Source organism: Hemiscyllium ocellatum, chromosome 1 (genome assembly GCF_020745735.1).
Source record: "Hemiscyllium ocellatum isolate sHemOce1 chromosome 1, sHemOce1.pat.X.cur, whole genome shotgun sequence".
NCBI classification, from domain to species: Eukaryota; Metazoa; Chordata; class Chondrichthyes; order Orectolobiformes; family Hemiscylliidae; genus Hemiscyllium; species Hemiscyllium ocellatum.
The window spans coordinates 157,573,873-157,862,230 of NC_083401.1; the positions used below are offsets into that span (position 1 = coordinate 157,573,873).

General features: G+C 42.8%; 1 protein-coding gene across 1 annotated transcript; it reads right to left on the reverse strand.

Moving 5' to 3' along the window:
• Window positions 1-27,564: 27,564 nt before the first annotated feature.
• LOC132820656 (uncharacterized) lies at window positions 27,565-159,345 on the reverse strand. Its single transcript, XM_060832873.1, has 6 exons — window positions 159,226-159,345; window positions 153,041-153,520; window positions 107,750-107,835; window positions 101,418-101,511; window positions 97,863-98,000; window positions 27,565-28,137 (listed from the first exon to the last, which is right to left on the reverse strand). The coding sequence occupies exons 1-6, from the start codon at window positions 159,266-159,268 to the stop codon at window positions 28,046-28,048; spliced, it is 933 nt and encodes a 310-aa protein (XP_060688856.1). The 5' UTR covers window positions 159,269-159,345; the 3' UTR covers window positions 27,565-28,045.
• Between the last annotated feature and the right edge of the window lie 129,013 nt (window positions 159,346-288,358).

A 288,358-nucleotide genomic window follows, 5' to 3' on the forward strand; every position in this document is an offset into this window, starting at 1 on the left:
GAGAGTTCAAAAGGACACTAAGGAGAGAGAGAGAGAGACCATTTTAGTGCTAGAACTGCTGAAGCCAGTAGAAAATTAACTCTTTGTGCTTATTTGCTATGGATTGAACTTAATTGCAATTTTGAGACTTTACGATGATTTTGAGTAGCCATTACTGGTTATGAAATGCAAACACTTTAAAAAGTAATATTGATGAAGCCTTAACTTACTTGTTGTTCTACAGACCTTACAGACTGCCCCACTGTCAATTCTAACTAATCAGATCCTATGTCTTATTTGAATTTGAATCACAACCCTGAAAAGGAAGCATGTTTAATTTGATACTAATGAAGTTTAAATGCAACCTTACGGTAACATTTTAGCCTCAGGTACAGAATGATTCTGTGCTTAAGATGAGAAGCAGGAGTCTGCTCCCAGCTTTAAATTATTCTAAACCTAACATTGAAGAGATTCTGACACAATCTGTCAGGAGGCTATTTTATGATCAAAAGTTTGCCCTCCTTGCTAAGAAGCCATTTTGTAAAGCAATGACATCAGACAAGCAAGCCATGCAAAGTTACCTTATGACATCTCCCACTTGATTAAGGCTGGTACTTCTTGATAGGAACTTAGCTCACCAGCAGATGCCTAACTTGGCTGGATTTGTTTTTCCCACCTGATGGATAGTCCAAGGCCTGTAGGAGTGATCAGTCACACACACACAGACCTATCAATAAACTTTCCTTCCTTACAAATTATTGTTTTTTTTACTGTTATGCAGTGTTTTTTGTAAAGTTTTTGTATAAAGGAAGCCTGTTTGTGACAGTGAGACAGAGTAGCCTGCGAGGGCTCTTGAAGGAAGAGCAGTAGCCACACACGCAGACAACAAGCAACATGAATTCGACTGGGAAAACACTACTATCATAGGGCAAGCCAGACAGAGAACAGCCAGGGAATTCCTAGAGGCATGGCATTCATCCACAAACTCCATCAACAAACACCTGGACCCAATATACCAACCACTACAGCGGACAGCTGAAACTGACACCCGGAAGCGGCAAGGACAGACCACTATAAATACCGGAAGAAACATCAAAGAAGCGCTTTGCAGGAGGCTCCAGAGCACTGATGATGTCGCCTAGCCAGGGGCGAAACGTTTGCAACAAAAACTTCCAGCTCGGTGAACAGAACCACAACAACGAGCACCCGAGCTACAAATCTTCGCACAAACCTTGAGTACCCTACTCTCCTAGGTTATTATAACCTAGTTAGTTTAGCTCATAGGTACCAGTGTTATGTTGTAACAGTGATGCTATTGGTAAATAAAGGTGATGACTAAAATTAAACTAAACTGTCTGTCAGAGGTTTTTTTATTCCAGGCTCCCAAAGAGTATGATCCCCGGGACGAACCAAGAGAGGCTTACAGGTTTGAGTCCACAAGGCATAACCCTGGACTGTCTCAAATCTGTACTTTAACAATAATTTGAGTATTGGCAGGGCACTTTGGTTTCCAGGAAATACAACACAGACCACCACTTACTCTGAGAAGTGGAACACCAGAATCGAGTAATACTCAGATACAGTCAAAGCAGTTTGAGCATGCTGGAAAAGGAAGAAACTAGAGATGACAGAAAAAAGATGAGAGAAAAGCAGAAAAAGAAAGTACAAAGGAAAGTGAGATGGAATTATGAAGACAAGAAATGGAACTGAGTAAGCTAGAATGAGAAGTGTAAGAGAGAGGAAAAGACAAGAGTGCATGAGAGTGTTGCAGTTGAAACAGATGTCAAATGTTAATGCTGTTCTTGGGAAGAATCTGAGGCATAATTTGAATTCCAGTCAGGAAAAGTTTAAGTTTGCACGGGCCTTACCAAAGTTTGAGGAAAAGAATGTGGAGGCATTCCTCACATATGGCTTGGGCCGCTTCTGCATTGTCCCTGCAGAGGAAGTTGACAGGGTAAGCACAGGAAATTTATACTTCAGTATTGGAAGAGGTTTCTTGAGATTTTGATGATGGAAAGAAAACTGTATTGGCTCAATATGAGTTAGTGCCTGAGGAATATCAACAAAGGTTCCAGGATTTCAGGAAACAGCTGGGGTAAGCCTGTATTGTTTTCAAAAGGTTTAAGCAAAATAATATTGACAGGTTGATAGAAGCATTAAAAGCTGAAACCAGCTATATGGTTCTTAGTGAGATTATCCTCTTAAAGGAATTTAAAAACTTACTTCCTTCCATGATAAGAACTTGCGTGCAATTCTGGCCTCCATCCTATCAGACGGGTGTTGTGAAACTTGAAAGGGTTTAGAAAAGATTTACAAGGATGGTGCCAAGGTTGGAGGATGTGAGCTATAGGGAGAGGCTGAACAGGCTGGGGCTGTTTTCCCCGGAATGTCAGAGGCTGAGGGGTTGAAGGTCTGGACCCTGGATGGGGTGGGGTGGGGAGGGGGCGATGCTGGACGGGGAGCCGTGGGAGGGGGTGGTCTCTCTATTCCACTATCAGTCAATAAACATGAGCAATTGGTCTGGTTCTTTAAGGCTTCACACTTTATTACTCATGGCCAGGCACAGATCACCTTGTAACACAGAGGTTAAACACTTCCATGTTCGTCAGAGGAACTGGGCACAGGGCTTAAAACAAAGACATATTTATACTTTTCTTAAAGTGAGGTACAGGTCACAATCGTACAGTACATTCAAACAATTACCAATCAATTTAACAAAATGGTTTTATTGACAGCAATTTAGCGCAATGATATCTCCTGGGAACCAACCTTGTTTTCCAAACCTTAAGCCATTCTTATCCCATGAACTGAGTTTTTGCAACATTTGAAGGTCAGTTAGGATGGCCAGTAGTGTCTTATCTAGTCTAGTTGTTTTTATGCTGTAAAGGAAGCATTGTCTGCTAATCTTTGTTGAGACAGACTGTGGTCAAGTCAGTTATGCAGCTTTAGCAGGGTTAAAAACCATTTTATGCAGCTTAGAGCAGAATTGTCAATTTGCAGCCGAGAAGCCATTTTGTTATGTTATTTGCATTAAGAAGCCACTTTATTGCCACCTAAGTTAGTAAGAGCATGCATTAAGTGGTAGATCCTGACAACAACTAGTTCCCTCAGCATGTATTCAGATTTCAGATTCTCAATTGGATAAACATTGTGGATGAAAATGGAATAGTGTAGGTTAGATGGGTTTCAGATTCATTACGAAGGTTGACGCAACATCGAGGGCTGAAGGCCCTGTGCTGTGTTGTAATGTTCTATGTTCTGTAGCTGTTCCTGTTGAGCCTAATCTATTTTATATGTGTGTGGATCCAGATTTTGCTTGAAACCATCAATTCTTTAATTGGTTTGATAATGCAGAGCTTGCATTTCTTTCTCTCTTCACTCTTTGTTCGTTTTTGAGAGCTGAGCAAAAGTGTTCCCTGAAGTCTTCACCATCTCGGAGATGACATTCTCAAGTCTGGGTCTATCACGAGCGGGTAGTTCAGCTTTTTCTTCCTGAACTTTCCGTTTTCCCCTCACAGCAAAGAGCTGAGATTTTAGCTTCATGAATTCAGGAGGAAGTAAAGGATCTCATTCTTCCTTCATATTCTTGTTTCTTAAAAAATCTGCAGCAGCGTCTGTTCTGTCATTGATTGTGACTAGTGGAAGATCACGGCATGCTGGTATACTTGGCATTACATGTTCAGTAGTGGTCACGTATGATGCTCATGTGGATTGATTGTATTTGCTCTCTGATATTATAGATCTTGTCCATGGGAATGGTGAATTGTTGCATGCTGCAAGTTTACATTGGGGAGAAAGTGAGGACTGCAGATGCTGGAGATCAGAGCTGAAAATGTGTTGCTGGAAAAGCGCAGCATCCAAGGAGCAGAAGAATCGACGTTTCGGGCATAAAGCTTATGCCCGAAACGTCGATTCTCCTGCTCTTTAGATGCTGCCTGACCTGCTGCGCTTTTCCAGCAACACATTTTCAGCAAGTTTACATTTGCAAGTTTTCGTTCATAGGTTTTGCCATGTCTGTGAGCAATAATTTTGGAATTCACCACTATATTATATTAGCACATCATGACCCATGTCAACTTGTGCCAATAGATTAGATTACTTACAGTGTGGAAACTGGTCCTTCGGCCCAACAAGTCCACACCGACCCGCTGAAGCGCAACCCACCCAGACCCATAGCATAACATGCGGAAGGTGTGACCCAATAATGAATAATCACCAATTTTACAACGACAGATAAATTTATATTTTGTAAACATATTAGATGGTGTGACAACATCAATATTTTCCATGGGATTAACAGCACAAAACGTGTGATCACCATTTATTGTCTCATCACTACATCATCAGGTTCTGGTTGCTGATCATTATGTATATATATTTAAATATATCTCTGGTGGGATACCAAAGATCTTTATTGAAGTTTGAAGATATTCTTGTGGTCTGTTTGGATACACGCACTGCCTTTTGTCGCTGCATCAGAATTGGGTTTAGTTCCCCACCTTTGCCAATGAATTTCTGTGCTGATGCAAACAAACTGCAGATGTTGGATTCCAAAGGAGCCAGGCAGGAGGCTGGAAGAATACAGCAGGCCAGGCAGCGTCAGAGGGTGGAGAAGTCAACATTTCAGGTATAACCTTTCTTTAGGATTGAAGAAGGTTTCTACCCGAAACATTGACTTCTCCGTCTGTTGATGCTGCCTGGTTTGCTGTGCTCTTCCAGCCTCCTGCTTGATGAACTTCTGTGTAACGTGCCTTAAGAAATTAAATGAAAGCTTGGTCTCTTCTTAGTGTGTGCAGAGGGTCACACCTTCTGCATGTTATGCTATGTTTATATGTTCTACTGATTATGTCAACTGGTAGGTTTGTATTTGGAACCTGTGTGCTTTATCACCTTGTGAGGGGCTCCACACACTTATGCACATCCTTCAGTGACTCTTTGATGCTGTAAGTCTTTGATTTGTTGAATAAATCCTTTTGGAAAGCTTCTATTGGGAAGACCATAATTGTCAATTCAGCAATTCTATCACTTGTTCCCCAGCTGAAAAATAATGGAGTGAGCCCTGTTCTCTGCCTCTGCTCACACTGTAGTCTGTAGATTTTATTGATTTCTGTCCAGATGATATAAATTCTGATTGATGAAAATGGAAGTTTAGCTTGACTCTGAAATGATCTTCCAGTGTGGTTCACATCTTTTCCCTCATAATCCTGATTTGTTAGAATAGATTACCTACAGCATGGAAACAGGCCCTTCGGCCCAACAAGTCCACACCGACCCTTCGAAGAGTAACCCACCCAGACCCATTTCCCTCTGACTAATGCATCTAACACTATGGGCAATCTAGCACGGCCAATCCACCTGACCTACACACCTTTGGATTGAGGGAGGAAACTGGAGCAAACCCACGCAGACACGGGGCGAATGTGCAAACTCCACACAGACAGTTGCCTGAGGCGGGAATCGAACCTGGGACCCTGGTGCTGTGAGGCAGCAGCGCTAACTGCTGAGCCACCGTTAGATCTCCGCATCCTTTGTTCCCAATTTCAAAGCAATCTTAATGGATTGTTTTTCTGCATCAGACTGCTGACTATGTAAAGCACAGCTCTGAATGCTATTTAAACATTTTGGAAGAAAATGAAGGAAACATATATCCGGTATAGACAGCAGAGATCGAGTGAATCTTTAGAAGAATATAAAGGCAGTGGGTGTATACTTAACAGGGAAATAAGGAACGCAGAAAGAGGACATGAGATACTTTTGGCATAAAGGGTTACGGCAAATTCAAAGGGATTTTATAAATATAATAATACGAGGTGGTAACTAGGGATGGAATAGGGCCCCTCAAAGATCAGCAAGGCAGCCTTTGTGTGCAACTGCAGGAGAAGGGGGAGATACTAAATGAGTATTTTGTATGAGTGTTAACTGTGGAGAAGGACATGGAAGATATAAAATATGGGAAACTGGATATCTTGGAATGCATAAATCCCTAGGATCTGATCAGGTGTACCCTAGAACTCTGCGGGAAACCAGGGAAGTGATTGCTGGGCCCCTTGCTGAGATATTTTTTTTTAGACTTACAGTGTGGAAACAGGCCCTTCGGCCCAACAAGTCCACACCGACCCGCCGAAGCGCAACCCACCCATACCCCTACATTTACCCCTTACCTAACACTATGGGCAATTTAGCTTGGCCAATTCACCTGACCCGCACATCTTTGTGACTGTGGGAGGAAACCGGAGCACCCGGAGGAAACCCACGCAGACACGGGGAGAACGTGCAAACTCCACACAGTCAGTCGCCTGAGTCGGGAATTGAACCCGGGTCTACTGGCGCTGTGAGGCAGCAGTGCTAACCACTGTGCCACCGTGCCGCCCGTAATTTGTATCATTGATAATCACAGGTGAGGTGCCAGAAGACTGGAGGTTGGCAAATGTGGTGCCACGGTTTAAGAAGGGTGGTAAAGACAAGCCAGGGAACTATAGACCGGTGAGCCTGACGTCAGTGGTGGGCAAGTTATTGGAAGGAATCCTGAGGTACAGGATGTACATGTATTTGGAAAGGCAAGGACTGATTACGGATAGTCATCATGGCTTTGTGAGTGGGAGATCATGTCTCACAAACTTGATTGAGTTTTTGGAAGAAATAACAAAGAGGATTAAAGAGGGCAGAGCCGTGGGCACGATCTATATGGAATTCAGTAAGGCGTTCAACAAGGTTCCTCATAGTAGATTGGTTCGCAAGGTTAGATCATCTGGAATGCAGGGAGAACTAGCCATTTGGATACAGAACTATCTGAAAGGTAGAAGACAGGGTGGTGGTGGAGGGTTGCTTTTAACACTGGAGGCCTGTGACCAGTGGAGTGCCACAAGGATTGCTGCTGGGTCCACTGCTTTTTGTCATTTATATAAATGATTTGGATGTGAGCATAAGAGGTACAATTAGTAAGATTGCAGATGACACCAAAATTGGAGATGTAGTGGACAGCGAAGAAGCTTACCTCAGAGTACAATAGGATCTTGATCAGATGGGCCAATGGGCTGAGGAGTTTAATTCAGATAAATACGAGGTGCTGCATTTTGGAAAAGCAATTCAGAGCAGGACTTTCCACTTAATGGTAAGTTCCTAGGGAGTGTTGCTGAAGAAAAGGACCTTGGAATGCAGGTTCATAGCTCCTTGAAAGCGGAGTCGCAGGTAGATAGAATAGTGAAGAAGATGTTTGGTATGCTTTCTTTTATTGTTCAGAGTATTGCGTACAGGAGTTGGGAGGTCATGTTGCGGCTGTACAGGACATTGGTTAGGCCAGAATAGGAAAATTGTGCATCATTCTGGTCTCCTTCCTATCAGAAGGATGTTGTGAAAATTGAAAGTGTTCACAAAAGATTTACAAGGATGTTTCCAGGGTCGGAGGATTTGAGCTATAGGGAGAGGATAAATAGGCTGTTTTCCTAGGAGCATCGGTGACTGAGGGGTGACCTTATAGAGGTTTATAAGATCATGAGGGGCATGGATAGGATAAGTAGACAAAGTCTCTTCCCTGGGATGGGGGAGTCCAGAACTAGAGATCATAGATCTAGGGTGAGAGGGGAAAAATACAGAAGGGGCAAATCTTTCACACAGAGGGTGCTGTGTGTATGGAAGGAGCTGCCAAAGGAAGTGGTGGAGGCTGGTACAATTACAGCATTTAAAAGGCATCTGGATGGGTATATGAATAGGAAGGGTTTGGAGGGATATGGGCTGGATGCTGGCAGGTGGGACTAGATTGGGTTGGGATATCTGGTCAGCATGGACGGGTTGGAGCAAAGGGTCTGTTTCTGTGCTGTATCTCTCTATGACTCTGTGGCTCTACTTCAGGTGGAAGATCTGCTGAGCTTCATTTTAAACAAAGGTATCTTGTGAATATTCCCACAATATACCTTTTGACTTTCTTTTCCGCACAATCGATCCAGCAAGCACTCTGATTATTTGCCTTTCTCAGGTGGGTTAATCTCTCAATGGGGATTTGATGGCTTTCCAGCAAGCTGTAGTTTTAATTCTCTTTAATGCTGCAGATTGAACATTGCAGCTTTTGCTCATAATTTTAACATTCTCAACCATTTGTTTCACCGGTAATGATAGGTCTTACCATCACGATGTTTTCAACCGCTGTTCATCGTGTCATGTTAATGACAATGATCTAATAATCAGCTGATTATCAAGGATCGATTAATTTGAGGAGTTAGTTTATTTAACATCAAAAAACACATTGTACCTTATGAAGGAGCCATTGCATTGAACCGTCAGTGAAAGCTGTGCACAAACCCATAGCAAACTGGCAGGCTGAAGTGCATGCACAAAGTCCTTAAATGTGATTTTCTTTTTACCGACAAGGTATAATATATACTTTTTGTGAGGTTCCTAAAATTTAAAATCTGTTTCTGATGCTGTGTTCCTCATTCAATTTTTTTTGACACTCTATTACTAATCCCTGTTGCTCATCCTCCATTTCTGACACTCAGTTTCTGAACACTCTGTTTCTGTTTGGCTGCATCAGGTTTGGAACCGATGACCGAGAAATCAAAGAGATGAAATATCCTTGACAAATAAGGCCCAGCACACAAATAAGCCCCAATATTCCCTCACCCCTTCCCCCCCCCCAAAACAAAATCTGATATCCAAGTTATCAGGTCAGGTATGAGCACTGCATCTACTTTAGACAGCAGGATAGAAGTGGGATCTGTAAGTGATGAGTCACTGGACACAAATAAGCTGCAGAGAGACCAGGAGGACAGAATCCAGTGATGCCAAATCCCTGGAGTCCGAGAAATGCAGACTCCATTCTGTTACTTACAGTGCTAGAACCACAGAGTGAAACTTTCAGCATTGAACCTTTCCTCAATGTTTATGAAAGTTGTCATTTACATTTTGCTGAAATGGCTAGCTGTAATCTACTGAAGGAAAATCGCAAATGAGTACTCTGCCTCCAACACAAAGATCATTACAAACTTGAAGGAAGAGTTCTGACTATTTTTCAGGCAGTGTGAATTCAAAATGATATGCTGTGAAATAAAACAGCGTCCCTGATTTCAACCTTTGGGATCCTGCCCCCTTCTGGTCCATACAGTGTGAATCTCTGTCTCTTCTCCAGCAGCTAGTTCTTTCTGTAAGATATCAGCTTCATGCACATTACCTGGCCACGTGGCAAATCTTGGGTACCTGAAAACACAAAGACACGAGAGCTGGAATGGGGGCGAGGGGAAAGCAAAAGTGCACAAAATCTTGGGTGTTGTTTGAGTGACCGGTAAGCCATTTGTCAAGATTCTTTCTGCTTTTTACGTCATCTGTCACTGTTTCCAGTATCACTCCTGATGGAAGCAGAATGTACCCAGTCCTCAAGTAGCTCCACGACTGTAATTTGTTTATTCATAACTCTGAAAGACCTGGGTTTCCCCAGATTTGAGATTCAATTTACAGGCATAGATCAGAGATGGAGAATCTGGAGAATTATCAAGAGCTTTGTAGAGGATTCATTTTGAAAAAAGTGCTCAATCCTTTCCCTCCGGTTGGTGCTCCTGACCAACAACCCGACTTCAAGCTGTGCCTCTTAAAAACTTCCCAGGACTTCCAACAATGCAGGAAAAATTGGAGTTCATAAATCAACTGACCTCATCGCCCCCAATTATCAATCAGTGAAGTTGCTGCTCTCGAGGTAAAGGTGTTACATTGAAATTATTCATCAATCTTGCACTTTCTTTGTTCTAAGGTAGGAGTCATAGTCACAGAGTCATAGAGATGTATAGCATGGAAACAGACCCTTCAGTCCAACTCATCCATGCCGACCAGATATCCAATCTAATCTAATTCCAATTGCCAGCACTTAACACATATCCCTCCAAACCCTTCCTATTCATATACCCATCCAGATGCCTTTTAAATGTTGTTATTGTACCAGCCTCCACCACATCCTCTGGCAGCTCATTCCATACATGTACCACCCTCTGTGTGAAAATGTTGCCCCTCAGGTCCCTTTTATATCTTTCCCCTCTCCCCCTGAACCTATGCCCTCTGGTTCTGGACTCCCCAACCCCAGGGAAAAGATTTTGCCTATTTATCCTATCCATGCCACTCATGATTCTATAAACCTCTATGAGGTCACCCCTCAGTCTCTGACGCTTCAGGAAAAACAGCCCCAGCCTGTTCAACCTCTCCCTTTTGCTCAAATCCTCCAACCCTGGCAACATCCTTCTAAATCTTTTCTGAACCTTTCAAGTTTCACAACATCTTTCTAATAGGAAGGAGACCAGAATTGTACACAATATTCCAACAGTGGCCTAACCAATGTCCTGTATAGCCACAACATGACCTCCCAACTCCTGTACTCAATACTCTGACCAATAAAGGAAAGCATACCAAATGCCTTCTTCACTATCCTATCCACCTGCGACTCCACTTTCAAGGAGCTATGAACCTGCACTCCAAGGTCTCTTTGTTCAGTAACACTCACTAGAACCTTACCATTAAGTGTGTAAGTCCTGCTAAGACTTGCTTTCCCAGAATGCAGCACCTTGCATTTATCTAAATTAAAGTACATCTGAATTGGATGTGTTTTTTTAAAATGCATTCATCAGGTGGTATGGTGGCTCAGTGGTTAGCACTGCTGCCTCACAGTGCTAGGGACTCATGTTCAATCCCAGCCTTGGGTGACTGGGTTTCCTCCGGGTGCTCTGGATTCCTCCCACACTCCAAAGATGTGCAGGTTAGGTGAATTGGCCAAGTTAAGTTGCCCATAGTTCTAGGTGCATTAGTCAGGGGTAAATATAGGCTGCGGGACTGGGTCTGGGTGGGTTCCTCGTTGGTGTGGACTTGTTGGGCTGAAGGGCCTGTTTCCATACTGTAGGGAATCTAATCTGAGCCATTGCTGACCAGACTAGCTTTTATTGGCCATCCATAAATTACCTTTGGGCAAGTGCTGATGAGCTGCTTCTTAAACTACTGTAAACCATACAGTGTCTGCAAACTCAGAGGCTCTTAAGGAGGGAGTTCCAGGCTTTTGACTCCTTGACAGTCAAAGAATGATTCCTGAAGAAGGGCTTATGCCCGAAATGTCGATTCTCCTGCTCCTTGTATGCTGCCTGACCTGCTGCGCTTTTCCAACAACACATTTTCAGCTCTGATCTCCAGCATCTGCAGTCCTCACTTTCTCCTCGAAGATTTTAACCTACTGCGAATCCTCTTGCAAGGATGCCTTCCTTGAAGAAGCTCTCTTCCTCCCTCTACAAGGATTTCAGTGAGTCCCTCTCTCACTGCACACCCCAGGTCATCTCCTCTGCACAGAAGCTCTTGATCTTCTTCCACCTATCGCATCTCCAATGCCCCTCCCCCAAGTCCCTCCTCCCTATCTTTTATCTTAGCCTGCTGGACACACTTTGCTCATTCCTGAAGAAGGGCTTATGCCCGAAACGTCGATTCTCCTGTTCCTTGGATGCTGCCTGACCTGCTGCGCTTTTCCAACAACACATTTTCAGATATGATTCTAAGCCAGGATGCTGTGTGGTTTGGATGGAAACTTTCAGATCAGGAGGTTGCCACTCTGTTGCTCGAGTCGTCCTGGAGATCAGAGAATGTAAGATGCTATCAAAGGGACGTCTTTGAGTTGCTGCAGTAAATCTTGTGGGTGCTGCATACTTCTGTCACTATAGTGGAGTCTGCTAATGTTTGAGATGGTGGTTGACATGCTGATCAAACAAGATACTTGGGCCTGGAAAGTATTGAGATACTTGAGTATTGTTGGAGTTGTATTCATCCTGTCAAGTGGGGAATTTCCATCACAGCGCTGTCTCTGATGTTGGAAATACTTTGGAGAGTCAGGACCTATTCATTGGTCATAGTATTTAAATGGCTGGTTCAGTTTAGTTTATGGAAAACAAAATCCCCAGGATGTTGATGATGGGTATTCAGTGATGGTAGGAGAAAGTGAGGACTGCAGATGCTGGAGGTCAGAGCACCTTCTCCAGCACCACTCTCTCAACTCTCCTCAGATCTGCCTGACCTGCTGTGCTTTTCCAGAACCACACTCTCATTTCAGTAATGGTAACGTTGTTGAATGTCAAGGCAGGTTGGTAAGATTCTCACATTAGAGAGGGCATTGTGTGGTGTGAATGTTACTTACCACTTATCAGTCCAGAGCTGTAAGCTGTCTCCCCTGAACAAGAAGAAAAAGAAGATGGAGAACAAGGTAGAAGTCCACTTCCCAAAGGGGAACAGGAGAACTTTCAGTCAAGCACTGAGAAGGGAATGCAAGCAAATTGCAATGAAGGCAGCATCCAAGGAGCAGGAGATTCAACGTTTCGGGCATAAGCCCTCCTTGGATGCTGCCTGACCTGCTGCGCTTTTCCAGCAACGCATCTTCAGCTCTGATCTCCAGCATTTGCAGTCCTCACTTTCTCCTCCTGCTACTGAAGAATCAAATGAGGACTTTGATGAGGTGAGGCAATGAAAGAGCATGTGCACAGCAGAATGCTTGGTGCAATGGCTGGTTTGCTGTGAAGCCAGTTGTTCCTGTCACAGATTATGCAGGGATCTGGAAGAAATTTGGCCCCGGGCATCCCACAGAGTTTGAATTCCTTGTCTTTGAGATGGAAATGAGAACACGGGGGATGACCATGATGCCAGGCTTTTGGCCAATGTCTCAGTTTCTTTTGCAGCACAAGGAGATGCCACCCAGTATCTGATTGGTTCAGTGGAAGCTCATTAAGGTGACGCACTCTCAGCATTCTGCGGGCTATGACTGTTGTCATCACCGTTGTGGGTGTCAGTATTCAAAGGGAATTGCAGGGTCTCACAGCAGTCCAGCAAGCTGCACTCCAGCAGACTGCCAGGATTGCAGTGGTGCTGCCCATGAAGAGGTTTGGGCATGGTCACGTTGAACACCAACCTGCTTTCATCTCGGTGTCACATTACCAATGCATTTGCCTTTGCTTATCAGCTATGCAGCCCAAACCTCCGATGCCCATGCAGAAGTGGTGCAGTCCAAGTTCATGTTGCAATCTGTACTCCCAGTGTAAGTCAACGTGCTCTAACCACTTCAGCGACATAGTATGGGAGCACCATGTCAGATAAAACCACCTGCCAGATAGGCACCAAGGGAATGCGAACTGTTGGATTTTGTTTGAAATCTTGAGTGTTTTGTTAGTACAATTTTTTTTAATAATTCATTCATGGGATGTGGCTGGACCAGCACTTATTGCCCAACTCTAGTTGCCCTTGTATAGGCAATGGTGAGCTTCCTCCTTAAACCATTGCAGTTCACGGGCCGTAAGTAGATAAGGATTTTGAGCCAGTGACACTGAAGGAACAGTGATATATATCAGAGTCTGGACGGTGCGTGACTTGTAAGAGAAGTTGCAAATGAAGTGTTTGAATTCGGTACTGTGGCCAGGAGGGTGGGATGATGCCCTGTCACACCGAGATGGTTAGGGGACTTTTGTTGAAGGTAAATTTGGGTTTGTGTTCATGGGGACTGGTGTCAAGTGAAGTGTTCAAGGATAGCCTAGCTGCCTTTTCTGTTCGCCCTCTTGAGGAGCTCAGTATTACCCTGGTGGTAAGGGAAATGCCTTTCCAATAGTAAGGGCAAGATGTAGCAGTCAGGTGACCCATTCTGGCAGCTACTGGAGGATTCTTCCAGAGCACACAAGGCAGTGAAACCATTGCTTCAGCACCGAACGTTCCACTTGAACATTTCTTAATCTTTCTAACAGCAAGATAGTTTCCATTATTATGCATAATGGCCATACGTTGTTGCATTGCAGAATGGAGTCAGATTTAAACTCTTAAACCCAGGTTTAAAGGGAAAGGCAATTAGGTACTCTCTGGTTTGACATGGTGGCTGAAGGATTGAGGGAAGGGAAGAGGAATGCAGAATGAAAGCACTGTGACTGCTGTCAGCAGGGTGGGCATTAACAAATATGATATACTGGGTGTGGTCACATATTACCTCCCCATTGAATGAAAGCAAGATCTTGTATTTGTGGCAGATCTCAACATTAATGCAAATCTCAGCAATAAGACATGGTGCCCATAAAACCATGTCCGAACAGTTGTTGCACCATAGAGAGAAAGGTTATTCAGGCTTTAACTTGCTGTTTACTTCCCTTCCTTCAGAGACAACATAATGATTGAATCCTCACATAAAGAACATCCATCACCTTAGGGAAGTACAAATGGACAGGGAGATGGGAGATTATACATCTGTTGCCTGTTCCAGCCTGGAAGGGTCTTGATATGAAGAAATTCAGGCTGACAGCCACCATCATGACTGTCTGTGTGATGTTTGTGTGTTTTCCCTGTGTCTGCATGGGTTTCCAATGGATGCTCCAGTTTCCTCCCACACTCCAAAGGCATGTAGGTTAGGTGAAATGGCCGTGCCAAATTATCCATACTGTGCAGGGATGTGTAGGCCAGGTGTATTAGTCACGCGAAATATGGGATTATGGGGACAGGATGGGATGCTCTTTGGAGTGTCAGCGATGGGCCAAATGGCCTCCTTCTCCACTGTAGGGGGTCCAGGTCAATAAGTGACAGAGTTCCCCCAGCACCTTCTGCATGATTATCTGGTTCAGTGGAGATGAAGATGTTGGCTGGATAAGGCCTCCTGCTAAGATCCCTTCTCCCCATCTTCCTCCTTTCTCTAGAGCAGCTTCTCCTCCTCCTCTGCACCCTCTCTGCCTCCTGCTGCAGCCCAAATGAAATTCAAACTGGACCACCCATGATTGGGAGTAGGTAGTGTTCCCAAAAGCTTGCAGTCAACACCAAAACTTTCTGTATGTGCAGCACCATGCCCTGAAGATTTCCCTTTCACTAGCAGTTCAGCTTGGAGTGCACCTCTCCCTTTGAAGTTCTTTTCTTTAAAATTTATTTGACACCCATCAAGCATGATCTTCAATGATCTCCCACTAGGCTGGTGATAATCCGTACAGGCCTTTTCAGTCTTCCAGAGCCATACAGTCACAAATTGCATTGCTCAGAATTGGCAGCATGTGTTTTATTATGTGACTGTACATTCTCTTTTAAAAAAAATTAAGTAAAACATTGTATCTTTTGATCGTTCAGTATGCTGCTAACTAATCCATGGTTATGATCAATCATCACAAAAAAGAGAAAGGCAACAGCCATGTTTTGCTCATGTTGTGACTGGAAAGGACATTCGTGAGACTTCTTCACAACCTCCTACAGTCCAATGAGAAAGATCCCAGCCTATCCAGACTACTTTTCGAATTCCAACCCTCCATTCCTGACAACATCTTGGTAAATCTTGACCGAACCTTCTGCAGTTTAATAATATCCTTCCGATAGTAGGGTGACCTTTACAGAGGTTTGTAAAATCATGCGGGGCATAGATAAGGTGAATAGCAAAGGTTTTTTTTCACGAGGGTGGGGAATTCCAAAACTAGGGGGCCTTTTTTTAGGTGAGAGGAGAAAATTTTAAAAAGGACACAATGGGCAACATTTTTTACATAGACATTAGTTCGTGTGTGGAATGAATTGCCAGAGGAAGTGGTGGGTGCAGATACAGTTATAACATTTTAAAAACATTTGAGTAAGTACATGAACAGGAAAGATTTGGAGGAATATGGGCCAAATGCCGACAAGTGGGACTCGTTCAGTTTGGGAACATGGTTGGCAAGGACTAGTGTATGTTTTACTAATCACCCCAAAGTCATTACCAGATCAATAATACTTTTGTTCATTTTTGTCACGCTTTAGTTGCAGTTGGCAGAGAAGTAACTTCTTGAAATATCAATTATTGTCATATTAGGCAGCTCTGTGTTTGTAAAAGGAGTGAGCATGGTTTAGAATTATTACAGACTGTTTAAATTACGTAACACTTGCCTTGATTTTAACAATGCCTCATTGCGTTCTCCTTTATGTTATAGCATGTAAATTTGCTTTTAATTCATAAATGATTGCATGTAGATATTTTTAGTTTAGTGAATAGCTCCTTTATAAGTTTTTTTTAAAATCTCATCAAACTAAGAAACTCCGTTACCCCTTAAAACTCCGACATAATTAATGATCTGAATGCCCTGTTCGGAAAAGGTGCCAGGCTTTCTGAGTACTCAGAGTCTAGATTAGAGTAGTGCTGGAAAAGCACAGCAGGTCAGGCAGCATCCGAGGAGCAGGAATATCGACGTTTCAGTTCTTGCTCCTCGGATGCTGCCTGCCCTGCTGTGCTTTTCCAGCACCACTCTAATCTAGACTCTGGTTTCCAGCATCTGCAGTCCTTGGTTTTCCTTTCTGAACACTCAGTCTTTGACAGCACAGTCACATTCATCAGATATCATCTAGATCCAAACAATTTTATTATTCAAGGGAATCATAATGGATTATTCCTTATAATGACAAGTTTACTGCATTAAGAACACCGATGTAAGTAGAAACAAAATCTAGGTATAATTTATTGTCTAATCTGCACTTACAAATCTTTTGTCTCTATATCCAAGTAAGAGGAAAGCATCTTTGTATGTTTCCTATCCAGAACATCCTCATTATACATCCACAAGACCAGCTTTCTAGCATTTGCACTTAGCTGAATGAATAATTCTAATTGTATTTACGCTAAATATATTTACATAAATACTTTATCATTTTGATGCTTGTGTTCATGGGGAAATCGGCACTTCCCCATCAAATGAATTGCCAGAAGAAAAAGAAAATGATGTACTTTGTCTAAGAATACAGAGCACAACATCATAAATTAAATCTAAATCACTGTAATTATCATGCTGCTGCTTTAACACAATCAAAGCTCCTGCCTAATAGATTGATGTGCTTGAAAGCATCTTAATCGTTTTCATTCATGTAAGGCAAGGGCCTAATATGAAAATCTTGCAAATGATAAACAAAATGCACTTTTTAAAAACTGAAAACTAATATTTTCATAATTGTTTTTTTTTCGTTATTGTCTCAATACTTTTACTGATTTGTACATTTGCAAGTCTGGACAGATTGCATAAAAATGTGTGGCCTGGAAGCTGAAACCTGTAACTTAATTAGGCAATTCACCTGGAATGACAGACGGTCCCCAGAGCTGGCCTTCAGTTCTCTTTACATTCTCCTCTATAGCTTCCAGTTTTGCAGCAAAAAAAAACTTGCTTTCTGTCAGAGAGAAAAAAAACTAGGACATGAATTATTGTAACTCTACACTTACGTCTGACTATGGTAATGCTAGACATTGAATTTTACCGGACAGAGATTTTGGTGAGCTAGAACTCATTCGTAGCAAGGTTAGAAAAGATAGGGTGGGTGAAGAGGCATCCATTTTAGGAGAGGTCAAATGAGAAGCTCCACAAACCATTTCTGTCAGACATATACTTGAGCTGTCACCAAATACCAACACGACGGCTGGAGGAGGAGCGCCTCATCTTCCGCCTGGGAAACCTCCAACCACAAGGAATGAACTCAGATTTCTCCAGTTTCCTCATTTCCCCTCCCCCCACCTTGTCTCAGTCGGTTCCCTCAACTCAGCACCGCCCTCCTAACCTGCAATCTTCTTCCTGACCTCTCCCCCCCCACCCCACTCCGGCCTATCACCCTCACCTTGACATCCTTCCACCTATCACATCTCCATCGCCCCTCCCCCAAGTCCCTCCTCCCTACCTTTTATCTTAGCCTGCTTGGCACACTCCCCTCATTCCTGATGAAGGGCTTATGCCCGAAACATCGAATTTCCTGTTCCTTGGATGCTGCCTAACCTGCTGTGCTTGAACCAGCAACACATTTTCAGCTGTCACCAAATATCCAAGCAAACATTTGTCTTGTCAGTTAAAACCACAACCATTGACTCTGGTTTTTACCATGTCTTGTATTCAGGTTATATTTGTTCTCTGAAATGAGAATCTAGACAACGCACTGATCTTAGATGATTCAAGATAGCTTTCTCCTCTATTTCAGGGCCTTGGCAGTCTTGAGGCATGCAATTGTGTGAAATACCAACCAGAGATGTAGATTCAATTTTGCACAAAATTTTGCAACTTTACATCAAGCAGATGAAGCCTGAAAAGCTTATTTTGCAATAATAATAATACGTTAGGTTGCTAACTTCTTTATTGTTCGGTTGTTCTTATTTGTCACCTTATTTGTAAAACGTCATCTCCGAGGAGGAAATTGCACAGCGCTGACCACCAGTGTAACCTGAGCACAGGGAATAGTTCTCAAGGAGGAACAAAGCTTGAAGCCTTATGAAAATTAGGCCTCAGGCCTCACTTAACGTAGTCAAGAGTGTGGTGCTGGAAAAGCACAGCAGGTCAGGCAGCATCCGAGACCAGTGAGCTGAGGACGTCTGATGTCCATTTTTGACTAATTCCACCTTTGTGAAGCATTTTGAGATGTTTTTCCATTTTTAAGACGTGATTATCCTACAAAAAAACACACTATAGAGGCTATGACCTCTAACTTTAAAATGAACTTCTGTTGAAACATCTTTTCCTCCCTGCTCTGTTAATACGACTGTACCAAATATTTTTATGAATGTTTGGTTAGACATCCAACAACCTCACTACTGAAATCACTAAAAGTCATTTTGACTTTGGGTAATGGTGTAAAATACATGTTATTGACATGACCATGCATTAAACATCCTTCCAAATTTTACTTCTGCTGACTGCAACTGAAACAAAAATTAAGAACTGGGTTTATCATTTAAAGTCAAAATGATCCCATAGTATCCCGACCGTATTCAGTTGTTTGCAGGAACCCAATCGTTTGTCCACTTCACGAACCACAGGCTTATAAAAGTCAAGGATATGATTGCTTTATTGTTGCTTCCTGATTAACTATGTTATTCTTTCCCACTTATTCCTGTGACTTCGAAATAAAGAAGGCAACTGACAATTGAAGTAGCTTGGAAAGGTAAAAGACAGACTTGCATTTATTAGATTCCCTACAGTGTGGAAACAGGCCCTTCGGCCCAACCAGTCCATACTGACCCTCCGAAGATCAACCCATCCCAGACTCCTTTCCCTCTGACTACTTCACTAACACCATGGACAATTTAGCATGGCCAATTCACCTTACCTGCACATTTTTGGACTGTGGGAGAAACCGGAGCAAACCCACGCGGATACAGGGGGGAATGTGCAAACACCACACAGTCACCTGAGGCTGGAATCGAATATGGAATCCTAGTTCAGTGAGGCAGTAGTGCTAACCACTGAGCCACCTGTAGCACTGTTTATGACAATTAGATGCCCAAAGCACATTTTGAAATGTGCTAAACATAATAGCTGCGCTGTGCTCTGTAAACTCTCACAAACAATATAGTAATAGTGATCACATAATCTGCTTTTGACTGAGGAACAACTATTGTCCAGGACAACAAGATTAACTCCTCCTGTGTTTTTTTTATTGCCATGGAATCTTTTACATCTATTCAAATAAGAGAATGCTTTAGATTGAAGTCCTTTCATCCTCCAGCACTCGGATAATGCAATGCTCCCTACATCAGAGAATCTCGGCTTTGACTTTTGTGCTCAAGACTCAGAGTAAGGCTTTTTAGATTAGATTACTTACAGTGTGGAAACAGGTCCTTCGGCCCAACAAGTCCACACCGACCCGCCGAAGCGCAACCCACCCACACCCCTACATTTACCCCTTACCTAACACTACGGGCAATTTAGCATGGCCAATTCACCTGACCCACACATTTTTTGGACTGTGGGAGGAAACCGGAGCACCCGGAGGAAACCCACGCAGACGCGGGGAGAATGTGCAAACTCCACACAGTCAGTCGCCTGAGTCGGGAATTGAACCCGGGTCTCAGGCGCTGTGAGGCAGCAGTGCTAACCACTGTGCCACCGTGCCGTGCTTGAAGCTGGACAGTGAGAGTGCTACCCTGGAAAATCAAATACCATATTTTTGAATGCGCAAAAATTTTTAAATGTATAATCTGTGAATTTATCAATGATTATGTGTCCATGTTTAATATAGTCAATTCTCCTATGACGCAATGGTTGCAACCCCACATTATAGAAAAATCACGCTTAAGAAACAGCGCTTAAAGTGTTGGTGATGTAATCGCGTTACAGCCAACACACGTTTTAAAAGTTCACACTTTAGAAACCGCATCACCAATTAGTGTTACAACGAACTTGCATTGACAAAACATGCATTATTGCAGAATGACCTGTAGTAAACAAATGAATCAATCAGTGAAAATTCCCTACAAAACAATCTATTTGGGTTTTTATCGACAAACAGTGTGAATCGCAAATCAAACAAATCATGGCCTTACATCTATTTAAGCTCCCGATACTGGAAACCTATATGTCCCCTAAAATATTCTGAATACAGAGGAATCTCGATTATCTGAGTGAGATGGGCGGGCACGATTTTGTTCGGGTAATTGATTATTTGGTTAATTGATTCAATGCCTTTCCTCAGAGTTTTCTGTTAAGTCCACTCCCCGTTCAGGAGACCAGGCAGCAGCCCACCACCACCCCCCAGCCCCCTCCACCCTTTCCACCCCTCCCCCTCCCCAACCCCACCCCTCCCCACCCCTCAGTGCGGTGTTTTTAATCATTATAAACAAAAGACGCAATCAGTGTTGGAAACACCTCTTTGATGTAATGTTTCTATCAGGACCTTGAGATCTCCTTCGGATAATCCGATATTCAGATAATTGACGTTCGGATAATCAAGGTTCCCCTGTATTTTTAAAGTACTGAAATGCAGCTTGATAATGGCAATGCATCATTTATTTCAAAATCTCTTCGACCACTTAATTGTTTGCTTATTCCTGGAGAATGTCTTTCCGAGATCAGCTTATTATTGTGATTGCAATTCATTTTCAGGATGATTGGGCAAAGATCGTAATGTCTTACAGCTGAAGTATCTCGTCATTCTGAGCGAATTGGCCATTTATGCTCTGCCTTCTTTCAAATGACATTGCACGTAGATTTGTAGTGAATTCCTAAAGGCACAAACAGATTTTTGTACGAATAACGTGCAGTGCTGAAAGAGATTTTGATTTGTACCAACATCAAAGGAAAAACATTGCCGTAAATTCATTACCCAAAATATATTGTCTTTGATTCAGTTATAAACAACAGACAATAGATGCAGGAGTAGGCCATTCGGCCCTTCAAGCCAGCACCACCATTCCTTATGATCATGGCTGATCGTCCACAATCAGTATCCTGTTCCTGCCAATAGTTGATGGTAAAAGTTCATCTTTGTTGAGAAATATATTGCTCGGAACTTTTCCTGTTTTCCATATGGAATCAGGTGAGATTCTTGGCTCCACTCCCCATGGAGGAAAGCTTCTTTTTCCACACAATCCTTTTCTTTTCACTGAATTATTTCCACAGCCTGCCTCCCTTACACAGTAGGGGATGGATTGCTGGGACCTTTAGGCTGTTTGTACTGTTGGGAACATATTTAGATCCAGCTGAAGATCATTTCAGATGCTGCAAGCCGGCCTCCCACAATGCTCAACCTGTATCGCAAAGACAAAGCCTCAGAAAGGGAAGCCGGTCCCTCGCTTCACTGATACGTACCTGGAGATGCTTGAGGATGGGAAGACGACGATGGTGCAGAATGTCAAAAGGGACAGAATCAGCCAGCCTGCACTGGATTGGTGGTCTGAGTCAGTGCTGTGGCCTAGAACAAACACAGCACTCAACAGTGCAGGAAGTTGGTGAATAATAGTCTGTATACTCTCTGCTACCTTGCACTCATGCTAGCTCTGCACTGCGCTCACCTCTCACCAACGCTCATTAACTACAACTCACGCTGGTGCATGTGCCAATGGGAAGACTGCAGTAGGCCATTGTGATATGCTCATCTCTTATTTCCACCAAGGCTGGTTCATTTTAACTAGTCCAAACTTTTATCTCAGTAATGCAGGTACTAAGTGACTCTAGCAAAGGTCAGGTAAAACTTGGTCAGTGCCACAGACCCTCTGTTCCACCCCCACCTCTGAGGAGGATGCCATTAAACTCTCAAAGGATGCTCCAGCACTCTCCCAACCAAGATTTCCACCTCAGTTGGTACTCTATCGAGGTTAGATAGCAACACACACTCGAGTCATCATTTCACTGATACATCTCTACAGCTGGTTAACTAGAAAGCATCCCAGATCTCTGGCACTTCGAGGAAAGGCAGAGACAGGTATCTGGTCAGCCCCAAGCAAGAGTTGGGCCTGGGTCTTTAATGGTTTGGCCAAAGTACAGCCATGTACAGGAGCAGCGGCTGAATTTGTCCGGAGCTGCAGCTAAACTGGATAAAAGGGTGAGGGACTTGTCCAATGCTGTTAGTAGATTGCTAACTCTAGCATTTGTGCCTCCGGCTGTCTCCATGGAGAGATTGCCGACTGCCCAATCAGAGGACATGTGCACACATCTGCCTGCTGGCTGTAAGTGTGAATGGCAAAGTGATAATCTCACTTCAGATGCTCTTCCTTTTCAGAGAGGCAGGAGTGGTGCCAGCAGACACCGTAACCTGGAGGAACTACACAAAAGACTCCGAGAAGCTTCCCTATTGGATGTTCCAGCAGCCCAGACCTTCCCATTGCCATTTCCTTTAGCTGAGGTCCTACATTTGGTCTCACTTACTTGCTGCTGAAGTGATCCCTCCACCTCTTGGTAGATGGTTCACACAAAGGAGACAGTTAACATCTTCAGGTTCACTCTCAAAAAGGGTCACTCTCACTGAATCTTCAGAGCCTGGAAATTTTATGATCATTACACAAAATGCATCATCCATTAATCTGACTTCTTTTCTAAGTGCAATCGGTTCTGCTATAACAGGATAGTTCAGTTTTCATGCGAACTTGCATTAAAAGGAAGTCGCACAACTCTTGCACCATTTAAACTAATGGGGCTGGAATCATATTATAGTCAGGACAGAAAGTTCATGTTCTACAAATAACGGTGTAAATTCTTCAATTGTGTTAAAGCCAATTCACATTGACGAAACACGCGTTCTAGTAGAACCAACTGTAATTTTGCCAAGTGTATCTTAGATGACATCCATTACAGGACCATTTAATACCAAGTGAAAAAAAATTACAACCACAGGCATATCTAGAAATGTTAGCTGTAACATAAAACATGATTCAGCACCGTAAAGTGATCAGGTTCTTTGCAATTAAAGAGTGCCCAGTGATAGCCATCAGTGAAAATTACCTTGACATGTCTTTTTCTCCTCATTGGGCATTAAACTAGATAAGCCAGCCCACTCTAATTACCAAGTGATTTTCTCTTGATCAATGTTACTGCACATACACATATCCATTTACTCTACCTTCCCGCTGCTATCTGGTTGATGCATGTCAGTGAGATGAAACCAGTCATCAATCACATCTTAGCACATTGACTTGTACATAAAACAAAGGAGGTATTGTGTGGGATGCAGGCAGTAGCTTTCCTTTCAGAGTGCTCAAGACTAAAAGCCTGAAATCAATTAACGTTTAAAAAGGAAATTGTGATTGATTGCTGCACATTTATTTTCAGAAAATACTTATTTCCACCCCTCATTCCAACACTCTTTTGGTATGAACTCAGCTTTGATTTTAATATGTGGTTCAGGTCCTTTTTAGGGACTGTTCATTTATCCATAACCACAGGGATTCACATTTTTCAGTGATTATACACAAGATTCATGACAGGTATTCAATTGAAGTTTATCAAATATCAAGCTAAGTGTCGATTTTGGGTAGTTCCTTAGAGAGCTTTCTCATTGAGCTCCAGTGTGTTGTTTAGCACAATTCTCCATTGTTCACTCCATTAAGTATGCACCACACCTCGACAGCCTCTGTAGCACGAACCTACACTCACTCACTAGAAGTACTCATCATCATTGAAACCTACTGGGATTTGTGTCATGACTACCATATTTAAAGCCTAGCTGTATACCTGGTCAAACATTACCAGCCGCAAACATAATCTGTGGTGATGGGAGTCTGGGCTGGACTGCAGACTTCCCCCGAAGTCCAGTCTGTTCCAGCCATCGAAGTCTCATCTTGAGGATTTGATTTGATTTATTATTGTCAGATGTACTAAGATACGGTAAAAAAGTATTGCATCAGATAAATCACCCCTACGAGGCATGAAGTCTGCTGTCACATGATCATGGGAGAAGAATGAACAGCTTTGTATCTACCCTTGGCCTCAATCAGGGGGATTGTATAATGGATGAAAATGTGTTGCTGGTTAAAGCACAGCAGGTCAGGCAGCATCCAAGGAATAGGAAATTCGACGTTTCGGGCATAAACCCTTCATCAGGAATGGCTTATGCCCGAAACGTCGAATTTCCTATTCCTTGGATGCTGCCTGACCTGCTGTGCTTTAACCAGCAACACATTTTCAACTGTGATCTCCAGCATCTGCAGACCTCATTTTTTACCCGAAGATTGTATAATGGAGTCATTAATGGTGTTAGGCAGAATTCTACTGCAGATGCTGGAGATTAGAGTCAAGATTGGAGTGGTGCTGGAAAAGCACAGCCGGTCAGGCAGCATCCGAGGAGCAGGAACAATTGCCGTTTCTGGCAAAAGCCTGATTCCTGATGAAGGGCTTTTGCCTGAAACATCGATTTTCCTGCTTCTCGGATGCTGTCTGACCTGCTGTGCTTCTCCAGCACCGCACTAATCTTAACTCATTAGTGGTGTTGCAGAGAGGGTGACCTTTGTTTCCCAGAAACCACCTTTGGAAAGCTTCTGGTCCTTGAGATGTCCAGGATGTCGGCTTCCAAGGTATTTGGTGCAGACTTCTAAGATGTGGTACTCATGATCACAGATGTCATATACATTTGCTGAATGAAAGTTTTTTTCCATTGGTGAAATCTACTTCATTATGATATGATGCTCTCAGTGCACCGTGTGTAAAATTTACAGCGTTGTGCATCTAGGGGAAGCTACATCGATAAAGCCAACTGCCCGAGCTGCAGCACTGACCTCATCACAGGGCAGGTATGATGCTGGAAAAGCACAGCAGACCAGGCTGTAGTGAAGAGCAGGAGAGTCAATGTTTTGAGCTCCTCGGATGCTGCCTGACCTGCTGCGCTTTTCCAGCGTCACACTTTTTGACTCTGATCTCCAGTATCTGCAGTCCTCACTTCCTTGCATCACAGGGAAATGTGACAAAGTGATGTGATCTGGCACAAATTGCATTTGATAATGATCTGGATTCATTTGTGAGTTGAAGACTGAGAGATCCCACACAGATCTTTGGAAGGAGTCAGTTGCATAAAAATTTAGCACAGCTATCAGCTTGAGAGACACCAAGAGTAGGACAGATGAAAGTGAGGACTGCAGATGCTGGAGATCAGAGTCGAGAGCGTGTTGCTGGAAAAGCGCAGCAGATCAGCCAGCAACCGAGGAGCAGGAGAATTGACGTTTTGGGCAAAAGCCCTTCATCAGGAATGAGGCTGGGAGTCTCGGAGGTGCAGAGATAAATGGGAAGGGGTGTGTGGCTGGGGGCAGTTTGCTGTGAGTGATATAGATGGATGGAGGTGGGGATTAAAAGTGATTGGTCGGAGGGCAGGGTGGTGCAGATATATGGGAAGGAAGATTGACAGGTGGGACAGGTCATGGGTATGGTGCTGAGCTGGAAGGTTGGAACTGGGATAAGGCGGGGGGGAGGGGAAATGAGGTAACAGTTGAAATCAGTTTCACCAGTCAGCATTCACATATGAATGACAACTTAGCACAGTCCTTGACAGAGGGAAGCATGGAGGATTCCAAGAAGTAACTTGTGTCCTCTAATGTACTATCATCTCCCACCTTTACATGAGCTACCTTTGTCACAATTCTTACCTTTCTGCAACCCAGCATCTCAGCATATTGGCTCATCAGAGTCCCTGATAAACCACTCACTGAACAGACCCCTGAGACTGACTGTGGCTTACCCCTGACTTGGGGTCAGGAGTGATTGCCTTCAATGATGAGTGATCAGAATCCTGAATTATCTCTGTGCAACTCCCCAGCTGACGTACTGCCGACCCCTGGACTGGTCGTACCGGGGTTGCAGAAACGACCATGCCCCACCTTCTCGTCCGCAGCCCTGACCTTGACCACCCCAAGTAGTCGAATGATTGTTCCTGTGCAAACATGTTGTGAGCATCCGAGTAAGCACCGGTGTGTGAACATGTTAAGAGCCTGACGATGCACCCTGTTTCGATACATAAAATACAAAGAGTCATTAGCAGGACTGCAATGAAAGCAGTTGGTGCACTCTGACATGTGGTATTGACATTGTGACTTCAATTGTAAATAAACCAGAGCTATGCCATGCTGAAAGTGGCGCTGGTACATGTCCAATGCCAACATTTGTGGATGAAGGTTGTAGGCATTTGTTGCCCACGGAATGTGCCTGGAAATATTGAGGAATGCTGGCCAGGATGAGGAACGGGATATAGGCTGAAGCCACCAAATACCCAGTCTGGCTATCACTTGGGAGGGTCGTCACCATCTAGTTTCTCATGAGAGAATAATAAATTGCAGATAAATGAGGGGAGAATTGGTAACAAAGAGAAGCTATTTCATGCAAAGTGCCCTTTCACCACTCGATAACCAGATTCTCATCTCGTTAAAACCTTTGGTAGAAAATCAGACATTTTTCTCAACACTGACAGTCCTTTTAAAAATCTCACTTTTCTTTTCCATTGGAATCATAGTTGCCTACATGTGTACATCTCAGTCTAAGAATAAGGGGCAAGCCATTCAGGACTGAGATGAGGAAGAATTTCTTCACTCAGAGAGTTGTGAACCTGTGGAATTCTTTCCCTATAGTGGAAAATTAACAAATTTAACATTAACTGTGAAATCTGAAATGCTTTTCTAAATTTAATACTGTGCCAAACTTGGCAAACACTTTGCAGTCGGGGAGACAGCTTATCTTTATCTGAACTTTGTAAACATTCAAGCTAAAGGAAAACATAAGAACAGTATGTCCACAACAAGGGAATGAAAAAAATAACAACTCAAGTCTTCCCAGTCTTTGTCCTTGATAGTGTGATAAGAATGATATAAGAAGAGTATCTGAATTATGCTCAAGTACAAGGTATTTTTGCCAAGTGTATTGGTCCGTCTGCATGCAGACGTTAAAAAATAATGAAGTTCTTTTTCTTTGCTCTTGCTAACAGTGAGTCGAGTTAGTTTAATTTCCATGACACTCCCACAGGAAGTTGTTGGGGCCAGTTCATTAGATACATTCAAGAGGGAGCTAGACATGGCACTTGTGGCCAAAGGGATCAAGGGGTTTGGAGAGAACGCAGGAATGGGATACTGAGGTTTCATGATTAACCATGATCACATTGAATGGTGGTGCAGGCTTGAAGGGCTGAATGGCCTACTCTTGCACCTATTTTCTATCTTTCTATGTTTACATTGTTCAGGGCTAGGACCATTCCGGCCAAAGATGATTTATAAACAAGTAAAACACAGCTTACGATTCAGCCAAATTTCTCAACAACTCTCTCGCCAAAGCAAACCAAAGCAAATCAGACTTGCTGACTCTGGATTCCTAGCACAGTGAGATTAAAACATTCAATGACTCTCAAAATTGCATAATTTGTTCCTCACCAGACTTTACAAATAACAGACTTTGAACACCAAGGCAGTAACAAAAATTGGCAATTTATTATAAATTGAGCAGAACACAGATGAACTAAAAAGCAATCTAATGAAATCTAAGGTCGAATCCCAATCTTCTTTGATCACCAATCCACTCACATTCTGACAGAGAGACAGACAAAATTAAGGGATAATTTAAAAAATAAAATTGTAATTTGCCAGTCGATAACCATTTTACCAATGAATACCAAGTCTTCATGAAATCTGATGGATTGTATTATGGCATATACGACTGTTTATCTTACTTGAATTCCAAAGTCACTGGTCAATGCTAATAGCTTCCGCAGACATCATTTTACTCGTGCCAGATTCTAACACATGCTTGCAGCATTAGACTAAAAGCAAATCCTCAAGGGATCAGTGGACTTAACATAATCAGTTTGTGTTATTTGCATCAGAGGAACATGAATTCATTGATTTTCGAGAGGTATACTGATGGGAACATGTAAATTACTCAGAAATGACTCAGTTCATCAAGTCAATATCAGTGAATTCTGAGCCTGGGGTTTTGAAGGGCCAGTCATCGAGGCTGCCTGTGTTCTCCTGGTCATGGCTGGCTGGAAAACAAAACAGATGAAAATAAAGTAGATGAAAATTAATGTCCAGATTGAAATGAGTTAGCATTGCTTTAATTACCCAGTTAACAATGTGAGATGGTATTGCATTACAAGCTCGGATTAGAAAAGTGAGGATGTTATTTACAAATTTATTTAAAAGGATGATAATTAGACAAGCTCCGATTTGAGTAAACATAGTACACTGCCCGGTCTTCTCCAGTTTCAGCTGATTATTTGACATCCAAAGAAATCAGAGAGACCTTTTTTGTCCTGCACAATCATGTTAAAGATATTTACATTGTGTTCATGGTAAATTGTCTCACTCACTAGGATTGCACTCAATCACCTAAGCCAAGCAATGTGTGGGAAGACTTCCCAATGTGAACATAAGACCAGAAATCTATGTTTTAACAATTATGTTCAGGAGTTATACCAGCTTGGTCTTCCCTGCATATGAAGCTTGATTGATGAGAAACTTCATTGACAGAACTATATAGCAAGGTGACCAAAACTGAACACAATACTCCGAGTGCGGCCTCACCAATGTCCTGTATAACTGCAACATAACTTCCCACTTTTGATCCCCTCCCCGTTATACAGATGACTTTCCTGAACCAAGTAGTTCCTCAGTACATCTGGTCTCCTCCCCGTCACTGTCCATTTTCCTCCACTAGATGTAACATTCATATTGTCTTTCCCAAAATGTTACACCTTAGGATTGGTGTAGTACCATGCAGTACCACAGCAATGTGGTTGACTGGATTCATTTGTTCCTTACTGATGAGCTGCACTTGCCAGTCCTTACCACCAGAGGCAGCTGATGATCAAAAGGCATCAGCAAGATACCTTTTGATCATTTTTCATAAAATCTGTCGTCTTGGTTTGCATGCTCCTCAGTCCCGACATAGATATCCCGACATGAACTCTGGTGCAGTGAATAATGTTGACCTCTTTACGTTTTCAATTTCCTCTTCCTTTCAACTTTTGCTGGGGTTTTAAAATATACAGTCAATTTCCATGTCTTGGCACAACAACAGAAGCAACTTCTAATAAATTCAAAGGTACTTTACAGATGAGTTATAAAACCACATTATGTAATATCACATCAGGCCACTAAAAGCTTGGTTAGAGAGGTCGATTTTAAGAAGTGTCTTAATGGAGAAATGTGAGGCAGAGGGATGCAGGGAGTATAATTTTTTTAATAGAATCCCTACAGTATGAAAACAGACCCTTCGGCCCAGCAAGTCCACATCAACCCTCCGAGGAGTAATCCATCCTATGTAACCCATTCTCCTACCCTATGTTTACCCCTGGTTAATGCACCTGGATGCTACGGGCAATTTAAAATGGCCAAGTCACCTGACCTGCACATCTTTGGATTGTGGGAGGAAACCGGAGCACCCGGAGGAAACCCACGCAGACGCAGGGAGAATGTGCAAACTCCATACAGGCAGTCGCTCAAAGTTGGAAGCGAACCCAGGTCCCAGGTGCTGTGAGGCAGCAGTGTTAGCCACCCTGCCGCCCCATTTGCCTGACCATTTCTGTACTGGTTCCCAAAAGAACTACCCCGTTAGTGCTATTCTCCAGCTAGTACTGTAATCTAGAACTTGGGGCCTAAACAGTTGAAAGCACAACTGGCAACGGTAAAAGAATTTAAATTAGGGATGCTCAAGAGACCAACAGATATAGAGTCATAGAGTCATTGAGATGTACAGCACGGAAACAGACACTTAAATCCAAATCGTCCATGCCGACCAGATATCCCAACCCAATTCAGTCCCACCAGCCACTATCCGGCCCATATCCCTCCAAACCCTTCCTACTCATATACCCATCCAAATGCCTTTTAAATGTTGCAAATATATCAGCTTCCACCACTTCCTCTGGCAGCTCATTCCATACATGGATCACCCTCTGCGTGAAAAAGTTGCCCCGTAGATCTCTTGTATATCTTTCCCCACTCAACCTAAACCTATGCCCTCAAGTTCTGGACTCCCACCCCAGGGAAAAGACTTTGTCTATTTATCCTATGCATGCCCCTCATAATTTTGTAAGCCTCTAGAAGGTCACCCCTCAGTCTCCGATGCTGCAGGAACACTCCCAGAGAATTGTACAGCTGAAAGAAATTACAGATGTTGTGACACGATGCATGTGCACCTTTAAGGGCATAAACCTTAAACTGCTGTTAATCATTTTTGAAAGTGATAATAGGGCTGGAGAATAGCACTAATTGGGTAGTTCATTGGGAACTGGTACAGATACAATGGGTCGAGTGGCCTCCTTCTGTGTTGTAAAATTCTATCATTCTATTACTTAATTTAAAATAGGAGATGATGCACTAGTCCCATGACTGTGCCAAGAATGCAGCAACAGACAGAGAAGTCAGAGACATAAATGTACTCTTCCAGTTAACTCTATTTAGATAGTTTAATAAAGAAACCATCTTGTGGCTTTACTAACAATACATTTACATGTGGCAGAAGAGATAGAGTAGGGTGAGGCTATTGAAAGGAAGGATGCGAATTTTAAAACCAAGGCATGAGTTCAATAAAGGCCAATCAACAATAGGTTAGGGGCAGGAATCCATTTAAGTGTAGAGTTAACAAACACATAGCTGCAGGTTCCAGTCTCAGATAAATTGTGACAGGGACAAATTTGCACAATTATGGAAGTAGGAATATATTAGCGATGATAAGAGTTTGATGTCAAGATCTCATTTTAGGGTCAAATGTAACCCTAAGGTTGTGCAAAGATTATCTTAAACTCAGTTAGCAGGAACATGGATGGAGTCAATAACTAGGGAAGAGCTTGGAGTGGGATCCAAAAAAGATGACTTCAGTCTTCCCAATAGTTAATTGAAGGACATTTCAGCACAGTTCTTCCTTATTGAATCCTGATCAAATTGCAAGTTGCTAAAGTTGTTCCAATGAGGACCGAACATGTTGAATTGGTTCTCAACACCTCAAAAGAAGGAAAATAGCTGAGAGGCACCTGAAATTACAGCAATGGTAAATAACAACTAACCTGTGTGAGTTTAAGATCGTTTTCAAATCATTTGACAATTTCATCACTGTTTTCAAATGTTTTCACTGTTTTCAAGCACTGAGTAAAACAGAATCATTTTGTGATATGTCTAATTATTTACCACCCTGAACAATGAGAGCATCTTTTATGTGCCAGAGTGTTACTGAGGTGAGTATGTCTCTGTGAACCTAATAAGTATGCATCATGGAGTCTTGGGGCCATATGTAATGTTATTAATCAATTAATTAATTAAGGTTAATAGTATTGAAATAACTTTATGCTATTAAGATTTACCACGAATGCTTGTGCATGTCTTCAGGCACAGGAAATGTCAACGGGAAGTATCAAGAAGTGAACATAAAAGTGAATGGGCTTGAGTTGTTGTGAAGATTGAATGATGAGATTTTTTGGCCCTGATATAATCCACAGGTCACAGTTGTATATCTTGGAAATGGAATTCAGCTTGAGCATGGTCCAGACTGATGGCGATGGCCTTTAAAAATCATAAAGCATATATAAGCGCAGTTGATCCATTATGCAGCATTGTACTCCACTTGCACTCCCCACTAAAGTTGAACTTCACCCATCTCGACTTACGAAGACCTCAGATAGCAAAGAACTACAAATTTAAGTTACTTCCCGGTTATGATTTTTTTAAAAAATGTGGGCCTTTATTCAGCCAATGTACCTTAAAATTTCTAAAGACTACCTGGAGGAGTGAATCCTTGCAAAAGTGCATGAAGTAGAAACCACACAGCACCAGGTTATAGTCCAACAGGTTTAATTGGAAGCACTAGCTTTCAGAGCGCTGCTCCTTCATACGGACTATCAGATCATAAGACACAGAATTTATTGCAAAAGTTTACAGTGTAATGCAACTCAAATGATATATTGAAAAGGACCTGGATTGTTAAGTCTCTCATCATTTAGAATGACCATGTTGGTTTCAGTTCTGATGAGAATTCTTATGAGAGAACTAAAACCAACATGGTCATTCTAAAAGATGAGAGACTTAACAACCAATCCAGGTCTTCTTCAATTTATGATTTCAGTTGCATCACATTGTAAACTTTTGCTATAAGTTCTATGTATTATGATCTTATTCTCCACAACCACCTGATAAAGGTGCGGCATTCAGAAAGTTAGCACTTCCAATTAAACCTGTCAGACTATAACCTGGTGTTGTGTGATTTTTAACTTTGTACACCCCAGTCCAACACCGGCATCTCCAATCAGTAGAAACCACTTGTAAAGCACATTGTGTTAGTCAGCAGCTAAACAGCATATACCTGTAATTCAAAATGCTACCTTTGAATTCTCAGACCAGGAGTGCTACATGCCTGAAATATCTATGCAAGTCTCAGACAAAACAAATTATAGATCTTTCAGTAAGACAAGAGAAGACAAAACAATGCCACCTGGAATGCGCAAACATCCTATCTGTAGTGAAGTCTCTCGTATCATATTCTTCACTCAGATATGCAATGCTTGTCACTAAAACTAAAATGCCAGTTTACTATGGGGCTTCTGTATGGAGTAACTATCAACAGATCCAAGCAAACAACATCAACATTGGCTCAGGAGGTCAATATTCTGCCAGTAGGACATCAGTTTGCCCTTACATTTAATGACCAGAGGCCGATATTTATAGAGTTACAATCCCCTCTCTAGCTCCTGAGAGTCATAGAGTCATAGAGATGTACAGCACGGAAACACACCCTTTGGTCCAACCCGTCCAAGCCGACCAGATATCCCAGCCCAATCTAGTCCCACCTGCCAGCACACGGCCCATATCCCTCCAAACCCTTTCTATTCATATACCCATCCAAATGCCTTTTAAATCTTACAATTGTACCAGCCTCCACCACTTCCTCTGGCAGCTCATTCCATACACGTACCACCTTCTGCGTGAAAAAGCTGCCCCTTAGGTCTCTTTTATATCGTTCCCCTCTCACCCTAAACCTATGCCCTCTAGTTCTGGACTCCCCAACCCCAGGGAAAAGACTTTGTCTATTTATCCTATCCATGCCCCTCATGATTTTATAAACCTCTATAAGGTCACCCCTCAACCTCTGACACTCCAGGGAAAACAGCCCCAGCCTGTTCAGCCTCTACCTAATGCTCAAATTCTCCAACCCTGGCAACATCCTCGTAAATCTTTTCTGAACCCTTTCAAGTTTCACAACATCTTTCCGATAGGAAGGAGCCCAGAATTGCAAGCAATATTCCAACCGATGTCCTGGTACAGCCACAACATGACCTCCCAACTCCTGTACTCAATACTCTGACCAACAAAGGAAAGCATACCAAACACCTTCTTCACTATCCTATCTACCTGCGGCTCCACTTTCAAGGAATTATGAACCTGCACTCCAAGGTCTCTTTGTTCAGCAAAACTCCCTAGGACCTTACCATTAAGTGTATAAGTCCTGCTAAGATTTGCTTTCCCAAAATGCAGCACCTCGCATTTATCTGAATTAAACTCCTTCTGCCACTTCTCAGTCCATTGGCCCATCTGGTCCAGATCTTGTTGTAATCTGAGGTAACCCTCTTCGCTGTCCACTACACCTCCAATTTTGGTGTCATCTGCAAACTTACTAACTGTACCTCTTATGCTCGCATCCAAATCATTTATGTAAATGACAAAAAGTAGAGGACCCAGCACCGATCCTTGTGGCACTCCACTGGTCACAGGCCTCCAGTCTGAAAAACAACCCTTCATCACCACCCTCTGTCTTCTTTGAAAAGAAAACAGCCTAAGCAGAGTTTTGCAGACATCACCTTTTCATCTATCTGTATTTTAAACAGAACTAACATAATTTTACAGATTGCAATAGGAGCGACTTGTTGCAATTTGATGATTTGTTGGGGAGTATGTGCATAAATTTGTTCCTGTTTTAAATTTGTTCAGAGTAGAGGCAAAATTCATCTATAAAAGATGACGGTAATTTTTTTTCGCAGTTTATGAAAATAGTGCAAAGAATAGAAGATATATGTTGCAGACCTGTAATCTGATTGAAGCATTCAATCCATTGCCATCTCCCATAGGCCTAAATTACTCCATAAATATCAATTACTCTGATGTACGTATATTCAGTACAACATTACAGAACCAAACAATACAATTGAATTGATTCGTGCTCAGGATATGAGTGTCGTTGGCTCAGCCAACATTAATTATCTGTCCCCAGTCATCTTTGAGAAGGTAGTGGTAAACCACTGCAGTCTGTCTGATGAAAATATAACCTCAGTACTGCTGGCAAATCTAATTCCAATTCTATTTTATAATTTAAATTACTCTTCTACGTGATTATTCTGTTAGGTAGATTTGACTCTCTGAAGAGTAACCCACCCATTCCTCTAACCTTTATTTACTCCTGACTAATGCACCTAACACTATGGACCCTTCAGCATGGCCAACACCACTTTGCACTGTGGGAGGAAATCCAGGCTGACGCAGGAAGAACATACGAATTCCACACTGATGGAGGCAGGGATCAAACCTGAGTCCCTAGTGTTGTGAGGCAGCAGTGCTAACCATTGCGCCACCCTGGGTTTTTTTGGTGCTAAGTGTGTTTTGATCAAATCGCCTTTATTTGCGTGCAGGTCTGTCCAATGAGTGTCAGTGGTCTATTTAACAATGAGGGCATCACAGTCTAAATCACTCATGGCCCTACCCATTGTCCTTCATATTTGAACTGAATTTGTAAACAGTTCTGGGATAAGGCTGGACGAACGCATGCCTTGAAAAGAATTCGCTTGGATGGTGTGTTCATCCTTTGACACCTCCAGAATGCCACACAATTTTCAGAATGAGTCAGGAGTGTGGAAACCTGCTCACCTCCATTCTTTTTGCTGCTAAGCTTATTGAAGAGTTTTTAAGTTGCCTAGGAGAGTGGAATAATCAAATTTTCAAATTGGTGAATGGGAAATGCAAATTGTCTGGAGTATGTTAGCACTCACCTGTCAGAAGTACCACCGTGAGTAAGGTTAAAGGGTCATAAATAGGAACAGGAGCAAGCCATTTGTCCCCTCCAGTGCACTCCACCATTCAATAAGATCTTGTCTAATTCCAAACATAAGCAGAAATTGCTTGCAAAACTCAACAGGTCTCAGCTTTTGAAGAATCACTGCATTCGGAGTGTTAACTTTGCTTTCTTCCCACAAATGCTGCCTGACCTGCTGAGTTTCATCAGCAATTGCTGTTTTGCTTTGGATATCCGTCATCTGCTGTTTTATTCATACCTGACGTAATCATAGCCTTAACTCCACCCATGCCTACTACCCTTGACATTTTATTGATCGAATATCATAGTGTGATGTTGCAGCTGAATTAAAGTTTTGGAGAAGAAAGGTTATTGACACGTAGGTGCTTGGCAATGCCACTCATTGTCATTGAGCAGAGGGGGGGGGTCAAGTGTCTGGTGCTTAACTGTCTGACCACTTGTGTGGATTGTGCAGCTGCCAATTCATTGCTCTGCTGCCTTCTCTAATTTGCTATCTCGTTCCTCGCTTCCCGTAGTAACCTTAGATATATCTGGTCTACCCCTGGGGGCTTATCTGTCTTGATGCTTCCCAATATTTCCAGCACGTCCACTTTCTTAATATCAGTCTGTTCAAGTCTATTAATCTGGTCAACAAGGTCCCTCTCTCGAGTGAATACTGAAGCAAAAAGCTCATTTAGGGCCTCCCCTACCTCTTCAGACTCCAGGCACAAGTTCCCTCCACTATCCCTGATCAGCCTTACCCCCTCTCTTATTCCTCACCGAAGTGTAGAATGCCTTTGGGTTTTCCCTAATCCTTCCTGCCAAGGCTTTTTCATGCCCCCTCCTCAGTCCATTTTTGAGTTCTTTCCTAGCTACCCTGTAGTCCTCTAAAGCTGTACCAGATCCTTGCTTCCACAACCTTAAGTAAGCTTCCTTCTTCCCCTTGATGAAAAGCTTCTCTTCTCTTGTCATCCAAGGCTCCTTCATCTTACCATTCCTTATCTGGCTCAGTGGGACAAAGTTATCCAACACTTGCAACAAATGCTCCTTAAACAGTCTCCACATTTCTCTTGTGCATTTCCTGTAGAACAATAATTCTAATTTATACTCCACAGCTCCTGTCTAATAGCTGTATGATTTCCCCTCCCCCAATTAAATACCTTCCCATATTGTCTGTTCCTATCCCTCCATGGTCATGGTAAAGGTGAGGCAGTTGTGATCACTGTCACTGAAATGCTCTCCCCCCAAGAGATCTGACATTTGGCCTAGCTCGTTGCCTAGCACCAAATCCAACATGGCCTCCACCCTAGTTGGCCTATCTACATATTGAGTCAGGAATCCTTCCTGGACACCCCTGACAAAATCATCTCTGTTCAGTTCATCTGCACTAAGGAGGTTCCAATCAGTATTGGGGATGTTGACATCACCCATAACAACAACTCTATTGTATCTGCATCTTTCCAAGATCTGTTATCTAATTCTCTCTGCTATTTGGGGGGGGGTTATAGAAAACACCCAATAAAGTGACTGCTGCTTTCCTGTTACTGACTTCCACCCATACTGACTCAGTAGACAAACCTCCTTTTCTGCAGCTTTGATGCACTCTCTATTTAACAATGCTACTTCCCCTCCTCTCCCAAAACCCCCCTCCCACCCTTCCCCACCCTCACCCCCCCTATTTAAAAGATTTAAACCCTGGAACATCCAGCAACTATTCCTGCCCCTGTGAAATCCATGTTTCCGTTATGGCCACAACATTGGAGTTCCAAGTATTGATCCATGCTCTAAGTTCATCACTCTTATGTGTGACCCTCCTCACATTGAAACAGACACACTTTAACTCATCCCTTTGCCCTACCAACTGTGTGTCCTTCCTGACAGACTCCTCTGATCTTTAGTTCTGGTTCCCTTCCCTCTGCCAAACTAGTTTAAACCCTCCTGAAGTGCTCTAGCGAATCTTCCACCCGGGATATTGGTGCCCCCATCATTTACCCGCACCTAGAGGGGTCATAGTCTGAGTATAAGGGGTAAGCCATTCAGGACTGAGATGAGGAAGAGTTTCTTCACTCAGGGAGTTGTGAACCTATGGAATTCCCTCCCACAGGAAGCTATTGGGGCCAATTCATTGGATATATTCAAGAAAGAGGTGGACCTGGCCTTTGTGGCTAAAGAGATCCAGGGATGTGGAGAGAAAGTGGGAATGGGATTTTGAGATTGCATAATCAGCCATGATTATATTGGTCAGAAAACCAAATAACTAACTTCTGCACTATTTTTATACGTTTTGATGTAAACTATGATCAAATATAGACTATACATTGCCCGTTAATTAGCACACATAATCAAAAATATTCATAGCAGCCTACCCAGACATTAGTGATCACTGCAAGTCACAAGGGGATTTTACATTTTAGTTGCTCAATCTTTTTCCCCCAAATCTGGGGGCCTTACATTTGCAAGGTTTTATATGATCGTGGAACCATCCCAGCTCTTGAGTTGCATTGAGAAGACAGTTTCTGCTCACCTCCCAGCCTCATGGAGCAGATTGCCTCTTCAGGCTTAATGAACTAACAACTGATTTCAAGGCACCGTTGCCAGTACTCTGGCTTCTAGTTGCACTGAATAGGCACATTTTCAGCTTCAATAACACTGCACTAGATTAGATTATTTACAGTGTAGAAACAGGCCCTTCAGCCCAACAAGTCCACACTGACCCGCCGAAGAGCTGCCCACCCAGACCCATTCTCCTACACTTCAGCTAACACTACAGGCAATTTAGCGTGGCCAATTCACCTAAACTGCACATTTTTGGACCGTGGAAGGAAACTGGAGCACCCAGAGGAAACCCACGCAGACACGGGGAGAATGTGCAAACTCCACACAGACAGTTGCCTGAGGTGGGAATTGAACCCGGATCTCTGGTGCTGTGAGGTAGCAGTGCTACCCATCGTGTCACCGTTCCTGAACTCTTCCTATGCCCCAGCTGCACTGAACAATCATCACTTCTGACTGTTTCCCTGACCCCAGATCTGACGCTGTACTGAGCAATTATGGTTCTTCAGTGAATTCTTCAAAGAATTCCTTCAGTGTACAAACAGGTTCTTCGGCCCAACAAGTCCATACCAACCCTCAAAAAGTAACCCACCCAGACCCAATTGTCCCCCTAACTAATGCACCTAACCCACACACCCCTGAACACTATGAGTAATTTAGCATGGCCAATTCACCTAACCTCTGTACTGTGGATGGAAACCCACACAAACATGGGGAGAGTGTGCAAGCTCTACACAAACAGTCACCTGAGGCTGGAATCGAACCTGGGTCCCTGGAGCATCAGCGCTAACCACTGAGCCACCATGTTCCTAGGCTTTTCCTAAGCTCCTTGCTTTTAAAAATCAGAGGCCCACGCTTCTCTAAACACCAGATCTCCAGCTACACCAAGCATTCACTGACTCAGGCTTTGGGAAGTCCCATCTTCCCAGCTGCTGGAAGTTTATAACTGGCATTGCTCACCCAAGTCTTTATCTTTGCGTTATTTTCTGCAGAGACTCTTCCTCCCCACTCCTGCCTCAGATCCCATGGTTGAATTCATCCAATCACTTGGTCCCTCTTTTCACATTGCAGACATCATGCAGATACACTGTCACCTCTTGCTGAGCTCTCTTCCTTAGTAAAGAGCTATCCAAAGAAACCTGAAAACTGAGAATACCCAACCTATCTTCCTGACACACTCTGCCTTCGAAACAGAGCTACGAAAACAAACAGAAACCATTTAAAAAGATAGCTTCCTTCACATAATTATATGTCCATTCACTAGTTTGTCAATGTCCTCTTGGAAGTTGGAGTCATTACATAGAATTGTTACAGGAGAAAGTGAGGACTGCAGATGCTGGAGACCAGAGTTGAAAAGTGTGGTGTTGGAAAAGCGCAGCAGGTCAGGCAGCATCCGAGGAGCAGGAGAATCAACGTTTCGGGCATAAGCCCTTCTTCAGGAATGAGGCTGGTGTGCCAAGCGGGCTGAGATAAAAGGTTGGGGGGGGGGGATTGGGGGAGGGGCGCTGGGAATACGATAGGTGGAAGGTGGTGAGGGTGAGGGTGATAGGCTGGAGAGGGGGTGGGGGCGGAGAGGTCAGGAAGAAGATTGCAGGTCAAGAGGGCGGTGCTGAATCCGGGCGTTGGGAACTGAGATAAGGTGGGGGGAGGGGAAATGAGGAAGCTGGAGAAATCTGAGTTCATCCCTTGTGGTTGGAGGGTTCCTAGGCGGAAAATGAGGCGCTCTTCCTCCAGGCGTCGTGTTGTTACGGTCTGGCGATGGAGGAGGCCAAGGACCTGCATGTCCTTGGCGGAGTAGGAGGGGGAGTTAACGTGTTCAGCCACGGGGCGTTTGGGTTACCTTTTATCCCAGCCCATAGAATTGTTACAGAACAGAAGTGGGCCATTTGATCCAAGTGTCCCTGCTAGCCCTTTTAAGGTGATCTTCACATACATACTCTCTCCTGCCTTCTCCCCACACCCTTGTACATTCTTTTTTTTTCAGATAGTTAGAATATTTAGAAATATTTATGATACACAAGGAAGCCACTTTTCCTATCATGTTATTGCCTAACAAAGAATGAAGGATCCATCGTAATTCCATTCTCAGAGCTTGGTCCATTGCACTCGAGGTTTCAAGACTTCAAGTGTAAATCCAGATACTTTTAAAGTGTTTCTGCCTCCTCTATGTTTTTGGCCAGTTCCAGCTCCCAAATTACCTACGGCAGAAAGATAATCTTCCTCACAGCCCCTGTAATCCTCCTACCCATCATTTTAAGTCTATTCCTCCAAGTCACTAGCTGTTCTGTTGAGGAAAATAGGCCCTTCCTGTCCATTCTATCTAGACGGAGGAGAAAGTGAGGACTGCAGATGCTGGAGATCAGAGCTGAAAAATGTATTGCTGGAAAAGCGCAGCAGGTCAGGCAGCATCCAAGGAGCAGGAGATTCGACGTTTCGGGCATGAGCCCTTCTTTTCCAGCAACACATTTTCAGCATTCTATCTCGACCACTCACAACCATGTAAACCTCAAGCAAATCTGTTTCAGTTCAGTCTTTCCTCCCAGCTGCAATTTTCCAACCCTGGTAACATCCTTATAAGTCTCTTCTGTACTCCCTCCACTGCAATTTATTCCCCTCCAGTTTAGTGTCAATTTGTAGAGTTTTGGAGTCCTACAACATGGATACAGGCTCTTTGGCCTAAACTGGTCTATGTCAAACAAAATGTCCATTCCCTATTTCCCTGCACTTGGCATTTATATACTTCTAAACCTTTCCTATTCATATATTTATCAAAATACCTTTGAAAATATTGTTAATGTACCCGCCTCAACCACTTCCACTGGCAGCTCATTCTATATGACATAAAAAAGTTGCCCCTCAGGTTCCTTTTTATATTTTTCCCCTCTAACCTTAAACTGATGCCCTCTAGTCCTTGATTCCCCAACCCAGGGAAAAAGACTGAGTGCATTTACCCTATCCATGCCTCTCATGATCTTATACACCTCTATAAGATCCCCCTCAGTCTCCGACGCTCTCAAGAAAAAAGTCCTAGCTTGTCCAATTTCTCCCAATAATTCAGACCATTTAGTCCAGGCAACATCCTTGTAAATTTCTTCTACACTCTTTCCAGTTTAATAACATCCTTCCTGTAGCAAGGTGACCAAGCTGAACCCAATATTCCAAGTGCAGCCTCATCAACATCCTGTACAACTGCAACATAACTTCCCAACTTCTATACTCAATGCCCTGACTGATGAAGGCCAGTGTGCCAAAACCCTCCTTCACTGCCCTGTCTACCTGTGACTCCACGTTCAGAGAAATGTACACCTGGACTCCAAGGACCCTCTGTTCCACTACACTCCTTCAGGTCCTACCATTCACCATGATACTCCTATCTTGATTTGACTTTCCAAAATACAACCACTCACACTTATCCAAATTACCTCAATTTCTCGGCCCACTTCCCCAGCTGATCAAGGTCCTTCTGCAATTTCTGATAATCTTACTCACTGTCCACGATACCTCCTATTTTAGTGTTATCTGCAAACTTACTAATCATGCCTTGTACATTCTCATCCAAATCATTGATATAGATAACAAACAGTTATGGGCCCAGCACTGAGCCCTGAGGCACTCCATAGTCACAGGCCTCCAGTTCAACAAGCATCCATCCACTATGACTCTCTGCTTCCTACCATCAAGCCAACTGTGAATCTAATTTGCCAGCTCTCCCTGGATTCCAACCTTATCAAAGGCTTTACTGAAATTCATATAGACTACATCTACTGCCCTCCCTCATCAGTCTTCCTAGTCACTTCATCAAAGAACTCTAACAAATTTGTGAAGCATGATCTCCCACTCACAAAGCCATGCTGACTACTCCTAATCAAACCCTATCTTTCCAAATGTATGTATATCTTATCTCTCAGAATCTTCTCAAGTAACTTACCCACCACAGATGTTAGGCTGACTGGTCTGTAGTTCCCAGGCTTTTCTTTGTAGCTCTTCTTGAATAAGGACAAAACATTTACTACCCTCCAGTCTTTTGGGACCTCACCCGTGGCTAACAATGATGCAAAAATATCAGCCAAAGCCCCAAAATTTCTTCTCTAGCCTCTTGCAGTGTTCTTGGACATATCTGGTCAGGACCAGGAGATTTATCCACCTGCATACATTCTATTACATACAACACCTCTCCTATTGTGATATGAACTGCCTCCAAGATATCACCACTAACTTCCCCAAGTTCCCAAGTCTTCATGTCTTTCTCCACGGTAAACACAGAGGTGAAATATTTCATTGAGGACCTTGCCCATCTCCTGCAGTTCTGCACATATATGTCCACTTTGGTCCTTGAGTGGTCCTATTCTTTCTCTGGTTATACTTTTTCCCTTAATATACTTAAAGAATCTCTTTGGATTCACCCTAATCTTCTCAGCCAAGGCTATCTCGTGCCCTCTTTTTGCCCTCCTGATTTCCATCTTCAGTAAACTCCTGTAATCTCCTATACACCTCCAGGGATTCCCTTGATCCCAGCTGCCTGTATCTGAGGCATACCTCCTTATTTTCTAGTCAAAGCCTCATTATCTCTTGTCATCCTATTCGTGACAACCTTGCCTTTCACCCTCACAGAAGCGTATCGACCTTGAACTCTAGCTATCTCACTTTTAAAGGCCTCCCACTTGCCGGAGGTCCCTTTGCCTGCAAACAAACCACTCCAATCAACCCCTGCAAGCTCCTGACTAATTCCATCAAAGTTTGCCTTGCCCCATATTCAGAACTTGAAACTGAGGACCAGTTTTGTCCCTCTCCATAACTATTTTAAAATTAACAAAACTTTGGTCACTGGTCTCAAAGTGCTCCCCCATTGTTACCTCAGCCACCTGTACCTATTTCCCAAGAATAGGTCGCATTTTGCCCTTTTCCATGTGGGACCCTCTATATACTGCTTCAGTTATCTTTCCTGAATACACTAAACAAACTCCCCTCATCTAAGCCCTTAACGCTTTGGCAGTCCCAGTCTATGTTACAGGCAAATTTAGATAGATTGAGTGAGTGGGCAAGAGTCTGGCAGATCGAGTACAATGCTGGTAAATGTGAGGTTATCCACTTTGGAAGTAAAAACAATAGGTCACTGTATTATTTAACTAGTGAAAGATTGCAGCTTGTTGTTGTGCTGAGGGATTTAGGAGTGCTCGTACATGAATTGCTAAAAGTTGATTTGCAGATGCAACAAGTAATCAGGAAAGCAAATGGAATATTGGCTTTCATTGCTGGCGGGATTGAATTTAAGAGCAGGGACACTCTGCTGCAATTGTACAAGGTGTTGGTGAGGCCGCACCTGGAGTATTGTGCGCAGTTCTGGTCTCCTTACTTGAGGAAGGACATAATGGCAGAGGACATTCAGGTTGATTACTGAGGTGAGGGGGTTACCCTATGAGCCAGAATTTGCTAGAATTTAGAAGAATAAGAGGGGATCTCATAGGAAGATATAAAATTATGAAAGGGATAGATAAGATAGAGGCAGGCAAGTTGTTTCCGCTAGTAGGTGAGACTAGGACTAGGGGACATGGCCTCAAGATTAGAGCCAGTAGATTTAGAACAGAGTTGAGGAGGAACTGCTTTTCCCAGAGAGGAGTGAATCTCTGGAATTCTGTGCCCAAGGAAGCAGTAGAGGCAGCTTCTTTAAATATATTCAAGAGAATGTTAGATGGGAATTTGCATGGTAGGGGAATACGGGTTATGGGGATAACGTAGGTAAGAGGAGCTGAGAAGATGGATAGATCAGCCATGATCTTAATGAATGGTGGAGTAGGATTGATGGGCCAAATGGCCTACACCTACTTCTATTACAATGAAACTATGAAACTATGCCAATCCTCTGCATATTTGTGCCTCTAATTCCCATTGACTATTTGCTTGTCTATAATACAATTCCAATAACGTCACCTTCTTATTTCTTAGTTCCACCCACAAAGCTTCAGTTATTTAATCTCTGAACACTGCTGTGATACTCACCTTAATCAAAAATGCAACCCCGCCCCCCCCCCCCCCCCCAATTGCATATTCACAAACTGTCTTTTAACTTGCGCCCACACCTCCACACTCACTTCCCTCCAAGGCCCCAAGGGATCCTTCCATATCCGCCACAAGTTCACCTGTACCTCCACACACATCATCTATTGCATCCGCTGCACCCGATGTGGCCTCCTCTATATTGGTGAGACAGGCCGCTTACTTGCGGAACGCTTCAGAGAACACCTCCGGGCCGCCCGAACCAACCAACCCAATCACCCCATGGCTCAACACTTTAACTCCCCCTCTCACTCCACCGAGGACATGCAGGTCCTTGGACTCCTCCACCGGCAGAACACAACTACACGACGGCTGGAGGAGGAGCGCCTCATCTTCCGCCTGGGAACCCTCCAACCACAAGGTATGAATTCAGATTTCTCCAGTTTCCTCATTTCCCCTCCCCCCACCTTGTCTCAGTCGGTTCCCTCAACTCAGCACCGCCCTCCTAACCTGCAATCCTCTTCCTGACCTCTCCGCCCCCACCCCACTCCGGCCTACCACCCTCACCTTGACCTCCTTCCACCTATCCCACCTCCATCACCCCTCCCCCTAGTCCCTCCTCCCTACCTTTTATCTTAGCCTGCTTGGCTCTCTCTCTCTTATTCCTGATGAAGGGCTTATGCTCGAAACGTCGAATTCTCTATTCCTGAGATGCTGCCTGGCCTGCTGTGCTTTGACCAGCAACACATTTGCAGTTTTAAATTCTTAAGTCTAAATTATGAATATAAATTCTGAGCAATCATTGTTCCAGCACTAATCCCTATGAAACACCATTTATATTGAAGGTTTATCTAGTTGTGCTGTTCCTCTTATAGGGAAACAGTCTTACTGTATCTACTCGATGAAAAACTCAAGTAGTTCCTTTAGTATGGAGACCATTAGTTTTTCACCATGATAAGTTGATTGGTCTATGTGGTCCTGTCTCTTCCCAAATTCTGTTAAAACATATGGATGCAATCTATCTTGCCCAGGTGTTTATGGTTTTGTACCTTATTTTCAGAGAACAGAGCAATGGGAATTAAATCTCTAGAGATTACATCCTAGGGCATTGTGTCAAAGTAGTTTCACTTCTACCTGCACTCGCTCACACTTTTTTTCCGTTCAAGCCAATGGATGGAACAGTGCTGATTGGTCAAGAGTGAGTACAGAATGTCTTCCCTGAGGGTTTCCTTTCCTGGTCAACATCGTATGAGGAAAGGCCGAGGCACTTGGGGCTGTTTTCATTGGAGAAAAGAAGGTTTGGGGTAACTTGATAGAGGTGTACAAGATGATTAGGGGTTTTGATAGGGTTGACCATGAGAACCTATTTCCACGTATGGAGTCAGATATTACGAGGGGGCATAGCTTTAAATTAAGGGGTGGTAGGTATAGGACTGATGTTAGGGGTAGATTCTTTACTCAGCGAGTCGTGAGTTCATGGAATGCCCTGCCAGTAACAGTGGTGGACTCTCCCACTTTATGGGCATTTAAACGGGCATTGGATAGGCATACGGAGGATAGTGGGCTAGTGTAGGTTAGGTGGGCTTGGATCGGCGCAACATCGAGGGCCGAAGGGCCTGTACTGTGCTGTATTTTTCTATGTAACATGCAATTGTTTGCAGCAGATGGGAAATCCGCCTAAAATAGGCGGTTGTCTTTATTAGTTGGTGCGAATTTGGATCCCGCTGAATCAAAGATGCCTTGATTACATTTTCTGCAGCGCTTGAACAGGGAGGTGACAATCACTTTTTAGTCAGCAGTTCTGCAGATACAACAGCTCTCTGAAGGTAAGGACACTATAAGAGACCCTTTCATAGAGCCAGGAAGAACAGGAGCTGCCGTCCATGCTGAAACCCACTCGCTATACCCTGACTTCCGGCCTTTAGTGCAGATTGGCACTGTCCTGTCCATGAACCCCACTGACAATTTGGGATGGGTGGCTAGGTGGGATTATGAAGATGAGGCCCAGGAATTGTGACTGTTTGTGTTTCAGACTTGTCCCATAAGTGTGTGATGAAGCTTACATGCTTACATGCTTTGGTGATATATTCAAACCAAACACATGCTTAAGTAAGTGTGTGGAGCCAATAGTTCCATTAACTTACAATTTCCAGTAATTGAATTACATTGACCATATACATTAAGGACAAGAGGGTAACTAGAGAGAGAATAGGGCTCCTCAAAGATCAGCAAGGAGGCCTTTGTGTGGAGCCACAGGAGATGGGAGAGATACTAAATGAATATTTTGCGTCTGTGTTTACTGTGGAAAAGGACATGGAAGATATAGACTGTAGGGGAACAGATGGTAACATTTTAAAAAATGTCCGTATTACACAGGAGGAAGTGCTGGATGTCTTGAAACACAAAAAAGTGGATAAAGCCCCAGGACCTGATCAGGTCTACACTATAACTCTGTAGGAAGCTAGGGAAGTGATTGCTGGGCCTCTTGCTGAGATATTTGTATCATCGATAGTCACAGCTGAAGTGCCAGGAGACTGGAGGTTGGCAAATGTGGTACCCAGTGCTTAAGAAGGGTGGTAAGGACAAACCAGGGATCTATAGACCAATGAGCCTGACATCACTGGTGGGCAAGTTGTTGGAAGGAATCCTGAGGGACAGGATTACATGTATTTGAAAAGGCAACGACTGATTAGGGATAGTCAACATGGCTTTGTGCGTGGAAAATCATGTCTCACAAACTTGATTGAGTTTTTTGAAGAACTAACAAAGAGGATTGATGAGGGAAGAGTAGTGGATGTGATCTATATGGACTTCAGTAAGAAGTTTGACAAAGTTCCTCATGGGAGACTGGTTTAGCAAGGTTAGATCTCACGGAATACAGGGACAACTAGCCATTTGGATACAGACGGGCTCAAAGGTAAAAGACAGAGGATGGTGGTGGAGCCTTGTTTTTCAGACTGAAGGCCTGTGACCAGTGGATTACCACAAGGATTGATGCTGGGTTTACTACTATTCATCACTTAATTAAATGATTTGGAACTGAGCTTAAGAGGTATAGTTAGTTAGATTACTTACAGTGTGGAAACAGGCCCTTCGGCCCAACAAGTCCACACCGACCTGCCAAAGCGCAACCCATCCATACCCCTACATTTACCCCTTACCTAACACTACGGGCAATTTAGCATGGCCAATTCACCTGGCCCACACATCTTTGGACTGTAGGAGGAAACCGGAGCACACCCACGCAGACACGGGGAGAATGTGCAAACTCCACACACTCAGTCGCCTGAGTCGGGAATTGAACCCGGGTCTCTGGCGCTGTGAGGCAGCAGTGCTAACCACTGTGCCACTGTGCCGCCCTTGTTTGCAGATGACACCAAAATTGGAGGTGTAGTGGACAGTGAAGAAGGTTACGTCAGATTACAACAGGATCTGGGCCAGATGGGCCAATGGGCTGAGAAGTAGCATATGGAGTTTAATTCAGATAAATGCGAGGTGCTACATTTTGGAGAAGCAAATCTTAGCAGGACTTCTACACTTAATGGGAAGGTCCAAGGGAGTGTTCCTGAACAAAGAGACCTTGGAGTGCAGGTTCATAGCTCCTTGAAAGTGGAGTCGCAGGTAGATGGGATAGTGAAGAAGGCATTTGGTATGCTTTCCTTTATTGGTCAGAGTATTGAGTACAGGAGTTGGGAGGTCATGTTGCGGTTGTACAGGACATTGGTTAAGTCACTGTTGGAATATTGCATGCAATTCTGGTCTCCTTCCTATTAGAAAGATGTTGTGAAACTTGAAAGGGTTCAGAAAAGATTTTCAAGGATGTTGCCAGGGTTGGAGGATTCGAGTTATAGGGAGAGGTTGATGAGGCTGGGGCTGTTTTCTCTGGAGCAGCGGAGACTGAGGGGTGACCTTATAGAGGTTTATAAAATCCTGAGGGGCATGGATAGGATAAATAGACAAACTCTCTTTCTTGCGGGGGAGTCCAGAACTAGAGGGCATAGTGTTAGGGTGAGAGAGGAAAGATATAAAAGAGACCTAAGGGACAACTTTTTCACTTAGAGGGGGGAATGAGTTGCCAGAGGAGGTGGCGAAGGCTGGTACAATTGCAACATTTAAAAGGCATCTGGATGGGTATATGAATAGGAAGGTTTGGAGGGATATGGGCCGGGTGCTGGCAGGTGGGACTAGATTGGGTTGGGATATCTGGTCGGCATGGACAGGTTGGATTGAAAAGTTAGTTTCCGTGTTGTACATCTCTATGACTCTATCGGAAAGGAAAGAGAATGGAGCAGGAGAAAGGATGGAACTGAATTAGAAGGACAATTGCATCATTAACAAGAAGCAGGAAACATAACAGTGACTTCACACATGTATAAATGTTGTTCATTACAAATATCATCTCCACTAAACTGAAAAACAAATACATTTGAGGAAAAATCACTGCTTTCTCTGAGTGCTATAGTTAAAACTGCAGTCTTTTGAATAAAGATTTGATTTGGTTTTACATATCCATCAGAAATATCGTCCTCCAAAAAGAGCCATACGTGCATCAGAGATCAACAAGAAAGATGGAATTACATTCACAATGATCTCTAATCAAAGATGAAAACTTTTCCACACTTATATCATAGTCATTTCTGAAATAAATTGAGTAAGGTTACGTCCAATTAAAATTTGCACTCCAAGACAAAATCTCAACTTTTAGTGATGTCACACAAATTTGTGGAGTTTTGTTCCACAATTGCTTCACAGTGGGTCGATATGTTAGTCCTTGATCACACTGCTGAGTCTGTAACTGTACAGTACAGAGAAGTAGAAACTCCAATATATCTAATTATTAAAAGCTTCTATAATGTGGAAGCTTTCTTGTGTGAGTAATGGAAACTCTGTTGTGTGTTATTTTTAAAACAAGGATGAAGGGCTTTTGCCCGAAACGTCGAATTTCCTGTTCCTTGGATGCTGCCTGACCTGCTGCGCTTTAACCAGCAACACATTTTCAGCTCTGATCTCCAGTATCTGCAGACCTCACTTTTTACTGGGAGAGGAAACCCATACAGACACGGGGAGAATGTGCAAACTCCACACAGACAGTCACCAAGGCTAGAATTGAACCTGGGACCGTGAGGCAGCACTACTAACCACTGAGCCACCATGCTGCACCTGCAGTGCCTCTATTTAGCTGTTCCAAATGGCAACTTCCCTCATCCAAAGCATATCTGACCTCCTTAAAAAAAGTGTTTCAGTAAAGCATTCAAAACAGTTCCTGCAGTAATTGTAACAAGGTGCCAGCTGGAGTTCACAGAACACACATTCCCTGATTGGAGCTGTTCACTTGGTCCAGTCAGGGAGCCCTGGGTGGCAGCTATAAACAGGAGCATTGCTTGTCACAGGCCACTCAGGTGTTTTCCTTTCTTCCTGGTGGTGGAAATTAAATAAAGATTTGTGCACTTTGTGTCTCTCACTGCGTCTCACACCTGCACACACACACAATGGGTGCTGGGGGAAAAATAAGCACTACCGCAGTTAGGCGGTAGTGCGGGGGTTAATAAAGAAAGAAAAAAAAGAAGAAAAAAATATAAAAAAAGAAAGAAAAAAATAAGCAGGAGCATTTAAGAAAACAAAAATAAACAGGACTGTCAGAGGTTGTTCTCATTTTGAGAGCTGGCTCTGAGGGAGCCGAACCAATGTCAAGCACGATGCACGTCTCAATAAAGGGTCACTTGGTGACGGGATACTGGCCTCTGTGAATTTACTTCAGTGGCAATGAGAGAGAAAAAAATACTCCTTAAGAAATTCACTCACTACAGTTGTCTTTGAATTGGGTGAGCATTTCTGGCATCATGCCACTATTTGGGGAGCTCGACTCGTTTGATCCTGCCATCGAAGACTGGGCTGAGTATGTGGAAAGGGCGAGGTTTTTTTTCGGCAATGACATTGTGGCAGACGAATTGCAATGAGTAATTCTCCCACAGCTTTTCCAGTTATTAGGAACCTAATGTTTCCTGATGGACCAGATACTAAAACCGTTCGAGAGGTGTTGGACTTAGTGAAGGAATATTACGACCCCAATATTACTTCCTCTAATTCTGAGACACTTAGCAATTTTACTCGGCAGTTCGGGATCCTGGGAATCCATGTCATGATTTTTGACGAGGTTAAGGCAACTGGCAAAGCATGTGGCTTTGGTTTAACTCTTAATAAAATGCTGAGAGACGATTTTGTGTGTGGAATTAATGAATTACCATGTAAAAACGCCTTCCAGTTGAAGCCTGCATAGACTTCAAACAATTGGTTTTGACGTGAGAAATTGCAGCAAGTGGAATGCAATTGAAGTTGTCACCTTTGCCAGGCCAACTGAGCTGGGAGGGACACCACTTTTGTAAAGGCAATTGCATCACCTCCCTCAGGAGATACCCTGAACAGAGGAACCCTGGGTCAGCACACAGCAACACCTCAAAACAAACCAAGCCTTGGCCAGATGGTTAAAATTTTCTTCAGGATTTGGGCCGGCAAGCAATTGTAGTTTCTGCTGATATGCGGATTCAGTTAGAGACAAACAAACTGCAAATGCTGGAATCCAAACAGGAGGCTGGAAGAACTCAGCAATCCAGGCAGCATCAGAAGGTGGAGAGGTCAATGTGAGGAAGGGTTCCACTTTAAATGTTGACTTCTCCACCTCCTGATGCTGCCTGGCTTGGTATGTGGACTCAAGGAAGCAAAAGGGTCCCACCCAGCCTGAATTGAATAAGATAACTCATAGGCTGATGTCTGGGAGAGTGCACACCCTGGAAGGTCCACCTACTTCTGGTTTGGGAAAGTTAAATTAATTTGCAATGCCCAAATCAGAACTAATCAAAATAAACATCTGGTTAAATTATTCTAATGAACGTCGATACCAGGATGGCCATTTCAGTGATCGCAGAACTAGTCGCTAACAAAATTCACTCTGAACTGCAACCCTTAAGTTTGTGTAAGACTGAGGACCTACACTAGGGGGACCTCTATAGATTAAATATTCAACTTTGGTTCCAGTTTTGTATGAGAAGCGACTGCTTCAGTTATCAGTGATTGTAGTAAAAGGCTTCGACCCAAGCCTGATGGGGTGAAATTGGTTGAGAATGATTCACCTTGATTGGCTCAACCTTTTTAAATTGGAAAATGGCTGCCTGAGTAAGGTACTAACTAAATACACAGAGATTTTTCAGGAAGGCCTAGGGACTGTCAAAGGAGCTAAGGCCATCTTGCATGTTGACTAGGAAGCAATTTGACAATTTTGGAGGGCCCGTCCAGTGCTGCTTGCCTTGTGGGCAAAAGTGGAGGCAGAAAACTGAAGGCTGGAAAGTGAAGGCATCATCAAAGCAGTCCAGTTTGTGGGATGGACAACATTGGTTGTAGCAATGTGAAGTCTGATGGGTCGTTTCGTCCTTGTGGGGATTTTAAACAAATGGTAAACCACGTTTTGCAGCTGGATAAGTCTCCAATCTCATGGATAGAGGACATACATGCAAACCTGGCATCTTTATCAAAGCTGGACATGAGGCAAGCTTAACTGCAATTGCGTTTAGATGAGGCTCCCTAGAAGGATGTTACAATTAACACTGTTAAGAATTGTACCAATATATTAGACCCTGGTGGAGTTTAGCCAGTAGCTGGTGGTGACCTTTGCTGTGGACATTCACTCTTGCTCCTCACAGTAATAGACACGGGGGATCTCACAGCCTCAATGCCTTTATCGCCTGAAGAAGAGGATGAATTTCTTCGGAGACACTCTGTGCGCAAGAGGCGACTACGGTGTGGTACACACCACTCATATCTGAGGCTGAGTCAGAGGAACCAGACCAGAGGCGAAAACGGCTCAGGAGAGGCTACAACATTAAAAAATGGGCCTACAACTCTGGATATGGAGGGTGAGGGATGTAGTGATTGTAATGAGGTCAGCCAGGTGGACCTGACTGAATAGGTTAAGAGCCCCAATTGGGGAGTCCGGGCTGACAGATATAAAGAGGAATGTCAGAAGCTTTGCTTAGACCAAGGCCTGGCTCTGAGGAAGCCAAGGGAGAAAGTAAGGACTGCAGATGCTGCAGATCAGAGTTGAGAGCGTGGTGCTGGAAAAGCACAGCAGGTCAGGGCAGCATCCGAGGAGCAGGAGAGTCGATGTTTCAGGCATAAGCCCTTCATCAGGAATTGTGTATGGCTTTTCCAGCACCACACTCTCAACTCTGAGGAAGCCAAACCAGTGTCAGGTAGCGTGCACATGTAAATGAAGAGCGATTTGGTGATGGTATACCGACCTCTGTGGTTCCCTACCTCCTGGCAATCCAAAGGAACACACAAAGTTCAGGTTTGCCCGTTACAGGTTTACTCTGCGTATTTTAGGTTGCATGCTCCTGGGTTTACAAAATCCTACTTCAGTGGAGCTACCGAAATGGCAAGCGTCTATTTAGGGACAGCACAGGAGACTCCTGGGATTGTCCACCATTTTAGTTCTACTCTGGCCATTCATAGGAAAGTAAACCCAAAGCCCATGCTGACCTCATGCACTTTCCATTTATAAAAAAAATCTGCTACATTTCAATGGTGTTTTAATTAACAATATTTACCGCCCTCTCATGACTTAAGGTCAGCAATGTCCCTTTGAATCATACTCAGCAAATTAGAGTCAATGAAGAGCTCATGTCACACAAGCCTGCATCTGTTACTAAATGCCATAATGCAGTGGCTCTGCAATTGCCAATAAGCTTTTCCTGTACAAAAAAAAATGGTTTCAGAAGCTAAATAATCTCGAGCAACTTGCAGAGGTCATGCAACAATTTATAATACTATTACTACTGTAACTAATACAATACTATTGTATATAATATGTAATACTATTAATCTAATAAGATGCCCCAAGGATTTCCAGGAAGTATTGTAAACAAATTGCAATAACAAGCCAAATGAGGAGATATTAGGGTATTTGAGCAGTGGCTTGCAGGCAAAACGTGAGAGGTGGAGAGCTTGATGGATGGGATGCCAAGATTAGGGCCAAAGCAATTGAGTTACAGCAACTATTACACAGATTTCTACACATTGTGGGGATCAGGCAGAGTTCATGTTAATAGACAGCAACCAAGTGCTTCCAACCTTTGCAGGAACCTGCATCTTTCATTTCCTTAACGTAGATGTATAAAAGTCTCTAACTTATTTGAGTTAGAGACTTTGATATGCAGTATCTATGTTATGGAAATGAAAGAAAACCAAGCGATATGTCACTTCAGGTCTCTAGGTTAGACATTTTAATAACTCGATCAAATATCACCTATCTGCCCTTTACTTTGTGGCACTGAGAGAAGAGAAGAAGAAAGCAAAATACTATGTCTTTTAGCAGTTATAAAGAAATATGTTAATTTTGCCTATTATTAGAAGCCTCTTATCAGAATGTCATAGGGAGTAATTAGTGAAATAGCTTTCTTATGTTATAAATGACAGTGGTTCAGTGATCCATAAAACTTTTTGTGGGTAGAATGTAGCACCTAAATTATGTATATCTCTGGTCCCTGCAATGTATTATTGCTTTCTGTGTCATTACACAACAATGTTATCAGTGGTGCTGTAAATGGGGCTTCATCCATAAAGCACGTAGTAAGCATTGATTAGTATATAAATACTCATAAATTATCTCTGAGGAAAACACTAACCAAAGACATATCTGCTGCCAGGTTGTGCAGAGGTGAACACATGCTGTGTCAGCCAAATCCATGGATTAACAATTCACTAATTCTCCCTTTAGATAGAAGTGGCTTATACAATAATCAGACTGTCAGCATCACAAGAGCTCAGAAATTTCGGCACAAAAGGCTGTAATTTGGCCTACGATTCTGGAGAGATATCTGTTCAAAATTCACTTTCCACCTATTGTCCAGAAAGTTCCAGGTTTGTAAATGTCAGCCAGGATGCAACTTCCGGAAACCTCCATTGTAGTCCTCGGATTTTCCGAGGAAAGGCTAGGTTCAGATTTGCTACTGTACCATTAGCCTGGGTCCAAGAAAAACTTTACTCCTTTACATAAGCCTAATCAACAGTCTAGTGGAGTGCATGGTTCATATTTTAAAGTCCTTGATTGTTACCCACCTTGAAATAAAGCTAGATTCTAAATGCTACATTTAATGCAAACACCACTGAGTATCTTCATCAGCCAAACTTTAGTTTGACAGGTAATTTTAAAAGGCACTTCCATGCTGTTACACATCCAAGTTTCCATTTATACAAGTCAACATATTGGAAACCCAGAAGAAGATGAAAGATACGTTCTTTCAGCTGTGCCCTGTCTGATGCGAATGGCCATTCATAGGCTGGATGACAGAAGGCGACACAGTAGAAAGTGATGGTGATAAAGCCTTTCAAAGCAAATGGGGGTGACCATTTCTAAAGATTAGACTTGTATAAACAGAATTTCTTCTAACAATCCTCGACAAAAATTGGGGCTAGAGTGTAAACTCAATTCTAATGACTCACAATGATGGCTAGACCAAGCTGGGTGTGTTGTTAATAAATACACTGGATCTGTCATGGTGACATCCACCATCCATTTGTACCTCATGTTATGTCAGATGTTAGAGCATAAGATCGATAATTGTGGTCTGTTTTATCTTTCTGAATTCATGTAGCATAGTTTTTATTTTATTTAAAGAGTCATTAAATGAATCAATAAAGAATGCAGGCATTCCATTACATTTTGAAATCAATTCACAGAATTTGAAGATACACTGATGACTTTTGAAATGTCAGCAATTCCAAAATGAGACACCCAAGGACCTCATTGCATAACGGATAACCATAATCACAGGTTGGCCTGATACTATTCAAGAGGCCGAGTAAACTGTAAGACCATTTTGACCCTAACAAGATTAATAAGATTATTCCAGCATATAATATTGAAGGGTTGACAAGTTCTAATACCTGAACCATTCTGACCAGATATTCTATCGCAACTATACCAGACTCGTATGGACACTGAGCACACTAGACATCTAACGTGGAAAACTGTATACAATTCAGGGATTAGCTACTGGATTAGAACTGCCACAAAAACTATTTAATGTTTAAGTTGATTTTCTACTAGTAGTGGACTGATTTTATAGGTTTCTGATGGTAATTTGAGAGCAACACAATGCAACGCATGTAGCTATTGTCAGGGCATTGTTTGGAACTCCAAAACAAATTAGATTAATAATGATCTTCAGGATACATGCAAGCCACTTCAAGACATGTGTCTAAAGTAGGGTATTAATTACATGATGTCAGTGCCCCATGCTCCTAATTAACTGGTCTTGTGGAGTGCATGGTTTGTAGTGTGAAATCCATTAATGCCAGGAAACAAAGTTGGATTCTCAATGCAATATCAAAAGGCAACAACACTGACTACCTTCACCAGTCAAACTTATGTTTGGCAGAAAGAACCTTCAAAGCCATCACTCGTTCAAATTTCTATCTATGTGACATGACACATGGAAAAACAGGGGAGCATGAAAGACACGCATGACTAGCATATTAGATATAGAAATGGCTTGTCTGGCAGTGGGACAATAAACTTGAGTTCAATAGAGTGAATCCAGTTTCTAGCTATGGCATGTCAAGAGCTGAAATCATGTGAAGACGTGACATCAAGTAGAGCGATGTTATACAGAAATCAGTGTCAATCAGGGCAATATCCAATGATGCCATACTCAGCAATCCTATTTGCAAATCGAAGATGTGCAAAAGTGAGATCTGGACATAGGGCTGTGGAAGATTATGGTGAAGACAGCCAGTGCAACATTGTTGAGCGACAAAGCAACATACTCATGAATCAGGATCATTGTGATACCAGAAATCAGTCATTGTGGTAAACCAGCTTGAGTTTCAGAGACACGTAAACTTGTAAAGTTGCAAATTTACTCATGCAAGGAAGTTTTCTGCAACATTGTGCTCATCATGCTTACTTGTTATCAGTATACTTTAAGAAAAAAGTGATGTTGTAATATGTCTTTAAATGTGTGTGTCCATAATCTATATGCATCAGACCGGATATGAGGTTGTATATCGTGTGACATTAAATTCAGTAAGGCATGAAAATGACAGCTCTGTAGAAACTTGGAATATAAGCTTCAAACAAAAAAAACTTACACCAGAGTCAATCAATGTGACCTGCGGTGATTGATAAGTTTGCTCATCATCAATCACTTGGGAAGGACTGTTAATCTATGCTCTGAGTTCTTTTATTAGAAGATTACAGTGGCACATATAAGATAGAAAACAATACAACAAATGTCATAGTTAAAGAAGAAATTATGAGGATAAGTTGGAGATTTTGTATGAAGACGATTGATGAGGATAGAGCGGTGGACGTGATCTATATGAACTGATATAGTCAAGTGTTCAACAAGGTTCCTCATGGTAGACTGGTTAGCAAGGTTAGATAACACAGAATACAGGGAGAACTAGCTATTTAGGTACAGAACTGGCTCGAAGGTAAATATCAGATGGTGGTGGTGGAGGGCTGCTTTTTAGAATGGTGGTCTGTGACCAATGCTGTGCCACAAGGATCGGTGCTGGGTCCATTGCATCTATATAAATGATTTGGATGTGAACAAAGTTAGCAAGTTTGCAGATGACAACAAAATTGGAGGTGTAGTGGACAGTGAAGAAGGTTACCTCAGAGATCCTCAGGGATCTTGATCAGATGGGCCAATGGGCTAAGGAGTGGCAGTTGGAGTTTAAAATTTTGATAAATGTGAGGTGCTACATTTTGGATAGGCCAATCAGAGGAGGATTTATATACTTAATGGTAAGGTCCTCGGGAGTGTTGCTAAACAAAGAGACCTTGGAGTGCAGGTTCATAGTTCATTGAAAGCAGAATCACAGGTAGATAGGATAGTGAAGAAGGCATTTGGTATGTTTCCCTTTATTGGTCAGATATTGAGTACAGGAGTTGGGAGGTCATGTTTCAACTCTACAGGACATTGGTTAGGCCATTATTGGAATATTGCAATACTGGTCTCTCTCCTAAAGGAAGGATGTTGTGAAGATGGAAAGGATTCAGAAAAGATTTTCAAGGATGTTGCCAGGGTTGGAGGGCTTGATCTATTGTGAGAGGCTGAATAGGCTGGGGTTATTTTTCCTGGAGCATTGGAGGTTGAGGAGTGACCTTATAGAGGTTTATTGTGAGGGGAGTGCATAGGGTAAATAGACAAGGTCTTTTCCCTGGGGTGCGGGAGTCCAAAACTAGATGGCATAGGGGAGAGAGAAAAGATTTCAAAGGGGCAACATTTTCACTCAGCAGGTGGTGCATGCATGGAATGAGCTGCCTGAGGAAGTGGTGGAGGCTGATACAATTACAGCATTTCAAAGGCATCTAGATGCACATATGAAGAGGAAGAGTTTAGAGGGATATAGGCCAAATGCTGGCAAATGGATCTAGATTAAGTTGGTATATCTGGTCGGCATGGATGAGTTGGACCGCAGGGTCTGTTTCTGTGCTGGACACCTCGATGACTCTAAGGAATGATACAATTGAGGTATATGTAGATGATTCAAGCGTTTTTGAAGATGTAGGTAAAGGAAGGCATAACAAGCTCGAACTGAATGTTCAGGGGTGATGTCAGAATTCTCATCTTCACACAAAGGGTAGTGGAAGTCTGCAAGGACTCCTTCCCAGAAAGCTTGCTTAGGACACAATTGGAAATTTCAAAACTGAGTTTCACGAGATTTTTGTTCGGTAAAGAGTATTGTGTGTTAAAACCCAGAGAGGGCAGTCGAGTTGAGATGCAGATCAAATTAAAAGCTGAAACATGTTTGAGAGACAGGATGGTTTATTTCCATTCCTATTTTCTTACATTAGAGGTGGTTAGGCAGATATATGAGGGTGAAAAAAAGGATAACTTGTCAACAGCTGATGATTTAAGGTGTGAAGTGGTTCGTGGAAAATAAACATCAGCACTAGTAGTTGGCAAAGTAGTTTAATCTAAATGCAGTACTTATTCCTGTAAAATAGCTCCTCACATAACCTAGTATCGATAAATGCAATGCAAATGACTGATTAATTTTGATCTCTTGCCATCACTTTCAATCAAAAACACTAAGAATCCTTTCATTGTCAGTGAATCTGTCGAGTGGACTCTTCTCATTGCTCACTCACTACCTTTCTAAATATTACTACAAAATTCCAACCACTCTTACAGAAAGACAAACCTCAGAATGACACAGGCTGAATTTTATCAAGTTTAGAGTCGAGAATGTGGTGCTGGAAAAGCACAGCCGGTCAGGCAGCATCTGAGGAGTCGGAGATTCGACGTTTCGGGCAACAGCCCTTCATCAGGAAGGAGGGAATCAAATTTAACCAACTGAACATGGTGGCTCAGTGGTTAGCACATCCTTACAGCACCAGGGCTCCAGGGTTGGTTCCACAATCAGACGACTGTCTGTGGAGTTTACACATTCTCCCCGTGTCTATGTGGGTTTCCTTTGGGTGCCCTGGTTTCCTCCTTACGGTTCAAAGTTGTGCAAGTAACCTGCTTATAGTAACATGGCCCATGCTTGCTCAAGGGTTCGGAACCCATGAGGATGGCCTCAACTGGGACCTTGGGTTCAAATCACACTATAGGTGACCCACTATACTATACACTCTCTCATACACATATGCACACACTCTCATGTTGCTCACTGTCAATGTTTGGATAACCATCTGGTTCACTAAATACCTTTACGAAAGGAAATCTGCTATCCTTAACTGGTCTGGCCTACATATGAATCCAGGCCCACAGAAATCTAGTTGACACTGAGCCTGCTGGTAATTAGGGATGGGCACTAAATTCAGGTAACCCAAATCATGTAGATGAATAAACTGAAAAAATACCAGGCAGGTATACGCAAATAGGTTCTGGACCCTTCTATTCCCTGTGTTGAACTTGTGAAAATGACTGACTGCTCCTTCCCATATTCCCTAACCTGTTTTACAATAAATTCAATAAGCAACTAACTGCAGGAATGGGTTTGTTAGCTCCCCGCACATCCCCTGCCTTTGAAAGACTTATCACGTCACCGCATTTCAGGAACCAGTGATGTAGTGGGTAATTTTCACGAACTAACAGTGCTCAAAGTTACCTCCATAGGTGATTGAAAATTCAGCCCAAGGTGTTCCCCTCAGGAGGTTTATGACTAAGGCTGGGGCTTTATGAAAGAGCTCGAGAATTGACTTTTTGGGCAAGAGCCCTTCACCAGGAATGAGGCTTGTGAGCCGAGGGGGTGGAGAGGTCAATGGAGGGGATGGTAGCTGAGAGTAGGATAAGCAGACGGAGGAAGGGGTAAAGGTGATAGATCAGAGTGGAGGGTGGAGCAGATAGTGGGAAGGAAGATGGGCAGGTAGGACAGGTCATGAGGGCGGTGCCGAGTTGGAAGGTTGGGACTGGGATAAGGTGGGAGGAGGGGAAATGTGGTTTTATATTTATTCCTGAAACACGGTATCATTGGTTAAGCCAGGATTTATTACTCTTCACCAATTCCTCTGGGAAAGGTGACAGGTAAGATCAAATTCATACAAATTTTAGTGATTGACATGGAACTTTGAACGATAGGAAATCAGGTTACATAGATTGATACTGTTTTCTGTCCATTAGTTTCAACTATACCCATCTGTTGAGTAATTATTTGAAGTCAGGTATGCTAATTGTCAAAAAAAAGGATTGAGACCAATCCATATTGCTACTGTTACTAAAGCAAAGTCAGAAGATGTTTCTACTGTCATGTGTCATAGAGTAGCTTACTCCCATGACTGTTATACCTCCAGACATAAGAAAGCAAAGTCAGAAGGTTCATTGAAGGTTGTAAATGAACTGCCAGTGACATTTTATAGTCGATTGTGAGAGATGATCTGATGTAAAACATGACTTTATAAAGCTCTGGTTAGGCCCCATTTGGAGTAGTGTGTCCAGTTTTGATCCCCACCCCCCAGGAAGGACATACTGGCATTGGAGCGTGTCCAGCGGAGATTCAGACGGATGATCCCTGGAATGGTAGGTCTAACATACGAGGAACAGCTGAGGATCCTGGGATCGTATTCATTGGAGTTTAGAAGATTAAGGGGAGATTTAATAGAAATGTACAAGATAATGCATGGCTTGGAAAGGGTGGACACTAGGAAATTGTTTCCGTTAGGCGAGGAGACTAGGACCTGTGGACACAGCCTTAGAATTAGAGGGGGTCAATTCAGAACAGAAATGTGGAGACATTTCTTCAGCCAGAGAGTGGTGGGCCTGTGGAATTCATTGCCACAGAGTACAGTGGAGGCCGGGACGCTAAACGTCTTCAAGGCAGAAATTGATAAATTCTTGATGTCACAAGGAATTAAGGGTTACGGGGAGAATGCTGGTAAGTGGAGTTGAAATGCCCATCAGCCACGATTGAATGGCGGAGTGCTCTCGATGGGCTGAATGGCCTTATGGTCTTATGGTCTTATAGAACTGATTGTTACAATCTGCGTGCCAAAATGACAGGGAGACAACCAGACTGCATCCTGTCACCTCAGGTAAGATTCAGGTCATGAGTATTTTCAATAAAGGTTATGTCTAAATGCAGTTGAGATGGACCAAATATTTGCATTTGGTGAGAGACATGAATCGGCAAAGGTGATGTGGGAATGGAGTCTCCCAAATTACTGCAGATGCTGGAATTTGAACTGAAAACAAAAAGAGTGCTGGAGATCACAACGAGTCAGGCAGCATCTCAAGGAGAGAAAGCAAGCTACTGTTTAGAGTCTAGATAACTCTTCATCAAAGCTGAAGCGAAGTGTAGAGGGGCAGCATTTATGCAATAATGTGCTGGGGTGGGGGTGGGGTGAGTGGGCCAGAGTTCAGTCCCCAGCAATCCAACCTTCTCCCCCTTCCCACTATAGCACAAGTGCTGACCATTCCACTCTGCATTCCAGCTCTGATGAACAGTCATCAAGAACTCGAAGCATTAACGTGCTCTTTCTCCATGGATGTTGCCTGACCCACTGTGATCTCCAGCATTTCTTAATCTCCATGCCAGCTGATGAAGTTGAAGTCAAAGTAGAGGTATTTTGCAATGCTTCCTGTAGATAGTACCTGGCACATTCTCAAAGGCAGCGACCCTGGGGCAGGGTTTCAGAGGAAATTATGATCAGGAAGCTCTGTGCATTTACTCAGACACCACCGACTTAAAACCACAAGGCATGTCATTGGCACTCTGCCCAGAGTCCAGCCTGATCTTAGCTTGACCAGCAAGCTTGACTGACAGGTTTATTTGCCTGGTGGGTTAAACCTGATCCAGAGAAGGTGACATTGTGGGGCATGCTAATTTTATAGTTGTTCGGGGGGATCCCTGGGCTGTTGGAAGAGTGTGATTGAGGTAGGAGTTCAATAGGGATGGTCAGAGAAAAGAGAGTTGTGCCCATGATTATTGGGGAAGTGCTGTTTAGGCAAGATCACAGGGTTAAAGTTTATAGAATCATAGAATCCCTACAGTGTGGAAATAGGCCTTTCAGCCCAACAAGTCCACACTGAACCTCTGAAGAGTAACCCACCCACACTCAGTCCCCTACCCTATTACTCTACATTTACCCCAAACACCACTGGCAATTTAACTTGGCCAATTCACCTAACCTGCACATCTTTGGAGTGTGGGAGGAAACCCACGCAGACACGGAGAGAATGTGCAAACTCTAAACAGACTGTCGCTCAAGGGTGGAATCAAACCCGGATCCTGGCACTGTGAGGCAATAGTGCTAACAACTGAACTACTGAGCTTATTTGTCAATAGGGAGGTCAAGAAGGCATATGGCATGTTTTTCTTCATCGGACGGGGTATTGAGTACAAGAGTTGGCAGGTCATGTTACAGTTGTGTAGGACTTTGGTTTGGCCACATTTGGAATACTGCATACAGTTCTGGTCCCCACATTACCAAAAGGATGTGGATACTTTGGAGAGGGTGCCGAGGAGGTACACCAGGATGTTGTCTAGAATGGAGGGTGCTGACAGAGGTTGAGGGGGCACCTGATTGAGGTCTACAAAATCATGAGAGGTATAGACAGGGTGAATAGCAAGAAGCTTTTTCCCAGGGTGGGGGACTCAGTTACTGGGGGTCACAGGTTCAAGGTGAGAGGGGAAAAGTTTAAGGGAAATATGCATGGAAAGTTCTTTACGCAGAAGGTGGTGGGTGCCTGGAACGCGTTGCCAGCAGAGGTGGTAGAAGCGGGCACAATAGCGGCATTTAAGATGTATCCAGACAGATACATGAATGGGCAGGGAGCAAAGGGATACAGACCCTTAGAAAATAGGCGACAGGTTTGGATAGAGGATCTGGATCGGCACAGTCTTGGAGGGCTGTTCTTGTGCTGTAATTTTCTTTGTTCTTTGTTCTTTGGTTAAAGGTAAATAGAAGCTTCCAGAAAAACCCGAGAAGCCAAATCTATGAACATGCACATAAAACCTGGGCACAGGGAGGGAATCCCAGGAAGTTATCCTCATGGCAGTGAAGGAACAGCGTTATATTTCCAAATCAGGATGGTGTGTGGCTTGGAGGGAAAATTGCGGCAGGGCTGTTTCCATTTTTCTCTGGGTCTTGTCTTTTCAGATTCAGGGTTCTGAATTCAGGGTTTGAAAGGTGCTGTTAAATGATTTTGGTGAGTTGTGGCAATGCTTCTTGGAGATGGTAAAATTGATACCAGTGTGCACCAGCAGCAAAGGGGCTGAATCAAGCAGACTGCTTTATCCTGGGTGGTGGTTGACCCTCCTGAATGTTGTTGGAGCTGCATCTACCCAGGTACATAGAAAAAAATCCATCACACTCCTGACTTGTGCCTTGTAGAAAGTGGACAGGCTTTGAAAAGATAAGAGATGAGCTGTGCACCACCTGATGCCCAACCTTTGACTTGCTGTTGTAGCCACAGTGTTTATATGGTAAATCCAGTTGACAGTCTGGGATTCAGCGACGATGACGCCATCGAAGGTCAAGCGGCAATGATTACATTGTGACTTGTTAAAGATTGTCAACGTCTGGCACTTGTGCAGTGTAACTGTTACTCACCACTTATCAGTCCAAGTTCAGATATTGTTCAAGTCTTGTCGAATATTGTCCAGATCTTGGTCATATATTGTCAAGATCTTGGTCAGATATTGTCAGATACCTTGTCAGATATCTTGACAGATATTGCCCAGATCTTGAGAGATATTGTCAGATATTGTCCAGATCTTACTGCATTTGGATACAGACTGTTTCAGTTTCCCATAAGTGCTGAATATCGCTGAATATTGTGCAAATATCAGTGAACAGCTCCACTTTTGACTTCATGATGTCAGGAAGATCATTGATGAAGCAGTTAAGAATAGTAGGATCTAGAACAATATCTCAAGAGGCTTCTGGGACAATATCTTTGAGAGTGAGATGATTGACCTCCAACAAGCATAGCCATCTTCCTTTCATGCCAGTGGTGAGTTTTCCCATGGTTTCAGTCTTATTAGAGCCCCTTGAAGCCACATTTAGTCAAAGCAGCTTGATATCAAGGACAGTAACCCTCACTTGCTCTCTGGAGTTCACCTCTTATCCACATTTGGACCAATGCTGTAATCACATAAGGTGCTGAGTGGTTCTGGCAGAACTCAAATTGAGTATAATTGAGCAGGTTTTTCCTTTACATGTGCTGCCATTGTTGATGACCCTTTTCATCATTTTGCTGATGATTGGGTGTAGATTCCTAGGATGATAATTGGCTGGGTTGGATTTGTCCTGCCTTTTGTGTATAGAACATACTTGGGGGCAATTCTCCACATTACAGGGTAGATGCCAGTGTTGTACCTGTTCTGGAGAATTTGCTTTCGGTCTTATTGCTAGAAGTCAATATCCACTGCTTATGCAGTACCCAATGCTTCCAGCCATTTCTTAATATTAGGTGGATTGAATTCAATGGTAGAAGACTGGGACATATGATTCTGGGACATAGAGTCATAGAGATGTACAGCATGGAAACAGACCTTTTGGTGCAACCCATCCATGCCGACCAGCTATCCCATACCAATCTAATCCCACCTACCAGCACCCGGCCCATATCCTCCAAACTCTTCCTATTCATATACCCATCCAGATGCCTTTCAAATGTTGCAATTGTACCAGCCTCCACCACTTCCTTGGGCAGCTCATTCCATACATACACCACACTCTGAGTGAACAAATTGCCCCTCAGGTCTCTTTTATATATTTCTCCTCTCACCCTTAACCTATGCCCTCTCGTTCTGGACTCACCACCCCAGGAAAGAGACTTTGTCTATTTACCTTATTCATGCCCCCCATGATTTTATAAACCTCTATAAGGTCACCCCTCAACCGCCGACGCTCCAGGGAAAACAGCCCCAACATATTCAACCTCTCCCTTAGCTCAAATCCTCCAACCCTGCCAACATCCTTGAAAAAAAACGTCTTATTTCTCTACAAAGCACTGCTCCAGGCTAACTTAATACCTATAGCTTATATTTTTAAGTTTAACCAAGAGATGTATATCAATAAAACATGTAATCAAGGAAGAACTGACTCAACTCACTGTGGGCCACATTGAAAAATATTCACTTATCTTTTTCTGTGCTGTGAACTCTCCAAAGGGGTTCCTCCAAGATTAGCTGTGAATTTCACTGTTTGCTAGTTTTCCCAGGTCAGTGGAGGACAAGAGAGATCATCCAATTGGCACTTCTGACTGAAGGCTAATGCCAATGCTGCAGCCTTGTCTTTTCCACTGCAGTGCTAAGTTCCCCATTTTTGAGGTTGGGAATAATTGTGAAGTATCATCCTCCTGGTAGTTTAATTATTCACCACCAATCACGACTGGATGTGATGCGAGTGCAGAGTTTAGTTCTGACCATTTGGTTTTGGAACTGCTCAGCCCTTTCCATTCCATGTCACTTCCACTGTTTGATGTGAAAGTATTCCTGGGCTGTAGCTGCACCTCATTTTCAGATATTCCAGTTGCTACTCCTGGCATGTCCTTCTGTAGTCTTCATTGAACCAGGGTTAATCCCTGGCTTAGTGGCAGTGGCAAAGTGAAGATATACCAGGCTATGAGGTTACAAAGTTGGTTGAACACAGTTCTGCAGACAAAGATTGCCTACAATGCTTTGCCTGTGTTCTGGTTTTGAGTTACTGGATATGTTCAAAGTTTATTCCATTTAGCACAACCATAGTTCCACAGAACATGATGGAAGGTGTCATCAGTGTGTAGACAAGCCTACCATTGCACATTGACTGTGCAGTGGTCAACCCCACCAATATTCTCATGGACAATCATGGTTGTGGCATGGTCACATATGTTTTATTTTCCTTTTCTTAGTTCCCACACCATGGATCCTTCTACATGGTTTAGTATCTATGTTTTTTAGAACTTGGCCAGCACATTTAGTAATGGTATTCCCTAGCCATTCTTCGTGATGGACATTGAAATCTGTTACCCTAAGTATACTTTAATACCTCAATACTTCCTTCAAGACACATAGAGGGATACTAATTTAGCAACTAAGGGGAGCATTGGATGGCAATTAGCAGCGACTTTACTTGCCTTTCTTTGTTCTGATACCATGAGACTTCCTGAGGTCTGGAGCCAATGATTTGGGCAACTGGCTGACTGTATATCACAGTGCATTCCTGGGTTTGTCCTGTCATTGGTGACAGCACAAAACCCAAGGGTTGTGATCATGTTGGCTTACACATTGTCTGTAAGGTATGATTCCCAAATATAATTACGTCAGGCTGTTTCTTAATAGTCTTCAGCCCTCGCAGGTTTGGCACTAGCTCTCAGTTGTTAGTAAGGAAGACTTTGCAGAATTGACAGGCAGTTTTTGCCGTTGTTACCCCCAGGGTTAATGCAGAATGATCTCTCCAGTTCCATTCCTTCCTTTATAGTGACTTGATACAACTGAGTGTTTTGCAAGACCATTTCAGAGGGCAGTTAAGAGTCAAACATACAGCTGTGAGTCTGGAATCACTTGTCAACCAGACCAGGAAAAGATAGCAGGAAAAGGGGCATTGGTGGACCAGATGGGTCTTTACAACCACTGACAATAGTTACATGGCCATGAATTTATTGAATTCAAAGCTCACCATCTGCAATGGTGGGATTTGAAGCAATTGTCAATAGTATTAGCCTAAGGCTGTACCTTACTAATTCACTAACATTATCACCTCCCTCATGTATTGTATGTGTAACAGAACTGGCAACAGCTTGTGCAAAGGTGAAGAAAGGCACTTAGCTGGGCAGCTGAAGTGGTCAAATGGACCCCCCGAAAGAGCATAGAACATCGAACAACACAGTGCGAAACAGGCCCTTTGTGAACTACTCTAAGTCCATCCCCCTACACTATCCCACCATCATCATCATCCATGTGCTTATCAAGAATTGTATAAATCTCCTTAATGTGGCCACGTTAACTATATTGTCAGGCAGGGCATTCCAAGGAGACTGTCAGGGTTACCTCAGCCAGCGCAGGATTTGAACTCACACCATTGGCATCACTGCATTGCAAACCAGCCTTCCAGCCAACTGTATCACAAAAGAACTCTTTAAAGGAATCATAGCCAGTGTGGGAACTGAACCTACATCCTTGGCATCACTCTACACTACAAGCTAGCTACCCAGCCACCTGAGCTAATCAGCACCCCAGGGGTATTTGGGGGGAAGGATACTACATGGTGAGAAGGATCGGTCAAATAAATGAGTTGCTCAATCAGATGTAAAGCACAGGCTTAACTTCATGTAAGTACGGTGTTGTTCATGAATAATCTTTAATTTCCTTTCATTGTTGCAATCACCTGATGCTAGTGGACAACAGGGTCTGGAATCCTAGAGATCCGAGGAAAAGCTAGACAGGCTAGGCCTGTATCCTCTGGAGTTTAGAACAGTCAGATTGACTTAATTTAAATATGCAAGATCATGAGAGGACTTCACCAGGTGGATATGAAAAGATCTTTCCTCTAGAACTACTGGTCATAGTTTAAATATAAGGGGGCATCCATTTAAAACAGAAATGAGGGGTAAAAAACTCTCAGAGATTTGTGAGCTTTTGGAATTCCCATCTTCGTGGTTGTAAAATATTTAGTTTTTTTTAAGGCAGAGGTTGAGTGATTCTTGATTATCACGGAGATGAAAGATGATCAGGGATGTGCAGGAATGTAGAGTTGAGATTGAAATTAGCTCAGCAATGGTGGAGCAGGGTTCCAAGGGCTGAGTTGTCTGCTCTTGTTCTTTGGTCATATGTTTGTATTCAGTTAGAATTCCAACACTGTGGAAACAGGCCCTTTAGCCTAACAAGCCCACACTGCCCCTCTGAAGGGTATCTCAACCCAGACCCATTGCCCTACATTTCCCCTGACTAATGCACCTAGCCTGCACATCCCTGAACTCTGTGGCCAATTTACCTAACCTTCACATCTTTGGACTGTGGCAGGAAACCAGAGGGGACCCACACAGACACGGGGAGAATGTGCAAACTCCACACAGACAGTCACCCGAGGGCTGGAATCCGAAGCTGAGTCCCTGGTGCTGTGAGGCAGCAGTGCTAACCACTGAGCCACCGTGCCACCCCAATCAGAAAGGGATCGAAAGTCTGAGGTGCATATAGAGATATCAGTGGCTTGGGATATTAAATGGTGGTCATTTGTAGAGATTTAGAGTTGGATGAGAAGGATTACAGAAGAGGTCAGAATCTAGAAATTGGAGATCAGGGATCGTAAGACGAGAACAATGGTGATTGGGACAATGATTTGGTGAAGAATCTTTTTTTATTTACATGTTGTAGTAGGGTCCTGAAGTGATTGTTAGGCCCAATATCGCATATGCAAGTGAAAAATTAATGCCTGCTACAGGCCTGGGTACTGGAAGACCTGAATATGGCAAGTGTCACTTTTTAAGTTAGCATATTTATTCATATAAATACAGTGCTACAAGAGTAGGCCAGCAGCAAGGAATACTGTGCCAAGTAACTCACCGCCTGAGTCATGGAATCACAGAGTCATACAGCACGGAAACTGATCTTTCGGTCCAACCAGTCCATGCCAAAAGTAATCCCAAACTACCTGCTCTTGGCCCATATACCTCCAATTCTTCCTTATTCATGGACTTATCCAAATGTCTTTTTAACATTGCAATTGTACCCATATCCACCATTTGCTCAGGAAGTTCATTCCATATGCAAACCAATCACTGTGTAAAACATTTGTTCTCATGTCTTTTTTAACTCTCTCCTCTCACCTTAAATATGTGCCCATTAGTCTGAGTTCTCAGAGCCTGTCCGTCATCTACAAAGCACAAGTTGGAGTGTGGTGGAATACTCCGCACCTGTCTGGATGACTGTGCCTCCAAGAACATTCAAGAAGTTTGACACCATCCAGGACAAAGCAGTCTGCTTGATTCACTCCCTCCATCACCAAAGCTCAACAGCAGCAGTGCGCCCGATCTACAAGATGCACCAAAGATCCTCAGGCCCGCACCTTTCAAACCCACGATGACTTCCATTAGAAGGACAAGGACAGCAGATACATGGGAACACCATCACCTACAAATTCCCCTCCAAGCCACTCACCATCCTAACTTGGAAATATATTGTTGTACTTTCAGTGTCGCAGGGTCCAAATACTGGAATTTCTTTTCCAAGGACATTGTGGGTCTACCCACAGCACACAGATTGCAGCGGTTCAAGAAGGCAGCTCACCATCACATTCTCAAGGGCAACTAGGGACGACCAGTAAATACTGGCCAGTGAGCATCACCTATGTCTCACGAGTGAATATATTAAGAAAGGTGATGGTATACTTGTGCATTAGATCAAGAAAGGGGTAGTTTGTACTTGGACACAGGACCACAAAGGGGAGAGGCTATATCTGAACACCAGATCCGGAAAGGTTTAAGATGTACTTGAGCACTGGATCAGGAAAGGGAATGATTGTACTTGGACATGGGATCAGAAGAGGATTAGCCTGGACCTGGATATCGGATTAGCAGAGTGCCAAGGTATGTCAGGACTTCATCAGGGGAGACTGAGGTTGTGTTTGGCCACTGGATTTGGAGAGAGTTAGGGTCTAGTTTTGAGCACAGGATTAGAAAAAGGTGAGGTGCACTGGAGTTTTTCTCTTTTATTGGGCAAAACCTCCTTCTAGAAAATAAATGTAATTGTTAAATATAAAAGTGTACAATATTAAGAAAACAGAACATTTTCTAGATAATCCTGCTGTCAAGCTGCACTAACTTTCTGCTTCCAACCTCAGCTTTTCGCTTTCAGGGTATTGTGTGCTTATGCTCTTTTCTTCCCAGACAGATGAAGAAAAGGAAGTATGCCGACATTTTGCATTTCAAAACCCAAGCATCCAGATAACAGGACAGGCTTTGAACAATGACAAGTTTTGTCTTAGTTTGAGAAGACTGTTAGTCACAGGAAATCCTGAGCTCGCAATTTTAAATTAAGGCAATGATATCACGCTGAAAAACCCACATCCTCTTAATTCATTAGTTATCATTGTAACCTTCTCTTTGTTTCATCATGGATTGAGTTTTGCTGTTATATTAGATTACTTACAGGGTGGAAACAGGCCTTTCGGCCCAACAAGTCCACACTGACCCTCTGAAGAGCAAAACAACCTGACCCATTCCCCAACGTTTACCCCTTCACGTAACACGACGGGCAATTTAGCACAACCAATTCACCTAACATGCATATTTTTGGAGGAAACCGGAGCACCCAGAGGAAACCCACAAGCAGAATGTGCAAACTCCACACAGAGAGTTGCCTAAGGCGGGAATTGAACCCAGGTCTCTGACGCTATGAGGTAGCAGTGCTAACCACTATGCCACCCAAAGATATTTTAGTATTAATGTCTGAAATGCTGTCAAACAGATCTGATGGTAATACAACACCAACAATCAAATCACTTTCTGGTCCTTACTTTTCAAACTTGACTCAATGCATCTCACTGATTCTTAAAGGTACGTCACTTGTGCCTGTGACCTCATCTGACTCGCATCTATTTAATTGATATTGCTCCAAGATAAAATTAAACTTTTCAAAAAAACTGCTCCACCAATAATCCCCCCACTTCCCCCTCCCATCTCCTCCCTCGTGTAGTTCTGAGCCAACTTCTATAATGCCAGCTCCACCCAATGTTCCCAATCCTACTTCAGCATCTGGCCCCTCTACGCCAAGCAAACGGGTCAATACCATTGTGTGAATGAATGAAATGGCCTTTTGAATTGAGCTCATGTCCAATCAGCAGCGAGACATTAGTCAGAGGAAAACATGGAGGCAAGCCCACTAACTGCAGCAGGGTAATCAATGTCTTCAAATCCAAGGAGGTAGACTAATAGAATAATGGATAAGAAAGTTGGCTGATGAATTGAACATATCCTTTCCTGCCCTGACAGTTGGCCAAGGATAAATGCTAGGTGAAAGTGAGGACTGCAAAAACGAGAGATAAGAGTTGAGAGTGCAGTGATGGAAAAGCACAGCGGGTCAGGAGGCATCCAAGGAGCAGGAAACGTCGGCTCTCCGGCTCCTCGGATGCTGTCTGACCTGCCGTGCTTTTCCAGCACCACACTCTCGACAAGGCTAAATGCTGGCATGAAAGAAATCTCAATGGAGATCAAACAGACAATGAGAAAAGGTAGTTGAACATTTTACAAGGAAATCAAGAATTGGTATTTTACGTAGCAATTCTGGGAAGTGTGAAAATAGGTAAGGCCCCTGGGCCGGATGAGATTTATCCTAGGATTCTCTGGGAAGCCAGGGAGGAGATTGCAGAGCCTTTGGCTTTGGTCTTTATGTCATCATTGTCTACAGGACTAGTGCCAGAAGACTGGAGGATAGCAAATGTTGTCCCCTTGTTTGAGAAAGGGACTAAAGACAACCCTGGAAATATAGACCGGTGAGCTTTATTTCGGTTGTGGGTAAAGTGTTGGAAAGAGTTATAAGAGATAGGATTTATAATCATCTAGAGAGGAATAAGTTGATAAGGGATATTCAAAATAGTTTTATAAAGGATAGGTTGTGCCTCACAAATCTTATTGAGTTCTTTGAGAAGGTGACCAAACAGGTGGATCAGGGTAAAGTGGGTGATGTGGTGCATATGGATTTCAATAAAGCATTTGATAAGGTTCCCCACGGTAAGCTATTGCAGGAAATATGGAGGCATGGGATTGAGAGTGATTTCTGGATCAGAAATTGGCTAGCTGAAAGAAGACAGAGGGTGGTGGTTGATGGGAAATGTTCATCCTGGAGTTCAGTTACTAGTGATGTACCACAAGGATCTGTTTTGGGGCCACTGCTGTTTGTTATTTTTACAAATGACCTGGACGAGGGCATAGAAAGATGGGTTACTAAATTTGCAGATGACACTAAAGTCAGAATTGTGGGTAGTGCCGAAGGATGTTGCAGGTTACAGAGGGACATAGATAAGCTGCAGAGCTGGGCTGAGAGGTGGCAAATGGAGTTTAATGTGAAAAGTGTGAGGTGTTTCACTTTGGAAGGAGTAATAGGAATAAAGAGTACTGGGCTAATGGTAATATGCTTGGTAGTGTGGATGAGCAGAGAAGTCTCGGTCACCATGTGCATAGACCCCTGAAAGTTGCCCCCCAGGTTGATAGGGTTGTTAAGAAGGCATATAGTGTGTTAGCTTTTATTGGTAGAGGGATTGAGTTTCAGAGCTATGAGGTCATGCTGCCGCTGTACAAAACTCTGGTGCGGCTGCACTTGGGGTATGAATACAGTTCTGGTGACCACATTATAGGGAGGACGTGGAAGCTTTGGAACGGGTTCAGAGGAGATTCACCAGGATGTTGCCTGATATGGAGGGAAGGTCTTATGAGGAAAGGCCGAGGGACTTGAGGCTGTTGTTGTTAGAGGGAAGGTTGAGAGGTAACTTAATTGAGACATATAAGATAATCAGAAGGTTAGATAGGGTGGACAGTGAGAGCCTTTTTCCTCCGATAGTGATGGCTAGCATGAGGGGATATAACTTTAAATTGAGCAGTGATAGATAAAGGACAGATGTCAGAGGTAGGTTCTTTACTCAGAGATTAGTAGGTGGCGAGGAATGCACTACCTGCAACAGTAGTAGACTCGCCAACTTTAAGAATATTAAAGTGGGCACTGGATAAACATATGGATGATAATGGAGTAGTGTAGGTTGGGTGGGCTTCAGATTGGTTTCACTAGTTGGCATAACATAGAGGGCCAAAGGATCTGTACTGCGCTTTCATGATTAAGGGTTTTTGCCTGAAATGTTGATTCTCTTGTTCCTTGGATGCTGCCTGACCCGCTGTGCTTTTCCAGCACCACACTCTTGACTGCGCTGTAATGATCTTTGTTCTATGTTCTGTGAAGGGTTAGTGGACCAGAAATGTTGACTCTGTTATCTCTCCACAAATGCTGCCAGACCTGCTAAGCTTTTCCAGCAATTTCTATTTTTGTTTCTGACATACAGCATCCCACATCATCAGGAACATCGAAAAACCCCAGTTATTGCAGTTTTTTTTAATCATGGAAGCCAAGAAAGAACTGATAGATTAGATTAGATTACTTACAGTGTGGAAACAGGCCCTTCGGCCCAACAAGTCCACACTGACCCATCGAAGCGCAACCCACCCATACCCCTACATTTACCCCTTACCTAACACTACGGGCAATTTAGCATGGCCAATTCACCTGACCCGCACATCTTTGGACTGTGGGAGGAAATCGGAGGAAACCCACTCAGACATGGGGAGAATGTGCAAACTCCACACAGACAGTCGCCTGAGGCGGGAAATGAACCCGGGTCTTTGGCACTGTGAGGCAGCAGTGCTAACCACGGTGCCACCGTGCCGCCCAAAGCATAACTGATCCTCCTCGTCTACTTTAACACTGGAGAAAGGGTTTTAAACATCAAAATTCTTGTTTAATCCATCACTGATACAAAAAGTGGGCACTCAAAATACGTCACAAAATGTGAAAGTTACGACCAATGCAGTGAATTGTATAATGTGCCTCAGCACAGCTTATAGCAGAGCTCAAAGAATATGGCTGAATTACCACAAACAGTGGGAGCAGGAGCTGTAAAATGGTGGCAGGAAGTTGTGGGGGGGGAGAACATCATCTTCCCAATTTGCCCCAATTATCACATGACAGGTAGGAGTGAGGGTGGCCTTCCAACTCAAAGGTCAAGTGACTTGAGCCTAAAGTGGCTCATTAATAGCCAGTTAAGGATCTCAACCCCAGCGCTGTTCATATTCCATTGGTGTCAGGGATCAAGAGAGGAGGGCATGCCATGCGGGTAAGCTACCAGCTACATCCTGCAGGCCTGAAGGCAGACTACTACCTGAATGGCAGTAAATTGGGAGAGGGGAGCGTGCAGTGGGACCTGGTGGTTGAAGACAAGCTTGCAGACACAGCAGGTGGCAAAGAAAGCAAATGGTATGCTGGCCTTCATTGTGAGAGGTTTTGAGTACAGGAGCAAGGATATGCTGCTGCATTTATACAGGGCCTTGTTGAGGCTCCACCTAGGATATTGTCTACTTGGTCTACTTTTCTCAGGAAGGATGCTCTTGCTCTTGAGGAAGTGCAGTGAAGGTTTACCAGGCTGATTCCAGGGGTGGCAGGACTGATGTATGAGGAGAGATTGATTAGGTTAGGATTTTTTTTGCTGGAGGTCTGCTGAATGAGGGGTGGGATCTCATAGAGACTCATAAAATTCTAATTGGGCTGGACAAGGAGGATGGTCCTGATGGTGGGTGCATCCAGAACCAGGGGTTGCAGTCTGAGGATTTGAGGTGGATGATTTGGGACAGAGATGAGGAGACATTTCTTCACCCAAAGAGCGGTGAGTCTGTGGAACTCATTGCCACAGGAAGTGGTTGATGCCAAAACATTGAATGTATCCAAGGGGCAGCTAGATATAGCACTTTGGGTAAATGGAACCCAAGGTTATGGGGAGAAAGCACAATTAGGCTATTGAGTTGGATGATCAGCCATGATCATGATGAATGGCGGAACAAGCTTGAAGGACCGAACGGCCTCTTCCTGCTCCTATCTTCTATGTTTTTATGTTCAGTGCCCTGGAAGGTATGTCCCTCCTACTCGGGCACCCTGTACTCCACAGAAGGAGCTTGGTGCAATGCATAACATGGTACCAAATGAGAAAACTCTTTGACCTATGAGCCTTCCCTGACTCCCTTTAACATAATGTGACTTTCCTGCTTGTCAGGGTGTGGCTGACCTGCCCCCACAGATCCTGTCTCACTTCTCAGGGTTCTGTCATCCACAGGCTTCATCATCAGGCCGACTGCAGTACAATAATTGATACTATTGGTACTGAAAAGATCCTAGCCTCTGACTGGCAGGCAGGTTCCTGAGATTCCGAAGATGAGGCAAGTGACCTTTAGTCACAGCAACGTCAGGACATCTAGGAACACTTGTGATAGGAGTGTCTTACATCAGCTCTGTAACCAGTGAACAGGGGGTTAGGTTGGTTTATGGGGCTCATGAGGAAAGGCTGAGTAGTTTGGGATTATATTCACTGGAATTCAGAAGAATGAGGGGGGGAATCTTATAGAAATATATAAAATTAAGAAGGGAATCAATAAAATAGAAATAGAGAAGATGTTTCCATTGGCAGGTGAAGCTAGGACAAGAGGGTATAACCCCAAGATTGCAGGGAGCGGGTTTAGAACTGAACTGGGAAGGAATTTCTTCACCCAGAGGGTTGTTAATCTATGGAATTCCTTGCCCAGGGAAGTAGTTGACAGTACTTCAATAATCGCTTTTAAAGCTAAGGTCAATAGTTCTTTGAAAAATAAAGGAATTAAGGGATATGGTGAGAATGCGGGTAAGTGGAGCTGAGTCCAAGAAAAGATTAGCCAAGATCTAATTAAGTGGCAGAGCAGGCTCGAAAGGCCGGATGGCCTACTCCTGCTCCTAGTCCTTATGTTCTTACCAACAGGCCCACTACCATAACCATTTAACCCTTTGAATAGAATATTTATGTTTATTACACTTGGTTACAGAAACTAACATTGAAATTGGCTGCACGTTTTGGATTTTTTTCAACCAAGCTATTTAATTTACAGGCACTATTGAAGGCTCCTTGAATGGGAAAGCAGGAATTTCACCTTTTCAAACAGAATACTAAATCTGAATCTACCATGGTTCATCGAATTACATTTTCTTCAGAATTATAGATGAAATAAAGTCTTGTAAATAACTTTTGCTTTTAAAATTGCAACAAGTTAAAAGAAAACACATTTATATTAATCATGGGTGGCGTTATGTAGTCAAATAAAGAGGTCTGTGACTCATCCTTTTCCCTTGTGTTACAGCTGGGGCCTGACCATCACCTGTTCCCCTCAGATAAAGACAATATTGTTGGTTATCTCTGGTTCAAACTAACAACAAACCTGCACTACAGAAGTAGTAATAAGTACTTTACTGAGAATAAATCTATATATTAAAAAAATGCAGCAACTCAAGCAAAGAACTGCATTTTTCCTCACCTGCTCTAAATATTGTACTTTTGTATTTTTTATTTTCAGATTACAGCAAGGCTTTGTCAGAGGTAGGCAGGAGCAGACAAACACAGTTTTTAGCTAAAGACAATCCATATTTCATGGTTCTATCATTCACAGACTCTTTTAGTTCTGCTGTGTAATTTTCAAGTGTCTTCATGGTGCCTCATATTGGACTTAATTCAGGACCTAAGCATCAGTAATAAAAGCCATGGCTTTTATTTAGATCTCCATTCTACTTCCTTTGAAAACAGTCACCTCATAAAATTTTAAAGGGCAATTTTTCTTAGAACTCAAAGGTTAGCACTGCTGCCTCACAGCGCCAGGGGCCCGGGTTCAATTCCTGCCTCAGGTGATTATCTATGTATAGTTTGTACATTCTCCCCGTGTCTACATGGGTTTCCTCCCGGTGCTCCGGTTTCCTCCCAAAGATATGCAGGTCTGATGAATTGGCCATGCTAAATTGCCCAGTGTTAGGTGCACTTTTGCCCGAAACGTTGATTTTACTGCTTCTCGGATGTTGCCTGGCCTGCTGTGCGTTTCCAGCAACACTAATCCAGAATGTTAGATGCATTAGTCAGAGGGAAATGTCGGGGCATGGGCCTGGGTGGGATACTCTTCGGAAGGTTGGTATGGACTTGTTGGGCCGAAGGGCATGTTTCCATACTGTAGGTAATCTAATCTCAAAAAAAAATCTATCGTGTGAGTGATTTGACAAAGTCAGCCAGTCATTATACAGGGAATAGGGACTGCCTTTATCTGCTCCTTGCCTGCCTCTGACAAAGCATTCGAGGAAGTGACAGACGCAGGTACAATTACAGCATTTAAAAGACAGGTATATGAATAGGCAAGATTTAGAGGGACATGGGCCAAACAGAGGCAAATGAGACTCGTTCAGTTTAGGATACCTGGTCAGCATGGACTAGTGGACCGAAGGGTCTGTTTCCATGCTCCATGACTCTATGATTCAATGAATAACTATTTACTTATCATTTGCTGCATCTGATTTCAGTACCATCTTCCAACACATCTGCTACTTTTAAAGAGGCCTTTAATCTAAATGTTCCTTCTGTTTTCTCACACCCTCACACTACTCTTACATTCAACCGGAACTGATAGACTCACGACATGTCCCTAGCTTCCTGTCAGTCTCTTTCCGTAGCTAACAGGCTGAAGGACAGCATAGCAGGCACAGTGCCTCAGCCACTAATTTCCTCCCTTCACCTGTTGCCAGAGGAAGCATTAATGTAGACACAACATCTCTTTGTGGCAATCTGGCCAAAACACAGAATCCACCTTGCACTAGAATCAGGTGAATTCAAACAACATGAATTCATGTAAAATTGGCAACCCGATGGTTCTCAACAGGCCTTGAATAGGGAAATAATTTGTGAAGAGTTGAGGAATATTCTCATGCAGGAGAAAGGGAGAGCAAGCAGACCCAGATCTCCTTCGTGGTGAACATGAAAATGAGTGAGCTGAAGGACAAAATGAAGAAAATGTGGTGGTGTAGGTGACAATCAGATTGAACGCTGAAGATTCAGATTGACAGGGACATAAAAAAGACGTGAGAAAACATGAGTAGGCACTGATAACCAACATAATGAAATTCAGAAGTTTTATTTTTAGCATATAAATAGGCTTGTAGTGGAACTCATCAGGGGTTAGCATTAGTGCCTTGGGCACAACATCATACAGCATAGAAATGGGCCCTTCAGCCCACCATGTCCATGCTGACCAATAAACGCCAAACTACACTCATCTGCTCCAAACTACTTGCACCTCACCTTAAACGTATGCCCCCCCTGGTCTTAGACACATCTGTCATGGGGAAGAGATTCTCAAGATCTACTCTGTACACAATATTCCATCTGAGGCATAAACAATGTTTTATAAAGTTGTAACAGGACTTCCTTGCTCTACATTCTACATCCCAGCTAATGAAGGCAAGCATCCCGTATGCCTTCTTCAGCATTCTGCCTACCTATACTGACACATATAGGGACCTATGGACTTATTCACCAAGATCCCTTTCTTCCTCGGTGCTCCCTAGGGACCTGTCAATCGTTATGTATATCCTTCCCTTATCAGACCTCCCAAAACGCATCATCTTGTACCTACTGGGATTAAATTCCATGTGCCATTGCTCTGCCCAATTTACTAGCTGATCATTATCAGACTGTAATATTAAAGTATCCTCCTCATAGAGTCATAGAGTCATAGAGATGTACAGCATGGAAACAGACCCTTCGGTCCTACCTGTCCATGTTGACCAGATATCCCAACCCAATCTAGTCCCACCTGCCAGCACCTGGCCCATATCCCTTCAAACCCTTCCTACTCATATACCCATCCAAATGCCTCTGGCAGTTCATTCCATACACATACCATGCTCTGCATGAAAAAGTTGCCCCTTAGGTCTCTTTTACATCTTTCCCCTCTCACCCTAAACCTATGTCCTCTAGTTCTGGACTCCCCGACCTTTTCAAGGCCCAATATCTGCAAACTTACTAATTATAGCTTCTATATTCACATCCAAGTCATTAATGTAAATAGCAAACAGCATTGGCCTTAGCACTGATTTCTGTGGTATACCACTGGTCATAGGCTTCCAATTCAAAAACAGTCCTCCATCATCACTCTTTCCCACCTGATTGTAAGCCAATTTTAGAGTCAGTTTGCAACTTGCCTTGGATCCCACAGGCTCCTACCCTTTGACCAGTCTTCCATCTGGGACCTTGTCAAAGGCCTTCCTATGGACCATGTAAACTACATCAACTGCACTACCCTCATCAATATATAATAGTCATCTTTTCAAAAACCTCAATTAAATTAGATAGAATATCCCTCTAACAAATACAAGTGGCATATCTGTGATCAATCCCTGCCTTTCCAAATATTGATTGGAATTCTGTCCAATCTACTGACGTCAAACTAATAGGTCAATAAATACCAGGCCTATCCATGTTGCCTCTTTTGAACAAAGGAGCTATTTTAGCTATCCTCCAGTTATCTGGCACTTCACTTGTGGCCAGTGAAGTATTAAGTATTTACACCAGGTCTCCTTACTTCCAATAGTAGCCTGGGGTACATCTCATCGAGCCCGGGGATTTGTGCACCTATATTCCTATTAAAACATGTAATACTTCCTCCTTATCAATCTTAATGTATTCTAGAACCTCAGCATCCCAGCTGAAATCCCTGGCTGCAATGTCTTTCTCCTCTGTGAATACAAATGAAAAATATTATTTCACACCTCACCTATGTTCACTGGCTCCATGCACAGGTTGTCCCTTTCATCTCTAATAGGACCCACCTTTTTCTTGGTAATCCTCTTACTCTTAATGCACTTATAAAATGCCTTGGGGTTTTTCTTGAACCCATCTGCTGAAGAAACTGCATGGCCCCACTTTGCCCTCTTAATTTCCTTTATAAGCAAGTTTTACACACTCTATACTTTTGATGGACCTCCCTGTTTTTAAAGCACTGAACCTGATATATGCTTTCTTCTTTTCTTAACCAACCTCTCAATATCCCTTGCCATCCAGGGTTCCTGCGACTTGCTGCTCTTGTCCTTCCATCTTAGAGGAACACGCTGGCCCTGACATCTCACAAAGCTTCTTTTAATTGACTCCACTTTCCAAATGTAGCTGCTCCCAATCTACGTTTGCCAGTTTTCTTTTTATTTAACCTACTTTTCTAATCAACCTGTTCACAGATGTTGTTATGCTGCCCTGGGGCTAGTGAGACTTGACGAAAGTGAGGACTGCAGACGCTGGAGATCAGAGTCTAGATTAGAGTGGTGCTGGAAAAGCACAGCAGGTCAGGCAGCATCCGAGGAGCAGGAGAATCGACATTTCGGGCAAAAGCCCTTCATCAGGAATGAAGTGAGACTTGAACCTGGGCCTCCGAGTACAGAGGTAAGGACACAACTCTTGTACCACAATAGGGCCACTATGTTTGCCAGATCTTTTCTAATGACATTAAAATTGGCCATTCTCCAATTTAGAGACTTAATTTCTGGAGTACTATCCCTTTTCATGCTGATTTTGGAACTTACAGAGTTATTGTCATGATCACCGAAATTCTCCTCCTCTGAGACTTGAACCACTTGAATAGTTTTGTTCACTAGGATTCGATCTAGCACTGCCCCAACTCTGGTGGAACTACCTATGTAGTGGCACACCAAGCTAACCTGGATGTGCTATAAAGAGTCCACCCCATCTGATCTTTTCACGCTAAGGCCCAGTTAACGTTAGGAAAGTTGAAGTCCCTTACAACCACACAAATGATCCTGTTTCTCTCACACCATACTGTGATTTGCTTACGTACCTGCTCTTTTATCTCCCTCTGACTGTTGAGGGGCCTGTAGTACAATCCCAGCAAGGTAATTGTCCCTTTTTTGCTTCTAAACTCTATCCAAATAGCCTTACTGGAAGGTTCTTCTCTGACAATCTCCCTCATTACTGCAGTTATGATTTCTTTTACAATAGGCATGGTGGCACAGTGGTTAGCACTGCTGCCTCACAGCGCCTGAGACCCGGGTTCAATTCCTGCCTCAGGTGACTGACTGTGTGGAGTTTGCACATTCTCCCTGTGTCTGCGTGGGTTTCCTCCGGGTGCTCCGGTTTCCTCCCACAGTCCAAAGATGTGCGGGTCAGGTGAATTGGCCATGCTAAATTGCCCGTAGTGTTAGGTAAGGGGTAAATGTAGGGGTATGGGTGGGTTGCGCTTCGGCGGGTCGGTGTGGACTTGTTGGGCCGAAGGGCCTGTTTCCACACTGTAAGTAATCTAATCTAATAAATAAATAACTTGTCCTGCTAGGTGCGATTGATCACGATCTTGGTGTGCTGGGGGCAATTGCAAAGTTTGCAGATGACACAAAACCTGAGAAAATTGTAAACCCCGAGGCAGCGTAGAATCCCAAAATGCCATAAACAACTTGGTGGAATGGGCAGATAGGTGGCAGATGAGGTTCAATGCACAGAAATGTGAGGTGGGAACATTGAACAGCAATTCAAAGTAATGGCTCCCATTCTAATGAGGAAACAGGAGCAGAGGGACCTGGTGTACATTGACACAGATCGTTGAAGGTGACAGCACATTTGGGGAGAGCAGTTGATCAAGTATAAAGTGTTCTTGACTTTATCAATCGGGACATAGAGTACAAGAGCAAAGAGGTGATATTGAACTTACATAAGATATGAGTTAAAATTCTGCTTAAGTACTGTTTTGGGGTCAGACTATAGGAAAAAGTGAAGGCATCGGAAAGAATGCAGATGTAGCTTACAAGAATAATGCCAAGGATGTGAATTTTCAGTTGAGAGGATAAGTTGGAGAAGATTGGAATCTTCCAGCCGGACTGAAGCAGGCTGAGAGGAGATCTGAAAGATGGTTTTGAAAACATGAAGGAGCCGTATACGAAAAAGATGGGGGAGTCTGTTCCTGCTCATAAAAGGATCAAGTACTTGACAGCATAGATTTATAATGACTTGGAAAAGAAGCAAATCTGAGGTGAAAAAGTCTTTTTTTGCAGCATGGGTTAGGGTATGAAATGCACTGCCTGGCAGTGTGGTGGAGGCAGGTTCAATTGAGGTGTTCAAAAGGGTAATAATGGGTTATTATTTGTAAAGAAATAATGTGCAGGTATAGGGGGAAAGGCAGGAGACTGGCTGTCGGTAATGATGCTCATTTGAAGAGCCAGTACAGAAATGATGGGCTGAATTTCCTCCTTTGGCACCATAAGACTGCTGTAATTCTGTGATCATGGAAATCAGAGTGAGGACTTTATATTGCTCTCTTTGCACACAGGGTCGTCAGTGCTCAGTTACAGGCTGCTGGTCTTTGAGGCCTGCATGGATTTTTAATGTAGAGGAAGAGGCAGACAGTTTGTCATGATGGAGAGCAGTGAACAGCTAAAGGGGTGGTTAGCCACTGTATGTACAGTGTTACAGCAATGTCTCACCTGAACACAGGCCAACAGTTAATGTAAGCAACATGCTGCATGTGCGGCAAGGAGACAGCCATGTGAAAAAGTCAATAGGAAGTCGTTCTTCGGGATGAAGGAAGACAATGATCAATCAAGATGTACTTCCAAAGTCAGTCAAAGGCCTTGTAATCTGTCTGGGGAGTACAGTCAGGGTGCTGTGGAGACATCAAGCTTGGGTGGGCATGGGCCAGTTATTCATTTAATGAGACAAAGGGAGGGATTGTGTATGATGAAGGAACAGTTGGTGATTATGCAAGACCAAGTGGGGCGATGAGGTATCTCCAAGTGAGTGAGTATAGAGAAGCAAACAGGACAGGAAGGCCTAATAGTTTGAAAGGATAAGGCAGATAAGAACCATTGAATGGACATAATGCACACAATACTGAAAGTTATATTCCTAATTATAGGTGTGTCCAGTGGCAGAGTTAGAGTGAGTACTGATAGCAGAAAGAAGGTGGTGGGACTCAACCTTACAGAGCACAGAAGATCATTGACCTTCTTCCTGCACTGTTCGGTGTCCTTTCTCTTCTGAGGTACAAGTTGCACTCTGAGTCCAGTTGGCTTAGTCTGGTGATGTGGTGATTAGTTGGAAAACCTATTACTGTCCTCTCCACCACTCTGTCCAACAATGCCTCTGGATACTTGCCTGCAATGTGGGGAGCAAAGTTTCATTTCCTCTGGACGGCATCCTTACTGATATTAGTTGAATGGCGCAGAGTGAAGCCAAATTCCTGGCTTGCAATGTGTGAATTGGGGTGCAGCTGGCTTTCAATATGGCACCAGAGGCACGAAGGTGAGAACTTGCACCTCTCCCTGAGAAAGGCATCCCAGAGCACAGTTGCGTAACTAATGAGGTGAAGAATGGAAGTTATGAGAAACATCACTCCATGTTGTGGTGGAGTGGGCGGATAGATGGGAAGGAAGATGGGCAGGCAGGACAGGTCATGAGACTGATGCCGAGTTGGAAGGTTGGAACTGGGATAAGGTGAGGGGAAATGAGGAAACTGGTGAAGTCCATCTGGAGAAATGCAAGTGCAAGTACACTGTACATTGTGTCTTTGCACAGTTGTTTGTTGTAGTTAGTTATAGTTTTAGAAGGAGAAGCCATTCCACACCTGAAACAAAGAGTACAACTAAATATCACAGCAGACCTGCTGGTGAAAGTGACAGCATCTGCATGTGTATTTTTTTCAACTCACTTTTGGGGTTTCTTTGAATCGATAATAAAAAAAAAGAGACACTTGGAGAAGATTTAGACCTGTAACCGTGACTGACTTCCTGTTCGGGAAACTCCTATTCTTCATACAGAGAGACTGATGAAAATCAGACTGACCAGAATGAAGGTTTTTTATTCATGAGTGATCATTTTCTTTATTGACCATGTACATTGGGTAGGCTTTTGCAAATGGTACCTTTGTAATGAAAAGGGAGAAGTTTAGCAAAACAAAACAGCTGCTTACAGTTTGGAAAGAGGGGCCATTAAATTCTACTCATGCATCGGAGACCAGAGCTGGAAACAATACAATGCAGGTTTCATCGAGTTCTGAAGCAAATCATAGCTGCGTTTATATTCTATTCCCTTTGCAATTAATAGCATTTTGTTTGTCTTTCAAATTACTTGCTGGACCTGGTTCCAGAAATGAACACTGCTCACCCATTGAAGAACATGCAAAAACATAAAATCTGAGCTATTTTGGTACACATTTCAAGGCATGCAGACAAGGAAATCACAGCTGCAAAACAGTTAATTGGAATTACATGTTTTACAAGTAAGCATTTGACACAGTTTGTCATTTTTTTCAACTTTTTCTGAAACTTTGCTTTGTGTGAAACAATAAAAAAACATTTTTCAATAACATTGACAAGACCAAAGAACAGGAGAAAGTGAGGATTGCAGATGCTGGACATCAGAGCTGAAAATGTGTTGCTGGAAAAGCGCAGCAGGTCGGGCAGCATCCAAGGAGCAGGAGAATCGATGTTTCGGGCATGAGCCCTTCTTCAGGAATTCCTGAAGAAGGGCTCATGCCCGAAACGTCGATTCTCCTGCTCTTTGGATGCTGCCTGACCTGGTGCGCTTTTCCAGCAACACATTTTCAGCACTACCAAAGAACAACCTGTTCTGTCTTAATTCAGTTTGACTTCTTTCTTATCTGATTACAAACACACACGCACAGACACGCGACCACAGGAAACATCCGTTATACAGTTAAATTGAAAAGCGCTTGGGAAAACCAGCATTAAAATTTCACATTCAAGTATGACAGTGCCTTCCAAGAACCTCTGGTGGTCATGATACTTTGGTTTTGCTTTTGATGTGGATTCATCTGTCTGACATGCATCAAACCACAAACTGACAAGCCTTGGTCGTTTGGATGTGCCACAGCTGGCTTTAACTTTACATCTATATATGATGTATACATCAGGTTGGCAGGCAGATCTGCGTAGAATTTGACATTTCTTGGCATTTTCACTGTGCATTCCTAGAATTTCTATATTTTATTCTCTTGATTAATCTATAGTGAAATCAATCCTATATCAAGACTGTCTCATTGCTGATCCCATCCCAGTCAAGCAGCAGTTCACTATTTTTCTGGATTCAGCATTGTTTCCAGAATGTTTCTAGATGGTAAGGTAAACTGATTTTTCTATCATTATTGCATCCTTGTTTTACTATTCAATGGCCTCAAATATCAAACCCAGAACCGAGTTTTCTGATTTAGATTTAGATCTTTTTCAACTGCAATCCTGTTTCAAAGTTCAATGTACCTGCACTCATAGTCTTCATGGTTCCTTCATTGAGAGTTTTACGACTGCAAATTCGTTTCTACAAAGTCTGCATTTAGAGTCATAGAGTCATAGAGGTGTACAGCATGGAAACAGACCCTTTGGTCCAACCCATCCATGTTAACCAGATATCCCAACCCAATCTCGTCCCACCTGCCAGCACCCGGCCCATATCCTTCCAAACCCTTCCTATTCATATACCCATCCAAATTCCTCTTAAATGTTACAATTGTACCAGCCTCCACCACTTCCTCTGGCAGCTCATTCCATACCTGTACCACCCTCTGTGTGAAAAGGTTGCCCCTTAGATCTCTTTTATATCTTTCCCCTCTCACCCTAAACCTATGCCCTCTAGTTCTGGACTCCCCCACCCCAGGGAAAAGACTTTGCCTATTTATCCTATCCATGCCCCCCATAATTTTGTAAACCTCTAAAAGGTCGACCCTCAGCCTCCGATGCTCCAGGGAAAACAGCCCCAGCCTGTTCAACCTCTCCCTGTAGCTCAGATCCTCCAACCCCTGGTAACATCCTTGTAAATCTTTTCTGAACCCTTTCAAGTTTTACAACATCTTTCCGATAGGAAGGCGACCAGAATTGCTCGCAATATTCCAACAGTGGCCGAACCAATGTCCTGTACAGCCGCAACATGACCTCCCAACTCCTGTACTCAATACTCTGACTAATAAAGGAAAGCATACCAAACGCCGCCTTCACTATCCTATCTACCTGCAACTCCACTTTCAAGGAGCTATGAACCTGCACTCCAAGGTCTCTTTGTTCAGCAACACTCCCTAGGACCTTACCATTAACTGTATAAGTCCTGCTTGGATTTGCTTTCCCAAAATGCAGCACCTCGCATTTATCTGAATTAAACTCCATCTGCCACTTCTCAGCCCATTGGCCCATCTGGTCAAAATCTTGTTGTAATCTGAGGTAACCCTCTTTGCTGTCCACTACACCTCCAATTTTGGTATCATCTGTAAACTTACTAACTGTACCTCTTATGCTCGCATCCAAATCTTTTATGAAAATGACCAAAAGTAGAGGGCTCAGCACTGATCCTTGTGGCACTCCACTGGTCACAGGCCTCCAGTCTGAAAAACAACCCTCCACCACCACCCTCTGTCTTCTACCTTTGAGCCAGTTCTGTATCCAAATGGCTAGTTCTCCCTGTATTCCATGAGATCTAACCTTGCTAATCAGTCTCCCATGGGGAACCTTGTCGAAGGCCTTACTGAAGTCCATATAGATCACATTTACTGCTCTGCCCTCATCAATCTTCTTTGTTACTTCATCAAAAAACTCAATCAAGTTTGTGAGACATGATTTTCCATGCACAAACCCATGCTGACTATCTCTAATCAGTCCTTGCCTTTCTAACTACATGTACATCCTGTACCTCAGGATTCCCTCCAACAACTTGCCCACCACCGAGGTCAGGGTCACTGGTCTATAGTTCCCTGGCTTGTCCTTACCACCCTTCTTAAACAGTGGCACCACATTTGCCAACCTCCAGTCTTCCGGCACCTCACCTGTGACTATCGATGATACAAATATCTCAGCAAGAGGCCCAGCAATCACTTCTCTAACTTCCCACCTTTTACCATTTCAAGACATCCAGCACTTCCTCCTCTGTAATCTGGACATTTTGCAAGATGTCACCATCTATTACCCTACAGGCTATATCTTCCATATCCTTTTCCACAATAAATACTGATGCAAAATATTCATTTAGTATCTCTCCCATTTTCTGTGGCTCCACACAAAGGCCGCCTTGCTGATCTTTGAGGGGCCCTATTCTCTCCCTGGTTACAATTTTGTCTTTAATATATTCGTAAAACCCCTTTGGATTCTCCTTAATTCTATTTGCCGTTTTGCCCTCCTGATTTCCCTCTTAAGTATACTTTCTTTGTTGAAATTATACTTCACAATACATTTATTTTGCTTCACCTTAAATCTGTGCCCATTCCCTTTACCTTTGCTCTCCCTTCAGTTCAAAGAACAGTACAGCACAGGAACAGGCCATTTGATCGTCCAAGTCTGTGCCAACACATTTTGCCCTTCCATACTAAAACTGCCTTCACTTACAGGATCCATATCCCTCTATTCCCTTCCTGTTCATGTATTTGTTCAGGTGTTTCTTGAATACTGCTTCCACCATCTCCTCTGCCAACACATTCCAGGCACTCACCATCCTTTGTGTGAAAAATGTACTCCGTGCATCTCTCTTAAACTACCCCTCCACCCTCATGCATTGAACCTGCATACCTAGAGTTGACTCCTCTACCTTGGGAGAAATTTTCCACTCTATCATTGCCAATCACAACCTAATAAACTTCTATCAGAACGCCCCTCAACTGCCTGCATTCCAGTGAAAACAAACCCAGTCTACCTAACCTGTCCTCATAGCTAAAATCCCCCATGCCAGGTAACATCCTGGTAACCCTTTTCTGTACCCGCTCTAAAGCATCTACATTCTTCTGGTAGCGTGGTGACCAGATCTGTGAACAATATTACAAGGGTGGCTGAACTGAAGCTCTATAAAGCTGTAGCAAACAGATATGTGACTACAGCCTATCCTTATATTCAATGCCCCTTCCAATGAAGGCAAACATGCCATAGGTTTTTTTAACCACCTTATCTACCTGCGCTGCTACCTTCAGTGATGTGTGGACCAGCACACCCTGATCACTCTGCATATTAATACTCCTAAGGGTTCTGCCATTCACTGTGTAATTTCCACCTACGCTTGACCTTTGAAAATGCAGCTTCTCACATTTGTCCGGATTAAACTCCATCTGCAATTTTTCTGTCCATGCCTCTAACTGACTGTATCCTGCTGTCTCTTCTGACAAACCTCCTCACGACCCACAACTCCACCAATCTTTGGATCATCCACAAAGCCTACAAATTAGACTCGTTCACTCTGAATTTCTTCTAGTTTTGAAATTTGGTGGAAATTGTAATTCAATAATAATATGAAATAAAAAGCCAGCCCAGTGGTAACCACATGAAACTTGGTCACTAATGTCTTTTAGGGAAAGAAACCTGCCATTCTGCCCCAGTCTGGCCTATGTGTGACTCCAGACCTGCAGAAATGTATTTGACTCGTAACTTCCTCTGTCATGGGTGATAAACATTGGCTGAGACAGCATTATCAACATCTCATAAGTAATATAAAAAGGTTATTTCAACCCTCTATTGCTAGTTTCTTGTTCCAAGAGCAAAGCCTTGCATGACATTAAACAAACGACTAAGATATTTAAGTATCAAAATGCCTATAGAGGTAGATCTGGGGTTTTGCATGTTTCAGCAATGCAATTTGGCTATAACGTCACTGAAGAATTAGGGAACGGTCTTTTTAACCTCAGTTCACAGTAGTGTAATTCCAACCGCGATCGATTTGCGCGCCTCATTCTGTGCCTGTGTCTCCGTGCTATCTGCGCATGAGTGATGTCAGCACCATTCTTGGTGTCGTTTTGCCCATGCATCAAAGTCTCTGGGCCAGACTGCACATGCACGGCCTCAGCTGCTGTCAGAGCAGCTTTCTGGGAGAGCTACTGCACAGACAGCAGCTTTCTTACACTTCTTTAAATGTAACATGTTAAATTTACTTTTGTTTCGTAGACTGGTTCAATTGCAACATTTAAAAGGCATCTGGATGGGTATATGAATAGGAAGGCTTTAGAGGGATATGGGCCGGGTACTGGCAGGTGGGATTCGATTGGGTTGGGATACCTGGTTGGCATGGGCGGGTTGAACCGAAGGGTCTGTTTCCATGCTGTACATCTCAATGACTCTATAATAAATACGATTTCAACCTTCAGTCAGGCTATGCTATACTTTATGTTTGACTTTTAGGTGATTTTTGAGCGATCGCGAATGATATTTTTTGCTAGTCTACCCCTTTCCCACTTTTCCTGTCGACCCCATTATTTATATTAAGTGATTTTCTATTAAGTGAGGTTTCACTGGAATGCAACTACAGCATTACAGGAGAACAGCAAGCAATGGCAAACAACCATTCCTTTTCTGTGTGTTGAACGTGAGCTTCTCTGAATTGGGTCTTGAATTTAAACCAAAGTATGTTCTTAATTCAGATTAATCCAGACATTATTACCACAGACTAAAGTGCATATTATAATCAATTAAACACAATGCAACAATACTTTCTGAGGTGTTAGTGTGTGGTATGTTTATGTGTAAAAAGTGCTCTCTTATGTATCTGTTCAAATTTTCTATGTTCTATGTTATAAATAACCTTGCTAGAGTGAGATTAATTTCAAACTGGCAAAGACATTTTCGAGAAATGCAAAATTCAAAACCAAATGGAGCATTTTAATTATTCAAATGTAAACTGGGATAGTAAAGAAAGAGATCCATAGAGTGTGCTCAGGAGCATTTTCCACAGCAGTGTGTTTCTACTCAGTGAGAAAAGAAGCAATGGTAGATCTATTCCTTGGAGGCAAGATATGCCAAGTGATTCAAATGTCAGTAGGGGCTCAGGAAAACAACAAGGAACAGTCCAGAGGAAGAACAATTAATTGAGAGAAAGCCAAAATCAAGGTCATTCTGATAAGATTGAATTTGTTCCATAAAAACTGGAAAGAGAATCAAAGGGAGGTGGGGGAATTGAGAAAGCAAATAAGAGAAGCAAAGGCAGAGTATGAGAAGAGACTGGCAGCCAACCTGAAAAATGAATCCAAATTAGCAGATACATTGTAAAACTGTGGTAAAATATGGAGTGGCACTATTAGGAACAAACAACGGATTAATGCACGGGGAAAGGGTACATATTTGTGATAGTAAATGAAACCTTTACCAAGGAAGAGGATGCTACTCATATCCTAGTGAAAGAGTAGCTAGTTCAGGCATGCGGGAGGGATAAAATTGACAAGGATGAGGCTTTGGAAGAACTGTCTGTATTTACAGTTAGTTAAGCATCGGAATATGATCAGACACATTTAATGATACTAAAGGATTTTGGGTAAAAGTTGCAGATACACTGATCATAATTATACAGCTTTTCTTAGACCCAGATAGGCATTGGAGGACTGAAAAATTGCAAATATCACACTCTTGTTCAAAACACTTCAGCGAGCTGTTAGTTTAACCTTGGAGATGGGGAAATTTCTGGAAATGATAATTTCAGAAAAAAGTTAAGAATCACTGAAGCAAACTCAGGTTAATTAATGGAAGTCAGTATGAGCTTGTTAGCATAAAACCGTGTTTAACTAACGTGCCGAGTTTTTTCATGACTGAGTTGATGAGGATAGTAGTAGTGTACTATACTGTTTATACAGTGTACGTGAACTTCCAATAACCATTTAATAAAATACCACCTAACAAACTTAAGTGCGCATTTAGTGATCACACAATAACAAGGACAATAGAAGCATTGATAGAAAATAGCTCAGAAAACAGTCGATAGTGGTTAATTATGTTTGGACAGAAGAAATGTTTACCATGGAATTTTCAAGATGTTGATAGTAATACTTTGCTCTTCATAATGTATTTCAGTGATCTTGATGTTGGTATTAGAGGGCTCACCTTCAAAATTAGCAGAAGGCGAGAATTATCTAGATCTACACAAGGGCAGTGTTAAACTGCCCAACGATATAGACTAGCGATGGAACCAGCAGATCAGTGATAAATGAAACTATATGCCGAAAAGTATGAAGTGAATCATTTTGATAGAAAGACAATATAAAATAATGGGTACAATTCTAAAGAGAGAGAGCCGAGGGAAAGTGTAAAAGTGTATAAACCAGAAAGTCATGGGAAAAGTGGAGAGAATGGTTAATAAAGTTTTATCAATAGGATCATAGAATACAAAAGCAAAAAGGTTACTGATAAATCTGTACTACAAGCCTGCAGGAGGCTATGGGAAGAGGGCAGGGAAGTGGCACAAGGTGAATTCCTCCTCCAAAGAGTTAGCACAGACATAACAAACTGATCGCAAGCCCACCAGCCTTTACACTTTACATTCTACCCACTCCCACCCACTCCTTCAAATTCACATGCTAGGAATGAGCGCAGGAATTCTGAAATTTTTAAATGTTTGCAGAGTATTCCAACTCAATAACAATCCAACCCATGGTTTTGGGTTGCCTTAAGATATAATTCTCAGTGTGATCGATTTTAGTTAAATGCAGAGTTCAAAAAGTCAGTCATTCCTTGCCCATGCTCTGGTGTGTAGAGTTAGAGATGGCAGCAGTTCAGGCATAAGCTGCAGAAGATTCTATTAGAATACTTTTATACTTTAAAAAGAATCTTAAAGAAACCTCTGCCTAAATTTATGATAAGTGACACTACTCTACTAAGTTCCTGGACAAGACATTGAGAGAGAAAATTCGGCTCCAATGCCTTTCATTGTTGGAACAGCATGTCACAATTGGGAAGTGGGATCAAACACAAACACACAGCTTTAATAACTAAAAATAACCACATTTGTCTGAATTTCAACCTCACTACCATGACTGATTTATCAATGGCTGTCACACAGCTGGCTGTGATTTTATTTCATTAATTGTGAGCTAACTTTTCGAATGAGTGGATGAGCATCATTGCAAACCAGTGTTGACAACATTCATACAATGTGAGAAGTTTGTCCTAATTAAATTCTCTTGGGTAGTGAACAAGGGCAAAAAGCTCCAATTTCCAGGCACCACGCCCAGAATCTAACCCACACTTATGTTACAAATGCCACCATAATAGTAAAGGTAGCTTCTGATGCATCCCTACAGCAGAGCATTCACTGAATGGCCAGGATTTTAAATGATTGATTTTCTTCCAATCCCCTCTGTATTCCTTCTAACCTTTCTATAATATGTACCACTCTATTTCCAAATTATTGTAGAAAAAGATGATATAGTTTAGGAGAAGACTATTGGCTAATTAAATCTGCTCCATCTTTACTACAGCCTCAACTGTGCTTTACTATCTTTGGAGATCAAAATTTTACCTAATTCAGCTATGAATATATTAAATGAGTCAGTCACCACTACTGTCTGGACTAGAGAATCCTGAAGAGTAATGACGTTCTGAGAGAATAATTTTCTCCTTCTCTCATAGGCTATGGTGAAGCGTGTAGTAGGGTCAGAATGTTTGGTGTGACATCTAGATAATATGGCTGCATCTTTTATATTTTTCAAAAGCAGCTTAAAAAGATACTTGCTGGACTGTGGCAAGTTTCCTAGTGAACAAAGAACATAGATCAATACAGCGCAGAACAGGACCTTCAGCCCTCGATGTTGCGCCGGCCTGTGAACTAATCTACACTATCCCATCATCACCCATATGCTTATCCAAGGAGCGTTTAAATGCCCCCAATGTGGCTCAGTTAACTACATTGGCTGGCAGGGCATTTCACACCCTTACCACTCTCTGAGTAAAGAACCTGCCTCTGACATCGGTCTTAAATCTATCACCCCTCAATTTGTAGTTATGTCCCCTTGTCCAAGCTGACATCATCATCTAAGAAAATGGCTCTCACTGTCTACCATATCTAATCCTCTGATCATCTTGTATGTCTCTATTAAATCCCCTCTTAGCCTTCTTCTCTCCAATGAGACCAGACCCAAGACCCCCAGCCTTTCCTCATAAGACCTTCCCTCCAGACCAGGCAACATCCTGGTAAATCTCCTCTGCACCTTTTCCAATGCTTCCACATCCTTCCTGTAATGGGGTGACCAGAACTGCACACAATATTCCAAATGAGGTTGCACTAGCATTTTGTACAATTGAAGCATAACATTACAGCTCCAGAACGCAATCCCTCTATCAATACAACCTCACATACTGTATGCCTTCTTAACGGCAGTATCAAACTGAGTAGCAACATTCAGGGATCAATGTACATGGTCACCAAGATCCCTCTGCACATCCACATTACCAAGAATATTTCCATTGACCCAGTATTCTGCCTTCCTGTTATTCTTCCCAAAGTGAATCTCCTCACACTTATTTGAATTGAACTCCATTTGCCACCTCTCGGCCCAATTCTGCAGTTTATCTACATCTCCCTGCAACCTGCAACATTCTTCCACACTGTCCACCACTCCACTGATTTAGTGTCATCTGCAAACTAACTAACCCATCCACCTATGCCTGCATCCAAGTCACTTATAAAAATGACTAACAACAATGGTCCCAAAACAGATCCTTGTGGCACACCACTAGTAACCAGATCCCAGGCTGAACATTTTCCATCAACCACCACTTGTTGCCTTCTTACAGAAAGCTAGTTTCTAACCCAAATTAGAATTAGATTCCCTACAGTGTGGAAGCAGGCCCTTCGGCCCAACAAGTCCACACTGACCCTCCGAAGTGTAACCCACTCAGACCTATTCCCCTACCCTATACTTACCCCTGACTAATGCACCTAATCTAACCTCATGCACCTAACATCCCTGAACAATGATCAATAATGGTTTGTAAATAGCCAACCTCATCGCTAGTTGTGATTTTACCAAATTGGCCAAAAGTGTCAGGAAAACATATTCTTCGTGGATTTAATTCACCATATGCTCCAAACAATCTTTGTGTTTGTCACTGGGCACCAAGATCTCCAGCATGGTCCATGGCCATCAGTCATAGGCAACCCACATCCTACATGTACCGTATTTTAAGAAATCTCACAACGCATTTCTAAGCACTTGCAGCACACTTCCAAACTTCAATGCACCGGCATTTATTATTGTAATATTGTTGCAAGGACACAGTGCACTCAAGGACAGCCCATAGATGAGACAAAGTTACATCTCCAGGCTCTTCACTCGCTGTCGTGGAGCTCACTCACTCTGAGACTACCTGGATGCTTGCAGCATTCCTGCCTTCGTAGTCTTAGCTAGCTTTTTGAGCATTATTTTATACAGTTATCTCCATGTTCTTTTACAATAGTGCATCACCTCCCATTTCTTCACATTGAACCTCACCTGTCCATTCCAACAATATGGCCTTTTGACCAGTGGGACCTGCACTGCCCACCTCACTGTTAACAGTTCTTCTATGTTTTGTGTCATCCACAAATTGTCCTCCCCCCGTCCGCAATCCAGAGCATTTATATATAATCAGGGCAAGCAACGATTGCAATGACAGCTCCTGAAAACTCCACTAACAACCTTCTTCCAGCCCAACATATACCTATTAACTATTATTCTCTGCTTTCTATCTCTCAGCCAACTTTGTATCCATGTTGTTACTGTCATTTTTCTTCCAGGAGCTGTGATTTTATCGCACGTCGGTTGTGTGCCACTGTATTGATTGCCTTTTGGAAGTTCATATCAACAGCCATGTCCTCATCAACCCTCTTATGTGCCTCTTCGAAAAAACCCTAGCCAGTTATCAAAACACATTTTCCCTCAACAAATCCATGCTGACTCTTTTGAACCAACCCACATTTTCCATGTGATTATTATTTCTTGACATTACCCCAGTAAGGAAATTAAAATGACTGGTCTGTAATTGCTGGGCCAATCTTCATAAACATTTTTGACGAAGAGCATAATATTAGCAATTCTTCAACCATAACGTCATAGAGTGTTACAACAGAGAAAGAGGATCTTCAGGCCATTGGGTCTACACAGCTCATCAACCACCTACCTACCCTAATCCCATTTCCTAGAAATCCTCCAGCATCACTCTTAATCCAGAGAACTTTAAACATTTATAGACATTGTCACGGCAATTTCCATTCTCACTTCCTTCAATATCCCTTGGTGCATAATTGCCTTATTAGATTAGATTCCCTACAGTATAGAAACAGGTCCTTCAGCCCAACAAGCCCACACCGACCCTCCGAAGAGTCATCCACCAGACCCACTCCGCTCTGACTAATGCACCTAACACTACAGACAATTTAGCATGGCCAATTCACCAACCCGCACGTCTTTGGACTGTGGGAGGAAACTGAGCACCCGGAGGAAACCCACACAGACACGGGGAGAATCTCTACACAGACAGTTGCCTGAGGCTAAAATCTAACCTGGGTCCCTGGCGCTGTGAGGCAACAGCGCTAACCACTGAGCCATCGTGCCGTCCCTTATCAATTGTAAGTACTAACAGCTTAGCCAATACCTCCTCCTTTTCAATATTAAACCTTTCTAATGACTGACCTTCCTCTTTGCCCACCATGACTTAGGGAGCATCTGCCTCATTGGTAAAGACAAATTCAAAGCATTCATCGAACACATTACCCATGCAGCTTGCCTTTATGTGTCAATCCTCTTTATCGTCTCTAATCAGGTGTCCTGCTCCTTTTACCACCTTTTACAACTGATAAAAATTTTGAGATTTTCTTTTATGTTAGCCGACAGTTTCCATCTTTGCTTTTCATGTCTACTTCTCAACACACTTCAGCTTGTTCCTCCATTATATTTTTAATTAGTTAACATTTGTCATAAGCACATTTTTTCTCCTTTAAGTTAATTAACATCTCATTTATCACCCAGAGAGTTTCAGAGTTGTTCTACATTTCTCTTTTAAAGGATTATACCTTGATTGCGCTCAAACCATTCAAAGGCACCCCAGTGTTCAAGGACTGTCTTACCAACCCAGCCCAGCTTAGCTCTGTTCTTGTGCCACTGAACCTAGCTGTCTGCCAGTTGATTATTCTTACACTGGATTGATCAGTATTGTGCTCTGACCAACCCTCTGTACATTTGCCATAAGACTTTCCTGTTTTTATTCTCCATCTCCTTTGCAATACGAACCAACATTCCAATTGCTTTCTATATTGATTGCTGTACCCATACGCTAGGTATTGATGATTCATTGTTAGAGGTCACCCAAACCATTCTGCCACACTAATCTCTCTCCCTGATTTATGTTTATATTTTGGCTTTCTATTCTTCTCCCCACAGCGGATAACCTCCTGTTTTCCCAACCTATAGAGGATAAGGATACCAGAAGAATATAATCATTTCCACACGCAGAGATGATTATTAAGGTACATTTAATTTTCTGAACTGACATTGAACTTCCTACATGATAATTCTATTTACCAGCACAAATAAAAATACTCCATTTGTGAATGAATGCCAATGCATGGCACATACCTGGAGTAAACTCACTCTAGTCAAATCACAGACTCTGAGGCAGCCTATCCACAGTCACAATGTGCTGCGCATGGGCTCATTTAGTGGGCTCACTTCGTGGATAGTGAGACTTCTGCCTGTCAATAGTTGTATGAGCCATTCAGTTAATTAGAATGGCTGGCAGCTCAGTTCCAGTGGTATCAGAACTCCATACTGGAGGTTGCAATGAAGGATAAAGGCCCAAGTGGATCGTTGAATGCAGGCATGTAACAGGAAGGGCTACCTCAGGGAAATGGACTTGATTCTTAAGTTTCAAGCAGGGAAGAAGTCATGCATAATGATCGCCTTCTGAAGAGTGTACATTGTTAAAAACTTGCAAAACAATATCAGCCGTCTGCAGCCACCTGCCTACCAATGCTAACTTTTAATAAGATCAATTAAACCTTAACTATTGGGTTGGACAGCCTACCATTTTTACATACCCCAATACCAGAAGGGTTCCCAGCAGTGACATGTAATAACCAACACTATATATCATTTTGTGTCTCCCCTATAGCGTACTTTCATAGAATTATAGAATCCCCTACAGTGTGGAAGCAGTCCATTCAGACCATCAAGTCTATACTGGACCTCCAAAGTGGACAGTGAAGAGGGTTACCTCAGATTACAACAGGATCTTGACCAGATGGGCCAATGGGCTGAGAAGTGGCAGATGGAGTTTAATTCCAATAAATGTGAGGTGCTGCATTTTGAGAAAGCAAATCTTAGCAGGACTTATACACTTATTGATAAGGTCCTAGAGAGTGTTAGTGAACAAAGAGACCTTTGAGTGCAGGTTCATAGCTCTTTGAAAGTTGAGTCGCAGGTAGATAGGATAGCGAAGAAGGTGCTTGGTATGCTTTCCTTTATTGGTCAGAGTATTGAGTACAGGAGTTTGGAGGTCATGTTGCAGCTGTACATGACATTGGTTAGGCCACTGTTGCAATATTGCATGCAATTCTAGCCTCCTTCCTATCGGAAAGATGTTGTGAAACTTGAAAGGGTTCAGAAAAGATTTACAAGAATGTTGCCAGGGTGGAGGGTTTGAGCTATAGGGAGAGGCTGAATAGGCTAGAGCTGTTTTCCCTGGAGGGTCGGAGGCTGAGGGGTGACCTTATAGAGATTTATGAGGGGCATGGATAGGGTAAATAGGCAAAGTCTTTTCCCTGGGGTTGGGGAGCCCAGATCTAGATTTAAGGTGAGAGGGGAAAGATATAAAAGAGACCTAAAGGGCAACTGTTTCACACAGAGTGTGATATGTGTATGGAATGAGCTGCCAGAGGAAGTGATGGAGGCAGGTACAATTGCAACATTTAAGAGGCATTTGGATGAGTATATGAATAGGAAGGGTTTGGAGGGATATGGACCGGGTGTTGGCAGGTGGGACTAGATTGGGTTGGGATACCTGATCGGCATGGACGGGTTGGACTGAAGGGTCTGTTTCCATGTCGTACATCTATGTGACTCTATAAGATCCATCCCCCTACTCTATCTCTGTTGTTATGAAGATGTGGGTGTACCTTGAAGAGAGTAAAAAACAGCAGAACTACCGGACACAGCACCAAGTCTTCTCACTGAGGAAACAATGTAACACTGAGTTGAACAACTTTGGAGACAAAAACAAATTTGAATTTGTCCAATCAGTTTAAATTATACCCTGAAAAAATACCAATTTCAAATCAAGTTTGAATTGAGGATATTGAGAATCTTAAAAGCCAATGACACAATCCGATGGTCTGGGGTATAAGACTGGGCCAAATTGAATATTTGAGGGGAGAACTGCCAATCCTAGCATGTAACAGACTGCTTTAAAAAAACTCTCTTAAAAGTTCTTTTTAGATCAGTAACCTGTGACGTAGAAATTCCTAACAAGGAGAAAAGAAGACACAGGAAGATCCGAATACAAGAACCTACAGCTGCCTGGTTTTGAGATAAGAAGTGTTGATTTGTAAATCTTAATTGGGAGTTTTATCGGACTAGTATTATAGAAGGGAAGGTAAAAGATAGATTAGGCAAAGAAATTGTAAATAGTGGTTAGTTAATTATTCTCTGTTATACCTTCAGCATTAAAGCTGTTAAATTTTACTTTACATAGTTCTTAGCCACTCAAGTCTTTACGGATTACTGCACAGGATGAATCTTTTCTGCGTTGCTGGTTTTAAATTAAGCAGGAGGTTTACCCCATGTCGTAGCACTGTAACCCAATATTTCCCACAACTAATCCATCTAGCCTGCATCTCCCTGAACACTATGGGCAATTTAACATGGCCAATCCACCAAACCTACACATCTTTAGCCTGTGGAAGGAGACCAGAGCACTGAACAGAAACCCAAGCACACACAAGGAGAATGTGCAAACTCTACAAAGACTGTCAACTGAGGGTGGAATCTAACCTGTGTCCCTGGTGCTGTGAGGCTACAATGCTAACCACTGAGCCACCATGCTGCCCATTCCCATCTTTATTTGTACCATTAACTAATTTGGCCGCCATGCACAATGTTCCTTCATTCAGGTCACCAAAAGAGGTTGCAAATTGTTCCATATTCAATAAATATGGGACTAGAATTTCCACAGGGATTCTCCTGATTGTTGTAACATCAGAGGTGGTACAAATAGACTTCAAATAAAAATGACAGAAAACAAGAAACAACCAGATATAATCATTTCCACCTGCAGAGTTGATGATTAAATACATTTCATTTTCTGAACTGACGTTGAAATCATATCTGGTTCTATCAATCAGCATAAATGATAATACCACTCATAATGTCCAATGGTATTTACCTGGGCTGTGGTTTATTTCATTTTCACAGTTGTTTTGCTTTTCATTAACTTCCTCAGACAGGTTCGAGATGTCTGCTGGAGTGTTATCGTGATTGTCCATGTCTTTGTTCACCTTAACATCAGTGTTGTCTTCTTTGTCTGGAAATATAAAAAAAATCTTGATGGCAAATGGAGATATGAGCCTGGATTGTTCTGCATCTACAAGCATTCTTCTGTCTCTTGAGCATCAAATTAGAAATCGGGGGCTTGGCAGGTTAAGAACTGGAAAAAATGGACACAAAAGAGAGACACAAGTCTGGAAATTCCTTGGTCCCACTTTGCCGGTGCCACCGAAGGTGGGAAATCCCACCTGACCCCATCCTGGCTGGATCGTACTTGAAATGCAAGGAGGAGACCTTTACAGTGGTGATATGATCTGTCAAAATCTGCAAGACTACATTGTTGGTGTCCTCCCCAATCCAAGCGAATTCACTTTTTTTTAACCTCGAGTTGAATTCTTTAAAAATTCCAACCGGCAAAAAAGCAAAAATTCTCTTTTCTTATTTTTGTTTATTCACTAGAAATTTCTTTGGGGTTCAATTCCTTGTACTAAGTTTTGGGGCCTTTATGCTAATTAAAAGGGAGCTGAGAGTGATTTCGACTGAGGCTTTTCAAGAATGTAAATTTTCTTTCACACAGGAACAGGATTAGGCCATTCTATTTGAGCCTTTTCCGCCATTCTGGCTGATCTGTGGCCTAACTCCTTGCGCCTGCCTTTGGCTCATATCCTTTAATACATTTGCTTAACAAAAATGTATCTACTTCAGATTTAAAACTAACACCGACTGCCATTTGCGGAAGAGAAGTCCAAGCATCTACTACCCTTTGTGTGGAGTAGTGCTTCCTAACATCTCTCCCGAACAGTTCGGCTTTAGTTTTGAGGCTACGACCCTAGTTCCAGAATCCCCAACCAATGGAAATAGTTTATCTTTATCTACCTTGCCTTTCCCTGTTAGTATTTCCTGGTGAACACCACTCGCCCAGATACAAAAAGTAAAGGATTGCAAGAAGGAGCGACATTTAAAGGACTGGCCTAGACACTTGGGACCTCTGCAGAACCAGAACATAGTCTCCTTTTTTTGGGGGGAGACCTGCTAGGTAGAAATTAGATTATGTTTTCCCCACCATGGGAATTTCAGGTCAGTGATTCAATGGGCTGAAATTTCTAACTGCTAACTTTTACTGAAAATAGAATGGTGAGGGCGTTCACTTTGCAACCAATTCCCAGTGTGGTGTATCAATTTAGTTTCACCATAAAGATTCAACTGTATGTGGCTTGATGCAGCAATGAGGGCTGAACAACCGGGTGCTCCGGTTTCCTCCCACAATCCAAAAAGACGTGTTGGTTAGGTGAGTTGGCCATGCTAAATTGTCCACAGTGTGAAGTGTACTAGTCAGAGGGAAATGGGTCTGGGTGGGTTACTCTTCAGAGGGTCGGTGTGGACTAGTTGGGCTGAAGGGCCTGTTTCCACAATGTAGGGAAATCTAATCATAATCTAATCTAGATGAGAATCACTTTTTGAGTGCTGAGGTGAACAAAGTAACAAAAGCAAACAACTGTAATTGCTTTCATGCCTGTGTTTGATGTATCTGTCAAACATCTCACTTTACCAACATGCTTCATTCAGCACTCAGTCTTGCACAGCAGGTGTAGCTTTTAAATGACTGTATCTCTAAATCAAAGCTGTAAAGTAGATCTTCTATTTAACTCCTTGCCTGACATCTACCTACACACCAATTACTACACATCCTCTGCCAAACCTTCATTGTAACTTTGGTGAAGGACATGAAAAGGTCCCAGGGAACCCATGTTATATTCATTGTTTATGCCGTTTCTAAGATTTTGACAGTGAGGGAATAGGGAGTGCCAACACAAAATTGTCTTATATTGATCCTGACAATCTTTAAAACAGTCTTAATTCCCTTTGACTATGGCTTCAGAATTGCGAAGCTGAATGATCTGAGTTTTGATGCCAAAGTGAAAATCTTGCTCAGAGATATTAGGTATGATTTAATGAGACTCTGTTGAGGCTATTTGCTAAATTGTGAAAAAAAAAGAAAGTGAAAGGACGTTCAAATTGTTTGAGAAATAATATCATTGTTCAGTCAACACTTTAGATGTCTGATGATACTTCAAATATAATGAGAATCAGACAGGTGTATTTACCTGCATTTCATGAAAGAAAATCACTGGTTAATTGTGTAACTTTGTACTACATTACATGGCATTAAATATTGAAATAGATTCAATATCTGTGTAATTAATGAATTCTATATTCAGAGATGCTTGACAATTCAGTTTATTCACTCAATACTGCCTCATACTATTGTAATTAGTCTTCCCTTAATTTAGCACTTTCACTTGAGGACCAGTGTTGGCGTTATCCATAAATACCTTAAAATTTATGGAATTATGATCACTGTTCCCAAAATGCTCCCCACTGAAATGTCAATCACCTGGCCAGGCTCATTTCCCAACACAAGGTCTAGTACAAACCCTTCCCTAATTGGACCATCTACATGTTGTTTCAGGAACCCTCCTGGGTGCACCGAACAAATTCTGCCCCATCTGAGCCCTGGCCCTAAGGAAGTCCCTCATTCCTGATGAAGGGCTTTTGCCCAGAACGTCGATTCTCCTGCTCCTTGGATGCTGCCTGACCTGATGTGCTTTTCCAGCACCACTCTAACCTTGACACTAAGGGAGACTCATTCAGGACTGCAGAAGTTAAAATTACCCATGATAATAATTCTGTTCTTTTCACATATTTTCATTTGGTGAGTGCATTTCAGCCTCACTATGAATAGCACAATATACATTGTTGAGAATGATGTTTAATGTTACTACACCACTCTCAGCAAGAATCAGGACCATTTGGTCCCAGTCCATTTTAAGTGTGGCCAAGTAATTGATTAGCAAGTAGATTTTGATTTGTGGAATAACATAATTACGAATTAAAATGGCATAAGTCTATTTACCAGAAGTAAATAGGGCTTTAACAATTAAGAGAGGAATGAATAATTCATCTCTTAAAATAAATAGTATTTAACAAACTAATTTACTATCCAATCGACTTCTTAGCTTGGCTAAAGTGCCAATCTCCAACAGTCTCAACCCCAGCCTCACTTTCATAAAGTCCTGTCTTTTGACCCCAGTAATTGGGAATGACGTTTATGCAATGCTTTGCATTTATTCATTAATTGTCCCACATCCTCATAACCTGGCTCACTCCTTGCTAGGCACTGCACCAAATTCTCCTTGTGGCAGGTTGTTTAATTTGGCGCAAGCTGAAGCAACTAGGAGGCTAATTATCCAGAGAGGTTTTCTCTAGATTGGCAGTAACTTATAAACATTCAGCTCCTCCCCTTGAGAAAGACCACCGTTTGTAGGTTACAAAACCAAGCAGGAAAAATCATCTTTTACAAACATTGGGAACTTTGTATTGAAACATCAGAAATGTGAGAGGCCGATGCTCAAAATAATCCTCTGTAAAACTGACATAAGGTTCATTGAGATACCTGGAAATGCTTCAAAGGCAGCTCGACTAATTGGACCACTCAAGGGAATGTCAGCATCTTCGGCAGTTTTGTGGAAGAGGTCAAAGGAATATCTCTGCAAAACGCAAAGTAAAATAATAATGTCAGCGCCAGTCTTGTCATTGTCAATACAGACTAGAATAAGACAAGCCTATTATCAGGTATACAATTTGAAACATTTCCCAGAGGATCGTGCCAATTATTTTAGTGCACTGTTAGGTCCAAATAATCACTAACATTGATATTAGTAATGCCATGTTAATTTTCAAACCATCAAGAATATTCTTGTCAAAGAATGACAAACAGAACTTAAGAGAACTGAAATTTCTACAATGTGTTCAATCCCATCAGAAGTGACACTTACAGTATAGATAATTGTTCTCAAATATCACACATATCAGGTAGGTAAATCCCCTGTGGAAATTCAGAGTTGAGCCATATCAGATTTCTTTGTTTGCAGGTGTCTTTCCGTGCATACAGTGAGAACTCATCAGCTTTGATTATACGCAGGACTTATCGACAATCACAAACACACAAACTTTCCACTTGGACCACAGAAAGGTTGACAGTTCATTGAAAAAGCTAAGCAATTAGACTCATGCCAGAGTTCTGCCCACCAGCTTGTAAATCATCCTTTAAATAAGTTGCTTCCTGTTCTTTTGCAATTATTTTAAATCATAAGTTCATTAGAAACAGGAACAGCATTGAGTACAGGAGTTGGGAGGTCATGTTGCAGCTGCGCAGGACTTTGGTTCGGCCACTTTTGGAATATTGCGTGTAATTCTGGTCTCCCTCCTATTGGACGGACGTTGTGAAACTTCAAAGGATTCAGAAAAGATTTACAAGGATGTTGCCAGGGTTGGAGGATTTGAGCTATAGAGAGAGGCTGAGGCTGTTTTCCCTGGAGCGTCAGAGGCTGAGGGGTGACCTTATAGAGGTTTATAAAATCATAAGGGGCATTGATAGGGGAAATAAGCAAAGTCTTTGTCATGGGGTGGGGGAGTCCCGAACTAAAGGGCATAGGTTTAGGGTGAGAGGGGGAAAAATATAAAAGAGACATAAGGGGCAACCTTTTCACACAGAGGGTGGTGCGTGCATGGAATGAGCTGCCAGAGGAAGTGGTGGAGGCTGGTTAGATTTTTTCAGGATTGGATTCTCTACATATGGAAACAGGCCCTTCAGCCCAACAAGTTCACACCATCCCACTGAAAAGTAACCCATCCCCCTATCCAGTATTTACCCCTGACTAATGCACCCAACACTATGGGCAATTCAGCGTGGCCAATTCACCTGACCTGCACACCTTTCGGCTGGGGGTGGGGGGAGGAATCAGAACACCTGGAGGAAACCTGCGCAGACACTGGGAGAACATGTAAACTCCACACAGACAGTCACCTGAGGCTAGGATTGTTCCTGGGTACCTGGTGCTGTGAGGTAGCAGTGCTAACCACTGAGCCACCGTGCCACCCCACTGCTTGACAGCTGCCGCCCAGCTGCTGCAACTACGGCACCTGGATGGGTAGATGAATAGGAAGGGTATAGATGGATATGGGCCAAGTGCTGGCAAATGGGACTAGATTAGGTTGGGATATCTGGTTGGCATGGACGAGTTGGACTTCAGTGTCTGTTTCCGTGCTGTACATCTCTACGACTCTATGACTAGGAGCAGTCCCTTCAGCCTATTTTGAAGCTGTTCAAGAAGATTATGATTGGTATGCACCTATTCCTGTACCCCTCTTTAGAATTCACCTTTAATTTCATATTGTCTCTGTGTTCTTCAACCAAACTAAATCACAGACAAATTGATAGTTGATAATAAGCCATCGAAGAAGTAAAGCTGATAATGCTCACAACGAGTAGGTGAAAATGGATTGACTATACTGAAAGCAGTATGTGTCACCTTAACGAAGATGATCTCAGGTATTGAGGAACTACTTTGTGTGTAAGGGCTCCACAGGTTGGGACTCTACTAACTGGAGTTGAAAAGACTGAGAAGTAATCTCATCGAAACATACAGAAATCTCAAGAGGCTTCATAGAGTAAATGCTGAGAGAATAATTCCTGTCTCGGAGAGTCTAGGGCCAGAGCACACAGTCTCAGAATATAGGGTCACCAATTTAGGACTGAGATGAGGAGTCCCAGGAATAATTGCTTAATGAATGAGGGTGTAATTTGTGAAATTAGGATATGAGGTGTGGGGATGGGTAAAGGACATGGAAGCTGGTGTTCAAACTCCAAAATTGAGTGCTGAAAGCTGCACTGTCCCCCTGGTGGAAGATGAGATGCCGTTCTTTCAGTTTGAGCTACCCTTGCTGGAGCACACCAGCAGGCCCGAGACGGGGTTGTTGGCCAGGAAACATGGTGGTGTCTTGAAATGGCAGGTAACTGGGAGCTTGGGGTCACGTTTATAGACAGAGTGTAGGTGTTCCGCAAAGTGGTCACCCAGTTCTATTCGGCTGTTCATTGCAAACCAACCCCCCCCCAAGTTCCCCAACATTATAATAGTCACCACACTTCAAAAGTATTGTCGCATCAAGTATGGTGTTATACAAATGCAGTTTCTTTCTTTTATAATGTTTGAATTCCAAAGCATGTCAAAACAAATTCGGGCGGCATGGTGGCACAGTGGTTAGCACTGCTGCCTCACATCCCAGCCTCAGTCAACTCTCTCTGTGGAGTTTGCACATTCTCCCCATATCTGCGTGAGCTTCCTCCAGGAGCTCCAGTTTCCTCCCACAGTCTAAAGATTACTTACAGTGTGGAAACAGGCCCTTCGGCCCAACAAGTCCACACCAACCCGCCGAAGCGCAACCCACCCATACCCCTACATATACCCCTTACCTATCACTACAGGCAATTTAGCATGGCCAATTCACCTGACCCGCACATCTTTGGACTGTGGGAGGAAACCGGAGCACCCGGAGGAAACCCACGCAGACACGGGGAGAATGTGCAAACTCCACACAGTCAGTCGCCTGAGGCGGGAATTGAACCCAGGTCCCTGGCGCTGTGAGGCAGCAGTGCTAACCACTGGGCCACCGTGCTGCCCGAAAGATGTGCAGGTTAGGTGACTTGGCCATGCTAAATTGTCCATAGTGTTAGGTGAAGGGGTAAATGTAGGCGGGGTGGGTTGCTCTTCGGAGGGTTGGTGTGGACTTGTTGGGCCGAAGGGCCTGTTTCCACACTGTAGGTAATCTAACCTAAAAAAAATTAAAATGTATTGACTTCAATTTCCTCAGAGGATAAGAAGAAGTTTATATAGACCTGGATCTAAACTTGAGGTGTCATATCTTTCCTCATTTTGCTTATTCTGAGACCAACATTGACATGATCAGAATTAAATGTTGTAACTGAAGTTCCCTGAACTAGCCAATATGTGTCACGTATGATCTGAACAAATCTGAGCGGGAGGTTGGATTGAGAAATTTATCGCAAGAAAATGAATTCTATTTGTCCCTTTTTATACTTTCCTTCACTTATAACTCCTCCTTAGCCACAATTACCTTCCTGCATTACGGGGGCGTTTTGGTACATGGACACCTTGTGTCTTTCCCTCTGTAAGTCCTGCTTTTCATCCAGATGTGACATTTGAGCAGAGTGACAATAGTGGCCTGGGATGATGTTTTCTATGCTCCTTGGGAAAGAGACATCTAGTATCCTGACACACATATGTTCATCTGGGATGTGATCAGCATGCTGGTGTTTTGTCATCATTGAAAATTGGAAAGGTGAGAACTTCGGAAATTGCTCATTTAACAGGGCCAGGAATATGACATCATTCGTTTGATTCCAGGAATAGTTCTTCATGATACAAAGGCAACCATTCATTAGTCATGGCAGTCTGAAACTGAGACGTGTGACAGAGTAAATATTAAGGAAGTATAATGTTTCACAAATTACACCCTCATTCATTGTGCAATTATTCCTGGGACTCCTCATCTCAGTCTTAAATTGGTGACCCTATATTCTGAGACTGTGTACTCTGGCCCTAGACTCTCCGAGACAGGAATTATTCTCTCAGCATTTACTCTATGAAGCCACTTGAGATTTCTGTATGTTTCGATGAGATTACTTCTCAGTCTTTTCAACTCCAGTTAGTAGAGTCCCAACCTGTGGAGCCCTTACACACAATGCAGTTCCTCAATACCTGAGATCATCTTTGTTAACTTTCTTTGAACCACCTGCAATGATATGTTATCAATGTTTAAATAAGGGGTCCAAACTACTAATGGTTCTGAAGCTATACAAGATAATGGTGAGATTATATCAATGGACTCCAGATGCAGTCCCACCATTACCTTGTATAGTTACAGTAAGACTTTTCTTTTTTTATTGTCCATCCCCCTTGAAATAAGGACCAACACTCCATTAGATCATAGAATACAGTCAAGATCATAGAATCCTTACAGTGTGGAAACTGGCCCTTTGGTCCAACAAGTACTCACCAACTCTCCAGACCCGTTCTCCTATATTTACCCGTGACAAATGCATCTACCCTACACATCCCTGAACATTATGGCCAATTCACTTAACCTGCACATCTTTGGACTGTGGGAGGAAACCCACTCAAGGCTGGGATCAAACACGGGTCCCTGGCGCTTATAATAAGCCCTTATATTAAACCTTTATAAAGAAGCTCTTACTGTTAATTTTTTTATATTCCTTGTTAGTTTGCATTTGTAGCTTATTTTCTCCATCTTAGTTATGTTTTTATTCCTCCTTTTCTGGATTCTTTATTTTTCCCAATCTTCCAGGCTATCATTTTTATATCCTTATATGCTTCTTCTTCCAGCTTAATATTCTCCTAATCTTCCTGAGCCAGCTTTGATTAGTTTATCCCTCTCTTACTACCTTTTCTGCTTACCAGACATATTTTTGCCGAAAGTCATGGATTGCCTCCTTAAATATTGGCACTGCTTGCTGACTGTCACTCTTGCTAATCTACTTCTGCTTTTCACTTAACCCAATGCTATCCTCATTTCATTGCAATTCCCTTTATTTAAGTTAAACATGGTTGTTTCTACCCAAGTTTCTCACTCTCAAATTGAATATTAAATTACATATTATGGGCTCTTTCGCTTGGGGGTCATTTCTTAAACCTGCCTTGTTCCCCATTGTAGGTTCATGAACGCCTACTCCCTAGTTGGCTCCATAACATAGAGGCTCTGGGAAATTGTCCATAATTTATACTGTGAATTCTTGTCATAGTCATCCTTTTCCATTTGCTTGCCCCAATTAATATAAAGATTAAAGTGACCTATAATCATTGCTGCATTATTTTTACATGCTCCTGTTATTTGCTGGTTTATAGCCTTCCCTACAGCGTGACTATTGTTTGAGAATCTATACACTGCTCCTACCAATTTCTTTAACTCCTTGCTGTTTGGTTCCCTCTGCCTGAATGAAATCCACACCACCTGAGCTTAAATCATCTCTCACAACTGTTCTCATTTAATTTCTCATACACAGGGCTATCCCACCACCTCTTCCAGCCCTCCCATCTCTCCAAAAGGTCAAATAACCCTGAATGTTAACTTCCCAGTTTTGATCTGCTTTTAACAATGTTTCTGTAATGGCTATAAGATTGCATTCATTTCCCTCAACGTGCACCTTCCATTTTTTCTGTCTTATTCTAAATGCTTCTTGCTTTGAGATACAAAGCCTTTAAGTTCATCCTATTAATGCATTTCTTGCTGGAAATGGATTTTATGTCAATGGCTACATGGCCATCATTAGACTCTCATTTCCAGATATTTTTAAAGATTCAAATTCCATCGCCTGGGATTTGAAGGCAAAACTGAGGACGGCAGATGCTGGATACCAGAGTTTAGCTTAGAGTGGCGCTGGAAAAACACAGCAGGTCAGGCAGCATCCGAGGAGCAGGAAAATCGACATTTCGGGCAAAAGCCCTTCGTCAGGATTTGAAGTCAAGTCCGCACAATATTTCCCAGGTTCCTGCAGCAACACCGCCAGGCTGTTTCCACTTCTCTCGGTAGAAATGCAGGTAAGAAACATAATGGGGTGAAACTAGACTGCCCCTCGTGGTCAATCAGTCAATTGGCGTTCAGGTTCAATCCTCATTTTGGTTGAGGCAAACTCAAGAATCTACCTGTTTGCTCTATTTATCACAAAAATAACTGCCCAGCATCTGCCTTTAGGCCGATAACTCAAGAAGATTCTTTAAAACCTCTTCGTGCAAACAAAATACTTGTCCAGTTCATTAGATGACGTAATGCAAATCATAATCCCTTTAGACGTATGAGTTACCCTTTTAACAGAATAAATGTACTCATGTGAATAGAGAGAATACTTACACGTTTCTTTCTGTGCAGGTAAAGCACCAGCATGATAATGAAAAATATAATCAAAGCAATGATCAGGATACAAAGTAAGACATTTCCTAAGACAAAAGAAAAATAAAGAGATTAAGGGCAAATCAAATACAGTGGACACTGTATGACATTGCCAATAATTCTGTACAAACCGGAGTTAAATTAGCAAATCTAGGAAAAAGAAATTAGATTAGATTACTTACAGTGTGGAAACAGGCCCTTTGACCCAACAAGTTCACACCGATCTGCCGGAGCACAACCCACCCAGACCCATTCCCCTACACCTAACACTATGGGCAATTTAGCATGGCCAATTCACCTTACCTGCACATTTTTGGATTGTGGGAGGAAACTGGAGCACCCAGAGGAAACCCACACAGACACAGGGAGAATGTGCAAACTCCACACAGAGAGTTGCCTGAGGTGGGAATTGAACCTGGATATCTGGTGCTGTGAGGCAGCAGTGCTAACCACTGTGCCACCGTGCCGCCCACAAGTCATATAGCTCATTTAGGAAAATCACACCAGTGCAGGTATGATAGACCAAATGCTTCCTTCTGTAACTCATCAATTCTGGTGTTCAAGACAATGCTGCAGCAGAGGCTATCATCATGGATTGTGAATAATGGAGGATAACAGAGCAGAGAAGAAGGAACCTATTGCCTTATTTATAGTTACAAACAGAAGTTTAATTAGCAAAACAATCAACTGGACAGTTTATGTTTCCACTGACACAACAAACACTGTAATGATCAAGGACAGAAAAAAAAGTGAAACAAATGTTTTGAAATGGCAGAGGCAGAAGGAGCAGTGCTAAAGAAATTGATGTTGAGACTAAGAAGAACAATTCCAGCACAGCGATTACTCTAGTTCAATTCAGTCTTTTTTTTGACTTTGTGATGATTTCACTATCTCAGAAGCAGGAGTCCCAGTGGGAGTGAAGGATGGGTTGCAATGCTCTTTTCCAATAACAGTAACAATGCTGATTAGATTCCCTACAGTGTGGAAACAGGCCCATCAGCCCAACCAGTCCACACTGACCCTCCGAGGAGTATCCCACCCGGACCCATTTCCCTCTGACTAACATACCTAACACTATGGGCAATTCATGGACTGTGGGAGGAAACCCACACAGACACAAGGAGAATGTGCAAACTCCACACAGACACTCTCCCAAGGCTGGGATCGAACCTGAGACCCTGGTACTGTAAGGCAGCAGTGCTAACCACTGTGCCATCATGCCTCCCTGGCTACATTTTCCTAGATAATATTGAACATTGCTTAGAAAACTAAACATTTTCCATACCTAATGCCCACATGTTCCAATTTCCCAGCAGGGATATATGAATAGCAAATCAAGTGTGAATCCTAGCCTACTGCTCTGGGCAAGGCGAACTGAGCTCAATTAAAGCAAGTCCCCCACTTCCACTGCTTTTACTGACTCATCCACAGCTTAGAGTGCCTTGGAGGATATCTGGACATATGGCGTACATCCACAAGTCATGGTTTGGAGGCAAAAAATATTTTCGTTTCCTGGGAAAGTGTGATCCTGGATAGAATGAGCAATTCCCGTTATTATACTTTTAGAGTTACGAGTATTCAAAAAGACAAGATATAAAATGATAAAAAGCATTTGGGCATTCCATGTTTTGCTAACAAAGCTATAAATTCTCTCAATGTTCCAGTAATGAAGTCATTTTCCCTCAAGTTAATTGGGAAAAGTAGGCTTTGGAGGCGGGGCCAGACTTGTTGCCTGAACCTAAGGTTTTAAGGTCGCAAGAGGGCACTGGCAAGAAGTTGGTACGAGTTGTGTCTACTTCAATGCCAGGAGCATCCAGAATGAGGTGGGTGAACTTGCGGTGTGGGTTGGTACCTGGGACTTCGATGTTGTGGCCATTTCAGAGACATGGATAGAGCAGGGACAGGAATGGTTGTTGCAGGTTCCAGGATTTAGATGTTTCAGTAAGAACAGGGAAGGTGGTAAAAGAGGGGGAGGTGTGGCATTGCTAGTCAAGGACAGTATTACAGTGGCAGAAAGGAGGTTTGAGGACTCGTCTACTGAGGTAGCGTGGGCTGAGATTAGAAACAGGAAAGGAGAGGTCACCCAGTTAGGAGTTTTCTATAGGCCTCCGAATAGTTCCAGAGATATAGAGGAAAGGATAGCAAAGATGATTCTCAATAAGAGTGAGAGAGTCAGGGTATTTGTCATGGGAGACTTCAACCTTCGAAATATTGACTGGGAACACTATAGTACAAGTATTATAGATGGGTCAGTTTTTGTCCAATGTGTGCAGGAGGGCTTCCTGACACAGTATGTAGACAGGCCTACAAGAGGCAAGGCCACATTGGATTTGTTACTAGGTAATAAGCCTGGCCAGGTGTTAGATTTGGAGGTAGGTGAGCATGTTGTGACAGTGACCACAATTCGGTTTTGTTTACTTTAGCGAGGGAAAGGGACAGGTATTTACCGCAGGGGAAGAGCTATAGCTGGGGGAAAGGCAATTATGATGCGATTAGGCAAGACTTAGGATGCATAGCATGGGGAAGGAAACTGCAGGGGATGGGGCACAATTGAAATGTGGAGTTTGCTCAAGGAACAGTTACTGTGTGTGCTTGATTAGTATGTACCTGTCAGGCAAGGAGATAGTTGTCGAGCAAGGGAACCGTAGTTTACCTAAGAGGTTGAATCTCTTTTCAAGAGAAAGAAGTAGGTTTATGTTAGGATGAGATGTGAAGGCTCAGTTAGGGAGCTTGAGAGTTACAGGTTCGCCAGGAAAGACCTAAAGAAAGAGCAAAGAAGAGCAAGGAGGAGGTATGAGATGTCATTGACAGATAGGATCAAGGAAAATGCTAAGGCTTTCTATAGGTATATCAGGAATAAAAGAATGACTGGGGTAAGTCTAGAGCTAATCAAGGATAGTGGTGGGTAGTTGTTCGTGGAGTCAGAGGAGATAGGGGAAGGGCTAAATGAATATTTTTCATCAGTATTCACACTGGAAAAAGACAATGTTGTCGAGGAGAATACTGAGATACAGGCTACTAGACTAGATAGGATTGAGGTTCACAAGGAGGAAGTGTTAGCAATTCTGGAAAGTGTGACAATAGATAAGTCCCCTGGGACAGATGGGACTTATCCCAGGATTCTCTGGGAAGCTAGGGAGGTGATTGCAGAACCTTTGGCTTTGATCTTTATGTCATCATTGTCTACAGGAATAGTGCCAGAAGGCTGGAGGATAGCAAATATTGTCCCTTTGTTCAAGAAGAGGAGTAGAGACAACCCTGGGCATTATATGCCAGTGATCTTTCCTTCAGTTGTGGGTAAAGTGTTGAAAAAGGTTATAAGAGATAGGATTTATACAAATCTGGAAAGGAATAAGTTGATTAGGGATAGTCAACACTGTTTTGTGAAGGGTAGGTCATGCCTCACAAACCTTAATGAGTTCTTTGAGAAGGTGACTAAACAGGTGGATGAGAGTAAAACGGTTGATGTGGTGTCTATAGATTTCAGTAAGGGGTTTGATAAGGTTCTCCATGGTAGGCTACTGCAGAAAATGGGATTGAGGGTGATTTAGTGGTTTGGATCAGAAATTGTCTAGCTGTAAGAAGACAGAGGGTGGTGGTTGGTGGGAAATGTTCAGGGCAAAAGTGAGGACTGTGGATGCTGGAAACCAGTGTTTAGATCAGAATGGTGCTGGAAAAGCACAGCAGGTCAGGCAGCATCTGAGGAGCAGGTAAATCGATGTTTCAGACTAAAGCCCTTCATCAGGAATAGAGTTAGGGAGCCTCTGGGTTGGAGAGATAAATGGTGGGGGCTTGGGTCAGAGAGAAGGGTGGGGCAGATTGGAGGGAAGGGAGATTGGCAGGTAGGACAGGTCATGAGGACAATGTTGAGATGGATGATTGGAACTGGGGTAAAGTGGGGGGAGGGGAAATGAGGAAACTGGTGAATTCCACATTGATGCCCTGGGGTTGAAGGGTTCCGAGGCGTTCTTCCTCCAGGCATTGGGTGGTGAGGAAGCAGCGGTGAATGAGGCCCAAGATCAGCATGCCCTCGGCAGAGTGGGAGTGGGAGTTGAAATGTTGGGCCACAGGGCGGTGGGGTTGATTGGTGCAGGAAATGTTCAGCCTGGAGTTCAGTTACTAGTGGTGTACTGCAAGGATCTGTTTTGTGGCCACTGCTGTTTTTCATTTTTATAAAAAATCTGGGTGATAGCTTGGAAGGTTGGGTTAGTAAATTTACAGATGACACTAAGGTTGGTAGAGTTACGGATAGTGCTGAAGGATGTTGCAGGTTACAGAGGGACATAGATAAGCTGCAGAGCTGGGCTGAGAGGTGGCAAATGGAGTTTAATGAGGAAAAGTGTGAGGTGATTCACTTTGGAAGGAGTAACAGGAATACAGAGAACTGGGCTAATGGTAAGATTCTTGGTCATGTAGATGAACAGAGAGATCTCAGTGTTCATGTACATAGATCCCTGAAAGTTGCCCCCCAGGTTGATAAGGTTGTTAAGAAGGCATACGGTGTGTTCGCTTGTATTCCATCGCATTCTTGACTAGTGCTTTGCAGTTGGTGGACAGACAGACACTGGGGAGACTATGCTACACCATTGCATTACCAAATGATGCCCAAAGATTGCTTCCAACGAACACCTAATTAACAAAAGGCCTGAGTTTCCAACTCCTTGCCTGTGGAGGGATTGAGTTTCAGAGCCATGAGATCATGCTGCAGCTGTACATTATAGGAAGGATGTGGAAGCTTTGAAAAGGGTGCAGAGGGAATTTACTAGGATGTCGCCTGGTATGGAGGGAAGGTCTTATGAGGAAAGGCTGAGGGAGTACAGGCTGTTTTCGTTAGAGAGAAGAAGGTAGAGAGGTAAATTAATTGAGACATATAAGATGATCAGAGGGTTAGATAGGGTGGACATGCTTTTTCCTCAGATGGCGATAACAGGCCCTTCGGCCCAACAAGTCCACACCGACCTGCCGAAGCGCAACCCACCCATACCCCTACATTTACCCCTTACCTAACACTATGGGCTATTTAGCATGGCCAATTCACCTGACCCGCACATCTTTGGACTGTGGGAGGAAACCGGAGCACCCGGAGGAAACCCACGCAGACACGGGGAGAACATGCAAACTCCACACAGTCAGTCGCCTGAGGCAGGAATTGAACCCGGGTCTCTGGCGCTGTGAGGCAGCAGTGCTAACCACTAAGCCACCGTGCAGCTTGGCCCATTCACCTAACCTGCACATCTTTGTGACTATGGGGGAAACCCACACAGACACAGGAAGAATGTGCAAACTCCACACTGACATTCACCCGAGGCTGGAATCGAACTTGGGTCCCTCGTGTTGTCGAGGCAGCAGTGCTAACCACTGAGCCACCCTACCACCCCAAACTTCTAAACAGGATGATGAGTGGCTTGGAGAGGATCTGACAAGTCACGGTGTTTTAATGTATCAGCAACTCCTGTCTTTCTAGAAGATGTCATGTGGAAAGCTTTGGTAAATTTCTGAAGATGCCCGAAGATGGGACATATTGCTGCTAATGAGTGTTGGTAGTGGCGGGAGTGGATGTGAATGTGGTGTCAGTCAAGTAGGCAGTTTTGTCCTGGATGGTGTCAAGCTTCTTGTATGTTATTGGAGCTGCACCCATCCGGATTCCATCGCATGCGTGACTAGTGCTTTGCAGTTGGTGGACAGACACTGGGGAGACTATGCTACACCATTGCATTACCAAATGATGCCCAAAGATTACTTCCAACGAACACCTAACTAACAAAAGGCCTGAGTTTCCAACTCATTGCCTGTGAATTTGAATTTGCATTGACTGCTGACATAGAAAACATAGCCTTTAATGACTTCGATGGACTGGAGAATCGGGCCATTCCCCTAATGGATGACAAGGTAAGTCAAACCCAATTGCAAAGCAGGGACTGACCCTCCAAAGCAGAGACATGTCTACCCTCTTGGTTGCTCAGTTCTCACCCGTAACAAACTAGCTGCCTCTCCCTCTATGCTAAAATACCACACAAGTTACAAAAGGTGACAGTCTGCAACCGAACACTGAAGACCATGTACTACAAGGAAGCAATGTGACCCACAAGGAGATTGGTAGAGATACCAGGACTCATTCTGAATGACTTCGAGTAAAAAGTGAGGTCTGCAGATGCTGGAGATCAGAGCTGAAAATGGGTTGCTGGTTAAAGCACAGCAGGTTAGGCAGCATCCCTGTTCCTTGGATGCTGCCTAACCTGCTGTGCTTTAACCAGCAACCCATTTTCAGCTCATTCTGAATGACATCAGTTCTGGAATATCGGACTGAATGTACCATTGGGAATAATAGAAACCTTGCTCTTGACATTAAGATTCTAATTATTTTTCTTCTCTCTTATTTTTCCATCATTTTCGTTGTTGCTCTCCCCACTCCAGGGAGGGGAAAATCCCACCCGGGTGAATTCAAATCCCATCATGGCAGTTTGAGAATTTCATTTACACCCGAATGTTTTTAACTTGCGACCTTAATGCAGGAAACCAAAGAGCCAACACTCCTTCCAGGATGCAAACAGGAAGTTAATGTCTATTTGTTTTTCATCAACTATTCGTAAAGTCTTAATTTGAGGAGCCGGTGTTGGACTGAGGTGGGCAAAGTTAAAAATCACACAACACCAGGTTATAGTCCAACAGGTTCATTTGGCCGCACGAGCTTTCAGAGCGCCATTCCCTCATCAGGTGGTTGTCTTAATCAACTTAATAAAGTAGATGCAAAAATGATAATCAGAAGGCGAATTCTTGTCTCACAAATTTGATTGAGTGTTTTGAGGAAGTGACGAAGATGATTGTTGGTACGTCAATGGATATTGTCCACATGGATTTTATGAAAGCATTCGACAAGATCCCTCATGATAGGGTGGTCCAGACATTTAAGTTTAACTCTGTAGGGAGTTGGCAAGTTGGATATAAAATTGGCTCAGTCATAGAAACAGTGGTGGGGTGTTTATCTGACTGGAGGTCTGTAACCAGTGGTGTTCCATTCGGATTGGTGCTGGGGCCTTTGTTGTTTATAATAAATATGAATGATTTGGGTGCAAATATAGGTAGCCTGATTAGTAAGTTTGCAGATGACATGAAAATTAGTGGACTTATGGTTAGTAAGGAAAGTTACTAACAGGATATAGACCGATAGGAAAGTCAGGTAGAGAAATGGCAAGTGGAGTTGAATCCAAATAGTTGTGAGGTTATGCGTTTTCGGAGGTCAGATGCAAGAGGACAGTATCCAGTAAACACCAGGACCCGTAAAAGCATTGATATCAAGGGATCTTGGGGGGTAAGTCCATAACTCCCTGAAAGTGACAACCCAACTGGTTAAAGCGATCAGGGCGGCATTTGGCATTCCTGCCTTCATCATTCTGGGTATTGAGTATAAACGTTAGCTGGTCATGGTGGGGCTGTATAAAACTTTAGTTAGGTCACTGCGGAGTATTGTGTGCAGTTCTGGTCAACATCCTGTAGGGAGCACCTCGAGGCTTTAGAGAGGATGCACAAGAGATTTATCAGGATGTTGCCTGATAAGGAGAGATTGGACAAACTTGGATTGTTTTCATGAAATTATCGGAGGCCAAGGAATGACCTGATAGAAGTATATGAGAGACATGGATAGTGTGGATAGTCAGAGACGTTTTTCCAGGATGGAAATGCCAAATACTAGGGGGCATAGGTTAAAGGGGAGAGGGAAAATGTTTAAGAAAGATGTGTGAGGAACGCCTTTTAAACCAAGGGTTGTAAGTGCCTGGAACATGCTGCTAGAGGAAGTAGCAGAGGCAGAGATGATAGCGATCTTTAAGAAACATGAACACGCAGGAAACAGAGGGGTGTGTGCAGGCAGACGTGATTAGTTTAGAATGGCACAGATCAGCACAGACATGGTAGGCCAAGGGCTGTTCATGCGCTGTACTATTCTATAGATTTTGCTGAGCCTTTTTCGTGAGTGAGGTTAATTTTCAACTTTCATTTCCCCCAGCAAGTGGGCCATGACTGCCACCTGCTGGTGAAGAGCTTGAAGTACTATTCCGATTTTATATCCAAACTTACATTTTCAAGAAAAAGTCAAATACAAAATTCACAAAACAAATTACCGACACAGTTCAAGAGGGTTCAGTCTACTGCGCTATCAAGCATGAACATCGCTGTTTTACTTAAGTGAACAAATACAAAAGGAAGTCAAACAAGAATAATTCAGTTATGTAAAAATCATAATTTATTTGGTCACCGTGGTATTATTAGCACAATTCTTCTCTTACGTTCTGAAAATCATGAAATCCCGATAGTGTGGGAACAGAAACAGGCCCTTCGGCCCAACAAGTCTGCACTGACACTCCAAAGAGTAACCCACCCAAACCCATTCCCCTACGTTTACCCCTGACTAATGCACCCAACCTATACATCCTGAACACTATGGCCAATCCACCTAACCTGTACATCTCTGGATTGTAGGAGGGAACCCACGCAGACACAGGGAGAATGTACAAACTCCACACAGACAGTCACCTGAAGCAGGAATCAAACCCAGGACCCTGAAGCAGCCGTGCTAGCCACCGAGCCATTGTGCTGACCCCAATATTGACATGTGCTGGGTATGGAGATGGATAAATCATAATTTATTGTCATTGTGAGGGTGATGAATGCCAAGCTGTCAGGCATTTTGCAGCTTGAAGCAGGGGGAGATTTTAACTTTCAGCCCTCATCTGCATCAACCTTTCCACAGAATCCATCAGGAAGTGCCAACTGATGGGCAAGGAGGGCTGGCATTCAATAGGCAGGGCAATCCTACGAGAAGCACAATTAAGCGCTCCGGAGAATTCAGGTAAGACGTTCGTGGAGAGAGAGAGAGAAAGAAAGAGAAACCAAAAGAGAGAGAGAGAGAAAGAAAAAGGGAAAGGACACCTGGAGCAGAGAAGGTGTTGCTGGGCTCAAAAGAGCAATCGTTCTGCACTGCTCTTGATCTGTTGCCAGTTTTGCTTGAAGTTAAAATTGCAGTCAAGCTACAATGAAATAATTATCAATATATCTGCAAATGTATAGCAGGTCCCCCAACTCCTTCTGAGAGATCTCCCTCATACAGGCTCAAAGAGCCACTGGAAGTATAACTTAGAAATAAAAATTTAAGTCACCCTGGAAGCCATTTTGAATCAAATCAGAAAGTGCTGGAGAAATTTGGCAGGGCTACCAGCATCTGTGGAGAAAGAAACAGAGTCAACAGTTCAGGTTCAATCAGACTTTCCTTCAGAGCTGATGCTGCCCCACCTGCTGAGTTTCTCCAGGATTTTCTGTTTTAACTTCAGACTTTTCCAGCATACACAGTATTTTGCCTTTATCATCCAAATGTAACCATCTGTTATCCAGCTTCCAGTGGACAGGCAGGGTCAGAGTCAACTGGGTTCTGACATCATTCCCAATCAGGTGTAGAAACTAAATCATAGTCCCATTGATGTGCTACAACATGTGTGTGGGGAGTGTCAATTTCGTACAGAAATGTAACACCCCCCAAATTAAATCCCTAGATTTCATTTGTAGCCTCATCATGTAGAAGACAAAAGTCAATACAAATCTTTGTAGAATCATAGAATTATGTGCAGAGATGGAGAGCAGTCAGACAGATGTGCCTGTGCTGAATTGTTGGGAAAACTATGTGGATAATGCCAGTGCCATATGCTTTCCCATAATCTTCCCCGTGGTCCCTTCAAGCATTTCAATGTTGAATCTACTTCGTCCACCTTTTCAGGAATTAGGTCCTCCATCACGACAAATTACTGTGCAAAATAATATCGCCTCCACTGATTCCTAACGGTCCTTTTCCAAATTCCTAAATCTACAAACTCTGCTTACAAGTCCTTATTCCACTGAAATTATTTCATGATCTATTTGATCACAATACTTGCATAATTTGGAAAACTTCCATGAAAATCAGCTTGCTCTGTTTGAAAAAGAATCACACCAGGCTATGGAATTCCTCTGTATAACTGACATACCTGAGTCCCAGTACCATTCCAATAAATCACTTCACCCTTCTCCAACGGCTTGATATCTTTTATACAGGGCAGTGCCCAGAACTGAAAACAGTACTCTAGCTGAGGCTTAGCTAGTGTTTCATAAGTTTAGGATAATGTCCTTACTTTTGCATTCTATCATGATATGAATAAAGTCAGATCCCATATAAGAACGTAAGAAATAGGAACAGGACTAGATTGTTTAGTCCCTCGAATCTGATTTGCAATTCAGCAGGATCACGGCTGATCCAAAATTCTTCATATCCACTTTCCTGCGTTTCCCCACAGCCCTTGATTCCCCTACTGATCAAATATCTATCTATCTCAACCTTAGAAATATGGGGTGGGGGGGGCACAGTGGTTAGCACTGCTGCCTCACGGCACCAGGGACCCGGGCTCAATTCCAGCCTCGGGTGACTGTCTGTGTGGAGTTTGCACATTCTCCCCGTGTCTGCGTGGGTTTCCTCCGAGTGCTCCGGTTTCCTCCCACAATCCAAAGATGTGCAGGTCAGATCAATTGGCCATGCTAAATTGCCCATAGAGTTTGGTGATGTATAGGTTAGTCAGGGGAAATGTACAGTAATAGGGTAGGGGAATGGGTTTGGGTGGGATACTTTTCGGAGGGTCGGTGTGGACTTGTTGGGCCGAAGGGCCTGTTTCTACACTGTAGGGAATCTGAAGAACACAGCTCTTTGTGGCAAGATGTTCCAAAGACCTACTTCCTTCTCTCAGTCTTGAATTGACATTGCTTTACTCTGAGACTATGCTGTCTGGTCCAAGGAACCCCCCTCCAAGCCTTAGGAATTATATGTGTTTCAATGAGTTCACGACTCATTCTTCAAAACTCTGGTGAGTAGAGTTCCCAACCTGTTTCACCTTTGGTCATTAAACATGCCAGGGACCATCCTCATCCCCCTTCCCTGAGCTGCCTACAATGAAAGGACCTGCTCACAGTCCTCCAGATGTGGTCTCACCAACCCCTTATACAGTTCCAATAAGACATCCCTACTCTTACACTCCAGCTCTCTTGAAATAAGGGCCAACCTTCCATGACCCTTCCTGATTACCTGCTGTATCTGTCTGCTAACTTTCCATTTTGGGCACTAGGAAGCCCAAGTCCTTTTGTGTTGTAACTTTCTGCAGCTTTATCTGCAAATGAACAATATTCTGTTCTGTTGTTCTCCTTTCCAGAATGAACAACTTCACATTTTGGCACAATATACTCTCCTTTTTGCCCACTTCCTTAACCTATTGATATATCTCTGTACAACTGTTTCTTAGCAACATGTCTTTCCAACCATTTCTTGTGTTGTTTGCAAATTTGGCTGCAGTATGTCTGCGACTTTCCTCCAAGTCATTAGAGTCCCATCACTAATCCCTGTAGAAACCCAGTTGCCAACCTGGAAAGGAACCCTTATCCACACTTACTATTTCCAGCACACGAGCCAATTCTCTATCCACACCAATATACTACCTCCAACACCATAGTGTCTTATCTAAGGGCTTAACTTTCTGTGAGGTACCTTGTCAAATGGCTTTTGGAAGTCCAAGTACAGCACATCTAATGGTTCATCTCTGTCCGCTCTGGTTGAGACTCCCTTCAGAAACTCTAATGAATTAGTCAGCATGATTGCCCTCTCATGAATCCATGCTGACTCTGCTTGATTAGATTATGAACTTCAAATATTCTAATATTATTTCTTTAACAATTGGTTCCACCATTATCCAGCAGTAGACATGAAGCTAATTGACTTTTAGTTGTTCATTTTTTTGTGTCCCTCCCTTTTTGAATAGGGGTGTCACAAAGGCAGTTTTCCACTCCTCTGCTCCTCCTCCAGAATCCAAGGATTTTTGGAAAATTACAACCAACAATCTCTGTAACCAATTCTTTTAGGATCCTAGGATGTAAGCAATCAGGGCTACGGGACTTATTTTCAGCTCCATTAGCTTGTCTGATACTCCTTCACTAGTGATGGTGATGGTCCTCAACGTCTCCCTCATATATGTATTTTAAAAAGTTTTCAGTATGTCCTGGAACCTTCATTTTGTTTTCTGTATGTGCATCGCTCGGTCTCTCTGTTTCTGCACCTCCTTTAAGATTGTTGCATTTCGGTTTATTGCACGTTTTCCTGCTAACAAAACACAAGGGAAGTGGAAGATGACAATGCAATCTAATTTCACATGCACCTGCATGTGAAAATGAGTAACACATTCTTAGGGACTTTCCATTGTTACCAGCTGGCAGCAAGCTGTAATTGTTACTTTATAGGGGTAGTGACAACAGTGAGAGAACCATTTTCTCAGCAGGGTTGAACTATAGTCAAATTTACTCAGCATTTGAAAAGAGACAGTGGGGTTAATGTTATTTCTCTGTGGCTGTGGCTTGAACCCTAACCCAAATCCTAAACCTAACCAGAAGGCAAATTTGCAACACATTTAAAACACGGGCTTGCTTTCTCAGTAGTGCAATGCAACACATGTTATTTTATCTTGATGTGCCCCTAGACTCAGGAGGCCTTGAAGAGTTGTCAGTTACTACCCATTCACAAAATAACTTGTTTTTTTTTTGTTTCCCTGTCTCCTTTTATTGGCCACTTGCATCACTGAGGAACAAGTAAGGAAAAAAATTGTCATGAGTGGATGCATTTTATCAAATTGCACAGGATTTTTAAAAGTAAAGTTATTGCATTTATATAGGGCTTTTCACAAGATCTGGACATCTCAAAGTGCTTCATTGCATATATTCTGCTACTGAAGAATATTGTGGAATTACTTAGATTTACAACATAGGAGCATGCTCTGTTAGTCCATGCTGGTGTTTATGTTGAAACACATGTCATTGGAGTGCAGGTTCATAGCTCCTTGAAAGTGGAGTCGCAGGTAGATAGGATAGTGAAGGAGGCATTTGGAATGCTTTCCTTTATTGGTCAGATTATTGAGTACAGGAGTTGGGAGGTCATGTTGGGGCTGTACAAGACATTGGTTAGGCCACTGTTGGAATATTGTGCAATTCTGGTCTCCTTCCTATCGGAAAAATATTGTGAAACTTGAAAGGTTCGGAAAAGATTTACAAGGATGTTGCCAGGGTTGGAGGATTTGAGTTATAGGGAGAGGCTGAACAGGCTGAGGCTGTTTTCCCTGGAGCAGCGGAGGCTGAGGGGTGATCTTGTAGAGATTTGTAAAATCATGAGGGGCATGGGTAGGACAAACAGACAAAGTCTTTTCCCTGGGGTTGGGGAGTCCAGAACTAGAGGGCATAGGGTTAGGGTGAGAGGGGAAAGATATAAAAGAGACCTAAGGGACAACTTTTTCAAGTAGGGGGTGGTACTTGTACGGAATGAGCTGTCAGAGGAAGTGGTGAAGGCTGGTACAATCACAACATCTAAAAGGCATTTGGATGGGTATCTGAATAGGAAGGGTTTGGAGGGATAGGTACTGGCAGGTGGGACTAGATTGGGTTGGGATATCTGTTCGGCATGGACAGCTTGGACCGAAGGGTCTGTTTCCGTGCTATACATCTCTATGATTCTAAGTTGCTTTCTACTTTATTGTATTTAATACCATATCCCTGGTAGCCTCTGGCACTATGATAAACCAGGTGGGCTGCACATGAAATGATATATCTCCATCGCACTCAAAAAGCTTGACGCCAACTGCTATACACAGTGACAGCAATGTGTATCAACTACAAGATGTACTCCATCAACTCACTGAGGCTCTTTCATCTTCCAAACTCCCGACATGTACCACCTGAGATGGCTACAGCAATTGCATGAGAACACCACAACTTGCACTTCCCCTCCTAGCCACACACACACACACACCCCATCCTGAGTTGGAACTATATCACCGTTCCTTCATTGCTGCTGGTTCACAAATGTGGTACTCCTTTCCGAACAGCACTGTGATATACCTGCACTAGACAGACTGCAGCAGTTCAAGAAAACTGCTCACTATTAAGGGCAATTAAGGTTGGAAAACTGGGATGAGCTAGCCAGCAATACTCATGTCCCGTGAAAGAATAATTTTGACAATTAGCATGGACCAACTCTGCTGCTCACTGATTGCAGCTCTGTCTCTCTGTGATATTCTGCCTCACAGAAGGCCTTGAGTGAATGCCCCCATCGTAGCTCCCAGTAATTACTCTGAAGTAAAAGCCAAGATGGCTGTCAAGCAGTACACCCTCCTGTGCCCCCACCTGCCGCTCCAGTCGGCCGTGATGTTTAACTGCATCATCATTCATGCCAGCCAGTCAGTTCTGCTTTCCCACAAGTTCATCATCTGCTTATGATATGGAGATGCCGGTGTTGGACTGGGGTGTACAAAGTTAACAATCACACAATACCAGGTTATAGTCCAACAGCTTTAAATGGAAGCACTAGCTTTCAGAGCACTGCTCCTTCAACAGGTAGTTGATGAAGGAGCAGTGCTCTGAAAGTTAGTGTTTCCATTTAAACCTGTTGGACTATAACCTGTTATTGTGTGATTTCTAACATCATCTGCTTGTACCTCATCAGATTATTGATAGGAATATAGAAGCTAAGAGCAGGAATAGGCCATTTGGCTTGTCAATAACACCGTGGCTGACCTGACTTATCTGCTTTTCATTTCAACTCAACTTCTTGGTCTGCAATTCCATCTTAAATTTTAATTAACGTTCCCTTCTATTAATTTCTCCCATAAGAGGAACTATCTTCTGTGTATCCACGCAATCATATCCCTCAATTCTTATATTTTTCATTAGATTTCATTTTTCTAAAAGTCCAACAGAAATAGGCATAAGTTCCTCAAAATTTCTTCATAAATCAAGTCATTTACTCCAGGAATAAGTTGATCCTTTGTGCCTGATGTAAAATTTTAAAATGCTGGTCAAATATTCATCAATCCTTATTTAACGGATGTAATATGTCAGTATGGGGTCCTCCCAAGGCTAGCCATCTTTTGTGATGTCTCATTGCAACCTATAGGCATTGGGCTTCTCATACCTCACTGCAATATTATAACTCTTCCCTCCCTCCCAGAATTTTGCCAGAGGGCTGGTGAAACCCTAGCCCATGGCCTTCAGATTATTGGACCAAACCTCTTGAGTACTAGTTCAGCATTATAATCATTATGCTACCACACCCCATTTGCCAGCACAGATGGGGATAGGTTGCAAAAAGTTTAAACAGAATTGAATGGTCAGAAGAATGTGATGTTGAACTGGGGGATGAAATTGGAGAGAAAAGAATACCAGCTTGAACTGAAGGGCGGAGGTAGGAAGAGTGGTTCAGATTGGCAACGGAGAATGATACATTGATTGAGGGATATGAGGAAGATAATGCCGGGGGTAAAGCTGAGTGGAGAACCTCTGTAAAAAGGTCTAAATTTGGATGGAGTATGGTGATCTAAGATGGTGATCTCCCTGTGCCTATATAAACTGAGGCAGGAAATTAGCTGTGGGAGTTAATTTGAGGCATTTTATTGGCATGGTTATGACCTGGATGGTCTATTTGCTTAGTTTCTGTTGCCAAATTTCAGTAAAACTGAACTATCTAGCTGTAAAATGTGTTGCTGGAAAAGCGCAGCAGGTCAGGCAACATCCAAGGAGCAGGAGAATCGACGTTTCGAAGAAGGGCTTATGCCCCAAACCTCGATTCTCCTGTTCCTTGGATGCTGCCTGACCTGCTGCACTTTTCCAGCAACACATTTTTCATTTCTGATCTCCAACATCTGCAGTCCTCACTTTCTTCTACTGTCTAGCTGTAGTCAGGCACGGCGAAATGAATGGAGAATTGATGTCACCATTGTTCGCTGACTTTGAATCACTACGGCTGACACAGAATAAAGGGAGCTTTACCCCATTTTATCATTAATATGGCTGGCACAAGAATCCAGCCTTTAATGTTCCATGAATTAATGACACGAAGTTGTGAGGTAGGACCTATCGTTGGACAATTTCCTAATCGATGCGTTGCCGTCATAACGGGGAGCTTAGTTAAAACTCAGATGTTTCCTGTATCAAGCATGCAAGAAGAGTCTCCTCCAACAATCATGGCAAAAGGTCAAGTTAAAATAAAAGTCTGAATTTATACCTATAACATGAACCGTGAAGCCTTGAAACCTCAAAATGTGAGGTAAAAATACAAAATGAGGACAAGAAGCAAAGACTGTAGCCCATTTTAACTTGTCAGTTCAGCTGAAAATGGCTTTGAATATAATTCTTGATTTTTATTTCGATGTCTGAGATGTACTAATAAGCTTTACATTTTTAAAAAATTAGTACTGAAGGGCAGACTGGTTGGTACGAAGGTCGATGCTGAGCTTCCTGTTTTTGGTGGAAGATTAAAAAACATCAAGAAACCACGAACTTGTCTACTCATGGTAATAAAATCTATATACCACACAACTGCCCACGAAACAGACATAAATAACTTCACCCTACTGCTAAAATTCCTGAGTGTGGCTGTTAACGTGAGTTAATCAAAAGTTTATATCAATGTGTTCCTTTGCTGGTTGGAAAATATTAGCAAGAACAGATAAATAGAATTCCTGTGGGTGTCTGTCCAGGAAACAGTTTGTACATGGTGACCTGCTCAGTGGAGCTGAACCACACCCTAAGCTGCTGTGTTTCTGTGCATAGAACCACAGGTATAATAGGTCCACTACATTGTTTAGTTCTCAGATTATGACTGCCAAACTTTTTCTTGCAGCACGCACTATGAATTCTTCCTGGTATAAAGCACCTAAGAACTGCAAGACCAATGCCCAAGTATTCCATCTCCCACCCTTTCAGCTGCATAAGACACCAGTAATGGACTTGTTGACTAGTTATTGTGGTAATATCATGAGCAGGTGAGTGAGCATTAAGAGACTTTACAAAACTTAACCCTATTCGAGTGCTGGTAAGATAAAACGTATTCTGGAACCCTACAGACTCTGCTTGCAGTTCCATGTGATCTGGTGTCACTCTGACGTAGCTCTTTAAGCACATGCTCAGTAGCTATTCTAAAAGTAAGGGTTATAGTTAACTCCTTACTCCACAATCAAAGCATTCCATTTCTATCATTGATGTTGACAACAGATCCAGAAATCCAGTTACTCACTTCTTGACAGTGCCTCCCAACCCTGTGGTGTCTTACCACCTCGAAGGGCAATGGCAACAGATATATGGGAACACCACCACTGCAAGTTCCCTACCAAGCCTCGCACTTCCTTAATTTGGAAATGTAATGCTATGTATTCACTGTCACTGAATCCAAACCCTTGAACTCACTTCCTCATAGCAATTTGACTCTGCACATACCACCCAAATACTGCAGCAATTCAAAGAGGTGCCTCACTCTTACCAAAGACAGCTCAAGATGGAAATAAATGCTAACGTATCCAGAAATGTGCACATCCGCTGAACAAATGTAAAAAAACCCACCAAGATCCATTACATCTACTTGTAACAGAGTCTCTTCCTGCCACTGTTTCAGCTCATCTGCTGCTGAAGCCTTCACCCATCCCCCAGCTCAGGATGTGACTATTATAAGGCTGCCCCAGCCAGCATCTCATCAGTTGCTGATATGTTAATTGTGCCTGACTGCAGTCGGATAGCCCGACTTTCATTGAAGATTCATTTGTCCCGTATTGAAAGGATTAGGCTGAAACTACAACATGTAACACTGCAAACACATGTTTATGGAAGTATAGCTCCACTTTCATCCTTCATCACCTGATTGGTTTGCAATATTGCACCGTCTTCATCTTTAATGAAATTAAGATAAAGTTACCATGCCATAGGGCTACTGCCTCATTACAGAGATGACTGGTGGTGATTTAACCTGAGGGTCACCACAGCTCAGGTGAGGGGAGACATTGAGAAGGATATCCCCAGGTGATGCAGGAATTGAACCTGTGATGTTCGCATCATTCTACATTACAGACTAGCTATCCAATCTCACTGCTTCCCCCTCCCTTTACTTGATAATGACACAATGATACCTTTTGTTTCTGGAAAGGTACTATAGAAATCCTAGTTGTTGTTGTTGTTGTTGTTGTTGTTGTTGTTGTTACTGTCAATAACAATTTCCACAAGTTTGCCCACCATAGACGTCAAGCTCTGGAACTTCCTGGGTCACTTTTGCTGCCTTTTTTCTCAGTTGCAGGATGGATCTTTCTCAAGTCTAGACAACTGTCTAGCCTTCCATGATCTCAGTAAAATGTGACCCAGAGTGCTGGTATCTTCCTTTCCAATCTCCTTTGGAGTTCTTAGATGCATTTCCTGAGATTTATTTATCTTCAGTTTGCACACCCGTTTGATAACTATGCTGGTAGTCATAAAGTCAAGAAGGCAGGTCACTCAGCTTTCAACCACACGGCTGCAATATGCGGTGTGTCACAACATGGCTCTGCAATAAACTATAGATTTCTTTATAGTTTACCTTTCTCTCCTCAGTCAACACTGAGGCAGAAACGTTATTTTGTACTTTTGCAATTCCCATGCCTTCAATTGATATCAATTTTAGTGCCCGTCCTCATTAGATTCCCTACAGCGTGGAAACAGGCCCTTCGGCCCAACCAGTCCACACCAACCCTCCAAAGAGTAACCTACCCAGACCCATTTCCCTCTGACTAACGCTATGGGCAATTTAGCATGGCCAATTCACCTGGCCTGCACACCTTTTAACCCGGAGCACCCGAAGGAAACCCACACAGACGCTGGGAGAATGCGCAAACACCACACAGACAGTCGCCCGAGGCTGGAATTGAACCTGCGACCCTGGAACTGTGAGGCAGCAGTGCTAACCACTGAGCCACAGTGCCTTATCTCCTCCTCCTCATGTAGCTAAATTTCTCCCACCAGCACCAATTTTTATTTCTCACTTCAATGTTCTTTTTACATAATAGGATTTACACATTTGGGGTTGACTCTGACCTAATTTCTCCTGCTCCTCGGATGCTGCCTGAACTGCTGTGATCTTCCAGCACCACTAATCCAGAATCTGACTTAATTCAGAACCAGTTTTCTTCATTGTTTCCTTTAGTCCTTCTTAGGAGCTGATTGTTATTTAACTATAGCGTAACTGCTTTTGAACTTGGTACCTTCCATTTGGATATATTAGTCTACTGCGTTTATAATCACCTCCGCAAGTAATTCCACAGGTTTTCCAGCCCTGGACTGCAGATGCTGGAGATCAGAGTTGAGAGCGTGGTGCTGGAAAAGCACAGCAGGTCAGGCAGTATCCCTGGAGCAGGAGAAATTCTGATTCCTGATGAAGGGTTTATGCCTGAAATGTCTATTCTCCTGTTCCTCAGATGCTGCCTGACCGGCTGTGCTTTACCAGAACCCCATCTATACTTAAACTTCCCTTCCCTCTTTGATAATATTTCTCAAATGTTTAAAGTTGTTCCTCATAAAATTTGACAATTTTCTCTTGGCTTTGTAGACTGGGAATATTTATAGCACAGAAGGAAGCCATTCAGCCCACAGGGGCTAGGCGAGACCAATTTGACTGATCAATCTCCCCTGTTCTCTTGCCTACCCTTTTCATTTTCCTTGGGGTCCTTTTCATTTTGTTTTGAAATCCATATTGGGTCAGTCTCCACTGCCATTTCAGGCAGCGCATTTCAGATCATAACCTCGTGCTCTGCAAAAGCTGCTTCTGCTAACAATGCTGTTGGCAACTCGATGACAGTGGCACAATGGTTAGGACTATTGCCTCACAGCATGAGGGGATCCAGGTTCAATTACAGCCTTGGGTGTAGAGTTTGCGTATTCTGTCTGTTTGGGTTTCCTCGGGGAAGAGAGGGTGCTCTGGCTTCCTCCCACAGTCCAGAGGTGTGTGGGTTAGGGGGACTGGCCGTGAAACTGCTCTGTGATGTGCAGAGTGGGTGGGCTAGCTGTGGTTGGTAAGGGGTCACAGTGAACAAGGATGGTCTTCAGAGGATTAGCATGGCCCTGATAGGCCAAATGGCCTCCAGCTGTGCTATAAAGATCCTATGATTAAATCAGTGCCATTTTTTCTTGATCCATCTTCTAATTAAGCTATTCCTGTCTTCTGTGTCTCTTGCAGTTTGGAACAAATCTCCAATCAACTTCCTTTTCTCGAAGGAGAACAATGGCGGGTTTTGCAAAGCACACCAAACTGAAGTCCTTCATTCCTGCCGCAATTCTTACATATCTTTTTCTGTAGCCTCTCTAAAGACTTTATATTTTTCCCAAATTTTGTCCAGAATTGGTATGCAGGCCAGAATTATATCCAGAATTGGAAACAATACCCCAGTTAAAGCCAAACCAGTGTTTAGTATTATTTTCTGTCTTACGCCCCCTTTAGAATTATATGCCTTATTTTCTATTGTCTTCCCTGTACTTCATCCCAAAGTTTCATTGTCATAATGTTACACAGCACGGTAACAGACCCTTCGGTCCATTTCATCCATGCTGATCAAGTTTCCTAAATGAAACTAATTCGATTTGACCCATATCCCTCTCAACCTTTCCTATTCATGTATCTGTCCAAATATCTTATAAATGTTGGAAAGTCTCAGCAGGACAAAAAAGAGCTGATGTTTTGAGTGTAACTGACCCTTACTCTCCTTACAGACCTGCTGAGATTTTCCAGCATTTTTTCTTTTGGTTTCAGATTCCAGCATCCGCAGTAATTTGCTTTTATCTTTTAAATGTTGTCCACCCTCTCTCTGAAAATGTTTTCCCCCAGGTCACTTTTAAATCTTTCTCCTCTCACCTGAAAACTATCCCACACCCCAGGGAAAAGGACTTTACTATTCACATTACTTATGCCCGTCTTCTTTTATAAATCTCTATAAGGTCACACCTCAATCTCCTATGCTCCAGTGAAAACAAATCCTAGGCTATCCAACCTCTCCTTACAACTCAAACCCTCCATAGAATCATAGAATTGCTTCAACATGGAAGCAGGCCATTCAACCCATTGAGTCCACACTAACCCACCTGGAAAAACATGCCACCCAGACAGCATGTGGCACGGTGGCACGGTGGTTAGCACTGCTGCCTCACAGCGCCAGAGACCTGGGTTCAATTCCCGACTCAGGTGACTGACTGTGTGGAGTTTGCACGTTCTCCCCGTGTCTGCGTGGGTTTCCTCCGGGTGCTCCGGTTTCCTCCCACAGTCCAAAGATGTGCGGGTCAGGTGAATTGGTCATGCTAAATTGCCCGTAGTGTTAGGTAAGGGGCAAATGTAGGGATATGGGGGGTTTCGCTTCGGCGGGTCGGTGTGGACTTGTTGGGCCAAAGGGCCTGTTTCCACACTGTAAGTAATCTAATCTAATCAGACTCACCCCATCCCTGTATCCCAGCATTCCCCAGGGCTCATCCACTTAGCTTCCACATCCCTGGACACTACAGGCGAGAGTGTGGTCCTGGAAAAGCACAGCAGGTCAAGCAGCATCTGCAGGAAAATCGATGTATCAGGCAAAAAGCCTTTCATCAGGAAATGCAGGCGATAAAGCATGGCCAATCTGCCTAACCTGCATGGCTTTGGACTGTAAGATGAAACCAGACCTCCTGGAGAAAGCCAACACAAACACGGGGAGAATGTGCAAACTCCACACAGGTTTACATCTAAAGGTCCTGTGAGGCAGCGGTGCCCCCTGTAGTCCAGGAAACATCCTGGCATTTAATTTAATAATATCCTGCTATAGCAGGATGACCAGAATGTAGACAGCACTCCAAACGTGGCCTCACCAACGTCCTGTACGAACCCATCATAATGTCCCAACTCTTACACTCAATGGTCTGAATAATTGAAGGAAAATGAGCTAAGCACCTGTGACTCAACTTTCAAAGATCTATGTCCCTCGTACTTCTCCGCATTGTATTTCACCTGTCTCATGTCCAGCCATTCCACCAGCCCACATACTTTTAACAAATATTATTATCCTACTGTTGGCTGACAATGTTTCCAACTTTTATGTTATCAACACATTTTGAAATTGCGGCCTGTGAACCCTAGTCTTAGCATCCTTATTTCTCAGCCAGAAATTGCAGCTTTTAAGTCCCACTTGAGGGTTTGTTGACCAAGGCAGATACAGAATCGCCGCAACGCAAACAGGTTGAGTATCACCTTGGAAACCCTTCCAATGTTGGGAGGTGGTAAAAGGGAGAAAGGTTCCTGATCCAGCCATCTGATGAAGGAAAATTGGAGCCTCTCCCATCTCTATCCGTTGCTCCAGGTAACAACATACATGTAATAAACGTATGCATATGTTGCCGAATTAGGAAGGCTGATTGACTCAATTGGCTGGATTAGATTCCCTACAGAGTGGAAACAAGTTCTTTGGCCCAACAAGTCCACACCGATCCTCCGAAGAGTAACCCACCCAGACCCATTTCCCTCTAACTAATGCACCTAACATTACGGGCAATTTAGCATGGCCAATTCACCTGACCTGCACATCTTTGGACTGTGGGAGGAAACCGGAGCACCCGGAGGAAACCTACGCAGACACCAGGAGAATGCACAAACTCCACACAGACAGTTATCTGAGGCTGGAATTGAATCTGGTCCATGGTACTGTGAGCCAGCAGTGCCAACCACTGAGCCACCGTGCCAGCCGTGGTTGGCTGGCATGGATCAAATTCACACAGTGTTTGATCTCTGTTCTGGCCAGAGTGGATTTGAAATTGTCACCTTGCCTCACCTGTGCTAGAGGTCACTGTATTGGGTCAGAGCTGTCTTCAGGCAGGGAACCATAAAAAGAGAAGGACACAGCTAGATCTATGCTATTAACCTACATCAAGAAAAGTAATAATTTTATGAATGACCTGTGAGGATCCTTGCTATTTACTTTCCTCCACTCCAATAAACCAGGGCCTCTGCTCTGTCAATCAATTGATTTTATATCCATATAGCTGCTGACTCCATTAAGAAATCCATTCATACCACCTCAACCATATTGCCCTCATTAACAGTCTATGTTACTTCATCAGAAAACTGAGTCAAACACTATTTACCTTTAACAAGTGTGTGCTGGCATTCCTTAATTAATGCATAATTCTTAAAATCCCTGTTAATATTGTCTCAGGTTATTGTTTCTAAAAACATTCTCACCACTGAGAGTAAGCCACCCGGTCAGCAGAAGAGTGGAGGCCTTGAGGACACCGGCTTAAGATGAACAGTAAAAGAATCAAAACATCAGAAGGAAAAGATTTATTTACACAGTGAGGATCTGACATGTGGTACAGGTTTTCAATCATTGTTTTCAAAAGGAAAATGAATAAGCACCCCAAGGATAAAGAATCGCAGGTCTATAGGACAAGGGCTTGGGGGTGGAATTGTCAGAGTTGACCTGCAGACACCTGACAGGGCATGCCCTTCTGCGCTGTATTCATTTTATAATTCTATGATATTACTATTTCAATCCTTTTTGTATGAAATTTCATCTGTCACCATTCCACCAGCCAGTCTATTTCTTCTTAAAGGCTAAAGTGAGGACTGCAGATGCTGGAGATCAGAGTCGAGAGTGTGGTGCTGGAAAAGCGCAGCAGGTCAGGCAGCATCTGAGGAGCAGGAGAGTACCTGAGCATGAGAGCAGATTCCTGATGAAGGGCCTTTGCCGATGTCAATTCTCCTGCCCCTCGGATGCTGCTTTTCCAGCACCACACTCTCGACTCTATTTCTTTGTAAGGACTATCACCTATCTATCTAGCAGGGCCTCTAAATCATGCCTATTACTTGTATCATGACTAAGATAGACAGTCTCTAATAAGGGTCAGGTATTCCAATTACTTTGACTTGCAGCATAATTCGTTGATGTCAGATCTCTTGCGATTGGATTTTTTATAAGTGAACAAACAATTCACAAGAGGCAAATAGTAACTTTACTGACATGAAATTCTCAAGAACCTGGTTTGCTGAAAGCAGAATGATGGAAGTTATTAATACACACCGAATTCTTAAAGTTGTCTGAGCAATGTGGGCTTTACTGAAATTTGTAGAAGAATCAGCCAAAAGGTTTGGTGAGGTCCATTGTGACATTGAGATCACTTCGCTCCATCTTCTATGCGTGGTGAGATTTTTGCGAGGCAAAGGACAGATGGCAATTAACTGGGATTATCACTTGTTTAATGCTCAACTCACCACATTAATATTCAGCCTCCTGTCTTACTATACTCACCAAATCAGCTCGCCATCAGGAAGCCACAACAAGAAAATCACAGCAGGATTCAGCTCCCTGCTTACTCCAAAGACATGCCATGTTGGATACGAGGCAACAACACCTCAGGGCAAATTCCATGGTCACCAGCCACCCTCACCCTTCACCCATCAAGCATTGACATCCAACATCCACTAACATATCGTGACTATCATGGTACCTCCCTGATAAACTTTCAGACAGCTTAGGAAGCACAGACTTGCATTGTAGGCCACACCAGCAATAAGCACTGAAACCCTACAGCAAGAATACTTTTCGTACAGGGGCAGGAACTCAGTTCATTGATTGGACCAGACTATACCTCAGAGTGCTTCAGAGAACATCTCCGGGACATCCGCACCAATCAACCCCACCACCCCGTGGCCAAACATTTCAACTCCCCCTCCGACTCTGCCGAGGACATGCAGGGTCTGGGCTTCCTCCACTGCCGCTCCCTCACCACCTGACGCCTGGAGCAAGAACGCTTCATCTTCCACCTCGGGACCCTCTAACCCCAGGGCATCAACGTGGACTTCACCTTTTTCCTCATTTCCCCTCCCCCCACCTTACCCCAGTCCCAACCTTGACCTGTCCCACCTGTCAATCTTCCTTTCACTTATCTGCTCCATCCTCTCCTCCTCCTCTGACCTATCACCTTTACCCCCACCTTCATCCACCTATTGCACTCTCAGCTACCTTCCCCAACCCCACACCCCTCCCATTTATCACTCCACCCCCGAGGATCCCTGCCTGAATCCTGATGAAAGGCTTTTGCCTGAAATGTCGATTTTCCTGCTCCTCGGATGCTGCCTGACCTGCTGTGCTTTTCCAGCGCCACTCTAATCTGGACTCTAATCTGCAGTACTCACTTGCCGTACCTCGTTCACTGATCTTAGCATTCACTCCCTTATTTCCTAACTCCATGATAATGGACCTGTAGCATGTCTGGTCATGTGATGCCATGCCTGTTAGCACATTGGCACTTCACTCAGAGCAAAATACAAAACAGCTCAAAGGCTGTCACAAATGCCATTTCGATGTGTTTTTAATACAGACACACAGGCAGGGTGCTTGTTATACATGTTAACATGGACTTATCCTGGGGGTACACCTTTTTGAACAGCACTCTGAGATGTCACTCTAACACCTACAGCTAACTCCAGATGGCTGTGCAGAAAGCACAATGTGTATTCACTCAACCAACTGACAATGCAGGAAAAATGTTGGGGCTAATCCTTAGTCCAGTCAAGTGAGGGGTTCACTGTCGGTCAACAGTCAGTCACCCATTAGGATGCTCACAGCTGACCCAGTACAGTCCAGCGTTCAATCTTTACAGGCAGCACCAGAAGTCAAGGCATTCATGTCCTATTAGTCAGGGAGCTGCCCATTCTGGGGACTGCTCATTTAAACCATTCACAGGTCTGGGGCAAATACAGTCCTGGGCATCCTGTCCCTCCATCTTTCAGGAGGGTTCAAGGGGGCGGAGCCTGGATGAGTAACAAGGAGATTAGTGACAGAAGGGATAGGAAAGTCAAAGCCGAGGTAGGATAGCAGAGGCATTTGTAGCAGTGGGATGGGGCCTGTGATGTGGGAAACATGAAGGTGATTGAGGAGAACGTGGAAACGTATTGGAGGGTATGATGGGTTTTGGAAAGCGGGGTTAGTGATAGTGACTGCCACCTTGACCATCGAAAGGGGGAGCATAAAGGAGCAATGTGGACACCCGCAAGGTGTAATGCCAGGGTTGAGGGGGCAGAAAGGACAGTTGTAGTTGAAGTTCAATGTTGAGGTGTATAGGTTGGAGGGGGTTGCTGTGTAAGTGTGAGCTAATAGGAAATATATTTGGGGAGGGAAAGGGATTGGAACCGGTTGACCAGGAGGGGCCACTGTTAGCAGCATTCCCAGCCATTACACTTTTCATCTTCGAGAAGTGGAGTGCAACTACAAATTAGTTACAGCAACACCCAGGGGATGTCAGTTTAATAGGAGACTCAGGATCAAGTCCCACTTACTTCAAGAAGTAGTATGGCAACATTTCTGAAAGGGTTGATTTGAAAGTAAATAGGTAAAACATCGAATTCAAGTTTAGTGGATGCCGTCATGTTGATCCGAAATAAACATGACGTAGCCGTTTGTAAGTTGCAGCAACATCAGATTTGCCATCGTTTCATCACCCATTTATATACATTCAGAGGGTGGGGACTTAGGGTACAGATGCTGGTCAAAAGCCATTTCCCAAAATAGGACGTTGATGTAGCAGCAATGATGACACAAAAGGCCAAGCTGAAGGGGATCCACCATTCTGTCCACCTCCAAGGCTCCTGTGTGAGTCACACACGTTTGAGTCCTCATCTGTCATGTAAGTGGAACGTTGGTCTGTGCAGAGTGAACTTGAAAGTAAATGTGGGGGCAGGGTTTAAAGGATGGTGTTGTGCCACAAACTCTCCTTTCTTGATGGTACTGGGTCGTCACCCTGATGGCATGGCACCTTCACCTGAATGTGGATGTCCATTGCAGACATAACCAGGTTGTCTGTATGCAGAATGTCTCACAGTGGTTGCATTGTGCTCATCCCCCAGCTGCAGGGCATTCCATCAATGGCTGTTCTGAGCTTGAACAAACTCCTTTGCTCCTGACGGTTATTATGACTGCCTTCCTAAGAAGGCAAAGACAGATGCAAGAGGATCAGGATTGATGGGCCAGACCAGGACCAGCAACAGGCTGATTGTGAAGCAGTCGAGACTGTGATGCTGGAAAAGCACAGCCGGTCAGGCAGCATCTGAGGAGCAGGAGCATCGACTTTTCGGGAAAAAGCCCTTCATCAGGAATTGTGGAACACCCAGCTCAGACAAACTGAGGAACGAGAGACTGTCCTCTCCCAGCTGTGAAGGTAATTGTGACATCGAATTGCTACACGACTGGTTCCTTCCAGGGAGTGATGGATGGCCTGTGCTGGATCTTTCAGTCATGTACCCACAAGTGCATCAGGACAGTGACCAATGCAACTTGTGTGAGCTCATGGGATTCTCCCATGATGTGGTCAGTTCTGTAGCCAAGGAGGTGGATTTCAGAAAATAACTGGTATCTCCCAGGTGCCATTGAACGCACACATGTGGCACTGGGAGTGGGATTCATCAACGGGAAGAAGTTTCACTTGATTAATGTTCAAATGATCTGTTACCACTTCCTCAAGGAGTCTGTCTGCTACCCTGGCAGCTGCCATGATTTAAATATTCTGCAGCAGTTCCCGTGTACCTGGTGTGTTTAAGGATTCAAGAGCCTGACAAAGCTGGTTACTAGGGAGGAGGACTGCCAATAACAACTGCGGCTCATAAAACCATTACACAATTCCCTGACTGGTGCAGAGCACAGGTATAATTACTCCCATGCCTCACCCAGGGCAGTTGTGGAGCAGGGCAGAGGGCTGCTTAGGCTGGGTTTGGGAAGGAAAGGCCTCCAGTACAGTCCAAACAGAGCGTTTCTCACCATCCAGGCTGTGTTGTGCTGTACTGAACTGGAACAGACAATGGGGAAATGATCTGGATGCAGGGAAAGTGAGGGCTCAGGAGCAGTTTATTGAGGAGCAGGAGAAGGAGGAGGACAGTGAGGAGAGATAAAGCTGATGTTACCCATGACAAGCTGGGGTGAGGCAGGCACTACAAGCCAGGCGAAATGTCAATGACGTTCATTTCTTGTAAGCTGAACTGGATGCAGCGTACAACTATCTGTAAAACAATATTTGGATGTAACGTAAAATCTCTTAGCATTGTGGGGGTGACGGTTAGCTTCTGTTGCCTTTGTGTGTTCCTTTTTTTACTTCATATAAATAAAAGCTCACATTTGTCTACATACTTGTCCTATTGCTTGCCTGGTGTGATGTTCCCCTGTGGGTGAGTGGGGTAGCGTTGACACAGATGGGATGTAGTTACAGATAGGAAGTCTTTGTGGCCTGGTGGTTAAACAGCAACTAGAGTGAGGGAATGGAGCTGAATGTACAAGGAAGTGTAAGAAATGCTGGTTCTGTGCCATGGCTAGTCTGTATTTATCGCCTACTGTGCCATTGCTCTGTTGGTGAAGGCAAGGCTGGATTGTCAATATTGTCGAGGTCCACAGCGGTCGTTCAAAGATGATGCACTCCAAGGAGCATTGATGTTTCAGCAGATATCCACGGAGTGGTGAGCTGTTCTGGGAATGGCCCCTGGTAAGATGGGCAGAAATCAGATGAAACAGACAGGGGTGGCACAGTGGCTCAGTGGTTAGCACTGCTGCCTCACAGCAGAGTCTGTGTGGGTTTCCTCCGGGTGCTCTGGTTTCCTCCCACAGTCCAAAGATGCGCAGGTTAGGTGCATTGGCCATGCTAAATCGTGCACAGTGTTCAGGGATGTGTAGATTAGGTGCATTATTCAGGGGAAATGCAGAGTAGTGGGTCTGGGTGGGGTACTTTTCAGAGGGGTGGTGTGGACTTGGGCCAAATGGTCTGTTTCCACACTGTCGGATTCTATGATTCATTGGGCCAGGGTGGGTAATGAGGCAAGTTTGATAACATGCAATCAAAAAGCTTGTTGGGCCTTGCAGCGAAACATCCTGCAAATCTTTCACCACAACTCAGATTTAGCCAACTAATAAAAAAACAGATTCAGCCTATAGGCTTTGTCTTGTGGTATACTGCATTAGATTCCTATTGAAGAATTCTCACTTCTGGCAGTTTTGGATTTAAACCCCACTCTAAAGCCTTGAAGACATCATCCACGGCTGTGCTCTATACACCTGAAACAGGCAATGGGACAATCTAAAGGATCCTGGGGGAGCGGGAGCAGTTTTCTGAGGGGCAGTGAGGAAGAAGAGACTAATGTTATCCGTGACATAGCTCAGGTGAGACAGGAACTATAAGCTAGATGAGAACTCAATAACATCTGTTTCCAGTTGAACTGAATTGGGTGTAGCTCATAAATGTCTTTAAAATAGTCTTTGGGTATGATACCGAAATCTGGCAGTCTTGAGGAAGTGGAAATATTCAAATGACACTACCCTTGAAAGTTAATGTCCCACGGCACCATTCAAAAAGAAATGATTCTGCTGGTGTCCTGGTCAATATTAAATGTTCAAGCCAGATCATTTATTTTATTTGAAGGCTTCCCCAGACTAAGATCAGGATGAGGACAAATTGAGGAGACTGGAACTGTGTCCTCTAAGGGTTAGACCAATGAGACATCATCTCATTAACATCTACAAAATTGCAAACTATCTCAGTCTGAGATGAGGAAGCATTTGTTTCTTTCAAAGAGCAGCCAATCTTTAGAACCTCAGAGGGATATGGAAGTTCGATTACTGAGTATTTTCAAAACAGAAATCGATAGATTTTTATATGCTAATGACATCGGAGGGTAATGAATGAGCGGCATTGGGGTTGGTGATCAGCCATGATCTAGAATGGCAAAGCAGGGTTAAAGGGCTGAATGGCCTACACTTGCTTCAACGTTTCTACGTTTGTGGAATCATGATGCGTGCAAATTGGTAGTTGTACTTGTCAGCAGTACAACACTTCATAAATACTTCAATAACTTCAAAATATTTTGATAATGCCAGAGGTCACAAAAGGAAACATAAAAAAATTTTCTTTTTGTCATTTGGATCAGCATCACCAACTTACAGCCACATTTCATTAACACTTCATTTAAAATTATGCATGTGGTTATTATTATGACAATGACCAGATAATCATCTTTTCTGATATTGATTGAGGGATAGATCTTCAAGTATTACTTAAACAGAGATCAACTGCTGATCTTCAAAGTTCAGAGATTTCCGAAGGCATCAGCTACAATGGGTTAGTGAGTAGGCATTGAATTCTGTCTATAGTCTTATCTCCTTATTTGGAAATGGTTCAGAGGAGGTTTGCTAGACTGGTAGCTGGAAGGAATGAATTGTTTTATGAGGAAAAATTGGATAGGCCAGGTTTGTGTTCACTCGGGTTGGGGGGAGGAGGCGTTTAAATTTTATGAATTCAAAGAATGATCTTGACAAGGTGAATGTTGACATTTGTGGGTGAGTCCAGAACTAAGGGACACACTGTTGCAAAATTAGGGATTACCCTTTCAGGGTGGAGCTAAGGGAACGTTTCTTCTCTCAGAGAATGTCCAACTTCAGAACTCTCTGGAGGAGATAAAGTCATTGAATATTTTTTAATGGATGGATACGTGTTAGGTTAGGATCTCAAAGGGTGTCATGGGTAAATGCAGAGTGTGGAATTTTAAGAACAAGCAGATCAGTCATTTTCTTATTAAATATCTGAGTAGGTTTGATGAGTTAAAAAGTAGTCTAAATAGTCTTCTTCAAAACAGTGACTTAGCATTTTTTACATTCACCTGAAGGGGTAACTGGGGATTCAGTTGAACATCTCATTTGGAAGATAACAGACAGCATCTTCTATACCGTGTTATCAATCTTGGTTTTAGCGCACTCAAATGTTGGAATGGGATATAAACCCAGGACCTTAGGATTCATAGTCAAGAATTCATCAGTTCATGCAACATTGACGTTTCATCTACTCTTTAGTACGTTCATCTCAAACAATAGTGGCTTTCCTTTCAGAGCCTGTGGAAAAGGCAAGTAACCAATCATCTGCGGAGTTGCTGAAACCTGATTTATTGTGCATTCCGATAATGTTAGTATCGGCAAAATTTGTTTTCACGTTAGGAAATGACAGTTTATTGATAGTAATTTGAGCCTTTGATAAGTCACTTGCCAATTGTGAAAAGCTTTCATCAAACTGATGTATTACATAATGCACCTTCTTGAGGTCAAGCCATTTTCCATCAAAGCTCTTCAATCAGATGTAGATGCTATCAAGATTCCATCAACATGCCTCTTATTCCATCAGGGGGCTGAACATCCTTGCTACACAATCATCAAAGGTGCATACGGCTCCATACCCCATCCGCACTTTGGAAAGTCAGATCACAACGCTTACGAGCAGAAGTTGAAACGTGAGGACCCAGCACACAAAGCAGTACAATACTGGTCTGAAGCAGCAGAAGAGCTTGCTTGGAATCAGTGGATTGGGCCATTTTCAAGAGCTCAGTGGACAACCTAGCCGCGTACACCACCAATGTCACAGACTTTATTAGCAAGCGCATAGACGATTGCATGCCAAAGAAGTCAATCCATATATTCTCCAATTGGAAACTATGGATTAACTGGGAAATACATCGCCTACTGGAGACCAAGCATGTGGTGTTCAAATCCAATGACCCAAACCTTTACAAGAAATCCAGATACAACCTCTGCAAGGCCTTTGGAGATGCCAAGAGGCAATACCGGACCAAGTTAGGCATCCAACCTAACTATACGGACACCTGGCAGCAACATCTACACGACACAATAGGATACAAAATGAAGCCGAACAGAATAACAGACAAAAACTCATCCCTCATGATGCGTTCAACACTTTTTACGCTTGGTTCAAGCAGAATGCCAGTGGGATGGTGTCACCTGTCCCGAGGGCCCCAGCACATCTGTTCCCTCAGTCACTGCTACAGACAGATTGGACTTCCTGAGAGGGAACGCAAGGTAGGCAACTGGCCCAGTTGGAATCTTCAGTCATGCACTCAGATCCTATGCAAATCAGCTGGTATTCACTGACATCTTTCACCTATAACCTATCCTTGCTACAACCTGAACACCCCACCTGCATCAAGAGGACCACTATCATCCCAATACCAAAGAAAACAAATGCAGTGTGCCTCAATGACTACAACCCTGTAGGTCTGATCTCCGTAATTATGAAGTGCTACGAGAGACTAGTCTTGGCCTATATCAATTCCAGCCTCCTAACCTACCTTGAACCCTTGCAATTTGCCTACTAGCTCAACAGATCCAGAGCAGACACCATTTCCCTAGCCCATCACTCATCCCTGGAACATCTGGATTATAACCTATGTCAGGCTAATACTCATCGATTACAGCTCCACCTTCAACATCATAATACCGACAAAACTAATCTCTAAACTCCAAGACCGAGGTCTCTGCTTCACCCTCTGCAATTGGATCCTCAGCTTCCTCACCCATAGCTGGCAATCAGTGAAGTTAGATAGCAGCACCTTCTCCATGAGAACCCTCAACACCTGCACCCCATAAAGATGGGTTCTCAGGCCCTTACTGTACTCTCTGTATGCCCATGGCCAAATTTCAACCAAATGCTATCTACAAGTTTGCTGACAACACCACCATTATAGGCCAGATACCAAATAATGATGAGACAGGATACGGGAATGAGATAGAACGTTTGGTGTTGTAGTGCAAAGATAACAATCTCTCCCTCAATGTCAGCAAAACAAAAGAACTGATTATCGACTACAGGAAGAAAGGAGGAGGACATGCCCCTGCCAACATCAATGGAGCTGAAGTGAAGAGTGTCGAAAGCATTAATTTCCTGGGGGTGATTGTAACCAACGATCTGTCCTGCACTACCTACGTTAGATGCGACAGTCAAGAAGGCACAACAACACCTCTTCTTCCTCAGGAGTCGAAGGAAATTCAGCTCATCCATGAGGACCCTCACCAACTTTTATAGATGCACCATAGAAAGCATGCCATCTGGGTACATCACGGTCTGGTATGGCAACTGTTCTGCCTAGGACCAGAAAAAAACTATAGAAAGTTGTGAACACATCACAGACCATCATGGGAGCCAAGCTCCCATCCACTGACTCCATCTATACTTCTTTATGCCACGGAAAAGCAGCCAACATTATTAGAGACCTCTCCCACCATGGTCACAATCTCTTCCAACCTCTTCCCTCAGACTGAAGTTACAAAAGCTTAACTACATGTACCGACAGTTCGAGAACAGCTTCGTTCTCGCAGTTATCAGACTGCCGAATGGACCCCTCAAACTTCAAATCTCATATTGACCTTGTTTTTGTGTACCTCCTGTGTAGCCATGACTCTGTATGTCTCATTCTATTAAATCACCCTGTGATCTGTATGTCGTGTATGTCATGATCTGAACTCTGCTGCACGCAAAGGAAAACTTTTCACTGTACTAAGGTACACGCGACAACAATAAATCAAATCAAATTAAATCAAATCAAAGCTTCAGGATCCTACTGAGAAAACGACCTCGGCTCCTGTATAATACATTAAGGAAGAATGTAAGAGGAGGTTGAGAAGATCATACAGTCCATCAAGCCAGACCCACTATTCAACATGATCATGATTAAGCTTTATCTTCAACTTCACTTTCCTAGCTGCTCATAATACTCTCCAAATGCCCAACAGACAAAAATCCATTCGATCTCTGCTTTGACTATTCTCACCATATTCACAACTCTCCAGAGTAGAAAATCCCAAAGTCTTGTAACATTTTGAATAAACATTTTGAACTCAGTCTAGTACCCGGTTGTTGCCAATATCGCTATGAATTGATGCTCAACTAAACCTAAGACGTTTCCTGCATTAGAGGGCATTAACTGTCCAAAGTAGCAAGGATGTTCAGGCAGAAGAAAAACCAAGGTTAAAAAAGTCTTAAGTTGACAGTCAGCCTTTTTAACCACAGCATATATAAAAGCAGGAAATCCTCTCGATTAACAGTATATGTGCTAAATGAGGACCAAAATCTGTAGCCTGTGTAATTTAATGCAGCTCTATTTCATAGTCCAATGTAGGTGTGGGTTACAGTGGTGAGGTGGAACTGTGTTAAGCTGGCACGTTCAAAATCGCTGGACTGCACATTTCTGACCTAGATTTTGCATTTTAAGTCATGCTGGGTTTAGTCAGAGATGATAGACAAGACTATGACACATAATGTACAGTTTTTGTGATTAATAAAACTGCTCCAGGTTAGTCCTCTTAAATATTTCAAGTGTTTTAAGAAAAAAGTAATAAATTATTTATTTAAAAAACTTTGGCCAATGGCACAGGAATATTTTGCTTTCATGATGCAAATACTTTGAGGAAAAATCAATGTAAATTTGAGTGCAACTTATACCTGACTGCCATGTGACAACCAAATGGAAGTGCTTTGACCACACTTGACAAAGTAAGCCGCCATAATCTGACCAAATTTTGACTTTATAGGTGAATGGTTTTCATTGAGTTAAATGAGTGAGCACTGAATTGGTGCATTATTTCCTGTAAGTGAAATCACTGTGAAATAAGTACACATTTCCTTTAATATGAGAAATAACATTGGCATAATCGTTCTTTATCTGATCCATGTGCAAAGATCAGGATGGCCATTTAGAAAACCAAGACGTTTTTTGACTCAAATAACCCTTAGCACTGCCTAGTTGCAGGTTTAGTATCAGTAGAGTTAGCAAAATATTGCATTTGTTTATTTTTTGGTAACCAAAGGGAAAGCGCAATTCTATATATCAAAAAAAAGCTGCAGTATTATCTTTGCTGTGGCTTATCTGTTATTATTAATAAATCTATTCCATAACTTATAGCCAATACCATGGAATCAGAGTGTTTACCATTTTGCAAAGTGTAAGAGGTCTTGAGATGGCTTGTGATGTTTTGCATGGACTAAATACAGTGCATCTTTCAACCCCTGAACTTGTAATTTAACAATTACATGACATTCAAAATTGGATCAACAGGGCAACAAAGCTCAGAGGTCGGGGTGACCTTTGGATCTGAGCACAAGGAAATCATCTGATTCAAAATCCTAAAAACATATTGGCCTGACTTTTGTGATAAAAATAATGATGAGGCTATCAGATTTACTGTGGATTAAGTTGACAGCAACTTCTATGAATTTTACAAATAGAAGAAAATTGTTCTCCAAATTTGCCAGTTCCTCCCAGTGATTATCGAGTACCTCGCGAGAAGCTTCAGCTTCCAAGCAATACATGTACCGAGTTGCTGCTTTTACTTGATGGATACTTACTAAACTTGTTAGTTAATGCTAGCCCTTGCCCATTTTGATGCAAATGAATTTTTCATAGTCTGAGAAGTTTAATTATACTCCTAAACGACCACACTTTAAGCATTAACTTTTCTTAGTGGGGATACTTATTCAGTCAAACTATACTCGATTTGGTATTAAACACTGTGGTAAAATTAATTAACAACTAAAGAAAAGTTGGTTCCTAGCTTCTCATAAACCATGCCTTGGCTGTCATTAGTTCCGTGATGACAAGATCTTAGGAAGGATGTGGAGGCACTGGAACGGGTGCAGAGGAGGTTTACCAGGATGTTGCCTGGTTTGGTAGGAAGATCGTATGAGGAAAGGCTGAGGCACTTGGGGCTGTTCTCATTGGAGAAAAGAAGGTTTAGGGGAGATTTGATAGAGGTGTACAAGATGATTAGGGGTTTAGATAGGGTTGACAGTGAGAACCTTTTTCCGCGTATGGAGTCAGCCATTACTAGGGGACACAGCTTTAAATTAAGGGGTGGTAGGTATAGGACAGATGTTAGGGGTAGATTCTTTGCTCAGCGGGTTGTGAGTTCATGGAATGCCCTGCCAGTAGCAGTGGTGGACTCTCCCTCTTTATGGTCATTCAAGCGGGCATTGGATAGGCATATGGAGGTTATTGGGCTAGTGTAGGTTAGGTAGGATTCGGTCGGCGCAACATCGAGGGCCGAAGGCCTATACTGCGTTGTATTTTTCTATGTTCTATGTTCTATCTTTACCCTCTCCAGTCCTGGGCAAACGTGCTGCTTCCTGCTGTGGAGCAGCCTTCAGGCGCTTCATTCTTTGCCACAGAGGATAGTGTCAATCTCTGTCTCTCTTTTTCTTTATGTGTTTTTTTTTTCTATCCCTGGCTTAATGCTTCCTTATTTTGTTCGGTTTTCTTTCTTAAACGTTGAAGAAGCATTCAACTGTACATTCTAACTTTCTTTTTTTTCATATATTTCGCAGTAGTAATTAAGAATCCTTCAATCTGATTGACAAAAGAGGCACACAGTTGGATGCCCTGTTTGCAAAGATCTCAGATTCCCTGAAGGGGACACTAATCTGTACAACAACAAGCTCAAAGATCGATAGAAAGTTGAAGAGAAAATGATACTGTTCAGTCAGCATTCACACCATTACCTAGGTCATAATGTTCAATAATGCTTAGAGAATACCACATTTTCTGACCATTATTTAAGTGATGGCCTCTTAATGATGCTTGAAAAGAGATGGAGTTTAAGCCATCTGCATTCCAAATTAATGACTAACAGAAACGGAGGATAACGTATCCAAGTTTGATGATGAGAGAAGGACACAAAGGGGTTGCAAGGAAATATAGATAGGTTTGGGGAATGGGATACAAAGTGAGAATAGAGCGGAATCTGAGGAACTGTGAAATAATTCACCTTGATTATAAGAACAAGGAGACCATATTGGAGGTGTACACAACTTTGCTTGGGTCTCAGCTGAAGTACTGCGTGCAATTCTGACCACCATGTTATAGGAAGGATCTGGAAAAGCGCAGCAGGTCAGGCAGCATCCAAGGAGCAGAAGAATCGATGTTTCAGGCATGAGCCTTTCTTCCTGAAGAAGGGCTCATACCCAAAACGTCGATTCTCCTGCTCCTTGGATGCTGCCTGACCTGCTGCGCTTTTCCAGCACCACATTTTCAGCTCTGATCTCCAGCATCTGCAGTCCTCACTTTCTCCTATAGGAAGGATCAGATTGCTTTGGAGAGTGAGCAATTGAGATTTACCGGAGGATATCTGGATCGAGCATTTCTGCTTTGAAAAGAGGCAGGATATGATCAGGTTGTTTTCCTTGGAGTAGAGAAGGTTGAGGGTTGGATCTGATTCATCCTGTTCTGACACATCACAGCCTGATGTGGCAACTGCTCTGCCCAAGACAGCAATAAGTTACAGATGGTTGTGATCACAGCCCAGTCCATTAGGCAAACCAGCTTTCCATTCATTGACTCCGTCCATACTTCCCTTAAGAAAAGAACCAACATAATGAAAGATCCCTTCCAACCCAATTATACTCTCTTACACCATCTTCCACCGGACAAAAGATACGAAAGTTTGAATAACTACCAAGATTTAAGAACAGTTTCTTCCCCATTGTTATCAGACTAATGAATGGACCTCTCATACATTAAAGTTGATCTTCCTCTGCACCCTCTCTGTAACTGCAGCACTATATTTTGCATTTGGTTCTATTACCCTGATGTATTTATCCAAGTGTGATTTGTCTAGATAGCATGCAAATCAAGACCTTTCATTATATCTCAGTACGTGTGACAATAATAAATTAAATCAAATCATACTCAGTGGAGTAAGCTTGAAAGGGTGTGTGGGCTAATCCAGCTTCTTTTTTTTTAGTTCATATGTCTTGTCTATCTGTTTGCATGTGGGTTGGTTTAGTTCAGTTGGTTGGACAACGAGTTAGTGATGTTAATAGCATGGGGTCAGTTTCAACACCAGCTGAGGTTACCATGAACAATTCCACTTCTAAATCTCTCTCCTCATTGAAGGTGTTGTGACCATTAGGTTAAATTCCACAAGTTGTCTCTCTCCAATGAGAGAACAACCTTATGTTCTGGTAAGACTATCGCAACTTTATTCTTACATAGCATCCTATGTCCATGATTGGAAACAATTGGCTGGTTGAAAGAATAACCTTTGTGTTATCAAATGGCTAAGCCTTGGTTCAGCTACAAAGCTTTCATGCATCGAGGGCAATTTGTTTATTCAGTGACTATTTATTTTGAAAAATGACTAAAAGTAATGATCTGTCCCTTGTGGTTACCACTGCGGGTGGTATTAGTGTGGATTTGCTTTAATGCAATCATTGCTCATATGTTAAACTTAAATGGTGTATGTGAGCAATCCTTCATGTGACAGAGAAAACAAAAACATTTGAGTTGTCTTTCATGAGCATCCAAATAAATGTGTTTTGCAGTTGTACCTGAGGAGGCCTGAGAGCTGATGGTCATTCAAGTGATGGAAAGTTGTGGGGAAATAAAACCTAAGGGAAAGAGCAAGGAAGAAAATAGTTTTGAAATGTAAGAGGGCCAACTTTCTCAGGGACTTTCCTACACTGCCACCTTAACATAAACAGAAACCCGTTTTCTTAATTAATAACAACAGAGCAGGAGAAACTGAGAGAAGTCATGATTTGAGTGCCATATAAACTAACTCGATGGGAGTGGTAAAGTTAATCAGCCTAATTTAAAGACTTTTTTTCTGCATTATGCATCCATTCACAAAGCAATCTCAAGTGCCTTCATGACAGAAAATCAATTATTCCTGGCAGAGACAACAAAATTTGTACCATGACAGTCATATGAGCCTTGAGCTTAGACTGGTCAAAATGGCAGACAGAAATCAAGAGGACACTGAGTAATATAACTGTTCAGAGCAGCATAATCTATGTTAGCTTTCAGACTCAAATTGCAGAGTCCTTTTTGTCGTTGATAGCAACTCTCAAAATTGTATTATTTTTATGAGCTGCTTGTGATGAATTGGGGATCTACAGTTTAGGATGGGTCTGAAATTTCAAGTAATTTGCTGAACACAAGAAACAGGAAAATTATTCTGCATTTTGAAAAGAGAAGAGATCTAGGTAGCTAGTGCCAACAGTCTCTTCTTAATGTTAGAAACTTTAATTAACTTTTAAGAAAGATGAGCACTTTTCTCTTTTACTCATTTCATTGCTGTACAGCTTACTTTTGGCAGACAAGTATAAGTCTGCAGTATCATCCTGTTAGCAGATATAAACTCGCAGTGCAAGTTTTATTTTAACTATGAGTCAGATCAGAGTGCGGTTTATCTGTGGCAGATCTATATGTCAACACTTCTGAATAAATATATTAGTGTCTGACTATGACCATTATTTTCACTTGAGAGTGAGCTGTGCAGACAACCATTCCACAATCCACGGCTCATCAAGTTCACAACTGAGAATAACATAACATTGTGTGATTATTATTGTAACAACAGAACACCGTGATCATCATGGTATTCATCAGTGTCAAATGAAAGTTCATTGCATAGAATGGATGTAATCACATATCAGATTTATTTTTACACATAGACATAATTTAGATTACTCGCAACATCTGAAAAATAAGAGTTCAGGGACTATCCCCAAGCAAAGTCAGCAGCAATGATGCAATAACAAAACCATTTCATTCATACCCAACTGATGTGGGTCAAAGCAGACACCATCTTATTTCATTTTTAAAAAATCAAATGACATCAATATCAATCTCTCTTTAATATGAAAGAACATTGCTTGCTTCTCCAACACGTTCTTCATAGGTATTACAACACTCGACTCGTGAGCTTTTTTTTTCAAGTTAAACCCCACCAACTTCATGTTCAATCAAGAGGGTTAGGTAACGCTCCAAGGAGAGTAAAGTCTACATTTCAACAATAAGTTAAAATCCTACTGACACAGTCTTGCTCCTGATACCATCTCTCTGAACGTTCTCACTCTGACTTTCAGAAATCAAGCTCCATTGTACCATCTCAGAAGACGTACTGTTGTAGCATGTCAGAAGACTCTCTGATGTACCAGGTCAGATGATGTGACTGCTCATGACTAACCCTTGTTGTTCTGGATCGTTTCTTTAGCTCATCATAGAAATTTGGCCTTATACGTCATCTCTTACACAGCTACTTCCAGATTCTGTCTTTTCTAATCCTTATCATGTTGCACTCTCTCATGACGCTGATCACAGAATATTATAATTATTCCTGCCTCTCTAAAGGCTGAAGTTCTGCCTGTGAGTGAGAGGAGGTTATTCATTTTGATGGCAAGAATGGACACAATGATGTGTTTTTAACAGCATGACACTACTACTTGTTAATGTTCAGAGATACTTGAGCGTGCTAATATAGGAAAAATAAATAGATAGCATGCAGGTACAGCAAGCAATTAGGAAAGCAAACAACACATGACCTTCATTGCAAGGGACTTGGACTACAAGAGTGAGCAAGTCTTGCTATAGTTGTAGACAGCTTTGGTGATATTGGAATATTGTGTACAATTTTAATATCCATATCGAAGGGAGGATATCTTTCTCTTGAAGGCAATATTTACTTTGATTGATTCCTGGGATGAAGGGGGTTATCCTGTGAAGGAAGGTTGAATAAATTAAGTCAATGTCTTCTGGGAATGAGAGGTGATCTCATTGAACTATTCAAGATGCTAAAGGGTCTGGAGTTAGTAGAAACTGAGAGGTGGTTTCTGCTTGAGAGTGTGGTGCTGGAAAAGCACAGCAGGTCAGGCAGCATCCGAGGAGCAGGAGAATCGACATTTCGGACAGGAGCCCTTCATTAGGCCTGAAACGTTGATTCCCCTGCTCATCGGATGCTGCCAGACCTGCTGCGCTTTTCCAGCAACACACTCTTGACTCTGATCTCCAGCAATTGCAGTCCTCACCTTCTCCTGGATGGTTTCTGCTGGCTGGGGAATCTAGAACGTGGCAACAGAGTATTAGAATAAGGGAACTTTAGGACTAAAATGAGGAACTATTGCTTTCAATGAGAGGATACCACTGGAGTGCATACCAAAGAGAGTTTTGGATGCTTCACCGTTGGGTTTATATAAAGCTGTAAAGAAATTGAGCTTTCGTCTCTTAGTGAATCATGTATTTGGGGAGCTAAAGGTCAAGTGAAATTGAGGTAGAAGATCGACCCTGATCATGTCAAATTTCAGTGGGTCTGAGTAAGTATTCTTCTCTCCCTTTCCATGTGTTCTTATCTGCTTTGCTCTTGTGTTCAATCAAGGCAGACTTTCCTTGATATGGCCACAATGTTCCATCTGAGAAAAACTCCTGTTTTGAATGTGCCGATTGTGATCTCTTCACCCAACAATGATGGTTTTACTGAATTTCAATAGTCAATTGACGTTGTTTCTCTAAACCCTTTGAGATTCACCAGAAGCTTTATTCAGGACTGTCCTTTTAATTAATCTAAGAATGCTTCCATTCATTGATGTAAACCTCTCAAGTAGCAAGGACAAAGAAAGCCACCAGAAATTTTGTTGCCTTTCGAGACGCCAACTTCCGTTCCAAGTAATCTGTGCATGCTAAAATTAGTGTTCTATTTGCTCATTTGTGAAATGAAGCGTTCTACTCAACACTCAAGTTACATGGGGGGGGAGGTTTGAGATCGGGGTAGGGAAGCAAATTTGCTCCTGAAAGTCCCAAAACTCAAAGGATAAATCCCATAATGGGGGCGAACAATCAGAGAAAAGATTCCCCCACAAGTTGAATGGATAGAATTAGTGCAGAGTCATTCCTCAAATCATTGTTGTGTTAATTCTCAGGTTTGATGCTAACAGTGAAGGATGGGGTAAGGTAGGGAGCGTTAGAGAAATTGAAAGTTTTTTTTCCCCCAAATTGCACTGCTGGACTTCTGCTGATAATTAGAAGTAGGGAATAGCTGAGTTCAGTTCAAGATTTAATGAGTAATGACAAGTTGACTGTACTTGATTAGACCTCAAGATTAAGGATGGTCAAGTAAATCACATATTAAGTAAATAGCTCCCTGAATGGTTATTTGATCAGCATCTATAACTGGTATGAACGTCATTAGATAAGGAAGTTTCATTTAATTCTAATTAGTAGAACATTAAAGAAGAGAAATGTTTTCTATTGTATCCAGCAACCAAGGAGAATTTAAAAACTCTTTATTTTAACATGATATAATTTCAATAGCTGTGATTTTTAAACATGCCAGAAACAAGGTATTTCTCGCCTTTTTTTTAGCTTTGACAAAGGGTCAGTTAGACTCGAAACATCAGCTCTTTTCTCTCCTTACAGATGCTACCAGACCTGCTGAGATTTTCCAGCATTTTCTCTTTTGATGCCAGAAACACATATTTGTAAAGTGTATAATTCAACTGAAATATGTGATATTTTCTTCTACAGTACGTTCATTATGCAGACCAAGGCAATGGAAGAAATGTATTCATCAAAACGCAATTTGGTAGACATTAATCATAACTTTCCTATTTTGTTTATTTTGCATTTCGTTTTACCAGCATCTGGAATACTTTGGCTAATACTGACAAAAGGAAGCAGAGCTTGTCCTTCACTTCCACAAAGGAAGCATGTGAAACTCACAGAAGGACTTGGTTATTGGGAGAGGGGGGGCCGGTATGTGCTAGATTAGAGGACTACATTTAAGGATATGGGCTGAGGATCTAAACATGGGTATGTTTCCTGGACCAAAATAGTGTTGTAGTCGATGATCTCACAACAGTAAGAATGCAATGCCCAGTGTTTCCGAGAGACGGAGACCTATACCCAAAAGGACATGAGATCATACTGGGCAACTGTTAGAACATTTCAACGTGAGATCATGGTTCAAGCATGTGTGTCCGCTGGTATTAAGTACAGTTCCATGCTGGCTGGAACTGTCATCAATTTAAATGTCTGTGAGACAGTTTTGCCAATGTGAATGGCATCTGACTGATGATGTATTGCTGCTAAGGTACTGGATACTAAACCAAAACAAATATCCGCTGACGTACTCAATACACATTACGGAACAATTCTGTTCATTTAGATCACATTTTTTCTCCTTGTGCATGGATTTATATGCATATGTATGACATCAGATTAATTCAGTACAGTTCAGCTTAGAATTTACTGTGATATGGTTTGCCTTCTTTTAAAGCTTTTCTTCATTTCTCTGTGGTATAAGCACTTCAACAGTAATTACTTCGCATAAAACACAATACAATCAGAAGTCCTAAGGGTTTAAATACATTAATATATTCATATGATATGTGATATATTCAGCTTTTGTCTATTACTACAGTAAAGCTTGTTATCTGTTAATTTTTATCACATTGTATCTGTTATTCTACATAATTTAGATTGAAGTAACATGGTTACAAAATGTAATCAGTGTCTTGTAGCAATTTTAAAAATTGATTCCTAAAATGGTCAATGAGCATAAAATTTAAGTTTATGCTTTTCTTTTAAGCTCTGATTTCACGACTACAGACCAATTACCCTTCTCATAGTAATTTGAGTGAGGAACCATGTTTATGTGGTTCAGTTGCACTGGTGTTGAATGAGAGAAAACAGAGCTCCATTCAATGTGCAATCAGTCCGGACAAAGTGCTGATTCCAGCCTTTGCTGTCGATGTAACTTTTAACAATTGAAGAGTTGACAGAGTAGAAAGCTACTTTCTGCCATCAGGAATGAGCAGCAATCCACCTTGGCATTTTTAAACATTCAAAAAGAACACTTAAAATTAGGATTCCTGTGAAGTAAGATAACACTGTACATTTGAGGACGTTACACTGAACCTACAGTACACCTGCAGTCTTAGATATTATTTTCTTTCCAACAATCATAAACATTCATACATCAGCTTAATAACTTTAAAAGAAGGGTCAAATTGGATTATGACATCTTCCAAACCCTATCAGGGTCAGCTTTGATTTAACTGAGTGCATAAAATATTCAAAGAGAGTCTGACATATTATCCTACTAATTATATATGAAGAAGAATGTCTTTACTGAGCATTTCGTGAACCTATGGATATCTTTTCCATGTAAGTCTGTGAAGGGCAAGTAGCTGAAAATACATAAGAAAGGAACAGTTTCCTCACCGCATTAAGAGAGCAGGACTATGGCAATCAGAGAGAGGATCAGCATGATCATATTAAATGACAGAGCAGTTTCAGTTGGCTGAACAGCCTGCTCCTGGTCCTATTTTCTATTTTTCTATATTAATTCAAGAGTTGGAAGCTCTTGAAACTAATAGAAATGGTAAATTTCAGTGTTTGAAGGATGGTCCTAGTTTACGGCCTACCAGTGAGGTACCCTTGAGGTTTAGCATTTACATCAGAATTTCTCTTGACCACCCATTATAACCACAATGAAACATCAATCGAAATCCCTTGGGACATTGTTCATGCTGTTTCTTTGATGCTTGCTGTTTTTCCTTTAAATTTAGGGCAGGCAATAGGGAGCACCTCCATAGAATTCCAACTGCAACAGATATCAGTGACAGCATGAACTTAGCTCCTCTGTATATTTTAGATTCGATTCGATTCCCTACAGTGTGGAGACAGGCCATTCAGCCCAACAAGTCCACATTGACCCTGCAAAGAGTAACCCATGCAGACCCACTCCCATACATTTGTCCCTGACTAATACACCTGACCATACAGGCAATTTAGCATGGCCAATTTGCCCTGACCTGCACATCTTTGGACTGTGAGAGGAAACCAGAGCACCCAGAGGAAACCCACGCAGACATGGGGAGAATGTGCAAACTCCACACAGACAGTTACCCCAGGCTGGAATCAAACCCAGGGCCCTGGTGCTGTGAGGCAGCAGTGTTAACCACTGAGCCACCGTGTCACCCTAGAACAGTGATAGATGTGTCCCTGGGTGGTTAACAGCCGAACACGCTGATCATTTGCATCACAGAGACTGGTTTTGTTTATACTTTTGTAATTATGTGATGTAGAATTTGTTTGAGGATCGGTGATTTTGATGTGAGATGTAGTGGGAAGAAAAACAAAGATGCTTGCTCAATGTCCCCACGCAGAGATCAAACTCTTTCGATGGTCAGGTTTCCATTTGATTGGACCGGTATGCTGCCTGTGCCTTTGCAGCACGACCTACAACTGGGAGGAAGAAAGCCTGTCGCCCATTGCTGGAGTTGGATGACAGTTCGAAACCCAAGGAGAAAATCAGAGCAACGTGTGGTCAGCAGCAATGGAAGGTGAGTAAGCAGGTTGGAACACTGCTCCGGCATCACAGGAAGGAACTGTTATGCTTATCCTCGCCATAAAAATATTTCAACCTCCCTTATCAACCCCTTTCAGGCATATTGGCATGACTATGTTCTGCAGTGTTAAAATAGGTGGTGCCTAAATATAGCAGCAAAAAACAGTATCAATCATAAAGTTGCATGCAAACTGCTTCTGTTTATCTTCTCTCCATTGACCCATCATAGTAATCAACACGAGTAGATAACTAAGCCCCACCTCAGGGTCAGATCTGACAATCTTTCTGGAATTGTAACACAAAATCCCGTTCAGACATATTTTTGTTTTAGATTTCATTTCCAATGGTTGATTTTCTTTTAATTGATCCATGGTCTTAGTGCAACGTTAATTGGTACAATGTGGAAATGACTTACCCAAAGTGTTTGCTGCTCCATCAGAAATAGCTGAGGTGCTATAAGGTGACAAAGTGCTGCTTCCTTTGAAACCTGAAGTGCTGACAATCGAAGTCATTGTGGCTGCTGAAGACACCTCTATGTCTGGCATCTGACTTATTGGTACTTTTTGTGACACTGTTGAACTAGGTAGGACTGTGGTTCTGGCACTGGAGCTGTCAACCGGGAAGGAGTTGTTACCATATTCTTCTGTTTGATTAAGACTTTGAGTGTCACTAGTATTTGGATTACTAGATATTTCAGTAGTTACAGAAGTATGGTTGTCAGAAGCTTTTATGATTCCAAGATCCAATGTTCCTTTAGGATTCGAAGTCTCTCCACTAGGTGAAACTGTGCTGAAATTCGTTTCAGGATCAAATACTGAAGCAGGGTGAAAAAACTCTGTTACATTTGTTTGACTTGAGGTTGTGGCTTCACCATCAGTTACCACATCCAAGATACCTTTAATAAAAGGAAACTAATTAGCTTGTCATTTATTCGAATAGCTCTTCAGACAAAGAATATAATTTCTGCCATGACCTGACCCGATTACCAATTACTTACATGTCACCATATAGAGTCATACAGCATGGTAACAGACCCTACATGCTGAGAAACTGAACCATTCAGACCAATGCCTCTTTCTAGTCCATGATGCAAGAGCTGATTTTAAGTAGACTGTGAATTTGACAACTCGAATTGACCTTGGGTTGTTAGAAGTGTCATCAAGTGACTCCTGTACATAAATGTAGACATTGGGTAAGGACCGATTGGGTTTATGATGCTCTCTAATGAAACAGTTTCCAACAATCGAATGGCAATTCATTGTCCATTAATGAATGACCACCATGGGAGGAACAAGTGAATGCCAATTTTCATTTATTTCAAATGAAAACAGAAATTTCTGGAGAAACTCAGCAGGGTCATTGGACCCAAAACATTAACTCTGCTTTCTTGAAATAGATGCTGCCAGACCTGCTGAGTTTTTCCAACAATTACTGTTTTTGTTTCTGATTCCCAGCATTTGTAGTTCTTTCAATTTTTGTTTTCTTAACGAGAAAGATTTCCTGAAGCTATGGATGATCACGTGAACTCACAGACAGAAAGATGTACTTCACATAGCTCAGATCAGCAGAGTTGATGGAAAGACCAGTTACTGGGAAAGTATAAGTAGAACAAAAGGAAGAGGGTAACAGACAAATGACCAGAGCTGAGGATACAGGGAAAATCCTGTAACCTGGAAGATGCCAGTGGGTTTGAGAACAGGATAGACATAGGAATCAGGCAAAGGTAAATACTGCAGATGCTGGAGATTAGATTTGAGAGTGTGCTGGAAAAGCACAGCAGGTCAGGCAGCATCCCAGGACCGGGAGCATCGACGTTTCGGACAAAAGCCCTTCATCAAGAACTTTTTCCAGCACCGTACCCTCGCCTCTAGACATTGGAATTATATTAGTGTCTGAATATGACTGTGACTGTTCCTGAGAAAAGAGATTCTCACAACCGTTCAGATCAGGATGATAGTGAGAAAAAAAAAGCCCACTTCAGTGGGAGTGAGTGAAGCTTGATAATGGGGCACAGAGTAAGGTCAACCCTCCTCAAACAATACTGCAAGTTTTTTTCTGAACATTTGTCAGAAAAAAATAATTATCCAAAGAAAGGTGTCCTGAATCTAAGCAATGTGATGCCAGCTGGATATTGAGGAACTGATTTGATAAGAAGAAGTAACTCAAATCAGGGTGATCCACAAAGGAAACGATGCTTATTATATATTCTGCATTACTGAGACCAGTGTTCCTGCTATCCTGGGGCTGAACAGTTGAAGAGAGATGCAAGTAATCTCAGCAAATCATGAGGTAAATTATACTGAGGGTTGAAGATGGTTAACAAATTGAAAAGTACCTTAGAATCAGCTGCAGAGAAGATCTGTTGCAAATGAACCCAGAATGTTTCGATGAAATGGTTGGATGCTTTGGTCGTTTTGAGGACAATCATACTGACTGAGCAATGAGTTCAGTGATTTATTCCCATGTAAGATGCATTATAACTGAAGGAAAAGCTTGAAAGAGAATTCCAAGAGATGGGAAACATAGCAGGCGACCTCCGGAGTTCGAAACAACAGATTGAGTAGATTACAACGTGATGAAGGGAAGCCACATGGATGGGGCCGGGAATTTACCTGAATTCCAAAGATCTTAATCAAGACAAAAAGGGGGATCATCTCCCTATTCCAACACTGGAAGAGATCACACCAGGACAGGCAGGGGTGAACGTTTTCGGAAAGATTAATGCCAGAAGTATAAAACAGAATGTGAGATACCCACTGCTGGTGCTATTCCCCAAACCCTTTGGATGGTACAAGTTCCTATATCTACCTTTGGGCCTTAAAGTGAGATAGGATATATTCCAGTAAGAATTAGTGATGACATACACAGAATATAAAGGAACAATATATGATATCTGGGTCCAAGGTGGAGGCACAAGTAAAAGCAGGAAATGTTCGAGCCGTCACCTGTGGTTCACGAGAAATGCTAAAGTTCGTATCAAACTTAAAGAGAAGTTATATAATTGTCCAAAGACAAATGGCAGAACTAAATATTGAACAGAATATTAAATAACAATCAACAGAGGATTAATAAGGGGACAAATATTAGAATATAAGGAAGCTAGCTAGAAATATACAGATAGATAGTAAGAGTGCCTACAGATATTTCAAAAAGAAAAGTTTACAAAATGAATTTTTGTCTGATAGAAAATGAATCTGGGGAATTAATAAAGAAAAATAAAAAGAAGTCTGGTTAATTTGCACAGACATTTTGCATCATGCTTTATTCTTGAAGATATAAAAAAAATCCCACAATAAGTTATAAACCAAGAAATGGAAGGGAGGAAGGAATCCAACAAAATTACCATCAGCAGGGAGATGGTATTGAGCAAAATGATGGAGTTGTGGGCTTATACATCCCTGGATCCTGATGGACTTTAGCGTAGAGTTTTAAAATAACTGTCTGATGAAATTCCCTAGATTGGAGGAGATTGTAAATGCAACACCTTTACTCAAAAAGGGACAGAGACAGAAAGCAGTAAACAATTAATCAGTTAGCTTAACATCTGTCACAGGAAAGATGTTTCAAACTATTATTTATGATATTATGGCAGGGAATATTAAAATTCAAAATAATCAAATAGAGTCAACATGTAAAAGGGAAATCATGATACCCATTTTATTGGACTTACTTGAGAAAGTATACAACAAGGATTTTGAAAAACGCAGCAAGGTAATGTACCAGGAGATAAGTCTATCATATTATGACAGAAAGAAATGTGTCATTCTGCAGGTAGATACTACTATAAAAGGACTGAGAATGGCCAGTACATGGAGAAAACCACTACTATGGACATCTAGAGCTCTAACCTTGGCTGAGGCCGGATATGGCAACATGGAAAGACAGCATTCTGCCATCATGTATGAATAAGAGAAATTTCATACATATCTCTATGGAGGTAAGTTCATTATGTAGATTTATAAATGCCCACTGAAGCAGATCTGCAACACGAATATTGGAGTACAGAGTAATCTTTTAATATTTTACCCATGATGTGATTTTGGAAGGGTAGCAAAGAGTAAGACTCATATCAATTGACTGTCGTAGGGCATGGAGAGGCTGACAGAATTGATATTTTCAGTAGCAGATGGAATTTTCTACAGAAAAGCATGAGGTAATGTATTTTGATAAAAGAGGTGAGACAATTAAATGTTAAAATAAAACAAAGAACTGCCCAAGCTGAAGATCAGAAACAAAGTCAGAAATTGCTGGAAGAAACTGAAGGGCTCTCTCCCAAAACATCGACTCTCTTGGTCCATGGATGCTGCCTGACCTGCTGTGCTTTTCCAGCACCAATTTAATTTTGACCTAGAAACTCAACAGGTCTAGCAGCATCTATGGAGAAAAACACAGAGTCAATGTTTCGAGTCCAGTGACGCTTTTTGTTTGTTTCACGTGGACTAGTTCGGCTGAGGGACATGTTTCCGCATTAACACTTCCAAATATTGACTTGCATTCGAAATAGGACAGAGCTGGCAGAGAAGGTATTATTGGAAATGGACAAATAGCTGATGGACTGCAAATAAAAGGATCTCATGAGACCTCAGCACTCACGTTTGAGTAAAACATAGATTTATTGATAAAGGGTAAAAGCGAACAAAACAGAAGATTGTGACAATTCTTTGTAATCATTAGGTTTTGTAAATGAAGTATTAATGGTGTGACACCCTCTTAACTTGATGCATTAGATTCTTTTACAAGAATTGGCATTTCACACTGAATAAAGCAAGCACTTGGCTTTCCTTTACAGTATTGCAGACATGCAATCTTTGATTGTTTCTAAAGAAATAAACAGGCTGTGCAGTTCAAAAGAAACCTCAGATTTCTTGGTTATTCACTCAAACATATTGAAAAATATTGTTTCCACATGCAATTGGCAGTATATCTAATGAAAATCTGATCCGGAGTCTAATCAAATAGATTCATTTTGTTTAATCAAATAATTTTCGATATTATTTAATTATATAGCAATAACATCTTGCCGCTACAAATCATGCACATGTCCCAGCTCATTTGAGCCACATCTAAAATAATTTTATTGTGACAATCTTAGCTAAAACATTTCCAGAAACAAATTTGAAAAAAAAATCTCAGGCTTTAGTTTGTTGAAGACATAAACAAGGGTATTGCCTAAAATGTTTTGAGCAGTTTGCATTTTGTTATCGGAGGATATGAAGGTGGCAGAAGTGTTATCTTTAGCAGCAGGATTTCGGAGCGTAAAATGATTATCAATCAGAAAACAATTGCATTTAAGGGTTTACTAGAAACTTGTGTTAACAACATATATATTAGCTGACAATCTAGCATGGAGTTTTTGGTCAGATCTTCAGGCAGTTTCAAGTTTAGCCAAAAGAAAAAATTGGCATGATAAGACATTTCTGCCTTCCAGTAAGTGCATAGTTTTGAAAAAATGTCATTTCCAGATGAGATACACCTTTTCGCTAACTGTGTGTGTGTGTGTGTGTGTGTGTGTGTGTGTGTGTGTGTGTGTGTGTGTGTCCGTCCCAAAAGGAGATGCATCCACTATCTAGGGCTCATTACTCCTTAATATTAACAGATTTAGAAACTGCCTTCACTGGTAGCTGGGCCTCAGAATTACTGCTTTCACAGCTATAAAAAAGAATAATTTGCTTTTGGAATCTGTCTTTCCAAAAATGAACACAATTCCTGATCTACAGATCTATGGTATAAAATAACATCAATGAGGGGCATAATGCCCAATCAAGGCAAAACCTGAGGCAGCTACTAAAATACAATTAAAATTATCCATGTTGATTGCATACTGAATTTACCATGATTTCTGATATTAATAAAATCACAAAGGTGTTACAAATCTTGATTTATAGTATAGTTTTCTCTGGAACTACAAATTTCACTGAATAACACATGTCCTCCAGTTACAAAGCCATTTATCACCTTTAATCCATTATGGGCATTAAAAGCAGAAAAAAAAACTAGTAATATTTGAATATCATTCAAGGGCTCAAGTGGTTAAATGAATTCAAGATCATCATGCGTGTTTTGGAGCTTCCCTCTTAGTTTATCATTTTTGAGCCAAACATTTCAGCAAAGTAATGATTAGATTACTCACAGTGTGGAACAAGTCCACACTGACCCTCCGAAGAGCAACCCACCCAGACCCATTCCCCTACATTTACCCCTTCACCTAACACTGCGGGCAATTTAGCATGTCCAATTCACCTAACCTGCACATCTTTGGACTGTGGGAGGAAAGCAGACTGTACTTTAATGTACTATAATGGATGCAAGAATCTTGAATTCAGCTGTAAATTAGAACTATTTGGTTAGTTCTTGAATAGTAATGGGCATGGAAGTTAGAAAGAATGCCAAAATCACACTTTAGTACAGAAGGTCATGTGCTCACAATGGTGTTGTACAGGGAGCACCAATAAGGAGCATAAAACTTCACAAATAATCAAAAAATTGCACATTACAACATCAAAACTAGCTCAGTTTAAAATAAAAACCCACAGAGATTCCTTTACAAGACATCAAGGAAATAATAATGTAATACATTTAAAAGAAAGAGAATTAACTTACCAATAGTAATGAGTAGTTTGGAAAAAAGTGTCAGATATGCCATGATTATTTTGTCCGTTTGTATTTTTTGTAGGCAGATACTTAAGTCACGAAACAAATAAAAGTGGCCTTTGAGCACCGTTAAGACTTGAAAGTAGATTAAAACATGTCAACTAACCTCTTTTATCCTTGCTTGCCTCATTTCCTTTTATTGCGAAAAACAGCCAACTAGAACACTGCAAAGGTTATCTCAATGTTAATTAGCTCTGCATTGCTGTTCACCGAAAACCACAACAGGATCTTAACTGCCTGGTACCATAATATTCGCTCAGAAATATATATTCTGCACCTTTGTTCCACTGCTACTCAATGTCTCAAAATGAACTTCATTTCACAAGGGGCACTTTACATGTTTTCCTTCTCAATAAAGCCTGACTTGAGTAACATTGAACCTTACATTGTTGAGATCAGCAGCAGGAAGATGGTGCTGAAGAAATGCAACTCTGTTATCGTGGCAGCAGTGTGGCAAAGGGACCCGAGGCTGCCACACTGCATCGTGTTGATGTTGGTCTCAGCATTAGGGTGGAGCAGCCTAAAGTCCAGGCCCATGGTTCAGCATTTCATCAGAACAACTGGAAACTTGAAGTCTTAACTTCATTTCCTTATTTTGTACCTTTCCATTCTCTGCCTTGATTTATTTTCGGTGTTTTAAGCTGGTGCCGGAGAATGGCGACATTTTGCAACACTTTTCACGAATACGTGTGACAATTAAATCCATCAATCAACATTTTACATTCATTTTTGCTCTGTGCCAAAATTAAGCACATCCAGGTACATTTTGATGCAAGTTAACTGCTGACTAAGCTCATCCATAGTGACTCAATATTGTGTTGCCACTCGCCACGATGTTGCTGAATTAATGAAACAAGATATTTTACCTCACCCTCTGGGTTAAAATTTAGGTCATGGTTTTACGATGTACTGGTCGGATGTACATGAACAACTTTCTCTCGTGAATACATCTGTGTCAGTCTCTGGAACCGCCAGTAGGGTGGTTGTGAGTGTTATCTGCACATTTGAAACTAGCAATGACATTTTGCAGCCAGCTGAACGTGAAGAACCAAGCATCGCAATTCAAAGAGATCGTCAACTGCTTTCAAGTTACTTTCTGACTGATTTCTATTAGCTGTTGCTTAGTTAGCAGCAGTGTTTTGATGTTTATACTGTTATTTAAACTCAGTGAAATCTACGGGGAGTTGTTTTTTTTAAGTTATTCAGTGGTGGGATGTGGGCAACACTGGCTGACCAGTATTTATTGCTAATTCCTGGTTACCCTTCAGAAGGGAGCTGCCTTCTCGAACTGCTGAAGCCCATCTACTGGAGGTACATTCACAATACAGTTAGAGAGGGAAGTCCAGGATTTTGACCCAGCAACACAGAAGGAATGGCAATATATTTCCAAGCCAGGATGGTGAGTAAAATGGAGAGGAAATTGCAGCTGGTCGTATATACCTATGCATCTGTTTGCCCTTGTCCTTGTGGATAGAATTAGTTGTGGGTTTGGAAAGTCCTTCTAAGGATCTTTAGTAATTAGAGTCATAGAGTCATAGAGTCATAGAGATGTACAGCACAGAAACTGACCCTTCGGTCCAACCCGTCCATGCCGACCAGATATCCCAACTCAATCTAGTCCCACCTACCAGCACCCGGCCCATATCACTCCAAACCCTTCCTATTCATATACCCGTCCAAATGCCTCTGAAATGTTGCAATTGTACCAGCCTCCACCACTTCCTCTGGCAGCTCGTTCTATACACGTACCACCCTCTGCGTAAAACTGGTACCCCTTAAGTCTCTTTTATATCTTTCCCCACTCACCCTAAACCTATGCCCTCTAGTTCTGGACTCCCCCACCCCAGGGAAAAGACTTTGTCTATTTATCCTATCCATGCCCCTCATAATTTTGTAAACCTCTATAAAGTCACCCGTCAGCCTCCGACACTCCAGGGAAAACAGCCCCAGCCTGTTCAGCCTCTCCGTCTAGCTCAAATCCTCCAACCCTGGCAACATTCTTGTAAATCTTTTCTGAACAATTTCAGGTTTCACAACATTTTTCCGATAGAAAGGAGACCAGAATTACCCACAATATTCCAACAGCGGCCTAACCAATGTCCTGTACAGCTGCAACATGACCTCCCAACTCCTGTACTCAATACTCTGACCAATAAAGGAAAGCATACCAAACGCCTTCTTCACTATCCTTTCTACCTGCAACTCCACTTTCAAGAAGCTATGAACCTGCACTCCAAGGTTTCTTTGTTCAGCAACACTCCCTAGGATCTTACCATTAAATGTATAAGTCCTGCTAAGATTTGCTTTCTCAAAATGCATCACCTCGCATTTATCTGAAATAATTCCATCTGCCACTTCTCAGCCCATTGGCCTATCTGGTCCAGATCCTGTTGTAATCTGAGGTAACCCTCTTCGCAGTCCACTACACCTACAATTTTGGTGTCATCTGCAAACTTACTAACTGTACCTCTTATGCTCACATCCAAATCATTTATATAAATGACTAAAAGTTGCGGACCCAGCACCGATCCATGTGGCACTCCACTGCTCACAGGCCTTCAGTCTGAAAAACAACCCTCCACCACCAGCCTCTGTCTTCTACCTTTGAGCCAGTTCTGTATCTAAATGGTGAATTCTCCCTATATTCCGTGAGATCTAACCTTGCTAATCAGTCTCCCATGGGGAACCTTATTGAACGCTTTACTGAAGTCCATATAGATCATATCTACCTCTCTACCCTCATCAATCCTCTTTGTTACTTCTTCAAAAAACTCAATCAAATTTGTGAGACATGATTTCCCACGCACAAAGCCATGTTGACTATCCCTAATCAGTCCTTGCCTTTTCAAATACATGTAAATCCTGTCCCTCAGGATTCCCTCCAACAACTTGCCCACCACTGACATCAGGATCACTGGTCTATAGTTCCCTGGCTTGTCCTTACCACCCTTTTTAAACAGTGGCACCATGTTAGCCAACCTCCAGTCTTCCGGCACCTTACCTATGACTATCTATGATACAAATATCTCAGCAAGAGGCCCAGCAATCACTTCCCTAGCTTCCTACAGAGTTCTAGGATACACCTGATAATGTCTTGGGGATTTATCCACCTTCATGCGTTTCAAGACATCTAGCACTTCCTCCTCCATAATATGGACATTTTTCAAGATGTCACCATCTATTTCCCTATGTTCTATATCTTCTATATCCTTTTCCACAGTAAATACAGATGCAAAGTACTCATTTAGTATCTTCCCCATTTTCTGCGGTTTCACACAAAGGCCACCTTGCTGATCTTTGAGGGGCCCTATTCTCTCCTGAGTTACCCTTTTGTCCTTAATGTACTTGTAAAAACCCTTTGGATTCTCCTTAATTCGATTTGCCAAAACTATTGCATGTCCCCTTCTTGCCCTCCTGATTTCCCTCTTAAGTATACTCCTACTGCCTTTATACTCTTCTAAGGATTCACTCAATCTGTCCTGTCTAGACCTGACATATGCTTCCTTCTTTTTCTTAACCAAACCCTCAATTTCGTTAGTCCTCCAGCATTCCCTATACCTACCAACCTTTCCTTTCTCTCAACAGGAATATGCGTTCCCTGGATTCTCGTTGAATTGAATTGAATTGAATTGAATTTATTGTCACATGTACGGAGGCACAGTGAAAAGCTTTGTCTTGTGAGCAATACAGGCAGATCACAGAGTTAAGTAGCATAGATAGTAAATAATAGGTAAACAGTGACAAAAACAAAAACACAGATACAGGCGAATGCTAAGAGTTTGTGAGTCCATTCAGTATTCCAACAACAGTGGGGTAGAAACTGTTGCGAAAACAGCTGGTGCGTGTGTTCAGGCCTCTGTCCCTTCTCCCCAATGGTAGAGGTTGTAGAAAAGCATTGCCAGGGTGGGATGGATCTTTGAGAATGCTTGCGGCCTTTCTTTGACAACTGGTTTGGTAGATGGATCCTATAGATGGGAGAGTGGCCTTTGTGATTGTCTGGGCCAAGTTCATCTGTAACCGTCTCCGATCTTGAACGGTACAGTTGCCATACCAGCGAGTGATACATCCAGACAGAATGTTCTCGATGGCGCACCTATAAAAGTTGGCAAGGGTATTCGCCATCATGCCAAATTTCCTCAGCTGCCTGAGGAAGAAGAGACGTTGTTGGGCCTTTGTAACCAGTGCATCCACATGAAGAGTGCAAGAAAACCTGTTCTTGATGACCACTCCCAGGAGTTTGACACTCTCCACTCATTCCATGAGTATTTTGCATCAGTATTTACTGTAGAAAAGGACATGGAAGATATAGAATGTAGGGAAATAGATGGTGACATCTTGAAAAATATCCATATTACAGAGGAGGAAGTGCTGGACGTCTTGAAATGCATGAAGGTGGATAAATCCTCAGGACCTGGTCAGGTATACCCTAGAAGCTTGCAAACTGATTGCTGGGCCTCTTGCTGTGATATTTGTATCAATAATAGTCACGGGTGAGGCGCAGCAAGACTGGAAGGTGGCTAATGTGGTGTCTCTGTTTAAGAAGGGTGGTAAGGGCAAGCCAGAGAACTATAGACCAGTCAGCCTGACATCGGTGGTGGGCAAGTTGTTGGAGGGAATCCTGAGGGACAGGTTGTACATGTTAATGTGTAGGGGGGCATGAGTAACATCCCGCTGAAAGTCAATTATGAGTTCCTTGATTTTGCCAGCATTGAGAGCTAGGTTGTTCTCAGTGCACCATCTTCCCAGGTCTTCCACCTCCCGTCTATAATCTGTTTCGTTGCCATCTGAGATTCAACCGTCTATGGTGGTGTCATCAGTGAACTTTAAAATGGCATTAGTCTGGCATTTGGCAATGCAGTCATGGGTATACAGTGAGTACAGTAGAGGGCAGAGTACACACCCCTGAGGGTCTCCAGTGTTGAGTATTAGTGAGGATGAAATATTGTCCTCAGTCTTCACTGATTGTAGCCTCAGAAAACTGAAGATCCAGTTGCAGTGAGTGGGGCTTAGTCCGAGATTGCTAAGTTTAGTAATCAGTCTTGAGGGGATTAATAATGTTGAAGGCCGAGCCACAGTCAATGAGTACGATTCTTATGTAGCTGTGCTTGGTGTCAAGATGTTCTAGGGAGGAGTGAAGGGCAGGTGATATGGCATATAATGTCGATCTGTTGGTCCGATAGGCAAATTGGAGTGGGTCAGGAGTAGTGGGGAGGCTGGAGTTGATTAATGCCATTCCCAGCCTTTCAAAGCACTTCATGACCACCAAAGTTAGGGCCACTGGGCGGTAGTCATTGAGACATGCTGCATGAGCCTTCTGAGGCACAGGGATGATGTTGGCCCTTTTGAAACAGGCAGGGACAGTGGCCTGCTGCAGGGAGAGGTCGATGATGTCCAAGAAGACCTCTGCCAGTTGATTTGCGCATGCTCTGAGTGTATGGCCTGATACTCCGTCTGGTCCCATCGCTTTCCTTGGATTCACATGAAGGAAAACTGATCTGACCTCTAATGCAGTGACTGTTGGGATAGGTTCATCAGGACTTGTCAGAATAGGTGTTACCTCTCTGCTGAAACTCTGCTCAAAGAGAACATAGAAGGCTTTGAGACAATCTGGGAGGGATGTGTCATCGCCTGCTATCTTGCACTGTCTCTTTTTAGAATCTGTGATGTCATTCAGTCCTTGCCATAGTCGCCAGGTGTCTGTCTGGGTCTCTAGTTTGGATCAGCATTGGTCCTTGGCTGTCTTAATGGCTCTGCGAAGGTCATACTTTGATTCCTTATATTTGAGTGGGCCTCCTGATCTGAAGGTCTCACCCCTGGTTTTAAGCAAGTTCGGTATGTCCTGATTAATCCAATGTTTCCTGTTGGGGAACACCCTGATTGACTTCCTCGGTATGCAGTCCTCCACGCACTTGCTGATAAAGTCTGTGACGGTGGTAGTGTACTCATCCAATGTACCTGCGGCCTGTTTGAACACGGCCCAATCAGCCGATTCCACACAGCACCAGAGTTGATCCTCTGCGTCCTCCGACCGGCACTAGACCTGTATCCGCGAGGGGGTCCACATGTAAGCCTGTTTTGCCTGTAAACTTCCGCAGTGATTCTTGTAGATACTACACACTGTTGTTACTGAACATTGACGTGGAGTGATGTTTGTGAGTGTGGTGCTAATCAAGCAGTCTGCTTTGACACTTGATGGTGTCAAGCTTCTTGAGTTTTATTGGAGCTGCACCCGTCCAGGTAAGTGGACAGTATTCCATCACTCTCCTGACTTGTGTCTTGTAGATGATGGCCAAATCTTGGAGGAGTCAGGAGGTGAATTATTTGCTGCAGTATTCTTAGCCTCTGATGTATACTCATGGCCAATGTATTTATATGGCAAGTCCAGTTCAGTTTCTCATCAATGGTAACCTCCAGAATGTTGATAGTGGGTGATTTAGTGATGGTAATACCATTGAATGTCAAGGGCTGGTGATTCGATTGTCTCTTAGTGGAGATGGTCATTGCCTGGCATTTATGTGGTGTGAATGTTACTTGCCACTTGTCAGCCCAAGCCTGGATATTATCTTGTTGCATTTGGACATGGACTGCATCAGTGTTTGAGGAGTCGCAAATGGTGTGGAATTGTACAATCTTCAGTGAATATCTTCACTTCTGACCTTATGATAGAGGGAAAGTCATTGATAAAGCAGTTGAATATAGTTAGACCTTGGACACTCCTCTGAGGAACGCCTGCAGAGATGTCCTGGAGCTGGGATGACTGACCTCCAATATCTGAAACCATTTTTCGATGGGTCAGGTACGTCTCCAACCACTGGCGAGTTCCCCTTCTGATTCTCATTTATTTCAATTGTGCTAGGGATCCTTTTGATGGCACAATGGGTTGAAAGTGGCCTTGATATCAAGGGCTGTCATCCTCACTTCACTTCTGGAATTCAGCTCCTTTGTCCATGTTTGAACCAAGGCTGCAATGAAGTCAGGAGCTGAATGGCCCTGGCAGAATCCAAACTGGACATTATTGCTGAGTGCATCCTGTACAAAAACACGGATAGTGACATCTTCCATCACTTGACTGACAATTGAGCATTGACTGATGGGACAGTAATTGACTGGATTGGTTTTGTCCTGCTTTTTGTTTACAGGACATATCTAGACAATTTTCCCCATTGTCAGATAGATGCCAGTGTTGTAGCTGTAATGGAACAGCTGGGCAATAAGTTCTGTAGCAGGACCCTTCAGTACAATTACTGGAATGTTGACAGAGCCCATAGCTTTTGCAGTACGCAGCAGCTCCAACAATCTCTTGATGTTATGTGGAGTGAATCAAATTAGTTGCAGACTGTTGTCTGTGATGTTGGGTACCTTTGGAAGCCAAAATGGATCATCCACTTGATGCTTCTAGCTGAAGATTGGTCCGGCTTTATCTTTTGCACTAAGGGGCTGGGCTCTTCCATGATTAACAATGGAGATATTGTTAAAATCTCATCCTCCAATGAGTTGTTTGATTGTCTACCATTATTCACAACTGGATATTGCAAGACTGCAGAGCTTAGATCTGATCTGTTGGTTCTGACATCGCTTACCTCGGTCTATCACATGCCTTTCACCTTATATGGCATGCAAATTGTCCTATTTTATTGATTCACCAGGTTGTCATTTCACTTTTAAGTATGTCTATTCTCTATCATTAGATCATTATCTCCCCTGTATATTGTACACATTGAAGGCATTGATTCTGCTTTCACAGTCTAAGACACGCTTCTTGTTCCCAGTCATTAGTTCCCAGGGCAGTGATTGTTACAGCCTGTAATGACTTTGACTTGCAACATAATAAGAAGTCTGAATTGAGACAGTTCAGAGGAAGGCAGCTGCTCAAAGAGGGAGGAGGTGGGAAACAACTCTCCTGTCTCAACCTCACTGAGGAGTATTACTTCTGATATCTGCACTTCAATAAGGGAGTGCTCACTGACATTTGCAACTTATTGTAGGCAATGCCAAAGCACACAGCTATCTAGATCTGTTGAAAGTAGCTAGCTTTTCTTTGGTGGCCCAGTGGTTAGCACTGCTGCCTCACAGCACCAGGGACCCGGGTTCGATTCCTATCTCTGTCTGTGTGGAGTTTGCACATTCTCCCCGTGTCTGCGTTGGGTTTCCCCCACAATCCAAAGATGAGCAGGTTAGGTGAATTAGCCATGCTAAATTGCCCATAATGTGAGGTGCATTAGGCAGAGGTAAATATAGGCTAGGGGAATGGGTCTGGGAGGGTTACTCTTTGGAGGGTTGGTGTGGGCTTGTTGGGCCGAAAGGCCTGTTTCCATACTTCAGGAAATGTAATGTGAACTAAATCATGACGAGTCAGCCTCTGGAAAACATCTTGTTTAAGATTCATTAAAGGATGAATCTGCATTAGACCAGTGTTGATTTAGATATATAGTACATGTTGTTCACTCATCTTAGGAGGTAATCACTTGGATAGAGGTAAAAGCTTCATTTAACTTTCCTGACGGTGTCTGTGTGTGTCAGGTTTACCATGTTTACTGTCTGACTGGGGAGTACAAGCTAGAACCTTGTGGCTGCTTCCTGAGGATTTGTTAACAAGCTTGTATGCCATGGAAAGAACTCTGGAAGCTTCTTTGGTATTTTTCCTTGGTTGTCTCTTCTTCACATGATGCTGTGGTGTGTCGTGTTGGACCTTGGGTTTCTGTGGGTGACTGAATTTTATTTTACACATGTTAGTCCACTGTTCTTGTGTAAAACATAACTTTCATATGACATTTAATTCTGGGTACTGTCTAGGTGGGTGAGACAGGATGTACCTAGTACAAGATTTGGATGTTCCATTCACCCTGTGGACAGCTGTAATAGTTGATGCAGAGTCAAACACTTCCACATCCTGCTGGCCGGCTCGAACTGCTTCGAGCTTATATCCTTCTTTTCATACAGTATCAAAGTATATTCTTCCACATTCAATTCCCACCCCTAGTTAAGGTTATAATGGATGACCCTCCTTCTCCACCTCTCCCCTCGTCGGAGAGGTGGTGACCCTCACCACCAATCAGCTCTCTCTAATGGGAGGGTAGCCCTATGATTAGGTAGGACTGTTGCGGCCATATCTGACCTTAAATTCCTGAGGTTCATTCAGAAGGATCTTTGATAAATTCCAAATGCCAACAGCCATGTTAGCCTCAATGAAATCACATTCGTTACATTTGACTTGACATCTGCCTAGGAACTGGTTGATCATTTCACCTGGTTATTGGCAACATGATGTAAACTCAAGTTGAAGCAAAATACTGCTGACGCTGGAGATCTGAAAGAATAAGAAAGAAAAACTCAGAGAAACTTGACAGAAGCTTATTAACAATAATATATTTCAATATTATTAACATTAATAAAAATATTTCTTTAATAATTTGCAGAATTACATAGACTTGATAGGAACAGATATGGATGATTTGGCTTCTTGAACCTGTTCCACCATTCAATAAGATCATGACTGATCTGTTTCGACTTAATTTCTATATTTCTCTCTACTCCTGAAATTATTTGATTCCCTTGCTGAACCTCTGCCTTAAAAGTATCCAATGTGCTTTCACCATCTTCTCAGGCAAAGAGTTCCAAAGTCCCGTAACACTCAGAGAAAATAAGTCTCCTCATCTCTGTCCTCAAAAGGCATCCCCTAATTTAAAACAGTGACTCTTAGTTCTGGAATAATCCACAAGAGAAAACATGTTTTCTATTTCAACCTTGTGAAAAGCATCAGGATGTTATACAACTCAATCAAGTCATTTCTTATTCTCTAAACACCAGTGAAAAAAGCAAGGTTTGTCTAACCTTTCCTCATAAAACAAGCCACTCACTCCAAGAATTAGTCTAATAAAACATCTTTAAACTTCTTCCAATGCATTTGCAAACTTCCTTGTATAAGGAGATCATATTACACACAGGAAAAAGACAATGTTGCCGAGGAGAATACTGAAGTATGGCTACTAGAGTAGACAGGACTGAGGTTCACAAGGGGGAGGTGTTAGCAATTCTGGAAAGAGTGAAAATAGATAAGTCCCTTGGGACGGTTTGTACTTATCCTAGCATTCTCTGGGAAGCCAGGGAGGAGATGGCAGAGTCTTTGGCTTTGATCTTTATGTCATCATTGTCTACAGGAATAGTACCAGAATACTGGAGGATCGCAAATGTGGTTCCCTTGTTCAAGAAGGGGAGTAGAAACAGCCCTGGTAATTATAGACCAATGAGCTTTACTTCGGCTGTGGGCAAAGTGTCGAAAATGTCGGATAAGACATAGGATTTATAACCATCTGGAAAAGACTAAGTGGATTAGGGATGGTCAACACGGTTTTGTGAAGGGTAGGTCATGCCTCACAAGCCTTATTGAGTTCTTTGAGAAGGTGACCAAACAGGTGGATGAGGGTAAAGCAGTTGATGTGGTGTATATGGATTTCAGTAAAGCATTTGATAAGGTTCCCCGTGGTAAGGTATTGCAGAAAATATAGAGGCATGGGATTAAGGGTGATTTAGTGGTTTGCATCAGAAATTGGCTAGCTGAAAGGTTGTTGGGAAATATTCATCCTGGAGTTCAATTACTAATGGTGCACTGCAGTGATCTGCTTTGGGGCCACTGCTGTTTGTTATTTTTATAAATGACCTGGATGAGGGCGTAAAAGGATGGGTTAACAAATTTGCGGATGACACTAAGGTCGGTGGAGTTGTGGATAGTGCCAAAGGACGTTATAGGTTACAGAGGGGCATAGGTAAGCTGCAGAGCTGGGCAGAGAGACGGCAAATAGAATTTAGTGCGAAAAAGTGTGAGGTGGTTCACTCTGGAAGGAGCAATGGAATAAAGAGTACTGGGCTAATGGTAAGATTCTTGGTAGTGTAGATGAGTAGAGAGATTTCAGTGTCCATGTTCATAGATCCCTGAGAGTTGCCACCCAGGTTGGTAAGGTTGTTAAGAAGATAAACGGTGCGTTAGCTTTTATTGGTAGCAGGATTGAATTTGGAGGCATGAGGTCATGCTGTAGCTGTACAAAACTCTGGTGCTGCTGCACTTAGAGTATTGCGTACAGTTCTGGTCACTGCATTACAGGAAGGATGTGGAAGCTTTGGAAAGGGTGCAGAGGAAGTTTACCAGGATGCTGCCTGGTATGGAGTGAAAGTCTTATGAGGAAAGGCTGAGGGACTTGAGGCTGTTTTCGTTAGAGAGAAGGTTGATAGGTGACTTAATTGAGACACATAAGATAATTAGAGGATTAGATAGGTTGGACAATCAGAGCCTTTTTCCTCGAGTGTTGATGGCTAGCACAAGGGGACAGAGATTGAAGTTGAGGGGTGATAGATACAGGACAGATGTCAGAGGTAGTTTCTTTACTCAGATACTAGTAGAGGCATGGAATGACCTGCCTGCTATAGTAGTAGTGCCCAGCTTTAAGTGCATTTAAATTATCTTTGGATAGGCATATGAATGAAAATGGAATAGTGTAGATTAGATGGGGCTCAATTTGGTTTCACGGTTGGCGCAACATTAAGGGCAGAAGGGCCTGCACTGCACTGTAATGTTCTATAACTGTGTACAAAATCCAAGATATGGGCTTAACAATGCCCTGCATAACTGAAATGCAAGATTAATTTTGCATTCAACTCTTCCCATAATAAGGGTTAGAATCCCATTAACTTTCTTGATTGCAATGCTGAACGTGCAGACTAACTCTCAGTGACTTATGAGAGATACCGAAATCCCTCTGTACCTTGGATTTAGGCAGTCGATCTCTGTTTAAGCAATAATCTGCTTTTTCTTCTTGTCAAAATGAGCAATTTCCAAATTACAGTCCACCTGCGCGATTTACACCCACTGACGCAACCTGCAATTATTATATTATGATATGATTATAATTCTGCAAAGCCATCGTCTATTTTCTTACCTATCTTTGTGTTATCTGTGAATTTAGCCATTGTGCCTTCACTCCCCTCATCTGAGTCATTGATGTCAATTGCAAAATGTCGAGACCCCAGCACAGACTACTGTAGAATCTGCTTGTCACAGGCTACCAATCTGACAAAGACCCACTCATACATCCTCTCTGCTTCCTGTTAGCCAGCTGAGCTTCTAATCAGATCACTATGTCACCCACGACAGTGTGAATGTTTATTATGCACAATGACCTTTAATATCTGCTCCAGCCAAAAACCGTGAAGAAATCCAAGTGCAGTACATCTCCCAGCATCCACTCCTTCAAAGAAGTCTAACAATAGGTTCAAAATGATTTCCCTTTGCTAAAAGCATGCTGAATCTTCTTGAGCACATTGGGTTTTTCTAAGTTTGCAGCTACAGACACTTTATTGATTAATTCTAACACCTTCCCCGAGACAGATGTCAAGCTCACTGCCCTAAAGAACATAGAACAGTACAGCACAGTACAGGCCCTTCAGTCCACAATGTTGTGTCAAGCACTTATCTTAATCTAAGATCAACCTAACCTACACACCCCTCAATTTACTGCCGTCCATGTGCCTGTCCAGCAGTCACTTAAATGTTCCTAATGTATCTGACTCTACTACCACCGCTGGCACTGCATTCCACGCACCCACCACTCTCTGTGTAAAGAACCTACCTCTGACATCTCCCCTAAACCTTCCTCCAATCACCTTAACATTATGACTGCTCGTGACAGTCATTTCTGCCCTGGGGAAAAGTCTCTGTCTATCTACTCTATCTCTGCCTCTCATCACCTTGTACACCTCTATCAAGTCACCTCTCTTCCTTCTCTCCAGTGTGAAAAGTCCTAGCTCACTCAACCTCTCTTCATAAGACAAGCCCTCCAATCCAGGCAGCATCCTGGTAAATCTCCTCTGCACCATCTTTAAATCATTTACATCCTTCGTATAATGAGGAAACCAGAACTGGACACAATATTCCAAGTGTGGTCCAACCAGGGTTTTATAGAGCTGCAGCAAAACCTTGCGGTTCTTAAACTCAATCCACCTGTTAATGAAAGTCAAAACACCATGAGCGTTCTTAACAATCATATCAACTCGGGTGGCAACTTTGAGGGATCTCTGTTCGTGGACCCCAAGATGTCTCTGTTTCTCCACACTGCCAAGAATCCTGTCTTTAACCATGTATTCAGAATAAAAATGAATCGCTTCACATTTATCCAGGTTGTACTCTATCTGCCACTTCTCAGCCTCACTCTGCATCCTGTCAATGTCTTGTTGGAGCCTACAACAGCCCTTGACACTATCTACAACATCATTGACCTTTGTGTCGTTGGCAACCTTACTAACCCACCTTTCCACTTCTTCATCCAAGTCATTTGTAAAAACTACAAAGAACAGAGGCCCAAGAACAGATCCCTGTGGGACACCACTGGTCACTGATGGCATGCACCCACACCTCCCCCCTCACTTCCCTCCAAAATACCCAATAAAGTGACTGCTCCTTTCCTGTTACTGACTTTGACCCATATTGACTCAGTAGACAAACCCTCCTCAACAACTTTCTTTTCTGCAGCTGTGATGCACCCTCTAATTTACAATGTGACTCCCCCTCCTCTTTAATTCCCTTCCCTGTTCTTCTCCCTGGAACATCCAGCAACCATTCCTGCCCCTGTGAAATCCATGTCTCTGTTATGGCCACAGCATCGTATTTCCGGGTACTAATCCATGCTGCAAGCTCATCACTCTTATCCCTGACTCTCCTTGCATTGAAACAGACACGTTTTAACCCATCCCTTTACTCTATCAACTGTGTATCCTTCCTGACAGACTCTCTGCATTCTATTTCTGCCAATTCAACAACTACTCTCTCCTCTGAGCTGTAGCTCTGGCTCCCAATCCCAGCCAATCTAGTTTAAATCCTCCCGAATTGCTCTAGCAAATCTCCCTCCCAGGACATTGGTTGCCCTCCAGTTTATGTGTGACCTGTCCTTCATATACAGGTCCCACCTTCCCCAATGATCTATGTATCTGAAGCCCTCCATCCTGCACCAGCCCTGTAGCCATGTGAATAGTTGCACTCGCTCCTTGTTCCTCACCTCACTAGCATGTGGCACTGGTAATAATCCTGAGATTGCTACTCTGCTTGCCCTGCTTTTTCACTAACCAACCTAACTCCCAGAAATCACTTTTTAAATCCTTATCCCTTTTCCTGGGCTATGTCATTGGTGCCAATGTGGACCATGTCTTCTGGCTGCTCACTCTCTCCCTTCAGGATCTTGAAGACTCGATGAGAGACATCCCGGACCCTGGCACCTGGGAGGTAACATACCTTCCGGGAGTCCCATTCACAACCACAGAATCTCCTGTCCATTCCTCTAACTATTGAGTCCCCTTCTACAAGCACTTTTCTACTCTCCCCCTTCCCTTCTGAGTGACAGAGCCAGGCTCAGTGCCAGAGACCTGGCCAATATGGCTTCCCCCTGGTAGGTCACCAGTTCCAAACAGTCTCCAAAACAGTATACTTATTATTGTGAGGAACAGCCACAGGGGATGCCTGCACTATCTACCTATTCCCTTTCCATCCCCGATTGTAACCCATCTACCTTTTACCTCTACCTGAGGTGTGACTCCCTCTGCCTCCCAGATGATCCGAAGCTCATCCAGCTCCAGCCCAGTTCCCTGACGTGGCTTCCGAGGAGCTGGAGTTGGGTGTCACTCCCGCAGGTGAAGTCAGTGGGGACGCTAGTGGTGTCCCTTACCTCCTACATCCTACAGGAAGTGTATGCAACTGCCCTAACATCTATTCCCACTATTCTGAGTTCCCAAAGAGACTTGTTAAAAAAAAATCTATTAATCTCATCGAATCGGTGCACAGAACCTTTTCTTCGGTTAGAGGAGGAGGATGGGTGGGAGACACTAACTAAGTAGTGTTTCGGGTAACGCAACCACCCAAATATATTGCCTCACTTACTCAGCAGTTCCATGTTCCCTTCTGCTCAGCGTGCGCTCCATCTATTCACGAGGTCAGTTATTGAAGGATTCATTTACCTTCCCAGCAGCCCCCTGGTCCTCGCTCTCACTGCTCCCGCTGCTGCTACATAAATGGAGGTTGCCAATCCCATGAGGTAAGTTATTAAAGGATTCATTAATCTTCCTGGCAGCCCCCAATCCTCGCTCTCGCTACCCCTGCTACTGAAAAAGAAGTTTCCAGTTTTCCTTTCTTGAATAGAAGGATTTTATTTTCTACTTTCCAGTCCAATGGAACTTTACTTAAATCAGACAAATTTCACTTAAACATATCCATTGTCTTATCAGTCATCTCTTTTAACACCCTTGGATGAATTCCATCTGGAACCAGAGACTTTACAGTTCATACCTCCATCAGTTTACTTAGTGCTGTTTCTGTTGTGATTATACTTTCACTAAATTCCTCTCATCCTTTCATTTTCTGATTTATATAGACTAGATTCGGTGCTTATTGATGTTTCATAGTTTCATTGTAATAGAAGTAGGTGTAGGCCATTTGGCCCATCAAGCCTACTCCACCATTCATTAAGATCATGTCTGATCTATCGAATCTAATATCCATCTTCTCAGCTCCTCCTACCTGCATTATCCCCATAACCCTTATTCCCCTACTATGCAAAACCCCATCCCACTTTCTCTTGAATATATTTAAAGAAGCTGCCTCTATTGCTTCCTTGGGCACAGAATTCCAGAGATTCACTACTTTCTGGGAAAAGCTGTTCCGCCTCAATTCTATTCTAAATCTACTGTCTCTAATGTTGAGGACTGTCCCCTAGTCCTAGTCCCACCCACCAGCAGAAACAACTTGCCTGCTTCTATTTTATCTATCCCTTTCATAATTTTATATCTTTATATCCCCTCTCATTCTTCTAAATTCTAGCAAATTCTGGCTCATAGGGTAACCCCCTCACCTCAGGATTCAACCTGAATGTCCTCTGCCATTATGTCCTTCCTCAAGTAAGGAGACCAGAACTGCACACAATACTCCAGGTGTGGCCTCACCAACACCTTGTACAATTGCAGCAGAGTCTCCCTGCTCTTAAATTCAATCCCTCCAGCAATGAAAGCCAATATTCCATTTGTCCTCCTAAATCCCTCAGCACAACAGCAAGTTGCAACCTTTCACCATTTAAATCATACTCTGACCTATTCTTTTTACTTTCAAAATGGATCAACTCACATTTACCGACATTGTACTCTATCTGTCAGACCCTTGCCCACTCACCTAACCTGTCTAAACCTCTCTGCGGACCCTCCACATCCTCTGTACAGTTTGCCTTTCCACTCAGTTTAGTGTCATCAGCAAACTCGGATACGTTACGCTCGGTCTCCTCTTCCACATCATTTATATATATATCACGAACAGTTGCGGGCCCAACACCGATCCCTGCAGCACCCTACTCACCACTGATCTCCAACCAGAGAAACGCTCATTTATCCCAACTCTCTGTTTTCTATTGGTTAACCAATCCTCTATCCATGCTAGTATCTTCCCCACAACTCCGTGCATTCTTATCTTATGGCTGAGTCTTTTATGTAGCTCCTTATCAAACACCTTCTGGAAATCCAAGCATACAACATCCACCAGTTCCCCTCCATCCACCGCGCTTGTTACATCCTCAAAGGACTCCTGTAAGTTTGTCAAACACGACTTTCCCTTTCTGAATCCATGCAGCATCTGCCTGATGGAACCCTTACTGGACAAGTTGCACAGCTGATTGACTTAACACACTTACGCTGACTCCATGACAAAGAGAGTATATCTGAAGGTGAGTTGGTGCAACTTAATATTGAAATGTCATGTACCATGATGTCACATAGCTGTTTTAAAGTGCTTGTGAGGTCTGGAATCTATGCTACAATACACTACTCTATGCCTAACCTACTGTTGCTTCAGTGCCATTGCTTGTATGCCTATAATAGTTAAAGCAGCTACAATATTGCAACGGCTTAGTGACTAGTTTTACAAGCACAGACGCAGGAAAAGAAAAGGCTTTCTTTCTTGACTATGGTGGTGAAGTACTACAACCATCTTTGAGACATTTACATCTGCACAAGATAAAAATGACACAAAGAAACACAAACAACCTCGTTCCTGGTAAAGAAAGTTATAGGATGCAATTTTTTTTATAGGTTTGGCAGATAGGTGAAAAGAAAATGCAATTGTTTTCTGATGCATAATGCAGATTTATGGTGAACCAATATTGCAATGCCAATGACTGTGACATCAGTGATATTGGACGTGTCCAGGTGAAATCCAAAAAACAAATTATGAAAGGTTGTATCTTGAGTTATCTGCACTAACAAGCACTTGAGAAAGACAGAAAACTATAGGAGCTCCTATAGGTTAGCAAGGTCACTCTCACATTCTCCAATCAAGAGCTAATGACGTTGAGGCTGCCAAAATTAACTACTTCACTTGAAGTTCAACTCCTGTGAACGGTGTTCATTTCTCATGAGCCAGTAAAACAGCAGCATTCTCACAGTTGCAACTTGTCCAGTTGAAGTTTCCATTGTGATGGTGCCTACCCACAGCAGGCAGACAGGACGTGCTGCTAACTGGCAAACAGTGTAAAACCTCTGGGAATTTCAATCCAGAGGTTGCTTGCATTTATTGCAAACTGAACAGCAAAGACCAATACCATCAAAAGGGTGCTTTGCAACAAAAGGCGAGGGGATGTAGCTCACATAGGAGGTAGCAGATCCTAAGTTTTGTGTTGTCTTTTCAACACAGCAACCAACCATGTGTGACAGTCACCACTGACTCCTTGATTGTCGATACCCTCATAGATACAACAGCATCATCGTTGTCAAGCGAGACAAAGCATTCAACAATCTTCAAGATTTCCCCATTCTCTACAATACCGGGGAGTAAGAAAATTCCCTCTTACAAACAGTGGTGAAACAATGAAAGCACTCAAGACATTTGAAAGGCCAGCATCATTGAAGAGCACTACAATGAATGCTGTATTGAATGTCAGATTTGGAGAATGTAATATGCTTATCACTTTCTACACAACAACAGATCTAAATGATTGTAGTAATGGAACATAATCCCCACACATACCAATAACATTCTTGAACTGTGCGCTGACTGGTACCAGTCAACTGAATGCTATTACAAACAAGCTACATGAAGAATCTAACGTGCACCCAGTCATGCATCGACGGCAACCAATACCATTTCATGTCAGGAAGAAGACAGAGGCATAATTCTTCACATATTTTGGTTAAGTGTCATTTTCATCAGGTTTCATGGAGCGCTTTTCTCCACGAGGCCTAACATGTTTTATCGTGCAATCGTCCCAAACACGCCTCATTAACTATCTATCAGGCCTTTTGGCGCCCCACTTGTCTGATGCTAGCCTAACTCTCCCATTCACCCTTCCTGGATCTACATACAACAGCTGGAATGTCTCAGCATTCCTGGCACGATCTCTAGAAGGTCATTGCGCACCGGACAATCACTGTCAGTCCAGAGCTGCACCAGATGTGACATTTGTGCGGGATATGGATGATAAGAGGAAGTTGGTGCCCCGCTTTGTGGGCAGGGGCATAGAGGGCCTAGTAAATGGGCTGATGTAGAGGAGGGATATTCATTACCTCCAGGACTGGCAGAGAAAACCATCATCCCAGATCCTGCCAGCCCTGTCCAAGGTTGCCACTCAGGTCAGTTGGTCTCAGTGGTCTTGGATAGTGCCAGTCTGGAGGGACACTCAGCAGTGTAAGAAGAATGTTAATGACCCTTTCTGCCACCGTCTTCTCTCTGCTACCTTACATTTACTCTTGGTATACTACTGCATACACCTCCCAGAAAATCTACCACTCTCACAATTACCTGCAACATCTTCCATAACTCATCATTACCCATCCATTTCCCAACACATTAATAACCCTGCATGACCAACTCGTCATTACCCATCCAATTCCCAACACAGATTGGTTTCACAGGTTGGTGCAGCATGAAGGGCCAAAGAGCCTGTACTGTAATGTTCTAAGTTCTATGTTCTTCGTTCTATCTGACAAATCCCCCTCTGCACACTCCCTAGTGCCATAACATTCATCCGATAATGTGGATTCCAGAACAACATACAATCCATGGTAGCCAATTGACAGCTTGGGGTAGTGAGTGTCATAATCCTCTCCTTGTAAGGGTGAGGAGCTGAATATGGGTGTCCCACCAGCTCTATTGGCTTTCTCTTCCCTTTTCTAGTCTGTTTTCTTCTGGAATAGAAGAAAGGGAGAGATTGAGTAAGATGAAAGTGTGTAGTCCGGCTGTGGATAATGTGGTGAGGTGTCCCAAGTGAGCGAGCAGGCAGCCAGCGATTGTGTAGGGTTATTAGTGTGTTGGGAATTGGATGGGTAATGACGAGTTGGTCATGCAGGGTTATTAGTGTGTTGGGAATTGGATGGGTAATGACGAGTTGGTCATGCAGGGTTATTCGTGTGTTGGGAATTGGATGGGTCATGATGAGTTGGTCATGCAGGGTTATTCGTGTGTTGGGAATTGGATGGGTAATGACGAGTTGGTCATGCAGGGTTATTCGTGTGTTGGGAATTGGATGGGTAATGACGAGTTTTGGGAGATGTTGCAGGTAATTGTGAGAGTGGTAGAGCATGAAATAAGACTGTTTTCTAAATGGGAAGAAAATTGAGAAGTCTGAAGTGCAAAGAGACTTGGGAGTTCTAGTCCAAGATTCTCTCAAGGTAAACTTGCAGGTTGAGTCAGTATTTAGGAAGGCAAATGTAATCTTTGCATTTATCTTAAGAGGGTTTGACTATAAAAGCAGGGATGCACTTCTGAGGCTCGGTAAGGCTCCAGTTAGACCACATTTGGAGTATTGTGTGCAACTTTGGGCCCCATATCTCAGGAAGGATGTACTGAGCCCTGGAGCATGTTCAGAGGAGGTTCATGAGACTGGTCCCAGGAATGAAATACTTAACATATGAGGAATGTTTGAGGACTTTGGGTCTTTATTCGATGGAGTTTAGAAGGATGGGTAGGGATCTAATTGAAACATACAGAATACTGAATGGCCTTGACAGAGTGGATGTTGGGAAGATATTTCCCGTTGGTAGGAGAGTCTAAGACCTGAGGGCACAGCGTCAGAGTAATGTGAAAACCTTTTAGAATGGAGTTAAGGAGAAACGTCTTTAGCCACAGAGTGGTGAAACTATGGAATGCATTACCACAGAAGGCTGTGGAGGTCAGGTTATTGAGTATATTTAAGACTGAGATAGATAGGTTCTTGAGTTTCAAGTGTTACGGGGAGAAAGCGGGAGAATGGGATTTAGAAACTTATCAGCCATGATTGAACTGCGAAGTAGAGTCGATGGGCTGAATGGCCTAGTTTCTGCTCCTCTGTCTTATGGTGTCGGCTTGAAATTGTATGGTGCTATACAACAACATTTCCAGCCCCTTGACTGATGTCTCTCCTTACAGCATCTGCAGTCCTCACTTTCTTCTGATGTCTGTTCCTGCACGCACAGTGTCCTCGCAATGATAGCTGTCATGTGCCAGAGTACAGAAGTGCACTGTAAGTGAATTGGGCACGTGATATACGAGTACAGTGAGGTTGGTGCATTTAGCACGCCCATGTCCGTGGATATAGGGTGCGTGCACTGCTGCCTATGGGTCATGCTCTAAAATCATAGAATTCAGACTCTGCGGAAACAGGCCCTTCAGCCCACCAAGTCAACACTGACTCTCCGAAGAGTAATCCCCCCAGACCCATGCTCCCCACCCTATATTTACCCCTGACTAATGCACCTAACCTACCCATCCATGAACACTATGGGCAATTAAGCATGGCAAATTCACCTAACTCGCACATCTTTGGACTGTAGGAGGAAACCAATGCAGACATGGGGAGAATGTGTAAACTCCACACAGATAGTCACCCACAGCTGTAATTGAACCCAGGTCCCCAGTGCTGTGAGGCAGTAGTGCTAACCATTGAGCCACCGTGCCAATGGTACAAGATGAAGGTCTGGCAGAGGAAGAGATGAGCTGGAGTCATCTATTGTCCACTCTGATATTCAGGAATTCCCAGAATTTAATTTCTACCTGGTGAATACAAGGATAGCAGACTGAATGTTAAAGAGGTGAAGTCAAGAAATAATGATGATACATCCCATAAATAGACCTCTCACCACTCACTAGTGACAATCTTGTCTCAATGTCCAAAACCTAGTTGAAAATTGTGATTTGTCATTCTCAAAATCTGAAGATAAAGTGGATAAATCCCCAGGATCTGATCAGGTGTACCCTAGAGCTCTGTAGGAAGCTAGAGAAGTGATTGCTGGGCCTCTTACTGAGATATTTGTATCACTGATAGTCACAGGTGAGGTGCCGGAAGACTGGAGGTTGGCTAACGTGGCGCCACTATTGAAGAGAGGTGGTAAGGACAAGTCAGGGACCAGTGAGGCTGATGTCAGTGGTAGGCAAGTTGTTGGAGGGAATCCTGAGGGACAGGATGAGCATGTATTTGGAAAGGCAAGGACTGATTAGGGATAGTCAACATGGCTTTGTGCATGGGAAATCATGTCTCACAAACTTGATTGAGTTTTTTGAAGAAGTAACAATGAAGATTGATGAGGGCAGAGCAGTAGATGTGATCTATATGAACTTCAGTAAGGCCTTCAACAAGGTTCCCCATGGGAGACTGAGTAGCAAGGTTAGATCTCATGGAATACAGGGAGAACTAGCCATTTGGATGCTGAACTGGATCAAAGGTAGAAGAGAGAGGGTGGTAGTGGAAAGTTGTTTTTCAGACTGGAGGCCTATGGACAGTGGTGTGCCACAAGGATTGGTGCTGGGTCCACTACTTCTCATCATTTATATAAATGATTTGGATATGAGCATAAGAGGTATAGTTAGTAAGTTTGCAGGTGTAGTGGACAGTGAAGGTAATCTCAAATTACAACAGGATCTTGACCAGATGGGCCAATGGGCTGAGAAGTGGCAGATGGAGTTTAATTCAGATAAATGTGAGGTGCTGCATTTTGGGAAAGCAAATCTTAGCAGGACTTATACACTTAATGGTAAGGTTGTAGGCAGTGTTTCTGAACAAAGAGACCTTGGAGTGCAGGTTCATAGCTCCTTGAAAGTGGAGTTACAGGTAGATAGGATAGTGAAGAAGGTGTTTGGTATGCTTTCATTTATTGGTCAGAGTATTGAGTACAGGAGTTGGGAGATCATGTTGCAGCTGCACAGGACTTTGGTTAAGCCACTGTTGGAATATTGTGTGCAATTCTGGTCTCCTTCCTATCGGAAAGATGTTGTGAAACTTGAAAGGGTTCAGAAAAGATTTACAAGGATGTTGCCAGGGTTGGAGGATTTGAGCTACAGGGAGAGGCTGAACAGAGGTTTACAAAATTATGAGGGGCATGGATAGGGTAAATAGACAAAGTCTTTTCCCTGGGGTGGATGAGTTAAAGGGCACAGGTTTAGGGTGAGAAAGGAAAGATGTAAAAGAGACCTAAGTGGCAACGTTTTCACACAGAGGGTGGTACATGTATGGAATGAGCTGCCAGAGGAAGTGGTGGAGGCTGGTACAATTGCAACATTTAAGAGGCATTTGGATGGTTATATGAATAGGAAGGGTTTGGAGGGATATGGGCCGGGTGTTGGCAGGTGGGACTAGATTGGTTTGGGATATTTGGTCGGCTAGGACAGGTTGGACCAAAGGATCTGTTTCCATGCTGTACATCTCTATGACTCTATGACTCTATGAGTGGCAGATGGATTTCAATTTAGATGAATGCGAGGTGCTGCCTTTTGGGAAAGTAAAACAGAGCAGGACTTATACACTTAATGGTAAGGTCCTAGGGAGTGTTGCTGAACAAAGAGACATTGGAGTGCAGGTTCATAGCTCCTTGAAAGTAGAGTTGCAGGTAGATAAGACAGTGAAGAAGACATTTGGTATGCTTTCTTTTATTGGACAGAGAACTGAGTATATGGATTGGGAGATCATGTTGTGGCTGTACATGCCATTGGTTAGGCCACTGTTGGAATTCTGTGTGCAATTCTGGGCTCCTTCCTATCAGAAAGACGTTGTGAAACTTGAAATGGTTCAGAAAAGATTTTCAAGAATGTTGCCAGGGTTGGAGGATTTGAGCTATAGTGAGAGGCTGAATGGGCTGGAGCTGTTTTCCCTGTAGTTCGGAGGCTGAGGAGTGACCTTACAGAGGTTTATAAAATCATGAGGGGCATGGGTAGGATAAATAGACAAAGTACTTCCCCTGGGGTGTGGGAGTCCAGAGCTAGAGGGCATAAATTTAGGGTGAGAGGGGAAAGATATAAAAGGGACCTAAGGGGCAACGTTTTCACACAGAGGGTGGTGCCTGTGTGGAATGAGCTGCCAGAGGAAGTGGTGGAGGCTGGTACAATTACAAGATTTAACAGGCATCTGGGTGGATATATGTATAGGAAGGGTGTAAAAGGATATGGGCCAAGTGCTGGAAAATGGGAAGAGATTGGGTTGGGATATCTGGTTAGCATGGACGAGTTGGACCGAAGGGTCTGTTTCTGTGCTGCACATCTCTATGACTCTAAAAGGCCTCACTCCACATCTCACATAAATCTCCCAAATTCCTCACCAATGGCCATGTCAGACAGGACCTGGAAAGATAGCACCCAGAGGAAACACTTCAGTTTCCACTCGACCTCGAAATTATTGAGAAAACTGAGAATGGACCTATGCCTTGGGTTGCACCAAAGTTGTTGAGAAACCCAAAGACATCAACCAGGTTTAAATCTGTTTTTGTTTTGGATGCTGTGATATGACACGGAACTCAGGGACCTACTCCTGGTGGTTAATGGTTGGGGTAGAGAGCTAGCACCAATCCTCCTTTCTTTGTAAATGAACGGCCTGTTCAGTTGTCTGTCATGCAGGATATACCACAAGCAAGTCTAGGCAGAAGAGATGCTTGTCTTAGATAACAAGTTTTCATTTATTATGTCTCAGTAAGTATGTATGGGATACATTAAGTCTTAGGCATATTTACTATTACTAACAAACTGATTGAAAAGACGCATGGCCTCCATCCGCCTATGGTGCCTGACACCAGCTGCGTGACATCATTAGACTTTGTGGAGCGGAGTACGGCTCAAACATCTGCCCAGATACTGTGATAATCAGAGAGGTGATGGAGCAGAGTAGACAGGAGTTAGACGTTGGGACCATGCAGAATTTCTGACGCAGCTGACTCTGTGGGAATTACCCAGGAAACTGGAGCTTCTGATGGTCAAGTCCCTTGTATCTGGAAAAGTCCCTCAGAGTCAGAGAATTCAGAGCGTTTCAACTCACTAAAGCTTAACAGGTACCTGGGAAAGGTTGGAAGTTTAAAAATGTATTCTCACTCCCTAGCAACTATGAAACTGACCCCTCCCAACTACACCAAATCCCTCAAAACCAATACTCACTCACAAACCCAACTCCTCCCCATCGCTCCCCACCTTCCCCACCCCAGCCTCACTCCCAAACCCAACCTAACCCTGCCAGCTGCAGCATCTACCTCCCACCTCAACCTGACACCCACCCGATCAAATTTCCACCCACAGCCTGACCCCACCAAATCCAAGACCAGTTCTAACACCAAAACCAATACCACCTCCTCCCTGACACACATCAGTGCAGTTCACAAATCATCACAAGTCACATTATTCTACAAAACACTGAAACCACCAATCTGAAGCATTTAATTCAATTCCAACATGATATCTCAGATGGAGAAGCTGAGTTAAATAATAATACACTAGATGTCAGACTATATCCTGGAATGAAATTACAAAGTATTCTTTTCAGTTGGTGTATAAATCTAATTCCATTATATATTACTGAACGCATTGTTAAATATTTCAATTAATACAAATGTTTGGACATCTAACAGTATTATTGGTGAAGTTGAATTTTTGAGTTATCCTGAAGTTTTTAGAATCCAACCATTGGAATACACTGTGTCTTTAATTTGCCCATGAGCCATTTCCTGAACATTTCTGATCCACATGGTGTAGTTACACCCACAGTACTGATTGGGAAAAAAAACCCCACATTTTGACCCACTGACAGCGAAGGGAAGATGGGATAGTTCAAATCAGGATGATATGGGACTTGGGGGGGAACTTATGGGTGAGGGGTGTTCCCATGTGCATCTTGTCCTTGTTCTTCAAGGTGACAGTGGCCATGGGTTAGCAGCTGCTGTTGCAGATGCCTTAGTTTGTTGCTGCAGAGGCTGCACATTGCTGCCCTGGTGATCGGTAGGGGAGGACTGAATGTTGAAGTGCCAAATGGAGTGTCAATGAAACAAGTTGCTTTGTCCCAGATGGTGTCGAGCTTCTTGAGTGTTGTTGGTCTCATCCAGGCAAGTGGGCAATATTCCATCACACTCCTAACTTGTACAGTACAATGTAAATGGTGGGCAGACTTTGGTGAGTCTGGAGTTCCATTACCCACCATAAAACATCTGGTGTCTGACTTGCATCCTTGTGGTCACTCTATTTTTATGACTGATCCAGTTAATTTTCTGGTTAGTGGTAATTCCCAGAATGGTGATGGTGAAAGATGGTTAGATCCAGTCTTGTTGGAGGTAATCATTACCTGGGACTTATGTTGTGTGAATATTACTTGACGTTTATTAACTCAAGCTGGGTAAGATTCAGGTCTTGTTGACTGGTAGCATGAACCGCTTTATTGGATCTGCTGAGTTTCTCCAGCAATTTCTGTTTTTGTTTCAGATTTTCAGCATCCAGAATAATGCTTTGCTTTTTTTTCCTCTCAGACTGCTTTGTTATCCATAGAGCTACAGACGTGACTGAGAACTATGTGATCAAAGGGAAACATCCTGATTTTGTAAGCAAAACACTAATCTAAATTTGCACACAAAATTACATTGGAAGGTCTTGTCAATACTGAGGAAGACTCAATTGAATTACAGGAGTACACTGACAAACTTGCAGAGTTGGGCACATAATTGGTAGCTGAAGTTCAATACAGACAAACGTGAGGTAATACATTTCAGTAGGAAGGCTGAAGAGATGGCAATATTTGAAAGTTACAAGTTCAGAGGAACAAAGTAGAAATTTATCAATCACAATCTTTCTATAGCCCCTTAAGATTGTGAGGTTATGAATCTGTGGAAATCTTTACCACTGAGGGCTGCTGAGGCTCAGTGATAAGTGCACTCAAAGCTGAGATAGACAGATTTTTAATCAGTTATGGACAAAAGGCAGGAAAGTAGAGTGGCAGAATTATCAAATCGGCCATGACCTCATTGAATGGCAGTGCAGACCTGAACAGCCGATCTCTGCTCCTCTGTCTGATCCTCTTATTCCTCTCACTGAAAGATAGGGAGTGGAAATCACAAAGGAGGTGAAAGCTTGCCATTATGACAGAATTCATAATGGAGTCAAGTTTTTCAATTAAGACTTGGGATGTTTTTGTGTCTTCACAGTGGGAGAAGCAAGAACGGAAGAAAAGCACAGGCCGAGGGGAATGAGACATTTTAAACCATCACCACCACTAGAGAAAAAGTAATCAGACTAAAGGTTGACAGACTTCCTGGACTGCCTGGCCTGCATCCTGGGATCTTAAATGATGTGGCTGCAACGATTATGTTTGCTCTGGTTGTAATCTTTTCACACTCCTTGGATTCTGGAAAGGTCCACCTGGGTTGGAAAACTGTCTATTATATCAAAATTCAATAAAGGGCAGACCTAAAACAGCAAAGTATACATCTGCTAGTTTATCATGGGTCATTTGGAAAAATGCGAACATCCATTAGTGAGAAAATGCTTGCAGGATATTTAGAAAATCAGAATACGGTCAGGCAGAGTCAACATGAAAGCGGAATTATGTATAACAAATTTAATGGACTTCTTGGAGCGTGCAACTAATGGTGGATAAAGAAGATATTTGAATTTTGAAAAGGCATTAAATACGATGCAACATAAAAGTTTGCTGTTCATGGTAATATATTAGACCATAAGACATAGGAGCAGAAATTAGGCCATTCAGCCCATCACATCTGCTCCGCCATTCAATCATGGCTGATAAGTTTCTCAACCTCATTCTCCCACTTTCTCCCTGTAACCCTTGATCCCCCTAACAATCAAGAATCCATCATCTCTGTCTTAAATATACTCAATGCCCTGGCCTCCACAGCCTTCTGTGGCAATGAATTCCATAGATTCCCCACTCTCTGGCTGAAGACATTTCTCCTTATCTCCATTCTAAAAGGTCTTCCCTTTACTCTGAAGCTTTGCCCTCAGGTCCTAGTCTTTCCTATCAATGGAAAACATCTCCCAACATTTACTCTGTCCAGACCATTCAATGTTCTGTAAGTTTCAATTATATCCCCCCTCATCCTTGTAAACTCCATTGAGTATAAACCCAGAGTCCTCAAATATTCCTCATATGTTAAGCTTTTCATTCCTGGAACCATTCTCATGAACCTCCTCTGAACATGCTCCAGGGCCAGTACTTCCATCTTGAAGTATGACACCTAAAACTGCTCACAATACTCCAAATGTGGTCTGGACAGAGCTTTATAAAGTCTCAGAAGTACATCCCTGCTTTTATATTCTAGTCCTCTTGAAATAAATGCCAACATTGTACTTGCCTTCCTAACTACTGACTCAACCTGCAACGTAACCTTGCGAGAATCCTGGACTAGGACTCCTAAGTCTCTTTGCACTTCAGATTTCTGAATTTTTTCCCCATTTAGAAAATAGTTTATGTCTTTATTCTTCCCACCAAAGTGCATGACCTCACACTTTCCCATGGTGTAGTCCATCTGCTACTTCTTTGCCCTCTCTCCTGAATTGTCCAAATCCTTCTGCAGCCTTCCCATCTCCTTAATGCCACCTGTCACTCTACCTATCTTTGTGTTGTCTGAAAATTTAACTAGAACACCTCAGTTCCTTCATCTACGTCATTAATGTATCAAATTAAAATGTTGTGGTCCCAACACTGACCCTTGTGGAACGCCACTAGTTACAGGCTGTCAACCTGAGAACAACGCTGATATCCCCACTCTCTGCTTTCTGCCAGATTGACAATCTTCTATCCATGCTAGTGCCTTGCCTCAAACACCAATCATAGAATCATTAGAATCATAGAAACCCTGCAGTCCAGTCCATTGAAACAGCATGACCCTCCAAAGAGCATCCCACACGGATCCTGTCCCCTATCCTGCAACCCTGCATTTACCATGGCTAATCCCTGAATACTATGAGGCAATTTAGCATGGCCAATCCACCTAAAGTGCTCATTTTTGGATTATGAAACCAGAGCACCCAGTGGAAACCCACACACACAGTCACCTAAGTTGAGAGTGGAATGCTGGAAAAGCACAGCAGGTCAGGCAGCATCCGAGGAGCAGGACAATCGACATTTCGGGCATAAGCCCTTCATCAGGAATGAGGCTTATGGGACGGGGGGGCTGAGAAATAAATGGGAGACGGGTGGAGATGTGGAGAGAGGAAGAGACCTTCTTCATGATAGGCATCCTTGAAAGTCACTGAAGTCCAGAAACGAATTTGTATCCCCAGCACTGATAGGCAGCACTGCTAACCACTGTATGAATACAACAATGATCCAGTTGTAGGAAATAAGGAGCAGGATAAATGGGTATTTTCAGATTGATAAGCTATAATTAGTGGAGTGCCATATGGATCAGTGCTGGTCCCTCAATATTGATTGATGTAAATGACTTGAATGTAGGACCGTTCGGTTTTGCAGCCAGATTTGTTGACCATGCAAAGATCAGCTCCAATTTGGCAGGAAGTTTAGAAGAGCAACATTTAATTTAAATGATGAGATATTGCAGAATGCTACAATAGAGGAGAATGTGTTTCATTGCAAATGGCCAGTGAAACCTTGCATGCAGATACGCAAATAATCCAGAAAGGAATGGCATGTTGGCTTTTATTGCAAAGGGTAAGCAGATGTAGGGAACTCTTATGACAACCATAAAACACATTGGTGAAACCACACTTGAGTATGGGTACTGGTTTGATCTCCTTAGTTACAAAGACATTAATTTACATTGGAAGCAGATCAAAGAAGTTTCACAAGGCCGATTCCAAGGAAGAAGGGGTTTTCATGAGGAAAGGTTGCGATGATTGAACCTGTTCTTAATGAAGCTTTTAAGAACGAAGGGTGGTCCTATTGAAACATAATGTGCCAGTGTTGAATTGGGACAAAGTCAGAGGCCACATGACACCGTGTTATAGTCAAACAGGTTTATTTGAAATCACAAGCTTTCGGAGCACTCCTGATGAAAGCTTCACCTGACGAAGGAGCAGCGTTCCGATAGCTTGTGATTTCAAATAAGCCCGTTGGGCTATACCATGGTGTCGTGTGACTGCTGACGATTGAAACATATAATGGTGGAGGTAATGGCCTAGTGATACAGCAAACATTTTATTAACTGGCACCCATGGGTTCAGGAATGTGCTAATTGATCGAATATTCCAGTTGATCAAAAGGTCCACATAATCAGTGTAAAATCACACATTAAGTAATAGAAACGTAATGCAGAGGGTATACGCATCACTGTTTTATGTGATTTACAGCATAAGTCACTTAAATAATAATGCAACTTTGCCTTAAATAAAACTTACCAGAGGGGAGTCTTCTCATTTGCCACCTGTAATTGCTCGGACATTGCAGAGATCATAATAATTCAGTAAATTTTGTGGTATTTGAGGTATATAATTTTTGCCGGTTTATCAAGAGTGCCAGTTCATAAAGTGCCAATTAAAACAAAGATTGCTGCATTATCACTAGACTATTCATTGAGAAACTGAGCTAATGCTCTGGGGACCCGGGTCCGAATCTCACCACAGCTGATGGTGGAATTTGAATTCAATTTAAAAATCTGGAATTTAAAATTGATCGATGACCATGCAACCATTGTTCATTAAAAAAAAAACATCTGACTTACAAATCTCCTTCAGGAAAAGAAATTAGAATTAGAATCCCTACAGTGTAGAAGCAGGCCCTCCGGCCCAACAAGTCCACACTGACCCTCTGAAGAATAACCCACCCAGACCCATTCCCCTAACTGATGCACCTAACCTACATATCCTTGAATACTATGGACAATTAAGCATAGCCGATTCACCTAACCTGCACATCGTTGAACTGTGGGAAGAAACCGGAGCACCCAGAGGAAGCCCACACAGACACAGGAGAATGTACAAGCTCCATACAGACAGTTGCCCGAGGCAGGAGTCCCTGGCACTGTGAGGCAGCAGTGCTAACCACTGAGCCACCCAAGACTACCATCCTCATCTGGTCAAGCCTATATGTGACTCCAGATCCACGGCAATGTAGTTGACTCTCAACTACTCTCTGAAATGACCAAGCAAACCATTCATTTGTATGAATAGCTACAACTCTCAACAAACCAGACAGACCACCCGAAAGGGACAGCAATGGATTAAACTTGGGAATGAGACCAGAGTTGGTAGAGTGCAGATATTAGAAAAGGATTAGGGGAAAAGCTCAGGAAAGGTACGGTCATGGGAGATTCAACATTGGGAAAAGCAAAGCACAGTTTTGGATAATTATGTGGATGTGATTTAATCATTTAAGACACTTCCAACACCTTGGACTGATTGTGCAGCCTACAAGATTAAGTGAGAGTGAATTGGGAGCTTGATCTAGATCTCTCTCTGATAAAGAAAGGGGTTGTAACCATATAATAATCTGATAACAGCAACTCCACCCCGGCTCAACACTGCCCCACAAGTTCCACCATGAACCCCATTCCCTCGGCAACTGCAGGGCCAGAAAGATCAGAGAGGGGAGTTGGTGACAAACCGCTTCCACTTACTGGCTAGGATGACCATGCGCATTCCCCAGAATATACTCATGACCTAGCCCACCATCACCACCACCACCACCGTGAGGACATGAATGAGGGGCAGCAGCCACATGTGATGGCTTGTCGGATCTGTCCACACTCCATACAGCACCATGAGGCTAACACAAGGGTTTCTGAGAGACAACAAACAGCAGAAAATTAAACCCCCACCCCTATAGCCCTATTTCCTTTCCACTGTTAAAGAGGAAGTGCAGTCCGCTGAGAGGTACAGATCCAAGTGGACATATCCATCACTGGGGGCTGCCCTTTCCCTTTAATTATTAAAGGAAAAGAGACTTACAATGAAGGAAGCTTTGTTTTCCCAAGTGAGGCCATTGGTTTGATGGTATAGTGGATTCACAGGATAAAAAATTGGCATTGGGCTCTAGTAATCCACAGTAGTGTACATGTTCTCTACAAACCTATTCCAACCTGAAATCAATTTGCCCTTTGTCCTTGGGGCTATCATAGTATAGAGGTAACATCCTTATCTCCAAGCCAGGAGGCCTGAGTTCAAATCCCACTGAGTGTGTAAAAAACGTCTCTGAACATTTTCCTGGTTTCCCTTGGATGCATCTAAGCTCATCATTCCAAACACTCCAAGAGCCGGATTAATGGCCAGAAACTGGGTAGGCTTTCCCTCAATCCCACACTTTCCTCCATCCTGCACTTACATCAAATATGATGTGAAGAAGTTTGGATGCTAACCTGTTGTCATCACACTTTGCAATATTAGGAAAGGTGAACGGGGACAGAAAGCGGGAGCCTGGCTGCCATTTTGAAACTGGGAGGAGAAAGTGAGGTCTGCAGATGCTGGAGATCAGAGCTGAAAATGTGTTGCTGGAAAAGCGCAGCAGGTCAGGCAGCATCCAAAGAACAGGAGATTCAACGTTTCGGGCATAAGCCCTTCTTCAGGAATTTGAAACTGTCATTTTGAAAAGCCATTTTGAAACTGTCAGTTATCAAGCTCGTTAAAGCGCGATTTCGCACACAATTGCTCTGTCTGTTCTATCTCAAGGAAACAAAGTCAGATTTACGCCAGGCAGGCCGAGGTGGTATCGGGGTAGGAGCAGAGTCCTGCCGATGAGACCATGACTCCATGCAGACTGCTAAACTGGAAGAAGCTCCACATATCTGACCGTCCTCGATTCTCGGGATTTAACCTATCATGCAGTTTAACAAGATAAGATTGAGGGGACACAGGGGCTTCGAAAAGGCAGTGGCCAAGACCCCTTCCTTCTCACAGCTTGAAATCCCAGCCTAAATGCCCTTTACTCCATTGACTGCCTTTACTGTCCAGGCAGCTGTCTATCATTGTGACTGGGACCAGGAGGGATCAGACCCTTCTTTTCCATCCTTGAGCCTTAGTGACAACACTAACTCCTACCCGACAATGCTGAAAATTGCCCTGGTGTGTCCTGTACGTAAAAAGCAAGACAAATCCAAACCCGGCCAATTACCGTCCCATCGGTCATCGGTCAAGCAGCACCTGCCTCAGCAATAACCTGCTCACTGGTACCAAGTTTGGGTTCTGCCAGGGTCACTAAACTTCTGACCTCATTACAGCCTTGGCCCAAACATGGTCAAAAGAGCTGAACTCCAGAGGTGGGGTCAAAGCGACAGCCCTTGACACCAAGGCGACATTCAACTGACTGTGGCATCAAGACGTTCAAGCAAAATTGGAATCAACAGGTAAGGGGGTAAACTGTACGCTGGTTGGAGTCATACCCCACGCACAAGATGGCTGTGGTTGCAAGAGATCACCGCAAGAGTTCTTCAGCATAGTATCCTTGGTTCAACCATCCTCAGTTGCTTCATCAATAACCTTTCCTCCATCATAAGGTCAGAAGTGGGGTCATTTGCAGATGATTGCACAATGTTCAGCACAATTTGCGGCACCTAGGATACTAAAGCAGTCCATGTTTAAATGCAACAAGACCTGGACAATATCCAGACTTGGGCTATTGGCTTCACCCTCCCCACTGACCTATCACAATTACCCTTCCCACCTGCATCCAACTATCACCTTCCCACCTACCTTCCTCCCATCCCCACCTCATGCCCCTATTTATCTCTCATCCCCCTTCCCCTCCACATTCCTGATGAAGGGCTTATGCCTGAAACATCGACTCTCCTGCTCCTCGGATGCTGCCTGGCCTGCTGTGCTTTTTCCAGCACCACCCTTTTCGACTCTGACAAGTGGCAAGTACCATCCGTGCCACACAAATGCTGAGCTCTGATCATCTCCAATCGTAGACAATCTAATCACCACCTCTTGACATTTAATTGTGTTAGCATCGCTGAATCCATCACTATCAATATCCTGGAGGTTCCCATTAACCAGAAACTTAACTGGACTCATCATATAAACACAGTCACTACAACAGCAGGTCAGAGACTTGGAATGCTGTGGCAAATAACTCACCTCCTGACTCCCCAAAGCCTGTCCAACATCTACAAGGCATAAGTCAGAAATTTGGAAAACTCTTCACCTACTTAGATGGGTGCAGCTCCAACAGCACTCAAGAAGCTTGACACCGTCCAGGACAAAGCAGCCCACTTGATTGCCACTATATCCATAGGTATCCACCTTCTCCACCAATGACACTCAATTGCAACAGTGTGTACTATCTACGTGATGCATTGCAGAAAAATCACCAAATATCCTTAGATAGTATCTTCAAAACTCACAGCCACTTCATCCAGAAGGACAAGACCAGCGGAATCTTGGGAACACCGCCTCTCTAAGTCACTGATCATCCTGACTTGGAAATATATTGCTATTCTTGCACTGTCACTAGTCAAAATCCTTGAATTCCTTCCCTCAAGGCATTATGGGCCAACCCACAACAGATGGACCACAGTGGTTCAAGAAGGCAACTCACCCCCACATTCTCAAGGGCAACTAGGGGTGGGTAATAAATGCTGGGCCCAACCAGCAATACCCACATCCCACAAGTAAATTTTAAAAAAAAAGATCCTGAGGGGAATAAAAACAGCTGGCACCATCTGTGGAAAGACAAACAGAGTTAATGTTTGGTGTCCAAATTTCTACCATCCACAGTATCCTGTATTAATTTGAAGTTTCTGAGGGAACTGGTCAGGGTAATTAGATGCTGGAAGCATGTCTCCATTCCGGGGAAATCTAGAACAAGGAAACATGATTTAAAAGTAAAATGTGCCCCACTTAAGGTGAGGCATTTCTTCCCTGAGAAGCCTATTAGTGTTTGCAATCCTCTTCCATGGAAACTAGTGAAGGGATCAATTAATACACTGAGGTCCAAGTTAAGTTTTTGATTGCAAGGGGAGTCAAGAATTTTAAATACCAGCCAGGAAGTGGAGTAAGGCGTCAGTCCGACCAATTAAGACCTCATTTAATGGAAAAGTACGCTTGGATGGCCTTGTTGTAATTCTAATGGTCTTATGATGAGATACGTTAACAGAAGGAAGAGAATCAAGTTGTTGTTTTTATTATTTCTTGTGGTGAAAGAAGCTGATAAAAAGGGAAAAGGATGTTTCTTTAATGTGTAAGTTTGGCTGATATGAAGGATTAATTAAATAATGGCTGTGAGGCAGGGGGCACCTTCAAGATGGTGCGGGGTGGACAGGACTTTGCCTTCCTGATTCTTCTGAATTACCTCGAAGGAAGGAAAAGTTGGAGTTGGCCCTCCATTAAATGGCCAGAGAAAGACCTTTTAAGAATCACAAGACTTTGTCAAAAGCAAAATACTCGAGGAAGCATTTCGGAGGTGAGGTGGGACCGGGTGGGGGAGTGGTGGAGAAGTGACAGGCCCCATGTGGGTGTGCCTCCAAATATATCCTGCAGGCTTGCCTGGAGATGAAGCCTTTCTACTGCAGGAGCACACTATAATAAATGAAGGCCATCGGTGCCATGACCTGGCCCCATGGGATACTACCCACCTCGACTTTATCCTCTCACCCCCACTATATTTAAGTAGGTTCTGCAGCCTCCTCCAAATCCTTCTGCAGTATTAGGAATGACACGCAGTCCTGGCAGCAGCTCTATCACTGGAATGCTATGGCCCGTGTTCGACCAGCAGCTTGTGGAGGTGAATCATCTACCAGAGAACATCGAACAATACCGCACAGGAACCAATTCTTCCGCCCACTATGTTGTGTCAGACATGACCCCAAATTAAACTAATTCCTTCTACCTGCCCTTGGTCCATATCCCTCCATTCCTTGCATATCCATGGGCTTATCTAAAATTCTCTTAAACGCCATGATCATATCTGCCTCCATCCACACCCCCGGCAGCACGTTCCAGACTACTCCCATTCTCAGTGTACAAAACATGTCCCTCACATCTCCTTCAAACTTTCCCCCCTCTCACCTTAAATGTATGCCCCCCTAGTTTTAAATGTTCCAACTCTGGGATAAAAGATTCTGACCATCAACTCTATCTATGCACCTCATAATTTTATAGACTTCTATCGAGTCTCCCCTCAGCCTCCACCGCTCCAGAGAAAGCAACCTGAGTTTTTCTAACCTCTCCTTGTAGCTCATATCCTCTAATCCAGGCAGCATCCTCTTCTGCATCCTCTCCAAAGCCTCCACATCCTTCCTGTAATGAGGTGACCAGAATTGAATGCAATACTCCAAGTATGGCCTGACCAAAGTCTTATAAATCTTGATCAGGAAGGATCTGAAAGTCTGACACCGGCCAGTTAGGTGTCAGATTGGTTTTCAGTAGCTATGGAGAGCTTGGGAAAGGCTGGGGTGTTTTGGGGTGGTTTGCATCAGCTCAGAGTCCCGGATATCAAATGTAAATGGGCTGGCAGCATAAGGTTTGCAAGCTGCCTACATCAGAAGCAAGATGTATGGCTTAATATAAAATCTGAAGATATTGTAGAAACTTAGCAGGTCTGGCAGCGTCTGTGAAGATAGAAGCAGAATTAACATTTTGGTTCCAACGCATTTGTGCATTTTTAAAATTTCAGATCTCCAGTTCTTTGGTACGAGAATTGCGATGCACGATTAAAGTACACCTCAAATAATTTTGGGCCTTACTGAATTTTGCAGGCAAACCCATTTTACTAATTTGACAATGGTTTTCTATTGTATTTTTGACAATGTAGTTAAATTTAAATTTAAATTGCCAACATCAAAGTTCCAGTCTACATTTCTGCAATTTGCCTGCTCTTTGCAAATAATTCACCACGTTGGTGTTGCTCAGTCTCGCACTCATTTGTAAATGATGACATGTCTGCACTTGACTCAATTTCAGCTTGCCTCAAAACCTGTCGACCTGGATCAGTGCATGATTACATTTAATTTGGCTGGCTGTTACAACTTGAATTTTCTTGTCTCCCATTTTCACAGGCACTGGATCCAAAACATAATGGAACACATGAATTACACAAGCTCATAGGCTAAACAACACTGTTTTCTCTTTCAGGTACACAGTGCAATTAAGATGGAGTATTATACAAACCCCAGTGCCAGTTCTGCTGCATATATTGCTACAACAACGTGGTATGGCTTCATGGTCAATTCCTGCCACTCAGAAATAGTTCATTATCATTGGAGTAGAAATATCCAGTGGTGCTACGGAGGTTCCTCCAATATAACTTAAAAAGATTTCCAGGTGGCAGCAAATCCCTGAAAATGATAATATATGATCTAAGGGAAGCGACTCACATTAAAGCAATCTCAATACTTAACTCTCCAACACATTCTGGAAGTTCAGTGTATTTTATTCCTAAACCTACGCCACATTATTGATGTGACTGATAACAGAAAAGTCTTCCAAACTTACTTTCTTTACATGAAATGATATGCCTTCCCCACTGCAATATTCTAAAGTTGACCAAAAACAGATGGTTTGGTCATCTAGGGTGGGACCCAAAATGTTGTCAGACAATTTTTTAATCAGCACCGTAAGGGAAAATGCCACTGGTGAATATTTTATTACTCAAAAATCTTACAAAAACACCCTTTCATGTTAAAAACTTTCCAAAATCTACTAAATTGCTCCCTTCCACCCTCCAAATGCTATAACAACATTTGACACAACGCCAAATCTCAACACATATAAAACCAGTACATTCCATTCCATTCTCCTTTTCTGACATCCAAATAGAAAATCTGTAATTTTGGGTTTTAATGTCTTTCTGCACGTCATTTATCTGTACAATAAAATCCGTGTTGTATTGTTATTAGCTTTTGTAATTTTGAAAACAATGGCTCCGTTCAATTAAACAAAATAAATTTACCTGGTTAAGCCTTGTTGGATTCTGTCTTGCCTTCAGTATTTTGCCGATTTTCAGTGCCTCACATTACCCCCAAATCCCTGGTTCTAGAGACTGGACTTATTCAGGGAATGTGAAATGAAGAGGGCAGTAGACAGGTGTCTCAGGGCAAAAGAATCTCTGTATTTATTTACAATACAAAAGGTAAGTATAATACAAGAAATAAATGCAGAGAAGATAAACAGTGAAGTTAACACAAACAATTATGCAGAGGACAGTTATACTATTAGCTAAATTAAACTCTATTAAAACTTAAAACAAGGGTTTTAATTACCCGAATTTTAATCAGGCTTCCAGGGGTCCCATGCACTGTCACCACTCACTGTCCCCTCCCTGTTGCTAGGTTACAAACTTTGGGGTCTTGGGAGTTTAAGCTCATCACTGAGGCTGTTCACACTTGCTGCACCCAGTGCCTGGATGAAGTCTTTGGACTGCGTAAGCTTTCTGTCTGGGTTAAGTGTGCTGATGCGGTAGGCTGTGTAATGGATCTATCAGGTAAGTACTTAGTTTTCCTTAGGTCTCTTTTATATCTTTCCCCTCTCACCCTAAATCTATGCCCGCTAGTTCTGGACTCCCTGAGCCCAGGGAAAAGACTTTGCCTATTTACCCTATCCATGCCCCTCATAATTTTATAAGCCTCTACACAGTCACCCCTCAGCCTCCGACGCTCCAGCCTCTCCCTATAGCTCAAATCCTCCAACCCTGGCAACATCCTTGTAAATCTTTTAGATTAGATTAGATTAGATTACTTACAGTGTGGAAACAGGCCCTTCGGCCCAACAAGCCCACACGGACCCGCCAAAGTGCAACCCACCCGTGCCCTTACATTTACCCCTTACCTAACACTACGGGCAATTTAGCATGGCCAATTCACCTGACCCTTTCAAGTTTCTGATAGGAAGGATTGCACGCAATCTTCCAACAGTGGACGAACCAATATCCTGTACAGCTGCAACATGACCTCCCAACTCCTGCACTCAATACTCTAGCCAAATGCCTTCTTCACTATCCTATCAACCTGCGACTCCACTTTCAAGGAGCTATGAACCTGCACTCCAAGGTCGGTTTGTTCAGCAACACTCCCTAGGACCTGACCATTAAGTAGATAAGTCCTGCTAAGATTTGCTTTCTCAAAATGCAGCACCTCGCATTTATCTGAATTAAACTCCATCTGCCACTTCTCAGCCCATTGGCCCATTTGAGAAAGATCCTGTTGTAATGTGGGGTAACCCTCTTCGCTGTCCACCACACCTCCAATTGTGGTAGCTCCAGTGTTACTAACATTGGAAAATCTGGTCCAGTATATTGCATTCCATAGGTGTGCATTGGCTGGAATTCAGAGAATGAGATTGTAAGCATACTGTACAGAATTTCTAATTATGATCAACCTTTTGTTGGAATGGTATAAATTCAACCTTGTTTACACAGCTGCTAAACTATTGCCTTCGGATTTAAGAGACAATTCAGAGATATGACAGAAATTGGCAAATACATTAACATCAAAGCATGAATTAGAGAATTTACTGCATCATCAAGTTCAATAGGTGCTGGTGTATGAAAAGGCTGATGAAAGCAATAATGGCAATTTTAGGTTCAAGTTTGTTTACATATTTAGAAAATCTGAATTGCAAAATATTAACTGTTGTATCAATACTTCAGCAGAAGTTCACTCTAGCACAACTCCATACTAAGTTGATTAGAAACAATTAATCTGTCTTTTGTATTAGCAGAGCACAGAGAAAAAACATTTCATCCATCCGAACCCTGCCTCTACCTTACACCAAACACATGGGGTAAAATAACATCTCTGCATATGGATGCATTTGTTAAAAATGCATTCCGCAAAATTACCTGTTCCCTTTCCAAGATTTCCCATTTATCAGCTTTAATGGACTTGATGAAAATGTATAATTTTGCAATGTGTGCTCCCAATACATGTCATTTGGCAGAGTGTGTATACTGTAATTACTGATGGAGCAGTGATGAATCTGGTATAAATCCAGATTATTATCATATGGGCGAAGTAACTGAAGGCTGATGGAACATTGCACTGCTTCCTGAAACTGAGTAGTAAGCTTGTACACTCAATCTTCAAACACTTAAAGTCATAGAGATGTACAGCATGGAAACTGACCCTTCGGTCCAACCCGTCCATGCCGACCAGATATCCCAACCCAATCTAGTCCCTCTGCCAGCACCCAGCCCATAACCCTCCAAACCCTTCCTATTCATATACCCATCCAGATGCCTTTTAAATGTTGCAGTTGTACCAGCCTCCACCACTTCCTCTGGCAGCTCATTCCATACATGTACCACTCTCTGCGTGAAAATGTTGCCTCTTCGGTCTTTTTTATATCTTTCCCCTCTCACCCTAAACCTATGCCCTCTAGTTCTAGACTCCCCCACCCCAGAGAAAAGACTTTGTCTATTTATCCTATTCCATGCCCCTCATGATTTTGTAAACCTCTATAATGTCACCCTTCAGCCTCTGACGCTCTGGGGAAAATAGCCTTGGCCTATTCAACCACTCCCTGTAGCTCAAATTCTTTTATTACGCAATCTCAAAAGATGCTTATTATGTTTAATTATAATGTAATTGAGAAGCGGGCAGTTACTCCGTTCACTTTAAGAGGTCTGGCAGTGCAGTGGGTAGTATCCCTGTCCAAACAAGAGGCTCTGGGTTCAAGTCCTGGTCCAAGAGATATTTTCTAATTAACCTGTTTGCAGATGTTATCACACACCTCTGGCACAGCTGGTCCAGAGGTAGGGACACTATCGCTGCGCCATAAGAGTATTTTAAATCCTGCTCTAGCACCACAGAAGATGTGTTCGAAATGTGGTTGAATTAGTTGTATATCAACTTGTAAATCCTTCTGACAAATACCATTTGTAGGAAGTGGGAAAAGTTTCTGAACAGCCATGTAATGGAGCCTCTCCTGTTATTATCCATAGTTCCAGGCTACAAGATGAACACATGTTGCCCCAGCAACCTAGACTCCTTGGGGAATTAGTTGGTTGGATGGCTGGTGTAGATCAGATTGATGCCAGTTCCACAGGTTTGGTTCCCATTTTGATTAGTGTCGGGTCAAGGTCTGCTCTCTTGCCTGACCTGTGTCGGAGATCATCGTGTTGTTTGTCTGATCTGCCTTTTCCTGAAGAAGGAAAACATATGTTTTAATTTGTGATAAGGTGGTGTAAAACATATCTTTTCCTTCTTCCTGACAGCCTGAGATAATGGCATCACAATATCAGATGGTTAGCAATAGTTTCTTGTCTGACAGCATTCAGAAGGAAGTTAGTTATCTGAAAATCACAGCATATAGCTTCGAAATTATATATTCTTCCAAAAAAAAGGATACATCAAGATGTAAAACTGCTAGAAATCATCATAATGAATTCTTCAGGAGAAAATAATCTTGGTAGCAACATTCGTCTTGATGGGTTAAAGAACCGTTTTCCATTAGGTTAATTCAGCTGTATTTACTGTCAATGATCCAAAAAATACAAACTGAGACAAATATTGGGGAATAGTGTAATTAATGAAGGTAATGTTTCATACTGTGTGGTTACAAGACAAATTCACTGATCCCCTGCTCCCAAATGAGACAGGGCCACTATTTATAAATAGGGCAAATCTGTTGTTCTGATTTACTGTTCCCCCATTCCCTTTAAGCACAGCTGTTCTTTCTATCAGAAAATGGGATCAACGAGCTTACCTATATTTACAGCATCTTAAATATTTTCTCTAAAATCTCCAATGGTAGCACTACATAGTACTTCTTAAAGCAACACTTTCAATATGAAGTCTCAATCACCGCAAACACACATCTAAAAGCTGGGCGTGGTGGTCACTGCGACCGATTTGCAGCTGTTCCCAATTTTCCAATGATTAAAATTAATCATTGCACTGACCCTTGATTCCGTTCTCACATCAAATGTGGTTCAAGCAAGATATTCTGCTTCAAACACTGTAACCATAGAAATACCGATACATTAGCGTGGCCCTTCTCTGGGTGTTTGATCGCCGTGATGAAAATCCTTTAAGCTGATCCGTTACAAGACAACTTGTGCTGTAAGAATCCTAAAAATCACTTGTGTTTTATTGATTGCAGCGGCTCAAGGAATATTAGTTCCATAAATAAAAAGGACTTAAATCATTTCACTTCAAAAGAAGTCCCATATTTCAAATTTGTTTGTGAAATGCATTGTGAACGCCGACACAAAAATAAATGGCATCTGTCAGTATAGGAATCATTCTCTATCAATCGTAAAATTTGTGAGTCTTGAAATTTTCTCTAATTCCAAGATCATCTCTAAATTACCTCACCAGCCTTAGGGATGAAACCGGAATGATAGTTAATCCATCACAAAACCAAATCTGATTCAATATTGTTGTTACAGTTTTTTATGGATAGTTATACTGTTGTGTCTATAGTAAACAGGAAACTATTCATAGAATAACAGGAAGGTTGACAATAATCGGTAGGAACACATTCCAAACATCCAGAAAACTATCTGTGATGATTTCTAACAGTTTTACATCTTGATGTGTCTTATTTTTGAAAGAATGTATAATTTCAAAGTTATGTGCTGTGAATTTCAGGTAATTTTCACTTCCTCCTGAATGCTGCCAGACAAGAACCTATTGCTAATCATCTGATATCGTGATGCTGTTACCTCAGGTTGTCACCTTCATTTCACAAAATTGGCATGTAGAATATTCTGTGAGGTCCAGACAAATCAAAACTGCTTGAAGACACAGGTTTTGACTTCAATAGTTAGCTCCTCCTAAATCGTGCTTTCATAACTCTTTTGGCAAATGCAAGCAAACATATTGGGTTGTAAAATCTTTTGTTTCAAATATTCAAGCTAGTGGAGTTTCGATCAGGGATTGGCAACTGGAAATAGTGGCTCTTTGTGTGCTGTGGTTTACTGGCATTTTTCAATGGTTCACAGCATTCAATATTTTTAATTGGCCTGTTCAAACACAATATCACTCCTGCCCCCTTGTGCCTACTGCTGTTCTCACCACCTGTAGTCTGGCTCTGACCCTCTTCAGCCTGTGCCCTGGATGACTGGCACTGCCCTTCGCTGTAGCTCATGTTCAGACACTATCCCCAGATCATGTTATTCTCTAGCATCGAAGCCTACCAGGGGATGCCAAGCCAACAGAACCCCTAGGTAGCCTTGGGAAATGTCCCATAGAGAATGCCCTGCAGAAAGCAGGATGCACTGTCTAGTCTTTCACACAGAGGGTGGTACGTGTATGGAATGAGCTGCCAGAGGAAGTGGTGGAGGCTGGTACAATTGCAACAGTTAAGTGGCATTTGGATGGGTATATGAATCGGAAGGGCTTGGAGGGATATGGGCCGGGTGCTGGCAGGTGGGACTAGATTGGGTTGGGATATCTGTTCGGCAAGAACAGGTTGGATCGAAGGGTCTGTTTCCATGCTATATATTTCTATGACTCTAAGTCGACACTGACCCTCAGAAGAGCAACCCACCCAGACTCATTTCCCTCTGACTAATGCACCTCACACTATGGGCAATTTAACATGGCCAATTCACCTGACCTGCACATCTTTAGACTGTGGGAGGAAACCCACACAGACAAGGGGAGAATGTGCCAACTCCACACAGACAGTCACCCGAGGCTAGAATTGAACGTGGGGCCCTGGTACTGTAAGGCAACAGTGCTAACCACTGAGCCACCGTGCTGGCTATAATTGAGAAAATAAAGTCTATGCCTGTCACTGAATCTGTTTACTTGCGAATTAAGCTATATGAATAGATTAGATCGCAAGAGTCGGGGAAACAGGCCCTTCAAGTCCACACTGACCCTCCAGAGAGTAACCCATCCAAACCCGTTTCCCTCTGACTACCGCACCTAACAGTATGGGCGATTTAGCATTGGCAATCCACCTGACCTGAACATTTTTGGACTGTGGGAGGAAATCCACGCAGACACGGGGTTTGCGTGGGTTACACGCTGAATTCCAACACCAGAGGGAGAAGTTCAGTTCAAATCCCCTGCTCCATGAGCACAGAAAAGGAGACCAATAAGGATGAAGTAAGCCATTCAGCCCATTGAGTCTTCTCCATCATTTTACAAGATCATGGTCGATTTGGTAATCTTCAGTGTCACTTGCCTACCTTTTCCCCATAATGCTAGCTTCCCTTACAGCTGAAAGTCTATCTCAGCCCCAGCCTCTACAGCCTGCTGAGGTAAAGAATTCCAGAAACTGATTCCCTTCTAAAAGAGGAAATTCCTCCTAATTTCTATCTTAAACATGCAACGTTTTATTCAGAGATTATGCCCAACTCTTCTTAGATTCTCCTGGAAGGTGAAACAAACTTCTGCATCTATCCTGTCACAACCCCGAAGAATGTTTTAATGTTTCAATAATGTTGCTTTGTATTCTTCTATACTCCAAGAAGTACAAGCCCATATATATTCCAACAACTACTCAGTCTGTCCTATAATACAGTGCTGCAAATGTGTTGCTGGTCAAAGCACAGCAGGTTAGGCAGCATCTCAGGAATAGATGCTGCCTAACCTGCTGTGCTTTGACCAGCAACACATTTGCAGCTGTGATCTCCAGCATCTGCAGACCTCATTTTTTACTATAATACAGTGCCTCCATATCTGACTTGGAATGTTATAAGCATTTTTGGGTCCCTTCTTCAGGGAAAGAAAACTGGCATTGCAGGCAATTCAGAAAAGGTTCATGAGCCCTAGATCATGTCTGGAGGTCCTGTGGTCTAAAGCCTTGATTATTAGGCCAAAAATCTTGTTGCTACATTTTAAAATGCCATGGCTTGTCAGTATTGATTACAGGAGGTTTTCCCCTCCAGGAGAGAGCTAGCAGCTGCATTCATGTCTTTCCTGCCTCCAGGGCCTGGGAGGGAAGGAGGTGGAAGTCTTGTATGAGCCTTTAAACCCTCCCCCCTCACATTTCTCCCATTCCAACCCAAGTTGGCCTGAAAGCGGGATGACCACTGGGCCAGCTGAAAATCCCAGTAAGGATGGGAACAGGGCTTTCAAAGTGACAACAATTTGCCAAAATTGACTGGATTGTTCTTGAGCCACTCCCTTTGAAAACGGATCAGGGTTGGGATTGCATTGGCAAAGTGTTACCAAGGCCAGCTGTGCGGAATTGTGTGTGCTGCCTGCTCCGACCCCATCCCAGACTCATTTGTAAATTTGGTCCAGGGTGCCAGTGTGACTTGGTGAGTAGCATACTCAGCTCTAAGGCAGATGTTTACGGATTTAAGTCCTCACTGGGAATTAAAGCACAGGATCTAGGTTGCAGGACCAATGGAATTCAGGGCTATCAAAATTGTATCTTTCACAAGAGTCATTTCTGTCATTATTAAGAAGTATTGAAAGTACATTAGAATGACCAGATGTCATTTAAGGCACTACATAAATGCAATTTATTGTTTCTGAAGATAATTATATTATATACTAGTTTTTTTGTATAAAACATTTTTGAATACCATATGTTGTCATAGCATGGACCTGTTCCTTGCATACAGATAGAACTCTTCTTTATATACAATAAAATTTACAACTTGAGATCCTGTCATCCCCGACTCCTGCGATGTTGAAGATTTGGTTGCAAAGGAGGCTCATGTATCTTGCATTGGGAATGAATATCATTTGCCTGACGTGGAGAAACTCAAAGACGTACCATCGAGTGTGTTGAAGAGTTAAAAAAAAAATTGCTTTACCTTGCTTTAACAATCCCACTGCACTGATTCCAGGATCTGTTTTAAATTGTTGTCAATGGCCTTACAGCATCTGGATAATTTCCATGAATAGTTGTCAATCTCAACAAAATGCTTTACCTTCTCCAACTTTCTGTCAGACCCAAACTTTTGTTCTTGTATTTGTACTGATCCTAGTGCCAGCTCGTCACACTACACTCAGCATAAACCTCTGAAATCAGACCACCCTGCTTTTTCTCCCTGAAGACAACATCTAAAGAAAACAGAAAGTTGAGGGAAATACGCAGAAACCAATAAGCAAGAGTTTCTCCTGAAATAATGCTACCCTTTAGGTACCAAGATAAATGAGTGAATATTCTATATATTAAAATCGATCTGCTATTATGACTAATAATTGCATTGATTCAGATCCATTTGAAGGTTAATTTCTCATGTGCTGGTTATCTATGTACAGACATGACATTACTTTGAGATTTGGTGGTAAAAGAGCATATGCCTTCCTTCAGAATGGAGTGGACGTTGAGTAGATCCATATGGCGGTTAATTGCTAAGCTGCCTTTCAACCTTTCATTCTGTTAAGCAGAAATTTAGGGCTGGATTTTCAGTAGCCAATAAGAGGGAAAGGTCGAGTGGATGCACTTTGGAAATGGCACTCCCAGATGCATTCAGTCTTCCAATACCTCCAGACCACACTGCAGTTTTCAAAGCTAGGGATGGAGGTGGGAGGAAGCGACAACTCGCAAGCCTCCAATTAAGCGTCCGTTAAACTGCTCGAATCGTTTGTTATCTGGCTGGAAGTGATGGGAGGAGCAAACATTCTGGGCACAAAGAGTGTACAGCTGTTCGAAGTCGAAAAGTGTGCCGCTGGTAAAGCACAGCAGGTCAGGCAGCATCTGAGGAGCAGGAGAGTCGACTCTCCTGCCTATCGGATACTGCCTGACCCATTGTGCTTCAACTCTGACTTTCCAGCATCTGCAGTCCTCACTTTCGCCTGAGAGCTGTTCGAAGCACAGCTGTCTAATGGTTGCAATTGATATAGAGCTTTGGAAAGAAAGGGAAATTCTAACTGACTAAGTTGCCATTGTCAGAGCAGAGCAGAGTTAGAAAATGTCATGACTGACCTTTTGGCCTTAGGTGGCCTGGTGTCTTGCCTGCCCCATTCTGTCAAATCCCATCCTATTTGGCCTCCAGAATCAGCCTCTGCTCCCAGCGCCAAACATCGTTCACCTCTGGGTCTTTCAGCATAAAAGTAAGGTCATATCAGTCAGGCAGATGACACACAGGATCAAGAACTGGAAATTATCCAGGCATGAGTTTTCTCCCTCCACATTGTAAGTCCTGTCCCAAATTTTCACATTTTTAGTTCATTGGTTCAAAGGATACATTTGCTAAATGGTATGGGATATTCATCACATTTTATAAGTGCTTAAAAATGCCTGGTTCGAAAAGAGATGTATGGTGAGTTTGAAAGTGTGTTTGCTCAGTCTACACTGGGTTGACTGGGACTGGCTGTAAGCACTGTTGAAACTGACAGCTTTTTTGGCTAAGTGTGAGTTGTGCCAAGCCCTTTGGAGAGTTGGTCGCCCTGAAAGCCTCATGTTTTCTTACTAAAAGCACCTCACTAATCAGGAGAAAGTGAGGACTGCAGATGCTGGAGATCGGAGTTGAGAGTGTGGGGCTGGAAAAGCGCAGCAAGTCAAGCAGCATCCGAGGAGCAGGAAAATCTCGGCGCACTTCACTAACTACCTACCCCATCCTATGGCATCTCCCACATCAGATTTCTGCCAGATTACCACATGCTCTTCTGGGAATAACTCACCACGGAGCAGATATCCAACATAAAATTGGCACCCTATGCACCTGAGACGCCACAGTGTACCCTAATAAATACGGGTGTTTCTAAGCTGTCCTACTCATTGAATGATGTGTCCACAAGAGGTCATGGAAGGAAATGATGGCACCACAATACACTGACAGGAATCTGGAAGTCCTGGAGGATGGAATAGTGTAGAGAAGGGTCATTGCCTTCTCAGAGGACAGCCGGAGGACATTACACCAGCATAACCTTCTAGCCTGATCTAATGTCATTGCATGGATTAGTGCCATCTCCAGCATTCAGAGAAATGACCAGAAGTGGTGTAAAATGACCAATGACCTTCTCTGCTCTGCCAGGGTAAAGGCTACATTTGTCTCAGCCGCCTCAGATGCACTCTAACTCTGGCATTGCACCCAATTCCCACCGAGTTATGCTGCTGTCAGTACTGCCTGAAAAACCCTTCCCTCCCTCATTCTGCCACTTTAACCTCCCACCCCTGCATGCACTCTGTTTTGCCTCCACAGTCAAGCTCACCACCGTTCCACCACATACGCCGCTATTAACAACCATGCTACTCATTTGCATCTCATTCATTTCCCTCTTGTTTTTTCTCATTCCAGGAGAATGCAGCCAATGACGGGCCAGAGAGAGTCTGTATGGGTGGAGGTGTGCCCAACATCAAGCTCCTTATCCCCCTGTGAAGACAGAACCTCACAGGAAAAGTCCAGGACTACTTCAGGAATGCAGAAATATACAGGTCCTGCCCGATAGAACATAGAACATAGAAAAGTACAGCACAGAACAGGACCTTCGGTCCATGATGTTGTGCCGAGGATTAATCCTAATGTAAAATAAAATAACCTAACCTACGCACCCCACAATTCACTGCTGTCTTTGTGCATGTCTGGCAGTAGCTTTAATGTCCCTAATGGCTCTGCTTCCACCACCACCGCTGGCAATTCATTCCATGCATTCACAACTCTCTGCGTCAAGAACTTACCTCTAACGTCTCCTCTATACTTTCCTACTGATATCTTAAAACTATGACGCCTCGTGCTAGTCAATCCTGCCCTGGGGAAAAGTATCTGCCTATTAATTCTATCTATGCCTCTCATTACTTTGTATACCTCGAGCAGATCACCTCTTTTCCTCCTTCTCTCCAGACAAAAAATTCTGAGCTTAGTCAACCTCTCCTTGTAAGACATGCCCTCCAGTCCAGGCAGCATCCTGAATGAGCAGATGTGTTAGTCCCACTCTCTTCCCACTGAAGCTCTCACAGTCACCCCACTGTCAGTTTCAAATATTACATGCCACTTCTAATTTATTAGCCATTTGCCTCTCTCTCTCTCTCTGCAGGTTCCTCCAGTCGCTTCATTGCTTCTGCAGAGAAATGCCTGGTTCCTGCAGCGGCATGGTGGGCGGCACGGTGGCACAGTGGTTAGCACTGCTGCCTCACAGCGCCAGAGACCTGGGTTCAATTCCTTACTCAGGCGACTGACAGTGTGGAGTTTGCACGTTCTCCCCGTGTCTGTGTGGGTTTCCTCCAGGTGCTCCGGTTTCGTCCCACAGTCCAAAGATGTGCAAGTCAGGTGAATTGGCCATGCTAAATTGCCTGTAGTGTTAGGTAAGGGATAAATGTAGGGGTATGGGTGGGTTGCACTCGGTTGGGCCGAAGGGCCTGTTTCCACACTGTAATGTAATCTAATCTAATCTGCATTGGCAGGGTTGCATCTCTCACCCCGAACCAACCCGGGTACTGGCCCCTTCGAGAATGTGGGAGTAAAATCTGATGAGCGCTCATCGTGGCAGCTTGGGCAGTTGGTCCAGTAACAAATGTCCAGACCATTGGTCCTGAGAGAAGTGCTGAGACCAGACTCAGGCAAGAGAGGACCCAATGGTGTCAGCAATCAGAGACTTCATCCACATGCACAGGAAGGAAGAGGAGCAATAGGCAGGTATGTGGCAAGCGGTGGCCCTCATAGCCCAGAGGCTTTAGGAGTACAGCAAATCCTCAAGGGGTGCTGGTTGGGCACACGGACCTGCACTCCACCGCCCCACTCATTTTTCCTCAGTACCAAAGGCATGGCCACAGAGTTATGGGGAGCATTGACTCTAGACCCATTTCCTCCTGTTTCCAAGGAAACTGGTGGCACTGGCGAGAAGATCAACCCCATCCCATGTTTCTCAGCAGTTTCCAGGCAGGACACTCCAGAGGTGGCCAAGCCCTCCTCCTCTGCCCCTTGCTTGCCCCACCAAGTTGATGTTGAAGCTGAGAAAAGTCAACTTGCCTCTGGGGCCAATAAGGCCCACATCAGAGCAGTCTCCCTCCACCCCAACTGCAGAACGAGGGAGTGCACTTTAGATTAGATTCCCTACAGCGTGGAAACAGGTCCTTCGGCCCAACCAGTCCACACCGAAGAGTAGCCCATCCAGACCCATTTCTCTCTGACTAATGCACCTAACACTACGGGCAACTTAGCACGGCCAATTAACCTGACCTGCACATCTTTGTACTCTGAGAGGAGACCGGAGCACCCGGAGGAAACCCACTCAGACAAGGGGAGAATGTGCAAATTTCACACAAACACAGTCACCCGAGGCTGGAATCGAACCCGGGTCCCTGGCGCTGTGAGGCAGCAGTGCTAACCACTGAGCCACTGTGCTGCCCTTGGTTGCAGTGAGAGCAGAGAAAGAAGAAAATGCATTAAGAATACAGGTGAAGAAGGCTATCTTATTTTTCAAAATCTGTGTAATTGCTGCTAACCAGTTTTCATGGATCTGCTTTCATGTCTCTTTGTCCAGGTACTCAGCACATTGTTACACCATCCGGCAGCAATTCCTGGCCACAGAAAAGGTTCCATAGATCGAGGTCTGTGTACGGAGCTGACAGCATTACTTACAATCAGGGGAACAATATGTACATGGAGCTCTGTATGCTACAGAGAACTGATGCTCTCCTGGACAATAATGTTCAGCTCTCATTGTGCGCAAAGGTATAGCTGCCAAAGAGTTGGCTACCATCAGAGGTGGAAATAGAGCTGCTCTCTGCACATGCAGTGTGTTTTCTCCATAAGCTGCTAGCATGTGGTGCAGATGTGAGATGCGTGTAACACCTCTGTAGAGCCAAATACGCACCCCTAGGCTGGAAACTGTTGAGCAGTAAGCCTAGCTTCCTGGTTGTGTGACTGTACAAACTGGCACGGCACAGCACAGCGAGGCAAGGGTGTGCCAAACAGGCAGACCAGCACTGTGTGAGTGAGCATTATAGGAACAAGCGAGCTTCTTTCAGATGCAACCTGCTCCAGCCCGTAAGCAGGGTGCACGCCAGTGTGTGTAAAGTGCCCCAGCTGTAGCGCCAATGCTAGGTGTTGGTGTGCCTTCCAATGCAAGTTTGTGCCTCTGGGCTGCAATGCCAGTGCCATGATGGTCAAAATGGGCTGACAGCTGCCAGATGCCAATGTCCATGGAGGAAGCATGTGTCTGTGTACCTTGTCAAGGCCTACAGTTTGATCACAGGTAATATGGAGCAAGCAAGAGCTGAACCCTCCAGGTACATGTTCGGGTCTCCTTGTTAATGTTTCATACATACGGCTTGTCTGGTGAGTGATGTCTGAAGATTACTGAGGTGAGTCGAGCCATTATCAAGGCGCTTAACACGCATTAATCCTTTTCAGTTACTATTCTTCCCTATTGTCCAGTGAGAATTTTGTCACACGGCTTACGGACTTGCTGTCAATTAGGAAAATGTGGGGAGTGCAGATGCTGGAGGTCAGAGTCAAAGCACGTGGCACTGGAAAATCACAGCTGGTCAGGCAGCATCTGAGGAGCAGGAGAGTCGATGTTTCAGGCATAAGCCCTTCATCAGGAACAGCTTATGCTGGAAATGTCGACTCTCCTGCTCCTCAGATGCTGCCTGACCAGCTGTGCTTTTCCATGCCACACATTCCGAGACTTGCTCTCAATGTCAAAATGGGCCTCACTGCACTTATCCCCTAGTTCTGCCACACACCTCACCGTAGGCCACTTCACCTAGACCTCTGTAGCATTCTGCCCATAGCCTGTGATCAAACCATAGCTCAGGGCATGGTACATGAGTACCAGTTGAATACATGCCTCCACCACGGACGTTGGTGTCTGACATCTGTCAGTCCATATTCGCCATCGCGGCATTGGCACTACCATCTAGCTGCACTCACTTGCATTGGAAGGCGCACCAGCTACAAGCATTGAAGCTGCAGCCATGCCATTTTGCACAGAGTGACAGGCACCCATTTTGCGGACTGGAGCAGCCTGCATCTCAAAGACGTTTGCTTGCTCTCTTCGTGCTCATTCACATATTGCCTATCGGCTTGTTTCGTGCATCTCTGGCCTTGCCTTTCCTTGTCTCGCTGTGCTGTACCAATTAGCACAGTCGCCCAACCTTCAGTTGACATCTTTTCCTTGTAGATGTTTAAGATAACTTATTCCATTTTTCCTCTTAATCATGCATTCGTGGATTTTCACTTCTCAAAGTGATTGAATGCAGGCTGTATAGCAGACCAGACCACACACATCACCAATTTACATACCTATCCACTGAAATTAGGTTTAGCTTGCTCAAGGTGGAAATGGAACATGCTCCACATGCAGTCCAGGTCAGGGGAATTGGCCATGCTAAATTGCCCGTAGCGTGAGGTGAAGGGGTAAACGTAGGGGAATGGGTTTGGGTGGTCGGTGTGAAATTGTTGGGCCGAAGGGTCTGTTTCTGTAAATAATCTAATCTAATCTAATCTAATTCAGATCATGATGGACTGGGACAGACAAAGTCAAAGTCACACAACACCAAGTTATAGTCCAACAGGTTGATTTGAAATCACCCACTTCCTTCATTAGGTGAGGTGGAGGGAAGTGCACAGCCACGGAATTGATAGGCGGAGAGATCACTGCAAGATAATTCCGGGCAATTAAGAGTGTCTAAAAGATAGCACAAGTGGTGTGAGTGGAGGCTGAATAACAAGTCTTTGCAGGTGATCAGAAGTGCCAAACGGTTGAGTGAAGTGTCAAGAGCTGAAAAGCAAATGAAGAGACGACCTATGATCCATTTAATTAAGGCAGCGAAATACTTAACAAAAAAATTAAAAACTAAGATGATGCAAGAGACAAACCAATTGGCTGGAATAAAATGACAGGTGTAAAAGGCGCATGTCAAGGATCTATCCAAAGTTACAAGTAATCCAAAACTGTGCAAACTAATTAAGGTGGAGAGATCACAACAGGTTATCAAGGTGATGGGGTCGAAACAGGGCAGTAAGGAAGATTTTACAGTTACAGAGCAGTATGGTGGGGTTACCTGTAGTGCAACATGAACCCAAGATCACAGTTGAGGCTGTCTTCATGAGTATAGAACTACGCCACCAGTTTCTGCTCAGAATTCTGCATTGCTGTTGACATTTAACTTTAAGGGCATTTAAATGGTCACTGAATGAAAATGGGATAGTGTAGGTTAGCTGGGCTTCAGATTGGTTTCACAGGTCAGTGCAACACTGAGTGCAGAAGGGCCTATACTGCGCTGTAATGTTCCATGTTGTCTATCTTGAAGGTCACCTTGGAGGACGCTTACCCGAAGATTGGAGGCTGAACGTCCTTGACAGCTGAAGTGTTCCCTGACTGGACGGACACCTCAGGATTCAACTCTACTGCAAGCCAACGGATAACCACATAATGCTTCACTTCTCTAACTTCCAGCGTAAACATATTAAAGAAACCACCCCCTATGATCAACCCCTGAGTATACACACAGGATCTGCTCAGATGAAGAGGAATGTGACGGACACCTACAGAGGCTGAAAGACGTTCTCATAAGAACAGGATATAATGTTCAACTCATCCAACATGCCATCACAAAAAACCGTAATGGCCTCCTCAGGAGATAGTCACGGGGCGTAACTGATTGATTACCCTTCAGTGCTTCCCCAAAGCGGAGGAACTACACCATGTTCTTCATAGCCTTCAGCATACCCTGGGTGATGATAGACATTTGCCAGGGCCATCCCTATGCCTCCACTTGTCGCCTTCAAACAACTGCCAAACTTTAAACAGGCCATCATTCACAGCAAACTACCCAGCCAGCAACCACAACACCACGCAACCCTGCCACAGCCAGACCATCGACATGGATACTCCCATCACACATGGGTACTCCGCCCACCATGTACATGGTAGGTATTCGCGTGAGAACAAATCATTGCAGATGCTGGAATCTGTACTGAAGACAACAAATGCTGAGGGTCACAGCAGGTCAAACAGCTTTCCATGGAGAGAGCAAGCTAATGTTTTGGATCTACGTGACTCTTCACCAGAGCTGAAGTAAGATGTGGAGGGGACAGCATTTATGCCATAGGTTTGGGTAGGTGGGAGTGGAGGTGGTGACGGGGTGGGTGGGGGTAGTGGATGCCGGTGAATAAAAGATAGTTCAGCCTTGCTGACTAGCATATGAGAACAGCAGGACAATGGTGTTTCTCCTGCCAGACTGGCAAGGATGGGGGCATGGGATGACATGATAACAAGCTCAAAGAAAGGGAAGAAATGGTCACAATTTAAAAGCGCTGGGCTCAACATTAAGTCCAGAAAGCTGTAAAGTGCCTAGTTTGAGGATGAGATGTTGTCCCTCCAGTTTGCGCTGTGTCTCACTGGAACACTGCAACATGCTGAGGACAGATAAGTGGGCATGACAGCAGGATGCTGTGTGAAATGACCAGTTACAGTGGTGTTCTGCAAAGCAGTCACCCAGTCTATATTTGATTTCTCTCATGTAGAGTAGGCCACATTGGGTACAGCGAATACAACACACCAGATTGGAAGAGGTAGAGGTGAAATGCTGCTTCACCTGGAAAGCCTGTTTCGGCCCTTGGGTGGGGAGCAGGGAGGAGGTGAGTGGGGCAGGTGTTGAGCTTTCTGCAGGTACATGAGAAGGTGCCAATGGAGGGGTGGGGCTTAGGGGGGTGGTGTTGGTGATTGCTGAATGGGACGAGGGTGTCCCGGAGGAAACGATCCCTGCGAAATACAGACAGGGGGAGTGAGGGAAAGATGTGTTTGGAAATGGGAGAACGGGATGGAGTCCTTGCAGGCCGTGGGGTGTGCCAAGTTGTAGCGAAGGTAGTTATGGGAGCCCATGGCATTTTAGTGGATGGCAGTGGACACTTTATTCCCTGAAGTGCAGATAGAGAGATCAAGGAAAGGTAGGGAAGAGTCAGAAATGGATGAAATGAAAGTTGTAGAGGGGTGGAAATTGGAGGAAAAATGAATGAAGCTTTCAAGGTCCTGACGGGAGCTTGAAGTGGCACTGTAGCAGTCATCAATGTATCGGAAAAAAGAGTCCTGAGAGGGGGCCAGTGTAAAACCGTCTGACCAGCTATGATCTCCAGCATTTGTTGCCCTCTAGTGCTCATGTGACATGGCAAATTTTATCTACCTCATACGCTGCAGGAAAGGATGCTCCGAGACATTGTCTATCAACAAGACCATGAGGACACTGTGACAACAGCACCACAATCACCAGACTGGATTATTCCCTCCCAGTGGGGGATCACTTCAGCGGGCAAGGACATTCAGCTTCCAAGGCAGCCTTTGCGATACACAACAACACGGAATCACTGAGCAGAAACTGATCGCCAAGTTCAGTATCTCATGAAAATGGCCTGAATTGTGATCTTGGGTTTGTGTCGCTCTCTAGGTAACCCCACTGCACTGTTCTGGGTTTGTAAAATCTTCCTTACTGACCTGTTTCAACACCATCACCTCGAAAACTTGTTATAATCTCTCCACCTTAATTAGTTTGCACAGTTTTGGATTACTTCTTACTTTGGATGGACCTTCGTCGTGTGACTTTTATCCCTGTCATGTTATTCCAGACAATTGGTTTGCCTCCTGCATCACCTTATTTGTGATTTTTTTTTTGTAATTATCGCTCTGACTCTATTAATCAGATCATAGGTCATCCCTTCACTGGCTGTTGACAATTTATGCACACCTTTTGACACTTTTGATCACCTGCAAAGGCTTGTTATTTAGCCTCCACTCACACCATCTGTTCTATCTTTTAGAGACTCTTAATTACCCAGAATTATCTTGCAATGGTCTCTCTGCCCGTAAGTTCTGTGCCTCTGCACTATCCTCCACTTCACTTGATGAAGGAGCAGCACTCCGACAGCTTGTGATTTCAAATATACCTGTTGAACTATAACCTGGTGTTGTGTGACTTCTGACTTCAGGTATAGGATCTAAACTTGTTTCTTTAAAAAGACTCTACTTGTTTTAGGTCTGGGGATTTCGATTAAAGGCTTGTTTGCAAATTTGATCAGGTTGGCAAATATGTGCACATGATCTGGATCTACTTATCGTCCACTGATAGACAATTTTTGAAATGAGGATCACGGGATTGTTACAGAGTGGAGGCAGGCCATTCAACCCTCTGAAGGGCATCTCACCCAGACCCACCCTTCTACCCTCTCCTGGTAACCATGCATCTCCCAAGGCTACTTCACTTAGCAATTACCAGCCCACCTAGCCAGTACAACTATGGATTATGGGAGGAAACCTGAGTACCTAGAGAAAGCACATCCACACAGTCGCCTCAGGGCAGAATCGAACCCGAACCTGTGGTGCTGTTGTGAGGCAGCAGTGTTATCCCTTCAGTTACCATGTTGCTCCCCCCCAAAAAAGAAACATCCAGCTGTTGAAAACTGCAGTCACTCCCTCTCCTTGGCACTATTATTTTAAAAATTGCACAGTTTGAATGATACCTTTTGCGTTAAGTGCATATCAATGGTGCAGATGACAGTCAGCATAGCACAGGCACTGTGAGGCCGTTCACATCTTCCTGGCACTCACTTTGTGGCTGAGAAATGACAGCCCTCATCCAAAAATTAGAATCCATCATTGCCCATTAGAGTCAGTCGAGTGTTTTATGAACTGAGCTATTAATCATTTGATGGAAGTGCAGTTGGTTGCTTGTCATCTCCTCGTGCGTCAGCAACAAGCTGAGCAAGACAGACCAGAAAACATGTGTTCACTCAAATATGTCATTTGTTCCTACATGTAAGTTATCACTGACTTAAAAACACAGAGAAAACTCTTGCAAAGTAGAACTAATTTCATTGGACTTGGGTTGCCAAGGTATGTGTAGGTAGTTTAATTACCACTTGTTACCTTTTCTTGTACTAATCAAAAGTATACACATAAGATAATAACATGGGGAATGGTTAGCATTACTGCCTACCCAGGTTCAATTCTACCGTTGGGGCGATTACCTGTGTTGAGTTTGCACATACTTCCTGTGTCTGCGTGGTTCTGCATACCCTCCAGGTGGGTTGGTTTCCTCCCACAGTCCAAAGATGTGTGTTAGGTTGGGACTGGCCGTGCTAAATTGCCCATTGTGTCCAGGCACGTGCAAGTTAAGTGGATTAGCCATGGGATTTACAGGGTTATAGGGATGGAGAAAGGGCGGGGGTTGGGAGGGGTGGTGGGGTGGGATATTCTTCGGAAGATTGGTGTGGACTTGATGAACCAAATGGCCTGCTTCCACATTGTCCAGGTTCGATGAATAAATATAGGTATAAATAACCCCAAGAATAATAATAGGGACTGTTACATTGACACAGATAACCCAAGGAACCATTTGACCACATTAATCTGGAAATTGAACGCAAAGTTCCCTTCTGCCGGGAAATCAAATTCTCAATCACTCAAGTTACAAGGTAAAATAAGAGACATTTGTTCTTTGAATTGACATGGTATCTTCATATAGCCTCATCACCAACCAGTCCTTACTTTACAAAATTGGTCACTTGTTCAGTGTTATTGTAGAAACTTAAGGATGGAATTTTCCCCTTTTCTAATATTTTGTCAACTGAGATTTATGGTACCCCCTTCCACCATGACTCAGAGTGATTTGTTTTCCCTCAATCTTTCACTCTCCACTCAGTAATTTTGCAGCCTGGTTCTTTGGTGCTTTTTTTTAGTGAGTCATGTCAGTGAAAACAGAAGGGCTCACTGCTGCCAGGGCCTTCTAGGTTTTCTCTCACTGTCACCATCTTTAACATTGAGTTGCACACCATTTCAGATGCTACAAGACAGGAACTGGCCCTCACACAGTCGGGCTGCATTGTTATTAATGAACACATGGACCAGAGGATAGATGTGCTCTGTCCTGCATTGCTGCCGTGTATCTGGAGGCATGAGTGAATGGGGCATTGGAAGGGAGGGCCACATCACCAGACTCACCCTGCCTGGACGCCAATCACAGTGTGGTTCAGTGCTGTGTCCTGGGTAAGAAGGAAGTTCTAGCAGTGTGGAAAGAAGCTCCTCTTGCATTTTTCAAGGGTCAGTGCCACCATTTCTCTCTGCTACCTCAGTTTCACTCTATCTCTGCCACTTCATTCTTCTCTCACCATGACTCATGGTCTACAATGCTCGTTATTGCATGCTGTTAGCCATCTCATCCTCCAAAACGACTAACCTTTCCCTCCCTCTGCACTCGACTCACTCATTCGGAACATATCACTGTCTGTCTTGTCCTGCCTATAATTGCCAGAGTGCAGGCACTTGACCTTCATGTCAGACCATAACCCAATCCCTGGACTACATGGATATGCATTTCCATAGTCTGCTAGGACTAAGCTCCTTGCTAACCTTCGCTAACATTGGATTTGCATAGGACGAGTCCCTTGACTGACTGTGGTAATACATCTTGACTGACTGGAGTCTTACTTAACCTCACGAACCTTGAACTTTTATAGATCACCATTTGTTCAAAGCACATATAGTGTATTTGCCTTGTAAACGGTTGTCTTATGCTGCATCTCTGACATTGATATAAGACGTTGCTCTACTGTCCACACTTGTGTGACTATCCAGTGCTCTTTCTTCTCAGAAACAACAGGCCTCTCCCTCAGCATTAAAAAGTAATATAAGCCACAGAGGCTGACAGCCTGTAAGTTAATGGTGCTGGAAAAACACAGCAGGCCAGGCAGCATCCGAGGAGCAGGAGAATCGACGTTTCGTGCATAAGCCCTTCTTTAGGAAGGGCTTCTTCTTTCCTGGAGAAGGGCTTATGCCCGAAACATCAATTCTCCTGCTCCTCAGATGCTGCCTGGCCTGCTGTGTTTTTCCAGCACCACATTTTTCAACTCTGGTCTCCAGCATCTGCAGTCCTCACTTTCTCCTAGCCTGTAAGTTAGTGACAGTACACTAAGAAAGCAATAATGAGTAGGTAAAGGTTGGCAACTTGCAATTAAGTGCTAAAGTAAGTGAGTGCTCAGAAAACAAATAAGAACCATAAAATGAGTGTGTCCCTGGGAGCACAAAAGCATCCTATGTACATGCATGTTTAGATTAGATTCCCTACAGTGTGGAAACAGGCCCTTTGGCCCAACCAGTGCACACTGACCCTCCGAAGAGTAACCCACCCAGACCCATTTCACTCTGACTAATGCACCTAACACTACAGACAATTTAGCGTGGCTAATTCACCTGACCTGCACATTTTTGGACTGTGGGAGGAAACCAGAGCACCCGGAGGAAACCCACGCAGACACGGGGAGAATGTGCAAACTCCACACAGACACAGTCACCCGAGGCTGGAATTGAACCAGGGTCCCTGATGCTGTGAGGCAGCAGTGCTGACTACTGAGCCACCATGCCGCCCCATGTTTGGATTTGTGTCTGCAAAACAATTAGGCAGAAGCATGAATGCCCAAGATTTTCCTGTACTACAGAGTGAAGTGCTGAAGGCTGTAGTGTTGTCTGAGTTGGTGTGGGAGCAAGCATGATGATGTGCTGAGGCTGGTGATTGGTTAATTCATGCAGCTGAATCGTTGAGGAGAATGGTGGCTATGGCAAATCTCAAGACATTGTTCTAAAGAAACAACTGAATGATGAATATAACAAGTAGTGGGTGCACTGCAGCCATCAGGTACCTTTTCACAGTTACTTGTCGGGAAATTGCTCTGTCTACTTTGTTAGTGAAGGAGAAGAAAGTTGGAAGGGATACACAAGTGATCTGAATTAGGGTTTTAATGAGATATAAATGCAGATAAATAAGGTCATTGCCATTCAATTTCGAGATTGTGAAGTCACCATTAATGGCTTGAATGGAAAATTCAAAAATATTTCTCTCAACGTCAAGAAACTGATTTTTTTTCATTCTCACAGTATATTTCCAACTTTCTCACCATTACTCATGCCAGACCTGGGATGAGAAGGCTCGACTCTTAGGTTTTCTTAGAATCCCTGCAGATTGGAAGCAGGCCATTGGCCCATCAAGTCCACATTGGCCTTCTGAAGAGCATCCCAGCCCAGACCCACTCCCCTACCCCTGTAACCCTGTATCTCACATCGCTAATTCACCAAGCCTGCACACCCCTAGTTACTATGGGCAATTCAGCATGGCCAATCCATTTAACCTGCTCATCTTTGGACTGTGGGAGGAAACCAGCACAGACATGGAGAGAACGTGCAAACTCCACACAGCTGCCCAAAGTTGGAATCAAACCTAGGTCCCTGACATTGTGAGGCAGCAATGTTAACCACTGAGCCACTGTGCTACCCCTAAATAAAAGATAACCCTTTCCTGTCACATATATTTGGCAACTTAATGTACAAATTCCAGTATTTCGCAAACTTAAAATATTTAAATGATAGATCATTATACTTTGCTAAGTATTGAACATGGCAGTTTAAGAAAGAGGAGTATGTAAAATAAAAGTTTTGAACAGGATAAATAGTTATACTAAAAGAAAAGCTACAACCAAATTTGTAATGCAGTCATTAAAACTGCAGCCAAATGTGCTGACGAAAGGGTTAAATTAAAAGTACGTAACTCTATGTCAACAGCACTATAAATCACCAAGCCACAAAGTGGCATGTAAACTAATGTCTAGCACTACTGATGGCTTTGTAGACCACCATGAATGTGGCTTTCCATTGAAAACTGTCTTGAGTAGTGCCATAACCACAAACCGTCGTGTGTGTGTGTTTGTGTGTGTGTGTGTGTGTGTGTGTGTGTGTGTGTGAAACAGTATGGTTTCACTTCAGCAAATGAACAGTTCATCGAGCTACACCCAGTGACTGGTTGGCTGACAAACAAACATTAACACCCTTTTCCACTAAATGTATGACATATCATAATAAATAAGGGTTATTTATTGAGATGAATACTTGATCCAAGCTTTTAGAGGCTTACAGCTGCTTATATATCATAAAGGGAATGGATCAAATTGATTACTGAACCTATAATTTGCTGTGCTAATTGAATTAGCCATGTCACCAATGAGACGAGATTCAAACTGAAACAGATTCTCTCCAGCTTTGAAACTTAATATAGGTTGAAATTCCAAAGCGAATTGTTTCCATAGCACTGTCTTTAATGTTCTCAGCTGCACATCGGACTCGCTACCACGTTAGGCAGTACAAGACCCAACTTGTCTTTCAAAGGTAGACTGTTACAAAAAAATGCTGAAAATAGGCAATAAATTTTGTCCAACAGAAACCTTGACATCACATAACGAACCCTTATTTTGTTAGCCCATTTGTTCCCATCTTCCGTTTGCTTGCAGACGTAGCCATGTTAAACTTCCTACACTCCTTCTTCGTTGTGAAGCTTTTCAGAGATTTGCCTCCACCTTCAACAATGAGCTCATGCCTTTTCAACTTGACATTACCTCAGAAGCTTAGACAATTCTATAAACCCTCTTACAAGAGTCCATTTGTTACCAGGTACCTAAGGCAGTGAGGTGCATTCACACATGCATATATTTATGTCTTTATTTATGGATCTTAAAATAATTTATAACCATCTCTTTTACTATAGCTAGGTAATAGAATAGTATCCTGCCAAAATCAAGAGCTTAATTTGTTAGTCAGAATCAAGAAATATCAAGCTCAAAATACCTGAGTACATGAGGACACAAAGCAGGTATTTCTAACCATAAATAGCAGTTCAATTCTCAGAACGGAACAGGATTCCTTTATAATTATTTTGACAACCAGATATAATTCAGACATTTCTGAAGAATACTACATTCATTTACAGTGGAATTAGCACTTTCCTCTGCAGTTATCAGATTATTACACAGCAAGCTTATCAACTAGAATCCAATTTTATAAGGACTTTCAGAATTGTTGTAGTGCTAACCCCACCATTTAACATTAAAATCAATAAATAATTTGGCTGTGATAGTGCCACATTAGTTTCTGACCCACGAGACTGAAGATTCACCACTGTCATATTTGCTCAACAGCATTCAGAAAGGTGATGTTTCCCAGTTTTGAATGTCAGCATAACCACAAACCATCATATGTGTGAAACTGCTGCCCAGATTTTGTGGTCAGCGACGAAGGAACGGCACTCAATGTTCACTATGCTGACAGCTGCCCACAAAGTTTGAGGACCTTTGAGTGAAAACCCAATTAATTTGATGTCTGGACTTGTGTGGCACCCTCTCCAGGGAATCTGTAGACGATGTCACAAGGGCAAGGAGATCTTCAATAACCTTGAAGAACCTTTACTGAGGCAGATAGAGATAGAAATTTGTCTCAGACCGTGCTGTACTGTGTTGGTATGTTAGCAGCTGCATGTTATGTGCAAGAATTGGTATTTAGTTCCATTGCAGTTAGTAAAATGTAAACATTTAATTGCATTTTTAATTAAATGTCTGGTAATGTGTATAATGGGCACCTGACATTATTAGGCACTTTGTACCATTGCCCAAGCCAAGCCCTAACCTGGCAACGGGGGTTACGAATTAAATTCAAATCACATATAGAAAGAAAGATAAATATTGGAAAAGACAGGTGAGATTAAAAGAAAAATAGAAAACAACTCAGTTTAAAGAAAGGTTGCTCTAGTTTTTTTACAATCTCCAGCATAAATTAACTCCTGAAAGAATAAGATTCTACACATGAAATATTATTGTCAGACCAGGGAGGTTGTTTGGTAATAATTCTCACCTATCATTTCATTAAAAATTCACTTACTCTGGAGCTCTCAATCTTCCCGAGTATTTTTACTGAAATAAGTGGTGGGATAGGTAATCCAACTTCACACCGTTGTGTTGATTTCACTGTCAGGATGATCAATGAGGATTGTTACCATGGAAAGCAGGGTATCTCTTACTGCAATTAAAAACTTTACCAGCTTCATATGTAAAAAATGGTTGACTATTCTTAAACATGAAATGACTCTGACAAAGTTAGACATAAGGATGATTGAATTAAAATATCCACAGAATCTTAGGATCCCTACTGTTGAAGGAGGCCATTCAGCCCATCAAGTCTACACCAAAAAGCATCCCAGCCATACCCACCTCTGTCATTCTATCCCTACAACCCTGCATTTCCCAGGGCTAATACACCTTCCCACCTAATCCACCTAACCTGCACATCTTTGGATTGTGGGAGGAAACTGGAGCACCTGGAGGAAACCCACACGGGCACAGGGTGAATGTGCAAACTCCACACAGGCAGTCACCCGGGGCTAGGATCGAAGTGTCCACTGTACCACCAATTTTGGTGCCATCCTCACATTTACAAACCATATCTCCTAGATTATCAGCCAAATCATTTATATAAATGATGAATAACATTGGGCTCAGCCATGATCCCTACGGCACACCACTGGTTACAGTCCTCCAGTCTGAAAACAATCCTCCACCATTACCCTTTGTATTCTACCATCAAGCCAATTTGAATCCAATTGGCTAGCTCTTGCGGGATGCCATGAGATTTAACTTTACTCAACAACTACCATGTGATACCTTGTCAAAGGCCTTGCTAAGGTCCACATAGACAAATGCCTACCATATTGCCCTCATTTACTTTCTGGGTCATACTTTCAAAAACTGATCACGCCTTTAAAAAATCTCAAATTTACCATCTCTAAATCTCATAACTGGGAGACACCTAAGCCTGTCCTTTTCATTTAATGAGCAGCAAGAGTATTTCATTTGACCCAGCTTCTCTTCCATTGAAGAGAATGCCAAATTCAATGTCTCTCTGACAGAGGAAATTCCTCTCTCTTTTCCAACTTAAATTAGAGATCCCGACTGTGAAATTGTGCTGAACCATTCTTGATTCCTCAATAAGGGAAAATATTTTCTCTGAGGGATTAAAAGAGAAAACGAAAAAGCTTTGGCAGATAAGGTAAAGGAGAATGCAAAGACATTCTACAAGTATATTAAGGGCAAAAGAGTAACGACTGAGAGAATAGAGCTCCTTAAAGGTCAATGAGGTTACCTATGCATGGGATCACAGGAAATGGATGAGATCCTGAATAAATATTTCTCATTAGTGGAGAAAAACATGGAAGATTAGGAACTTGGGGAAGTAAACTCTGATGTCTTGAAAACAGTCCACAATATGGGAGAGGAGGTGCTGCAAGTCTTAAAAAGCATAAAGGTAGATAATACTCTGGGACTTGATCAAGTGTATCCAAGGGCATTGTGGGAAGCAAGGGAAGCAATTACAGGGTCCTCAGCACAGATATTTGTATCAACAGCCACGGTAAAATGCCAGGAGATTGGAAGATGGCTAAGGTTGTGCCATTATTTAAGAAAGGCTGCAAGAAAAAGCCAGGGAACTACAGGCCTGTGAGCTGAATGTCAGTGAAAGGTAAAGTTTTGGAGGGGATTCTAAGAGGTAGGTTAATCATGCATTTGGAAAGGCAAGGACTGATTAGATATAGTCAGCATGGCTTTGTGCGTGGGAAATTATGTCTCTCAAGTTTAGTTGATTTTTTTGAAAAAGTGACCAAGAAGATAGATAAGGGCAGAGCAGCAAGTGTTGTCTACATGGACTTTAGCAAGGCCTTCAACAAAGTAGTGCAGGGTAGACTGGTTAGTAAGGTTAGATCGCGTAGGATCCAGGAAGAGCTAACCAATTGGATATAAAATTGGTTTGACGCGATTATGCAGAGTGTAGTGGTAGAGGGTTGTTGTTCAGACTGGAGGCCTGTGAGCAATAGTGCGCTGCGAGGAAGGGAGCTGGGTCCATTGTTGTTCATCATTTATATAAATGATTTGGATAAAAATACAGGAGGCATAGTTAGTAAGTTTGTGGATGATATCGAAATTGATGGCATAGTGGACAGTGAAGAAGATTATCTAAGAGTGCAACGGGATCTTGATCAACTGTACCAGTGGGCTGAGGAATGGCGGATGGAGTTTAATGCAGATAAATGCAAAATCTTGCATTTAAGCAAGGCAAACCAGGAAAGGACAATGTTACAGCTGTACAATACATTAGTAAGGCCACATTTGGATTACTGCATACAAATCTGTTCACCTGCTATAGGAAGGATGTTATTAAACGAGGAAGGGTGCAAAGAAAATTTATCAGGATGTTACCAAAACTGAAAGATTTGAGTTATAGAGAGAGGCTGGATAGGCAGGGACTTTTTACCCTGGAGTGTAGGAGGCTGAGTGGTGAACTTTGCAAGGTTTATAAAATCATGAAGGGCATAGATAAGTTGATTGGCCAAGGTCTTTTGCACAGGGTAGGGGAGTCCAAACTAGAGACATAGGTTTCAGGTGAGAGGGGAAAGATTTAAAAGGGGCAACTTTTTAACACAGAGGGTGGAGGGTTTATGGAGCATGCTGCCAGAGGAAGTGGTAGAGGTGGCACGATTGCAACATTTAAAAGATATTTGGACAGGGGCATGGAGAGGAAATGTTTAGAGGGGAATTGGTCACACACAGCAAACATTAGTTCAGTTTAGGAAACTGGGTCGGCATGGACAAGTTGGGCCAAAGGGCCTGTACCCATCCTGTACAGATACTGCTGGGATAACATGCATTTCAACAGCATGTTGCTGAAGAATTAGGGAATGGTATTTTGGAGAACGCTCACCTCTATTAGCAATAGTGCGATTCCAGCAGGGGATCGGTTTGTGCACTTCATTCTGTGCATGTGCCAATGTGCTCGCTGAAATCTCCATGCCGTTCTGCACATGAGCCGACGTTCTTGCCGTTCTGCGCATGCGAGACGTCGGTGCTGGTCTTTGTGCCATTCTGCGCATGCACCGAGGCCATGCCAAGGTCCCCGCACGGCCCTGTGCACGCGCGGTGTCAGTGCTGGTCTTCGTGCTGTTCTGCGATGTCAGCTGCCGACAGAGCAGCTTTCTGTGAGAGCTACTGTCCAGAGAGCAGCTTTTAAATGTGGTGTGTTAAATTTACTTTTGTTTTGTTAATAAATACGTTTTCAACCTTCTTTCAAGCTGTGCTGTACTTTGTGTTCGAATTTTGGGTGATTTCTGAGTGATCGTGAGTGATATATTTTGTTGGTCAGCCCCTAGCCCCACTTTTCCCATCAGCTCCATTATTTCTATTCAGTGATTTTCTATTGAGTAAGGTTACACTGGAACCCAAATCAGGGGTTATGGAAGAAATACCTATATATCTCTACGACTGTTGAGATCTGTACATTTCAATTAGAACACTTTGCTTTCTTCTAACTGTTGAGACCCAACATGCTCAACTGTTCCTCACAGGATGACAATTCATTTCAGGAATTAGGCCCAGTCACGTTCTGCTTAATCTACACCACAACATCCACTGAGGGGAAATTATATTTTGACATTGCCCAAAATGTGCACAGTTTTCTAAGTGGGGTCTAATGAAAACTTTAGACAAACTGCAACAGGACTTCCACCTCTTTGATTCCACTCTCTTTGTTCTAAAAACAAACAACCATTAGCTTTTCCATAATGTTTACACCTGTTTATTAGCCTTTGGTGATCTCTGAAAAAGGAAGCCTAACTCATACTGTTTCTTTACTGTCTGACTTCTCATCATTGAGAAAACACTCACTTTTATCTTTCCTAAGTCCATATTGAATTAAATTGCATTTCCCCATCATGAACTCCATCTGTCAAAGATTAATGGATGCCCTGAAATAATACCACAGTCAACTGAAAACAATTGCCTGCATCTTTTCTCTGGGGTTTTGACCAGTCTTCCACCAGAGTTACATTGAGGACTCTGCAGAATTACAGCATACAAATGGCTCATGGGAAATCAGAATGTATGAGACACAACCTGTATGTATTCACTGAGTGCAACCTGCAGAATTGGTCACGAGACAATTGTTATTCCATTAAGTGCACTATACTTCTTCCACTCATGCAGCACAGTACTAAGCAAAAAACAAAAACCAGAGACACTTGTACGTTTTATACCTGCATCCAAGGCACTCATTGGCTTTGCTAATTATCCATTAACAATTGATAGCCAAACCATTTTCAGAGTTCACTGACAAACCCATTAAATGTAGGATGTCCTCTCCCTCCACTGCACCTCAAATGCTAGTGGACATCACTAACATTTACTTCCTAGCCCTAGTCTGCCCTAATGATGGGGGTGATAAGCAACTTCTGAAACCACTTCAGTCAGTACAGTATATGTGAGCATTGTTGCTTTGTGTGCCAGTGGTGAAGGAAGTGGACGCTTAAAGTGATGGATGGATGGGTAGCGAACGAGTGATATGGGTGTGAGAGTTATCATTAGGTGTTCCCAGTTGATGCATAACATAGACTGGTTTGTTGCCTAACAGAGATATTTTAAGAAATATTTTTAAATTAGATTACTTACAGTGTGGAAACAGGCCCTTCAGCCCAACAAGTCCACACTGACCCACCGAAGCACAACCCACCCATACCCCTACATTTACCCCTTTACCTTACACTACAGGCAATTTATCCTGGCCAATTCACCTGACCTGCACATCTTTGGACTGTGGGAGGAAACCGGAGCACCCAGAGGAAACCCACGCAGACACGGGGAGAACGTGCAAACTCCACACAGTCAGTCGCCTGAGTCGGGAATTGAACCCGGGTCTCTGGCGTTGTGAAGCAGCAGTGTTAACCACTGTGCCACCGTGCCGCCCACATATTTTGCATTTGGTTCGACAACAAGGGTAAGGTTTACACAATTAATGGCAGGGAGTTGGGTAGTGTTGTAGGGCTTCAGGTACATTATTGCTTATTGGGAAGTCATGTTGAGATTATACAGGAGGTTGGTGAGGCCTCTTCAGGAATATTGTGTCCAGGTCTCGTTGCCCAGTTATAGGAAGGATATTATTAAGCTGGAGAGAGTTCAGAAGAGATGTAGCAGGATGTTGCTGGTGTATCCGCTCAGAGAAAGTGAGGAATGCAGATGCTGGAGATCAGAGTTGAGAGTGTGGCGCTGGAAAAGCACAGCAGGTCTGGCAGCATCCGAGGAGCAGGAGAATCGACGTTTCAGGCAAGAGCCCTTCACCAGCCCTTGCTGAGGTATGGAAGATTTGAGTTATAAAGAAAAGTTGGATAGACTGGGACCCCTTTCACTGGAGCATAAGAGGTTGAGAGATGACCTGATACAAGTTTATAAAGTAATGAGGGGCATAGATAGAGTTAACGAAAGTTGTCTTTTCCCTAAGATGGAAGATTTCAAGACTAGGCGACACACTTTTAAGGTCTTAAAAAAGACATGAGGGGCAAATTTATTTTATAAAGAGATGGCTCGTTGTGGAATGAACTTGCTGAGGATGTGGGTATAATTGCAACATCTAAAATACATTTGGAACAGATACATGAACAGGAAAGGTTTAGAGGGATATGGGCCAGGAGCAGGCAGGTGGGACTAGTTCTGTTTGGGATTATGTTCAGCATGGTCTGATTAAACTGAAGGGTCTATTTCCATGCTGTGTCACACTGTGTGGGGATCATCAGGTACTCAGGAGGGTATTGATGATGATTTATGAGATAGAAATAGCATGTACAAGTAGCGATGTGCAGAAAGACAGGAGATTGGCAATAGGTGATAGAACAGCAGTGTGCACAATGGGTCGAATGGCCTCTTTTGACCCATAATAATTCTGTGATTCATGTGCAAAGCTCATATTTGCATCCCAACCTTAATTTCACTTGAGCTGCTGAAACTAATCGATTTGGTTCCAATGGATGCTGGAGCCAGTATTGGTCAGGATTTTTCAGTAGCACTCGTGACTCAAGGGAACTAGGTGTCATACCCGTTCTCACCCTGACTCCATAATCATGATGGTCACCTTCCACGTTACCTAACTCAATTCCACTATCAAACGTAGCTGAGAGCTGCTGATGGGCTTGTTTTCCAGTAAGCCACACTTAGAGGCACTTGCTATTAAGAGGCAAATGAGGTCTGGAGGTGATATTTGGCATGTCTCTGTTGAGTACACTGTATGTGACCCAACAAAAGGCTCAACCTACAGTTTATCCCATTAATGGCTTTTCATAAAAGGTACTTCACACGAACCAGAGCACTTTGTATCAAAGTGATTATGAGCTAGGGAATCCGAGTTATTGCCTAAAACTGACTTTACATGAGCTGTCAGGCATCCACGGGTAAAGCAACCATTTCAAAGGATCAATTTTGGGCACTTCCACCAATGTGTAATGTGCTTGTATGCTGTAGAAAGTGGGGTTGGAGAGGGCAATGTGCAGTGCCACGGATTCAGGAGAAACACTCACATCACTCTTGACTCTTCAGTAATTCCTGTTTGGGAAGATAGTTGCCATAGCATCCAAAGAATGCTGGGCAGAGCAGACCCTGCTGTATTTGTCACAATCCAACTTCTGCAAGAGAGACAGTCGATAGTGAGCACTCCTCCCCTACCTCATTTGTAAAGGTAAGGTACCCAATAACTGCTGGCAACTGCCAAGATCCCTGAAAAATAGTGCAATTCTATGGAGGTTTCATGTCTGGAATTTGCTTTCATTGAACCCATTTTAAAATTGCCTTGATAAGTTGCAACTTCTGTCCCTGATATGGTTTCTGCAACGCAAAACTTTGCATTCCCACCACCCACCTCCCTCAGTCCTTGCCCCCACACAACACCGCAGTGAGCCACCCATTTTGTTCCTTCAACATTTGGATTTCCCTTTGAGGCATCTACGGATTTTTATTTGTTTTCCTCCAATATAAGTGAAGGAGAATTTAATGTACTTACAAATCAAATTACAAAGCTCAAGGAATTACTTGTTTTCGCACGTCAGGACCATTTTTCAAATGTCAGCTTTTTTGGAAGTTGTGGATTAGCTTTTGCTAGCTGCTTAGTATAGCAAGTACACACTCGCTTAGTTCAGTATTCAAGAGATTATCATCTAACTTCCCTGTTTTATCCATCATGAAGTTTAGCTGCTTTACACTGATCATAGAATTAAAGATCCACATTTACAAATTTATCTTCTAAGTGCGGTAGTTCACTCTGATTTTCTTTAATCAAGTTATTTTCTGCAGTAAATGAGGCTATCTCTCCAGCTTTTTCTGTTAAACCTTCCCCAATGACCATTGGAAGTGAAAAGGAATGAGTAAGCTGTGGTAGATCTGATCATTTGTCCATTATTGGAGAATGAGGAAAGCATCTGCTTTTGCTAATAGCATTCTAATAAGGCTTGATTTAGTTGAAAGACCAAAGACAGTGTTCTGTAAATTGCGTTTATGAAAATGCATTTTGTTTAAACAGTGAACTTTCAGATTTAAAAAAGATGTAAACACAAAACTAGATCTGTTTGAGTTAAATCAATGTTTGTTATTTGCAGCTCTCAATATTTATAATACGTTGGCTTTATTGTAAATATTGGTGTTGCAAAACAGATCTAAGATATTGTCTTATTATAACTGCATTCTCATTACAATTTTAAAAATCTGTTTGAATATTCAATTAAAACAATTTCATTTTATGAGACTACTGCCAAGTCATTACAAATCTGTTTAAGGTCCTGCTAAGTAAAGCTGTAACAACAAATAATGTTACATATGCTGATACAATCAAATTATCAAAGCAGAACATGACCAAAAGATTTGTGATTGGAAAGTAACTGAATTTTCAGTTCTTTAGTATATTCATTTTATGCTGCACTGATTATAGCCAGCTCAGCACTGAAGAATTAGAAGTTTTACCCACTTCAGATCCAAAAAATGCTTGACTAATCTTACCTAAACATGAAGTGACTGTAACAATGCCAAGCATTAGAATAATTGACTTAAAAGCATCCAATCCATCACAAAAGCATTTTTGTTTTGCTTAGTTCAATGAAGAGTGCAGGATGTCATATCAGGAACAGCATCAGATGGAGCTGAAAATGCACTGACAACGTGGTGAGGCTACATTGCAGGATTACCTGCATGCAAAACAGCAAGTGATGCACAAGGTTAAATAGCTCCACAACCAGCGGATCAGCCCTAAGCTCTTGCTACATTTTGTTGTGAATGGTGGTAGACAATTAAACGACTCACTGGAGCTCCCATCCTCAATTATAAGGGAGCGCAGCACATCAGTACAGAAGATACAGCACTTCAGTCAGAAGTGTGAAGTGGATGGTCCATATCGGTCTCTCCAGAGGTGTCCAGCATCACTTCACATAATTCAATTCATCATGATATCAAGACATGGCTGAAGTCAATGGACGTCGACAACATTCTGGCAATAATACTGAAAACTTGTGCACCAGAAACTGCTGACCCATCCCCTAAACCAAACTGTTCCATTACAGCTCCAACATTGGAGTCAACAGATCATGCCAAATGCCACATTGTACCTGGGATCTGTTCTTGTGCCATGATTTTCTACTTGGGATCAAAGCAACATTTGCAAGTCTATTCAGGATCTTCAAATAATGCAGGGAGCCTTACAAAGCATCTGGACAGATTAGAGAGGGAGAAACTGATCCTGCTATTAGAGGATTGTGAACACCAATTCTAAGCGAAAGAAGCAGTGGCAACATGAGGAAAGACATTTAGTGCACTGCCTCAGAGTGAGGTGGAGGCAGATGCCATTGAGGTGTTCCAAAATAAAAGGCTAATTGTTGGAAAGTTGCTGAGAAGTTCCAATGCTTTGAGATAAATCAATAATCCAATGCAGCAGTTCATCCACCCATTGTAGTACCTTTGCAAACGATTGATCAAGAACCAGATGGTCTCTGCATAGGACGGGCAGTCCACTCTCCCAGATCACCACCCAGGCAATGCAGGAAATACTACCCCAAAAGATGTCTGTGTTTGAAATGTTCTGGAAGTCAGCTTGTAACAAATGAAGCAGAGATGGTGAAAATAGATTTCTTCTGACATATCCAGGTGCATGTGTCATTTGTGAATATGGATCCTGTGTTACTGACAGCCTTGGACATAATGCCTGAGGTCTCAATGAAGTTTAATGTTTTCTATTCATGAATTTGATTTCTTCATCCAAATCAGAGAGACTACGGGAGCATTCAAATAGATTCCTTGTCAACATTTTTAACTGCCTCATTGTGTTTAAAGAAAATCTTCCTTACTAAAATTATGGCATAACCAAAATGGTTGAGATATAGAGATATTAAAGCAAGCAAGATTATCAAAGGATTAGTTATTGATATCTAAAAGAAAACCATTCTTCAATATTAGCTGAAGCACTTTTACCTTGTTTTTAGAATAATGTTAATAAAAAGCAGACCATTTCATGAATTATAATAGCAAACTTACCCAAAGACGCCCTTATTTGTCCATTTCCAAAGATGCGCTCACAAATGTAACGTGTAATATTGGGGCCCAACACTGATATTCCATCCTACCAGGGCAACCAGGTGCTTTATCACTTATCATATCTTTAATTTTTTCCAGTTTTGATGAAATGTCATTGTGATGAAATATTAACTCTATTATACTCTGCACACTTGCTAATAGACCTGAGCTTTCCAGCATTCTGTGTTTCTGCTTGTAAAATAGTAGGGATTGCAAAATGCTTGAATGAGTTCACTGTGCCTGTGGTACTTAAATTTCACTCTCTTTGGAAAATAATAGTAGAGACTCTCCAGATCTGATCCTGAAATGCCAAAACAGCATTGATACTAATGTAGTGAATGTAAAATTTGACTCTGAGCTCTCAGTGTTGATTTGGTATCTATTAGCAACTACTGATCACTCCACTCTAAACTGCAAGAATCAATACCCGTCCTTGCTTTTAGGGCAAATCTAATCTGTTTTCGAAACACTACCTTCATAATGTGAGCTTAGATCAAAGTAGGAAATACAGCGATGTTCACCAATTCTTAAAAAAAAAACCCCAAAAAGTGTTTATTACCATCTGTGCCATTTCTGTAAAGTAGCAAATCCATGTGTGGCTGACAAACCATATTAATATAATCCTGATTTCTGCCTGAATTTTAGGTTGAGTATTTTATTTGGTTAGGGGATGGTTCAAATATTAGTTTGATTCTGAGCAAGTCACCAAATCAGGATTAATAAAGAAGTTACCTCCTATAATGCAACAACATAGAAGAGTTTGGATTATTGCAAAACAAAAACTGGATATCGTAATAGTACAGAGGCCTTAAAAATCATAAAGGAAACAAAAAAAAGACAAAAATCGTCTTTGATTTTAAAAAAATAGCGTGCTGTGTTGTAGAAAATCACACAACACCAGTTGATAGTCCAACAGGTTTATTTGGAAGTACTAGTTTTCAGAGTGCTGCTTCTTCATCATGTAGCTAGTTACTTAATATATAGAATCCCTACAGTGTGGAAACAGGCCCTTCGATCCACACCGACCCTCCAAAGAGTATCCCATTCCCCCTACCCCGGTACTCTCCATTTCCCCTGACTAATGCACCTTATCTACACACCCGTGAACTCTGTGGGATAATTTAGCATGGCCAACTCACCTCACCTGCATATCTTTGGACTGTGGGAGGAAATCAGAGCACCTGGAGGGAACCCACACAGACGCAGGGAGAATGTGCAAATTCCACACAGACCTCCACTCAAGGCTGGAATTGAACCCAGGTCCCTGGTGCTGTGAGCCATTGTGCCGCCCCTTTTTTTCAAGTTACCTGATGAAGGAGCAGCGCTCCGAAAGCTAATACTTCCAAATAAACCTGTTGGACTATAACCTGGTGTTGTGTGATTTTTAACTTTGCTGGAAATGTGTTGCTGGAAAAGCGCAGCAAGTCAGGCAGCATCCAAGGAGCAGGAGAATCAACGTTTCAGGCATAAGCCCTTCTGCAGGAATGAGGAAAGTGTGTCCAGCAGGCTAAGATAAAAGGTAGGGAGGAGGGACTTGGAGGAGGGGCGTTGGAAATGCGATAGGTGGAAGGAGTTCAAGGTGAGAGTGATAGGCCGGAGTGGGGGCAGAGAGGTCAGGAAGAAGATTGCAGGTTAGGAAGGCAGTGCTGAGTTCAAGGGATTTGACTGAGACAAGGTGGGGGGAGGGGAAATGAGGAAACTGGAGAAATCTGAGTTCATCCCTTGTGGTTGGAGGGTTCCTAGGCGGAAGATGAGGCGCTCTGCCTCCAGCCATCGTGTTGCTATGGTCTGGCAACGGAGGAGTCCAAGGACCTGCATGTCCTTAGTGGGGTGGGAGGGGGAGTTGAAGTGCTGAGCACCTGTCTACGGAACCGACTAATCCCGCACGGACTCTGGACTACATTCAGACAACACATTTCCAGCTCTGATCTCCAGCATCTGCAGTCCTCACTTTCTCCTAGATGATTTTTTAACTCTGCCCACCCTAGTTCAACATCAGCACCTCTACATTGTGTGAATTGTACATCAGTGGTGTTTATTTGTATGTAATAGGTGGAATTTAACTGGGATTCCCTGTAATAGATGCAGCATGAAAGTAGTTGGTGGGAGAGGAGGTATGTATTGAGAAGGAGGTCATTTCAATCAGTTGGCTGGACGGCCTGTTTACAATACACTGTCTAAAGTTATCATGAAGGACTCTCCTTCCCAACCTTCAGGTGAAACCACCACCACTCATCTCTCTGTGTTGAGAGAGCAGCCCATCGTCTGATAGGACTATGGTGCTCATAAAGTCTACCTGTCATTAAATTAAAGTGTGTGCAGTTTGGATCCAGGTCAGTCCTTCATAAAATGCCACTTTGAAACGTTCAAGTAAAGGGAGATTTAGAAACACAAAAGATAAGGATGAAGATGATAGAACAGTGTAATGAGTTATGTTAAGACAATGTGGAACAGAAAGGAACATAGTTTAACAGTAATAATACAGTTATAAATGCAGATCACACAAATAATATCACTAAAAATAAAATGTAAAAGGTCTTTTTATGGATGCACAAAGCATTTTCTATAACATAGATGAACTAGTGACACACAGGGAGAGAATTTGTTTGGATCTAATCATCATAACAGAAATAGTACAATGTGAATAAGGTTGGAAGATGTACATTCTAAGGTGTGCAATATTTTGAAAAGATGGAATAAAAAAGGAAGAGAAGAAAGTCTCATTGTAAAGGAAAGAATGTCAACTGTAGTGAGAGAAACAAATCTCAGCTCAGGCAGCAGTGGAGTACAATCAATAGATGACAATTAAAAATAACAAGGGCAGAAAACTCACTTGGAAAAAAATCATCAACCACATAACAGTAACCGCTCCACTGGAGAGAATATTACACAGAAATTATAAAACGTGTAAGAAAGCAATGGAATATTCATGGAGGATTTTAATAGCGATAGACCACATTAATCAAATTGCCAAATTTAATTTAGATGATGAATCGAGGTACTTTTGTGATGGATTCTTGGAATAATCTATGATGGAACCAATTAGGGATAAAAGATGAGGCTGAGGAGTGACCTTATAAAGGTTTATAAAATCATGAGGGGCATTGATAGGGTAAATAAACAAGGTCTTTTACCTGAGGTGAGGGAACCCAGAACTAGAGGGCATAGCTTTAGGGTGAGAGGGGAAAAATATAAAAGGGACCTAAGGGGCAACTTTTTCATGGGTGGTACATGTGTGTACATCTGCCAGAGGAAGTGGTGGAGGCTGGTATAATTACAACATTTAAAAGGCATCTGGATGGGTATATGAATAGGAAGGGTTTGGAGGGATATGGGCCAAGTGTTAATAAATGGGACTAGGTTTATTTAGTTGGCACAGATGATTTGACTGAAAGATTTGTTTCCATGCTGTAATTTCTATGACTCTATATGGTAGATCTAATGATGTGCAATTAAGTTAGGTCAATTTGTAATCTCATGCTAAAAAATGTGTTGGAAAATAGTGATCATAATTATTGAATTCAAAATTAAGTTTGAAAGTAACACACTCTGGTCCTAAACAAAACTCTCAAAGATAAGCAAATTTAATTAAATGGTATTGATAGAGAGCTGCCTAAGATTGTTTGGGTATAAAGATTAAAGAACTGACCATAAATAAAGTGGATATTCTTTTTTAAAAATCAAAGATGGTTAACACATTTACATTCTATCAAAAATCAAAACTTTAGCAAAAACCAATTCACCTGCGGTTTAATAAGTAGACAAAGGGTAGTATTACATTCAAAAAAGTGTCTTACAATGTTGCAAAAAATAGTCATAATTCTCAAAGGTTTGAAGCATTCTAGGAGGTGATAAAAGGCCAGCAAAAATGATTAATTAAAATGGAAAGGAAACAATGGCCAAGGATGTGAAACAGATTTTAAGAGCTTTTGTAAGTATTTTAAAAAAAAGAGAATGTAGCTAAAGTAATTGTCAGTATCTTTGAGACAGAGACAGGAGGAATTATCCTGAGGAATGAGAAAAGACATTCAATAGGGTGTGATTCAAAAGATTACTAAATCAAAATGAGAAAATGACAGACTTTGCACAAATATTTTGTCCCTGTGTTCTCAGCAGAAGATGCAAACCATATCCAAGAAAAAGAGGGTAAACAAGTGGCAAAAAGTAAGGCTTCTGAGGTAGTTGATTTCAGCAGAGAAAATGTGTTGGAGAAGCTTAGTGGACTGAAACCTCATAAAGCCCCAAAGTCTGATGGCATATAATGTACGGTTCTAACTTGAATAACTGAAGATTCTGAGATAGTTGATGCACTGCTTATGATTCTAGAATGGTTTTGATGCATTGAAATTTAGCAAATAGAACATGGAACATTACAGCGCAGTACAGACCCTTCAGCCCTCAATGTTGCAACGACCTGTGGAACCAATCTGAAACCATTTGATCTACACTGTTCCATTCTTGTCCATGTGCCTATCCAATGATCATTTAAATGCCCTTAACATTGGTGAGTCTACTACTGTTGAAGGTATTATGTTCCACGCCCCTACTACTCTTTGATAAAGAACCTACTTCTGACATCTGTACTATATCTATCACCCTTCAATTTAAAGCTATGTCCCCTCATGCTAGCCATCGCCATCCAAGGGAAAAGACTCTCACTGTCTACCCTAACCAACCCTCTGATTATCTTATATGTCTCAATTAAGTCTCAATTCTATTCAAGAAGGATTAATAGCTGCATTGCTCCGACCCAGGCAATACCCTGATGAATCTCCTCTGCAACCTCCCCCATTCAATCACATCCTTTACATAGTGTGGTGACCACATATAACTGCATATAATAGCCCAGTTGTGACCTAACTGCATTGTAACCTTTTGGCTTGTGTATTCAATTTCTTGACTCATAAAGGTGTGTCCCATATGGCTTCTTAACCACCTTGTCTAGCTGTCCTTCTCTCTCAAAGGATCTCTGGACATGTACACCAAGGGCCCTCTGATCCTCTATACTTCCTGGATTCCCACCATTTAATGTGTCCTCTTTTGTCTTGTTAGTTCTCCCGAAATACATCACCAAACACACTTCAGGATTAAATTACATTTGCTACTCATCACCCATCTGACCAGTCCTACAATGTACTGTACAACAAGGCTTTACTCCACAACAATTTTTGAGTAGTCTGCGAACTTATTGATCATACATTCTTCATTCATGCCCACAACAAACAGCAAAGGACCTACCACTGAACCCTGTGGCAGCTACTAGATACCAGCTTCTCATCACTAAAACATCCCTCCACCATCACCCTCTGTTTCCTGCCATTAAGGAATTGTGGACCTAATTTTACAAATGTCCCTGGACCCCATGAGCTCTGAACTTTTTAACCAGTCTGTCATGCCTTACTGAAGTCCACATGGATGACATCAACTGTGCTGTACTGTAGTCAGCTCTTGGAAAAAATCAATCAAATTTGTTAAGATTATCTTCTCACAAAGTCATGCTGACTATTGTTGCTTTTTAAAGTAGAGTTTAATTCCGCAATTTCTTTTCTAACGGGTTTCCTATCACAGAATTTTGACTCATGGGCCTGTAGTTGTCTGCTTTATCCTTACTACTCTTCTAGAACAATAGTACCACATCAGCTGTCCGCCAGTCCTCTGGCACATTTCTTACGGCCAGGGAGGAATTAAAAATGAATATCAGAGACCCTGTAATCTAACCCCCTTCCTCCTACAGCAGCCTGTGATATATTTCAGAATCACAGAATTGTTATGGCACAATAGGGGGCCATCAGCCTGTCTTGCCTGCATCAGTACTATCACCTAGCCTTTTCCCCATATCCCTGTATACTATTTCTAACCAAATAATTATCAATGTCCTCTTGAATGCCTCAATTGAATAGGCATCTGAGATATTAAAGGGTTAATTTGCTCAACTCACCTGCAGGAAATTGTATGTCCCAGGGGTAGGATAGTCTGAGGGTGGTATGTCTCTGACTTACAGGTAGAATGTAAGGAATTTACATTTCCATTCCTTGCCATCAGAGCTATTTGCATGATCATTTCCTAGTTATTCAGAGTAAAAGACTTACACTGTCATCTCCTATTCGGAAATCAATAAGAACATTGCAATTAAAATTCTGACTTCTTTCTGCAGTTGAAAAGTGATTTACAACAGATCTAGCCATTAAAGGATTATTTGCATTACATTGTTTCTGGAGATGATCAGGTCGCTGCATTGTGTCTTGAATGGCATGTGACTGTGGGGGAGTGGCTGGAGGTTGCCTTGTGAGTATTACTGACTGTGATGTAAAGATTTTATATAAAGGAAGGACTGTTCCTTTGTTCAGGGATATTTTCTTGCCACTCTTTGCAGGCATTGTGAAGAGTGTTAAGTGATCAGCCAAAGCTTGCAATTGCTTAATAAACTTTGACTGTTCACAGAAGTTGGCCTATTGTAGTTGCATCAAATGTGTAAGAATTTCAAGAAAAAGAACCTAACACCCCCTTCACATTTCCAGGCAATCTATTCTACATCTTAAACACTTGGTGTGAAAAAGATTTTTCAAACATCACATTTGCTTAATTTACAGATCACTTTAAGTCTATCCCTCCACATTCTTCTTCCTTTCATGAGTAGCAACAGCTTGCCCATATTCCTTCACCGTGAACTGAAGCTGACTGAACTGTACTTGCTGGGATTATTCTTACAATGTTTATGCGCTCACTCCCTTCAAAATCCTTGGATGTGCCTCATCCAATTCCGGTACCTTGGAGAAAGTGAGGATTGCAGATGCTGGAGATCAAAGTTGAGAGTGTGGTGCTGGAAAAGCACAGCAGGTCAGGCAGCATCTGAGCAGTAGGAGACTTCCTGATGAAGGGCTAATGCCCGAAACATCGATTCTCCTGCTCCTCAGATACTGCCTGATCTGTTGTGCTTTTCCAATTCCAGTATCTTGTCCACTTTAAGTACGAACAGTCAATCCCACACATCTTCCTCATTAATTTTGAAAAATTAATACAGCATTTTAGGAATTCCCTTCATTTTAGCTGCTAACTTTTTCTCATCATTTTTTGTCCCTTGCCTCTTTGCTTTCTCACCCATCCTCCCCAATGTGCTCAGTATTCCTATTGACTCTGTCAATTGTATTTTCTGTTCTCCCACCTGACACAAGGAAAGCTTTTCTTTCCAATGCTAATTTCCACCTCCTTGGTGGGCTTCAAAGTGAAAAAGATCCTTAGATCCAAATGACCTGTATCCCAGGCTGCTGTGGGAGATGAGGCAGGAGCACATAGGGCTTTGAGCCAAGTTTTTAAATTTCTTCCTGGCCACAAGGGAGACGCCAGAGGACTAGACAGCAACTCATGTGGTTCCTCTTTTCAAGAAGGGTGGTAGAGATAAACTAAGGTATTACAGACCAGTGAGTCTCACATCACTGGGAGGGAAATTATTGGAGAGAACAATGAAGGAGAAACTTAATCTCCAGTTAGAGAAGCAAGGCTTGATCAGGGATAGCCAGCATGGCTTGGACAGAGGGACATCATTCCTAATAAATTTGATTGCATTTTTTGAAGTGATGGTCAGGTATGTAGATGAGGACAGTGATGTTGATATAGTTTATGTGAATATATCTTTGACAAATTCACACATGGGAGACAGATATATAAGTTAAAAGCACATGGGATCCAAGGTAACTTGTCAAGTTTGATGTGAAATTGGTTTAGTGATAGGAGACGGAGGGTGGTAAAAGGGTCTTTTATGTGGCTCAAGATCTGTATCTAGTGATCGGTGCCGGGTCCCTTGTTGTTTGCGGTATATATAAAAGATACAGAAGAGAACTTGGGAAGAGATGATAAGTAAGTTTGCGGATGGTGTCAAGGCTGGCCAGGTAGTTGACATTGAGTCACAAGGTCTTAGGTTTACAGGACGATATAGACAAATTGGTCAGATGGATAGATTGTGGTGGATGGAATTTAACCCTAATAAATGTGAGGTGATGCACTTTGGAAGACGTAACAAGACAAAGGAATACTCAACGAATGGCAGCAGACTCAGAAGCTCAGAGGATCAGAGGGATCTTGGGGTGCTTGTCCACAGATCGCCGAGGGTAGCAGGAGAGGTTTACAGGGTAGTCAAGGGGGGGGCAGGACACCTGGCATAGATTACATGAGCGGGGAGGTTATGTTAGAGTGGTACAAAACACTGGTTAAGCCAGATGATTGTGTACAGCTCTGGTCTTCCTGGTATAAGGAGGATATGATTGCATCAGTGGGGGTGCAGTGGAGTCAACCAGAATATTGTCTGTGACAGAGCATCTTTAAATGAAGAGAAGCTGGATAACTTTGGATTGTTTTCTTGCCAGCACAGAAGGCTGAGAAGGGACCTAATTGAATGTATAAGATTATGAGGGGCACAGACATGGTGAATAGGGAGCAGCTGTTCTCCTTAAGGGTCATTAATAAGGGAGTAGAATTTGAAGGTTATAGGCAGGAGGTTTAGTGGGGATTGGAAGGAACCTAGTTTCACCCAGAGGAGAGCGGGAATCTGGAATGCATTTCTTGGGATACGAGTCAAGCCAGGAAACCTCACAACCTTCTAAACGTAATTGGATGGGCATTTGAAATGTCACAACATTTAATGTGTAACTTAAAGCAGATTTTTCAGGGCAGACTCTATCAGTCAAAGGCCTCTTCTGCTTTCCATGATGCATATAACCCTATTATTTTTATACTACACATTTGCTTATAAATCTGTCATTCTGTCTGTCTCCCTTTGTAAGTCTATAGTATAGTCCAAACAGTGATTGCTCCTTTTTGTATTTATATTCTACCTACATGGTCTCATTTGATGAATCTTCCATGGTATCATCTCTCCTCACTTCAGTAATTGTTGACTTGGTCAATATTACGACACCATCTTCTTTATTACAACCACCTCACCTCACCTCCTAAATTCTCTATCCCAGGATTCTGAGCTGCCAGTGCTGTCTCTCCCTCACCTATGTCTCCAATAGACTCCAATTTTATCACATGCCTGTGATTTAGTCAACACAATGCATTTGCTTTACTCGTAAGTCTCCTTAAATTACATAAATGCCATGCAGCCTTGTCATGCTTCCTTGTGCCTTAACTTGACTATATTTGAACTGCCTTCTTGATTCTTCTTATACACTTGTCTGAACATAACCCCCCTACTGTCCCATCCCATCATCAAATTAAATCAAATCCTTACCAAAAGCACCAGCTAACATCCCTCCCACCCAGCCCCAACCCCACCCCACCAACTGATGTTTCTCCCATTCTTGTTTAGTCATAACCTGTCAGACGTATGCAGTTCCCAAAGCCCTTCTTCCTGATGCAACTCTTTGGCCATGTATTCGTTGTTCTATCCACCTATTCCTCTGCTCCCTGGCATTTTGTTTTACTGCATTGATAGGGTGTGGTCATTGCTGAGTAGACCAGCATTTATTGTCTATCCCTAATTATCCGGAGGGCAGTTACAAGTCTGTCACATTGCTCTGAGTCTGGATTCAGATGTGGGCCAGACTAGATAAAGATGAAAATTTCCTTCCCTAAAGGACAGAAGTGAACCACACAATCGACAACAGCTTCATTAAACCCTTAACTCCATATTATTTTAATTGAATTCAAATTCCAACATAGCAGTAGTAATCCAGAGATTAGCGCTTTTAGATGCCCTGCTTCTTAATCTGTTGCCTAGCTCCCTAATTTCTCACTGACGTACCTCATACCTTCCTCCCTTTTGACTTGTGTTGCTGAATCATGACCTTTAACTGGTCATCCTCCACATTCCCTTACTTTAACTTTACTCTCCTTCCCTTCTCCCAGAATCCATTGGAAATAGGAACAGGATTGGCGGCACGGTGGCACAGTGGTTAGCACTGCTGCCTCACAGCGCCAGAGACCCGGGTTCAATTCCCGACTCAGGCGACTGACTGTGTGGAGTTCGCACATTCTCCCCATGTCCGTGTGGGTTTCCTCCGGGTGCTCCGGTTTCCTCCCACAGTCACAAAGATGTGCAGGTCAGGTGAATTGGCCATGCTACTTGATTCCCCGACTGTTTAAGAATCTAGCTCAGCCTTAAACATACACGGTACTCTGCCCCCACACCTCTTTGTGACAAGGAGTCCTAATGATTCACAACCCCCGAAAGAATAAATTCCTCCTCATCTCAGCAATACATCGGTGCTCCTTAACTCAGATCCCTCTGGTCCATGAGGGAAAATGTCCTCTCAGCATTTACCCTATCGAGCTCCTTAAAGATCTGATATGCTCAATAAGATCACCTCTCATTCAACTCAGCTCTAATGATTTGAGTCCCAAACCTTTTACCCTTTACTCATAATAGAATCACTCTGTACCAGGGATGATCTGAATTAAGGTTCTCTGAGCTGCCTCCAATGTCATAACGTCTTGGAGATGTACAGCATAGAAACAGACCCTTCGGTTCAACTCGTCCATGCTCACCAGATATCCCAACCTAATCTAGTCCCATTTGCCAGAACTTGTCCCATATCCTTCTTAAACCTTTTCTATTCATCTCCCCATCCAAACACCTTTTAAATGTTGCAATTGTACCAGCCTCCACCACTTCCTCTGGCAGCTCATTCCGTACACGTATCACCCTCTGCGTGAAAAAGTCGCCCCTTAGGTCCTTTTAAATTTTTTCCCTCTCACCCACAACCTATGCCCTCCTCCACCCCAGGGAAAAGGCCTTGTCCATGACCACTATGATTTAATAAACCTCTATAAAATCACCCCTCAGCCTCTGACACTGCAGGGAAAACAGCCCCAGCCTGTTCAGCCTCTCCCGATAGCTCAAAACCTCCAACCCTGGCAACATCCTTTCAACCTTTTCTGAACCCTTTCATGTTTCACAACATCCTTCTGATAGCAGAGAGACCAGAATTGGAATTTGAATAGTCCAAAAGTGGTCTAACCAATGTCCTTTATAGCCACAACATAATCTCCCAATTCCTATACTTTATACTCTGACCATTAAACTAAAGCATACCAAACACTTTTTTCACTATCTTATCTACCTGTGACTCCACTTTCAAGGAGCTATGAACCTGCACACCAAGGCCTTTTTGTTCAGCAACACTGTCTCGGACCTTACCATTAAGTGTGTAATTCCTGCTCTGATTTGCCTTTCCAAAATGCAGCAACTCATATTTACATAAATTAAACTCCATCTGCCACTCCTCAGCCCATTGGCTCATCTGATCAAGATCCCGCTGTAATCTGAGGTAACCTTCTTCGCTGTCTACTACACCTCCAGTTTTGGTGTCATCTGCAAACTTAGTAACTATGCCTCCTATGTTCGCATCCAAATTATTTATATAAATTATGAAAAGCAGTGGATCCAGCACCAATGCTTGTGGCACACGACTGGTCAAAGCCTCCAGTCTGAAAAACAACCCTCCATCACTACTCTCTGTCTTCTACCTTTGAGCCAGTTTTGTATCCAAATGGCTAGTTCCCCCTGTATTCCAGGTGACCTAACCTTACTAACTAGTCTACCAAGAGGAGCTTTGTCGAACGCCTTACTGAAGTCTATATAGAGCACATCCACTGCTCTGCCTTCATCAATCTTCTTCGTTACTTCTTCAAAAAACTCAGTCAAGTTTGTGAGACATGTTTTCCCACACACAAAGCCATGTTGACTATCCCTAATCAGTCCTTACCTTTCCAAATACACGTACATCCTGTCCCTCAGATTCCGTCCAACGATGTGCCCACCATCGACATAAGGCTCACCGGTCTATAGAGGCACCACATTAGCCACTCTCCAGTCTTCCGGCACCTCACCTGTGACTGTTGATGATGCAAATATCTCAGTAAGAGGCCCAGCAATCACTTCCTTAGCTTCCCAGAGAGTCCTAGGGTACACTTGATCAGGTCTTGGGAATTTGTCCACTTTTATGGATTTAAAACATGCAGCACCTCCTTCTCTGTAATATGGACATTTTTCAAGATGTCACCATTTATTTCCCCACACTTTTTATCCTCCATGTCCTTTTCCACAGTAAACACCGAAGCAAAATATTCATTTAGTATCTTCCACACGTAGGCTAACTTGCTGATCTTTGAGGGACCTATTCTCTCCCTAGTTACCCTTTTGCCCTCAGTATATTTTTAAAATCCCTTTGGATTCTCCTTAACCCTGTTTGCCAAAGCGACCTCATGTCCCCTTTTTGCCCTCCTGATTTCTCTCTTAAGTATACCCCTACTGCCGCTATACTCTTCTGAGGATTCATTTGATCTCTGCTGTCTATATGTGCTTCCTAACCTCTGATCTGTTTGTGTAGCAATAATACTTATGGGCACAAGGAAAAACCCCAAAGGATAGCCCTCACCGTGTCTGACACCAATAAATCCAGTAAAAAACTGTCAGCCTATCTGCTTGATCTTAGCCTCCCACTGTTTGGCTACAGTACAACAGCTACATGATGTTGTACTTAAGTGATCATTCATTGTGCAGCTAAGAGTCTAATTATCACCCAAAAGCAAATTGACCACCAATTACTTCCATTGCCTCCTAGGAAAATAGGTGACAGATTGGGATGGGCAGGAGTGCCTCTAAAATGGCATTGCTAGACACAGAACTACACTGCTAACCATCAAATGTTGCTGCACGAAACAATGAACCAGTCTTGGATTAATTGCCAGAATTATGAGCATGTGGATATTTCACTGAATGAACATAGACAGGCAGGAGGCTGGAAGAACACAGCAGGGCAGGCAACATCAGGAGGTGGAGAAGCTGATGTTTCGGGTGTAACCCTTCTTCGGAGTCCCGAAGAAGGGTTACACCCGAAATGTTGACTTCGCCACCTCCTGATGCTGCCTGCCCTGCTGTGTTCTTCCAACATGTCTATTTTGGATTCCAGCATCTGCAGTTTGTTTTTGTCTCTCAGTGTATGAACATGGCAGATTGTACAGAAAGAATAATGCCTTTCAGAAAACCTGGTTGTAGAGACCTTCTGAAGAGAGCAATCAGCGGGAATAAATGTAGGGAAACCTTAGAGTGTGGAAACTCGGACCAATTATCAGGTTTAACAGTCCGGCTGCTCACAGTAACAATATAACCGAAAGGAACACTTAAGTGGCACTTAATGTTTCAAATTATAAATGAATCAACACACTCATAAATCTGAAATGTTTTGAATTTGGGAGCACTTAGTAGACAACAGCTGTCATGCATCTTCCTCTAATGCATGGAGTACTTGAAAACAATTTGTCTTCAACATCTTATTCGGAGAAATGGATAATTTATTTTCCAAGAGACAAACTAAGTATGAAGAATGGCCTTGAAGAAGTCTTGCTTTCTAGTACGAGTTGTTCAGTTGTACACAGAGCAGGTTGAATACAGATTTATGCCTGGATTCCCCTCATTATTCCAAATTTTAACTGATAACTCTACAAAAGGTTATTTACAATCATGTTCTTCTTGCAGAGGTTTCATGACTTTTGAAAACATGTACATTTTAATCCTGCATTCAATTCTGATCTCCCTGCTATTGGAAAGATGTTGTGAAACTGGAAAGGGTTCAGAAAAGATTAACAAGGATGTTGCCAGGGTTGGAGGGTTTGAGCTACAGGAAAGGGATGAATAGACCGAGGCTATTTTCCCTGGAGTGTCAGAGGCTGAGGGGTGATCTTATAGAAGTTTGTAAAACCATGAGGGGCATGGGTAGGGTGAATAGCCAAGGTCTTTTCCCAATGTGGGGGTGTCCAAAGCTAGAGGGCATAGGTTTAATGTGAGAGGGGAAAGTTATAAGAGGGACCTTAGGGGCAACTTTTTCACCCAGAGGGTAGTGTGTGTATGGAATGAGCTGCCAGAGGAAGTGGTGGGGGCTGGTGTAATTGCAACATTTAAAAGGCATCTGGATGGGTATATGAATAAGAAGGGTTTGGAGGTATATGGGCCAAATGCTGGCAAATGGGACTAGATTTATTTAGGATATCTGGTCGGCATGGATGAGTTGTACTGAAGGGTCTGTTTCCGTGCTGTACAGGGTCTATGACTCTAATTAAAACATAATTTATGGTCACCTTGAGAAACCAGAGATATTTTGTCACATTGGAAGCCTGTGCAGAATAGACCTGAAGCACATACTAAGTGGGCAGCATGGTGGCTCAGCATTTAGCGCAGCTGCCTCATAGCACCAGGGTCCTGGGTTTGATTCCAACCTCGGGTGACTGTCTGTGTGGTGTTTGCATATTCTCCGTGTGTGTGTGTGTGTGTGTGTGTGTGTGTGTGTGTGTGTGTGTGTGTGTGTGTGTGTGTGTGTGTGTGTGTATGTGTGTGTGTTTCCACACACAAAGATAGAACATAGAACATAGAACAATGCAGCACAGAACAGGCCCTTCAGCCCACGATGTTGTGCCAAACATTTTGTCCTAGCTTAAGCACCTATCCATGTACCTATCCAATTGCCGCTTAAAGGTCACCAATGATTCTGACTCTGCCACTCCCACAGGCAGCGCATTCCATGCCCCCACCACTCTCTGGGTAAAAAACCTACCCCTGACATCCCCCCCATACCTTCCACCCTTCACCTTAAATTTATGTCCCCTTGTAACACTCTGTTGTACCCGGGGAAAAAGGCTCTGACTGTCTACTCTATCTATTCCCCTGATCATCTTATAAACCTCTATCAAGTCACCCCTCATTCTTCGCCATTCCAATGAGAAAAGGCCTAGCACTCTCAACCTACCCTCGCACAACCTATTCTCCATTCCAGGCAACAGAGGTAAATCTCCTCTGCACCCTGTCCAAAGCTTCCACATCTTTCCTAAAGTGAGGCAACCAGAACTGCACACAGTACTCCAAATGTGGCCTTACCAAGGCCCTGTATAGCTGCAATATCAACCTCACGACTCTTGAATTCAGTCCCTCTGTTAATGAACGCTAGTACACCATAGGCCTTCTTACAGGCTCTATCCTCCTGAGTGTCAACTTTCAAAGAGCTATGAACATAGACCCCAAGATCCCACTGCTCCTCCACCTTACTAAGAACCCTACCGTTAACTCTGTATTCCGCATTCTTATTTGATCTTCCAAAATGAACAACCTCACACTTGACAGGGTTGAATTCCATCTGCCACTCCTCAGCCCAGCTCTGCATCATATCTAAGTCCCTTTGCAGCTGACAACAGCCCTTCTCACTATCCACAACTCCACCAATCTTTGTATTGTCTGCAAATTTACTGACCTACCCTTCGACTCCCTCTTCCAAGTCATTAATAAAAATTACAAACAGCAGAGGACCCAGAACTGATCCCTGCGGAACTCCACTTGTAACTGGGCTCCAGGTTGAATATTTACCATCTACCACCACTCTCTGACTTCAACTGGTTAGCCAGTTCTCTATCTAACTGGTCAAGTTTCCCACTATCCCATGCCTCCTGACTTTCTGCATAAGCCTACCATGGGGAACCTTATCAAATGCCTTACTAAAATCCATGTACACTACATCCACTGCTCTACCCTCATCCACATGCTTGGTCACCTCCTCAAAGAATTCAATAAGACTTGTAAGGCAAGGCCTACCCCTCACAAATCCGTGTTGGCTGTTCCTAATCAAGCAGTGTCTTTCCAGATACTCATAAATCCCATCCCTCAGTACCCTTTCCATTACTTTGCCTACCACCGAAGTAAGACTAACTGGCCTGTAATTCCCGGGGTTATCCCTATTCCCTTTTTTGAACAGGGGCACAACATTCGCCACTCTCCAGTCCCCTGGTACCACCCCCGTTGACAGTGAAGACAAAAAGATCATTGCCAATGGCTCTGCAATTTCCTCTCTTGCTTCCCACATAATCCTAGGATATATCCCGTCAGGCCCAGGGGACTTGTCTATCCTCAAGTTTTTCAAAATGCCCAACACATCTTCCTTCCTAACAAGTATCTCCTCTAGCTTACCAGTCCGTTTCATACTCTCCTCTTCAACAATACAGTCCCTCTCATTTGTAAATACTGAAGAAAAGTACTCATTCAAGACCTCTCCTATCTCTTCCGACTCAATACACAGTCTCCCACTACTGTCCTTGATCGGACCTACTCATCATTCTCATGTTTCTCACATACGCATAAAAGGCCTTGGGTTATCCTTGATCCAATCCGCCAAAGATTTTTCATGCCCTCTCTTAGCTCTCCTAATCCCTTCCTTCAGCTCCCTCTTGGCTATCCTGTATCCCTCCAACATTCTGTCTGAACCTTGTTTCCTCAACCTTATGTAAGCCTCCTTCTTCCTCTTTACTAGACATTCAACCTCCCTCGTCAACCAAGGTTCCCTCACACGACCATCTCTTTCCTGCCTGACAGGTACATACATATCAAGGACACGTCGTATCTGTTCCTTGAAAAAGTTCCACATTTCAATGACATCCTTCCCTGACAGCCTATGCTCCCAACTTATGCTCCTCAGATCCTGTCTTGCAGCATCGTATTTACCCTTCCCCCAAATGTAAAACCTACCCTGTTGCACGCACCTATCACTCTCCATAACCAAGGTGAAAGTCACAGAATTGTGGTCACCATCACCAAAATGCTCACCCACTAACAAGCCCATCACTTGTCCCGGTTCGTTACCGAGTACCAAATCCAATATGGCCTCCCCTCTGGTCAGACAATCTACATACTGAGTTAGAAAAGCTTCCTGGACACACTGCACAAACACCGCCCTGTCCAATCTACTTGATCTAAAGAGCTTCCAATCAATATTTGGGAAGTTGAAATCGCCCATGACTACGACCCTGTGGCTTCTGCACCTTTCCAAAATCTGTTTCCCAATCTGTTTCTCCACATCTCTGCTGCTATTGGGGGGCCTATAGTAAACACCCAACAAGGTGACTGCTCTTTCCTATTTCTGACTTCAGCCCATACTACCTCCAACGGCAGATTCCCCCTTGAACTGCCTTTCTGCAGCCATTATATCATTTCTAATTAGCAATGCCACCCCCCCTCCTTTTTTACCACCCTCCCTAATCTTACTGAAACATCTGTAACCAGGAACCTCCAACAACCATTCCTGTCCCTCTTCTATCCACGTTTCCGTGATAGCCACAACATCGATCCACACCTTAAGTTCACCCACCTTATTTCTGATACACACTTGAACCCATCTCTGTGTCCACAAGTATTCCCTGTCAGTGCTACCTTCTCCACAGCCTCCCTACATTCTTGGACATCCTGAAAAACAGCTAACCTACTTGCTGGACTACAAGTCCAGATCCCATCCCCCTGCCAAATTAGTTTAAACCCTCCCGAAGAGTGCTAGCAAACCTACCCCCCAGGATATTGGTGCCCTTCTGGTTCAGGTGCAACCCGTCCTGCTTGTACAGGTCCCACCTTCCCCAGAATGCAGTCCAATTGTCCAAATACCTGAAGCCCTCCCTCCTACACCATCCTTGCAGCCACGTGTTCAACTGCACTCTCTCCCTATTCCATGCCTCACTGTCACGTGCCACCGGCAACAACCCAGAGATGATGACTCTGTTCGTCCTAGCTTTTAGCTTCCAGCCTAACTCCCTGAGCTCCTGAATGACCTCCCCACCCCTCTTGCTACCTATGTCGTTGGTGCCAATGTGTACCACGACTTCTGGCTGCACACCCTCCCCCTTGAGGATTCTGAAGACACGGTCCGAGACATCCCGGACCCTGGCACACAGGGGGCAACAAACCAACCGAGAGTCTTGCCCATGTCCACAGAACCACCTGTCTGTCCCTCTAACTATAGAGTCTCCTATAACTAGCACTCTCCTCCTCTCCCCCTTTCCCTTCTGGGCCTCAGAGTCAGACCTCGTGCCAAAGACCCGGTCACTGCAGCTTACCCCTGCTAGGCCGTCCCCCCCAACAGTATCCAAAGCGGTATACTTATTGTTGAGGGGAATGACCACAGGGGATCCCTGCACTGCCTGCTTCCTCCCCTTCCCACCTCTAACTGTTACCCAGCTACCTCTGTTCTCCGGCGTAACTATGTCCCTGTAGCTTCTATCTATCACCATCTCAGCCTCTCGAATAATCCTCAGTTCATCCAACTCCAGCTCCAGTGCCCTAACCCAGTCTGTGAGGAGCTGGAGCTGGCTGCACTTCCTGCAGGTGAAGTCGGCAGGAGCATCGGTGGTCACCCCCTACCTCAAACATCCTGCAGGAGGAACATTCCACTGCCTGCACTGCCATAACGCTACACTTAGTCTCCAAAACAAGAACACTAAATAGCTTACCTGTTTTTTTAGGTTAGAGGAGGAGGGACGATGGGAGACACGACACGTGTAGTGTCTCGTTTTAGGAGTGAATTGGTCATGCTAAATTGCCCACAGTGTTCAGGGATGTGTAGGGGGTTAGGTGCATTAGTCAGGGGTTAAATGTAGGGGACTGGGTCTGGGTGGGTTACTCAGCAGCCCATCGGTGTGGACTTGTTGGGCTGAAGGGCCTGTTTCCACACTGTAGGGATTCTATGACGTTTACCCGAGACACGATAAACAGTTGGGCTCAGGGCTCTTGATCTATAAAACCATCAATGGGGTGACCAGCTGCAGCCAAGCCTTGTGAAAATCTGCCTTTTTCCAAAGCTGAATTAGTCTGTATGTAAATCCTGAGAAGATGGGATGTGTACTTGAGGGTGAAGAAGAGAGGGGTGTGTGAGGGAGGTGGGATGGCGGTTGTTGCCTTCCTCAGAATAGGAGTATCCCTCAGTATTTTTACGATGTCAGAGTGAACAATTCTGCCCGTCTGGCTCCATGAAATCTAAAATATGGAGAACTCAAGTTAGCTTTCTTGTGATGGATGTGTGCTCAGGCCAATTAATGCACCATTTGGAGTATGTCTCCAAATCAATTACTACGATGGTATCACAAGCTTTGAATTTTGCAGCTAAGAAAAAGGCATGACAAAGTTCCTTGCATCTTCTAGATTTCTGTGGGAGTTCACCACAACTTGGGAATAAATGCATTAAAGAATAAGGAAAAACTTGGTGTGACTTCCTTTTAATTATTAGTAATTTTATTTCTGATCAGTTATACAATCCTTACCACATGTGAGCATGGACTGGAGTTGTATTTTATAAAGGAGTCTTTTTTTGTGTGTTTTTTAAAATTCTACACCTCCACTTATAATCTAGAATTTTCTTTTAACAACCTTGGCATCTAACTGTATCATGTTTTAGGATTTATATGTATAACAGTATAAGAAATAGGAGCAGGAGCAATTACTCCGACTTGCAAACCTGTTCCATCATTTTGTGAGATTATGATTTATCTCCTGTATCAATGCCATTACTCTGCACCATCCCCTCAATGTTATTACCGTGTACAAACCTATCAATCTCAGTCTTGAACGTACTTAATGACAGGGCCTCCACAGCCCTTTGATGCAGAGAATTTCAAAGATTCTCCAGTTAAAAGTTAAAAAAGTTAAAAAATGCTTCCTTATCTCCTCTGTAAAAAGCCCATCCCTTATTCTGAGGCTGGCCCCTCAATCAGGCATGCATATGCCTGTCGATCTGTGCAAGAATTTCATATGTTTGAATGAGATCATCTCTCATTCATCTAATTTCCTGAAAATAACAGTCCAGTCTGTTTAACCTCTCCTCCACTGAGCAATCCGTCCACCCAGGAATTGCTCTCGAGATACTTCTTTGCATTCGCTGCATGACAAATATAGCTTTACTTAGTTAAAAGCTGAAAGAGATGCAGATGCTGGAAACAAAAGCAGAAATCGCTGGAAAATCTCAACAAGTCTAGCAGTGTCTGTGGAGAGTAATGAGCTAACATTTCAGGTCCAGTGACCCTTCAAAACTGACAGTAGTTGTGGAAAAGTTGGTGAAGGTGGGGAGTGGTAAGGATTAAACTATAAGTGGAAGTAGAGCCCAAAGAGAGAGGACAGTTGGACAGACAAAGGATTGGATAATGGTCAGCTGAGGAAAATGAATAGCAGCTAATGGGGACTATGAGTGGCTAACAATGGATAGTGTATAATCACAGACCATGTGGTAACAATACCTAGTGTGTGGGTTTTGGGGTAAGGACATGGAGGAAGTTGCCTCAAACCCTAAAACTGTTGAACTCGACATCGAGTCCAAAAGGCTATTGAGTTCCCATTGGGAAAATACGGTGCCGGTCTTCCAGCTTGTGCTGAGCTTTGCTGGAACACTGGAGCAAGCCTGAGGCAGAGATGTTGGCCAGGGAACAGGGGAGCACTTTGACCTGGTAGGCAACTGGAAAATGTTTTGTGAACAGGATGTAGACATTCTGTGAAGCGGTCACCCAGTCTATGTTTCGTTTCCCCGATTTAGAGGCAATCACGACAGAGCCGTAAGTCCAATATCAGTGGCAGGGAAATTGCTCAAATGCATACCGAGAGTTCTGAATAATGCATGTTTCAGCAATGCAATTTGGTTAGAACGTCACTGAAGAATTGGGGAACAGTATTTTTGAGAATGCTTACCTCTGTTCGCAGTAGCGTGATTCCAGCAGGGATCGCGTGCTTCATTCGACGCATATACCGAGGTCCACGTTAAAATCTCTGGGCCATTCTGCGCATGAGTCAATGTCGACAGAGCAGCTTTCTATGAGAGCTACGATGCAGAGAGTGGTTTTCTTACATTTTTTAAATGTGCTGTGTTAAGTTACTTTTGTTTCATTAATAAACATGATTTCAACTTGCATTCAGGCAGAGTTATACATTGTGTTCGACTTCTGGGTGATTTTCAGACATTGTAAGTGATACTTTTTGCTGGTCTGCACTTCACCCCACCTTTCCCATAGACCTCCATCATTTCTATTAAGCCATTTTCTATTAGGTAAGATTTCACTGGAATGCAACTGTGGAATTATAGGAGAAGTACCTGTAATAAAGGATGAGTTGGCAGGACACTTATAAAATAATGGCTGGGTTCAGAAGAGTCAATATGGATTAATAAAAGGAAATTCATGTTTGACAAACCTGTTGGAGTTTTTTGAGGGGAAGAGATAAGGAGATGTGGTACATTTAGGTTTTCAGAGGCATGTGTATATTACATGTTAGGTAAGAAGATCAAACTGCACACAATATTCCAAGTATTGCCTCAACAAGGCTCTACATACATGCAGTAATACATAGAATCATAGAGTCATAGAGATGTATAGCATGGAAATAGACCCTTCGGTCCAACCTGCCCATGCCAACCAGGTATCCCAACCCAATCTAGTCCCACCTGCCAGCACCCGGCCCATATCCCTCCAAACCCTTCCTAATCATATACCCATCCAAATGCCTTTTAAATGTTGCAATTGTACCAGCCTCCACCACTTCCTCTGGCAGCTCATTCCATACACATATCACCTTCTGTGTGAAAAGATTGTCCCTTAGGTCTCTTTTATATCTTTCCCCTCTCACCCTAAATCTATGCCCTCTAGTTTTGGACTCCCCCACCCCAGGGAAGAGAGTTTGTCTATTTATCCTATCCATGCCCCTCATTATTTTATAAACCTTTATAAGGTCACCCCTGAGCCTCCTATGCTCCAGAGAAAACAGCCCCAGCCTATTCAATCTCTCCCTATATCTCAAATCCTGCAACCCTGGCAACATTCTTGTAACTCTTTTCTGAACCCTTTCAAGTTTCGCCACATCATTCCAGTAGGGAGGAGACCAGAATTGCACACAATATTCCAAAAGTGGCCTAACCAATGTTCTGATCAGCCACAACATGTCCTCCAAACTCCTATACTCAATACTCTGGCCAATAAAAGAAAGCATACAAAACACCTTCTTCACTATCCTATTTACCTGTGACTCCACTTTCAAGGTGCTATGAACCTGTACTCCAAGGTCCTTTTGTTCAGCAACACTCCCTAGGGCCTTACCATTAAGTGTATAAGTCCTGCTCAGACTTGCTTTCCCAAAATGCACCTCACATTTTGTTACTTCTTCAAAAAACTCAATCAAGTTTGTGAGACATGATTTCCCACACACAAAGCCATGTTGACTATCCCTAATCAGTCCTTGCCTTTCCAAATACATGTACATCCTGTCCCTCAGGATTCCCTCCAACAACTTACCCGCCACCGAGGTCAGGCTCACTGGTCTATAGTTCCCCAGCTTGTCCTTACCACCTTTCTTAAACAGTAGCACCACGTTAGCCAACCTCCAGTTTTCCGACACCTCACCTGTGGCTATTGACGATACAAATATCTCAGTAAGAAGCCCAGTAATCACTTCCCTAGCTTCCCACAGAGCTCTAGGATACACTTGATCAGGTCCTGGGGATTTGCACCGTAATATGGATATTTTTCAAGATGTCATCATCTATTTCCATTAGTCTATATCTTCTATGTCCTTGTTTACTTTGTTTTCCACAGTAAAACTGATGCAAAATACTCGTTTAGCATCTACTCCATTTCCTGAGGCTCACAACAAAGGCCCTTCCCCCTAGTTCCAAACTTCATATTTTACTTTGTGTTCTGTTTGTGTCCATTTCACCACTCTACCTATGCTGATACCGCCAATGAATGTTGTCAATCAATGATAATTGTTATGGTAGTCAGAATTAAGATTAGCTTTAAATTCCAAATTTATTAATTGAATTCAAATTTTGCTGCTGTGATAAGATTTGAACTCTTGTTCCCAGAGTATTAGCCTGAGCTACTGCCACTTCAGCATTTCCCCTTTAATTCCACTGACTTCCATCTTCTTCTCATGTGATGTACTTCTTTGAATGACTTCTGAAATCTCTTAAATTATTTGCTGTGCCACCGTGATTTACTTTCTCCATCACCTCATCAAAGAATTCAGTCAAGTTTGTCTGTCACGGTTCACAAGACATCTGTCATGGTTTTGCTCTCAAGACAAAGCTTTTCACTGTGCCTCGGTACATGTGATAATAAATCCAATTCAATTCAATTCACATTTTACCATGCTGACTTCCTTCGATTAATTGATAACTTTTCACCATATTATTGTTTCTGATAATAACTTCAGATGAACTTACTCACCACCCTATTGTTTCTTGGTATGTCCCTGTCCACTTTCTTGCATAGTGGTAAGAAATTAGCAACTCTCCCAGTCCTCTGACATTATTCCTGTTTCCAAAGAGGATAAAAGATTTCCTGCCAGTTCCAACCTGGCTGCATTCAGTATCCTCGGATGCATTCCATCTGTAGCAGGTAAATTAGCAATTTTCAGCAATGCTATCCTTTTTAGTAGGTCTTCTCTGCCTCTGGTAATTATGTCAAAAGCTTGCATCTCCTCTTTTTAACTGTCAACTTCACAGCATTTATTTTCTTTATAAAATCATCACTTAATACATTAGCCACATGAATGCTAACATTTAAAACAAAAATCCCTTTGGATCTTTAATAGGTCCAACATTTTCCCTGACTAATTGTTCATGCTTTATATGTGTATACAATTATGAGGATTTAATTTCATGTTACCTGCTTTTTTTCCTATAACCCTGATCTATCTTCTATGTTAACTTTCTCAAGTCTCATTTATACTTGGCAACATCTTCCAGTTTTTGATCAAATCATTCTCCTGACATTTTTCCCTTGCCTCTTTTTACACATATTATTTTAAGTTTTATTTCCATAGTCACTAAAGATGCATTAGCTTTGGATACGCAACCTTTTGTCTTCAAAGGAACATCTTTAGTTTGTACTTAAAGTTTCTCTTTGTTGACTGACCTTTATTCCTCTATTATTGCTTTGCCCTGGTGTTGACTTGACTAATTCACTTTTTCACATGCATTTACAATTGTATTCTTGAACAACTGAAATTTGACTTGCAGCCGGTGAACTTTGCCACTTTCAATATTTTGTTGTCCCTTTCCATAACTGCTTTATTTTAAACTGATTTCTATATTTAAAAAAACTCCTAATCTACCCTCAACTGCAGCAAAATCAATTCAGTGGCTGGAACCACCAATTCCAATCTATATACAGAACATATTCCTTATCACGACTGTCAAAGGAGAAAGAAGGCATTTAGATCCGATTCTGGGGAATAAATTTGATCAAGTAAGTAAAATATCAGTAGAGGAATACTTAGGGAACCATAATTGTGTTATTGTAAGGTTGAGATTTAGCATGGGAAAGGACAACAAATGATCTAGAATAAAAATATTTACTTGGAGAAGGGCAAGTTTCATCTGCGGTGAGAGCAGACCTTTCCTGAGTAAATTGAAGTTCAGCGTTGGCAGGCAACACTGGAATCAAATAAAGCACTGCTTATAAAGAGGTGGTGAGGCTTCCATCAAAGGAAACCATCAGGCATACAAAACCAGAAAAAAATGGATATAGAAAGCCAGAACATTTTCAATAAAACAGAAAAAGGGGTTCAAATGGTTGATATCAGTGTTATAATACAAAGCAGGCTGAATGTAAAACGTTCACAGGAACAGTGGAATAAATAAGAGGCAAAGACAGGATGCAAGATGAGACTAGAAACTATCAAAAGTGAAGTCAACCATCTTCTGCAAGAAGAAAATGATAAACAATAGTAAATATTGTGGGAATATTTTCAGTTTTGAGGTAATTCCAGTAAATGGATAGTATTGAGAAGATGGGCTATTGTCCATAGAGAAACAAAGAGAAGAGGCTTTTTAATAGAAGTATACAAAGTGCTGAAAGATTTTGATGGAATAGGAAGCGCGAAAGGATTCTTATTGATGGAGGAGTCAAGAACTAAAAGACACTGATTTAAGGGAGGAAGAGCTTTTTTATGTTGGGAGCGTTTACAATCTGGGATACATTGAAAAAGTGGTGGAGGTAGATTCAGTTGTGGCTATCAAAAGAACATTGGATACACATCCAAAAGGAAAATACTTCCAGGGGAATGTAAATAGAGCAGGAGAATGAAACTGGTTAAAATGTTCTTACAGAGAACTGTTATGTGTTGTTCCAGTCAAACAGCCACCCTCTGGGCTCTAACCAGTCTCCATGTTGGTAAATGTGAAGTCATACATTTTGGTTGGAGTAACAGCAAAAGGGGTTATTACTTTGAATGGTAAAAAGTTACAGCATGCTGCTGTGCAGAGGGACCTGGGTGTCCTTGTGCATGGATCACAGAGGGTTGGTCTGCAGGTACAACAGGTAATTAGGAAGGCAAATGGAATTTTGCCCGTCATTGCTAAAGGGATTGAGTTTAAAAGCAGAGAGGTAATGTTACAGCTGTACAAGGTGCTGGTGAGGCCATACCTGGAGTACTGTGTGCAGTTTTGGTTTCCTTCCTTCAGAGAGGATGTACTGGCACCAGAGGGGGAGTAGAGGGGGTTCACTAGGTTGATTCCGGAGTTGAGGGGGTTGGTTTATGAGGAGAGCCTGAGTAGATTGGGATTATATTAACTGGAATTCAGAAGAATGAGGGGGAATCTTATAGAAACATATAAAATTATGAAGGGAATTGATAAAATAGAAATGGATAGGATATTTCCACTGGCAGGTGAAACTGGCAGGATATGGCCTCAAGATTAGAGGAAGCAGGTTTAGGACTGAACTGAGAAGGAACTTCTTCACCTAGAGGGTTGTTAATCTGTGGAATTCCTTGCCCAGGGAAGTGGTTGACGCAACTTCAGTAATCGCTTTTAAAACTAAGGTCGACACTTTTTTTGAAAAATAAAGGAATTAAGGGATATGGTGAAAACGCGGGTAAGTGGAGCTGAGTCCTCAAAAACATTAGCCATGATCTAATTGATTGGCGGAGCAGGCTCAAAGGGCCAGATGGCCTACTCCTGCTCCTAGTCCTTATGTTCTTATTGCTCAATATTTGATGGCAGAAATAATGAGAACCCATTCCTACCCTTGCATGAACCACCTTTCTCTTAACAATGAATAGATCATGCAGTCATATATAACTTGTGCCCACAGTCCATGATCTTCATGAGCAAAGTTTGGTATTTTTAATTTATTTGTATTTGTACAGAACAGGACAAGGTGGCGTTGTCACTTAATCCAAAAGCCCCTTAATGATAACTACCAGTAATTATTGTAAAAACTTACCTTATTCACTCCTATCATTCAGAGATGAAAACCTACTCTGGCCTGCATATGACTCCAGACCCACAGCCGGGCAAACGTCCAAATCATGAATAATTAGGAATGGGCAACAAATATTGGCCTTGTCAACTATGCCCACATCCCATGAAAGAATCAATAAAGAAGATTGAAATGTGAATTTGAGGTTGTAACAACTACGAGATCCACTGAAAGTTGACTGCATGTTGTTTTAAGGCCATACGACCCATAGAAATAAGAACAGGAGTGACTTATTGGGACCCTTCAGCATGCTCCATCATTCAGTAGGATTATCACTGATCTGCTATTCCTCTTGTCCACTTCCCTTCTCTTTGTCCATAGCTCCTGATTTCAGTATTGATCAAGAATCTATCTGTCTCAGCCTTAAATATACCGAAGGGCTTGACACCCACAGTTCTCTGTAACTAGGAGTTCCAAAGACTCTAAGCCCTTTGAGACAAAAAATTCCTAACATTTTAGTCTTAAATTGGTGCCTAGTTATTCTGAGACTATGGTCCTGGACTCTTCATTGAGTGGAAGCATTCTCCCAACATTTACCCTGTCAAGCCCCTAGAATACTCCAGATGTGGTCTCCGAGTGCTTGTATAGTTGCAGTAAGACTTCCCCACTTTTAAACTTCACCTCCTTTAAAGAAAGGTTCCCATCAGGTTTGTTAATCACCTGCTTGACCTGTGTGCTAACTTCCTACAGTTCTGTGCACAATCACCCTCAAATCCCTTTGTGTTGCAGCTTTCTGCAGTTGTATTTTCCATTTAAATTATACTCTCTTCTGTTGTTCTCCATTCCAAAATGAACAATATCGCAATTGCCCACATTATACTCCATTTACCACCGTTTTGTCCACCTACTTCACCTGTCAATATCTTTCTATAAACTGTTTGTAAATTATTAATGTAGCAACAACATTAGCAGTGTAATGGCTAAATAGCCAAGCTTATTATAGATAATGCCATATTTGGGGATAGCCACAATTTGTGCAGTTGACAAATGGATGTCAATTCTTCCAATAATTTTATGAAAATAAATTTCAGTACTGACTCTCTGTTCCTGCCTCCAATCCAAGATGGAGGACGGGAAAAATTTCTGACTGTAACGGCTGTTCCTTTATTTGAGGTATTTTAGGTGTTGGAGGTGATTTCCTCGGATTCCAGGAGCAGCAGTTCCTGTTTTATGTGCTGTTGCATTGCTTTGGAACTTTGGAGAAAAGAAAGTCAAAACAACAGCACTTTTAAAAGGGAGAAGAACAGACAAAGGAAGCACGTGGTGAGGTCAGTGCAGGAGAGAGAGAGAGAGAGAGAACCTGCACAGTTACTGCCTTTGATGTTTGAATTTGTGTATCGTTGGACATCGGAGTGCATCTGGGAAAATTATCAAACAGTGAAATTAACAACTGATCTTGGAGGAACTGTTGGGCGAAGTTCACAGCACAGAATCAGATAAGTTAATTGTTGTTTTAAGTTTGGCCTACAGAGAATCTGCAGTAGTGAGCAGAGTAGGTGCTTTCTTGATTATATGTTTTTGGAGATATGCCTCTTGATTAAACTTAAAATATAAGCCATGACTATTAATTTAACCAGGGCAGTGTTTGTAGAGGAATAAGATGGTGTTTTTTTGGGTCTGTAGATTGTGAAGGAGCACAAATGGCCTTTAATAGAGTGATGTGTACTTCTTGTCAGATGTAAAAGAGAGTTTAAGGGTTGCTGCCATTATATCTGCCATAAATGCTGCTGGCTGCGAATTTTATCAGATCAAATGGATCAGTTGGAGAGACAGATCGAAGCGATGAGAAATTTGCAACAGCTGCAGTATGTGATGGATGGCAGTTATAGGAAGGGGGGGAAAGTCTCAGATACAGTCACATAGATGGGTTAATTCCAGGCAGGGTAAGAGAGGTAGGCAGCTAGTGCAGGAGTCTTTTGAGGATATACCCATTTCAAACAGGTATGCTGTTTTGGAAAATGTACAAAGTTAAAAATCACACAACACCAGGTTATAGTCCATTTGGAAAATGTAGGGAATGATGGATTCTCAGGGGAATGTAGCATGAACAGCCAAGTTTCTGGTGTTGAGACTGGCTCTAATGCAACGAGGGGTACATCGGGTTCTAAGAGATCAATAGTGTTAGGGGATTCTCTAGTCTTAGGTACAGACAGATGTTTCTGTGGCCAGCAACGAAAAAGCAGAATGGTGTGTTGTTCCCTGGTGTCAGGATCAAGGATGTCTCAGAGAGGGGGCAGAATGTTCTCATGGGGGAGAGGGGCCAGCAGGAAGTCATTGTCCACATTGAAACCAATGGCATTGAAAGGGAAAAGGTTGAGATTCTGAAGGGAGATGACAGAGTTAGGCAAAAATTTAAAAAGGAGGTCCTCAAGAGTAGTAATATCTGGATTACTCCCTGTGCTATGAGCTGGTGAGGGCAGGTATAGGATAGAGCAGATAAATGCATGGCTGAGGAGCAGGTGTATGGGGGAAGGATTCACATTTTTAGATCATTGGAATCTCTTTTGAGGTAGAAGTGACCTGTACAAGAAGGACGGAATGCATCTAAATTTGGAGGGCACTAATATACTGGCAGGGAGATTTGCTGGAGCTGTTCGGGAGGATTTAAACTAGTAAGGTGCAGGGGTGGGACCCAGGGAGATAGTGAGGAAAGAGATCAATCTGAGACTGGTACAGTTAAGAACAAAGATGAGTCAAACAGTCAGGGCAAGCAGGGACAAAGCAGAGAACAAGGTAGGACTAATAAATTAAACTGCATTTATTTCAATGCAAGGGGCCTAAAAGGGAAGGCAGATGAACTCTGGGTATGGTTAGGAACATGGGACTGGGGTATCATAGCAATTACAGAAACATGGCTCAGGAATGGGCAGGACTGGCAGCTTAATGTGCCAGGATACAAATGCTACAGCAAGGATAGAAAGGGAGGCAAGAGAGGAGGGGGAGTGGCATTTTTGATAAGGCATAGCATTTCAGCTGTGCTGAGGGAGGATATTCCTGGAAATACATCCAGGGAAGTTATTTGGGTGAAACTGAGAAATAAGAAAGGGATGATCACCTTATTGGGATTGTACTATAGACCCCCTATAGTCAGAGGGAAATTGAGCAACAAACTTGTAAGGAGATCTCAGCTATCTGTAAGAATAATAGGGTCGTTATGGTAGGGGATTTTAATTTTCTAAACATAGACTGGGACTGCCATAGTATTAAGGGTTTTGATGGAGAGGAAGTTGTTAAGTGTGTACAAGTCAATTTTCTGATTCAGTATGTGGATGTACCTACTAGAGAAGGTGCAAAACTTGACCTACTCTTGGGAAATAAGGCAGGGCAGGTGACTGAGGTGTCAGTGGGGGAGCACTTTGGGGCCAGTGACCAGATTTAAAATAATGATGGAAAAGAATAGATCAGATCTAAAAGTTAAAGTTCTAAATTGACATTCAGCAAGAACTTTCGAAAGCTAATTGGGGGCAGATATTTGCAGTTAAAGGGACGGCTGAAAAATGGGATGCCTTCAGAAATGAGATAATGAGAATCCAGAGAAAGTATATCCCTGTCAGGGTGAAAGGGAAGGCTGTTAGGTATAGGGAATGCTGAATGACTAAAGAAATTGAGGGTTTTATTAAGAAAAAGAAGGAACCATATGTCAGGTATAGACAGGATAGATCGAGTGAATCCTTAGAAGTGTATAAAGGCAGGAGGAGTATACTTAAGAGGGAAATCAGGAGGACAAAATGGGGACATGAGATAGCTTTGGAAAATAGAATTAAGGAGAATCCAAAGAGTTTTTACAAATACATTAAAGACAAAATGGTAACTAGGGAGAGAATAGGGCCCCTCAAAGGTCAGCAAGGCGGCCTTTGTGTGGAGCCACAGAAAATGGGGGAGATACTAACTGAATATTTTGCATCAGTATTTACTGTGGAAAAGGATATGGAAGATATAGACAGTAGGGAAATAGATGGTAACATCTTGTAAAATGTCCATATTACAGAGGAGTAAGTGCTGGATGTCTTGAAACACATGAAGGTGGATAAATCCCCAGGACCTGATCAGGTGTACCCTAGAACTCTGTGGGAAACTAGAGAAGTGATTGCTGGGCCTCTTGCTGAGATATTTGTATCATCAATAGTCACAGGTGAGATTGGTCACTGTTTAAGAAGGGTAGGAAGGACAAGCCAGGGAACTATAGACCAGTGAGCCTGACCTCTGTGGTGGGCAAGTTGTTGGAGGGAATCCTGAGGGACAGGATGTACATGTTTTTGAAAGGCAAGGACTGATTAGGGATAGTCAGCATGGTTTTGTACATGGGAAATCATGTCTCACAATTTTGATTGAGTTTTTTTGAAGAAGTAACAAAGAAGATTGATGAGGGCAGAGTGGTAGATGTGATCTATATGGATTTCAGTAAGGCGTTCAACAAGGTTCCCCATGGGAGACTGATTAGCAAAGTTAGATCTTAGGGAATACAGGGTGAACTAGCCATTTGGATACAGAACTGGCTCAAAGGTAGAAGACAGAGGGTGGTGGTCGAGGATTGTTTTTAATACTGGAGGCCTGTGACCAGTGGAGTGCCACAAGGATCGGTGCTAGGTCCTCTACTTTTTGTCATTTACATAAATGGTTTAGATGCAAGCCTAAGAGGTACAGTTAGTTAGTTTGTAGATGACACCAAAATTGGAGGTGTAGTGGACAGCGAAGAGGGTTAACTCAGATTACAACAGGATCTTGACCAGATGGGCCAATGAGCTGAGAAGTGGCAGATGGAGTTTAATTCAGATAAATGCGAGGTGCTGCATTTTGGGAAAACAAATCTTAGCAGGACTTATACACTTAATGGTGAAGTTCTAGGGAGTGTTGCTGAACAAATAGATCTTGGAGTGCAGGTTCATAGCTCCTTGAAAGTGGAGTCACAGATAGATAGGAAAGTGAAGAAGGTGTTTGGTACACTTTCCTTTATTGGTCAGAGTATTGAGTACAGGAATTGGGAGGTCATGTTGCAGCTGTACAGGAAATTGGTTCGGCCACAGTTGGAATATTACGTGCAATTCTGGTCTCCTTCCTATCGGAAAGATGTTGCGAAACTTGAAAGGGTTCAGAAAAGATTTACAAGGATGTTGCCAGGGTTGGAGGATCTGAGCTACAGGGAGAGGCTGAACAGGCTGGGGCTGTTTTCCCGGGAGCATCGGAGGCTGTGGGGTGACCTTATTTAGGTTTACAAAATTATGAGGGACATGGATAGGATAAATAGGCAAAGTCTTTTCCCTGGGGTCGGGGAGTCCAGAACTAGAGGGCATAGGTTTAGGGTGAGAAGGGAAAGATATAAAAGAGACCTAAGGGGCAACCTTTTCACGCAGAGGGTGGTATGGCTATGGAATGAGCTGCCAGAGGAAGTAGTGGAGGCTGGTACAATTGCAACATTTAAGAATCATTTGGATGGGTATATGAATAGGAAGGGTTTGGAGGGATATGGGCCGGGTGCTGGCAGGTGGCACTAGATTGGGTTGGGATATCTGGTCGGCACGGACGGGTTGGACCGAAGGGTCTGTTTCTGTGCTATACATCTCTATGACTCTATGACTCTAATGCTTAAAAATACTGCATGCCAGTTTGATGGCACATAGCAGAAAAGGACAGGCAGATTGGTTCTCTTGAAATTGGTTCTCTTCGAATTAGTAAAGATTTTGGTGGAAGGAATGCAGAGAGAATGTTATTCTTATGGGAAACAGGCCTTCAAGAGAAATCTAATAGATAATTCCAACAGGAGAATGTAAAAAAACAGGTAATTGCATTTCCTGAACTTGCATAATATGGTACCATGGATGGGAAAAAGATATGTTGGGAGAATGAATCAAGATAACATCGTGAGAATGGTTCCATTGGAATGCTGAAACAAAACCGGAGAGTGGATGTACTTGATAATAACATCATATTGAAGGTTGAAGAGTGTGGTGCTGGAAAAGCACAGCCAGTCAAGCAGCATCCGAGGTGCAGGAATGAATTCCTGATCAAAGGCTTATGCCTGTAGCTTCGATTCTCCTGCTCCTCAGATGCTGGCTGAGCTGCTGTGCTTTTCTAGCACCACTCTCTTTAACTCTGATCTCCAGCATCCGCAGCCCTCCGTCATACTGAAGGTGGTGAATGTGGCAGGGAATGGTTCAGTCAGTGTGGAGACCGAAGAAATGGAAGCTCATTGGAAGCTAGAGGAACAGCTTCTGGAGTCAGCACTGAGTTCAAACATTTCAGACCAGAACCAGTGCTGCTGTTGTTGTGAATGCGGCTGGTGAAAATGATTTTGCTTTCCTGTTTCTGCCTCCTCTCGAGCCACCTTTTGTTTGTTTATTGCTCTCATGACCATTCCCTTTTGCCTTGTATTCATGGCATCCTATTTGTTATTTATCTCCTTCTTCCCACCCGATCACACACCCTCCCTATTGTTCTTCCCTTTACCTCCCCTTTCTTGGTACTTACTTAAATCTTGATATACTATCCCAATATAAATGAATTCCAGAAATGTGGCTTCACACTGGCTTCAGGGAAACCCCAATATATTAACTTATAGTCAGTCACCGATGTGGACAATGGCACATTGTTCCCTGGATTAAGGATCTGGATATGGATGTTCCATCCCTAAGAGCTGCCACTTATCCAGAGGTTGCAAGCTCCTCATTCATGTCTGCTCCACCAGAGGAGCCGAGATCATTGCTGGCAATGCGAAGGCCCAGTTTCATGCATTGAGTATATTTAAGACAGAGACAGAGAGATCCTTGATCAATGGTTATGGGGAGAAAGTGGGAGAATGGGGTTGAAACACGTATCAGCCATGACTGAGTGGCGGAACAGACTCAATAGGCTGAATGGCCTAATTTCTGAACCTATGTGATCCATGCAATGGTTGCATGAAGGTCATCCCAGCGATAAAGGAGGAAGTGACTGGCTAAGAGGGGAAGGTAGTCACTGGCTGTTGGTGATCGGGGCATTGGTGGAAAGATCAAGGGAGTTAGTCAGCAGCAACTCCCTATGTGCTTGATAATGAGGGAGCTCACTTGCCTCAACCTATCACCCCAAGCTAATATTGCAGGGATAGTTCCTCCAGCCTCCTGCATGTCGACTGACTACCTACAGCAGGGGTGGGATGAGATCCTTCAGTGGACATTAAAAGAAGGCATCTTATGGCCATAAGAAACAAAATTGGAAATAGGTTTGAAGATGATACAAAGGTAGGTATAGGGACAGGTAGCATGGAGGACGCAGGGAGGTTGTAGAAGGATTTGGACAGGTTTGGAGAGTGGGCAAAGAAGTGGCAGATGGAATACAACGTGGGGAAGTGTGGGGTCATGCACTTTGGTAGGAAGAACAGAGGCATGGACTATTTTCCATATGGGGAGAAAATTCAGAAGTCTGAAGTGCAAAGAGACTTGGGAGTTCCAGTCCAGGATTTTTTCAAGATAAACTTGCAGGTTGTGTCAGTAGTTAGGAAGGCAAATGCAATGTTGGCATTTATTTTGAGTGGACTTGAATATAAAAGCAAGGATGTTCTTCTGAGGCTCTATAAGGCTCTGGTTAGACCACATTTGGAGTATCGTGTGCAGTTTTGGGCTCCATATCTCAGGAAGACGATGTACTGGCCCTGGAGCATGTTCAGAGGAGGTTCATGAGAATGGTCCCAGGAATGAAAAGCTTAACATACGAGGAATGTTTAAGGACTCTGGGTCTTTATTTGATGGAGTTTAGAAGGATGGGGAGGGATCTAATTGAAACTTACAGAATACTGAATGGTCTTGACAGAGTGGATGCTGGGAAGATGTTTCCCGTTGGTAGGAGAGACTAGGACCTGAGGGCACAGCCTCAGAGTAAAGGAGAATGGAGATAAGGAGAAATGTCTCCAGCCAGAGAGTGGTGAACCTATGGAATTCATTGCCACAGAAGGCTGTGAGGGCTAGGTCATTGAGTATATTTAAGACGGAGACAGATAGATCCTTGATCAATGGTTATGGGGAGAAAGTGGGAGAATGGGGTTGAAACAGCCATGATTGAGTGGTGGAACAGACTCAGTAGGCTGAATGGCCTAATTTCTGAATCTATGTCTTATGGTCTAAAGCACCTTGAGCCAATTCCACCAGTCAAACATGTTTGGCTGTTTTGATTCAAGTCTCAACCTGACTTTCTGACCTGCTATGCATAACTCTTGCCTCAAATATTGTTGGGGGGGTATTCCCACCATGTACTTTATGGTGACTGAGACAGTGAAACAGCAGGATTGCCACCCCCAAAATATCTGCACAATTAAATACCCACCACCTCCAAACTCAGTGTCAGGAGAAGATCCCCTCTTTAATCATTTATTCCATTTTTCCCTTCAGGAAATTCTTCCAGAACTGCATTTGCACTTGTTTCTTTCAGATTTCCAGAATACACAGTATTCTGCTTTTCATGTGTGGTATTCAGAAATGTAATAATCTTTCTCCATATATACTTTTATTTATTTCCCCTTGGGGAAGACAATAAGTTAAACAAGAGTACCAAATATCTCCGAAGGAAGATACAAAAAAGAAAGAGATAGCAAGAGGACTTAAAAGAAAAAAGCAAGAGATATTTAAGAAGGATCAGGGAATACATTAATGCCACTATGATCCTGCAGGATGCAGTATTGGTTTTATTTTCACAATGAACAGAGTGCCAAGTTTCCTCTGTGAATGTTTGAGGGTCAAATCCCCTTCCCTGTGTATCTGCATGTAAAGGGAAAACACATCTCACTGACCTCACACTAATACATTTACTATTTATTGAAAATACCTTGTGAGTTAGCAGTTCAAAGCATGAATCACAATACGACAGATGAACAAAGACTGTGTCCGTACATTAACTGCAATGGAGGGTCATTTCTCTTAAAGTTCATCCACTTGTCCAACATAACTTTGATCGGAGAACCTCAGTAATCTGGGGAAACTGTGTGAGCAGTTTTGCTGCCATTTTCTCCAGAGTCTACTTGCTGTTCTGCTGAATGTAAAGTGATCCAAAGTTGACAGGCAGGAGACTGGAAGAACACACCAGGCCAGGCAGCATCAGGAGGAGGAGGAGGAGAAGTCAACATTTTGGGTTTTGTACTTCTTCAGGAATGGAGGTAGGGGGAGGGACGGCTACCGATAAAGGGGGGGGGGCAGAGGTTTGGGTGGAGAAAGGGGTGGAATGGTGAGGTAGTGATAGGTGAACTTAGGCGAAGGGTACGACTTGGTTGGTCGATGGGAGCGATGAGTCTGTGTGATGGCTGGAAGAAAGGGTCGGTGGGTAGAATGGAAGTGAGGGGGAGGGGCTGGAAAGGAGGTCGGGGAATGGGAAGGAGGGTTATTCGAAATCAGAGGACTCAACGTTGTGTGCTCCAGGCAATAGGCCGCACAAGTGGAAGATAAAAGTGCTGTCCCTCCAATTTGCTGTCTGATTCACTGTGGCAATGGAGGAGGCCAGGGATAGACATGGCAGAGAGGGAGTGGGAAGGGGAGTTGAAATGGCTGGTGACCAGGAGGTCAGGCTGGCCCTTATTGGCCTGACTGAGATGCTCGGCGATGTGGAGAAGACCACATCGGGAGCACTGGATGTAGTAAACTAAGTTGGAGGAGGGGCAGGTGGACTTTACTTTCACCTGGAACACCTGTATAGAGCCTTGGATGGAGGTGAGGGTGTGGTAGGTTTTGCATGTTTTATGGTTGCAAGGGACATTTCTAGGGTGTTTGGGGGTTTTGTGAAGAGAGTGCATGAACCAAGGATTGACAACGGGAGAGGTCCTTGTGGAAGGCAGTGAGAGGCGAGGAGTGGAAGATGGGTCTTAGTGGTGGGGGCTTGTTGGAATTGGCAGAGCAAGGATGATACGTTGGAATCGGAGACTAGTGAGGTGGAAGGTGAGGACAAGGGGGAGTCTGTCTTTATTCCATTTGGAGCGGGGGAGTGGGAGGTTTAGAGCAGTGGAGTGGGAAATGGAGGAGGTGTGTTGGAGAGCTGTCTGGAGGATGGGGCGGGGTGATGTGTGAGGGGAGGTGGGGGGAACACGTTGTTTAAAATGGGTAGACATCTGAGATGTTTGGGAATGCCTTTAACAAATTTAACGTGATCAGTTGGGAGAACCCTCATGGAAATTGTTTTATCCCTTAGATTTTTTGTCCTGTTTTCAGACTATTTTTGTTGTGGTTCTGTTCGCCGAGCTGGGAATTTGTGTTGCAAATGTTTCATCCCCTGTCTAGGTGACATCCTCAGTGCTTGGGAGCTTCATGTGAAGCGCTTCTGTGATGTCTCCTCCGGCATTTATAGTGGTTTGTCTCTGCCGCTTCCGGTTGTCATTTCCAGCTGTCCGTTGCAGTGGCCGGTATATTGGGTCCCGGTTGATGTGTTTGTTGATAGAATCTGTGGATGAGTGCCATGCCTCTAGGAATTCCCTGGCTGTTCTCTGTTTGACTTGCCCTATAATAGTGGTGTTGTCCCAGTCGAATTCATGTTGCTTGTCATCTGCATGTGTGGCTACTAAGGATAGCTGGTCGTGTCGTTTCGTGGCTAGTTGGTGTTCATGGATGCGGGTCGTTAGCTGTCTTCCTGTTTGTCCTATGTAGTGTTTTGTGCAGTCCAGGGATTTTGTACACTGCATTGGTCAACCCAAACTCTGGGTCAGATATGTGGACGACACCTTTGTAATCGTTAAAAACACAGAAATACAGAACACACACCGGCTCATCAATGCCACACTCACAGGAATCCGATTCACGAGAGAGGAAGAAAAGGACAACCAACTCACATTCCTGGACGTGATAGTACAGAGAACACCGAACGGAGAATTCAGCACAAAGGTACACAGGAAAGCCACACACACAGACCAAGTCCTGAACTATGAAAGCAACCACCCAAATATACACAAACGAAGTTGCATCAGGACACTATTCAAAAGGGCCACAACACACTGCAGCACACCAGAACTGCAAAAAGAGGAAGAAGAACACCTATACAAGGTATTCACCAAAAACAGATACTCGCGCAATTTCATCAACAGATGCCTAAGGGAAAGACAAAGGAACGAGGACATGCCGCAACCCAAAGGACTAGCCACACTACCATACATCAGGAGCATTTCTGAACTGACAGCCAGACTGCTGCAACCACTAGGACTCATAACAGCACACAAACCAACAGTCACTCTCAGACAACAACTCACCAGAACGAAGGACCCGATACCCAGCATGAGCAAAACCAATGTAGTGTACAAAATCCTATGCAAGGACTGCACAAAACACTACATAGGACAAACAGGAAGACAGCTAACGACCCGCATCCATGAACACCAACTAGCCACGAAACGACACGACCAGCTATCCTTAGTAGCCACACATGCAGATGACAAGCAACATGAATTCAACTAGGACAACCCTACTATTATAGGACAAGCCAAACAGAGAACAGCCAGGGAATATCCTAGAGGCATGGCACTCATCCACAGATTCTATCAACAAACACATCGACCGGGACCCAATATACCGGCCACTGCAACGGACAGCTGGAACTGACAACCGGAAGCAGCAGAGACAAACCACTATAAATGCCGGAGGAGACATCACAGAAGCACTTCACAGGAAGCCCCCAAGCACTGAGGATGTCACCTAGACAGGGGACGAAACATTTGCAACACAAATTCCCAGCTCGGTGAACAGAATCACAACAACGAGCACCCGAGCTACAAATCTTCTCCCAAACTTTGATCAGACTACTTTTGAAATGCATTCAATAATTCTACCTTTTCAGATTGTCTTAGATAACTGTGTGCTGGCTTACATCTATGAGACACATTTTACAAGTGTATAGTGTTCAAATATATATCAATTGTGGGGAAAGCAGCACATGTGTTAAAATGATCAGTTCCCTTGTGAGTGCTGGAAATTTCGATACTACATTGCAGTGAAACACACAAACTGAGGTTAAGGTTCCAATCAGAAGATGTTCGCACATAATCCGGGCTGACGCTAGTCTGTAATGTTTGAGGGAGTTCTATGCTATTGGAGGTGTCATCTTTCAGATGAAACAATAAACCAACCCTGTCTACTCTTTTGGGTGAATTTAAAAGATTCTTAGACTTAGACTTAGACTTAGACTTAGACTTAGACTTAGACTTAGACTTAGACTTAGACTTAGACTTACAGTGTGGAAACAGGCCCTTCGGCCCAACAAGTCCACACCGACCCGCCGAAGCGCAACCCACCCATACCCTTACATTCTAAGGCACTCTTTTAAATAAAGATCAGAGGAGGAAACCCCCTGTCTTGGCTAATACTCATCCCCAATCAACATGACAAAAACGGATCATATGGTCACAAGTGTTACTTTTTCTGGGAGTTTACAGCCCAAGGAAGAAATGCCTAATTACTTCAGTGACTCGACTTCAAAAGTACGCCTTTGACTCTACAGCACTTTAGGCGATGAAATGTGCATTAAAATCCAATTCCTTCTTTTATTCTTTCAATGCAGAATTAGGGAAGTAAATGTTGAAATTCCAATCACGTTCACTCTGGTAAGTTGGCTGGTTTGGAGGCTAAATGAAATGATAGTGAAGAAGTTTTAGGCATACAGTATTTTTTGAGAGTAACGCAGTATCAGATATTCTACCCTTTCTAACTTGTCCACATATTGAAGATTACCAGGAGATATAGTAGAATGGCTACTTCCTGTGGATATTCTCCCATTTACATTGGCAGCATGATTGCTCTGTTGGTGCTGTAGGTTAGGGCCAGGTAAGGGTAGGGGGGTGCTGAGGAAGAGGGCGTAGTTGACAGTGAAATATGCGCAATGCATCTTGGACATCTATATTACATTTCACCCAACTTCATATTCTATTGTTTGGAATGGAAAACAAAATCATGCAGGTTAAACAGGAAGGTGGTGATGTCACGACCAATGACAAATTTCACCCCTGTACTTGTACTAATGGATCTGCATTAAAGACCCAATAAGCAGTTTGGAGGGAGCTAATGGCCTGGTGGTATTATCACCATCTAAAGACCTAGGGATCCAGGTTCAAATCCTGCATGGGAGATGGTGGAATTTGAATTCAACAAAAATATGGAATTGAGAATCTAATGATGACCATGAATCCATTCAGTGGCTCAGTGGTTAGCACTGCTGCCTCACAGCGTTAGAGACCTGGGTTCGATTCCAGCCTCAGGCAACTGTCTGTGTGGAGTTTGCACGTTCTCCCTGTGTCTGCGTGGGTTTCCTCCGGGTGCTCCAGTTTTCTCCCACGATCCAAAGGTCTGCAGGTCAAGTGGATTGGCCATGCTAAAGTGCCCGTAGTGTTCAGTACATTCCTCAGGGGTAAATGCAGGGGAATGGGTCTGGGTGGGTTACTCACCGGAGGGTCGGTGTCGACTTGTTGGACTGAAGGGCCTGTTTCCATAATGTGGGGAATCCAATCCAATCGTTGCTGATCATTGGAAAAATCCAGGTGGTTCACTAATGTCCTTTAGGGAAGGAAGCTACCACCCTTACCTGGTCTGGCCTATGTATGACCCCGACCCACAGTGATGTGATTTGATTAGATTCCCTGTTGTCTGTTGCATTAGTATTTTGTGGCTGGCTGGAAACTAGAAGAGTGGGAAAGGTTTTGTGTGTCCATGTATGTCTGTGTAGCTTTGAAAAAAAACACAAAAGTACTGTTGATATTTTCATGCACCTTCTGCAATAATGGGCAATTTAAATTAGATCAGATTCCCTACAGTGTGGAAACAGACCCTTCGGCCCAACCAGTCCACACTGACCCTCCAAGGACTAACCCACCCAGACCCATTTCCCTCTGACTAATGCACCTAATACTACAGGCAATTTAACATGGCCAATTCACCTAACCTGCACATCTTTGGATTGTGGGAGGAAACCCACGCAGACACGGGGCTGGGGGGAGAATGTGCAAACTCCACACAGACAGTCACCCGAGTCTGGGATCGAACCTGGGACCCTGGTGTAAGAGGCAGCAGTGCTAACCACTGAGCCACCGTGCTGCCCCTACTTTGAAAAATATTCAAATAATTTGTGTTAATTAGAAGTGATACTAAGGGTGGATTTTGCCAGAATAACAATACTATCATAGTTACCTGGGGTCCAAAATCACATCCAAACTGTAATGTTGGTGACACATTCACCCCTTCTTCTAAAATAAATCATGTGCAACATGATAAGATGTACAAGGACAATTAGAGATGAGCAATAACTATTGGCTTAGATAGTGACACTCACATCTTGTGAATCAATTTTAAAAAAAACCTCCTTGTCCTAAGTAGAAAAATGAGACGATTGGGTCAGAGGGTTTGGAATAAAGTTTGAGACAATTGGAATAATTTTCCTATAGGCAAGCACTTCAGTCACCCTTTGTACAAGCTATCTGAGTTTCCCCACTATCTTCGAACATAGTGCTGATCGTGTATGTTCAATGGAAAGATGATGTTGGGTATATGATTTCCCCTTCATGAAGGATTGAAAAGCAGCATCGTAGTGCTTGTAATGAATGTGTATGTATCAGAACCTTATAAAGTAGATTTCATGCATCGGATCAACCACCAAATGTTGTCAGTTCTTGTGTGCATTTAATGTTGTTTATGTTGTTGCTTGCTAGTAAGCCTGGCTGTGATTAGTTGAGGTTGGCAGCTGAGTGATTACATACCATATTTACACCACTGCGGTAGACCAAGTCCTTTCTGCTTGGTTGTTTTTTGCCCTCTAGGTCCTTTGCAAACTGCTTCCAGACATCTGATGCTGCTGATTATTTTGGACGCTATGTCTTTGACACACATATAGTAAAGTATACAGTAGCATGTGTCGAGGATAATAGCATACAGTACTTGCTGATAAAGGAATATAGGAACTGATTTTCTATCTGCAGCATGAGGTATTTGCACTATGTGGTATATCTCGCTATCCAGATGTTACAATTACTTCTGACATTTGCACTTGGGTAGTTCAGCCTGAAAGATTATCAAAATAAACCTTTTTACATCTAAATCCTATCGATTGTTGTATGTCATTAATGGAAGCACATTTAGTCAGTAAAAATTTGACTTGGTTCACCTCGTTACTGGAGCAGTAATACATTTTATTTTAATATCTCCATTAAATAGTTGAACATTGCTTGCTACTATCACATAATTGTTCATGTTTTAAATGATTAAGAGAAGGTTATGTTCTAAGGATACTCATCAACATGGGGCAGCACGGTGGCTCAATGTTTAGCACTGCTGCCTTACAGCACCAGGGACCCGTGATTGATTCCAGTCTCGGGTGACTGTCTGTGTGGAGTTTGCACATTCTCCCCATATCTGCATGGCTTTCCTCTGCGTGCTCTGGTTTCCACTCACAGTCCAGAAATGTACAGGTTGGGTGGATTGGCCACGCTAATTTGCCCATAATGTCCAGGAATACGCAGGCGAGGTGGATTAGCCATGGGAAATGCACAGTTACAGGGGCAGGGGAATGGGTCTGAGTGGGATGCTCTTTGGATGATCAATGTGGATTCAATGGGCTGAATGGCCTGCTTCTACACTGTAGGGATTCTGTGATTCCGTCTTTCATTGCGATTCCTCTTAAGTAACTGCTTTCTTTCATGGTAAGTGTCTCCTGGAACAAAACGCCAGAGAAATAATTGCTCCTTAGCTCAATTTAACCTTGTCAATAGCTATCACAAGCCACGCAAAACCAAACAAAAGGAAATATGCTCCCTAAGTTTTCACACCTTTTGCCAGATTTGGTACTTCCCAGCACAGCAGAGCTCTAACACAACAGCCAGGGGAATTGATTACATAGCTAACCTAGAATCAAAAAATCCCTACAGTGCAGAAGGAGGCCATTCAGCCCATTGAGTCCACACCAACCCTCCAAATAGCATCCCACCCAAACCCACTCCTCTACCCTATCCCCGTAACCCTGTATTTTCCATGGCTAATCCACCCAACCTGAACACTATGGACTTAGCATGGCCAAGCCACCTAACCTGCACATCTTTGGACTGTGAGAGGAAACTGGAGCACCCGGAGGAAACCCACAAAGGTACAGGGAGAAGTTGCAAAGTCTGCATAGACAGTTGCCTAAGGGTAGAGTCAAACCTGGGTCCCTGGTACACTGAGACAGCAATGTTACCAACTGAGCCTGAGCGTCGTCTCACTTTATCACTGCATGCTTGTGGGACAACTCTTCCCCTGTATTATCAGATCCAGTCTTTGAACTGTATCGCATCTGCTACTCTGGGTCTCTGTCCATGCCTCTGTTTAATCCTTCCATGTGGTTTAGGACTTGTTCTCTTATATGCAAAAATTCCTCGCGCACTAACTCTGTCACTCCCTCTGAGACTTGGGCACCTTCCTGCAGGTGACTTTCTTTAATTGAAGTGAACAAGGCCCCTAGCTATGTACCATTTTTGATAAAAAGCCATTCTTAAAAAATAATGGCATAGAGCCAGATGTCAAAGGACACTCATATTGGTTCAATACCTTACTCCCAGCTAGTTTGCAAAGCCCAGAACTTCATTTTCAAACAGGACTGTAGAGTAAAAATATTAAATAATTCATTATATAACTGATCAACTGTAATTATTCTTTAATTGTGACAGATAGTAAGGCATCACCCATTATCTAACTTATGAAACATCAGTGAGGAACAAGTCATTTGTCTGAAAGTGAACCAGTTGCAGTTATTCATTCACTACGACAGATTAATTAAAGACGGAAATAAGAGACTCAAATACATTAGTTTTTTTTGATTGACAGGCTGCAAATGGTGGGGCACCACAAATATCAGAATTTCGGTGTAAGCTATTTACAACTCATATCGATGACTCAAATGAAGGGATTGAACCTAATATTGACTGATGATACGAAGGTAGGTGAGGAAATTTGGTCTTGGGGACTCAATGCAACTTGAACTTAGGCTGAATCTAACATTCTTTTGTCTAAGATGCAGGATTGTAGAGGAAAAGAAGGAGGTTGGCTCTTAAATTCAAATACTCAGACAGACAATGAAAACACAATCAGCGCAACAATTCTGTGATAACCAAAACAAGGAGAACTTTTCTCGCGCAAAGGTCTTTATCTCAAAGAACTCTGATTATTCGGTCATTGAGTATATTCAAGTCACAAACCAACAAATTGTTCAATTTTAAATAAATTGAGGATTATGGGGATATGGTAGGAAAGGGTAGATGAGGCAGAAGGTAAGCCATGATTTTATGTAAGGCAGGTTAGGGTCAAAGTGTTGACTGATTTACCTCAGCTTTTATTTCTTATGTTTTTAGATTTTTATTTAGATTAGATTTCTTACAGTGTGGAAACAGGCCCTTCGGCCCAACAAGTCCACACCGACCCTCCGAAGAGCATCCCACCCAGACCCATTCCCCAGTATTTACCTCTTCACCTAACGCTACAGGCAATTTAGCATGGCCAATTCACCCAGCCTGCACATCTTTGGAAATCGGAGCACCCAGAGGAAACCCACACAGACGCAGGGAGAATGTGCAAACTCCACACAGACACTTGCCCAAGGCAGGAATTGAACCCGGGTCTGTGGCACTGTGAGGCAGCAGTGCTAACCACTGTGCCACTGTGCCACCCAAATCAGACAATATTTAAGAAGGACACCAAGTGGGTGACACACAAGAGAAAGAGATATACAGTGAGTGCAGCAATGTATCAAGAGCTAAATGCTACAGGTCAATTTTTTAATGAGAAATGTTAGAGCAAGACTCACTCATTTAAATCAAATGTCAGTGTTCACTTTACCACATTTCAAATATTAAGAAGAAAGGCATCCAAAAAGGAAAGGCAGGATAAAAAATAAGACAAACACTTGAAGAATTCATCAATTAGGCAAAACGTATATTGACAAAAAAACGAGTTGTATGAAAGGAGGAAGAGAGAAAGAACTGAAAACAGAATCCAGCAGGGATACAGAACTAGCCTGAAGATTTTTGTTTTGCATATATACGAGTAATAACACAGAAGAAAGAAAAAGAAAGTTTCAATGAGATGGAGAGAAACTGTGAAGAAAAGAAATCAGAGATGCAGAGACAAAACCAAGATTGAGTGAGTGTGGGGGAAAAAGACAAGACAAAGGAGAGGAAGAGAGAGTCAGAGTGGAACGCAAGCAGAGAGGCAGCTACAAATGAGATAGATTTAATAGTCCTAGTCTATGATGGGAGATCAACTCATGGGCAGCCTGGTTTTGTTTAGTGTTTAAGATGCTGCACCCTGCATGACAAATGCTAATTAGTATAAAGCATAACAGCTGAATGTCACAATATTAAAATTTCACCTCCCTATTAACGTTCAATTTTGTGAAATCTAAATGATCATGAGATTTAATACATCAGGTGCTACGGAAGCCAGGGGATGTATTTGTTTATTGGCTTAGAAAAGTAGGACTTAATTTGGAGAACCAAAACATTTAGATATGCTCCTTCATACATTTGATTTTCTCTTATCATTTCTCTTTACATTTATCTCAAAAAACGTAAACAATACAAACAGATTAGAAATTCAAATGAGAAAGCTGGATGTTAACAATTAACGGTCCCAAGCATCGACAATTTGTAAAATAAAAAGTAAGATGTGTTTTAATAATTGAAAAATTATCTTATCAAAAGACTGCCTTAAAGAATTAAAGTTTCATGCAGTTACAGTGAACATTTCACAAATTCTTACAATTGGATGTTTACATCTTACAGCAGGACTCAAAAGGTTAATGCTCCTGAGTGTTACTTCATTATAGCTGTTTAGCCATGTGGCTAGGAAATGATGCATGAGGAAGAAAAATACACAGATTCACTCCGCAGTACGTACTAAAATATTCCGAAAGTGAGTACACTAACAGACAACATATTTCACATGTTGCTGACATCTTCAGAAAATCTTAGATTATGGTGAAGAAAGCATTTTGGGACTGGATTTTATAGCTCTGGAGGGGTTACCAGAAATTGCTTTGAAACCAAAATTTCTCAGTGACAAACACATAGACCATTACAGCATGGGTTTCTGCTTCATCTCTTTCTTCCTCCTTCGCCGAGCCCTCACTACCCAAGCATTATCCACAGTGAGGCCTGCACCAAGGCCTCTGCCAATATCACAATGACCAGGAGCTGCACAAGGGTGCCTTGGAGTGAACTAAATCTGTGACCTTCTGTCCAGTGGAAAGCACCTGACCTGTGCACTTTGCTTTCCCATGATACCGCAACTCAAGTGAGTAATTTGCTAAGTGTCGATTCATTGCAGGAAATTCCCGTCCCACCCATGTATAGCACAGAGTGCAGGAGCTCCAAAAGCTGCCTTGCGGCCTACCAGAAAGATACCAGCAGTCATTCCAACAGCTTTGCAATGAATATCGTTTTCACCAATGTCACTAACAGGATCATTAAAAACAAGGCCACGTCCTATAGTGAAGTGTAAATTATGTCAAGCGTGTTGACCCAGTATACACTGACAACCTACGATCCAAAGGTAACCAGAATCTATTTCATTTTTATTTATAAATTGCAATTGCTCATTTGAAAGTAGGGTTGCTATAGGTCATACCTCAGGCTAACTGGAATGGCATGCGTAATGCTGCATATATTGGCTTAATGACATAGCAGGTTCAAGTCCTAGACCCAACTACCTTCAGCTGCTTTATCAGTGACTTTCCCTCCATAATAAGTGGGGATGTTTTCTGATTGATCAAAGTTCACCACCATTCATGATGTCTTAGGTACAGAAGCGGTTTGTGTCCATGTTCTGCAGGAAATAGATATCATTCACGCTTAGAGTGATAAATGGCGAGTGGCGTTCAAACCACACCCATAACAGGCACTGACCAACTGAAATAAGGGAGAACCTGGTGTCCTTGACATTAAATGGCAATACCATCACTAAATCTCCCACTATCAATATCATGTGGATTATCATTGACCAAACACTGAAATGAACCAGGTGTTTAAATATTGTGATTTAAGGTGGGAATTCTGTTGTAACTCAACTCCAACAATATTCAAGTCAGGAGTATGATGGAGTACTCTCCATATGCCTAGCTCAGTACACTTCCAACAACACTCAAATCTTGATACCAGCCAGGACAAAGCAGCCCACTTACTTGGTGTCCCATCTAACACATCCAACATTCACTCCCTTTACCACCACTGAACAGCGGAAGCAGTTTGTAGCTTCAATAAGAAACACTACAAAAAACTCACCAAAGTTCCTTGGATAGCATCTTTTAAATCTGTGCCCTCTCTAGTCTAGAAGGAGAAGGAAAGCAGAAACATGGGAGCACCACCATTTGCAAGTTCCCTTCCAAACCACACACCATCATGATTTGGAACTATATTAATGTCCTGCTAGTGTCACCGGGTCAAAATACTGCTACTCTTTTCCAAATGATACTCCGGGTGTACCTACGCCCAGATGGAATGTTGCTGTTCAGCAAAGAAGCTTTAATAAATGCTAATCTAGCCAGTAATGTCTGTATCCCTGAATAAATAAAAAAAACATTGAATTTCAAAGGCACGTTACAGACCTGATGTATGTGTAGGCTAGTCCAGGGAAGAACAGAAATTATCTTCGATCAAATGACCCTAGTGAACTGAATGAGTTTGCTTCAATGTTTTTATGGACATATCTGAGGTAGCTTTTAATTCTAGACTTATTAATTGAATTGAAATTCCACCAGCTGCTGTGATCAGATTTGAATCCATATCACAGAGTGCTTCCTAGGCCTCAGGATTGCTAATCCAGTGACAGAAACACTCCACCATAACTTCTCTGCAAAAATGAATCCTTTTAATTTATTCTGTGCATTTGAGAAAATGATCTTGGGATCATGATCTGATAACATTCTGGGAATAGTGCTGTAGAACTTTTCATGTTCCTAGCTAAACCCTTCCAGTCCAGTTGCAACATTGATATCTGTCCAACAATGTGAAATATTGCCCAGGTATGTCCTGCGCTCAAAAAGCAGGACAAATCCAACCTGGCCAATTCCCGTCCCATCAGTCTCCTCTCAATCACCAGCAAAGTGATGGAAGGTGTCATCAACAGTGCTATCACGCAGCACTTACTCAGCAATAACCTACTAAGAGACGCCCAGTCTGAGTTCAGCCAGGACCACTCAGATCCTGACCTCATTACAGCCTTGGTTCAAACATGGACAAAAAAGCTGAATTCCAGAGATGGGGGGAGAGTGACAGTCTTTAACATCAAGGCCACAAGCAACCAATTGTGGCAGTAAGAAGCCTATGTTATGAAGTTGAAGGCATGTACTGTACCTATAAGAGAGAGTGAATGCTGCTTTGCACTAAGAGTTTACATGCACCTATCATATGACTAGCTAGCAGTCTCAGAGTGTACTGGAAAATTGAAAATATACAACATTTGGCTGTGAAATAGGTACCTGAGTTGTTATGACCACAATTTGAATCTAACCAATCAGTTTAAATTATGTTCCAGCATTAAAACCCAGTCACATTTGAATCATAGAATCTATGCAGTGTGGAAACAGGCCCTTCAGCCCAACAAGTCCACACCAAACCTCTGAAGAGTAACCCACCCAGACTTATTCTCCTACACCATTATCCTACATTTATCCCTGACTAATGCACCTAACCTATGCATCCCTGAATACTATGGGCAATTTAGCGTGGTCCTTCACCTGACCTGCACATCTTTGGACGGAGGGGGGAAACCAGAGCACCCAGAGGAAACATACACAGACACAGGGAGAATGTGCAAACTCCACACAGGCAGTCGGCCGAGGGCAGAATCGAACCCAGGTCCCTGGCGCTGTGAGGCAGCAGTGCTAACCACTGAGCCAATGTGCTGTCCTGGATGAGCCCTCAAACTGTCATGACACGGTGGTTAACCCCTGTGTTAATTAAATTAAACAGCTCATCTCGCCTCTTAATCTGTTAAAATATGAGTGACAGAGAACTCCCAAATTCCACTATTCAAAGAAACAAATATCAATTTCTTCTTTAACTCTAAAAGTGAACATTAAACAACAGCTATTTACAAGTCTAAGCCCCCTTTCTCTTAACTGCTTGTTATCTGCCTTCAACTCCATAGCAATATACGGTTCCAATTTAAAAATAAGTTATTAAAATTAAATCAACTTAATTTCAAAAGCATGTGTTGTCATTGGTGTCTGTCTTCTTTCGGCTGAAGATCTCCCTGGATCATCTTCTGTCTTTTCCAGCAAAGATATTTCATATGAAAAGGTAGCTTTGTTAGAGAGTGTTTTGAATGGCAGTCTTTCTTGATAGCAGTTTACTCTCTACCTAACTCTCTGTCTAACTCTCAAAATGTTTGCTTCTTTATACCCCAAACATCGGATCATCTCACCGATTCAAGGTTGGCAAAAACAATAAATTCGAACTCAATTGGGCTTTAGTATCCTGGGGCATTATTTAGACTGATTGGTTAAATTAGATTTGCTGTCAAAAAAATTCAGGTTACTATTTCACAGCTAAATGTTACATATTTTCAATTTTCCAGTACACTCTGAGACTGCTAGCCAGTCATATGGCAGGTGCTTATAAGCTCTCTGCATAAAACAGCATTCACTCTCTCTTAAAAGTATAGTACACACTTCAACTTTATAACATCAGCAAATCGAGAATCAAGGAGAATGGGGGGGGGAGCAGGGGAAAATTCTCTGCTGGCTGGAATTATACATGGTGTATAGGAAGATGGTTGTAGTTGTATGAGGTTAGTCTGTTGCTCCACATGTTCCCTGTATGATTTCCTCAGGGTAATATCCTAGACCAAACCATCTCCAGCTGTTTCATGAATGGCCTTTCCTCCATCATCATGTTAGAAGTGAAAATATACACCAATGATCACACAATGTTCAGCACCATTCACGACGTCTCAGATAGTGAAGCAGTTCATGTTCAAATGCAACAAGATCTGTATAATGTCCAGGCTTGGGCTGACAAGTGACAAGTAACATTCACACCACACAATGACCATCTCTAATAAGAGACAATCTAACCACTGCCCATTGATATTCAATGATGTTACCATCACTGTATCCCCACGATCAACATCCTGGGGGTTACCATTGATCAGAAATTCAACTGGACTTGCCGTATAAATACAGTCGATAATAGAGCAAGTCAGAAGGTAGGAATAATGTGTTAACTGACACCCCTCCTGATTTCCCCAAAGCCCGCCCACCATCTAGGAGTGTGATGCAGCAGTCGCTCCTTGCCTGGATGAGTGTAGATCCAATAACTTGACACCATCCAGGACACAACAGCCTGCTTGATTTGCAGCACATCTCTCCACCACCGATGCTCAGTAGTAGCAGTGTGTACTAACTACAAGACACATTATGGAAACTCAGCAAAGATCCTCAGACAGCATCTTCCAAACCCACGCCCACTTCCAGCGAGAAGGACGAGGATGGCAGATACATGGGATCACCGTCGCTTGCTGGGTTCCTCTCCAAGCCACTCACCACCCTGACTTGAAAATATATTGCCATTCCTTCGGTGTCACGGTGTCAAAACCCTGGAATTCCCTCCCTCCCAGCATTGTGAGTCTATGTACTGCAGGTGCAACAAAGCAGCTCACACACCACCTCCTCAAGAGCAACTCGGGATAAGCAATAAAGTTTGGCTAGCCAGTGACACCCATGAGTGAATAAAAAATTGACACTGAAAAGCTGTTGTTGCGTGATCTCCTATGTGATCCTAGTATCACATTGGGCAACTGCACTGTGTGAACTTAGGACATCATCATTTCTGTGCGAGTAGGTACATGTAATGGATGCAGATGTGTGATCTTGTGTTAATTATGGTGGCCACTTGATCTGCACACTTAAAAAATGACATTTTGCTTGCTTCTGAACATCCAAGGTAAACCTGAATGTTACTATTTGTAACAGCAATCCTCAAAAGAACTTGCAATTGTACCTTTTCTTTAATACCCTCTCAATTTGTCATGCTTCTGTCAATGAGGGTGCTGCAATTCTCACTTTTCCTGCTCCGTACTACACACATCTCCCTAATAAATTTCATTTGGCGTGTGTTCGCTTTAATTTCTTTGTTCACAAATTCTATTACCATCCTCCTATTTATGACATTTCCATTTTCTGTGTCATCAACAAATTTTGACTTTATGTCCAACAAACTCAAGTTCAGGTCAATAATACGTATCAAAAGAGCAGTAGCCCAAACGCAAATCCTTAAGGAACCCCACTAATGCTTCTCTTCAGTATGAAAAACATCACTGCTCTCTGCTTTTGTCTCAACCAATTTTGTATCCACATTGACATCAACCCTTTAATTGCACGGTCATCCGTTTTTTGAAGCCCATTTTGAAAGTCTGTAATGCACATTAGCTGCCTTACTATCATCAATCCTTGAGTAAAAAATGAGGTCTGCAGATGCAGGAGATCACAGCTGCAAATGTGTTGCTGGTCAAAACACAGCAGGTTAGGCAGCATCTCAGGAATAGAGCTGGATGCTGCCTAACCTGCTGTGCTTTGACCAGCAACACATTTGCAGCTATCATCAATCCTTGCCAATTAATCCTTCAGCAATGAATCCAATCAAATTAGGCAAGTGTGATTTGCCTTTAACATGTTTAGGATGGTTTATAAGCCTTTTTTTCCCCCCAAAATGACAACCAGTTTTGTTTTGGGTTATTGTTTCTAAATGTTTCCCCACTGTCAGCATTAGACTGACAGGCTTGTAGTTGTTGGGTTTACTCTGTCTTCCTCTTCCCACAGCATCAATTATCCTTGCTCCTGCCTCACCCACTCCTTACATTTATCGCCAACATGTCTTTCATCACTCCAGCTTCATGGATTTTGCTGTTATTACAGTAGAAATTGAAGACCGACAGCATTCCAAAAAAAATGTTTGCGATTGCATCATACTTCAGCAACTTACATCTGACAAGCAACATTAAAGAATTAAAAGTTACTTTGTGTAAAGTCCCTGCCTCTTATTCTAGACGTTTAATGATGTAGTTTCCAACTGGCTCCAGATCAACAGTTGGAAGGCTGCTGAGTTTCTCCAGGGGGCATTTGAGATGGGCATCGTGGGCAAGTTACAAATAGTTGGCTGTTGAGACTTGAGACTGTTGAAACTCTGCAGACAGATCCAGCTGGGCCTTTCTTGGCAACAGCTAAGGTTAAGAAGTTGGTTAGGCAGCAAGCATGCTTTCTCTTCAGCTGCAATCTTGCATGGCACAAATGTCACTTTCAGATTACCTTATCTCAACTTGCCCACTTAAAAGGTCAAAGGGCTTCGAAATTCATGAGGCCCTTATACAATCTTCGCCATGTTCCCAACTTGTTAATAGATACTTTTATTTAGTCCGTTCAGACATATTATGACGCAGTTCTGGAATAGATGGGACTTGGTGTCTGGCATCCTGGCCCAGAGCTAGGGACACTACCCATGTGCCACAAGAGCAAGAACACACTTCAGGCTTTATAATTCTGAGTAGTTGTGGGACCCAAGGCTAAGGTAGCAGCAAAATCAGCTCCTGCCTAAGATGTCAGAGTTGTGATCAGAGACACCATCATTGTAGGAACTGCTACTGTGTTTACAAACTCATAAGAATGTTATCATGCAGGTATTTTGGCCAAATGGCAGTTAATCCTTTAAAAAAAATTAAGAAATATGGTCTGCAGCTGAGACCATATTCCACAAGAGCTTTCTTTCTGGATCACTCATTGTTGGCTAAATTCTCTTTCTGAAAAATCATGATGTTGGTTTAGATTTCTCCTTTAAAAACCCTCGAGTTGTGGTGATGAAGCTGTCCAGTGGGTTTTCAGCTTACAAAGAAAGATGGGTAAAGGCTGTTTTCCCCATAGTGGTTCTCACTGGCTACCTGCATTCAAACTAGGACCCGTGGACGCAGCCTTAAAATTAGAGGGGTTCAATTCAGAACAGAAATGTGGAGACATTTCTTCAGCCAGAGAGTGGTGGGCCTGTGGAATTCATTGCCACAGGGTGCAGTGGAGGCCGGGACGCTAAATGTCTTCAAGGCAGAGATTGATAGACCCTTGTTGTCTCGAGAAATTAAGGGCTACGGGGAGAACGCTGGTAAGTGGAGTTGAAATGCCCATCAGCCATGATTGAATGGCGGAGTGGACTCGATGGGCCGAATGGCCTTACTTCCACTCCTATGTCTTATGGTCTTATGGTCTTAAAACTCTATTTTTACAAAAACAAACTGGGTTTTATGACTGTGTCTGAAAGTATTGCACTTTGAACCTGATGTCTTGTCCAAACAGCTTGCTCTTTACAAATACAAAATTGCTACTACTGTAGTCAGCCTCTTTTGATTTGGAAGCTGTTTACTTTTCAAATGGTCAGATGTACATGATGGAGAATATAGAAGTTATTCAGTTTCACTCGTGCCATGTCCCTAACAGAGTCCATGTGCATGGTACCTATCATCTGTTCTTGTAGTGGGAACTGCAGTTAGAAGAACACTTTCCCTTCACCTATTTTAACCTCTCCTGAAAGAAGTGATTGTTCATAAGATATAGGAGCAGAATTAGGCCATTCAGCTCATTGAGTCTGCACTGCCATTTAATCATGGCTGAATATGCTTCTCTTTCCCATTTTCCTGCCTTCTCCCTGTAACCCTTCAACCCATCGAGGAGAAAGTGAGGTCTGCAGATGCTAAAGATCAGAGCTGAAAATGTGTTGCTGGAAAAGCGCAGCAGGTCAGGCAGCACCCAAGGAACAGGAGATTCGACGTTTCGGGCATAAGCCCTTCTTCAGGAATGAAGAAGGGCTTATGCCCGAAACGTCGAATCTCCTGTTCCTTGGATGCTGCCTGACCTGCTGCGCTTTTCCAGCAACACATTTTCAGCCCTTCAACCCATCACCAATTTAAAAATCTGTCTAATTTCTCCTTAAATGTACTCACTGTCCAGCTTCCACTGCACTTTGGGGTAGCAATTTCCACAGATTCACAACTCTTTGGGAGAAGTAGTTTCTCCTCAGCTCAGTTTTAAATTTGCTACCCCCATTCGAAGACTATGATCTCTCGTCCCACAACAGGAAACATCCACTCCATGTCTATTTTATCCACACTCTTATCATCTTGAATATCCCATTTTGACCTCCCCTCATTCTTCTAAGTTTCACAGACAGTAGGCCTAAACTGTTCAATCTCTGTTCATACGACAAACCCCTCATCTCTGGGATCAATCTAATGAACCTCCTCTGAACTGCCTCCAATGCCACTACATCTTTCCTCAAATAAGAGGACCAAAACTGTGCACAATACTCCAGGTGCAGTATCACCAATGCCTTGTGTAGTTGCAACAATACGTCCTTACCTTTATATTCTATTCCTTTAGCTATAAAAGGCAACATGTCATTTGCTTGTGTTAATATTAGCCTTATAAATGTTTTGCAGACAGAGTAGTGCTGATGTATGACAGCTAGCAAGCACATAAGCAAACATGAGGGAAGGAATAGTGAGTTGGTTGCAGGGACATGTAATACAGGAGAAGCAAAAGAGATGGAGTGCAGTGTGCTGCAGTTATTGGAGGACAGTAATAGGATCTGAGATGGAGACAGCCAAGAGTCAATAGCAACAGGTATTGCAGGGCTAAACAGAATTACAACAAAATAAAGTGCGCTATGATGAGAGTGACTCTATTTGGAGCCAAATATGACACAGTCACATAGTAACACAGTTGGGATAGGGTATGGGCCTGTCTAATTACATGGCATGTTATCACTAATGCCAGGAACTTGAGGAGATCTGACAGAGAAAAGGAATAAAATTCTGCCATACACATGCTGCTTCATTTCCATGAGATAATGGATGCAGGTGAACAAGACATTGATTATCTGGATAGGATCCTTAAGTTGTGAAATATAGTCATTGAGAGTGATTCAAGAGTAACAAATGGTGTTCCCAATGACCAGACAGTCCAGAACAAGGGGGTAACAGTCTAAGAACACAGGTACTCCATTTAGGACAGTGGTGAGGAGAAATGTCTTCACTTGGAGTGGTGGGCCTGTGGAATTCTCAATCACAAAAGCAGCTGACGCTAAAACATCGCTTTCAAGAAGGAGTTAGAATTAGTTCTTAGGGCAAAAGGCATCAAAGGGTATTGGGTTAAAGTGGGAAAAGGATACTGAGTTTGATGATTAGCCATGGTCACATTGAACAGCAGAGCATACTCAATGATTTGAATTGCTTTTTACCTGCTCATTGTTAGTTTCTATGTTGAAAAGCTGTAATCACTTTGAGATTGACTGGTAGGGTCAACCTTGGCTTACATTTTGAAAGGACGATGGCATTTCTTTGTCTGTCTCATTAATGAAACATAAGAGTAAAGGCTAAAATTCTCACCTTTTCCTTTGTCGATGTTTTGTTATGGTTCAGGTGGCTATGTGGCAGCTATAAGGGCTCTGGTGGACTGGAGAGTGGGGACGAAAGGAAGCCTCTCTCCAAAGGAATCGAGATCACTCTTGTGAAAAGGTACTTGAGTACTCTTACTACTCCACTTAGGAACAGAATGATGGATTGGTGTAACCGTCCTGAAGCCCTGTCAGTATGAGCTTAAGGAGTCAAGGGGATAATTGTCTGAATTTTCGCAACTGCTGTCAAAGTTTTCAGCAAAGACTCCATGATGTTAACACTCACCGCGAAGTTGATAGAGTTAACTACTCTCCAAAATGGGCAGAATGCTCTGCACAAAGTTTCGATACAATTTTGAAGTTGGTCTCCTCAATGCTTTCAGGCAAGCTTTGCAACTTTACTGGAAGGGTGTCCAGTAAATCTATAATCAACCCATGTACCTTTTAGCTCATATCAGTAGACTGCGTCCTCAAAGTCTATGACTGGGTTGTTTAGCAGTATATGATCCCTTCTCCAATTTCCTGCACGCATTTACTGATGATCCACCAAATGAAAATCCTGCATCAACCCTGTCATTTGAAAATGTTTTTTCATTCTAAATAACCAAGAGCCAGAAGCCGCCCAACTTTCCCACAGGAGTTGACGGCATTTTCAGTGCACTACAAATCCAGAAACTCAGGGAGTATCCTGGAGACCAGAATTCAAATCTCACTATGGCAAATGATAAAATTTCAATTCAATAAGTATCTGGAATTAAGAGTTAAATGATGACTATGAAACCACTGCTGAGTTATCAAGAAAATCCCTTGTGGTTCACTGATGTCTTTAAGATAATGGAATCTTACAACTTTACCCAGTCTGGCGTACTCATCACTGCAGACCCACAGCAATGTGACTGACTCTTAACTGTGCTCTAACATGGCCTAGCAAACAACTCAGTGTAACAACTGCTACAAAATCTCAAAATCTAAATTAAACTGGATGGCCCACTTAGCATTCATCTTGGTACCAGAAACAATAATGGTGAGCATAGCCGTGTCAACCATGCAAAGTCTTCCATGCTAACATCTGGAGCCTACTTCCAAAATTTGGTGAGTTGTCTCTCAGACTAGTCAAGCAACAGCCTGACATAGTCATACCCATGGAATCATATCTGACAGACAATGTCCCAGACACCATCATCACAATCCCTGCACATGTCCTGTCCCACTGATAGGAAAGGCCCATCAAGGGCCATATAGTCATACAGCATAAGACTTTGTCCTAGTGAATGCAACAACATGATATCCCCACACGCTGATCAACACTTTAAATTCATCCACCCTGCCAGCCAATCTCCTTGCATTAAAAAAGAGGCAACTTGGTTTTTTGGATCTCCCAATCACCTTGCCCTGCCAGTATCTTCTCCATCTGCTGGACAGCCCAGCATCGCTTCTATATCTGGTTAAACCTTGCTTACAACCTTGCATCTACTCTATACCCCATCAGTCTCCGAAATTAGTTTAAAACCTTCCCAACAGCACAGGCAAACTTCCCGAAGGATATTGGGCCCATTCCAGGTCAGGTGCAACCACCCATCTTGTAAAGCTCCCATTTATTCCAGAAGCTGTCCCAATTATCAGAGAATCTATAGCCCTCCCTCTTACACCACCCTGTTAGCCATTCCTTCATCTGACCTATATTCATATTCTCATACTCAGCATTAAATGGCCATGGAAGTAATATGGAGATCACAACCTTTGTAGTCTTCCTCTTTATTCTCTAACCTAATTCTCTAAGTTCCTGTTGCAGGATTTCATTTCTTTTTTTACACGTGTCGTGGGTAACAACCATAACTGCTGTTGGTTCACAGAGTGGCATCGTCCTCAGAGCTCAAACCTGTGCAGGGAGACCCCAATGGATTTCTAATTTGTCAAATCCATCCAGATTGGTGGCACAGAGGTATACAGTCAGGACGGAGTTCCCCTTGGAGTCCTCAACATTGACTCATGAAATCTCATGGAATCAAGTTAAGCATGAGCAAAGAAACCGGTTGCTGATTACCAAGTACTCACTGCTTCAGCTGATGAATCGGTACTCCATGTTGAACGACACTTAGAAGAAGCACTGAGGGTGGAAACGGTGCAAAATGTACTCAGGGTGGGAGATTTCAATGGCCACCACCCACGATGGCTTGGCAACAGTACTGTTAATCATGTTGTCAGGTTCTAAAGGGCCCAGCTGCTAGACTGAGCCTGAGGGAACCAACAATAGAGAAAAATATACTTGACCTCATCCTCACCAATCTGCCTGTTCAAGATGTGTCTGTCTGTGACAGTGTCAATAGAAGTGACCACCACACAGTGTTTGTGGAGATGAAGTCTCACCTTCAATTGATTGTACCTTATGTTGCTTAAGTGGAACAGAGCTAGAAACTCAATACTTAGAGACTGTGGGCAGAATTGCACTCCAAAACAATCTGCAACCTCATGACCCGGCATTCCTCCATCCTAACATTACCAACAAGGTGGAGGACCAACCCTACTTCAACAGAGAATAGCACCAGGCGTACCTAAAAATGAGATGTCAACCTTGTTAAATTATGAAACAGGGAGAAAGTGAGGACTGCAGATGTTGGAGAGTCAGAGTCGAGAGTGTGGCACTGGAAAAGTACAGCAGCTCAGGCAGCATCCGAGGAGCAGGAGCATCGCCGTTTCAGACATGGTCCTCATTCTTGATGAAGGGCTTATGCCCGACACGTCGATTCTCTTGCTCCTCAGCTGCTGCCTGACCTGCTGCACTTTTCCCAGCACCAAAATTAAACAGGGCTCCTTGTGAGTCAAACGGCACAGGCACCAAGTGATAGAGCAAGCTAAGTGATCCCACAATCATCACGTGACACCTAAGCACCCCAGTCCTGGCACTTCCAACCCTAAATAATGATGGAAAATCAAACAATTCTCTGTAGACATAGGCTTCACAAGTGTCCCTACCTTCAAAGATGGGAGAACCCATACACATCAGTGCAGATGTCGAGAGTATGGCGCTGGAAAAGCACAGCAGATCAGGCAGCATCCAAGGAGCAGGAGAGTGGACCTTTCGGACAAAAGCCCTTCATCAGCATCTGCAGTTCTCGCTTTCGCCCACATCAGTGCTGAGGTTAAGTTTCAAGCTTTCGCAAAAATGTTTTGCCAGAAATGCCAAGTGAATGATCCATCTTGACCTCATAGATGCCTGACCTTGGAGATGCCAACCTTCGGCCAATCAACTGACTCCATGTGAGATCAAGAAATGGCTGTGAGGACATAGAATTCTGCAAAGGTTATGGGCCCTGGCAACATTCTGATAGTAGTTTTATTTATTAGAATGTATAGTAATGGCAATATAATCGTAATATAATAATATTACAATAAAAGCAATTGTACTGAAGACCCGTGCTTTAGAACTTACTGCTCCCTCGCCAAGCTGTTCTAGTATGGCTAC

Excerpts from the sequence above, each read along its gene's own strand:
- LOC132820656 (XM_060832873.1), bottom strand. The coding sequence starts at position 159,268 with ATGGCATATCTGACACTTTTTTCCAAACTACTCATTACTATTG. Across the intron at positions 101,512-107,749 it reads ACCTGCACAGAAAGAAACGT|AGATATTCCTTTGACCTCTT; the intron begins GTAAGTATTCTC and ends TGCGTTTTGCAG. Across the intron at positions 28,138-97,862 it reads TGAAATAAACCACAGCCCAG|CCAGCCATGACCAGGAGAAC; the intron begins GTAAATACCATT and ends TTTGTTTTCCAG.